The 237,089-nt window shown below is 43.5% G+C and overlaps 5 protein-coding genes and 1 non-coding gene across 26 annotated transcripts; 3 read left to right on the top strand and 3 right to left on the bottom strand.

Annotated features, from left to right (window-relative positions):
• Positions 1 to 14,535: 14,535 nt before the first annotated feature.
• LOC129822741 (arf-GAP with SH3 domain, ANK repeat and PH domain-containing protein 1-like) lies at positions 14,536 to 94,942 on the bottom strand. 5 transcript variants are annotated; one of them, XM_055881108.1, is made up of 31 exons: positions 94,761 to 94,942; positions 94,322 to 94,416; positions 92,753 to 92,879; positions 60,268 to 60,340; positions 57,393 to 57,538; positions 49,117 to 49,191; positions 47,727 to 47,776; positions 45,993 to 46,122; positions 41,560 to 41,645; positions 40,148 to 40,223; positions 39,943 to 40,029; positions 38,302 to 38,402; positions 38,100 to 38,169; positions 34,351 to 34,438; positions 33,953 to 34,001; positions 31,611 to 31,786; positions 29,381 to 29,514; positions 29,107 to 29,198; positions 28,563 to 28,749; positions 27,187 to 27,272; positions 26,374 to 26,489; positions 26,186 to 26,253; positions 23,939 to 24,046; positions 23,491 to 23,725; positions 21,871 to 21,939; positions 20,745 to 20,882; positions 17,734 to 17,812; positions 17,535 to 17,599; positions 16,910 to 17,412; positions 16,525 to 16,647; positions 14,536 to 15,933 (listed from the first exon to the last, which is right to left on the bottom strand). In XM_055881108.1, exons 2-31 carry the CDS (start codon positions 94,396 to 94,398, stop codon positions 15,859 to 15,861), a joined length of 3,489 nt encoding a protein of 1,162 aa, XP_055737083.1. In that variant the 5' UTR covers positions 94,399 to 94,416; positions 94,761 to 94,942; the 3' UTR covers positions 14,536 to 15,858. The 5 variants fall into 5 exon arrangements, with proteins under 5 accessions (XP_055737083.1, XP_055737084.1, XP_055737086.1 ...); XM_055881109.1 differs by having other exon boundaries at positions 94,841 to 94,936; XM_055881111.1 differs by lacking the exon at positions 21,871 to 21,939.
• A 1,183-nt stretch (positions 94,943 to 96,125) lies between these two features.
• On the top strand, positions 96,126 to 126,461 carry LOC129822740 (transcriptional repressor NF-X1-like). Of its 2 annotated transcripts, XM_055881107.1 has the most exons (24): positions 96,127 to 96,374; positions 97,085 to 98,104; positions 98,477 to 98,638; positions 99,070 to 99,147; positions 105,915 to 106,020; positions 106,156 to 106,227; positions 107,171 to 107,310; positions 107,454 to 107,553; positions 107,741 to 107,952; positions 108,033 to 108,130; positions 113,833 to 113,863; positions 113,986 to 114,068; positions 114,267 to 114,375; positions 114,769 to 114,888; positions 115,138 to 115,217; positions 115,625 to 115,855; positions 116,138 to 116,211; positions 116,376 to 116,474; positions 116,596 to 116,637; positions 117,794 to 117,892; positions 120,545 to 120,611; positions 121,298 to 121,443; positions 121,653 to 121,760; positions 126,072 to 126,461. In XM_055881107.1, exons 1-24 carry the CDS (start codon positions 96,353 to 96,355, stop codon positions 126,145 to 126,147), a joined length of 3,375 nt encoding a protein of 1,124 aa, XP_055737082.1. In that variant the 5' UTR covers positions 96,127 to 96,352; the 3' UTR covers positions 126,148 to 126,461. The 2 variants fall into 2 exon arrangements, 1 of the variants encoding a protein (XP_055737082.1); XR_008754523.1 differs by lacking the exons at positions 121,653 to 121,760; positions 126,072 to 126,461 and having other exon boundaries at positions 96,126 to 96,374; positions 117,794 to 117,909; positions 121,298 to 121,320.
• A 1,178-nt stretch (positions 126,462 to 127,639) lies between these two features.
• Positions 127,640 to 187,217, top strand: LOC129822738 (SWI/SNF-related matrix-associated actin-dependent regulator of chromatin subfamily D member 3-like). 14 transcript variants are annotated; one of them, XM_055881100.1, is made up of 16 exons: positions 127,640 to 127,857; positions 164,716 to 164,906; positions 166,577 to 166,666; positions 170,664 to 170,706; positions 172,020 to 172,142; positions 172,599 to 172,721; positions 174,219 to 174,314; positions 179,808 to 179,828; positions 180,150 to 180,212; positions 180,343 to 180,444; positions 182,366 to 182,527; positions 182,792 to 182,889; positions 183,237 to 183,429; positions 184,059 to 184,181; positions 184,298 to 184,399; positions 184,694 to 187,217. In XM_055881100.1, exons 1-16 carry the CDS (start codon positions 127,846 to 127,848, stop codon positions 184,745 to 184,747), a joined length of 1,596 nt encoding a protein of 531 aa, XP_055737075.1. In that variant the 5' UTR covers positions 127,640 to 127,845; the 3' UTR covers positions 184,748 to 187,217. The 14 variants fall into 14 exon arrangements, with proteins under 14 accessions (XP_055737075.1, XP_055737069.1, XP_055737080.1 ...); XM_055881094.1 differs by lacking the exon at positions 127,640 to 127,857 and adding an exon at positions 148,541 to 148,974; XM_055881105.1 differs by lacking the exon at positions 127,640 to 127,857 and adding an exon at positions 148,545 to 148,974 and having other exon boundaries at positions 183,237 to 183,372.
• Positions 149,888 to 149,963, top strand: trnaa-ugc (transfer RNA alanine (anticodon UGC)). Its single transcript has one exon. It is a non-coding gene; the product is annotated as a tRNA-Ala (tRNA).
• A 1,874-nt stretch (positions 187,218 to 189,091) lies between the features above and the next one.
• On the bottom strand, positions 189,092 to 202,981 carry LOC129822737 (chondroitin sulfate glucuronyltransferase-like). The gene is made up of 4 exons (XM_055881091.1): positions 201,687 to 202,981; positions 192,009 to 192,573; positions 191,644 to 191,826; positions 189,092 to 190,983 (listed from the first exon to the last, which is right to left on the bottom strand). The coding sequence occupies exons 1-4, from the start codon at positions 202,139 to 202,141 to the stop codon at positions 189,718 to 189,720; spliced, it is 2,469 nt and encodes an 822-aa protein (XP_055737066.1). The 5' UTR covers positions 202,142 to 202,981; the 3' UTR covers positions 189,092 to 189,717.
• A 6,265-nt stretch (positions 202,982 to 209,246) lies between these two features.
• Positions 209,247 to 231,539, bottom strand: LOC129822736 (uncharacterized). 3 transcript variants are annotated; one of them, XM_055881089.1, is made up of 17 exons: positions 231,149 to 231,539; positions 229,393 to 229,499; positions 229,089 to 229,234; positions 227,768 to 227,925; positions 225,735 to 225,902; positions 225,085 to 225,538; positions 224,570 to 224,671; positions 223,301 to 223,379; positions 220,542 to 220,765; positions 220,058 to 220,300; positions 215,701 to 215,799; positions 214,922 to 215,115; positions 214,503 to 214,677; positions 211,540 to 211,696; positions 210,711 to 210,864; positions 210,438 to 210,549; positions 209,247 to 210,244 (listed from the first exon to the last, which is right to left on the bottom strand). In XM_055881089.1, the coding sequence occupies exons 1-17, from the start codon at positions 231,161 to 231,163 to the stop codon at positions 210,072 to 210,074; spliced, it is 2,760 nt and encodes a 919-aa protein (XP_055737064.1). In that variant the 5' UTR covers positions 231,164 to 231,539; the 3' UTR covers positions 209,247 to 210,071. The 3 variants fall into 3 exon arrangements, with proteins under 3 accessions (XP_055737064.1, XP_055737065.1, XP_055737063.1); XM_055881090.1 differs by having other exon boundaries at positions 223,301 to 223,382; positions 227,768 to 227,913; XM_055881088.1 differs by having other exon boundaries at positions 223,301 to 223,382; positions 231,149 to 231,538.
• Between the last annotated feature and the right edge of the window lie 5,550 nt (positions 231,540 to 237,089).

Genomic DNA, 237,089 nt, shown 5'->3' with positions numbered 1-237,089 from the left:
GTCCTATATCGACATAACCTGAAAGGCCGCTCAGCAAGGAAGAAGCCGCTGCTCAAAAACCGCCATAAAAATGCCAGACTACGGTTTGCAACTGCACATGGGGACAAAGATCGTACTTTTTGGAGAAATGTCCTCTGGTCTGATGAAACAAAAATAGAACTGTTTGGCCATAATGACCATCGTTATGTTTGGAGGAAAAAGGGGGATGCTTGCAAGCTGAAGAACACCATCCCAACCGTGAAGCACAAGGGTGGCAGCATCATGTTGTGGGGGTGCTTTGCTGCAGGAGGGACTGGTGCACTTCACAAAATAGATGGCATCATGAGGTAGGAACATTATGTGGATATATTGAAGCAACATCTCAAGACATCAGTCAGGAAGTTAAAGCTTGGTCGCAAATGGGTCTTCCAAATGGACAATGACCCCAAGCATACTTCCAAAGTTGTGGCAAAATGGCTTAAGGACAACAAAGTCATGGTATTGGAGTGGCCATCACAAAGCCCTGACCTCAAGCCTATAGAAAATTTGTGGGCAGAACTGAAAAAGCGTGTGCAAGCAAGGAGACCTACAAACCTGACTCAGTTACACCAGCCCTGTCTGGGGGAATGGGACAGAATTCACCCAACCTATTGTGGGAAGCTTGTGGACGTGTAACGGATGTGAAACGGCTAGCTAGTTAGCGGGTACGCACTAATAGCGTTTCAATCAGTTACATCCCTTGCTCTGCAAAGGCCGCGGCTTTTGTGGAGCGATGGGTAACGACGCTTCGTGGGTGACTGTTGTGTGCAGAGGGTCCCTGGTTCGCGCCCGTGTCGGGGCGAGGGGACGGTCTAAAGTTATGTTACATTGATGCTGTTGACCCGGATCACTGGTTGCTGCGGAAAAAGGAGGAGGTTGAAAGGGGGGGTGAGTGTAACGGATGTGAAATGGCTAGCTAGTTAGCAGGTACGCGCTAATAGCGTTTCAATCAGTTACGTCACTTGCTCTGAAACCTAGAAGTAGGGTTTCCCCTTGCTCTGCAAGGGCTGCGGCTTTTGTGGAGCGATGGGTAACGACGCTTCGTGGGTGACTGTTGTTGATGTGTGCAGAGGGTCCCTGGTTCGCGCCCGAGGTCGGGGCGAGGGGACGTACTAAAGTTACTGTTACAGAAGGCTACCCGAAATGTTTGACCCAAGTTAAACAATTTAAAGGCAATGCCACTGGGAATGTGATGAAAGAAATAAAAGCTGAAATAAATAATTCTCTATTATTCTGACATTTCACATTCTTAAAATAAAGTTGTGATCCTAACTGACCTAAGACAGGGAATTTTTACTAGGATTAAATGTCAAGAATTGTGAAAAACTGAGTTTAAATGTATTTGGCTAAGGTGTATGTAATCTTCCGACTTCAACTGTAGATGAGTAATACAGAAACTTAGTTCTAGAATGTTGTCATTGATGAGAATGAATCTAAAATCTATTGACATTCAGAATTGACTTTGCTTCGACATCCAGTCTGTATTGTAGTTGCATGACCAGAGACAAGTCTTCAAAGGCACAGTGTTTATTTATTATGAGTGGTACATGCATTCAGTCTTGATTTATAGGATCCTTCCCACTGTATGATTAATACAGTATGTCACGGGATGCACTTCCGGGTTGGAGCGAGTAGTCGCATTTCGCTTCGCTCCACAGGTAGTATTACATTTCATTTTATTTCATTTCATTACAGTACAACGGTTTGATTTGTTTGATCTTAGCAATTTTTTTCTTAGCTAGCTACATAGCCATCTTTGTATCAAAGATAATTGTGTAGTTTAGAGTAATTATCGAGGTTAGCTAGCCAGCTATTTTCGTCCTTCTAACGTAGTCAACACTGCTAGCTAGCCAGCTAGCCAACTTCTACCGAATAGCAGCACTGTAGAAACTATTACATTACAACGGAACGACTTGATTAGTGTAGTGTTAGCTAGCTACATAGTTGTCTTTGCTGTCTTTGTATCTAAGATAATTGTGTAGTTTAGAGTAATTATCGAGGTTATCGAGGTTACCTAGCCAGTTATCGAGGTTACCTAGCCAGCTACACTTTCAAACAAAGTCAACAACGCAGCCACTGCTAGCTAGCCTACTTCACCAGCCAGCAGTACTGTATCATTTTAATCATTTTAGTCAATAAGATTTTTGCAACGTAAGCTTAACTTTCTGAACATTCGAGACGTGTAGTCCACTTGTCATTCCAATCTCCTTTGCATTAGCGTAGCCTCTTCTGTAGCCTGTCAACAATGTGTCTGTCTATCCCTGTTCTTTCCTCTCTGCACAGACCATACAAACGCTTCACACCGCGTGGCCGCTGCCACTCTAACCTGGTGGTCCCAGCGCGCACGACCCACGTGGAGTTCCAGGTCTCCGGCAGCCTCTGGAACTGCCGATCTGCGCCCAACAAGGCAGAGTTCATCTCAGCCTATGCTTCCCTCCAGTCCCTCGACTTCTTGGCACTGACGGAAACATGGATTACCACAGATAACACTGCTACTCCTACTGCTCTCTCCTCGTCTGCCCACGTGTTCTCGCACACCCCGAGAGCTTCTGGTCAGCGGGGTGGTGGCACTGGGATCCTCAACTCTCCCAAGTGGACATTCTCTCTTTCTCCCCTGACCCATCTGTCTATCGCCTCCTTTGAATTCCATGCTGTCACAGTTACCAGCCCTTTCAAGCTTAACATCCTTATCATTTATCGCCCTCCAGGTTCCCTTGGAGAGTTCATCAATGAGCTTGACGCCTTGATAAGTTCCTTTCCTGAGGATGGCTCACCTCTCACAGTTCTGGGTGACTTTAACCTCCCCACGTCTACCTTTGACTCATTCCTCTCTGCCTCCTTCTTTCCACTCCTCTCCTCTTTTGACCTCACCCTCTCACCTTCCCCCCCTACTCACAAGGCAGGCAATACACTTGACCTCATCTTTACTAGATGTTGTTCTTCCACTAATCTCATTGCAACTCCCCTCCAAGTCTCCGACCACTACCTTGTATCCTTTTCCCTCTCGCTCTCATCCAACACTTCCCACACTGCCCCTACTCGGATGGTATCGCGCCGTCCCAACCTTCGCTCTCTCTCCCCCGCTACTCTCTCCTCTTCCATCCTATCATCTCTTCCCTCTGCTCAAACCTTCTCCAACCTATCTCCTGATTCTGCCTCCTCAACCCTCCTCTCCTCCCTTTCTGCATCCTTTGACTCTCTATGTCCCCTATCCTGTTCAACCTTCCCAAGTTCTCTCACGTCACCCCGCTCCTCCGCTCTCTCCACTGGCTTCCAGTTGAAGCTCGCATCCGCTACAAGACCATGGTGCTTGCCTACGGAGCTGTGAGGGGAACGGCACCTCCGTACCTTCAGGCTCTGATCAGGCCCTACACCCAAACAAGGGCACTGCGTTCATCCACCTCTGGCCTGCTCGCCTCCCTACCTCTGAGGAAGTACAGTTCCCGCTCAGCCCAGTCAAAACTGTTCGCTGCTCTGGCACCCCAATGGCGGAACAAACTCCCTCACGACGCCAGGTCAGCGGAGTCTATCACCAATTTCCGGAGACACCTGAAACCCCACCTCTTTAAGGAATACCTAGGATAGGATAAAGTAATCCTTCTAACCCCCCCCCAATTTGTAAGTCGCTCTGGATAAGAGCGTCTGCTAAATGACTTAAATGTAAATGTAAATGTCACGTGATAAAATCCCAAGTTATCAATTAAAAGTTTATGGAAAAACTGCACTTGTCCTCATGAAAATTACTGTTTAAATATTCTACAGCTGTAATGTCATCAATTAAATCATATATAACACATTTCTTACAACAAATGCAGTTCATGGTGTTCAAAATCATGCATTGAAAGGCACGTGGCACTTAAAATCCTTCCTTTTGGCAGTTCTCTACAGGTGACCAGGCGATTCTATCTACCACGTGAATACTACCGTGGAGCTCATAAGTGTAGCCATGTGGTTGCATTAGCTATTTTTGCAGTTCACAATATTGGCTGTACGTATGTGGAATGCGAATAGAGGAAGCCAGTCATGCCCAACCAGGTGCAGTCAGTGGAGGACCTGTACCTGGCAGAAGACTACAACCCTCTGTCCCAAAAGCCCACAGAAGAGGATCTTCAGTGGCTAAGGAACAGTCTCTGGTGCAGGTTCAGTGGAATGGCATGGCTCCTTGAACCTGAGCCATAAGAACCTGACTATACCAGACATTGTTAAAAAGGGCACCTAGGGCATGCAGGCATCCTGGTTGGCATGGTGCTGCTGGTGGAGCCACAGGAGGCTATACAGCAGGCAACCGTTTGACTGAGCACCAACCACAACTGGCACACCATGAGGAGAGGAGGTTGACGGCCAGCAATTTTGTAGCAGTGGTTAGGGCCAAACGCGTTACTTCGTTGCTGCTAAAAGAAAAAGGGTCCTCCAATCACAGTCGTTGGATGGGGTGTTGTCTGTAAAGTGGGGCACAGATAATGAAGAGGGTATCAAGGCATTCAAATGGTTACAGGGATGGATGTGCAGGGGGGGGGCACTGGATCAGCGTTTTTGTCACGCCTCCTGTCAGTACCTGTTTTCAGGGAAGCCTATGGTCCAAAAATATTTCACACACACTAGGCTCCCAGAATAGGTTACATTACATACAAGTTTTGCTGAAAACAGCCAACTAAAGTAATGCATTTAATGTAGGTTCAATCACAATGGCTGGTCTGAGAACTTATATCTGTGGTGTTTCAATTATTTCTTACCCCCTTCGTCGTGTGGAGCTTCCTTTTCTGTTAAATGCAGGGCCATTTGGAACATTTGCAATAATTAGTAGTTAGCAGATATTTCCATTTAGCTCATTTTGCTGTTAGACCAGCCCATTTAAAATTGTATCATTACAGCATCATGTCACTCCTCAAACTATAATTTAGCCAGGTGAATTTGTAGATATATCTGCACAGTATGTTTATTTGTCAGCTAATTAGCCAGCCAGTTTAAGTGGAATGATTAACTGACAATATTTAAATGAATGGTCAGTGGTGGGTCTTTTTAAAAGCTGTATCACCATCTTCATCTGGACAGAAAACAAATTGTTTATCATAACACAAACCCACCTTGGACAACGTGACAAGTAGTCCCTCAACACCCAATCATAAGTCATGAGAAACAGACAACCATACTGTGCAGATATATCTTCAAATGTACTGTTATACACAATATTGTATCACATTTGATGAGCTACTGAGCTGTCCGGCCACAAGCTCGATCTGCTGTAGTCTACAACTGGACTCTTGCACTCGGATCACACTGGCACAGGCTATCCATGTACCAGAAGGCCTGAGGGATGCACCCTGTTGTACTGGAAAATAAAGAGACATGGTCAGTGGTGGATCTTTTTCAATGCTAAAACACAATCTTTATCTGGACAGAAAACACATTCTTTATTATAACACAAACCCACCTTGGACAATGTGACATGTGGTCCCTCAACACCCAATCCTCATTGTTTGTTCTTGTTTCCCAAACAGTCCGGATCTTCCTCTTCTGCCATGGTGGATGAGCACCTTTTGTGGTAAATACAGGGCCATTGTAACGGCAGCCTTCCTTCTCTTCAAAAGAAGAGGAGGTGTAGCATGGATCGGACCAACACGCAGCGTAGCCAGTGCTCAACATGTTTAATTAAACGATGAACACATACAAATACAAAATAACAAAAAGATACAGTCCTAGCTGGTGCAGAGAAAACACAGAGACAGGAAACAACCACCCACAATCCCCAACACAAAACAAGCCACCTATATATGATTCCCAATCAGAGACAACACAAAACATCTGCCTCTGATTGAGAACCATATTAGGCCAAACATAGAAACAGACAAACTAGACACACAACATAGAATGCCCACCCAGCTCACGTCCTGACCAACACTAAAACAAGCACAACACACAAGAACTATAGTCAGAACGTGACAGCCATTTCTCTTTCCCACAGGAAAATGGCACCTGCAGACCCAAGTGTTGTCACTGGGTTTCTGGTCCACCCGTCTGAAAAAGCAAAACAATAACCTTTACTAGCTAGCTAAGTTAATAACTAAAATGGTAACATACTGTATATATTAAAATTCCATAATCCACAGACTTTACTATAGTAACGGTAAAATAGACTGGTCTTTGGTCTATCTGCACATCTAAAATCCTACTATGTGGACGAGACATTTCTGCTAGGATGGAGGAATTATCTGGAATGGTCAACTAGATGATCAGGATGAGGGTACTATTTCCCAGAAGAGGTGAAGTATTGCAATGAGCTATATGACTGTACTTCTGATTCTAATTCTCAAGAGGGAAGTTAAAACCCTCAGCTATGAGGTCACTGAGGAGAACAAACAATGATAGGGGGATCGTCTGAAAGGGATAAGGATTTTGGACACTGGCCAGCAGACCATGATTTCCACTAGCCCTGGTAACATTCAGGTCCTAAATCTGTGGGATGCAATGTTTGTAAAGGCAAAATGTCACTGCTGTGTCAGGTTAGTTTTGCACATTGTCTACTAGCCCAGTCTGAAAAGTACTAGCCTCGGGCGAGCTTAATTTCTATTCCTGCTGTCATGTACAGTGCATTCGGAAAGTATTCAGATCCCTTGACTTTTTCCACATTTTGTTATGTTACAGCCTTATTCTAAAATGGACTAAATCATCCCCCCCCCCCCCCCCCCCCCCTCATCAATCTACACACAATAGCCCATAATGACAAAGCACTTTTTTTTTTTATAAACTCCATGGTTCGCTGGACAAAGCCTATGTGGAAATAAATTGTGCTTTTGTCGAGTTTTTGGGATAAACGCCGAAAATCAAGTCTGTGGGAAACACAGGCTTAGGAGATCTTATATGTTTTGTTCGATGAGATAATCTTCATCAGCTTTTTGTGAATTTTAAAGCATGTAGAGAGTGAACGTTATTTATAATAAGGGTTACATGGAGAAAATCAGACCTCTCCAAAATGAAAATGTAAATGAATGGCCCTCCCTTCAGCAAAATATATTTTACCTAAACCCTCCCTGAGCACTTGAAAAAACAAACATGTGACCCTCCCATATCCCCAAAATAATAATTAAAACAATTTAGTGGATAGCAGTTTACCCTCACTCCTTGGACAGACCAGAGCCTTAGATACACGGTTTTAGAAACTGTTCTTCATCCTGTAAGCACTACAAAGTATGTGACAAATAAAAACATTGATTTGATTTGTTTGACCCACGCGAACGTGACCAAAGACATGACTGAAACAGAACCAACTTGCTACGATTCATGTATACACTCGGTGGCCAGTTTATTAGGTACATCCAGAACAGCCTGAATTCTTCAGGTTATGGACACTTTGCTCAATTGTTATCAAGGGACCTAACATGTGCCAGGAAAACATTCCCTACACCATTACACCCCCGCCACCAGTCTGTACCATTGACACCAGGAAGGATGGAGCCATGGACTCATGCACCAACGATCATACCATTCTCAAAATCGCTTAGGTCACTCGAATTGCCCATTCTAACTTTCAATCGAACAGTAACTGAATGTCTCAATGCCTCTCTGTCTGCTTTACATAACCAGCCACGGCCACGTACCTATTAAACTGGCCACTGAGTGTATACAAATTAATGTGATATTTGATGCTCTCTCTCACTAGTTGATTCTACAATGTAGGCCTACACACATGATTTCAGTTTGTGTGATTGTGTAATATGGTGGTTGGAGACATGTTTATTCGACATTATAAACAAACCTTACTGTTACTGCTCGACGTTCTGTCACAGATGCACCGCTCCCGACTTCACTCCTCAACTTTCTTCAACACAGTTGGTTGCTTTCGCCTTACCATTCAAACGTGAGAGGTTGGAATAATAACATGTTCAGCTACTTAAGATGTTGGCTCAAATCTAGGTTGTGCCTTTAGATTTCAAGGAAATGAACTAAAGAAGAATTGTTCACTTCTCTCATTGACTTCTCAAACCCCGGTCTGAGATTCCTAAAAACGGCACTTGATACAGCTACTACCGGAAGTGACTTTTAGTAGCAGATTAGGAGAGCATTTTCGCTAACACTAACCCTTTTCCTAACCTTAACCGTATATCCTAACCTGCTATGTTAATTATCCTCTGCTCAATGAGTGAAGTGAACAATCTGTTGCGTAAGTTCTGCTATCCTGCTACGAAAAAGTCACTTCCGGTTTTAGCTGTATCAAAGAGAAGTGTTTTAGGGAAAATTGTCTGGTCTGCCAAGTCTGCTTCGCAAACATTCCGGGATGTCCCAAGATGTTGGGCTACACCTCCCACTTTGGTCTGGATGTGTCCATGTGTAGTTCATACATTCAGACATACATTCAATGTGCAGTTCATTCCGTGGCCTCCAACTTCTCTTAAATGTAAGTAAAACTAAATGCATGCTCTTCAACTGATCGCTACCAGCACCTGCCCGCCCGTCCAGCATCACTACTCTGGACGGTTCTAACTTAGAATATGTGGACATCTACAAATACCTAGGTGTCTGGTTAGACTGTAAACTCTCCTTCCAGACTCACATTAAGCATCTCCAATCCAAAATTAAATCTAGAATCGGCATCCTATTTCGCAACAAAGCATCCTTCACTCATGCTGCCAAACAGCATGAGTGGCGGCAGGGTAGCCTAGTGGTTAGAGCGTTGGGCTAGTAACCGAAAGGTTGCAAGTTCAAATCCCTGAGCTGACAAGTTACATATCTGTCGTTCTGCCCCTGAACAAGGCAGTTAACCCACTGTTCCTAGGCCGTCATTGAAAATAAGAGTTTGTTCTTAGCTGACTTGCCTAGTTAAAAATAAATAAAAAAAGGTTAAATGTAAGTCGCTCTGGATAAGAGCGTCTGCTAAATGATGTAAACAAACAAACATACCCTTGTAAAACTGACCATCCTACCGAACCTTGACTTCTGCGATGTAATTTACAAAATAGCCTCCAACACTACTCAGCAAATTGGATGCAGTCTATCACAGTGCCATCCGTTTTGGCACCAAAGCCCCATATACTACCCACCACTGTGACCTGTATGTTCTCGTTGGCTGGCCCTCGCTACATATTCGTCGCCAAACCCACTGGCTCCAGGTCATTTATAAGTCTTTGCTAGGTAAAGCCCCGCCTTATCTCAGCTCACTGGTCACCATAGCAGCACCCACCCTTAGCACGCGCTCCATCAATTATATTTCACTGGTCACCCCCAAAGCCAATTCCTACTCTGTCCGCCTTTCCTTCCAGTTCTCTGCTGCCAATGACTGGAACAAATTGCAAAAATCACTGAAGCTGGAGACTTATATCTCCCTCACTAACTTTAAGCGTCAGCTGTCAGAGCAGCTCACAGATCACTGCACCTGTACACAGCCCATCTGTAAATAGCTCATCCAACTACCTCATCCCCATACTGTTTTTTTTTTTTTTTTTGCTCCTTTGCATCCCAGTATCTTTACTTGCACATTCATTTTCTGCACATCTATCACTTCAGTGTTTAATTGCTAAATTGTAATTATTTTGCCACTATGGCCTATTTATTGCCTTACCTCCCTTATCTTAACTCATTTGCACACACTGTATATAGCCTTTTTTCTATTGTGCTATTGACTGTATGTTTGTTTATTCCGTGTATAACTCTGTGTTGTTGTTTGTGTCGCACTGCTTTGCTTTATCTTGGCCAACTCGCAGTTGTAAATGAGAAATTGTTCTCAACTAGCCTACCTGTTTAAATAAAGGTGAAATAAAAAAACGTGCATAATCTATATGAGCAGAATTACTGTTTTATCGCAATTTGCCATGAAATCCTTAATTTGAAAGAGACTATTTTTCTGGAAGCTGTGTTGCGACATTGTCCCTACATTTCCCACCATTTGAGTGACAGCTAGAAAGAGGCACATCATGCACATACAGCAGAGCAATGTTGTGGTGCACATACAGTGGCTTGCGAAAGTATTCACCCCCCTTGGCATTTTTCCTATTGTGTTGCCTTACAACCTGGAATTAAAATGGATGTTTGGGGGGGTTTTATCATTTGATTTACACAACATGCCTACTACTTTGAAGATGCAAAATATGTTTTATTGTGAAACAAACAAGAAATAAGACAAAAAAACTGAAAACTTCAGCGTGCATAACTATTCACCCCCCCAAAGTCAATACTTTGTAGAGCCACCTTTTGCAGCAATTACTGCTGCTAGTATATTGGGGTATGTCTCTATAAGCTTGGCACATCTAGCCACTGGGATTTTTACCCGTTCTTCAAGGCAAAACTGCTCCAACTCCTTCAAGTTGGATGGGTTCCACTGGTGTTCAGAAATCTTTAAGTCATACCACATATTCTCAATTGGATTGAGGTCTAGGCTTTGACTAGGCCATTCCCAGACATTTAAATGTTTCCCCTTAAACCACTCAAGTGTTGCTTTAGCAGTATGCTTAGGGTCATTGTCCTGCTGGAAGATGAACCTCCGTCCCAGTCTCAAATCTCTGGAAGACTGAAACAGGTTTCCCTCAAGAATTTCCCTGTATTTAGCGCCATCCATCATTCCTTCAATTCTGACCAGTTTCCCAGTCCCTGCCAATGAAAAACATCCCCACAGCATGATGCTGCCACCACCATGCTTCACTGTGGGGATGGTGTTCTCGGGGCGTTGAGAGGTGTTGGGTTTGCGCCAGACATAGTGTCTTCCTTGTTGGCCAAAAAGCTGAATTTTAGTCTCATCTGACCTGCTGGACTCTGATCTGGTTTTGACCTTTTGCCTGTCCACGACCATTCTCTTGACTACTCCTTTTGGATTAATACACATTGTAAGACTCCAACCATCTTCCTCCTGTGGCTGCATCTGGGTCTCGCCTTGTATCATGATACTTCCATATGTTTGGGGAGTCTCATACATGCCTTTTGGCGAACACCAAACATGTTTGCTTATTTTTTTCTGGCCACTCTTCCGTAAAGCCCAGCTCTGTGTAGTGTACGGCTTAAAGTGGTCCTATGGACAGATACTCTAATCTTTGTAGCTCCACAGGGAGATCCATGCTATCATGGCTCTGTATAGTAATGTGCGTTGCCTTGAATTTATTCTGGACCTGAGGACTGTGAAAAGACCCCTGGTGGCTTGTCTCATAGGGTAAGTGTATGTGTCAGTGCTGTGTGTAAGTTGACTATGCAAACAATTTGGAATTTCCAACACATTAATGTTTCTTATAAAAACAAGAAGCGATGCAGTCAGTCCTTCCTCAACTGTTAGCCAAGAGGGACTGGCATGCATAGTATTGATATTAGCCCCCTGATTATAATGAAGAGAAAAACATGCCGCTCTGTTCTGGACCAGCTGCAGCTTAACTAGGTCCTTCTTTGCAGCACTTGACCATATGACTGGACAATAATCAAGATGAGATCAAACTAGAGCCTTTCGTATTGTATTTAGTCAAACACAATTTTATCCAACAGTTTTCTGGGAGCTAGCCTGAGGACAAACACTTTCCTTTAAGTTCAGATTAAAGATATGACAGATAGAGTCAGCTAACATCCTCAGTAGCTTTCTATCTACAATAACTCGGCAATGCCAGAAGGTTTGTCATTATTGATAGATAACAATAATTTCCCCACCTCTTCACAAAAACCACCCTAATTTTACAAAATTCAAACTTAATATTTTTCTTTCATTATTAGTTTTTTGATGCATGAAGACGATGGCTCACTGTTCATGGTTGGCATTTCCTTCTTAAGTTTGCCCACTTTGCCAATGAAGTAATTATTAAAATGAAATAATAACAATATCAAATGCTCGGTTTGAACATTAACACGCATCGCTTGTGGTACAGTTTTGGAAGCATAAGGACCTTATCTTTCAAATCAGTGAGAATTTTTTTTAAAAACAAAATGTTTAATTGATACAAATCTTATAGTGTTAGGGTTCCCACACGGGCCTATATTTCCATGATACAGCGCTTGTTAATGGAAAACAGATGGAAGACGGACTACCTGTGCTAATTAACTATCTGCGTTTCCGAACACCCTTGTGTAAACGAAGACAAACGCCACAAACATGTCGCTGAAAAATACTGTGCACGGCAGAGGAGGCTGGTGTGAGGCGCTATAGGAGGACATGCTCATTGTAAAGACTGGAATGGAATTAATGGAACGGTATCAAACATATGGAAATGACATGTTTGACTACGTTCCATTTATTCCATTCCAGCCATTACAATGAGCGAATCAGTGTTTAGTTTGCATTTGTGAAATTATTTTGATGTGATATGAAAGTATAGGATTTTATGTTTCTAGAACCGTACAGCAATTGAGAATTGATTCGTGTTTAGATGGAGCATTTGGCTGTTTTGGGTTCCAGAGCCAATTCGCCTTTAAACAGAACATGTAAGGTCCTTGGACTATAAGGAGTAACGTTAGAGCCTCTAGTCCATTATTGGGCTAGATGAAATGTAATGATTTCTGTTTGACAATGTAGCGATCTCTGTTTGAAGGGGCTGTTTGTTTATGTCTGTTGTCATGGTAATCACATTCCCTAAGGCTGCCCGCTAGCAAGAAATCTCTTGGTCGTGTTCCGCTGCTCAGATGTTGCATGCATCATGCATCAACCAATGGTTGCGTGCCACGTTATCGACTGTCATCGACTGAAAGATTGCTACAACATACACTACCATTCAAAAGTTTGGGGTCACTTAGAAATGTCCTTGTTTTGGAAAGATTTTTTTTTTTTTTGTACATTAAAATAACATCAAATTGATCAGAAATACAGTGTAGACATTGTTAATGTTGTAAATGACTATTATAGTCAGAAATGGGAGATTTTTTTATGGAATATCTACATAGGCGTACAGAGGCCCATTATCAGCAACCATCACTCCTGTGTTCCAATGGCACGTTGTGTTAGCTAATCCAAGTTCATCATTTTAAAAGGCTAATCGATCATTAGAAAACCCTTTTGCAATTGTTAACTGTTGTTCTGATTAAAGAAGCAATAAAACTGTCCTTCTTTAGACTAGTTGAGTATCTGGAGCATCAGCATGTGTGGGTTTGATTACAGGCTCAAAATGGCCAGAAACAAAGACCTTTATTCTGAAACTCATCAGTCTATTCTTGTTCTGCAAAATGAAGGATATTCTATGTGAGAAATTGCCAAGAAACTGAAGATCTCGTACAACGCTTGTGTACTACTCCCTTCACAGAACAGTGCAAACGCTCTCTAACCAGAATAGAAAGAGGAGTGGGAGGCCCCAGTGCACAACTGAGCAAGAGGACAAGTACATTAGTGTCTAGTTTGAGAAACAGATGCCTCACAAGTCCTCAACCTGCAGCTTCATTAAATAGTACCCACAAAACACCAGTCTCAACATCAAGAGTGAAGCGCGCGACTCCGGGATGCTGGCCTCCAAAGTTATTGCACATGCACACTTCAGAGTAGTGCGCATGTGCAATAACTTTGAACTTTGTAGTGTTGTACGAGAAGACTGCAGCCCAGGTAAGGAACAAATAGCAAGCAAACGAATTGGAGCAACATCAGTTACATGTCCTTGAGCAACTGCAATTGTAGCTGATTTAATTTAATTTATCCTCCTACAGATGGTTAACAGCTCTTTCAGATATCCCTGGGAGAGGGAGTGAGGAATAACCATTGACATTTCATTGTTGAAATTCAACACCCACAAATACACTGTTACGATAATTGATGCTCCAGGCCATCGCGATTTCATCAAGAACATGATCACTGGGACATCACAGGTAGGCTACCATGGACAGCTTATCTGCCTATGGGGGTTTGCAGTTTAGGCCAGGGATGGGGAAACTCCAGTCCTCGGGAGCTGGTGTGGTTTCACACTTTTTCCCATGGCTAGCAAACATAGCTGGTTAAAGTAATTGCATTCTAAACTGAAGATGTTGATTATTGGAGTCGGGTGTGTTGGCTGGGGCAAAAGTGACACCAATCAGTCCCCATAGGACTAGTTGTCTATCCCTAGTTTAGGGCAATGCGACTGATTGGTCTTGGTGGTAACCTAATCTTGTGCCTTTGTTCATCATCCATTTCAGGCTGATGTTGCCCTTCTGGTGGTGTCTGCTGCCAGAGGGGAGTTCGAGGCCGGTATGGCCAGACCAGGGAGCATGCCTTGCTCACCTACACGCTCGGTGTCAAACAAATAATTGTTGCAGTGAACAAGTTGGATGTGACTGAGCCACCAAACAGCCAGAAACACTTTGACGAAGTGATCCAAAGCGTGAGCATTTCCCTCAAGAATCAGCTCTGATCCCACTGCTGTGTGTAATTCGTTCCAATCTCGGGCTGGACCGGGGTCACGCATATTCTCCCATCTCAGAAAGTGAGAGAATTTTGATTTAATTTATTAAGATGTCTGCTGTGTAGATGTCATTGTTCAAAGGCTGGATAGTCTCTGTTTCTGTACATGCTGTTCTCGTTTTGCATTAGTAGAATTAAGGCAGCTGGGTTGGTGACACTTATTCTTACTATTGGCATATGAAGAAGGCAAGTGATTCAAATCCATTACAACAAAACACTTTAATACAATGGAATGATTGGGGTTGAAATTCCGTTACATGGAGTGTAAACCAGAGGAATTAGTCAATGGGGAGGGAAGGACACATCTATCAGTTCCATCTAGTTGCAATGACCTGTCCAAGAAGCACTCAGCGTTCTAAGGATAACACTGGGCTAGGCAAACTTTATTTCTGCTCGACTGCCTCTTTCTGGATGAATTTGAATGTCCACACCGGCTACATCTTAGTTTGTCTAAACAGTGGCACTCGTGACTCTTGTCCCATGTATAAATCCTGATTGACCTAACCCTGTATGGGTTTGAAGTGTCAATGGGCATTTGTTCAAATCTCTCCCTAGGCCATCTGCGATTTCTCCCCAATTATTGCTTAGACTGACCGCATTGACCTTCCCATGTACTCATGAGTGTTAGTAGCGATCAGAAGTGGTTCTTCAAACCCTGAGTGGCTTTTTTAAATAGCACTGCTCAATTCCAGTCATGTTTCTACCATGCACAGAAAGGTCTACATAGTAGGGTGGAGATGACTGGTCACACAGTGAAACGGTGTTAAGCGGAGAGAACTACTGGTGACCTGTGAGGTTCCACAGGGGCTTCTGATATCCCACCATACAGTAGCAGCAGGTGTGATACTGAAACAATCCCAATACATGTGCACCACAAAGCGAGCAACGACAAGGAATACACTGAATTAATACTTATTTCATCATGAGTTATCATGGTAGGTTTCAGTTGGAGACATGAGAATCTCTTCAGTCTAATGTCTGCTAGGTTGGGACTAGGTAGGATGACGAAATGGTGAGAGACGAGTGACATGGTTTCTTTCATATTTGTCCTTCTCCAGAAATGCAAGCAATGATATCAGTGATGACCACCAGTAAAATGATTACAGGGAATATTCAAACACGGCTGCCCTGATATCTGGCAGGCAGAGAGCACATGTATGATTGTACATGATTGTACAATAAAACATGTATATACACACACACAGAAATATATATATACATACATATATATATATACACACAGTAACAGCATGAACATAGACTTTAGGGTAAGTGCTAGGTTTTGAGAATGGCTATGGCAGTCATAGGCCGTGCTCTAAGGTTAAGATAATACTGGTAAGAATACTCATTTTATTTACAACATGGATGTGCTCAGCATCCAGTGGCTAGTTGAGCCTACTTCGGTTTCTTGTGTTTTTTTCTTTAGTACACTGGTTTCATATGTTGTTACAGTAGCTATTTACAGAACAGGGACACTACTAGGGGTGAGGACGGGGGTTTATAGTGCAAGCCTCATCTGGCTGTCATTCACTTAGGATGTGGACAAAGGACATTGGGAACGCCCCTTTCCTTTCCGTCTGCCCTTCAATGTGGCCGATCTGAAAGGAAACAGAGAGAGAGAGAGAGAGCGATAACGTGTTAGGTGAGGGCAACCGCACTGAACAGTGTTCCTGTTCAATGTTTAGCCTGCTATTAGGTCTGTTTGGCTGTAAGTACGGCAAAGTTGTAAAGGTAACCCCAGGGAGCCTGCTAGGTTGGGACTAGGTTAAGGTAACACCAGGGAGCCTGCTAGGTTGGGACTAGGTTAAGGTAACACCAGGGAGCCTGTTAGGTTGGGACTAGGTTAAGGTAACACCAGGGAGCCTGCTAGGTTGGGACTAGGTTAAGGTAACACCAGGGAGCCTGCTAGGTTGGGACTAGGTTAAGGTAACACCAGGGAGCCTGCTAGGTTGGGACTAGGTTAAGGTAACACCAGGGAGCCTGTTAGGTTGGGACTAGGTTAAGGTAACACCAGGGAGCCTGTTAGGTTGGGACTAGGTTAAGGTAACACCAGGGAGCCTGCTAGGTTGGGACTAGGTTAAGGTAACACCAGGGAGCCTGTTAGGCTGATAATGGGTTAGGGTAACACCAGTAAGGGTGTAACAGTTTAAGTGTAGCACCAGTGAGCCTTCTAGGGGGCTGTTACTCACCCACCACTCCCCGTCCTCCTCTCCTGTCACTATGATCACCTCTCCCTCCACAAACGTCAGCTCGTCATCGTTGTCAGCCTGGCAGTCATAGATTGTCTTCACCCGCCGAGATTTGGTCTTCCCCTAAACACACACATGAACATTACCAAAATGTCACTAGAGACAAGTCAATAGTATGTGGACTGGTCTGGTTGCCAAAACATTCTGTGTTGTGACCCACCAATTAACAATGCCACCACAACCCTGTCTGTGGCCTCAACCTAAGAGGAACTGGCCACAACCCACCAGTGGGAACCCACTACTATTTGCAGAACTACCTAGATATTACTCAATAATACCAGAAAAGCGCTATGGTTTCTGCTGTGTGTCCTTGAGTGAACTTTACCGTGTTGATCTTCCTGGGCAAGGGCACTGGTGTCTCTGGAGCACACGCCGGGCTCCCATTGGTGTCCTCGCTGCCCTGGGGGGATGGGCTCTCCGTCTCTGCCTGTTGATTAGCCACCGGTGAGTCGGGGGGCTGGGGCTTCGGCGCAAGCTCTCCAGGGGGTGGTCTCGGAATGGGCAGATCTGCTGCCCCTGGTTTCGGATGGCCGTCTTGGGAGAGCTGAGGCTTGGGGGGTAGGTCTTTGAGCTGGGGTTTGGGCGGTAGGTCCCCTAACTGGGGTTTGGGAGGGAGGTTGGCGAGCTGGGGCTTGGGGGGCAGTTCTCCAGGTTTAGGGGGCAGTTCAGAGAGCTGGGGTTTGGGGAGAAGGTCCCCTAGTTGGGGCTTGTCGGGAAGGATGGCTTTTGTTAGGCATTCAGGTCCTGGAGGGGATTTCTGGAGCACCTCCGGAGGCAGGCCAGGTTTGTCCATAGATGGGTGTATGGTGTCGATCTTACGCAGTGCCACTAAGAGAAGAACCAGGACACAAGTACTATATTAAACATATGACTCTAATGCTGGGCCATATGCCACAAATAATGTGCTCCCACCTTCAGTTATAGGCATTGCTAATCCCATTTCAACGTACCTTTCTGAGGTAGTTTGGGTAGAACCCTTGGACCAAGTGTAGACTTTGTGTTGCTAGAAGTAGTGCTAAAAAAACAGATGGTTATATGAAGTTAATGAAACATGACCATCAGATCAGAACTCTCAATCTGGCTATCATACGTAGACAATATTCTGGAAAATATTCTAAATGCCTCCATCCAAAATGGATGTCTATGTACCTTTGCTGCTGTGGAATGCCCTCAAACTTGTTGGATAAAGGTGACATCTTGTTCGCAGGAGGAGGGGTGGAGTCACTTCCTGAAATATCGAGATGGTTGTGAAAGATGGAAATATGCTGCTCTGTGTCTATACATAATAATGTATAGACACTAATAATATATTCAGCCCTATAATTCCCCAAGTCCCAAAATGGTCACCTAAGTAAGCACAGCTTATATGTTTGATTTAATACTCCTGATTCAATTATTATTATTATTATTCATAATAATTCCTTATGATTCTTATGTAAAAATATTTGAAGTTCATCTATACATAACATATTGATATACAGCGCATTCGGAAAGTATTCAGACACCTTCGGTTTTTCCACATTCTGTTACGTTACAACCTTATTCTAAAATGTAGAAAATTTAGTTTTTTTCCCCTCATCAATCTACACACAATACCCCATAATGACAAAACAAAAACAGGTTTTTAGAAATGTTAGCAAATTTATAAAAATCTAAAAAAACATTTACATAAGTATTCAGACCCTTTATTCAGTATTTTGTTGAAGCACATTTGGCAGCAATGACAGCCTAGAGTCTTCTTGGGTATGACGCTACAAGCTTGGCACACCAGTATTTGGGGAGTTTCTCCCCTTCTTCTCTGCAGATCCTCTCAAGCTCTGTCAGGTTGGATGGGGAGCATCGCTACACAGCTATTTTCAGGTCTCTCCAGAGATGTTCAATCGGGTTCAAGTCCAGGCTCTGGCTGGGCCACTCAAGTACCTTCAGAGACTTGTCCTGAAGCCCCTTCTGCGTTGTCATGGCTGTGTGCTTAGGGTCGTTGTCCAGTTGGAAGGTGAACCTTCGCCCCAGTCTGAGGTCCTGAGCACTCTGGAGCAGGTTTTCATCAAGGATCTCTCTGTACTGTGCTCCGTTCATATTTCCCTTGATCCTGATTAGTCTCCCAGTCCCTGCCGCTGAAAAACATGATGCTGCCACCCCCATGCTTCACCATAGGGATGGTACCTGGTTTCCTAAAGACGTGACGCTTGGCATTCAGGCCAAATCTTGGTTTCATCAGACCAGAGAATCTTGTTTCTCATGGTTTGAGAGTCCTTTACATACCTTTTGGCAAACTCCAAGCAGACTCTTATGTCCTTTAGGTGCCTTTTACTGAGGAGTGGCTTCCGTCTGGCCACTCTACCATAAAGGCCTGATTGGTGGAGTGCAGAGATGGTTGTCCTTCTGGAAGGTTCTCCCATGTCCAAAGCGGAACTCTGTCAGAGTGAACATCGGGTTCTTGGTCACCTCCCTGATCAAGGCCCTTCTCCACCGATTGCTCAGTTTGGCTGGGCGGCCAGCTCTAGGAAGAGTCTTGGTGGTACCAAACTTCTTACATTTAAGAATGATGGAGGCCACTGTGCTCTTGGGGACCTTCAATGCTGCAGAAATGTTTTGCTACCCTTTCCCATTTCTGTGCCTCGACACAATCCTGTCTCAGAGCTCTACAGCCATCACTAACACAGAGAGGCTGCTGCCTACATACAGACTCAAATCATTAGCCACTGTAATAAACGGATCACTAGTCACTTTAATAATGTTTACATATCTTACATTACTCATCTCATATGTATATGCTGTATTTTATACCATCTATTCCATCTTGCCTATGCTGCTCGGTCATCGCTCATCCGTATGTACATATTCTTATTCCATCCCTTTACATTTGTGTGTATTAGGTAGTTGATGTGAAATTGTTAGACTACTTGTTAGATTTTACTGCATTGTCGGAACTAGAAGCACAAGCATTTCGCTACACTCGCATTAACATCTGCTGACCATGATTATGTGACCAATAAGATTTGATTTGACAATTTCTTCGACCTCATTGCTTGGTTTTTGCTCTGACATGCACTGTTAACTGTGGGACCTTATATAGACAGGTGTGTGCCTTTCCAAATCATGTCCAATCATTTGAATTTACCACAGATGGACTCCAATAAAGTTGTAGAAACATCTCAAGAATGGTCAATGGAAACAGGATGCACCTGAGCTCACCTCGAGTCTTATAGCAAAGGGTCTGAATACTATTGTAAATACATTTGCAAACATTTCTAAAAACCTTTTTTCTCTTTGTCATTAGGAAAAGGGAGAGGGGGATACCTAGTCAGTTATACAACTGAATGCCTTCAACTGAAATGTGTCTTCCGCATTCCTCTCTGAATCAGAGAGGTGCGGGGGGGCTGCCTTAATCGACATCCACATCTTCGGCGCCTGGGCTAATGTGCGCAGGTTGATGCGAGAAAATTATAATTCAATCCATTTTAGGCTGTAACGTAACAAAATGTGGAGAAAGTGAAGGGGTCTGAATACTTTCCGAATGTACTGTACTATAACTGGTATACAAATACAAAATATATTGCTGTACCCCAACATGCAATTTTTATAGTAGAAGAGGTAGGGGGCTGAGCTTTCCATTAGCTACCATTATGGACTATTATGATGTACAGAACCTGTACGCTTGGGATCTGGTATTCCTCAGGTAATAATCAGCATTTTCTTCCATACTAATGATGTTTGAGGGCATTGTCTCACAGTAAGAGGAGAATGTAATATGCTGTTTGTATTTCACATGACAGACAAGACAAAATAATTTAAAAAAAGAATGATCTGACATCTAACACATACCACTGCCATCACACAACAAAATGATCAGGCTGTGGCTGTGTCATTTATAAACAGCACTGAAACACTCTGGTCATGGGGAAAATATGGTTGGAAACCTCAATACTAGGCCAGATATGGGTAACTCTGGTCCTGTAGGGCCTCAGTGTGGGTATGCAATTAGATTGACCTTAGTTCAATCATGTGTGTTAGTGCTGGGCTGGACCAAAGTCCTGCACACACTGCGACTCTCCAGGACCAGAGAGTTGAACGTATTATAGATAATGTCCTTCTAATAAAGACGACCAAGCAGTATTCAGATGTGCCTGCTTGGGTCTGGCCACAGAGGGAGGACTCACCCCCGGATAAGCCCCCTCTACTGTGGGAGAGCGGGCTGGGCGGGTCAGACAGGGTGCGTTTGTGCCCAGGGGGAGGGGGCGGAGGCTTCTTCTTAGACAGGGTGGAGCTGCCTCCAGGGGTGAGGGTGGAGGGAGGAGCTGGAGGGGTGACAACATACAAACTCATGCAGTGAAGGGACAGGCGATGGACAGGTGTCATTCATTCGGTCACCTGGGATACCAACAGGAAGGTGGGGGGCTGGGGGAAGGTAGTTTGAGAGGGAGGTGTCTTGCCATCGGGACAGGGTTCAACCAAATTGCTGGACAACGTGGGGGAGATATGTTAACACAACATCAATGCAGGTGAAAAAACAGCATACTGGTGAACAGAAAAAATCCTGTATGGGAATACAGAGAAGATGAACAGAGAACAATGTATAGTGTGTGTGTCGTTTCGTCCTATCTTTGTAGGTGGGTGTACACCCCAAGAGGTGGGTGGCATCTTAATTCGGGAGGAAGGAAGGGCTCGTGGTAATGGCTGGAGCAGAATAGGAACGGTATCAAATACACCAAAGGCATGGTTTCCATGTCTTTGGTGCAATTCCATTTACTCCCTTCCAGCCATTATTATGAGCTGTCTTCCCCTCAGCAGCATCCTGTGGTGTTCACACTCGTGAGATTTTGGGACCTACAGTAAGTTATCCCAAAGCAGCTAGTCCCATTCCCAGCAGTGTGTAAGCCTGGAAACAGACGCTAGAAGAATGTGGCTAATAGAGAACTCAGCCAGTCAGAGAGGAAAGTCAAGCTGCATCCCAAATGGAACCCTATATCCTACCTATATAGTGCACTACTTTTAGACCCCATAGGGTTCTGTTCAAAAGTAGGGCACTATATAGGGACTTTGATGTCATTACGTCAGCTATGATAACACTTTACAGCTCAGGGGTGGCGACATGTCACAAAATGTAATGAAACTGTGGGTAAGCAAATAAGAATGAACCACACTTCAACAGTGCCATTGTTACAAGTTGAAGACGCCACCACCCATATTTTTACTGGGACGTAAAGTGGCTACTAGTACAACTGGGCAGCAGATGTATACGGGCCGTGAGCACAGCAGGACAAAATGTAAAAAGTGGATATTCACTGATGTATGGTCGAGTGCCAGCCAGAGTGGCGTAGTGCGAGTGAGAGCCGAGGAATGCCAAATGGGGCGCTGAAAGAGAAAGAAAGGAGAGAGAGAGAGAGAGAAAGAGGGATGAAGAGTGTGGGAGAGAATCTGTCAAGCTCAGAGAGCTTCTCCCACACATTGGTTTGCATTTGAAATTACACCCTATTCCCTAAGTAGTGCATTACCTTTGACCAGAGTCCTTTGTAGACATTGGTTAAAAGTAGTGCACTATATAGGGAGTAGGGTGCCTTTTAGGGACGTCGACAATATAAAGCAGCCGATAAAATCTTATCAGTAACAAGCAAAGCAAAGGAGGAGAAATTGCACCAGCAAATGCCTAAGCAAGCCCCTCCAATGACCACTTAAAAAGAGAACTGTGGGTAAAATCTCTTGTGGGTGAAAAGAAGTCGCTGGTTCTCTCCACTCCACTCAACAGCGTACTGGCATCAACAATGTAGCCCACCGTATTGTAACAAGGGGTATAGTAGTTTGTATTGGCTTCAACAATGTACTGTATTGTAACACGGATAGTGAATAGTAAACTGTGGTGTGAGTGTTTGTGGTCTAACTCCTGTCTTCAGGGAGGGATGTTATGGTTCATTATAATTGTGCTGACTGCTGGTTGCCTCCAGGAGTCTGTGTGTATACTGTCAGATAGTGTTGATGATAAGGAAGTGTGCTGGTCTTCGTCTCCAAATGGCACCCTATTCCCTATTTATAGTGCACTGTTTGACCAGGGCCCATAGGGAATTATATCGGGCTCTGGTCAAAAGTAGTGCACTATGTAGGGTATAGGGTGCCATTTTGGACGCAACCCTGGATTCCCATTATGAAGCATTAACATGATCAGCCGGGTGTATTATCCTATTTGGCTGTGTGCATCTCCACTTTCCCTTTCACTCCCGCCTCGCCTGCAGCCATCATTTCCCGGGAGGTGCCTTGCTTGTGTAAACAGTCTATATGACAGCCACTTCCCACCCTGATTGACAAATTACATTCCTCTCAAGGGTGTGTGTGTGTGTGTGTGTGTGTGTGTGTGTGTGTGTGTGATGTGTGTGTGTGTGTGTGTGTGTGTGTGTGTGTGTGTGTGAGGAAAAGACTAATCATATCAGCAACTTGGTTAACTAGTGTTATGATAACAATGTTTTATACAGATCAAAACAGTAAAGCGTATTACTCTGTTATTCCAGAGTACCAGTGTTAGAGATAAGAGACAACTTGCAAGTCTCCATGCATGTAAATGCTAACCAACCAGACAATACTGCTGTGTATCCAATGAACATTACACAACTGGCCACACAACCTTTAGGACATTTGCATTTAAGGTAGACATTTGCATGAACATCAATGCAAAAAGAGGGGATAGGTCAAACATGATCTCATTATATCTCCATGTCATGCTTGTCACACTCGTAAGAGTGCTCCGGGTTGAAGTTTCCCCTAGGTACAGATCTAGAAACAGCTTCCTCTTTCCCCATTCCTATCCATAACCATGAGTGGGGAAAATGCAAAACTGACCAAAGATGAGCGTCTAGGGGCAACTTCACCCTACACTGATAAGAGTCTGGGCCCTGGCCAATCACAATCAGGACTCACCTTTGCCCTGGTTCCTGGGGGGCAGAGGGGGGCCGTCGGCCACAGGGGAGGAAGAGGAAGTGAGGTCGGTGGAGGCGGAGTACATCTGGTTGGTGAAGGCGCTGTAAGACATGCGCTGCTGCTTGTCCCGGTGGCTGATGAAGCCCGGCAGGGACAGCTTGTCATGGGGAGACATGCTGGACGTGTGGCAGAAACTCTGCGGCCTGGGGGAGCGGTCTTTCTTGATGGGACTAGGCTGCAGACGGAGAGGGGGAGAGAGAAGACAACAGGCGTCAACTTGGAAGCGTCGACATGGAAGAGTGTCAACTTGGGAACTTTGACTTTCACGTCGGCCTAAATCATGCATTGATGTCAATGGGAGATTGGCGCAAATAGTTCAAGTCTGCGTGTGGATTTCAAGTTGTGTGCTATTGTCCAGGCGTGTGTAAACGCCAAGTCCCAGTCCGACCTTGTCGTCCAGATCGTCATCGCTCTCGTCGATCTCATCCAGCCTCAGGCTCCACTCATACTCCACGTGGATGTGAGGGTAAATCTTTCCCGCTGCAGCCTGCAACAGCTGGGACACACACGCACACATTTTGATTACTTTATTTGGATCCACAATGAAACGATAAAATTCAAAGGAGAACCTACGTGTTTAAAAGGTCATACAAATAAACACACTGCGATTATACTCCACAGAGCAAGTCAGTCGAAAGGAACTGTATTTTAACCAACAATCTACCACGATGAATAGATGACATCCAACATGAACAAGATTGTTGTTCTCCTTCATTTTGATGTGCAAAACATGACATTATATCCCTAATGGCAAAGCACCAACTCAGGGTTTTCTGCTACTAGTGCCAATGGTAACCATACACCAGTAATGGTTTCATCTCTGGGAGAATCACAATTGCATTTCCTTGACTCATCGCGTGCTCTCCTTCTCAAAACCCATTGGAGGAAACGGTCAGAGGGGAGGAACCTTTGACTTTCTTATCCTATGTGTTTTGTCGAAGGAGGCAAAGAGAGATGACTTTTTGGGATGGCTGCCGGTGTGGCCATGAGATGGGGGTAAGATGGCGGACAGGGAAAAAAGGAGAAAAGTGGAATATGAAATGGCGGAACACACAGAACTTTTGGAAGAGATACAGAAGGAAATTGAACGTGACGAGAGTGAGGATTAAATAATTGCGATGGCAGGTGTGGTGAAGACCGCCAAGCTTGAGCCTCGTCTTGATTTTTCGATAGAATAGGTAGAAAACCTCGTGAGATTTTTGGATACAATGGGTCCTTGCCTTCTGGCAGATCCATATGTGGTGTCAGGTTGGGTGGAGAAAAGGTTGGGGAATGTTGGGTCGGTGAAAGTGAATCGTGTCGATTTGTTGCGTTTCTGCCGTCCAGAGGGAGCATGCTCTCTGCCATATGCGACTGGGAACAAGAACTGTGACTTGCTTTCCTCTCTGGAGCAGGCCGTTGAGGATCAACTGAAGTTGAAGATTCTCCGTGTCTGTGACGACCGCCGTTTGGTGCGACGTAGACCCGATGGAGAGCGTGGTGAAACAGAGAATACCGTTCCACTCATTCCGCTCCTGTCTGCACTACTGAGTTTTGATGCAGAGTTTTTACCAGATAAAGTCAAGTTAGGATGTGTCAGTTATCCCGTGAGAGCTTTTGTCCCGAATCCATTACAGTGTTTTAGGTGTCAAGCATATGGTCATGTGGCAGCAGCTTGTAGGGAGGAGATTCCTAGATGTGAGAAGTGTGCAAGAGGGCATGAGACAAAGGAATGTGTAGTATATCTGAAAGAAGTTGTGTATGTAAACTGTAGGGGTGCCCATGGTGCTGGAGATCAGAGGTGTCCGGTGAAAGAAAGGCAGGTTGAGATTCCCAGGATCAGAGTAGTGCAGAAGATGTCATATGCTGAAGCAGTGAAGAGAGTAGTAGAGGAAGATGGGTCCAGGGTGAGAGATCCTAAGAGGATCCCTGTGAGTAGGCTGAGGCCAATAGAGAGTGATAGGAATAAAATGTGATTAAGGTTGTTTTTTTGGGTGTTCATGGCCATGGTTGTCATTTGTCCCGCAGGAATGGAACGTAAATCGCAGAGGATAGATGTTGTGGTGGCAGCTGTAGAGAAGTACTTGGTTGTACAAGATCGTAGAAGAGTTACAAGATGTTTTGAACGATAGGGTCCCGTCCTCCCAAGCTGCTGGCCTGGAGTAGGATCAGATAAGGCCAAAGTAGTGTAATAGTGGTGAGGTTTTAATGGGTGTAGGGTAAGTTGGTAGCGCAATTTTTTTCACAAAGTGTAATGAATTCATACTACAGAATAGTAGGCTGATACACAGCCAATACAGTAGGTGGCGGCATGCATCTAGAACATTTGTTTGCGGACCACAGAAGAAGAAGAAGGAGGAGGCGAGGAGAGAGGGCGCGAGGAGTCAAGGAAACGCAATTGAGGTTCTTCCTCTCGAGTCACGACAGCCCTGGGTGGGCCTTTGGCTGCTGCCCTCTAGTGTCCAAAAATGTGGTGGTCAACAAGTCCCTTCAATCTATACCGTCTACTGTGCTGCCACAGAATCAGATATAGTGTGGATACTACCTCAACAAAGAACAGGACTGCATCTTTGGGTATTGCTATTAAATAATACAAATAGCCAAACATATAGTGGCTATGGAGCATATTGGCTCATGTTCACAGTGAGATACTTACTGCCTCCTCACACTGACTGTTCTTCAGTCGCCTGGCAACATCCAGTGCCGTCTCACCATTCTGATTGGCTAAAAGAACAGGCATGAAATTGGTTACATATGAGTCTCACACATTCCATCAAAACTCAATTTTGATTGAGAACAGGCATGTTCACATAATCAAAGTGTGTGTGTGTGTGTATTACTCACTGATGTCAGTGGCTGGTTTGCCCCTCAGCAGTAGTTTGAGACATTCGTGTTTCTCGTACATGCAGCAGTAGTGCAGGGCAGTGTTTCCCCACTCTGTCTGCTTATCCAGGTTCCCACTGTGACACAAACACACAACAAGGTCATGTCACGGGAGAGGCCCTTTTACACAGAGGTAAAGGTGGCACATTATCATTCACGCTTCGATCATAATAAACAAACGGACATAAAGACATCTAAATATACTTCTAAGCCACACTAGCGTGTTGACAGGTCAGTGGTTGGTCCCCATTTCATCTATCCTCGAATGGAAAACAATTCAGCCAATTAGCAAGTGTCAGCATGAAATTGTGAAGGTAAACCTATTAATTACTGAGGATCCTCCATTTCCCGGTCTGCCTGAGGGGCAGCGAGGCAGGGAGTAAACCATTGAGAAGACTGAGAGGATTATATTAAGGCGGGGAACAAGTGGCTGCCTGACCCAGTTCTGTTTGCCTTGCGGGAATCTAATCTGTGCTGAGCTCTACCCTGCTCATCTTCCTCTTGCAGTAGTGGAGACGAGGAGAGAACACTGGCTTCCATGAAGGTATTCCATCAAAATCTCACATTTAAGACTTAATTTTACATGACGTAATGGTGGAATTACTATTTATTTATAGTATTCTGTTATGTTTTTGAGTATTTGAGCACAACAGTTTATGATGTTGTGAGTTTTCACTGCTGTTAAAATCCCATTTCTAATCAGCACAATGCTTCACGTATGGCATAATATGCTTATTTTCACTTTATTTCACATTCCCTTATTTGGCAATTTACCTGTTCTGCACGAGGAAGTCGACCAGGTGCAGTGAGGTCTGGTCAGCAGTGCGCACAGAGTAGTGGAGTGCAGTCTCTCCGGCCTCCTGAGGGGGGCGATCACACACAGAAAAAGACATGCAAGACATCATGGAGAGAACATCTTTCTCTCTTTCTCTTTTGCAGCATTTTAAAGAGGCTGCAGACAACAAAATGGCTCCTAAAATGTGCTTCTCTCCCCCCAAGGCAAGACTGCGAGTGTGATGCGAACATTTCCATGACATAGAGAGGTTTGGATGTACAGATGCCGGTAGCGGATACTGAAATGAGGATTTAAGGCTGGCTTCAGTCTACAGCCCGCCCTTCCCAATATGAACAAATGCCACCACCACCATCTCCCTGGTCGTGGTTGAACTATTCAACGCTCACACTTGCCGAGATAATCAGCCATCAAGTCGTTGAGATTTTCCCTGGTGGATGTATCCTTCAAGCAGCATGCATATTGCTGTGTGTCTCCTGGTACTCTTTTCATCGAAAATGACTGGTAGCTATAGAGTCCCCAGAAAGGAAACGTATTGGGAAGAGTATGCATACACTGACACAATAATACCAACCACTAGGAGTACAGCTGAGGTATCTGTTTGGGTCTCTGTCTGGGACCCTCGCTGTCTGAGACTCTGGGTAATGATGTGCTATCTGCTGAGGACACTCAGCCTGCGTCCCAAATAGAACCCTATTCCCTTGATAATGCACTACTTTTTTTACCAGAGCCTTGGCCAGTGCACTATAAGGGGAATAGGGTGCCATTTGGGAGAGAGACTCAAATCTGTTTCACTGACAGACTGGAATGTACTAGATATCAGTGAGTCAGCCTGGACTGGGAGCTCTGCCTGCCTTCAAACAGAGTCAGAGTCCCTGGCCACTATTCCCTATGGACTACTTCTGAGAGCACACCGCATCGCTACGTGGTTCAACGTTCAGTGGGCCACAGTACTGATAGCTTAACTGAGTGACTTTACTCATTTGAGCAATGTTGTCTTCTCCAACGTTGCTTAGTAAAGGGAGTGGAAAATGCAATTGTTCTCTGTGGACTGCTCATTACTGCCCATGTACGGTGTAGCCTCCTTACAGGCTCAGTACAACCTACTGAAACAGTAGACTTCTGCTCATATTGTCAAATCATACCCACCATACCAGATCAGGGCCTGCATTCAAAGCATCTCAGAGTAGGAGTACCGATTTAGGATCAGCTTTATTTTGGGGGGATCATAATGAATAAGATTATATGGATAGGGGGGACCTGATCCTAGATCTGCAATCCTATGAGACGGTTTATGAGTACGTGAGATGAGAAAATAATACAGTCCAGGGTCTATGAGGTCAGAGGTCAGACTCACCTGTCCACCCTCAGGCAGGGGCTCCATTAGCTCTACCCCCTCAGCGTACACCTGGATGAGAGACAGCAGATCCCTGGACTTGACCGCCTCACACAGCTCGATGGTCTTAGCTGCCGAGGAGGTACAGGTCTTCCGTGCAAACTTGTGGTCCACATACTTAGCATTGATGAACTCCTTCCTCACTGTCCTGTAGGAGGGAGAGAAGGGGGGAGGAGAAGAAGAAGAACAGTAGTAGAATAAAGAGATGGAGGGTTTGGAATGTTTGTGCGGATAGCTTTTGCCATAGAGATCCTATAATCCAGTTTCTAGCATGAATGTTTTCCTGACCAAGATGGCCATTTTTTGGGGCATGTTGCTAGAATGCCCATGTTCATTCTAGTGTTATATTTAATTCTGTGGCTTTTCCTTCCAGACACATCTAACTGCATAAGCTCAAACATACACCAGAGTATGTATCCAGTGAAGGTGAGGTCAAATTTCTATGGAGTTTCTAGTCTCTAAGCAGTTCGTGTAGTTGTTGCTATTGGCGATGCTGAGTACTTACATATCACTCGAAGAAGTGGGCTTTGGTGAGGGACAGGGAAGGTTCCCCTCCATTATTTCATTGAAACTACTGTTCCCTACGTTCTTGGCCAGCTGTGAAGGAAGAGAGACATTTGCCTAAGTATCAAGTCAACAGATGAACGTTAAGATGCGCGTAAGCACTTCGCTTTGTCGTAATCATAATCGCATCGTAAAATAAAGATTGATTTATTTCTATCCTGTTTTTGTATGTTGATTTACTGTGAAAAAAATCAAAATCTATTTTATTTACTCACCAAGAGTTCAGAGGTGCCTAGCTTATCTAGCTCCATGGATTGGATGCGTGAGATGTGCACTCCCATCTCCCGGTGGATACCAGAGCACTCGATGCAGGTCAAGATGCCTAGGTTAGTGGACAGCCATTTTGGATCTAAGGGCACAGACAACATGACAACATACGTTTGTTGCAAACAGGCCTGTGGATAGCTGTCTTGGCTACAAAACCCCCCAAAATCGGGCTTGAATTCACAGTTTAAGGTACAGACGTTTTGGTTCCCGAGTGCCCGATTTTTTAAATATATATATTCTTTTGAAATGTTTTTGTACTACCATAAACATACAGTATATATTTGAAATCCAGAATGATAATGCTGAAGGGGGTTAACTATTAGCAGTACTAAGCTGACGTGTTATTTCAGGGTGGTATTCATTAGGCTTCAAAAAAAAGAAAATGGACTGAAACAGGGAATGACAACCTGAACTTGTCCAATGAGAAATAAATGTTTTCGTTTTCTGTTGCAAAACGTTTTGCTACGGTTTGCACTAAAGTCCACCATCACCATCAATGTGAGCAGTGGCAACACACAGCACACACCACTAGAGGGCCTCGGCAACCTCAGGAGCACCAGCCATACTGACTGGACTACCGAAGCCCAGCAACTAGAATACATTGCATCATTCTGTGTCAAGCAGAATGCCTGAACATGCTCTGACAGCAGAGCTATGCGATGGAGGACTAGAGAAGCTTTGAGCTCTTCCCTGTAAAACCGCTACAGCGGCTGACGCCACAGCCAAGCCTGAGTGATGCAACTTAAGGTGGCTTAAACACAGCCTGATATCAAGCCTGAGAGCCATACGCAGCTACGCAGACGTAAACAAACTATCTTTACAGATGGCTGAGTGCTGTTAGCTGCTAAACTTGCTAGCGTGTCTGAATTTGACAGGTCTGTGGCGGACGGACGGGTGGAAAGGTGTCCGAGGCGACGAAACACCAATAAAACACACGTATGATGGCAAACTGACTTGCCTAGTTAAATAAAGGTTACATCAATAAAATAAATAGATGGTCATAGAGATGACAGGATGCACAGGGTGGGGTGAGAGCTCTAGAGCTGCGAAATAGTTGCCACTAATACTCCGCTAGAGAGTTGTAATTTAGACCGGACGGGGTCAAAGGAGCACCATACATGAGCCTACAGTACACTAGCTGGAGGACTCGTTTTAGGGCCCTGTCATAGCCAGGGGTCACTCTACACAGTATGACAGTGTCGCATAGCTACAAAGGAGCAGCTTGGTCGACTGGGAGGATGAGAGCAGCTTAGCAAGGCATCAGAATGAAGTAGAAAGCATCAGAGAGCAGTTCAAACGTGGCTCCCCATCTCCCACTGTGATGCCGTAACTTTGGGACGCAGTCTGTGTCTGTTAGCATGCTTAAAACAACGGGTATGGCTTATGATGACCAGAGCGGCGCATTATCGACCTGTTAAATGTTAAATGAACTCGCTCCAGAGAGGGGGATGTGTGTGAATTATGTAACACGGTGATGTAATGATGTTGATGTTGCAAGAAACACAAGTTTATTTGTCGCTAGCGGCCTGCTAACTCTCTCAGTGGGCTCCGTGTGTTTATGCTGACAGAGGTGAATAGGGTGATTAACTGAGGCTGTGTGTGTGTGTGTGTGTGTGTGTGTGTGTGTGTGTGTGTGTGTGTGTGTGTGTGTGTGTGTGTGTGTGTATTGGGGGAGTCAAAAGGCCAGGGTGTCCCTGCTCTGGGGAGTCTGTTTTTACAGCAGGGGAGGATCAAGTTGGAGGAACAGGGGCCAGAAAGGGCCAACACCACTGTTATATCAAGAATACAGAGGCCCCTGGTGCTGCTGCTTTGCCGCTTGCTTGGTTAAAGACATCAGGCTGGCTGGATTAGCATATCTCAGGTGTCACCTACTGAGCGAGATAGGGAGCAGCCATGACAGTGCAGACCAGTGGATCGATGTTGGGCTGAGCAGGGATTTCGGAGGGACAACCTTGAAGATGATGAAGTACCCATAGGGATGTGTGAGCTCAAGGGCGAGATCAAATGCTGAAGCAAAGGTGTTGTTTGTCTTCTCCTATAACAAGGTGAATGGTGAGTATGCACAAAGTAGTGGTATATAGGGGACGATATAGAATATGAGGCCCTTGGAAATCCATAGAGGTGGTGGTCAAACACACACACACACACTCACGCGTAAACATTGTACTGCATATGTACCTGCAGCGCCACAGTCACAGCAGACTTCGTTGCCAGGGATGCGCAGCACGTCATCTATGATGGCTTTGGTCAGGTCCTCGAGGCCGTCCTCTCCTCCTCCTCCTCCTCCGTCCTCTCCTCCACGGAATGCCATGTTCAGAGCCTCCTCCTTACTGTTGGATAGCACCGAGATCCAGCTACACACACAACACATACACACAGAGACAGATACGCAAACAGAGGAACTAGTTATTACAGAGCAAGGGTGTTTTAAAAATGTATGAGAATTGTATATAGAAGAGTGCATTTTGGGGATTTCTGTGTGCATAAGCCTCTTAGGTAGAGGCTTTTAGACAAGGGGATGGGTCAACTCCAACTCCATCTGACAGTATATTCTATACTGCATGTATTAATATGTATACGGTATTATCTTGAGCCCTTGACGTTTACACTGAGTGTGCAAAACATTAAGAACACCTTTCTAATATTGAGTTGTAACCCCTTTTGCCCTCATAACAGCCCCAATTCATCGGGGCATGGACTCTACAAGGTGTTGAAAGCGTTCCACAGGGATGCTGGCCCAGGTTGACTCCAATGCTTCCCACAGTTGTGTCAGGTTGGCTGGATGTGCTTTGGGTGGTGGACCATTCTTCATACACACGGGAAACTGTTGAGTGTGAAAAACCCAGCAGCGTTGCAGTTCAAGACACACTCAAACCGGTGCGACTGGCACCCACTACCATAAACCCGTTCAAAGACACTTCAATCTTTGTCTTGCCCATTGACCCTCTAAATGGCACACATACACAATCCGTGTCTCAATAGTCTCAAGGCTAAAAAAAAAAATCCTTCTTTAACCCGTCTCCTCCCTTTCATCTACACTGATGGCAGTGGATTTAACAGGTAACATCAATAAGGGATCATAGCTTTCACCTGGATTCACCTGGTCAGTCTGTCATGGAAAGAGTATGTTATGTTCTTATTGTTTTACATCCACCCTAGATATGATCTAAATGTGCCTACAGTGTCAACCAACACATCTGAACACCCTCCACACACACACACACACACACACACACACACACACACACACACACACACACACACACACACACACACACACACACACACACACACACACACACACACACACACACACAGTTAACCTAAGAATTCCTTCAACAGCACAGACTCCTTGCAGCCGTCTGTCTGAGTGCACTCATTAAGAGTCAGCCAGGAAGTAACTGCTGCTGTTGCCAACCCACCCGCTGTTCAGCACAGCACAGTACAGCACAGCTCCTTCCTAGTATAATGTAATGTGATTTGTGGATTCAAATAAAGTGTTTAAAATGTGTGAGTGTGTGTGTCGGCTAGGAGACAATCATTGTGTTAATTCAAGTGTGTGTGTGTGTGTGTGTGTGTGTGTGTGTGTGTGTGTGTGTGTGTGTGTGTGTGTGTCGGCTAGGAGACAATCATTGTGTTAATTCAAGTGTGTGTGTGTGTGTGTGTGCGAGTGTGTGCGCGCGAGCGAGCACGCGAGAAATAGCAAGAAATGAGTATGAAGATACGTGGGTATACGCTTGTCTTCAAGGGTGAGTTGTTTACTTGCGATACACAAGGCGTGGGTGGGCGAACGTGTGATTGCATAATGCAGGGACGTTATATTTTCCAATAATAAATGGTTCATTTCAAACACTTATTCCACGCCCTATGGGCCCTGGTGAAAAGTAGTGCACTACATAGGGAATTGGGTGCCATTTGGGATGTATCCTAAGGTGAGGCTAAGAGGCAAGGCCTATTGTGTCGCAGTAAAGTTCATGTGAGCGAGGTTAAAGGCAGTGGTTCATAAAGGTCAGGGCCCTGACAGTTTAGGAAGACAGAGAATTTGGAAGAGATTACAATTACTGATCGGTGGGTATGAAGTAGCAGAATGTGGTTGAAACTGTGTGTGTGTGTGTGTGTGTGTGTGTGTGTGTGTGTGTGTGTGTGTGTGTGTGTGTGTGTGTGTGTGTGTGTGTGTGTGTGTGTGTGTGTGTGTGTGTGTGTGTGTGTGTGTGTGTGTGAGAAAAAAATGATGTGTCTGCACCTGAACAAGTGACAACCACAGATCCAGATAGATAGAAACCCTTACTGCTGCTAGCACCTAGCAGTCCTTTTTCTCTCTCTAAGTAATACAAATACCCTGTCAATGGAGCATGAAAGACGCTGTCTTTCTTTGTTAAATCTCACTGATCATTCAAGCTCATAGCTACATGATCAGGGCCAAGTTCATTGCTTCAGTGTATTACTTTGTACCTGCCTTTAGAGTTGGATATTACAGTAAAACAATGTTTATAATGTGATGACTGTGTTGATACACTTACATGACAAACTCCTGTTCATCCTCAGCCTGGAAGTGATATGTCCGGTTATCTGTGGGCAGAGAGAAGATTAGAGGGGAATGTGATCTCAGACACTGTGTAATCATGTCATGTAATATAGCCCTGTTGTGAGATGCATATTGGGTACTTCACAAGCACAGCATGTTTCAGGTTGTCCTCTCAATGTCAAGACACCATTCAACAGCCAGTCAGAAAATAGAGCAGGTGTCAAAGAGCGCCTGGCGCCCTATGACACAAAATGGTCTCTTCGACTCTTCCCATTTCTGAATGTCCATAAGAGGTCAATTAAAAGGCCCCTTCTCTCACGGGCCGCCCAGCCCATGCACCAGCCACAGTAACTGCTGCATTGGCATAAGGGTTATGGTAAGAGGGGTACTTACGGGAAATTAGATCGAAGCACTTCCTGTCCTCAGCGCAGGGCTTGACCTGGCAGGTGAGCAGGTTGAGTTTCACAGGCTGCCTGTTGGACTGCACAAACACACAGACAATTTAGCTACTTGATGGAAATTATGAAAATGGGTCTGTACATCGACCAGTATTGGTCCTATGAAACTACAAGCTACAAGCCTACCTGACTGGATAGGGTGGTAAAGTAATAGGTCAATTAATATTTTTATGTTTGGCATTGTGGGTATGTCCTTTTGTCTCGGCTGAATAAAGAAACTATATACAGTGCCTTCGGGAAAGTATTCGGACCCCTTGACTTTTTCCACATTTTGTTACGTTACAGCCTTATTCTAAAATGTATTAAAAAAAAAAAAAAATCACAGAAATCTACACACAATACCCCATAATGACGAAGTGAAAACAGGTTTTTGGAATTGTTTGCAAATTTATACAAAATTAAAAACAGACATATTCAGACCCTTTGCTATGATACTCAAAATTGAGCTCAGGTACATCCTGTTTCTACTGATCATCCTTGAGATGTTTCTACAACTTTATTGGAGTCCACATGTGGTAAATTCAATTGATTGGACATGATTTGGAAAGGCACACAACTGTCTATATAAGGTCCCACAGTTGACAGTGCATGTCAGAACAAAAACCAAGCCATTAGGTCGAAGGAATTGTCCCTAGAGCTCCGAGACAGTATTGTGATGAGGCACAGATCTGGGGAAGGGTACCAAAATATTTTTGTAGCATTGAAGGTCCCCAAGAACACAGTGGCCTCAATCACCACCAAGACTCTTCCTAGAGCTGGTAGCCCGGCCAAACTGAACAATCGGGGTCATCGTCCTTGGTCTGGAAGGTGACCAAGAAACCGATGGTCACGCTGACAGAGCTCCAGAGTTCCTCTGTGGAGATGGGAGAACCTTCCAGAAGGACAACCATCTCTACAGCACTCCACCAATCAGTCCTTTATGGTAGAGTGGCTAGACGGAAGCCACTCCTCATTAAAAAGCACATGACAGCCTGCTTGGAGTTGGCATAAAGGGACATAAAGGCCAACATCCCGGAGTCGCCTCTTCACTGTTGACGTTGAGACTGGTGTTTTGCGGGTACTATTTAATGAAGCTGCCAGTTGAGGACTTGTGAGGCGTCTTTTTCTCAAACTAGACACTCTAATGTACTTGTCCTCTTGCTCAGTTGTGCACCGGGGCCTCCCAGTCCTCTTTCTATTCTAGGTTAGAGCCAGTTTGCGCTGTTCTGTGAAGGGAGTAGTACACAGCGTTGTAAGAGATCTTCAGTTTCTTGGCAATTTCTCACATGGAATAGCCTTCATTTCTCAGAACAAGAACAGACTGACGAGTTTCAGAAGACAGTTCTTTGTTTCTGGACATTTTGAGCCTGTAATCGAACCCACAAACGCTGATGCTCCAGATACTCAACTAGTCTAAAAGCCAGTTTTATTGCTTCCTTAATGAGAACAACAGTTTTCAGCTGTGTTAAGATAATTGCAAAAGGGTTTTCTAATGATCAATTAGCCTTTAAAAATGATAAACTTGGATTAGCTCACACAACCTGCCATTGAAACACAGGAGTGATGGTTGTTGATAATTGGCCTCTGTACACCTTTGTAGATATCCCTAAAAAATCTGCCGTTTCCAGCTACAATAGTCATTTACAACATTAGCAATGTCTACAATGTATTTCTAATCAATTTGATGTTATTTTAAATGGACAAAAAAATTTACTTTTCTTTCAAAAACAAGGACATTTCTAAGTGACCCCAAACTTTTAAATGGTAGTGTACATTTGCAAAAATGTCTAAAAAACGGTTTTTGCTATGTCATTATGGGGTATTGTGTCTAGATTGATGAGGGAAAAAACTACTTAATCCATTTTAGAATAACAACAACAAAAAAAGTCAAGGGGTCTGAATACTTTCTGAATGCACTGTATATATACACTGTATATATATTTTTAAAAATCTCTTCTAATATTTTATCTCAGGATGTTGATTCAAGTGACCTTTTTTTTGGCTTTGAAACACGGCTTTAAATCAATCAGTTCTACTATATCATTAGAATCACTGAGGCCAGAGTAATTGATTGATTACATTTCTCCACATTTACTGTATGTCTCTGAAAATAGAAACAGTCCCACAGAATACTGTAACTGTGCCACTAATAAATGACCAAATATGATACAATGATAACTTGTACCCCTTGACCCAGAGGCACTATATGTGTCCCAAATGGCAACCTATTCCCTATGTAGTGCACTACTTTAGCCCAAAGCCCAATAGTCAAAAAGTAGTGAACTACATACAGAATAGGGTGCCATTTGGGACAAAGAGCCTAAACACTAGACACAACAGTATAGCTAGCCTAGGGAGGATCCCAGGTATTCCCTCAGTACTGGCTGTGGTCCAGGCAGCACAACTTTGGGTTGGCTACAGTACAGTACCCACTGTCATAATATGATAATACCACTGTGCCCAGCTAGCACGTGTGTAGACAGGGCACTGCATTGTAACTGTGCCCAGGCATGCGGGCAGCGGGCGGGCAGAGAGGGGGGGGGGGTGTTAACAAACCGTTAACAGGCTGTGATGAGCCCCACCAGACATGGCACCAGGGGTCTTTTCACAGTCTCCAAATCCAGAGCAGATTCAAGAAAACGTACAGTATTATATACAGCCATGATTGCATGGAACTCCCTTCCATCAAAGATTTGCTCAAGTGAACAGCAAACCTGGTTTTAAAAAACAACTAAAGCAACACCTCACCGCATATCCCCTCCCTCCTATTTGACCTAGATATTGTGTGTATGTATTGATATGTTGGCTATGTGTGACGTTTTACATTTATGTAGTTTTGTCCTTGAGTTGCTCTTGTCTATTAATGTTCTGTATCACAGTATGTCATGTTCCATGTTTTGTGTGAACCACAGGAAGAGTAGCTGCTGCTATCGCAACAGCTAATGGGGATCCTAATAAAATAACAAATACCAAATGAGCCCTGAGGTGAGAATGCCTGGCTGGCACCGTGCCTCGCAGGCAGGGTCACTCAGAGTTCAGCTGCCTGGCCTGCCACAGGGGCTGATGGGAAATAAACACAGAGCGGAGCTGCAACATGCAATCAGACAAAGAACTGAAGACAAGTACATGGATTCTCTGCGCGTTTTCTTTTTTCTGGAGGTGCAGACAGGCAGGCTCGTACATAGGCTACATTGTATCATTTCCTTTAAAGGAGGGTATCTATATATCCAGTAAATGAGATGATAATATTATGATATTTGGGGGATCCACCGCAATCTAGAGTTGAATTATACAACATTTGGGGCATGCTAGTTGTGTCTGTGTGCACTCTCTCTGTCGCACGTGCACGTGTGTCTCTGTCCATCTATCTCAACGTTGCTTCTTGTATTAGCTCCCAGCAGCAGATAGTGAATATCTGATCCAGTGCTGCTGTACTCCACAGTATCCACAGGCCCAGGGAAGAGAAGAGCCAGCAGCAAACTCAGAGATGACTCACCACAGCAATGGGAGAGGGAGGGGAGTGGGGGGGTTTCGCTGAGGGGTTGCCCTGGCAACCCATCCATGTCGATTCCTCTCTGCCAACTGCCAGACTGATAGTGCTCAACACAGCTCCTTTCATACCGGATGTTGCCTCTGATCTAGCCTCCACAGGTGCGTGTGTGTTTGTGTATGTGCGCGCGTGTGTGTGGTATGTTTGCCTCTCACCGTGGCATGAGAGATGGTGAGCATGCCACCCTTCACTGAACACTTCCTCCTCTGCCACACCTTCCTCAGCCTGGAGGAAGACAGCAACACCAAGGCACAACAAAAAATCAAATAAGGGCTTGGCATATCTGAGTGTATTAATATAATAGCTTCTTCTGTACTGTCCAGTGTGCGTGTGCGTGTGTGTGTGTGTGTGACCTACCCATCACTCTTCTTCATCAGGTAGCCTTTCTTCTCACAGCCAAACTCTTTGTTGCCCTGCAGCTGGTGCATGCTATAGCCACCCTGCTTACTCTGGGAGTCCTGCGGCAACAAACACAGTGTTCAGACACGGAAAACTCAGCAAATCACCACACACAACCAACCAAATAAACCTCTTACGGAGAGTGCAGGCCAGGGTCGTTATTATTTATCGGTTCATGGTTGATGTTCAAAGGACCATGACGTCTGTCCCAAATGGCAGCCTATTCTCTTTTTAGTCCACTGCTTTTCACCGGGGCTCTGGTCAAAAGATGTGCACTGCATGGAGAATAGGGTGCCATTTGGGACACAGACATGTTCTAAACACACTATTAAATGAAAAACAGAGTGGAGTGCATGCTCTTCAAATTGTCTCAGAAGTCAAACGCAGGCAAGACCAACAGAAGCATGCCAATCGTGCACACTTACTCTTCTAGACTTGAGTCCAGACAAGCAGCGAGTAGAGAGGGAGATAGAGGGAGAGAGTGTGAAAGAAGCAGCTGAGACGTAGGCGTGAGACAGTGCCTGCATGCATGCATGGAGTGTAGGTGTTAGTTCAGTACAATATATACAAGTAGAGGGGTAGTGAGTGAGTGACAGTATGTGGGTGTTATAAACCACAGGATGTTTAGTATGACTCGTCAGTGCCTTCCAAAATGGCACCCAGTTCCCTACATAGTGCACTACTGAACAAGTCCCATACACTCTTAGGAAAAAAGGGACTAGAACCTAAAAGGGTGCTTCGGCTGTCTCCGTTGCAGAACCCTTTGAAGAATCCAGATTAGAACCCTTTTGGGTTGCATGTAGAACCCTTTCCACAGAGGGTTCTACATGGAACCCAAAAGGGTTCTAACTGGACCCAAAAAGGGTTCTGACTGGAACAAAAAAGGATTATCCTATGGGGGGCAGCCGAAGAACCTTCTGGAACCCTTTTTTCTAAGAGTGTATGGGCCCTGTGCAGTAGGGCACTATGTAGGGAATACGGTACCATTTGGGACTAGGCCACTAGCAGAGACGTGCAGTTGTGTCGACACGGCAGCCCAGTCCATCTCAGCTAGGCTCCGCACACTATTACACAGTGTCGTCCTTCAAAACACAGTGAGCAGCTAGCATACACTAAGCAAATTTTAATGTGGGTATGAGACTGAGGGGAAAACCACATTGTTGTTGGTGTGTATAAGACAGTGACCAGTGAGTGCTCAGAAAGAGATTAGGGTAGGTTAGTTAAGACAGTGACTGGGTCTCCACCAATCAGCCAGTGAGGCACCACACTGGCTACCAGCATGGCACAGCACTGGATGCTCACCCTGTGCTACAGGAAGCTAGCAAGTAGGTACACCCACCATAGGGTCAAAGGTTAAGGGTTAGGGGTGAAGAGTGTACAGTCTGATTCTCTACCAAGCAAAGATTTTGTGAACGCATGGCTGGAGGGAGTTTTCATTATACTCTTAGTATAAGAGGTAGTGTAGGGGTAGTGTACGAGTGCACAGGAGAAGGGTAGAGAATTGGAATGCAATTTATATGTTTGCCAACTATAGCCCGGTTGGGCCCACTTGGCCCTGTTTAGCCCTGTTTGGCCCTGTTTGGCATGGTTCCTGCCTACCTCCTTCTGGTCCAGCTGAAGGGAGGACTTGATCAGATCTCTGAGAGCAGTCAGATGTTTCTTCTCCTCATCCTGGGTCTGCTTTATCTGAGAAGGAGATACACAGGGTGAGATGAACACACACACACACTCAATGAGTCTGGATAACAATAGTCTGTAGAGTAGCAGTAATCAGATGGAGAGAAGCCTGTGGGTGGGTATTTACATTGTAGAGGTCAGCAGCCAGCTTCTCAATGTACTGCTTCAGCTTATCCGCCGTCTTCAAGCCATCTTGGAAGAAACTGCAAGAGAATACATGGCGGATATTAGAATTCCATTGACATTTTCACTTTAGTGAGACAAAGGGCAGTCATTTGGTGGGGCGTAGCATCGTTTACACCATTTAGAAATGTCAAGTGTCATAGAATGTTTATATAGGCATTAGGAAGGTCATAAGGAGTGGAGGGGTGAATGAGAATGATACTGATGCAGTGTATAACACTGCTTGGCTCTCTGGCTTTTGGCAAAGAGATTTATCTAGTACATTAGAGAGCTTTCCTTCTCCCTTTTTCTCTCCTGTCTCTCTCTGGCTGACTATGGCTGTGTCCAGAGCTGAATGCTAAGCACCTCCTGTCATCCATTATGGATCTGCCAGTGTCAGTGGCACCCACCAGAATGCAGTTCTGCATCCTCTCAACTCCACTAACAACCTCTCTCTCCCCATCTCTCCATCTCCCTCGCTCTAGGCATCCATCAATCCTGCCTCAGTCCACTCATCCTACTGAAACATACAGTTTTCTCTACCTTTGTTTTTCCATCGTTCTATAAGGCATGTCTCTACATAGTGATTTTCCCGCTGTCAGCGTCAGAAACAGTAGGACAGCCATAGGTTTGGGTTGAGTAGAAAACTGCATTGTTTTGTTGTGACATAACCACCTAGCAACGCTGAGGCTGTCAGGCCTGTCGGTGACGCAGCCAGGGGACTGCCGTTATTTACCCACAAACCCCCGCGGCTGTCACAACGCATCGGCATGAAGGCCCATGCATATTTATGAGAGCTAAATATGACTCCGCAACCCTCCCTACCCAAGACCTGTGAATCATGCATCACCATCACCCCACCCGAGAGAGAGGGATGGAGGGATGGGGGGGGGGGGGTTGAGAGGATAAAGAGAAGGGAGAGAGAGAGAGAGAGGGAGAGAGAGAGAGAGAAAGAGCAAATAGCAATCGCGACCAGACTTGAATAGCTAGTCGTGAGAGTACATTATTCCCTCTGAAAAATATTTATATTTTCCCGTGAATGTACGATACCTTAAGTGCTTTCCACCAATTAGTCACAGCTAAGTAGACACATCTCACTAGTTGGGAGGGGGTCTCACACTATGGTAAAGGAGGAATATACTGCGGTACTGTGGGGGGCGGCAGGTAACCTAGAGGTTAGAACGTTGGACTAGTAACCGAAAGGTTGCTGGATCGAATCCCCGCACTGACGAGGTAAAAATCTGTCGTTCTGCCCTTGAACAAGGCAGTTGTTCAGTGGATCCTACTGTTCCCCGGTAGGTCGTCATTGTAAATAAGAATTTGTTCTTAACTGACTTGCCTAGTTAAATACAGGTAAAAATAATAATAATGACTTACTTGCACTGTGCGTGGTAATACTTGATGAGGTTCTGGAGAAGGTCCACTCCCTTCTTGGTTTTGATCTCATTGACTTTGATCAGATACTGCAGAGAAAACACAAGAGGTGGTTTGTGAAAACTGACATCAAATAGAATGCTCTGTTACATGATTTTGGAGTATTTCACTGCTTATACATGGTGATGCATTCAACCAGGGGTGGACAATCACTGAAGGTCCTAATTGAAGGCTATCATTTATTTGAACTGAAGGCTATCATTTACGAACCAGTAAATCTTCATGGCTTGGCTGACACAAAAGCCTGCACCCACCCACATAAATGGAAACTGAGCGCAAAATGCTCCCCCCTTGCATTAAACCACCATAGAAAAGATGTGTTTGTCTGAAATATTGAAATATGTCTTCTGAACACTTTGAAGGATAATCCTATCAGAATGCCCATATGCTGGAGGATGATCCTTTGATCTACACTGCCAACACAGCATGGAGTCTGTGGGAGCCGGAAACAAAGTGGTAAACATCTAACCATCACTGGAAGGAATGCCAACATAGAATATCATGAGAGAAAGATGTAATTTGCCGGGTTTTACAGTAAACTGTGTTCGAAATGGATAACTAGAGAATTGTGTTTTTCATTTGGTTTTTAGAAATCACACGGGCCTCCGGAGAAAGTGTGTTTCACTGACTAGCATCCTAAACGAGGCAGTCTAAAGATAGAGAACAAATTCCCCCAACAAATTCATGCCCGGCGAACAAATGAATAAAACATCATCTTAATCTTACGTTTATCCCATGGCGTGCCAACCTAGAACAGTTCGTGAAGGGACACTATGTAGGGCAGAATGCCCTTCTGAGCCCCCCCCTGTCCCTGTGCTCCCAAAGCTTCTCTGCAGCATTGCTTACAATGCAGTCATCTTTGTGTGTGTGTGTGTGTGTGTGTGTGTGTGTGTGTGTGTGTGTGTGTGTGTGTGTGTGTGTGTGTGTGTGTGTGTGTGTGTGTGTGTGTGTGTGTGTGTGTGTGTGTGTGTGTGTGTGTGTGTGTGTGTGTGCACGTTTGCGTGCTACCCTGAAACAAAACACACACACATCACACACACATTGCTTTTGTCTGCCTGCGAGTGTGCGGCTCAGAGATTAACCAAATTTGTCTGGTGCGGGCTTAGTGTGTGTTGTGAATGCCTGATGGTGCATGTGTTTGGGGGCTTTGTGGGAATGAGAGGCGATGGATGGATGCTACTGTATCAGTGGCTGGTCTCAGATCAGTAATACAGCCTGCTGTGATGAGCATCGCCTGGCCCTCTCCACACTAGCAGCAGCAGCAGCAGCAGAGCAGCGTGGGATGGGAGAGTGAGTCTACGTCCCAAATGGCACCCTATTCCCTATGTAGTACCCTACGAGCCATGGTTCAAAGTAGTGCACTATATAGGGAATAGAGTGCCATTTGGGATTCACCCTGAAAGCATCCTCTAATCTGGTGAGTGAGTAATGTGGAGAGGGGAAGGGGGGGGGGGGGGATTGAGGTAACCATACCAATTCACACAATACTAGCACTGCTATCAGTCAAGCTTATAGGGTCAGGAGTTTTCCTTAACATATGACTTGCCCAGGAAAAACTCTGGGCCCCTCTAGCACAACACTGGAAGCAATATCAACAACAACAACACCCCATGTGTAAGAAATCACCCTAAAAACCCAAGAGAGGCAAACCACCGCCTCTCGCTGCACACAGAAATAGAGGTGCATGGGTTGAGCGCCTCCGTAATGGCTCCAATTAGAATCCCATTGTGAAGCACTAAGTTAATATATCAATTTTCAGTACCGTTATGCCATGTGAGCAAATAATCTGTAGGTAAAGAGGGAGAGTGGAGTATGCTTTTTACGCCCACCGGGAAGTAGCTCGATGGCACAGCTGAGCGCATCGCTCTTACAATTTGGTATTTTACTCTATTCAATGTCTAATGACACAACCTTAAAATCGGTACGTTTAAATTTTCACAACAAATAACCTTCAATAAATTACATTTTCATCGCTCTTATCAAAATTAAAGGTTCAACAAATGCATTTACTCCATTTTCTTTTCTTCTACAAATGATCTTTCTCAAAAACATTTGTACATTGTCCCATAAAATAATCTGAACTCTTACCAGCAGCATACCACCCTGCATACCACTGCTGGCTTGCTTCTGAAGCTAAGCAGGGTTGGTCCTGGTCAGTCCCTGGATGGGAGACCAGATGCTGCTGGAAGTGGTGTTGGAGGGCCAGTAGGAGGCACTCTTTCCTCTGGTCTAAAAAATATCCCAATGCCCCAGGGCAGTGATTGGGACACTGCCCTGTGTAGGGTGCCGTCTTTCGGATGGGACGTTAAACGGGTGTCCTGACTCTCTGAGGTCATTAAAGATCCCATGGCACTTATCGTAAGAGTAGGGGTGTTAACCCCGGTGTCCTGGCTAAATTCCCAATCTGGCCCTCAAACCATCATGGTCACCTAATAACCCCCAGTTTACAATTGGCTCATTCATCCCCCTCCTCTCCCCTGTAACTATTCCCCAGGTCGTTGCTGCAAATGAGAATGTGTTCTCAGTCAACTTACCTGGTAAAATAAAAAAAATAAAAAAATAATTTTTGTTTCTCTTTTTTTTTCTTCTTTTATATATATATACAGTTGAAGTCGGAAGTTTACATACACTTAGGTTGGAGTCATTAAAACTCATTTTTCAACCACTCCACAAATTTCTTGTTAACAAACTATAGTTTTGGCAAGTCGGTTAGGACATCTACTTTGTGCATGACACAAGTAATTTTTCCAACGATTGTTTACAGACAGATTATTTCACTGTATCACAATTCCAGTGGGTCAGACGTTTACATACACTAAGTTGACTGTGCCTTAGAAAACAGCTTGGAAAATTTCAGAAAATGATGTAATCGATTTAGAAGCTTCAGATAGGCTAATTTACATAATTTGAGTCAATTGGAGGTGTACCTGTGGATGTATTTCAAGGCCTACCTTCAACTCAGTGCCTCTTTGCTTGACATCATGGGAAAATCTAAAGAAATCAGCCAAGACCTCAGAAAAAAAGATTGTAGACCTCCACAAGTCTGGTTCATCATTGGGAGCAATTTCCAAACGCCTGAAGGTACCATGTTCATCTTTACAAACAATTGTACGCAAGTATAAACACCATGGGACCACGCAGCCGTCATATTGCTCAGGAAGGAGACGCGTTTTGTCTCCTAGAGATGAACGTACTTTGGTGCGAAAAGTGCAAATCAATTCCAGAACAACAGCAAAGGACCTTGTGAAGATGCTGGAGGAAACAGGTACAAAAGTATCTATGAACACAGTAAAACAAGTCCTATATCGACATAACAAAGATTATACCTTTTTGGAGATATGCCCTCTGGTCTGGTGAAACAAAAGTAGAACTGTTTGGCCATAATGGCCATCGTTATGTTTGGAGGAAAAAGGGGGAGCGCTTGCAAGCCGAAAAACACCATCTCAACCGTGAAGCAGGGGAGTGGCAGCATCATGTTGTGGGGGTGCTTTGCTGCAGGAGGGACTGGCGCACTTCACATGAGGTAGGAAAATTATGTGGATATATTGAAGCAACATCTCAAGACATCAGTCAGGAGGTTAAAACTTGGTTGCAAATGGGTCTCCCAAATGGACAATGGCCCCAAGCATACTTCCAAAGTAGTGGAAAAATGGCTTAAAGAAAACAAAGTCAAGGTATTGGAGTGGACATCACAAAGCCCCGACCTCAATCCTATAGAACATTTGTGGGCAGAACTGAAAAAGCGTGTGCGAGCAAGGAGGCCTACAAACCTGACTCAGTTACACCAGCTCTGTCAGGAGGAATGGGCCAAAATTCACCCAACTTATTGTGGGAAGCTTGTGGAAAGCTACCCAAAACGTTTGACCCAAGTTAAACAATTTAAAGGCAATGGTACCAAATACTAATTGAGTGTATGTAAACTTCTGACCCACTGGGAATGTGATGAAAGAAATAAAAGCTGAAATAAATCATTCACTCTACTATTCTGACATTTCACGTTCTTAAAATAAAGTGGTGATCCTAACTGACCTAAAACAGGGAATTTTTACTTGGATTAAATGTCAGAAAGTGTGAAAAACTGAGTTTAAATGTATTTGTCTAAGGTGTATGTAAACTTCCGACTTCAACTATATATAGTGTTTAAAAAATAAATATAAATTAATAATATATATATATATATATATATATATATATATTTGGTGGCCCCACTGCAATTTTAGTGGGGTTGCGACCCCAATTCTGAATACCACTGCTCTAGAGGGATACAGCTCACTCACAAGCATTGGTTTACAGAAAACTACATACTGTACATCTCAGTCAGTGCCCAGTTTGTGCCTAATCAGTGCCCACTAGTCTGTGCCGTGTCCACTACTGACCTCACACATCTGGAGTTGGAAGAGACGGCGTTCCTTCTCCATCTCCTCAGCGATCTCCGCACCTGTTATCTCCGTGCGAATCATCCCATGCTGCTTGGCATGCTCCCTCTTTTCCTTCTCGATCTTTGTACTGAAATCAAACAGACAGACAGACGGACGGACGGACGGACGGACGGACAGACAGACAGACCGGCCGTGTTAGAGAAACCAGAAACAGACCAACAGATAGTGTTTAAATCCATGACAACTCATTAAATTAGATGGAATTCTCCAGAAGAAGTAGAGTTTTCACAGGGTGGAACGTTCCAGTTAAATGATGATGTTGCTCTGTGTGATATACAGTCCATCCGTTCTGACATTGTCATGACACAATAAACAACTGTACGCAGACATAACCAGACATAACCATATATAGTGCAAACCCCAGGTGTCACAACACAGTTATGTACATCTACACTCGGGATCAATATTTTCCACAAAATCCACCAAGTTTCAAAACCAGTAATAATTCATATTTATCTTGTGACTCCTGGGAAATTTTGCAAAAATCAGAAGTCTCCATTTAAATTGTTTAAACCAAGATATGGTCACTATTCCAGAGTTCTCTCCAAATAAGAGGGGTGCTGCACCACCTTGTCGGCTTGGCTGCGCCACAATGTAAAGATTTCAGAGCAAATAAAACGGATATTTAGTAATGATGGAGTAACTATCTTGATCGCCAATGACGATGTGAATTTGCGAAACAGGGCGTCCATAAATTCGGGGCGTTTTCACGTTCCTCAATTCAGTGCAGTTCCGCAGTAGGCTATCTCGACACAGAACGCGCTCAGGACGCACCCCGAGTATAGCGTTGTCGAATCAGACAAACTTTGTAACGGCAGTTAAACGACCAAAGTTGCTAAACTTCCTAGATAACCTCCTTCAACGAATGACAGATTATCTCCTATATTTGGCAAAATCTATATAGCTGATGATTATACAGATAGCAGATCAGCTCATGAATAAATGGCAGAAGAGAGTGGAAATAGTTAACGGTATCGTAACAAGAACAGACTCTGTTTAATAAAATATGCATATCTACTCTCATACTATTTGTTGGTCACACATTCTTTATCGATAATCTCGCCTACAGCGCAGAGAAGCAGGGGAAATCTTATAGTGGCGGTATTTTGACATGCATAGGCGAGAGACATTTGATAACGCATTGCAACCTATGGATTACAGAATAAAGTTAAAATTGTTCACGCAAAACAGGAGTCAGGATTTGGGGTTTCAATGGGATTGATATAAACTAGGCTCTCGGACAGGAGAAGATAGAAAGTTCTCGCATGCCTCTCTGTGACAGAGATGCCTATGTAGTGAATTGTGCATAGGCCTATCAAATGTGTGACTGTCTAAAGACTCACAATGACAGCTCAAAGAGGCACACGTTATTTTATAGGCTATACTGCGGGGGTTTCCAACAGGGTTTATTAACTGCAGTCTGGTCGCATGTGCAGTCCGTCGGTGTCAATTATGCGTGTGCTTTGAATTAATTGCGACTTCGTGTGAAGTAAATATGCTCGGCTAAAGGCTACCATGCGACAACCTTTATGGATAATGTGCTATTTCATTTTTTGCTTATCTGCTTCCGTGCATGTTTTGTATGTTGTGGAATTGCATTAGTGCGACATTGGAGGATCCCGGTTACCAATGTTAATCCCTAATGTAGACATTTATTATTAACACACTTACAATTTAGCTTCATAATCCTTCCAGGCTTTGTCAAAGGGCTTCTTTATGTCCTGAAAGAAATAGGACAGAGTATGAGTAAACAGCAGTAATGAGGTCAATCTGGAATCCCACAGCGCAGTGTTAACTCTCTCTCCAACATAGGCCGACACCGCCACTGCAGCCAAGGAGCCAAGGCCTCATCCTCACAATTTATGTTTTGTAAACCCACTACCACTCCATGTTTCCAACCTCACGGGTTGATGACCCCTTTATTCGTGGCGCTCGCCTTCAGGCACAACACAGGGACACTGTTTACGCAAAGATTTACAGTGTGATCTTTTAAACAGTCAAGTTCACTAGTTCCCCCCCTCCCCTTCTCCACCTCTCTCTCTTTCTCTCTCTCAAATGCAAGCGCACTCACACACACCCACTCTGTCTCTCAAAAACACACACACACACAAGCACAGGCACACGCACCACACTAGGGCTGGGAATTGCCAGGGACCTCATGATGAGTTATTATCATGATACTTAGATGCCGATACGGTATGTATTGCGATTAACACAATTCGATATGTGTTGCGATTCAATAATGTGATTTTACTGCGATTCCATGTTCCAAACATATATCACACCATATACATTGAGTGTACTAAACATTAGAAACTCCTTCTTAATATTGAGTTGACCTCACAACAGCTTCAATTTGTCGGGCATGGACTCAAGATGTTGAAAGTGTTCCACAGGGATGCTGGCCCATGTTGACTACAATGCTTCCAACAGTTGTGTCAAATTGGCTGGATGTCCACGGAAAACTGTTGAGTACGGAAAACTGTTGAGTGTGAAAAACCCAGCAGCGTTGCAGTTCTTGACACAAACCGGTGCGCCTGGCACCTACTAACATATCCAGTTCAAAGACACTTAAATATTTTGTATGAGCCTCTGAACAATCCATGTCTCAATTGCCTCAAGGCTTAGAAATCCATCTTTAACCTGTCTCCTCCCCTTCATCTACACTGATTGAAGTGGATTTAACAAGTGACATCAGTAAGGGATCATAGTTTTCATCTGGATTCACCTGGTCAGTCTATGTCATGGAAAGAGCAGGTGTTCTTAATGTTTTGTAGACTCAGTGTATGTCTGTGACAAGAGAGAGTCATGATCAGTCATGGAAATAAAAAAGTGCTGAAAACAAATTGGCTCACTATTTAAAAAGAAGATGAAGAAGAACAAGCTATGATGCAGGAACAGCCATCGCTAACATACACACACACATGAATCGACAGATCTGCTTCGTGGGCTCTACTGAGTGGGCTCCAGTGCTAGGTCCTCCCCTAGGTGATAAGGCAGAGAAAGAGAGCGGGAGTGAGGGAGAGAGCAAGGAAAGGAGGGTCTTCATTGTAAATCTTACCCCTTTCACGCCTTTCAGGTCCCCCTTCAACAGCGAGTCCAGGGTGAAGATCACATTATGGCTCAGGCTCTGGAGCTGAAGAGATAGAGAGCGAGAGAGAAAGAGAGAGACAAAAGGGTTAGGATGAGAAAGAGAGCGAGAAAGAGAGAGAGCAGGAGAGAGAGAGTTGTTCAGTAACTCGGTCACGAGGGCAAGAGTCAGGCATCTACTCTTTCAGCTTTCATTATGGAGTACATCAACAAATATTTGTGATGGCTCGAAGAAACCTTGACAGTATTATCTTCAGTCTAGGGGTGAACTCAATCTTGGCTATTTAGGAACCAGCAAAAACATTTTAGACTCTTAAAGTGTGCTAAGCAATTTAGGAATCAGCAAACACAATTTGACGACCATTTGCTTACAGCGCTGTAACCACATTGATTAATGCAGGTCAATATTCCTGAGCATTTATTCCATTTGGACCTGTGATGGTCAGTGCCAAGTCCCATCCGGTCCGGGAAACAAACAACACTTAATGGCCACTAATGTGTTGCTTAAGTGCCTCCGTTGCAAAGACCTAATGTCTAAATCAATCACCTATTTACTGGCTGCTACTCTACACTTAGAGCTGGCCATGGTCTGTCGTTCTGCATTCCAAATGACACCCTATATCCTATATAGTGCATTACTTTTGACCAGAGCTCTATGGGGGTTCTACGGGCCCTGGTCAAAAGTAGTGCACTATAATTGCCATTTGGGATGTCTCCCTTTATGGAGTGGATGGATACTACTTAGACTGGCCTGAAACCTGGGCTCAACCCCACTATTCACTACTCTAGCAGACCAACAGGGTGGTCTCCTTCCTCTCACTCTGCTCTCCAGAGAGAGGCCCCTTATTTATGGGTGGTAAATACCACAAACTAGTGTCAGCATATGAAGAGTTTACTCCATACATAGAGAAAGAGAGAGAGAGCGAGAGAGAAAGAGAGAGAGAGAGAGAGAGAGAGCAAAAATGTCCGCCAGAATAATAGCAACGTCAATAACCAATGGTGATGTATTAATCTATGAAAGGTTCATGTGAGGGAGTTATCAACATCAATACTTTTACCAATAGTAGTACACACTGACATCAGCCCTTGGGGAGCACTTATCAAAAGGATATATTCAATAAACACTCAAATGACCACTACAGTGCATTCCTAAAGCATTCAGACCCATTTACTTTTTCTACATTTTGTTACATTACGGTCTTATTCTAAAATTGATTAAAGACTTTTTTTCCCTCATCAATCTACACACAATACCCCATAATGACAAAGCAATTTTTTTTTTTTAACATTTAGATAATTATTCAGACTCTTTACTCAGTACTTTGTTGACGCACCTTTGGCAGCGATTACAGAATCGAGACTTTGCGATTTGATGCCACAAACTTGGCACACCTGTATTTGGGGAGTTTCTCCCATTCTTCTCTGCAGATCCTCTCAAGCTCTGTCAGGTTGGATGGGGAGCATTGCTGCACAGATATTTCCAGGTCTCTCCAGAGATGTTCGACCGGGTTCAAGTCCGGGCTCTGGCTGGGCCACTCAAGGACATTCAGAGACTTGTCCCGAAGCCACTCCTGCATTGTCTTGGCTGTGTTCTTAGGGTCATTGTCCTGTTGGAAGGTGAACCTTCGCCCCAGTCTGAGGTCTTGAACGCTCTGAAGCAGGTATTCATCAAGGATCTCTCCGTACTTTGCTCCGTTCATCTTTCCCTCGATCCTGACTAGTCTCCCAGTCCCTTCCGCATTCAGGCCAAAGAGTTCATTCTTGGATTCATCAGACCAGAGAATCTTGTTTCTCATGGTCTGAGAGTCTTTAGGTGACTTTTGGCAAACTCCAAGCGGGCTGTCATGTGCCTTTTACTGAGGAGTGGCTTCCGTCTGGCCACTTTACCATAAAGGCCTGATTGGTGGAGTGCTGCAGAGATGGTTGTCCTTCTGGAAGGTTCTCCCATCTCCACAGAGGAAATCTTACCTCCCTGACCAAGGCCCTTCTCCCCCAATTGCTCAGTTTGGCTGGGGTCCAGCTCTAGGAAGATTCTTGGTGGTTCCAAACTTCTTCCATTTAAGAATGATGGAGGCCCCGGCCGCGACCGGGAGGTCCGTGGGGCGACGCACAATTGGCATAGCGTCGTCCGGGGTAGGGAGGGTTTGGCCGGTAGGGATATCCTTGTCTCATCGCGCTCCAGCGACTCCTGTGGCGGGCCGGGCGCAGTGCGCGCCAAACAAGGGGGCCAGGTACACAGTGTTTCCTCCGACACATTGGTGCGGCTGGCTTCCGGGTTGGAGGCGCGCTGTGTTAAGAAGCAGTACGGCTGGTTGGGTTGTGCTTCGGAGGACGCATGGCTTTCGACCTTCGTCTCTCCCGAGCCCGTACGGGAGTTGTAGCGATGAGACAAAGTAGTAATTACTAGCGATTGGATACCACGAAAATTGGGGAGAAAATGGGATAAAAAATAAATAAATAATGTAAAAAAAATTAAAAAAAATAAAGAATGATGGAGGCCACTGTGTTCTGGGGGACCTTCAATTCTGCAGACATTTTTTGATACCCTTCTACAGATCTGTGCCTCGACACAATCCTGTCTCGGAGCTCTACGAACAATTCCTTCGACCTCATGGCTTGGTTTTTGCTCTGACATGCACTGTCAACTGTGGGACCTTATGTAGACATGTGTGTGCCTTTCCAAATCATGTCCAATCAATTGAATTTACCACAGGTGGACTCAAATCAAGTTGTAGAAACATCTCAAGGATAATCAATGGAAACAGGATGCACCTGAGCTCAATTTCGAGTCTAATAGCAAAGGGTATGAATACTTATGTAAATAAGGTATTTCAGTTTTGAATTTTTAATACATTTGCAAAAATGTCTAAAAACCTGTTATCACTTACTTTGTCATTATGGGGTATTGTGTGTAGATTGATGATTTTCATTTTTTTATTTAATCAATTTTAGAAAAAGGCTGTAACGTAACAAAATGTGGTTTATGTCAAGGGGTCTGAATACTTTCTGAAGGCACTGTATGTCTGAATATAGATCAGTGGGCGTCTGTGCTTGGTTATGAATGTGGGTAGCCTCGCTTGCCAGCGTTCTAAGTGAGCGATGCAAGAATTCAGTATCTAACTACGTATGTGAGACCGACACAGACTACACACATACACTAAATGCTTGATACACAAGAATGTATAAAGGCAAACGTATGTCTTAGAAATATCTCATGCACAGAAGTGTGTCTGTGTAATAAAGTGAGAGACAGAGAGAGAGGAAGGGATACAGAGCAATATGTCTTCACGTAGCATCGATATAAGGACTGTCAAGAGATGCTTGTCCTTTCACCACTGTTACAGGCATCATGTATACCACCTCCCCAGGCAGTGTCAACAGGTGGCTGATTTAGGAGGGTTCCAGGGGAGCTCTCACACACAAACACACACACACACACACAAAGACGCACACAGAACAATACTCACGCATGCACGCACACACACATAGTCTCTCTCACACACACAGTCTCTCTCTGAAACACACACACACACACACGCACACACGCACACAGCCACATACACAGACACTCCCCCACACTCACATTCACACACACGTACACTAGTCTCACTGCCGGCCACACAGGTAGAGAGCCTCTTCTTCCAACAACAATCACTCACACACACAAGATTCCAACAGGACACGTTTTTCAACAGAAATATCAGGGGAAATGTATGGCAGAGAGATGAGAGCAGACGAGTGAAAAAAGAACGTAAGAGGAAGATGAAGCAGCAGTCACCTATGCTGAGGTGATTGTGATGATGGTTTTGTCAGGCTGGTCTTTTGCAACTAAAAAAAATGGCTTGATAACAGCTTGGAATATTCAGTGGAAATTAAAACTATTGCAGCCCCCTCTAACGAAGACATACAGTTGAAGTCAGAAGTTTACATACACCTTAGCCAAGTCCATTTAAACTCAGTTTTTCACAATTCCTGACATTTAATCCTAGTAAAAATTCCCTGTCTTAGGTCAGTTAGGATCACCACTTTATTTTAAGAATGTGAAATGTCAGAATAATAGTAGAGAGAATGATTTATTTCAGCTTTTATTTCTTTCACCACATTCCCAGTGGGTCAGAAGAGTACATACACTCAATTAGTATTTGGTAGCATTGCCTTTAAATTGTTTAACTTGGGTCAAACGTTTCGGGTAGCCTTCCACAAGCTTCCCACAATAAGTTGGGTGAATTTTGGCCCATTCCTCCTGACAGAGCTGGTGTAACTGAGTCAGGTTTGTAGGCCTCCTTGCTCGCACAGACTTTTTCAGGTCTGCCCACAAATGTTCTATAGGATTGAGGTCAGGGCTTTGTGATGTCCACTCCAATACCTTGACTTTGTTGTCCTTAATCCATTTTTCCACAACTTTGGAAGTATGCTTGGGGTCATTGTCCACTTGGAAGACCCATTTGCGACCAAGCTTTAACTTCCTGACTGATGTCTTGAGATGTTGCTTCAATATATCCACATAATGTTCGTGCCTCATGATGCCATCTATTTTGTGAAGTGCACCAGTCCCTCCTGCAGCAACGCAACCCCACAACATGATGCTGCCACCCCCTGTCACGATCGTCTTGAGGACAATGAGTGGACCAAGGCACAGCGTGTGAAAAATACATCTTCTTTTATTTGGAAGACGAAAACGAACGAAAACTAAACAACAAACAGACGAACGTGAAGCTATAAAAGACTAAGTGCTAACATGCAACATAGACATAGATAATTACCCACAAAAGCCTACTGCCTATGGCTGCCTTAAATATGGCTCCCAATCAGAGACAATGAATGACAGCTGTCTCTGATTGAGAACCATTCAGGCAACCATAGACATACCTAGACACCTACACTCAAACACAAACCCATCTACTCTACCTAAACCCCCTATACCATACAACCACCCAAGACGAGACAAAAACACACAAACATCCCCCCTGTCACACCCTGACCTAACCAAACTATTACAGAAAACAAAGATAACAAAGGCCAGGGCGTGACACCCCCGTGCTTCACGGTTGGGATGGTGTTCTTCGGCTTGCAAGCATCGGCCTTTTTACTCCAAACATAACGATGGTCATTATGGCCAAACAGTTCTATTTAAGTTTCATCAGACCAGAGGGCATTTCTCCAAAAGGTACGATCTTTGTCCCCATGTGCAGTTGCAAACCGTAGTCTGGCTTTTTTATGGCGGTTTTGGAGCAGCAGCTTCTTCCTTGCTGAGCGGCCTTTCAGGTATGTTGATATAGGACTCATTTTACTGTGGATATAGATACTTTTATACCTGTTTCCTCCAGCATCTTCACAAGGTCCTTTGCTCTTGTTCTGGGATTGATTTGCACTTTCGCATCAGAGTAAGTTCATCTCTAGGAGACAGAACGCGTCTCCTTCCTGAGCGGTATGACGGCTGCGTGGTCCCATGGTGTTTATACTTGCGTACTATTGTTTGTACAGATGAACATAGTACCTTCAGGCGTTTGGAAATTGCTCCCAAGGATGAACCAGACTTGTGGAGGGCAAAAAAAATATTCTGATGTCTTGGCTGATTTCTTTTGATGTCTAGCAAATAGACAGTGAGTTTGAAGGTGGGCCTTGAAATACTTCCACAGGTACACCTCCAATTGACTCAAATTATGTCAATTAGCCTATCAGAAGCTTCTAAAGCCATGACATAATTTTCTGGAATTTTCCAAGCTGTTTTCTAAGTCAACTTAGCGTATGTAAACTTCTGACCCACTGGAATTGTGATACAATGAATTATAAGTGAAATTGTCACGCCCTGGCCATAGAGAGGCTTTTATTCTATATTTTGGTTAGGCCAGAGGGTGTGACTAGGGTGGGCATTCTAGTTTCTTTATTTCTATGTTTTCTATTTCTTTGTGTTTGGCCGGGTGTGGTTCTCAATCAGAGGCAGCTGTCTATCGTTGTCTCTGATTGGGAATCATACTTAGGCAGCCTTTTCCCACCTGTGTTTTGTGGGTAGTTGACTTTGTTAGTGGCCCTATAGCCCTGTTAAGCTTCACGGTCGTTTCTTTGTTTCTTGTTTTGTTGGCGACATTTTAAATAAAAGGAAAATGTACGCTCACCACGCTGCACCTTGGTCTCCTTCCGACGACGGCCGTGACAGAAATATTCTGTCTGTAAACATTTGTTGGAAAAATTACTTGTGTCTTGCACAAAGTAGATGTCCTAACAAACTTGCCAAAACTATAGTTTGTGAACAAGAAATTTGTGGAGTGGTTGAAAAAAAAGTTTTAATGACTCCAACCTAAGTGTATGTAAACTTCCGACTTCAACTGTACATGCTCAGTCGTTCGCGCGTTATTGTTGTCACGATACCAGAATGTTGACTTCGATACAGATACCAAACATTGAACAATATGTTGAAAAATGGTAGAACAACTGAAATAACAAATAGAATAACTTCTGTTCTATATTCAAATGTTTTTATTTTATGAAACACCATATCTTGAATATCTACAATTTTCCTTATGCGAAACCATATCTGAGACTTTTAGTTTAGATGTAATTTTATAATTACATCTAAACTGTTTATATTTTTTATTTGATACATATCAGGGTTAATTTGCTCATCTATGGCCATAATATTGGGTCAAATTACATTCATTAGACCTACGATTCACTATTCATTACAGCTAAATAATTTAAGGTGTTAAATGAATAATTTTGTTCCAAATGACATAAAAAAAAAACATTTAAAGCTCATTTCATTGAAATACAATATATTTTACACAGCCTACTACGATTCCCAGAGTGCATTTCAACTCCCAGGGTGCAACGCTCCACCCAGGGCTGGGTCAAAGATTTTAATAACTAACCCTAGGTCGTCACCAGTTACCACAGCCACAAATTCAAAATGAAAACAAAAATGTGCTTTTTGGTTTTAATTTAAGGTTAGGGTTAGGCATAAGGTTAGCAGTGTGGTTATTAAGGTTAGGTTTCAAATCAGATTATAAGAAGATAAATTGTAGAAATTATGACTTTGTGGCTGCGGTAATTAGTGATGACCCAAGGGCTGGCTGGGCTACTGCTAGCAAGCCCAGACATTTACATTACATTTAAGTCATTTAGCAGACGCTCTTATCCAGAGCGACTTACAAGTACATACATTCATACTTTTTTGTACTGGCCCCCCGTGGGAATCGAACCCACAACCCTGGCGTTGCAAGCGCCATGCTCTACCAACTGAGCTACACGGGACCACCAGACAAATGCAAAGTAGTCTAAAACATTATTCGAATTTAGTTGCTAGAAGAATAACGTTAGGCTACAATGCAAATGTCATGTGTAAAATAATTTTTTATGTTATTTTGGAAGTAAATCTCCTTTGCACTGCACACTAATTTGTAACACCTTTTGCAGAGTTGTTTCAGTGGGCTGGCCCTCATCATCTGCTCTGTAAGCAAAGTATTCCAAAGTTTGCTTCTGGAGACAGTTTTGTCAACAAGCTGCGGGTGTGGAGGTATAATGTTTTGGTTTGAAAAAGCCATGCTGTCTGCATTTTCTCTCTCTCGCGTGCTTCTAAAAAAGTGGCTTACGCTGTGTCAGTGTAGCCTGGCTAGCTTACTACTTATTGCCCTCTTGAAAAGATTCAGACAAAATACTAGACAGACTCGATCCTCTCAATCCATATCAGATGTGAGACACATTTGACAGAAGTACTGAAAGTAACACAGATTCTTGTACCAAACCATTTTTCACGATCTAGAAAAGGTTTCTGTATAACGTATAACACTATCATGTGTACGCACACACACACACACGCACAGACACACACAAACCTACACACACACAGGTGTGCATTTGTAATTTGACCAGTTTCTCACAGCAGGAAAATAATCCTGCAGAAACAGGAAATGTGAATTATTATGTTGATTATACTTAATGTACATTTTCGTAGTGGTTGACACATTTTTTGTTAAGATAAATCTGACATTTTAAAGTGGAAATTACAAACTTCAGAAGCCTTTTTAAACCTCGAATACACTACAATCCTGCTGGGCAGGAAAATTAACTGAGACAACAGAGTGATCAAATTAAGATAGGACATCTGTACCCAAGTCAAGTCCATCCCAAGATGGGAAACCCTCATGTGAAGGTGTTCGCTCTGTCACCTCTTTGTCAATTAAATGGTGGACATTCTGGGTATTACCAGCCATGAGTAACTGAACTGGAAAAAAGTCCTGTGTGTCTCACCAGGTTCTTGAGCAGGGTCGACAGCTCCTTGGTCAGGGTGGAGAACTTGACGAAGGCTGTTCCCAGGTCAGGGTTGTCTCTGCTGATGAAATTGCTGCCAAACTTATCCAGAGCCTGGGCATAGTTCTCCTCATTCTGGACATGGTCTGGGAGAGGGAGACAGAGGGAGACAACCAGGGTTAACATTAGTTTGAATTTGAAATAATGATAACAAGGGTAGTGTTGCTAGGCTTTGCGTCCCAAATTGCACCATATTCCCTATATAAAGCACTACTTCAGTAGTGCAGTATATAGAAGGGTCCATAGGGCTCTGGTCAAAGTAGTGCATAGGGAATAGGGTGCCATTTAGGACACAGTCAGGGACAGGTGATTGTGATCAAGCATGGAAAGGTTGACATTTGCCATTGCATCATCTGGTTACAAATGCAACAGCTTAGTGTGGTTTCTAATCACTTTTACAACTTAAATCAGATTGTCATCCTGTAAAGGGGTTCTAACTGGGTGTGGGAGAATGGGTAGAAGAGGAGCATTGGTAGACCGCCATTTCATTAGGAAAAATGATTGGTGCATGACCACCTTTACTCCACACAGAGACCATACAAAGCTCTCCCTCACCCTCCATTTGGCAAAACAGACCATAATTCTACCCTCCTGATTCCTGCTTACAAGAAAAAATTAAAGCAGGAAGCACCAGTGACTAGATCAATAAAAAAGTGGTCAGAGGAAGCAGATGCTAAGCTACAGGACTGTTTTGCTAGCACAGACTGGAATATGTTCCGGGATTCCTCCGATGGCATTGAGGAGTACACCACATCCGTCATTGGCTTCATCAATAAGTGCATCGATGACGTCGTCCCCACAGTGACTGTACGTACATACCCCAACCAGAAGCCATGGATTACAGGCAGCATCCGCACTGAGCTAAAGGCTAGAGCTGCCGCTTTCAAGGAGCAGGACTCTAACCCTGAAGCTTATAAGAAATCCCGCTATGCCCTTCGACGAACCATCAAACAGGCAAAGCATCAATACAAGACTAAGATCGAATTGTACTACACCGGCTTTGACGTACTACACAGCCGAGAGCTGCCCAGTGACACAAGTCTATCAGACGAGCTAAACTACTTCTATGCTCGCTACGAGGCAAATAACACTGAAACATGCATGAGAGCACCAGCTGTTCAGGAAGACTGTGATCACACTCTCCACAGCCGATGTAAGTAAGACCTTTAAACAGGTCAACATTCACAAGGCCGCAGGGCCAGACAGATTACCAGGACGTGTACTCCGAGCATGCACTGACCAACTGGCAAGTGTCTTCATTGACATTTTGAACCTCTCCCTGTCCGACTCTGTAATACCAACATGTTTTAAGCAGACCACCATAGTCCCTGTGCCCAAGAACACTATGGTAACCTGCCTAAACGACTACCGAGCCGTAGCACTCACGTCTGTAGCAAAGGCTGGGCATGGCTCACATCAACACCATCATCCCAGAAACCCTAGACCCACTCCAATTTGCATACCACCCCAACAGATCCACAGATGATGCAATCTCTATTGCACTCCACACTGCCCTTTCCCACCTTGACAAAAGGAACACCTATGTGAGAGTACTATTCAGACTACAGCTCAGCGTTCAACACCATAGTGCCCTCAAAGCTCATCAATAAGCTAAGGACCCTGGGAGTAAATCCCTTTGCAACTGGATCCTGGACTTTCTGACAGGCCGCCCCCAGGTGGTAAGGGTAGGTAACAACACAGGGTAAGGGTAGGTAACAACACATCCTCAACACAGGGTCCCCTCAGGGGTGCGTGCTCAGTCCCCTCCTGTACTCCCTGTTCACTCATGACTGCACGGCCAGGCACAACTCCAACACCATCATTAAGTTTGCCGATGACACAACAGTGGTAGGCCGGATCACCGACAACGATGAGACGGCCTATTGGGAGGAGGTCAGAGACCTGGCCATGTGCCAGGACAACAACCTCTCCCTCAATGTGATCAAGACAAAGGAGATGATTGTGGACTACAGGAAAAAGAGGACTGAGCACGCCCCCATTCTCATCGACGTGGCTGCAGTGGAGCAGGTTGAGAGTTTCAAGTTCCTTGGTGTCCACATCACCAACAAACTAACATGGTCCAAGCATACCAAGACAGTCGTGAAGAAAGCACGACAAAAACTTTTCCCCCTCAGGAGACTGAAAAGATTTGGCATGGGTCCTCAGATCCTCAAAAGTTTCTACAGCTGCACCATCGAGAGCATCCTGACCGGTTGCATCACTGCCTGTTATGGCAACTGCTCGGCCTCCGACAGCAAGGCACTACAGAGGGTAATGCAAACGGCCCAGTACATCACTGGGGCCAAGCGTCCTGCCATCCAGGACCTCTATACCAGGCGGTGTCAGAGGAAGGCCCTAAAAATTGTCAAAGACTCCAGCCACCCTAGTCATAGACTGCTCTCCCTGCTACCGCACGGAATGCGGTACCGGAGCGCCAAGTCTAGGTCCAAGAGGCTTCTAAACAGCTTCTACCCCCAAACCATAAGACTCCTGAACATCTAGTCAAATGGCTACTCAGACTATTTGCAGGGCTGTATATGGGATTGTATATGGGATTGAACTGTATCCAAAACCAGACAGGATACCTGAGCGGGGCCAGGTCAGAAAGGGTCTAGAAACCCCCTCTTCAAGGCACTAACAACCTAAAACTGACTATGTGGAGAAAAGGTTGAAACTCTGAAATATTTAGTTTCATAAGAGGGCACAATTACTCACCCAGACCAGTCTATATAGAGATCATCCCTTTTCAATGTCTTCCACAAGCGCAACCCTCTGGTTAATGAGCCTAGAAAACTGACAGAGAGCTTTCTCTCACCTTGGCCTGAGCTGTAGATGGCCTTGACTGATTTCTTCACCTTCTGCAGCGCAGTCCTGTCCTGATCCAAAGCCTGTAAACACAGAACGAGAGAGAGAGAAAGAGAGAGAGAGAGAGGATTGTTAAGGATTTACAATAGCATCACAGACTGAACTTTGTAACCAAAACACAACACAATTGTTATACTGTAAATTATAGTCATTTCAGAGAATGAAGGCTCTGAACACTATGAGATTTTTACAGTGCTGGCATAAAAACTGGCATAACAATTTATCAAATGCTCAAAAAGCACCACATGACCTGAAATATGGCTTATCAACATTCCAAATGAAATTCCAAACTGTTTGTTATATAAAGGTTCCATACAGTAGCATCATTATGACAGTAGTGCCCGAGGTAGAGCAGCTGTGTCTTATAATGCCTCTCTTCTCCATGCTTCTTTGTTTCGCAAAGAGCAAGACCATGGCGCTTCTTGCTATTCTACTAGTCCTGCTATTCTGTTGGTGTTTTAAAAATCTCACAAAGCTGAGATAGCATTGAAAACACACTAGGGCTGTCCCCGACTAAGATAAATATTGGTCGACAAAGAGTCGTCTGCTCTTTCGACCAATCGATTGGTCGTATTTTTTATGTGTATATTTCCATATATAGACACATGCGTTTTAATCAAATCAACTATATGCACTGCACTTGTCTGATGCTTTAAGCAAACTTTTTGATGAAATAATTAAGACACACAAAGAACTAGAGTCCGACCGCAATTGAGTTGATTGGCTCAGACTTGCTGCGCTGTGTTAAAAAAAAGACAGCGATTGACTGTGTGCCTAGATTCTGTTGTCTCTCTCTCCTTCCTTCCTCCCTGCTGCAGCGACCACCACAGAACATCAGCAGTGTGTATCTTCCTCCCTGCTGAAACTGCAACATAATTACAGCCATTTCTGATTGAAAAGTTGTTACCGAAACCCTTCATTTGTTTAGGAAAAACATTTTCTATTCCCTTGCTCTCTTCACGTGACAATAAGGCCTGACCTATAGCATATCATAATCACATGAATAAATTGGTTATAACAAACTCTGAACACCGTAACACATGTGACAGCAAAATGGATGCAGAGGACGAACAAATAAACTCGAAACGGGGGAATGTTTACTGGTTGCCCAGGAGGTAAAGGGGATGTCAGATGTAGGAAAAAGTGAGTGTGGAATAGTGGAATAAATGTAACTGTAAAGGCAGTCAATGTTGGTCTCCCCCTTAGACGAGAAGGAGCATGGATAAGACCAAGATGCGGATTGAGGGAAATAAGCCATCTTTTAATGAAAAAACAGCAAACAAGACACTACAAACTACAAAACAACAAACGTGACTAACCTTCAACTGTCCTGTGAGGACACAGGAACAAACACCCAACAAAACACCAGTGAAACCCTGGCTGCCTTTGTATGACTCTCAATTAGAGACAAACAATACACACCTGTCTCTAATTGAGAATCATACCAGGCCGAACACAAAACCCCACATAGAAATACAAACATAGACAAACCCACCCAACTCACGCCCTGACCAACTAAAATGAATACAAAACAAAGGAAAACAGGTCAGGAACGTGACAGAACCCCCCCCTTAAGGTGCGAACTCCGGGCGCACCAGCACAAAGTCTAGGGGAGGGTCTGGGTGGGCGTCTGTCCACGGTGGCGGCTCTGGCGGTGGACGAGGTCCCCACCCCACCATAATCAATCCCCGCTTCTTTATCCCCCTCCCAATGACCACCCTCCCACTAACCCCACCTAAATGAAGGGGCAGCACCGGGATAAGGGGCAGCACCGGGATAAGGGGCAGCACCGGGACAAGGGGCAGCACCGGGACAAGGGGCAGCACCGGGACAAGGGGCAGCACCGGGATAAGGGGCAGCACCGGGACAAGGAGCAGCACCGGGACAAGGGGCAGCACCGGGACAAGGGGCAGCACCGGGACAAGGGGCAGCACCGGGACAAGGGGCAGCACCGGGACAAGGGGCAGCACCGGGACAAGGGGCAGCACCGGGACAAGGGGCAGCACCGGGACAAGGGGCAGCACCGGGACAAGGGGCAGCACCGGGATAAGGGGCAGCACCGGGATAAGGGGCAGCACCGGGATAAGGGGCAGCACCGGGATAAGGACCAGCACCGGGATAAGGGGCGGCAGGTCCTGGCTGAGGGACTCCGGCAGGTCCTGGCTGAGGGACTCCGGCAGGTCCGGGCTGAGTGGCAGCTCCGGACTGTAGGGCAGCTCCGGACTGTAGGGCAGCTCCGGACTGTACGGCAGCTCCGGACTGTAGGGCAGCTCCGGACTGTAGGGCAGCTCCGGACTGTCGGACGTCTCTGGCAGCTCCTGACTGGCGGGCGTCTCTGGCAGCTCCTGACTGGCGGGCGTCTCTGGCAGCTCCTGACTGGCGGGCGTCTCTGGCAGCTCCTGACTGGCGGGCGTCTCTGGCAGCTCCTGACTGGCGGGCGTCTCTGGCAGCTCCTGACTGGCGGGCGTCTCTGGCAGCTCCTGACTGGCGGGCGTCTCTGGCGGCTCCTGACTGACGGACGGCTCTAGCGGCTCCTGACTGACGGACGGCTCTACTGGCTCGGGACAGATGGGCGGCTCTAATGGCTCGTGGCAGACGGATGACTCAGATGGCGCTGGGCAGACAGATGGCTCAGACGGCGCTGGGCAGACAGATGGCTCAGACGGCGCTGGGCAGACAGATGGCTCAGACGGCGCTGGGCAGACAGATGGCTCAGACGGCGCTGGGCAGACAGATGGCTCAGACGGCGCTGGGCAGACAGATGGCTCAGACGGCGCTGGGCAGACAGATGGCTCAGACGGAGCTGGGCAGACAGATGGCTCAGACGGAGCTGGGCAGACGGGCCGTTCAGGCACCGCTGGGCAGACGGCAGACTCTGGCCGGCTGAGACGCACTATAGGCCTGGTGCGTGGTACCGGAACTGGAGGTACCGGGCTGAGGGCACGCACCTCAGGGCGAGTGCGGGGAACAGGAACAGGGCACACTGGACTCTCGTGGCGCACTCTAGGCCTGGTGCGTGGTACCGGAACTGGAGGTACCGGGCTGAGGGCACGCACCTCAGGGCGAGTGCGGGGAGAAGGAACAGTGCGTCCAGGGCTCTGGAGACGCACAGGAGGCTTGGTGCGTGGTGCCGGAACTGGAGGCACCGGGCTGGAGACACGCACCATAGGGAGAGTACGTGGAAGAGGAACAGGGCTCTGGAGATGCACTGGAAGCCTGGTGCGTGGTGTAGGCACTGGTGGTACTGAGCTGGGATGGGAAGGTGGCGCCGGATATACCGGACCGTGAAGGAGGACACGTGCTCTTGAGCACCGAGCCTCCCCAACCTTACCAGGTTGAATGGACCCCGTAGCCCTGCCAGTGCGGCGAGGTGGAATAGCCCGCACTGGGCTATGCAGGCGAACCGGGGACACCACCTGTAAGGCTGGTGCCATGTACGCCGGCCCGAGGAGACGTACTGGAGGCCAGATACGTTGGGCCGGCTTCATGGCATCCGGCTCGATGCCCAACCTAGCCCTCCCAGTGCGGCAAGGTGGAATAGCCCGCACTGGGCTAAGCACGCGTACTGGGGACACCGTGCGCTTCACCGCATAACACGGTGTCTGACCAGTACGACGCCCTCTCACTCCACGGCAAGCCCGGGGAGTTGGCTCAGGTATCCAACCCGGCTTCGCCACACTCCCCTTTAGCCCCCCCCCCCCAAGAAATTCTTGGGTGAGCCTCTCGGGCTTCCAGCCTCTCATACGTGCTGCCTCCTCAATCCACCGCTCCTGGGCTGTGGCTGCCTTCTTCACCTCCCGAGAGCGGCGATTCTCTCCAACCCTTCCCCAGGGTCCTTTTCCGTCCATGATCTCCCAAGACCATTCCTCCTGTGTCCAGTGCCTTAGTTCTTTTTCTCTCTCCTCAATCCGCTTGGTCCTGTTGTGGTGGGTGTTTCTGTAAAGGCAGTCAATGTTGGTCTCCCCCTTAGACGAGAAGGAGCATGGATAGGACCAAGATGCGGATTGAGGGAAATAAGCCATCTTTTAATGAAAAAACAGCAAACAAGACACTACAAACTACAAAACAACAAACGTGACTAACCTTCAACTGTCCTGTGAGGACACAGGAACAAACACCCAACAAAACACCAGTGAAACCCTGGCTGCCTTTGTATGACTCTCAATTAGAGACAAACAATACACACCTGTCTCTAATTGAGAATCATACCAGGCCGAACACAAAACCCCACATAGAAATACAAACATAGACAAACCCACCCAACTCACGCCCTGACCAACTAAAATGAATACAAAACAAAGGAAAACAGGTCAGGAACGTGACAGTAACTAGTTGTGGGGAAATATTGAGATCAAGAAAAATAAGGTATGAAGCCAGCGCTGCATGCATATTATGTGTACCAAACAGGTGCTGTTAGATTACAATATAATTTTTTCTGACCGTTTGGAACAACGTAAACAACACAAAATAAATGATAAGTGTACCAGAGTCTGTTGAAACGTTTTGGCCTATTCATTGTTTAAGCTAATCATTCAATGGTTGCTTTGTTATTTTATTTTAAAACGCTTGATTGCATTTCACATCATGAATGACTTGTATACTGTGTGATGATATGAACAAATAAATTATTATTAAAAAGAATATAGAATATAAAAAATTCTATATAAGAATTGAAATACAGGCCTAAGTAAATTACGGTATTAAGACTAAACAGGATGCGCTCTTACAGGGGCTTGCAAAAATATTCACTCCCCTTGGCATTTTTCCTATTTTGTTGCCTTACAACCTGGAATTAAAATGGATTTTTGGGGGGTTTGTATCATTTGATTTACACAACATGCCTACCACTTTAAAGATGCTAAATATTTTTTGTGTGACGACCCTCCCACTCTGCCATATTCTTTCTCTTTGCTCTTGTTTTCCTTATTAGGATGTCGGCGGGAGGAGCTGGGAGGGTCGTCAGCGACATGGGACACACCTGGGCCCGGGATAAATACACCTCTTCCCCATTCCTTGAGGAGACTCTCTCCATGCAGACACACTGATAGAGTTTGGATGTGGCATTTTTGTGGCTGTTTTGTTTGTTTGCTTTGTCACCTTTCAACACCCCTCATTATCATATTTATGCACGAAAACACTCACTTACACTACTGATTACTGCCTACACACCATTGTTAATTGTATTTAGTTTACTTCAGTTAATAAATATATTTTGTTATTCCTTATCTCCATGTTGTCTCCCTTTTTGTTACGAACTTCAAGCTGGTTCGTGACACAAGAAATAAGACAAAAAACAGAACTTGAGCATGCATAACTATTCACCCCCCAAAGTCAATACTTTGTAGAGCCACCTTTTGCAGCAATTACAGCTGCAAGTCTCTTGGGTATGTCTCTAAAAGCTTGGCACATCTAGCAACTGGGATTTTTGTCCATTCTTCAAGGCAAAACTGCTCCAGCTCCTTCAAGTTGGATGGGTTCTGCTAATGTGCAGCAATCTTTAAGTCATACCACAGATTCTCAATTGGATTGAGGTCTGGGAATTGACTAGGCCATTCCAAGACATGTAAGTGTTTCCGCTTAAACCACTCGAGTGTTGCTTTAGCAGTATGCATAGGGTCATTGTCCTGCTGGAAGGTGAACCTCCATCCCAGTCTCAAATCTCTGGAAGACAAACAGGTTTCCCTCAAGAATTTCCATTTATTTAGCGCCATCCATCATTCCTTCAATTCTGCCCAGTTTCCCAGTCCCTGCTAATGAAAAACATCCCCACAGCATCCCCACTGGTTGGTGTTCTCGGGGTGATGAGAGGCGTTGGGTTTGCGCCAAACATAGCGTTTTCCTTGATGTCCAAAAAGCTCCATTTTAAAAAAGTATATGTTTGGGGAGTCTCCCACATGCCTTTTGGCGAACACCAAACGTGTTTGCTTATTTTTTCTGGACACTCTTCCGTAAATCCCAGCTCTGTGGAGTGTACGGCTTAAACTGGTCCTATGGACAGATACTCCAATCTCCGCTGTGGAGCTTTGCAGCTCTTTCAGGGTTATCTTTGGCCTCTTTGTTGCCTCTCTGATTAATGCCCTCCTTGCCTGGTCTGTGAGTTTTGGTGGGTGGCCCTCTCTTGGCAGGTTTGTTGTGGTGCCATATTCTTTAAAAAATAGTAAAAATGGATTTAATGGTGCTCCGTGGGATGTTCAAAGTTTCGGATATTTTGTATAACCAACCCTGATCTGTACTTCTCCACAACTTTGTCCCTGACCTGTTTGGAGAGCTCCTTGGTCTTAGTGCCGCTTCCTTGGTGGTGCCCCTTGCTTAGTGGTGCAGCACACTCTGGGGCGTTTCAGAACAGGTGTATATATACTGAGATTATGTGACACTTAGATTGCACACAGGTGGACTTTATTTAGCTAATTATGTAACTTCTGAAGGTAATTGGTTGCACCAGATCTTATTTAGGGGCTTCATAGCAAAGGGTGTGAATACATATGCACGCACCACTTTTCCGTTTTATTATTATTCTTTTTTTTTTAAACAAGTTATACTTTTCATTTCACTTCACCAATTTGGACTATTTTGTGTATGTCCCTTACATGAAATCCAAATATAAATCCATTTAAATGACAGGTTGTAATGCAACAAAATAGGAAAAACGCCAAGGGGTGAATAGTTTTACAAGACATTGTAGGCCCACAACTCGATGGTGGTTATGCAAGGCTGCTATACTAAGCCTACAAATGATATTGACATTACTTATTATTATAATGCTTATCATAATAATAATAGTAATAAGGAGATAAAGGAAAAAGGAGGGTCATTAAAATACAAATATCGGACAATTTGGAACAGTTTAAACAACACTAAATAAATTAAACTAAAGCCAAATTCGTGACGCTTGGTGTTGACGGAATCAGTAGGCTATTAAACAATCACTCAAACAGGCAACAGAAGCAGGAGCTGTCTAATTTCTGTAGATATACAGTATATGGATGATTTATAAATTCAGGCACATTTAACAGTTAGGCTATTGATTATAGACCTAATTAAGATGGGGTTTCCTCTCTCCTCACTTTTCTTAGACAATTAAGGCAAGGGGTGTTTTCTCGTCTCCTAACTCTGCTGCTGCCTCCGCCACATTGTTCTCAACACCAATATGCTGGTTAACTCATCCATTATGCACATAGCAACATGGTCTAGGAAAAGACGGCAATTCAACAACGCACTGATGTGTTTCAGAACCGCGGACAGCGACTGTTATCCAACGCAGGAGAAAGCGTGTTTGTTTAAAATTAATATAATTTTGATTTGTGTTGCACAATTGTTCTTACATAATATAACCATATACAATTTCAGTAGCACGTCTTAGAGTGATGGACTGTGCCATCCTCACAGCCTCCACAATGGATCAGTCCACTCAGACAGGAGCCAATCAGACAGGTGTCTTGTACACCATGATTTGTTCTTGTTATCCATTTTTTGCTACTGCTCGACCAAAGAAATCTAAGTCAACCAACATACTATCGACCAAACCAGTCGACTAAATGGGGCCAGCCCTAAAAACACACACACACTGACTATTACACTAACACGCACACAGTATCTGTCCAAGTTCACTGTCTAAATGGTGATAAAATACTGGATAACTCTAACAAGATCTGTCATACCTACAGTAATGAAGTCTCTAGCACTCATTTACAAGGCCATATTTCCTTGATTATGATCTGTACTGTGACTGAATCAAAGGCAGATGTTTGTTTACTAAAGTAGTGCACTACTTTTGACCAGAGCCCTATGGGCCCTGGTCAAAAGTAGGGCACTATAAAGGAAATAGGGTGCCATTTGGGACGCAACCCGGCGATGCCGACCTCCAGATCCTCTCACCGCACAGAGCGTGCAATTTGGAGAACACTTATGTCATGCTTTTATCGCCGCTGGGGGCAGAGCAACTCTGCATACTCTGTTCTTCGCTCACAGCACTACCAACGCCTACTTGGAAATGCGCTTGCTTTCAAAATCTCTGTGCTCCGTGGAAGGGGAGAATGTCTGCGCAGATCGAAGGTTTCGCTTTTGTGTTTTTCAATGCAGGGTTTTCTGTACCATTCGCCACAGAGCCAGATTACATGACTGTGAGGTTTGATGTGCCAAAACAAATGTTCAGGTTAAGAGGATTTGATAGTATCACAAACAGTACTCACACACTCAGATGTGTAGAAGTACACACATAAACACACACACGCACACTTATGGAGATGATAAACACCAACATAAATACATGAAATTGGGCTCCGCTGGTCACAGGGGAGGCACCCTACAACGTCGGTCGAGCTAATTAAATTTCACGATGCAATTAAGGCCCAGTCTAGGTTGTACCCTGGACTGTTTTACGTTTTACGTCGCTCTTACACAATTTATGGCTGCAGTAGTGTATGGCCCCGGGGCCCTCAGTGCCCTTACTCCCATTGCACTGTGCTTTGATCTCCCTCTCTCTAACGCAGGAGCACGACCTGGCGCCAGTGTATGTACCATTACCTAGTAGCCTACATACAAATACTGACATACTGTATATGATCCTTCAGTGTGGTCCTATCTAGACTAGAATGTTCTGTGTATTCACAGAGAAGGCAACTTTGTTGAGAGTGTGGTTGGTATAATCAACACCCTTTTCATAAATATTAGGCTATATTCTAGAACAAGTTGCTTTGGCTTTAGCAGGAAGCTGTATTGTCTACATCTTAGCAAACATGTTTATCTCTAGTCTGTACTTGCTTAGTGAAATACTAAATCATCATAATATGATGAGAATATAGCCTACTGTAGACCAAGGACACAGACAGGGTCATAGGCATCATGGTGGACCCCCTGACACCCTAACCCATGAATGATTATTCAGAGAGGCAGTAGACTGAGATGAATTCTCCAGAGGGAACAAAGGCAATGCATGCAGCAGCAGCAGGAAGACTGCCTCTCTAATGGTGCCCATGTTACAGGACAAGAGAGCGAGAGAGAGAGAGAGGAGCAGCTGGCACCCCCGTCAAAGGTCACCCATAATCCTCTCTGTGTCTGAGTTGCGGTAATTAAATATTCTGCTTTGATATGAACATGCTTTTACATTAGTAGGGAACATGTTACGTCGACTTGACATTACAGGGGCAGGGATATATGTGTTGTGTACCCAGGGTCCTTGCGAGCGCAGGAGTAGGGTTTTTAGAGGCCGTTGTCCTACTGTAGCACAAGCTTCAGTTTTTTTTCTCACAGAGCAAACCACCATTGAGGCCATTTTAAATTGACGATGAAGTGACAGACAGTGTGGGACAACCGTATAGATTTCAGTTACGACTGAACAAGGTCAATTGCCAATGGCATTACTGCCATTCAAAATCGCTGGGCATGCATAATTATCACAGAAAGCACAGGAAAGACTTTGGGGTGGGTTCAGGAAAATTCCCACTCATTCCAATCTTCCAATCAAACACTTTTTTAGGTTTACTGTAATATACGCAAGCAAGTGCTACCTTCAAATCAATGAGGAGAAACACTAGATGTGTAGGAGGGAGGGGAATTTGGCTTTGAGCATTCAGCTCAGCTCAGCTCACTTGGCTAACAGTCCTCCACACCCTCTGGCAACCAGTAAGAACGCATCTCAGCTCTAGCAAGAATGCCCTCGCAAAGCCTGCAAACTATTCAATAGAGTCGATTCTTTGTTCTGATCGACCAACAGCCAATGTTCAGCTCTGACACAATCCAGTGTGATTGGTGGGTGGGCCAATGACTCAAAACAAGAGTTGAGGAGGGGATAGAGATGTTTTTATACCTAATATTCTTAAAGGGAACCTAGCCCACAGTATATGGCAGTGTGTTGATTCCCCTGTGAAACGTCTACCACCCTGAAAGTATTGTGATGGCAGCTGGTCATTGTGGCTGTGCGTGACGGGAGACGGGAAGGTGGAGAAGCTACAGCTTCAACACTTCCCGGGGCGTGTCCCAAATGGCCCCCTACTCCCTATATAGTGCACTACTTTTGATCAGTGCTGTGCTGATCAAAAGTAGTGCACGACAAGTAATGCCATTTGGAATGCAGATCTGAAGTTCCTGCCCCAGGTCTTATCCTCCCAGTGCAGAGCAGACCTGGCATTTCCCCTCCAGCCCTCCTTCCATAGGAAACAGGAAGCAACAGGCCTGACTGTCACTGAGCAGCAGCGACCTCCTGGTCTTTCTCTTAGTTATAATACCATGGTATTTCACTGGCAACTTATGGTAAACCGCGTTTTGTGGATAAGTCATAGATCACAGTTACAGAAGTGTTCTCTCGATTAATTTCTCTACTGTGAAATTTGTGGATGGCAAATTTCTCTGTCAATTGGTACTCACTCAGTTCATAACTGTGTCACTCAGTTCATAACAAGATGAGTCACACGTACAGACAGACAGTAATGCGGTTGCCACAGAGATGTGAATGCACTGTCTCGCACATCAGCAAGTTTCTCTAGTCTAACCATTCTGTCTATCTGTCTTGTCTATCTGACATTAGTGGGCTGACACTCATGATGACGCAGTGCCTTGTAGTCATGGTGACGCAGTGCCTTGTAGTGAGTTCAAGGCCCAACACCATATGAGTCCTGGTATCACAATGTCCCCCTTAGTTTAAGAAGACTCGTTTGTAACTAAGAGCTTCACTGTCGGCCATGCATTAAAGACCAAAATTGGTTCAAGAAAATTGTGATAAACAAAAATACACTGCTCAAAAAAATAAAGGGAACACTTAAACAACACAATGTAACTCCAAGTCAATCACACTTCTGTGAAATCAAACTGTCCACTTAGGAAGCAACACTGATTGACAATAAATTTCACATGCTGTTGTGCAAATGGAATAGACAAAAGGTGGAAATTATAGGCAATTAGCAAGACACCCCCGAAAAAGGAGTGATTCTGCAGGTGGTGACCACAGACCACTTCTCAGTTCCAATGCTTACTGGCTGATGTTTTGGTCACTTTTGAATGCTGGCGGTGCTCTCACTCTAGTGGTAGCATGAGACGGAGTCTACAACCCACACAAGTGGCTCAGGTAGTGCAGTTCATCCAGGATGGCACATCAATGCGAGCTGTGGCAAAAAGGTTTGCTGTGTCTGTCAGCGTAGTGTCCAGAGCATGGAGGCGCTACCAGGAGACAGGCCAGTACATCAGGAGACGTGGAGGAGGCCGTAGGAGGGAAACAACCCAGCAGCAGGACCGCTACCTCCGCCTTTGTGCAAGGAGGTGCACTGCCAGAGCCCTGCAAAATGACCTCCAGCAGGCCACAAATGTGCATGTGTCTGCTCAAATGGTCAGAAACAGACTCCATGAGGGTGGTATGAGGGCCCGACGTCCACAGGTGGGGGTTGTGCTTACAGCCCAACACCGTGCAGGACGTTTGGCATTTGCCAGAGAACACCAAGATTGGCAAATTCGCCACTGGCACCGTGTGCTCTTCACAGATGAAAGCAGGTTCACACTGAGCACATGAGCACATGTGACAGACGTGATAGAGTCTGGAGACGCCGTGGAGAACGTTCTGCTGCCTGCAACATCCTCCAGCATGACTGGTTTGGCGATGGGTCAGTCATGGTGTGGGGTGGCATTTCTTTGTGGGGCCGCACAGCCCTCCATGTGCTCGCCAGAGGTAGCCTGACTGCCAATAGGTACCGAGATGAGATCCTCAGACCCCTTGTGAGACCATATGCTGACACATGCACATTTGTGGCCTGCTGGAGGTCATTTTGCAGTGCTCTGGCAGAGCACCTCCTTGCACAAAGGCGGAGGTAGCGGTCCTAATGCTGGGTTGTTGCCCTCCTACGGCCTCCTCCACGTCTCCTGATGTACTGGCCTGTCTCCTGGTAGCGCCTCCATGCTCTGGACACTACGCTGACAGACACAGCAAACCTTTTTGCCACAGCTCGCATTGATGTGCCATCCTGGATGAACTGCACTACCTGAGCCACTTGTGTGGGTTGTAGACTCTGTCTCATGCTACCACTAGAGTGAGAGCACCGCCAGCATTCAAAAGTGACCAAAACATCAGCCAGGAAGCATAGGAACTGAGAAGTGGTCTGTGGTCACCACCTGCAGAATCACTCCTTTTTGGGGGGTGTCTTGCTAATTGCCTATAATTTCCACCTTTTGTCTATTCCATTTGCACAACAGCATGTGAAATTTATTGTCAATCAGTGTTGCTTCCTAAGTGGACAGTTTGATTTCACAGAAGTGTGATTGACTTGGAGTTACATTGTGTTGTTTAAGTGTTCCCTTTATTTTTTTGAGCAGTGTATATACCAGTTTTATTTAAGGAACAAAAAATTGACAGCTGTGCTATAGATTGCAAAATAGTTGGGAAGAGATTTTCGCTGTACCGATTCCATGGCACATGGTTTATGAATTGACATGCAAAACGGCGGATTCATAACTTTGAATTTTTCATTTTAAATTATTATACAAAATTCTTTCAACTAATATAATTGTATATATATGGGGGATACAGCCTTCCCAGCACTGCAGATATTGCTGCGAGGTGGCAGTCATTAGATCATTTATATTGGTACTGTCCATACAGTGGGGCAAAAAAGTATTTAGTCAGCCACTAATTGTGCAAGTTCTCCCACTTAAAAAGATGAGAGAGGCCTGTCATTTTCATCATAGGTACACTTCAACTATGACAGACAAAATGAGAAAAAAAATTACAGAAAATCACATTGTAGGAGTTTTAATTAATTAATTTGCATATTATGGTGGAAAATAAGTATTTGGTCACCTACAAACAAGCAAGATTTCTGGCTCTCACAGACCTGTAACTTCTTCTTTAAGAGGCTCCTCTGTCCTCCACTCGTTACCTGTATTAATGGCACCTGTTTGAACTTGTTATCAGTATAAAAGACACCTGTCCACAACCTCAAACAGTCACACTCCAAACTCCACTATGGCCAAGACCAAAGAGATGTCAAAGGACACCAGAAACAAAATTGTAGACCTGCACCAGGCTGGGAAGACTGAATCTGCAATAGTTAAGCAGCTTGGTTTGAAGAAATCAACTGTGGGAGCAATTATTAGAAAATGACATACAAGACATACAAGACCACTGATAATCTCCCTCGATCTGGGGCTCCACGCAAGATCTCACCCCGTGGGGTCAAAATGATCACAAGAACGGTGAGCAAAAATCCCAGTACCACACGGGGGGACCTAGTGAATGACCTGCAGAGAGCTGGGAACAAAGTAACAAAGCCTACCATCAGTAACACACTACGCCGCCAGGGACTCAAATCCTGCAGTGCCAGACGTGTCCCCCTGCTTAAGCCAGTACATGTCCAGGCCCGTCTGAAGTTTGCTAGAGAGCATTTGGATGATCCAGAAGAAGATTGGGAGAATGTCATATGGTCAGATGAAACCAAAATATAACTTTTTGGTAAAAACTCAACTCGTCGTGTTTGGAGGACAAAGAATGCTGAGTTGCATCCAAAGAACACCATACCTACTGTGAAGCATGGGGGTGGAAACATCATGCTTTGGGGCTGTTCTTCTGCAAAGGGACCAGGACGACTGATCCGTGTAAAGGAAAGAATGAATGGGGCCATGTATCGTGAGATTTTGAGTGAAAACCTCCTTCCATCAGCAAGGGCATTGAAGATGAAACGTGGCTGGGTCTTTCAGCATGACAATGATCCCAAACACACCGCCCGGGCAACGAAGGAGTGGCTTCGTAAGAAGCATTTCAAGGTCCTGGAGTGGCGAGGTTTTTAGACGTTTCTGCTAATTTAATACAAATAAAAACCTAAAATACCTTATTTACACAAGGATTCAGACCCTTTGCTTTGAGACTCAAAATGAGACTCAAAATTGAGCTCAGGTGAATCCTGTTTCCATTGATCATCCTTTAGATGATTCTACAACTTGATTGGAGTCCACCTGTGGTAAATTACATTGATTGGACATTATTTGGAAAGGCATACACCTGTCTATATAAGGTCCCACAGTTGACAGTGCATGTCAGAGCAAAACCCAAGCCAGGGGGTCGAAGGAATTGTCCATATAGCTCCGAGACAAGGCACAGATCTGTGGAAGGGTACCAAAAAATGTCTGCAGCATTAAAGGTCCCCAAGAACACAGTAGCCTCCATCATTCTTAAACGGAAGAAGCTTGGAAACACCAAGACTCTTCCTAGACCTGGCCGCCCAGGCAAACTGAGCAATCGGGGAGAAGGACCTTGGTCAGGTATTTTGGTATTTGGTATTTTATTAGTATCCCCATCAGCTGTTGCAAAAGCAGCAGCTACTCTTCCTGGAGTCCACACAAAACATGAAACATAATACAGAATGACATAATGCAGAACATCATTAGACAAGAACAGCTCAAGGACAGAACTACATAATTAAAAAAAAAAGGCACACATAGCCTACATATCCATGCATAAACACAAACTATCTAGGTCAAATAGGGGACAGGCGTTGTGCCGCGAGGTGTTGCTTTATCTGTTTTTTGAAACCAGATTTGCTGTTTATTTGAGCAAAATGAGATGGAAGGAAGTTCCATGCAATAAGGGCTCTATATAATACTGTATGCTTTATTGAATTTGCTCTGGATTTGGGGACTATGAAAAGACCCCTGGTGGCATGTCTGGTGGGTAGGTGTGTGTGTCAGAGCTGTGTGTAAGTTGACTATGCAAACAATTAGGGATTTTCAACACATTAATGATTCTTATGACGTTCCATACCCAGGGACGTCACCAAGAACCCGATGGTCACTCTGACAGAGCTCCAGAGTTCCTCTGCGGAGATGTGAGAACATTCCAGAAGGACAACCATGTCCACCAATCAGGCCTTTACGGTAGAGTGGCCAGACGGAAGCCACTCCTCAGTAAAAGGCACATGACAGCCCGCTTGGAGTTTGCAAAAAGGCACCTAAAGTACTCTCAGACCATGAGAAACAAGATTCTCTGGCCTGATGAAACAAGATTGAACTCTTTGGCCTGAATGCCAAGCGTCAGGTCTGGAGGAAACCTGGCACCATCCCTATGGTGAAGCATGGTGGTGGAAGCATCATGCTTTGGGGATGTTTTTCAGCGGCAGGGACTGGGAGACTAGTCAGTATCGAGGGAAAGATAAACGGAGCAAAGTACAGCGAGATCCTTGATGAAAACCTGCTCCAGAGTGCTCAGGACCTCAGACTGGGGCGAAGGTTCACCTTTTTAAAGGGCAAGGATCCTAAGCACACAGCCATGACAATTCAGGAGTGGCTTTGGGACAAATCTCTGAATGTCCTTGAGTGGCCCAGCCAGAGCCCGGACTTGAACCCAATCAAACATCTCTGGAGAGACCTGAAAATAGCTGTGCATTGACAATCCCCATCCAACCTGACAGAGCTTGAGAGGATGTGCAGAGAAGAATTGGAGAAACTCCCCAAATAAAGGTGTGCCAAGCTTGTAGCGTCATACCCAAAAAGACCCTAGGCTGAAATCACTGCCAAAAGTGCTTCAACAAAGTACTGAATAAAAGGTTTGAATACTTATGTAAATGTGATATTTCAGTAAAAATATATCTATAAATTTGCAACAAATAAAGCGTTGTCATTATGGGGTATTGTGTGAAGATTGATGAGGGGGAAAAAACTATTTAATACATTTTAAAACGTGTAAAAGGTCAAGGGGTCGGAATACTTTCCGAATGCACTGTATATATAAAAAATATATATGGGGGATTGGAAATGATGCAGACAATTCCATTGATGAAAGCTATAATCTATCTGCAACGTTAAAATAAAACAAATAAAAAATATAGGGCCTACATTCTGTTATTTTGTTTTTGTAAGCCATTTAATAAACTATAAAGGACTAATCAAATCAAACTTTATTTGTCATATGCGCCCGAATACATTGTAGACCTTACCGTGAAACACTTACTTACAAGCCCTTAACCAACAGTGCAGCAGTTCAAGAAGATTTAAGAAAATAATTACCAAATAAACTAAAGTAAAAAATTATAAAAAGTAACACAATAAAATAACAATCACGAGGCTATATACAGGTGGTACCGGTACGGAGTCAGTGTGCGGGGGCACAGGTTGGTTGAGGTAATTTGTACATGTAGGTAGGGGTGAAATGACTATGCATAGATAATAAACAGCAAGTAGCAGCAGTGTACAAAACCAATGGAGGTTTGTGAGTCATTCTGTTCACCAGATTTAGAATTCCTCACAATCAAATGTCGACCGCATTATCTACCAAGGGAATTCTCTTCGATTATAATCACAGCCGTATATATTCCCCCACAAGCAGACACATCGATGGCCCTGAACGAACTTTATCTGACTCTTTGTAAACTGGAAACCACACACCCTGAGGCTGCATTCATCGTAGCTGGGGATTTTAACAAGGCTAATCTGAAAACAAAACTCCCTAAATTCTATCAGCATATCAATTGTGCTACCAGGGCTGGTAAAACTTTGGATCATTGTTATACTAACTTCCGCGACGCATATAAGGCCCTCCCCCGCCCTCCTTTCGGAAAAGCTGACCACGACTCCATTTTGTTGCTTCCAGCCTACAAACAGAAACTAAAACAACAAGCTCCCTCGCTCAGGTCTGTTCAACGTTGGTCCGACCAATCTGATTCCACGCTTCAAGACTGCTTCGATCACGCGGATTGGAATATGTTCCGCATTGCGTCCAACAACAATATTGACGAATACGCTGATTTGGTGAGCGAGTTCATTAGAAAGTGCATTGACGATGTCGTACCCACAGCAACGATTAAAACATTCCCAAACCAGAAACCGTGGATTGACGGCAGCATTCGCATGAAACTGAAAGAGCGAACCACTGCTTTTAACCAGGGCAAGGTGACCGGAAACATGACCGACTACAAACAGTGTAGCTACTCTCTCCGCAAGGCAATCAAACAAGCTAAGTCCCAGTACAGAGACAAAATAGAGTCGCAATTCAACAGCTCAGACACAAGAGGTATGTGGCAGGGTCTACAGTCAATGACGGATTACAAAAAGAAAACCAGGCCCGTCGCGGACCATGATGTCTTGCTCCCAGACAGGCTAAATAACTTTTTTGCTCGCTTTGAGGACAATACAGTGCCACTGACACGGCCCGCTACCAAAACCTGCGGGCTCTCCTTCACTGCAGCCGAGGTGAGTAAAACATTTAAATGTGTTAACCCTCGCAAGGCTGCAGGCCCAGGCGGCATTCCCAGCCGCGTCCTCAGAGCATGCGCAGACCAGCTGGCTGGTGTGTTTACGGACATATTCAATCAATCCTTATCCCAGTCTGCTGTTCCCACATGCTTCAAGAGGGCCACTATTGTTCCTGTTCCCAAGAAAGCTAAGGTAACTGTATCGCTATTGTTGGCTTGAATCAATGCTGTTGTGTGGTTGGCTATTGTAGTAAGCTAATATAATGCTATATTGTGTTTTCGCTGTAAAACACTTAAAAAATCGGAAATATTGGCTGGATTCACAAGATGTTTGTCTTTAATTTGCTATACACCATCGATTTTTAAGAAATGTTTTATGATGAGTATTTAGGTATTTGACGTTGGTGTCTGTAATTACTCTGGCTGCTTCGGTCCTATTTGTGACGGTAGCTGTGATGGTAGCTGCAATGTAAAACTGATTTATACCTCAAATATGCACATTTTTCGAACAAAACATAGATTTATTGTATAACATGTTATAAGACTGTCATCTGATGAAGTTATTTCTTGGTTAGTTTGGTTGGTTCTTGGTTAGTTAGGTTGGCTTCGTGCATGCTACCTGTGCTGTGAAAAATGTCTGTCCTTTTTTGTATTTGGTGGTGAGCTAACATAAATATATGTGGTGTTTTCGCTGTAAAACATTTTAAAAATCAGTCATGTTGGCTGGATTCACAAGATGTTTATCTTTCATATGCTGTATTGGACTTGTTAATGTGTGAAAGTTAAATATTTCTAAAAAATATATTTTGAATTTCGCGCCCTGCACTTGAAGTGGCTGTTGTCATATTGTGCCCGGCTTCGGGCTTGCAGCCCAAAGAAGTTAAAGGTCTTGCTCACATCGGCTACCGAGAGCGTTATCACACAGTCATCCAGAACAGCTGGTGCTCTCGTGCATGCTTCAGTGTTGCTTGCCTCGAAGCGAGCTTAAAAGGCATTTTTCTCATCTGGTAGGCTTCCCTTTGTAGTCCATTATTGTTTTCAAACCCTGCCACATCCGAGGAGCTTCAGAGCCGGTGCAGTAGGATTCAATCTTAGTCCTGTATTTACGCTTTGCTTGTTTGATGGTTCATCTGAGGGGGCATAGCGGGATTTCTTATAAGCATCCGGATTAGTGTCTCGCTCCTTGAAAGCGGCAACTCTAGCCTTTAGCTCGATGCAGGTGTTGTAATCCATGGCTTCTGGTTGGGATATATACGTACAGTCTGTCAGGTTCACCTTAGGGTCATGATAGGGGCTGCACCAAATGTTTGATGTATTATAATAATTGATTATGCTTATGTTGTATTAATAGAAGGGGAGGGGTTATAATACCCTCCTTATAAGTCCCACCTTACATGTATAGGGTCCTAGACTACAGATTAACAATATATATATTCATTATAATGTTTAATATTGTTCCACAGTCTTTTCTAGTCTCTGCCTCTTATAAAGAAAGGGTCTGAGAGATGTGTGACTGTAAGACAGAACTCTGAAGGGGAGTGAAAGAGATAAGAGGCTAGTAAGACATTCCACTATAAATCAACTTGGAGAGTGGACATTTACTGCTGAGCCTTTAGATAACACTGAAACTTTTGTTTGTATAGCTGTGTATGCATGGGCTTGGTCTCATGAGTAGAAGGTAATGACATAGGCAGTGACATCACTAAGGCTGGACTTCGGGATTAATAAAATAACTTGGACCCTTTACTATTTTGCAGAACTTACTCGGAAACATGCATGCTATGTTCCTGTTGTCAACTTCTGTCTGCAATTGCATTAATAAAGGTTTTTGATTGATTTAATCAAAGATATTGTCTGAATGCTAATTTCGTCAATGAGCCAATGACTGACAAGGAACAAGGAACGACGTCGTCAATGCACTTATTGATGAAGCCGATGACTGAGGTGGTATACTCCTCAATGCCATTGGATGAATCCCTGAACATATTCCAGTCTGTGCTAGAAAAACAGTCCTGTAGCATAGCATCCGCGTCATCTGAGCACTTTCTGGTACTTCCTGCTTTAGTTTTTGCTTTTGCTTGTAAGCAGGAATCAGGAGGATAGAATTATGGTCAGATTTGCCAAATGGAGGGCGGGGGAGAGCTTTGTATGCATCTCTGTGTGTGGAGCAAAGGTGGTCAAAGTTTTTTCCCTCTGGTTGCACATGTGGTATGCCGGTAAAAAATTGGTAAAACTGATTTAAGTTTGCCTGCATTAAAGTCCCCGGCCACTAGAAGTACCACTTCTGGATGAGCATTTTCTTGTTTGCTTATGGCCTTATAGAGTTGAATGAGTGCGGTCTTAGTGCCAGCATCGGTCTGCGGTGGTAAATAGACGGCTACGAATAATATAGATGAAAACTCTCTTGATAGATAGTGTGGTCTACAGCTTATCATAAGGTACTCTACCTCAGGCGAGCAATACCTTGAGACTTCTTTAATATTAAACATCGCACACCAGCTATTATTGACAAATAGACACTCACCCTCACCACTCATCTTACCAGACGTAGCTTCTTCTCTGTTCTGCCGGTGCATGGAAAATCCTGCCAGCTCTATATTATCAGTGTCGTCGTTCAGCCACGACTCGGTGAAACATAAGACATTACAGTATTTAATGTCCCGTGGGTAGGATAATTGTAATCGTAGGTCATCAATTTTCTTTTCCAATGATTGCACGTTAGCCAGTAGAACGGACGGCAGAGGGAGTTTACTCGCCTACGGATTCCCAGAAGGCAGCCCGACCTGCGCCCCCTTTTCCTCTGTATTTTCTTCACGCAAATGACGGGGATTTGGGCCTGTTCCCGGGAAAGCAGTATATCCCTCTCGTCGGACTCGTTAAAAGGAAAAAGCTTCTTCCAGTTCAAGGTGAGTACTCGCTGTTCTGATGTCCAGAAGATATTTTCGGTCATAAGAGACTGTAGCAGCAACATTATGTACAAAATAAGTTAAAAATGAAGTTACAAACAGAGCTGAGTACCGTATATATCCATAAAAAATATGCTGATTCATGATTTCGACTGGCTGAAAAAAGATGTCAGTCTCGTCCTGACACGTTATTCTCAATAGACAGAGGAGATCAAATTTCAATATTCAAACTATTTTGCAAATGTTGAAAGACAACATTTGTACAACCCCTCGTTGTTGCAAACCAAATGTTAGGCTAGAGGCAAGGGGAAATAATGACTAGATTGGAGATCATGTTAATGAATTGACTGGCTGGGCTGATGGGACACTGGATGAGCAGGGAGAAAACTGCAAATTTATCTAGGAGCTAGAACCAGGGCGTTATAACTTATTACAGCTTCAGTGTCTACTTTACTGAAAATATCTGCTGCATACCCCTCACTCCCCAATCAAACTGGGTGAGGTTAAATAAGACATACATTTTGGTCAACAATAAAACGGAGAAATCACATGATGCATCTGCCTTTAAAGGTCTTCTGTTAGCAAGAGAGGTGTAAAAGTGCATTCATCTATTTCATAGTATGGTTTTTCTACTTTTTATAGCACTGCTCAACCTGCGATTAGAAAGATCTATTCTAGCATAGATTTCTCGGTTTGGTAAGATGCGATTTTCTCAACAAGAAAATGTCAAACGAAAACTGAATAATTCAAGAGAACGAGACGTTTCATCATAGCCAGGTTTTACATAACGCAATAATTGCAGACTATATGCAGGTTTCGTACCCCAACAACATTCACAACTCAGGACAGATGTGGTAAGCTGAATTAATGATGTAGTTTGGGCTTTTTATAATTGGCCCCTGTGTCTCATACAGGCAAATGAAACAGAACAGTGTACAGCGGCATATTGCATTACTTGCCTCTCTCACACTGACGTCCCATCACATTTTCCACGCTAGTTCAACCGCATAACTGTCATTTAAAAGTGCATGCAAAGGGCTGTCATATAAAAATGTTTCAGCATTATAAATCGTGACTCATAATCCCCCGAGCGAGGCAGTATCTCCCATAGTAACAAGGGGGGTTCAATCGGAGGTCACTGTTTAAAAGTACCATGTAAGCCCATCAGATCTGATGGCTCTGTTGTTGCTGAGCTCCATTAGAGAGCGAGAGGAGAAGGCTGGCGATTGCATGGTGGGGGTGTCCGAGTCCATGTCCGAGTCAGTTTAACACCGGTGGTCTTCAATGGAGGGCCCCAGACAGATGTGGAACCCCCTCGCCTTGGACACTCCATATCCCACACCCTCCCTTCGCCTAAATCAGGGAAAGAAAAGGGATCACAGCCCTAAATGCCCCACTGCCGGAGCTAAGCATGGTCAGGGGCTAATCCACTGCTAATAGCCCTTGATGATGCTGTGGCAGGAAGGGAAGGTAGGCCAACAGCTGGAAACCCCGACCAGAGACCGATTATACAATTTCCCTGATCTCTCAGACAGCAAACAAACCAACAAACAAGCAACTGAAACAGCATCCAAACACAAAGCCCCCGAACCGTCCCGCTGTGAAAGAGACACGCCACAGATAGATTCGAAATATCGCTGGAGAATTTCTTTAAGGAGGTTTGGAAAGGGCGTGTTGGGGTCCTAACCGGGTCACAACACGTCTTCGTCCTGAGGCGTGGCAAATTGGCAATGGGACGCTTGGATTCGGCCAGTGTCTGAACCCGGTATTGAAACAAAAGAACCCGAAATCTGCATTTTCTTTTCCTTCATTTACAACAAGCCCCTCCTTTTCTCTATGAGTTTATGAGCGCTGGGGTCAATGGATTTCCTCTAGGACTGTGAGAGTCAAGGCCTGGGGGTTGGGGATGGCAGCGTTGACACTAATGGATGCTCTTCTTCTGGCCTGAGGGGTAAACACTCCAACGCTGACGCTCTGCTTCAAGAGGAGACGATGGTGTTGAGCCCCGGTGTGTGTGTGTGTGTGCCTGCACACGGTTGTGTGTATGTTGTCAGCTGGGCATTTGATATAGCGTTTCATCTGAAGTGCTGAACATGCCTGCCAGAAGATGGCTTGTTGGCGCAGATGTGGAGTTACACAAGCTGGCTCCCTCAGAACGGCAAAGTTTCCCTAGTGCCTACAGAGGTCACTCTGCCCCCCTGGAACTGCCTTAACACTGGCTTAGGACAGTTGATAACAACAATGAGACGAAATCTTACAACATTAACAGGATGTTGTCTAAGAGGACTGGTCTAGACCGATACTACTTCAGACATGACTATCTCCTGAATGTGACATTATCATGCAGTAGAAGGGAGGCCATCATGTCTGAGGTTGAGAGGAAAGAATGAGGAGATACTCAGTAAAAATATCCCTGTTTGGTATTTTCTACGGCTCAAGTGTGTGGATATCACCGTGGCCAGTGAGAATGTATACACTTGTGGTTTTGGAATAGCGGCTCTTTCACCGACAAAATCCCATAAACTGTGAAACTTTATACATGTCATTAGAAAACGTCAAGGAATGATGTAAAGCGCAGGAATCTAGGCTGTAACTCTGGTATGGTTCAGGTGTGGAATGGAACGAAAACACTTAGGGACTAGAAATAATACGCTACTTCTGATGTGTGTTTTATCGAAGCGCGGCGAGCGGCTCATTCCTTGGCTCTCACAGCCAGATGCCTTTGGATTTACTGCTTGTGGTTTGAGGGCAGGAAGCTGAGGTGGTAGTGGTAGAGATATCAGCCAATCACTGATCAGATAAGAGCAAGATTAATAATACAATTGTTACTTTGAGTTGAATGGTTTGTTTGTGTTGCTGGTGGAATTGGAGTTTGGCTTACTGTACTCATACCAGCAGGCCTCATTGCTGACCTACATCGCATTGGCGAGAGCGATTCTTAGATCTTTTTGTGACAGTTTCAATGTTTTCAGACTATTTTCCTCCCTTATGATGGTGTTATAAATCAATAAGTTGGCTTGAAGGTTGATCACAAAAGAAGGTGGTTCAATGAGAGGTGGCTGTTTGTACTGCGTCTAAAATATTTATTTTGGATTAATGTCTTTGAAGTGAACGAACAGGGAATGAATTTAGCTTAAGAGGTCTTGAACTTGAAAATGTCTTCAGTTACACAAAAGGAATTGCCTCGTACCCTATGCTACTTCAGTTAGTGATTGACATTTTGGTCAAGTTTTCTTAAAGGGAACGTCAAGCAACTCTCAAGTTGACCTGCCCCCCCCCCCCATTTTATTCAGGTGACGGAGTGAGAGTAGGCAAGCATGGCCCATATCTAGTGAACGGAGTTCATGTTTAATTATGAACTCTGTGACTGTCATTCATTGAGGTTACTGGGTTGATGTGGACCGTTGGGTTTAAGAGGAAACCTTTGCTTCTCCTGGCCATGGACAGGCAATTCAGCCTTATGCGGATAGCTCCGTGGTGAATGTTTTCCATGAAAGATGTAAAATATTGTCGTATAATTATAAATACTGTTTATACAGATTGTATAGCCATTTCTGTATAAATAGCCTCTAAAATATATGTAAACAGACCATAAATGTCTCAGATCATTTTGTATTTGTTTTTATAGCTGTGAGTGCTATTATATGATACAATATCAGTACTTGTTGCATTTACAACTTGTCTAAGTCCTATCAACAACTGATTTGAGCCAGTGTTGAAACCTGGAACCTGCCTCAACACTGGAACCAGCCTCATAGTCCTCCTCCATAGCCTGACCACACTCAACACAGCTGAGGAGCCACCCTCTTCAGCCTTTACTCAACACATGTTCCCTTCTCTGCCCTGCCTCCCTCTCTGGCCAACACCTGAGGCAGGCTAGGACACAAAAGCTGCCTTAAATCTTTCTATGTGAGATAGTCTGACCTCAGTTACTTTCGGAAATGTTACATCCGCCTATTTCCCTTGTCCTGACTCGGAAAGTTCAAGCTTCCCCCAGCTCCAGGCCAGAGAAAGGGATGTTCACTCATGTCCTGCCAATGAAATCTGTTCTCCGCCCTTCCTGTTAGAATCGTGCCCCATTTTTTGACAAATGGGGAAGAGAACATTTTCAGTTGTAGAGGCATATGCTCTTGTCAAAGTCTAACCACTTTGGTGGCCTTGTGATTGACTTACTGAAGCTTGTTTGAGCCACACTAGGGATGGGCACAGTTATTAGAATATCCGAACGGACGTTAGTATTCGATTACTTGCCAGAGTATTCTTAAAAAAAATATATATATAAATAGGCCTATTTTAATGAAAAGGCATTGTCTAAAATGTAATGAATATTATCTATGTGACATTGCTACATACATTATGTAGCAATGGATTAATGTCTTTGAAGTGAACGAACGGAGAATCGGATAGATCATGCAATTAAACATTTTAATAAAACAACAGTTTTACGACCGTTTTTATGAGTGAGCCTCATAAAAAAAGATGTACCGGTATCCTACACACTTTCACGTGTGTAGCTTTTTATTGTCGGTCAATCAAAGCAGCACTACCGTCAGAGGCTCCATGTGTAGCGAGTGAAGTGGGAGATTTCTAATCAATGCAAATGGAATAACAATTACGCAATTAAATTGGCAAAATAAGAAGGAGTAGGCCACAATGATCAATCAACAGGTAGGCTGTTGTTATGACTTGAGTTGTTGTAGACAAGGACACTGGGAGCACAGCAAAATAACCTCAATTAGACTCGCTAGCTAGCTGGCTAACTAACTTAGCTGGCTAGTGTTGCTAGCTAGCTAGCTTCTTTACATTAATTTGATGCAGTCAAGATGGACACTACCAGATGAGATGCTAGATAACCTATAGCAGAAACAAGTTTGTCTAACTTACGCGAGTCGGTTTGGCTACTTTTTCTCAATTCAATTCAATTCAAGGGCTTAATTGGCATGGGAAACATATGCTAACATTGCCAAAGCAAGTGAACTAGATAATAAACAAAAGTGAAATAAACAATAAAAATGAACAGTAAACATTACACTCCAAAAGAATAAAGACATTTCAAATGTCATATTATGTATATATAACGTATATATACAGTGTTGTAACGATGTGCAAATAGTGAAAGTATAAAAAGGGAAAATAAATCAACATAAATATGGGTTGTATTTACAATGGGCCTCTGTGTCTCTCTCCCTCCTGTGACACACCGGTCCCTCTCCCACCCGTCTGTGCTGAGACAACAAGCAGAGTGCACCGCCTCTCCTGAGTTGTGCGTGCAAGTTCACATTAATGTTAAAAAAATATAAACTTTTTTTTCCCCTTTACCATCCATTTAGACTATCCGGATAACAGAAAAAAAAATCATGATATTCGAATGGTGAAATCATTTCAAATGCCCATCCCTAAGCCACGCTATCTTCACCCTGGTCTTAGCAAACACCAGCTACGAAGACACTTCCAATAGCTGGTTCAAATACAACTGGACCTTGCAGCAGTCTGCCACTTTGACCTCTACTCAACACATTCATGCTCATCGTGATGATATAACATTTCACCAGTGTCATCAGTCTTGTACTTGGCTCACCTTCAAGATGTATGTCTTTCGATTTTATGTATTCCTGTGCTCGTGTGTTTGTCTGATCACATTTGAGCGCATAGAGGTGAAGCTTTTTTTTGGGGGGGGGGGGGGGGGTGGATCAGCTTTAATATTGCATATAGATTGTAGCTTCCATCAATGTAATTGTCTTCATCATTTCCAAACCCCTATATATTTTTGGGTTTGGGGTCACTTAGGGGTCCTTGTTTGGGGTCCTTGTTTTTGAATATAAAAAAAAATATTGTCCATTAAATAACATCAAATTGATTAGAAATACAGGGTAGACATTGTTAATGTTGCACATTACTATTGTAGCTGGAAACGGCACATTTTTTAATGGAATATCTACATAGGCGTACAGAGGCCCATTATCAGCAACCATCACTCCTGTGTTCCAATGGCACGTTATGTTAGCTAATCTGTCACGTCCTGACCATAGTGCTTATGTGTTTTGCTTGTTTTAGTGTTGGTCAGGACGTGAGCTGGGTGGGAATTCTATGTTGTGTGTCTAGTTTGTCTGTTTCTGTGTTCGGCCTAATATGTTTCTCAATCAGAGGCAGCTGTCAATCGTTGTCCCTGATTGAGAATCATATATAGGTGGCTTGTTTTGTGTTGGGGATTTGTGGGTGGTTGTTTCCTGTGTCAGTGTTTGTGCCACACGGGACTGTTACGGTTAGTTTGTTTTGTTATTTTGTATTCGTGTATTGTTTTCGTGCATATTAAATCATGGAAACTTACCACGCTGCACATTGGTCCTCCGATCCTTCTCGCCTCTCCTCGTCCGAGGAGGAGGAAGAGCTAGACTGCCGTTACATAAAGTTTATAATTTTAAAAAGCGAATTAATCATTAGAAAACCCTTTTGCAATTATGCTAGCACAGCTGAAAACTGTTGTGCTAATTAAAGAAGCAATAAAACTGGCCTTCTTTAGACTAGTTGAGTATCTGGAGAATCAGCATTTGTGGGTTCGATTACAGGCTCAAAATGGCCAGAAACAAATAACTTCTGTTCTTTGTTTCTGGCCAGTGGGAGGCCCCGGTGCACAACTGAAGATGAGTGGGAGGCCCCAGTGCACAACTGAGCAAGAGGACAAGTACATTAGAGTGTCTAGTTTGAGAAACAGACGCCACACAGGTCCTCAACTGGCAGCTTCATTAAATAGTACCCGCAAAACACCAGTCTCAACGTCAACAGTGAAGAGGCGACTCCGGGATGCTGGCCTTCTAGGCAAAGTTCCTCTGTCCAGTGTCTGTGTTCTTTTGCCCATCTTCATCTTTTCTTCTTATTGGCCAGTCTGAGATATGGCTTTTTCTTTGCAACTCTGCCTAGAAGGCCAGCATCCCAGAGTCGCCTCTTCACTGTTGACGTTGAGATTGGTGTTTTGCGGGTACTATTTAAGAAGCTGCCAGTTGAGGACTTGTGAGGCGTCTGTTTCTCAAACTAGACACTCTAATGTACTTGTCCTCTTGCTCAGTTGGGCACTGGGGCCTCCTACTCCTCTTTCTATTCTGGTTAGAGACAGTTTGCTCTGTTCTGTGAAGGAAGTAGTACACAGTGTTGTACCAGATCTTCAGTTTCTTGGCAATTTCTCGCATAGAATATCCTTCATTTCTCAGAACAAGAATAGACTGACGAGTTTCAGAAGACATTGCTTTGTTTCTGGCCATTTTATGCCTGTAATCGAACCCACAAATGCTGATTCTCCAGATACTCAACTAGTCTAAAGAAGGCCAGTTTTATTGCTTCTTTAATCATAACAACAGTTTTCAGCTGTGCTAACATAATTGTAAAAGGGTTTTCTAATGATCAATTAGCCTTTTAAAATGATAAACTTGGATTAGCTCACACAACGATGGTTGCTGATAATGGGCCTTTGTACGCCTATGTAGATATTCCATATAAAATCTGCAGATTCTAGCCACAATAGTCATTTACAACATTAACAATGTCTACACTGTATTTCTGATCAAATTGATGTTATTTTAATGGACAAAAAATGTGCTTTTCTTTCAAAAACAAGGACATTTCTAAGTGACCCCAAACTTTTGAACGGTTGTGTACATGCAGCTCTTGCTGGGATCTCAAAAAAAGCACATAAACTCGCAACCATTCCTGATGTAAACACAGTCCAGTTAAAAGTGAATGTCACAGATCCATATATGGAAATGTACTATTTGCATATAGGGATACGGCAGCTCTGATTGGTTATGGCGCACTGGTCTGTGTAGAGTTATGCCTGTCAATGCAATAGAAGCCTACTCCAATGCGCTCTGCCTACAAGAAAATCTCTTGCATAGTTCCTTTTGTTTCGGCATGTTGCATTGAAAGTGGTTAATATTGCCTTGATTCGATCACAATTCGCACAGTAGAGGGAAAAGTTGATAGTGTTAACTAAAGGGGAAAACTATAAAGTTGAGTAAAGTTCAATCTTGTGCTTCTCTGCGCAGGCTGATATTTCTTCTGCCCAGCAGTCCCAGGGAGCTGCGCGTGTTGCGCGCAGCTTAGAGGGAACATTAGTCTCAACTAAATTCTACCCAAATTTCCACATTGTATCGGATGAGAATAGAGGTCAAAGATGCCAAGATCAGGATAAGTTGGAACTGCAAGTTTCTCATTGGAAAAAGCTGCGGAAATCTTCTTACGATTTCCCTAAGAAAGAGAGGGAAGCTTAACTAACCCTGTCTGCACATGAAGTCCTTCTCCACACATTTCCCTGAACCGTTCAGGGAATTGAATTGCAGACGAGAATGAATATCGTCTAACCATTCTTTAGAACATTCCTCATGTATTATTGGGCATAGGTGTGAATTAACCAAACAAGCTTCCATTACTGCCCTCAACACCATAATGATGTCACTTCCTGTTATCCAAGACGGCACATAAGAACGCGGCTCTGGTTATTATTAGCCATCTATCTTGCCCATCTCGCTGTTCATTGTTTTCCATATTTCATTTTAGCACTGATCCAAACATAAACAGTAAACATGTAAGGGAGATTTTCCCTGTTGTGACTGGGCGAACCGGGTTGTGTTAATAAGGTCAGTGCTGGTATGAGGGGGGAATCGTGAACCTCTTTGTCTCTCCAAGCAGCCACCCATAAATAATTCAGGTGTGGAGTTGGAGTACGAAGTTTGTATGTCGCTGCAGCTCTCCCTCTCTGCACCTTTCGATGACTCTGTGTGTTTAGAAGCCTGAGGAGGGAGGCTGACGACTGTTCTCCTCTACTTGCAGGTCAGCTCTCCCCCCTCAGGTTACACCATGAAATATTCACCCTGAACCTTTGCATAATTTACCTCATCAACATAATGAGGAAATTGCTTGGAGACCTTGGAAGAAGGTGTGTAGTGAAGACAGGAGCGGTAAGTCTTGGGGTATGGCTTTTCTAAGTGCTCTGCACTCAAATAGAGTGAATGAAGATGGGAAAAGGGGCCTTCTTTACCATTTCTGAGAAGAGAGAGATGAGAGAATGGCCTCCCAATTTTCCTCACTGGTTACGTTGAAAATGTAGACAATAACAAACAGGCCTACTTTAATACTTTTATGTCTTTGGTTGTTTCTCTTCAAATGCTACATGACCAACCTTTTTCACCCTAATTATTTTCAGAGGTCATGGCAATGCTGCAGGAGTCCTGGAATACTATATAACTTTTACAGAGTTGGAGATCCATAAAGTGTGCGAGGAGGAATGCCATCTGGAAGGTGGATGTCGTATTCCAGTGCAGGAACCCTGACGTGGTGTTCTGCTCTTTACTCATTTTAGATCAATGTTTTGGGAAAAAAGCTTGATTCAATGGCATCTTGGCTTTGTTCAATGAAGAAAGGAGTATACGTTCCTGCTCTTTTTTTTGCAAGTCTAATGATTCCCGTCATGTGATCCGGGCTAGGATTTAAGAGTGGCTACCGCTACAGCCCGGGCAGGGAGCACATGGCGGCCCATCCAACAGATGTTTTTCGTTTGTGCTGCAGTCTCTCTCTCTGAGCTGGAAGGCACAGAGCCAGAAAGGTGATTCATGACGCGAGCCTTTCCTTGTTACACTAAACGAAAAAAATGTGATCCGTGTGGAGAATAAACATGGGTCCAGTTCTGTTTTTCAGATTTTTCTATTATTGTACTATAAACCTTCGGGGAGAGACATTTGGAACTTCTAAATGCTATGACCCATTGCCCATAACCAGCCATTCTGAGAGAAAAGGCTAATTTGTCAACCATTTCGTACATCTGTGCAGCATGTACTATCAACTTTCCATCTAAGCATACTGTATACTGTATATTCCATTTACTAAGGCTCTTTCCATGTGGAAGACTTTGTTAACTTGAGGTCACTGATAATAACATTGCTATCACTATTGGGTGAGAAACAATAAACAGAGATTGTCTTATACGTTATTTAATTGAAACCTAAGTTCTCTGACTACTTTAGGGTGTTTCTTTAGCCTTGTTTAGCCTTGTTTTCAGAGGATGCAGCAACATCTTCACATTTTGTCTTAGTTCTCAACAAGCCTGGCTGTAGTGTATATCACAGTCTGCTGTTTCCTGGCTTGAAGGAGTGGCAAAATGCAATGGATTCAAATACTGAATCTATAAAACTTCTCTGTTCTCTCTCTTGCCTCCTTACTACACGTTGGAAATTGAGGATGAGACCACTGGACACTGTGATATAGAATCGATAGGGAGAGCAATGATTATCAGCGTCGATTATCTGCCGTGGCTGCTATTTATATACACTTTGTGAGAACATTAAACCAGTGACTTCAAGAGATGCAACAATGACTTCATCGCTATTTTATTCATCGAAAAATGAGATTCTGTTGGTTTTAATGGGGAATGGCAAAGGTGCATGCTGCTGGCCTTCTTTGTTGCCCCATTTCCTAAAGGCAAAGACAACGCAGATGGGGGTGGTATGGGGATGCATGGTTCCCCATGGTCTCCACCTGTCTCACCTGATTACACTCACCTTGCTAATCAGACGTGGTATTGTGTGTGTGTGTGTGTGTGTGTGTGTGTGTGTGTGTGTGTGTGTGTGTGTGTGTGTGTGTGTGCGTGCGTGCGTGCGTGCGTGCGTGCGTGCGTGTGTGTGCGTGCGTAGGTCATACATGCATGCGTGCGAGCTCTTCCAGCACTAATTGCGATTGAAAGGGGAGGCTGCAGCTCGATGCACAGTACTATCGAAACATGCTGAGGTTCAGAATCAGGCTGATGTTAACGCTATATGTGTGGAGCCATTCCAATTCGGAATCACTGTAAATACCAATATCTTTCAGTGAGTGGCTGGAGGCTGGAGGGTTTGCTGCTCCATCCGTCCCCACCCCCACTCTGTGTGGAGACAGCCAACACGCTCCGCTGCTACAGCCTGGCTACTCTACTCTCCTCTATCATATCCAATCCTCCCCTTCTGCCTGGCAACACCAGCCGGCAGCAGTAGGTATAAAACTAGCTTAATCGAACTGCACTGAATTAACATCGGCTTCAGCATGAGCAAACCACAGAAGACTATCATGACATCATCACTACACTACAAAACGCAAAAAAACAAACATTTATGCTGATACTTTGGATACCATTATTGTATGTTGTAACATTGCAACTCAGCACAGTTCTTTGCCAGTGTGTGTTATACAGAGCATGTTCACATCACATGATTAGGCTTTGAAAGAATAGGATACATATGAACGGGATATAGGCTGTTTTACTTCTAGTAGGCCGGGGTAGGGTAGAGACAGAACTAACTGATTCTACAAGCTTGTCAAGGACAGTAAATTAGGCTTCAGTGGTATACCGTATATACCTTTTATCGGAGAATTTTGAAATACAGAAATTCAATACTGTAAAATATATATATATATATATTCAACATATATATATATATTTAAATTGGGTTTGGGGCCCCTAAAGTTCGGGGGGATGCTTAGCCACTGCTTATAACTAACCATAAGTTAACAATCTAAGATTGACCAAATAAATGATATCCAGCTCAGGGCTCCAGCTATCCATTTGGTTTGCTAACTTGCTTAGCTAAGTGGCTCGCTTGCGAGATCAATCTTCTTGGTTACAGCTGAGACAATCAATCCCCTCCTGGATCAAGATCCCTGCTGACAAAATTTGTTTTGTACTTTAAAAAAATAAATATATACTGTATATATATATAAAAATAATAATTGCGACCCTTGTGTTCACTGCCGGTAATATCGTGTACCCCACAAGAACGGTATAAAGGTATGAACATCTGGATATGTCCAACCCTATTAAACAGATTTGTATTTTCACATGACCCTTGCCTTTATGTCAACTGGTGCAAATGGAAGCAAGTGTTACAAAGTTGCCAATATTTCCAATTGATAGCAGGTAGTTTATCATGATAATAATCGGCATGTAAACAGAGTAATTCCAAGCCATAACAATCTAACTTTGCCATGGTGGAATGCTTATCACAGAAATGTTGGTTTTGTTTTGTTTGCACATCAGAACAGTGCTGTCTGTGAAGGACACTTTCTGAGGTTATTATGCAGAATACAGAACAACTTTGGGCATGGGCATTTGGACACGCCAACTTAGATGCAGAGTCTATTTTAATGAGTGGCTCAGGCCCCTGCTACTACTAAATGTAGTTTAGGATAGGCTATTTCCATAAATTGTATAATTTGGGTAGCCTATGCCTATTGTAGCTATGCCATCTCCGTGGTGTCATGATTCATCAATGCGCAATGGTCGCTCTTGCACCAAGTTGCACGTAATTCCATCTGCAGCTATGGCTGACTCAATGTTAACATGATGTGGCCTTACCTCTTCCAGAACGTTGACTGTGTTCCTACAGCTCTGCAGGCGGGTCGTGAAGCTGGACGTGGTAGGAGAATTGTAATCCTCTGTTGTCTCCGAGAGAAACTCGGACACCGATATTTGATCCGGCATCCTTCAGCAGGGAATCGCCCAGAAGAGGATTGCAAGAATTGTTGAGAAAATACTAAATCATGAAAAAACAACTGGCGAGGAAAAGTACGAGATGTCTAACTCTGTGACTGGATCGAAAACTGATAGTTTACAAACTAGAGATAGAATCGAAATGACAAAGACGCGTCTCTTCTCGAATTACTTGGTTGGTTCTCTCCTATGACTTCACTATCCCCAAGGGAAAAGGGAATGGACACAATTTCGCCCCCCTCCTCTCTTCTCCCCTCGCCCGTATCCCTTGCTTAAATTACCAAAACACAAACGCTTAATTACTGTCCTATGCTGCCTTGCTGTAAAATAGAACAGCGGATTCCATCGTAACGTTTTTGCGGATGTTCATTAAGATAGGCTTTTGCCGATAATACTTTCTACAATCATAAATATTTGTATGTAATCTATCATAATCCGTGCTCTCTCGAATTGCAGGATTTCGTTAATTTTCTTATCTTCTTTCAGTTCTATTTTTGAATGCAGAACGCAGTTTTGACATTCACAACCACTCTCCTCTCCCCCGCTCTCTCGCTCACCCACCTCGGATGATGGGGACAAACAAGGAAGAACTCTGCGCATGTCCATGATCTCCGACATAATACCCAGAGACAGTCCGCAGTAAAAACTCTACTGCCATTTCATTTCCGACCTATGTAATCTTTTAATGGGGCTCTACTGAAATCATCGAATAATATGCGATGTGAAAAGGAAAATGTAGGCAAGATATAAAATTCCAAGCATCCGGAGCATTAGCCTAGACATTATTATTCATGATCATAATAGCCTATAGCAACTGATATTTACCAGTTATATATGTAGATTTAGAAATACCAATTGACTGTACTACTGTGTTCTTTATTTAAATAAAATTAGCTTATTTATTAACATGTACAATAGTTTATATTAATTGGAGCCTAAAGAAATGCATTAAAACATAATTTATCTGACTGAAAAACCTCAATGGTGTACATTGTAGCTTACTTATTGAACAATTGTCATTATATTTATCAGATCTCTTAAATGTGTTACTGTACTAGATCTGAAAACATATCCATTCACATTGATGGTAATTTCCATTGCCCGTAATAGGGATTTTATTATCTGGTGCTACAAGTGTGCGTCCTGCAGGTGATAAAATTAAGTGCATGCAACCCTGATGTATGGAATCATTGGAATGTTCTCATTTTGGCGCTCCAACATTGAGAAAAACCATTGTCAGTGAATAGAAGTGTTAATCAGAGAGGCTAGTCTCCTGGTCAATTTACACAGGCTACTAAACTAGAGAAATACCCCAAAATGTTTTTGACTGAATGCTTTCAGATACAAAGTATCAAGAGAATAGTCTCTGAATATTATGACGTGATACACTGTTTCACATGAATGCTAGTACGAACAGAATTGAGAGGGTCTTACCTACTCGGATTCCATAAAGAATCTTTAGAAGAGAAACTTGACAGACGGGAAGAGGAGGATCTCATGACTTGACTCATTGACTGTCACCTTATGACCTAAATCAAATAAATAAGAATCACATGAGCAGAGTTCTGTTACTCTCTAGACATCAGATAGTGTGGTATAACCTGAGGAAAATGAATGAAGACAACTCAACCTTTTATAATAATATGCCTATCATAGGCAGCTAGTCTATTCATAAATAGTTTTACCACCCTGGAATGTACTCTGATGAGAAAGCATTGTTTTGCATACATTAATAAATTGATTTTAATAGGTTCATTGGGTAGCCAACATACAAGTTATAAAACATTTGTTTGAAAAAAATGTCATCTCTAACCCTTTCAAGAGAGCTCATATTCAAAAGAAAAATAATATACACTGCCACGCCTAAACTTACCGAAATCGATGCACATCCAATTTGGAATCTGAATAGAGAGTGAATGTCCACTTGATTGACGCAAAGAAGAATAGGCCTACCTGCTGCGCGCATCATTTCAGCCTCATTTTTAATATTCCTTCAACAGAGTAAAGAGTTGAGAGAAGGAGAGAGTGATGTCCTCCCGCAAAGGATCTCGTGAAGATCAGTCACAGCGCGGGGCAGGAAGGGAGAAACCAAACCCACCATGTGAGCAGGAAAATAGCCACTTACAATGAACAGGATCTAAGAGCTCATGGCACAGGAACTGAGGAAATACAGAAGGCAGTCAAACAGGAAATGTGGGATCTGGTAAACAGAAGAAGCCAAGAAGTTTCCTTGCCCCCTGGAGCTGATTTGAACTACAGCTGGGGGAAAGTTAGGCTATTTGTCATAGATAACCACATACAGTTCTTTGTTGAAATCGATGTTTAATTTTACAATAGCTTCAAGTTTATTGTTGGTAAAAAAATACAAAAGGGTTTGAGGACACTATATTCTTCATATTGTTCAACAAAAACATTTGGAATCATCCCTATTCTGTCTTCCATTTAACCTTAGACTGGGGCTCCCAGTTGGCACCTCTCCATTACAGAACTATATTTTTTCCCTGTCAGAAAAAGCCTATACACGTGGTTGTTATGTGTCCAGTAATTGTCCTGTTTTTCACTGTAGTGACTGTCTGAACAGACATCTTCACACAACCGACTGAGTGACTCAACCCTAAGACACCTCATCTATATAAAGACAATGATGAAATCTCATTATCTGAAAAAGTCTTGACTGAAATAAAAGACTCTGTATTTGACCTAGCTGATGCAGAACTGTTATAGCCTGGTGCATCATCTCAGAGAGAGTTAACCATTTGCAGAGTTGCATTATCTCTGAAATATTTTTAAATCAACAGCCTAGTGACCCAAGTCCACACATCCTTTATCAAAGCCTCTGACGAACTTGATCCCACCACACTACTGCTGAGACTGTCCTTAAGCCATAGGTACCAGTCTATTGCGCCTGTCTGTCTGTCTGGCTGGCTTTTTCACTGAGACACTATGGATGTGATGGGTGTGTAGGCCTAAGGGTGGGATCATTTGTCTGTACAAGACTGTGGGAAGAATTTTCTCCATGCGGGACAATACATTATTCTATTCAGTTCTATTCTATTCTTTTTTTAAATTCAGATCAGTTTTATTTAATTCCATTTCATTCTATTCTCTCCAGGAAAAAGTTTCACCCAATGGTAACTGGTGACACTGTGGATCATGGTGCATCAAGATGACATAGGGTCCCCCTGCTGGTTATTCCAAGCAGAAGGATTGTCAGTCCTGCCTGTGAGTCTCAATAAAGTTGGGTGACATTACTTCAAACCCCTTTGCAGGATCTGGAAGAATCGTCGGCGCTCGTGCCAACTACAAGGCAAGAGATGGCAATTATGTAGAAAGAGGATACGTGTTATTATGTTTCATTGTGGGAATAATAAATGAAAACAGTGGCATTTAATCTCCCAACAACTGTAAAAACCTTCGCGTGGGAGAAGAACGTGAGCCACTGCCAACTACATCAGCTGGGGTTGAATGGCTGAGTGCTCAGTCACAGGTAAGAAGTAACGTTAGGCTAGCTAGTAGCTAACTTGGCTTGATGGCTAGCTAGCTTGCTCCTTTTAGTTTTAAAGAGAATAGCTAACGTTAGCCCTTTAGTTAGCTCGCATGCTATTTAGCTAAATCATATCAAAGTCAAATTACAGGGTTTGTTTTGAGCGCAGTTGTGAAATTGCACTCGGCATTAGCTTAACTAACGTTACGGTAACTAGCGGACAGAGACAAATTCTCTCACTCAGTGACTCATTTCGCTAGTCTTTGGTTGTCAGTGTGGCCACACTGTTAGACGCGTGTTCATTTAACTTTAACTTGAGAAGCTGGCTGGCTAGCTAGTTAGCTACATAGCCTAGGCTAGGTACTGGTGGACTCATGCGGACTTTTAGCAATGGCTATGCTTGTCTAAAGAAAGCCAGTGAGAACCTCTAACAAATAGTGAACGGTGTTGCCTACTTATGTGATGATAGTTGACTAAGCCTAACTAACTAGATGACGTGCTCTAGTATCAAAGTCCAGAAGAGGTGATCTGTTATACTCAGATCTTTGACACGACTCCAAAGACGAGGCGAACGAAGATGTCAACATAAACGCCTTGTCTTTGGAGTCACGTGTCAAGGATATACTTGCTGCCTGTCAAATTTGTTAACACAGTGGTTGCTACTCATGTTAAGCCACTCAGTAACACGTTGGTTATATGTCTTCATATTGTAGACTCTCTGGATTTGAATCCAGATGGGCCTTCATCACGACAGAAACATAACCAACACCAGTCCAGGAGGGGTCGAGCCAGAGTGGACCACAACCGTACCTGGAGTAGTCCTAATAATTATGTCCCACTGCCGCAGCAGCAGCAAGAACATTTTCACCATGGGGTCAAATCATCTCATGCCCATGACAATGTCCTAGTAAATTTCCATCCTCCTCCCCACCACAGAGAGGATGTACAGAGGGGTCGAGGAAGAGGGGGTAATGGAAGTTGTGGGTCGGGTGGCCGGGGCTCAAGGGGCCGGAATCCGAGGTGGAACAGGCCTGGGGTTGAAATTGGCACTGGGCCCCTTAGCATACCTGGGGGCCACCATGGACTGGTTGGTGGTGGTGGAGGCTACAGGCCTGGACCACTCCACATGGAGAGGGGACCCCCCATTGACGGGCCTAGCTGGCGTCGAGACCCTGGGGGCCGGGAGGGAGAGGTGGGGCCTGCCCACGAAGACCACCAGGACACCCGGCCTAAAAAGCCCCGGAGGTTCAGCCAGGAGCCACGGAGAGGAGAGAGGAGCTCTAAAGGACCTACTCACTCTCTGGACAAGCAGGAGAACCAGGAAAACCATGCTACAGGAGGAGGGGGAGGACGCTGGGATCCGGTTGAGCCCAGAGAAGAAACCCGATCATTAGAAATGGGAACCAGAAACCGTAAAGGCGGTAGGACCGAGGACAGGAAACCCCATGTTGACCCTCGAAAGAAATTCCAAGAGCCAAAGCAAAGACAGGGGCCGATCAAAGAATATCCCCAGGAGAGGAAGGAGCCTGAAAGGGGAGCCAGCGGCAGAGACGTCCTCCCTGCCCATCATGACAAACTGGGCCCCAGCACTGAAGAAAAGCCCAACTGGAGGGGTCAGGGGAAATGCACCCCCCTGCAGGACAGAGGCCAGAGGAGAACACTCAACTATGACTACAGGCCTGGGCAGAAGAGGGGGGACAACATGCCCAACAAGAGCAAGGAGACACAGACAGGTGAGAGGGCAGTTTCACAGAAAAAAAATAACCACTCTGGCTTTGAGGGCATTATCACTAAGCAAAAGAAAATCTGATTTATTTTATTAGATCAGTCATTTGTGATTGAGTTTGCTCTGAGAGTAGTTATCATGTTCATCGTATGTTCCAAATGGCACCCTTTACCCTACATAGTGCACTACTGTTAACCAAAGCCCTATGAGCCATGATCAAAAGTAGTGCACTATATATAGGGAATAGGATGCCATTTGGGATTGAACCATCATTATTAAGACCACTCCAGTTATGGTTATGGTCCACTCTGGCTCTGACCCTCCTGGACTGGTGCTGGTTATGTTTTGGAGTCTAGTGACTCTCTCCATCTCTGTCCAGGTTGCCTGATTGAGCAGCTGTCCGAGGAGAAGTATGAGTGCATGGTGTGCTGTGAGGTGATCAGGGTGATGGCACCTGTCTGGAGCTGTCTCAGCTGTTTCCATGTATTCCATCTCAACTGCATCAAGAAGTGGGCCCGCTCCCCAGCCTCACAGGCAGACGGTAGGCCGAACACAGACAGACAAACAGGCAGACACGTGTGCAATTTAAGCACTGCCCAGCAGTGACTCATTCAGCTGTGCATCTATTCATGAGTTTTAACACAATAGTCCTCCATAGATAGCACATTGCTGTTCCACCCAGACAATACATGAGTGCAAATTCTGCACGACAGATGAGGCTACAATATCCACTGTAGCAAAAATATGGCCGAAGTGACCTTATCCTAATTGCAGTGGCCAATGCGAAGTGGCCTTCTATTATCTTAATTGCAGCTAATGTGCGCTGTTACTTCTGTACTAACAATGTCACAATATATTGTAGATTATAACTTTATTTAAGATGTATTGCACATATTGTGGACAACCATCATTCTTAAAGAGATCTGTGAAGGATGCTATATGTGATATACACGTTTTTGCTCTAATTTGCAGAAACAAATGATGGATGGAGGTGTCCAGCTTGTCAGAATGTTGTCTTCCAACCCCCAAACACCTACAAGTGCTTCTGTGGTAAGTGATTAGCTAATAGCCATTATTTCCAGACAGTAGTGCATCCATAGTCTTTCTCGTTCATTGAGATGCTTTGCGCATAATGTAAGGGATAATCAACAAGGGGTTATGCGTTCTATGGAAAATAACGAATGACTCGTTTCGCATTGGCTTGAAAGGCATTCTAGAGCATGCATTATTTAAGTGATAAGGCCCGAGATCGTCAAGGCCCGGCAAACCGTGCTAATTTATCCTCCAAACTCTGGCTTTGAGGGCATTATCACTTTTATACAACGGGTTACCAACATATTCAAATAATGATTGACAGATTTTCATTAAATGTTATTTTGATATATTATTCATACTTTTTCCATCCTTTCACAAGCTATAGTCCCAACACTTGTTGCAACTAGGGCTGTTGCGGTGACCGTATGACCGCCTCCACGTGACCGATTAGTCACAGTAGTTAGGCTTCTCCAAGCTCTTATGCTGCTGATGGTCATTAGTAGCCTACCAAGCATGCTAACTGCCTGGTACTCAGCACTGTATTGTCCACTCTAATCAATCTGACATCAATGCAAAGGAAACCAAAATTCTAATCAAATACTTCAGGAGAGCTCATGTTGCGCAACATTTCTATAGGCTATGCAATTGTGGGAGAAAACAAGAGTGATGGGCGCCAATAAAAAGAGCATCCCATCAGCTTTCTATAGGCTAGGCTTACTAAATATTTCTCAACTTCCCTAATATTAAGCACGTTGCTTATATTTACAACAGGAGTATAGGCTACCTGGCTGGCATGAAATAAACCATGCGGGAAAGGAGGTTACCTAGTCAGTTGTGCAATTGAATGCCTTCAACTGAAATGTCTTCCGCATTTAACCCAACCCATCAATCAGAGAGGTGCGGGGGCCTGTCTTAATCGACATCCATGTCTTCTGCGCCAGGGGAACACTGCCTTGCTCAGAGGCAGAACGACAGATCTTTACCTTGTCAGCTCGGTGATTCGATCAAGCAACCTTTTGGTTACTGGCCCAACTCTCTAACCACTAGGCTACCTGCCGCCAAAGCGTCCTCCATTTGCTATTTATAGTTGAAGTCGGAAGTTTACATATACCTAAGCCAAATACATTTGAACTCAGTTTTTCACAATTCCTGACATTTAATCCTAGTAAAAATTCCCTGTCTTAAGTCAGTTAGAATCACCACTTTATTTTAAGAATGTGAAATGTCAGAATAATAGTGGAGAGAATGATTTATTTCAGGTTTTATTTCTTTCACCTCATTCCCAATGGGTCAGAAGTTTACATGCACTCAATTAGTATTTGGTAGCATTGCCTTTTAAATGGTTTAACTTGGGTCAAATGTTTCGGGTAGCCTTCACAAGCTTTCCACAATAAGTTGGGTGAATTCTGGCACATTCCTCCTGACAGAGCTGGTGTAACTGAGTCAGGTTTGTGGGCCTCCTTGCTTACACACACTTTTTCAGTTCTGCCCACACATTTTCTATGGGATTGATGTCAGGGCTTTGTGATAGCCACTCCAATACCTTGACTTTGTTGTCCTTAAGCCATTTTGCCACAACTTTGGAAGTTTGCTTTGTCCATTTGGAACACCCATTTGCGACCAAGCTTTAACTTCCTGACTGATGTCTTGAGATGTTGCTTCAATATATCCACATAATGTTCCTGCCTCATGATGCCATCTCTTTTGTGAAGTGCACCAGTCCCTCCTGCAGCAAAGCACCCCCACAACATGATGCTGTTTCCCCCGTGCTACACGGTTGGGATGGTGTTCTTCAGCTTGCAAGCCTCCCCCTTTTTCCTCCAAACATAACAATGGTCATTATGGCCAAACAGTTCTATTTTTGTATCATCAGACCAGAGGACATTTCTCCAAAAAGTACGATCTTTGTCCCCATGTGCAGTTGCAAACCGTAATCTGTCTTTTTTATGGTGGTTTTGGAGCAGTGGTTTCTTTCTTGCTGAGCAGCCTTTTAGGTTATGTCGATATAGGACTCGTTATACTGTGAATATAGGAGACAGAACGTTCTGTCTCTAGGAGACAGAACGTGTCTCCTTCCTGAGCGGTATGATGGCTGCATGGTCCCATGGTGTTTATACTTGCGTACAATTGTTTGTACATATGAACATCGTACCTTCAGGCATTTGGAAAATGCTCCCAAGGATGAACCAGACTTGTGGAGGTCTAAAATTTTGGGGCTGATATCTTTTGATTTTCCCATGATGTCAAGCAAAGAGGTCCTGAGTTTGAAGGTAGGCCGTGAAATAAATCCACAGGTACACCTCAAATTGACTCAAATGATGTCAATTAGCCAATCAGAAGCTTCTAAAGCCATGACATAATTTTCTGGAATTTTCCAAGCTATTTAAAGGCACAGTCAACTTAGTGTATGTAAACTTCTGACCGACTGGAATTGTGATACAGTGAATTATAAGTGAAATAATCTGTCTGTAAACAATTGTTGGAAAAATTACTTGTCATGCACAAAGTAGATGCCCTAACCGACTTGCCAAAACTATAGTTTGTTGACAAGAAATTTGTGGAGTGGTTGAAAAATGAGTTTTAATGACTCCAACCTAAGTGTATGTAAACTTCTGACTTCAACTCTAAGTGCATAGATTACCTGTTTTTTTTCCCGCTGCCCCTGTTTCGATACAGGTGCATGATAATGGTCCATTCTAAATCGAAACAAATGTCACATTATTTAGTATATGTAAATACCAGATTAAATCAACTTTTCGGACGCCTCATGTTGCCTAGCCCATAGGCCTATATGTTTTAATAAGGTTTGTATCACAACTATCACATAGTGTTGTGTGTTCCTTCCAAACAACTATACTTTAGTTTCATCTGTCCACAGAATATTTTAGCCAGGTGCTCTTTTGTGAACTTCAGACGTGCAGCAATGTTTTTTGGGGGACAGCAGTGGCTTCTTCCGTGGTGTCCTACCATGAACACCATTCTCGTTCAGTGTTTTACGTATCGTAGACTCGTCAACAGAGATGTTGGCATGTTCCAGAGATTTCTAAGTCTTTATCTGATACTCTAGGATTCTTCTTAACCTCTTTGAGCATTCTGCTCTGTGCTCTTGCAGTCATCTTTGCAGGACGGCCACTCCTAGGGAGAGTAGCAACAGTACTGAACTTTCTCCATTTATAGACAATTTCATGGACTGATGAACATCAAGCCTTTTAGAAATACTTTTGTAACCCTGTCCAGCTTTATGCAAGACAACAATTATTAAACTTAGGTCTTCTGAGATGTCTTTTGTTCGAGGCATGGTTCACATCAGGCAATGCTTCTTGTGAATCGCAAACTCAAATTTTGTGTTTTTTGTTTTTTTTTAGGCATGGAAGCTCTAACCAAAATCTCCAATCGCGTCTCATTAGTTGGACTCCAGGTTAGCTGACTTGACTCCAATTAGCTTTTTGGAGAAGTCATTAGCCTAGGGGTTCACATGCTTTTTCCAACCTACACTGTGAATGTTTAAATTGTGTATTCAATATATACAAGAAAAATACAAGAATTGTTATTAGTTGAAGCACACTGTCTATTGCAGGGGTGTCAAACTCATTCCACGGAGGGCCTAGTGTCTGCAGGTTTTTGGTTTTTCCTTTAAATAAAGCCCTAAACAACCAGGTGTGGGGAGTTCCTAACTAATTAGTGATGTTAATTCATCAATCAAGTACAAGGGAGGAGAGAACCCGCAGACACTCGGCCCCCCGTGGAATGAGTTTGACACCTGTGGTCTATTGTGACTTAATTTGATTTGATCTTCATCTATGACACATTTATGCAGTAATCCAGGTAATTCCAAAGGGTTCACGTACTTTTTTTGCCACTGCAGTACGTGAGTTTCAAGTTTGGGGAAGATCATTTTCACCATAAAAATTCACCTTTATAATAAAAGCATTACATGCATAATTGCATTTGTGGTCACTTTTGGTAATGGTGTTTTCCGCTAATGGAACATTCGCGCTTACTATTATGTGCCCATTACTGCGCTTATAATGTGAAGAAATAAACTATTAGGCTATGAACATTTTAAGCTAAACATTCTGATCTGTTGCGTCAGCCACATTGCCTAAAAAGTTTTTTTCCATGCTATTGGTTGTATTAATTTGGGATCTATCGCATCCATCAACTGTCCCAGACTGTTTGGAATATTTATTTATCGAATAGAATAGGTCGACTTTTGTATTGTGGGGGATAGAAGATTGACATAGGCTAGTGCTTTTGCTGTTTGTTAGGCCTACTTATCTTGTTTTCGTCAGCGCCCAGTTGCGTCCCCGATTACGGCCACAAAGGGAATGCCGCCGGGAAATTCAAGTCATTATCAAGTGCTTGTCAAATTGTGAAATGAGAGACAATTGGCGTGTGTACAGCCTGCGCAAAAAACTAAGCAGAGCTTAGTAGAACAACTTTTGTACATTTGTAGAACAACTAAAGGTAACTCTAAATTAAGCATATAGGAGTACCTATTTCTTTGTTAACCGCTCCACACAGAATAGACGCATGTGCTCACTCCCTCAAATTCTTTGGAGAAAATGTAGATTTTTTTCTGCTTTGTTCAATTGTATTCTTCATACTATAAAATAATGCCACGGAATTGTAAACAAATCTTATCTGCTAAATGAAATAGTGCTTCCCACAGCCATTTGGCACATCAGGACCTAGGCTATATTACATGGATTTATTACTTTTTAAAATGTGTGGAAGCCAGGAGATGCTAAACGTGTTTTATGTTAATGGTAAATTACCATGAGACCGACAGTTATTTGCTTGACAATCACCGGCTGACAAGTTTGTGACCTCCACAGCCCTAGTTGCAACCCAAGCCAACTGGTTGTTCGTTCTATCAGTTCGGTTGCTAGAGACGTAACCCAGTCGTGCAGTCTTTTTGTTCTGTAATGTTTGTTCTAAATGTTCCATTGCCATACTGACTGGCAATGTTCTTATCCCTTGCTTTCTAGCTAGCCAACTGTAGCTAACTTAGTCACGTCAAAAAGTGCAGCCAGAATAACAGCGAAGTAGGTGCATTTGCATTTGTTCAAGCTGTTTTCTAGAGACATTTATTTTGATACATTCATAACAATGAGCTAATGAGGTGCGATTTTTGCCTGGCATAGAAAATGTGCTCTTCCGTCAGGACACTGTTGTTCAAAGAAGCTAGCCAACAACACAGCTAACACAATCACTTCAAACTGAAGCTGGAAAGACAGCAAACTGGATGTATTTCGTTTTACCTTTTTTTCAATTGACATTTCTTTGTATATATCCATAAAAATGATGCCAGCTGATTCATGATTTTGACTGGCTGAGAAATGCTGTCTGTCGGTCTCATCCCAACTCCTGATGCGTTCATTACTATGGAACAGCTGGGGATTGAATTTGAATGTTGAAACAATGATTCAAATGTCGTAGAGACCGACCGCAAGGTTTCTACAAATCTCCGCTGTTGAAAACTAAATGTTAGTCTAAAAGAAATGTAAGAATGTCTAGATACTTTTTTTTATAGTGGGGATCAAGTTTATAAATTGCCTGGTTGGGCTGATGAGACCGTGGATTGCACAGTCAGATGGAACAGATTAAATAGTCATTTTAACGTCATAGGTTTAGCTGGTGGTAATATGTGGAATAGACACTGGCTGGAATGAGGTCTTTAACCAATCAGCATTCAGGATTAGAACCACCCGTTGTGTAATTCCCTATAATGCACGGTATAATACAGTGGCTAATGCGTGAAGTTGCATCTTTCATGGAGTTGCATTATTTTCCAGAGACCGTTTACATTTTATACCAGGCTATGATTTAACATATTAGAAATGTGTTCAACATCCACTGAAGTAGCTTGCAAGTTTACTAGATAGCTACAATAATAGTTGCCTTGGTAACCAGACAGACTTTCTAGTTTAGCAAACCACCATCAGCTTGACATTATAAAAATCAAATTCAACAATGAATGTTTTATATTCAACTTTAGCTTTTCAAAAGCTGCTCTAACATAGAACATTTTGAGTGCACTTCATAGCCATTGAATTATACCGTGGATTACAAGGAAATAATGCATGCTCTCGAACAGCGATTCTTAACTTGTGGGTTGCGACCCAAGTGAGGTTTTGAATGGGTCGCAGGTGTCTAAGTAAAAATAATAATAAATATTAACAACTTCTCCAGTCTGAACTTAAACTATTTAAACCAGGTAGAAAGTGTGTAGAAAAGATCATGAACTTACTTTTTTTTTTATGTGTAATTTAATCTCAGAAAAAAATCTATTTTCAATAGAGCTATTAGTAGTGCTATTTTGGTTGATTTAGTGGTCTCATACCAGTGAGTTTTTATATTTTTTTTATAGACATTCTTCATCAAGAATATGGGCAAAATGTATTTATTGACAATTAGAGGTGGGAATGTTGGTCCCTTGTTTTATAATTTGCTATATTGCTACATCTAATATCAATACAGTATTAAAAATAGTTTTCCAGATTGTATATTGGTGATTATTTTTCGCAATGCGAATATATTGGTTCATGACTTGGACGACGTTGTTCAATTTGGGTCCCAAGGCAAAACCAGTTGAAACACTGCTTTAGAATGCCCTTCAAGACAATCACGAGTATTCAACAATGCCATGGTACAAAATGAATAAAGTTGAATCATCTCAATGACACTGACCTGATAAAATAAACAAGTAGTAGAAATCAATTTCCTTTTCCAGAGGTCTTTCTCTGTACTGTGTTTCCTTATTCTGGTGTGATTGACAGGCAAAGTGACCAACCCGGAGTTCCAGCGTAGCGAGATCCCACACAGCTGTGGAGATATGTGTGGGAAGAAGAGGAGCGGAGCGGACTGCAAGCACCCCTGTAACATGTGAGACACAACCCAACCCATACCTCAACCCAACTCATACATAACAAACCTCATCCCACCACCACATAACAATCTGTAGTTCAACAACATGAAGAGGTTGTCTTGATTGTGTCTCCTCTGTGGTTGTCTCTGCAGCTTGTGTCACCCCGGGCCTTGTCCACAGTGTCCTGCCTTTGTCACCAAAGCCTGCATCTGTGGAAGAACCAGGTACTGTATATCCTCTTGACCTAATGTTTGCGTCCCAAAATGGGCCCATAGGGATCTGGTCAAAGTAGTGCACTATATAGGGAATAGGGTGCCTTTTGGGACTTAGACAAATGTCTACATCGTACTAACCCATTGTTTATTTACATACAGTTGAAGTCGGAAGTTTACATACACTTTAGCCAAATACATTTATACTCAGTTTTTCGTAATTCCTGACATTTTAATCCATGTAAAAATTCCCTCTTATTTATGTCAGTTAAGATCACCACTTTGTTTAAGAATGTGAAATGTCAGAATAATAGAGAATGATTTATTTCAGCTTTTATTTCTTTCATCACATTCCCAGTGGGTCAGAAGTTTACATACACTCAATTAGTATTTGGTAGCATTGCCTTTAAGTTGTTTAACTTAGGTCAAACGTTTCAGGTAGCCTTCCACAGCCTTCCCACAATATGTTGGGTGAATTTTGGCCCATTCCTCCTGACAGAGCTGGTGTAACCGAGTCAGGTTTGTAGGCCTCCTTGCTCGCACAGGCTTTTTCAGTTCTGCCCACAAATTTTCTATAGGATTGAGGTCAGGGCTTTGTGTTGGCCACTCCAATACCTTGACTTTGTTGTCCTTAAGCCATTTTGCCACAACTTTGGAAGTATGCTTGGGGTCATTGTCCATTTGGAAGACCCATTTGCGACCAAGCTTTAACGTCCTGACTGATGTCTTTAAATGTTGCTTCAATATATCCACATAATTTTCCTACCTCATGATGCCATCTATTTTGTGAATTGCACCAGTCCCTCCTGCAGCAATGCACCCCCACAACATGAGGCTGTTTCCCCCGTGCTTCACGGTTGGGATGGTGTTCTTCGGTTTGCAAGCATCCCCTTTATTCCCCCAAAGATAACGATGGTCTTTTCACAGTAAAACACATCCATACTTCTCTCTGCAGTCAGCCAATGCGGTGTGGCCAGGCCACTGCCATCCACTGTGACAAGCAGTGTGACTTGATCCTCAACTGTACCGAACACACCTGTACCCAGGCGTGCCACAGCGGACTGTGCCAGCCGTGCCAACTACAGGTCCAGCAGGGTGAGATGCTACAAGAAGTTCCGCATAATATAAAAAATTGTATTGACTTTGTCCTGGTCTCAATGTCTTAGCTATGGTAATGCGTTACACTGATGCAGTCTCCTGTTTTTCTTAACCTTTGACTTGCTGACGTGCTGTTGCAGTGTGCTACTGTGGTGTTGTCTCTCGGGAGGTGCTGTGTGGGACGGATAACGACTGCTTTGACGGCTCAGGACACTTCTCCTGTCAGCAAGCATGTGGCAAGTAAGTTCTAACCAGCAGATAGAAAACAACTTTGTAGTTTGCTACTGTGAGAATATGATTTATTTCCGCCTGAAGATTAGTCAGTAATGTCTTAGCCAGATTTGCGGAGCATCCTTTTCCTTGCTCCAATCATGCCTTGTATATTATTGATTGATTTTTCTGATTCGCAATATTTTCTCGCTCCCAGGTTGTTGGACTGTGAGGCCCACCGATGCAAGCAGGTGTGCCACCGTGGGCCGTGCCAGCCGTGCCCACGCTCCCCCAGGCTGGTGAGGAGTTGCCCCTGTGGACAGACGGCCTTGGCCAAGCTGCTGGGCTACCCTGAGCGCCGCAGCTGCTCTGACCCCATCCCTTCCTGTGGCAAGACCTGCAACAAGCCCCTGCCCTGTGGATCCAACGGTAAGACCGACAGTGTGTCCACATGTGTGATCTCTCTATGGGATTTAAATGTGTTGACTTGTTCCCCCATGTCATTACAGAGACCATCCACATCTGTGAGAAGCTGTGCCACGAGGGCTGCTGTGGCCCCTGCTCACTCACCTCCACCATCAAATGCAGATGTGGCTCTAAGATCAATGTTAGTCCCCAAAAAGGAGTACTGTACATCTATGGTGTTTGTGTCATGCTTGTATCATGAGGGCAAGTCTTCTAATGTAATCAAATTTGTATTTGTCACATGCACCAAATACAACCGGTGTAGACCTTACAGTGAAACTCTTACTTACAAGCCCTTAACCAACAATGCTTTACGAAGTTTTAAGAAAAAATAAATGTAACAAATAATTAAACAGCAGTAAAATAACAATAGTTAGGCTATATACAGGGGGTACTGGTACAGAGTTGATGTGCGGGGGCACCGGTTAGTCGAGGTAATTGAAGTAATATGTACATGTAGGTAGAGTTAAAGTGACTATGCATAGATAATAAACAGAGTAGCAGCAGTGTAAAAGAGGGGTCTGGGTAACCCTTTGATTAGCTGTTCATGAGTCTTATGGCTTGGGGGTAGAAGCTGTGAAGAAGCTTTTGGACTTGGCGCTCCATTACTGCTTGCTGTGAGGGAGAAGAGTCAATGACTAGGGTGGCTGGAGTCTTTGCCATTTTTTTAGGGCTTTCCTCTGACACAGCCTGGTATAGAGGTCCTGGATGGCAGGAAGCTTGGCCCCGGTGATGTACTGGGCCATACGCACCACCCTCTGTAGTGCTTTGCGGTCGGAGGCCGAGCAGTTGCCATACCAGGCAGTGATGCAACCAGTCAGGATGCTCTTGATGGTGCAGCCGTAGAACCTATTGAGGATCTTAGGACCCCATGCCAAATCTTTTCAGTCCCCTGAGGGGGAATAGGTTTTGTTGTGCCCTCTTCACAACTGTCTTAATGTGCTTAGACCATGTTAGTTTGTTGGTGATGTGAACATCAAGGAACTTGAAGCTCTCAACCTGCTCCACTACAGCCCTGTCGATGAGCACGCCCCCATTCTCAGTCTTTATCCTGTGGTACACAATCAACTCCTTTGTCTTGATCATGTTGAGGGAGAGGTTGTTGTCCTGGCACCACACGGCCAGGTCTCTGACCACCTCCCTATAGGCTGTCTCATCATTGTCAGTGATCAGGCCTACCACTATTGTGTCATCAGCAAACTTAATGATGGTGTTGGAGTCGTGCCTGGCCATGCAGTCATGAGTGAACAGGGAGTACAAGGAGGGGACTGAGCACGTACCCCTGAGGGGCCCCTGTGTTGAGGATCAGCGTGGCGGATGTGTTACCTTCCCTTACCACCTGGGGCAGCCCGTCAGGAAGTCCAGGATCCAGTTGCAGAGGGAGGTGTTTAGTCCCAGGATCCTTAGCTTAGTGATGTGCTTTGAGGGCACTATGGTGTTGAACACTGAGCTGCAGTCAATGAATAGCATTCTCACATAGGTGTTCTTTTAATCCAGGTGGGAAAGGGCAGCTTGGAGTGCAATAGATTGCATCATCTGTGGATCTGTTGGGGCGGTATGCAAATTGGGTGTGGGTCTAGGGTTTCTGGGATAATGGCGTTGATGTGAGTCATGACCAGCCTTCCAAAGCACTTCATGGCTACAGATGTGAGTGCTACGGGTCGGTACTCATTTAGGCAGGTTACCTTAGTGTTCTTGGGCACAGACACTATGGTGGTCCGCATGTTGGTATTACAGACTCCGTCAGGGACAGGTGGAAAGTGTCAGTGAAGACAATTGCCAGTTGGTCAGCGCATGCTCGGAGTGCACGTCCTGGTAATCCGTCTGGCCCTGCGGCCTTGTGAATGTTGACCTGTATAAAGGTCTTGCTCACATCGGCTACAGAGAGCGTGATCACACAGTCGTCCGGAACAGCTGATGCTCTCATGCGTGTTTCAGTGTTACTTTCCTAGAAGCGAGCATAGAAGTAATTTAGCTCATCTGGTAGGCTTGTGTCACTAGGCAGCTCGCGACTGTGCTTCCCTTTGTAGTCTGTAATAGTTAGCAAGCCCAGCCACATCCGACAAGTGTCGGAGCCGCTGTAGTACGATTCGATCTTAGTCCTGTATTGACCCTTTGCCTGTTTTTTGGTTCGTCGGAAGAGCACAGCGGGATTTCTTATAAGCTGCCGGGTTAGTCCCGCTCCTTGAAAGCGGCAGCTCTATCCTTTAGCTCAGTGCGGATGTTGCCTATAATCCATGGCTTCTAGTTTGGTATGGCCGTACGGTCACTGTGGCGACAATGTCATCGATGCACTTATTGATGAAGCCAGTGATTAATGTGTACTCATCAATGCCATCGGAAGAATCCCTGAATATTTTAGTCTGTGCTAGCAAAACAGTCCTGTAGCATAGCATCTGCTTCATCTGACCACTTTCTTATTGACTGAGTCACTGGTGCTTCCTGCTTTAGTTTTTGCTTGTAATCAGGAATCAGGAGGATAGAAGTAAGGTTAGATTTGCCAAATGGAGGGCGAGGGAGAGTGTCTCTGTGTGGAGTAAAGGTGGTCTAGAGCTTTCTTTTTTTCTCTGGTTGCAGGTTTAACATGCTGGTAGAAATTAGGTAAAATTGATTTAAATGTACCTGCATTAAAGTCCCCGGCCACAAGGAGCTCCGTCTCTGGATGAGCATTTTCCTGTTTGCTTATGGAAAAAGGGTTTCACTAACTAAACTGACAATACATGCAACACCGTAAAACATAACGCACTCATGGCTAGCCTAGGCCTACTACAGTAGTGCCTTCAGAGTATTATCATGAATTGTCTAGATACATGTTAAATACTATGGAGCTCCATACAATTACAAATGAGTTATGTCCAAGCTAAATGAAAGTACAACTTTGTAATGAGTATAATTAACACCGTCTCCCGCAAGAAGAATGAACATTTGACCTACTGACGCGTTTGTCACGTGATTATACAGCTCATTGAGTGTGGTCTTAGTGCCAGCATCAGTTTGTGGTGGTAAATAGACAGCTTTCAAGTAGAGGTCGACCGACTATGATTTTTCAATGCCGATACCGATTATTGGAGGACAAAAAAGCCGATACCGATTAATCGGCCGATTAAAAAAATAATAATAATAATATATATATATATATATATATATATATATATATATATATATATATATATATATATATATATATATATATATATATATATATAAATAATAATTTAAAAAAATAAAATAAATATATATATATATACATACAGTGGGGCAAAAAAGTATTTAGTCAGCCACCAATTGTGCAAGTTCTCCCACTTAAAAAGATGAGAGAGGCCTGTAATTTTCATCATAGGTACACTTCAACTTTGACAGACAGAATGAGGGAAAAAAATCCAGAAAATCACATTGTAGGATTTTTAATGAATTAATTTGCATATTATGGTGGAAAATAAGTATTTGGTCACCTACAAACGAGCAAGATTTCTGGCTCTCACAGACCTGTAACTTCTTCTTTAAGAGGCTCCTCTGTCCTCCACTCGTCCACCTTTTGTCTATTCCATTTGCACAACAGCATGTGAAATTTATTGTCAATCAGGGTTGCTTCCTAAGTGGACAGTTTGATTTCACAGAAGTGTGATTGACTTGGAGTTACATTGTTGTTTAAGTGTTCCCTTTATTTTTTTGAGCAGTGTATATATATATCACATACTCACATTTTTGTAATAATGACATTTGCAACAATACTGAATGAACAATGAACATTTTTATTTCAACTTAATATAATACATAAATTAACACACAGCTCTGAAGTGACAATGATACTGAAGAGTCTGCTTAGGAGACAAATACTCAACTGTTTGAATAAAAATAGAGTAAGTTACCCGTGATGAGTGTTTAAAACAAAAACTTTAATTTCTATATGCAGGAAATCCTAATTTAATAATGGGCATGGTAAGAATTGACAACCAAAGTGCGAGTTATAATTCCCATGACACCTAGCAAAATCTGAAAAGCGGTTCCTTCATTTATTCCATAGGATATTTTTAGATTCACTTAAAATAAGGTCTGTTTCGTGTAGGCTTACATCACCGTGCCAATTTTATAACTGTGTAGATATCCATAGGACAAGGTAACTCTGATCAATATTGGCTAAATATAAGCGAAGATAAAACAAATTGTAGAGTGGATTTATGAAAATATGTTGACAAACGTTACCTTATCCTAGTGAGATTTACACGGGTATCAAAACGTCGAGGCGGTTTAAGCCTGCACGAAACACAGACCTTATTTGAAGTAGATCACGACATTCTCTATGGAAGACATGAACGGTAAAATAACGAAGGAACCCCTTTCAAGTTATTACAGGAATTATAACGTGTCGTCTATTTCTCTCTAAACCATATACCTTTGACTAATCTGGAAACTATCACCTCGAAAACAAAATGTTTATTCCGTTCCGTATTTTATCTAACGGGTGGCATCCATGAGTCTAAATATTCCTGTTACATTGCACAACCTTCAATGTTGTCATAATTACGTAAAGTTCTGGCAAATTAGTTCAAAGAGCCAGGCGGCCCAAACTGTTGCATATACCCTGACTCTGCGTGCAATGAACGCAAGAGAAATGACACAATTTCACCTGGTTAATATTGCCTGCTAACCTGGATTTCTTTTACAAATATATACTTGTGTATTAATTTTAAAGGCATTGATGTTTATGGTTAAGTACACATTGGAGCAATGACAGTCATTGATTGTTTTTTATAAGATAAGTTTAATGCTAGCTAGCAACTTACCTTAGCTTACTGCATTTGCTAACAGGCAGGCTCCTCGTGGAGTGCAATGTAATCAATGCAAGATTTGATCCCCCGAGCTGACGAGGTTAAAAATCTGTCGTTCTGCACCTAAACCAGGCAGAACTTTCCTAGGCCGTCATTGAAAATAAGAATGTGTTCTTAACTGACTTGCCTAGTTAAATAAAGATTAAATAAAGGTGTTAATAAAATAAAATAAAAAATCTGCAAATCGGCGCCCAAAAATACAGATTTCCGATTGTTATGAAAACTTGAAATCGGCCATTCCAATTAATCGGTCGACCTCTACTTTCAAGAATTTAGATAAACTCTCTTGGTAAATAGTGTGGTCTACAGCCTATGAGATACTTTACCTCAAGTGAACAAAACCTCGAGACTTCCTTAGATTAGTGCACCAGCTGTTACAATATACATAGACTGCCACCTCTTGTCTTACCAGAGGCCGCTGTTCTATCCTGCCGAAAAAGCTTAAAACCCGGCAGCTGTATTTTATTAATGTCGTCGTTTAGCCACGACTCCGTGAAACATAAGATATTACCGTTTTTAATGTCCCGTTGGTAGGATATACGTGATCGTAGTTTGTCGATTTTAATTTCCATTGATTGACGTTGGCTAATAGGACCGATGGTAAAGGGAGATTACCCGCTCTCTGCCGGATCCTTACAAGGCACCCGGACCTTCGTCCCCGATATCTCTCTCTCCTGCGAATGACGGGGATGAGGTTCTTGTCGGGCGTCTGAAGTAAATCGTTCCCGTCCGACTCGTTAAAGAAAAAGTATTCCTCCAGTACGGGGTGAGTAAACGATGTCCTGATATCTACATGCTCTTTTCGGTCATAAGACACGGTGGCAGGAACATTATGTACAAAATAAGTTACAAATAACGTGAAAAAACATGCACAATTGGTTAAGGGACTGTAAAACGGGAGCCACCTCCAGCGCCAATTTCAATAGTTCTGTATAGATTGCTCACTGTTGCAAATGGAGGTGTAATTCTGTTCTATCAAAGAGCACCCCTGAAGACCAACTCTCTTTGTTTTCAGGATGTTCCCTGTGCAACCATCCAGAATGAAGGTAGGATTTTTTTCATTCTTGGGGGGGGGGGTGTAGCCACTGTACTTACTAAAAGTAGATTTGTCTTGTACTTAAGTGCCTCATCCATTTTATTTCATCTCTTTCCTGCCTCCCAATTGTAGATGGACTGATTTTTACCTGTGAGAAGCGCTGCCTCAAGAAGCGCTCCTGTGGCCGACACAAATGTGGCGAGCTGTGCTGTGTGGTGAGTGACAGAAAGCAGTGTGTGGCACCCAGTTTGTAAAGAACACAGTCAGGAAGTAAAAGTCATACACTAGTTACCTGAATGAATTTGGTAGTAGTTATTAGGAATGAATTGATGGCACTACAGAGGGCATCCAGATGTGCTTGCCTACTATCTAGCTGGTGTAACACTGACATATGTCGTGTCCCCGCCCCATAGGGTGCAGAACACACATGCTCTCTGGTCTGTGGCTACAAGCTCAACTGTGGCCTCCACCGCTGCCAAGAGCTCTGTCACCGTGGGAACTGCCAACCCTGCTGGCAAACCAGTGAGTTCCAGTCAAAGTTCCCAGTGCTGCTCCCAGTGGCACTGCCAACAGATGTTGACATGCCAGCAGATGCACAGACGCCAAAGTCAATTAAGTCATTTTATCCAGGCTTTGCGATTCTTTGTGGTTCAAATGGCAATGTTCCTCACCATATCTTATCTTGCTTAAGTCTAGAGCACATCCTATTTCACAAGGTAGGAAGTCCATTTACTATACCGGTGGACTTTTGGGGGTGAATCTTAACTTCCACTTAATTTTCACTTAGTCTCCTATTGACGTGTGTGTACAGTATGCTGTGTCTTGATCGTTGAGATCACATGGCCCCATTAGCTAAGTAACATGCCAGACCGGTTGTCACGTCCATCTGATTGCCTGCCTGTTTCCTGTGTGTAGGTTTTGATGAGCTGGCGTGCCACTGTGGGGGGACTGTCCTGTTCCCCCCAATCGCCTGTGGCACCAAGCCCTTAGAGTGTAAGAACCTGTGTACCAGGAGGCACAAGTGTGACCATCAAGGTAAAGAATCGAGCTACCTCTAGAACCAAAGAAATCACTACAATTCACCTGGAAGACTGCATGTCATGACATCTCTTACGAGCTGCATTCCTATTTAGTGCACTACTTTTGACCAAGGCACTATATATATAGTTTTATATAAAACTATATATGTTTTTTTATATAGTTTTATATAAAACCTTTCTTTTTATAGTGCCTGAGAATGTTTATTCTTCGGTCTCATCTCATACTGTCTGTTTATGTCCTCAGTGTTCCATAATTGCCACAGTGAGGAGAAGTGCCCACCCTGTACTTACCTCACTCAGAAGTGGTGCATGGGAAAGCATGAGGTAACTTTCCTGATATTAGCCTATTGGCTATCTAATCTTCAACCGGCTTCCATTTGAAAGTATAGTGTGTGTCCTAAATGGCACCCTATTCCCTATATCAGGGGTGTCAAACTCATTCCACGGAGGGCCTAGTGTCTGCAGGTTTTTGGTTTTTCCTTTCAATAAAGCCCTAGACAACCAGGTGTGGGGAGTTCCTAACTAATTAGTGATGTTAATTCATCAATCAAGTACAAGGGAGGAGCGAAAACCCGCAGACACTCGGCCCTCCGTGGAATGAGTTTGACACCTGTGCCCTATATAGTACACTCCGTTTGACCAGAGCCCTATGGGCTGTAGTCAAAAGTAGTGTACTATATATGGAATATGGTGCTGTTTGGGATACTTCACTAAAGCCTTTTCCCCCGCAGCGAAGGAGCAACATTCCGTGCCACCTGCAGGACATCTCCTGTGGTCTGACCTGCAACAAGGTGCTGCTGTGTGACCTCCACCGCTGCCGCCGCATCTGCCACCGGGGAGAATGTCTGGCCGAGGGCGCCTGCCGCCAGCCCTGTGTGCTGCCCCGCGCCGACTGTGGCCACCCCTGCAACGCCCCTTGCCACAAGGGCACTAGTTGCCCGCGTAAAACCTGCACTGCCAAGGTACAAAAAGCGAAATGTTAAACCAACTGACTCGAGGGATTTTATCCTGGTTAAATAAAGGCTAATTAAATAAATGTGGCACCTGTGCTATAGAGAGACTGCACTACATTTAGGGTGACATTCTGACAGTAAACATATGGAGAATTTCCCCCGAAATGACCGTAGCTCTTCAAATACTCGGACACATGGGTCAGACGTGGAGATACAGGCAGCCGTGTTGGACTGCAGCAGTCTTCTTCTTGTGGCCAGGGTTTCATGTCAGTTTCCACGTCTGCCCCACAGGTGGCGCTACAGTGTGACTGCGGCCGGAGAAAGGAAACGGTAGTGTGCACGGAGGCAGCCAGTGCCCATCAGAGGTGCGCGCGCGTGTGTCCTTATGTGCCTGTACAGTAGAATCAAACAACTACCCTAAATGCGTGCTCTAAACCAGAGTTTTCACCAATTCCATGCTCACTTTTCCGAACTTGACTGTGCATGCGGTGCCAAACAGTGGTTCCCAGTATGTGTCCCTGTGCTGTAGGTATGCAGCCATTGCCATGGCCAGTAAGCTGTCTGACATGCAGCTGGGTGACTCTGTAGACATCGGTCTCATCACTAAGAAGGAGATGAAACAGACCAAGTAAGATGGGACCAAACCTGACTCAAAGCTTATAGCATACAAAACATAGTTATTCACCTTGTACAAAATATGAGTGTACCGTTTCCAGCTTATTTTAATGTATCTGTGTGTTCCGTCTCAGGTTGGAGTGTGACGAAGGGTGTGCTGCACTGGAAAGGAACAGGTCAGTTTTTGCACAGCTGTTGTGCGCTCGCACACAGCAGGGCTCCAGACTGCAACCATTTTAGTCGCATTTTGCGACCCTTTGACTTGGCTGTACGAGTTAAAATTCTTAACTGGTCGCATCGGCGCAAGCTTAACATTCATTACATGGTCACCTGACTCAAAAGTTTCAAAACAACATTTTTGCTGCCTGAGAACATGATTTGGTCAAACAGTAAAGTGCTTTATCCTTATGATTCCTGTAATGCAAGTGTCTGCCAAGCCCATGTGCATGATTCACTAGGGCCTGCTGCTGTGATGAGTGAGCCGATCTTTCTCCGTGTGTTGTGCGCTTCGGGAATAAAATGTAAATAATCCAATTGCTGGAAAACACAGCTTTGGAAGCAACTACTGTTGAAACTGTCAAATAGACTATTTTACAACCGATCGCAATACATTTGATATGGCTTTGCGATACGAAGCGTGCGACAGTGGAATGCGCATCGGCCCTTGCGAGTGCATAGGGTAGTAGGCTACAATTGCAAAATAAAGTTTAGGACATTACCTTTACTGATAGATTTAATAAATGGCTACTAGCACTGGGTATTATATTTAGTGTTAGCGATCTAATGCGTTAAGAATTTTCACTTCCTCGTTGTGAATTGGCCCCAAAATACTTAGCATATGGTTTTAGTTCACATAAAGAAGGTGAATTCATCTCTATTGAACAACAACATTCCGGAGTCATATTTTAAGAGTAAAATATAACAATACCTTATTGTCAACCCACAATTCATGACAATCACTGGATTCTTGGACATGTTTAATGAAACAACTTATTTATTGAATAGCCTAACATCTCAGTATTCTATCATACCATCTAAAGCACTGTGAATGACTTTATAAAGTGATTACACATTTTTTTCCTATTGCTTAACGCTGTGGGGGGGGGGAAACTTGGTGTGACCAAACCGTGTGCTGGTGCCACCAACTGAAAATGTTAGTCTGGAGCCCTGCACACACAGACAGCCACTTGATAGCACTTTGCTTTAGGCTGTCGAATTGATTTTGTTTTCTTAAAATGTGCAGTCAACATCAGAGCTTTTTCCTGTTCTAGTCTTTAGATCAGTGGACCTTATTGTCTGCCCATGTTTAGTCGTGTGTATGTGTCCTGACAGGCGATTGGCTGTGGCCCTGCAGATTTACCCTTCAGTGGACCCCTTCAATATCCGCACCTCCTCCTCCACTTATAGTGACAGCCTCCGAGTAGATGCCAGGTGGTGTACCAATACATGTAATGTATTATCAATGCATGCCAAGAATGTTCTCAGATATTTTTGTCTTCGTGTGCATGTTATGGGGATAATGTTTCCCAATTTGAAGGCTAATTGATGGCATCGATGTACTTCGAGCCACTACCGGTGCCCTTTGAGACACCATTTTCACATTTCATTGATGATTCGTCTTTAAATCAAATCACATTCTATTGGTCACATACACATGGTTAGCAGATGTTAATGCGAGTGTACCGAAATGCTTGTGCTTCTAGTTCCGACCGTGCAGTAATATCTAACAATTTCACAACTACCTTATACACACAAGTGTAAAGGAATGAATAAGAATATGTACATATAAATATATGGATGAGCGATGGTGCAGCATAGGCAAGATGCAGTAGATGATATAGAGTACAGTATATATATACACTGCTCAAAAAAATAAAGGGAACACTTTAACAACACAATGTAACTTCAAGTCAATCACACTTCTGTGAAATCAAACTGTCCACTTAGGAAGCAACACTGATTGACAATACATTTCACATGCTGTTGTGCAAATGGAATAGACAAAAGGTGGAAATTATAGGCAATTAGTAAGACACCCCCAAAAAAGGAATGGTTCTGCAGGTGGTGACCACACACCACTTCTCAGTTCCTATGCTTCCTGGCTGATGTTTTGGTCACTTTTGAATGCTGGCGGTGCTTTTACTCTAGTGGTAGCATGAGACGGAGTCTACAACCCACACAAGTGGCTCAGGTAGTGCAGTTCATCCAGGATGGCACATCAATGCGAGCTGTGGCAAAAAGGTTTGTTGTGTCTGTCAGCGTAGTGTCGCTACCAGGAGGCGCTACCAGGAGACAGGCCAGTACATCAGGAGACGTGGAGGAGGCCGTAGGAGGTCAACAACCCAGCAGCAGGACCGCTACCTCCGCCTTTGTGCAAGGAGGTGCACTGCCAGAGCCCTGCAAAATGACCTCCAGCAGGCCACAAATGTGCATGTGTCAGCATATGGTCTCACAAGGGGTCTGAGGATCTCATCTCGGTACCTAATGGCAGTCAGGCTACCTCTGGCGAGCACATGGAGGACTGTGCGGCCCCACAAAGAAATGCCATCCCACACCATGACTGACCCACCGCCAAACCGGTCATGCTGGAGGATGTTACAGGCAGCAGAACGTTCTCCACGGCGTCTCCAGACTCTGTCACGTCTGTCACATGTGCTCATGTGCTCAGTGTGAACCTGCTTTCATCTGTGAAGAGCACAGGGCGCCAGTGGCGAATTTTCCAATCTTGGTGTTCTCTGGCAAATGCCAAACGTCCTGCACGGTGTTGGGCTGTAAGCATGTCGGGCCCTCAGACCACCCTCATGGAGTCTGTTTCTGACCGTTTGAGCAGACGCATGCACATTTGTGGCCTGCTGGAGGTCATTTTGCAGGGCTCTGGCAGTGCACCTCCTTGCACAAAGGCAGAGGTAGCGGTCCTGCTGCTGGGTTGTTGACCTCCTACGGCCTCCTCCACGTTTCCTGATGTACTGGCCTGTCTCCTGGTAGCGCCTCCATGCTCTGGACATTACGCTGACAGACACAGCAAACCTTTTTGCCACAGCTCGCATTGATGTGCCATCCTGGATGAACTGCACTACCTGAGCCACTTGTGTGGGTTGTAGACTCCGTCTCATGCTACCACTAGAGTGAAAGCACCACCAGCATTCAAAAGTGACCAAAACATCAGCCAGGAAGCATAGGAACTGAGAAGTGGTCTGTGGTCACCACCTGCAGAACCATTCCTTTTTTGGGGGTGTCTTACTAATTGCCTATAATTTCCACCTTTTGTCTATTCCATTTGCACAACTGCATGTGAAATTTATTGTCAATCAGTGTTGCTTCATAAGTGGACAGTTTGATTTCACAGAAGTGTGATTGACTTGAAGTTACATTGTGTTGTTTAAGTGTTCCCTTTATTTTTTTGAGCAGTGTATATGAGATGAGCAATGTAGAGTATGTGAACATTATATAAAGCGGCATTGTGACTAGTGATACATTTATTACATCCAATTTGTAATTGTTAAAGTGGCTAGAGATTTGAATCAGTATGTTGGCAGCAGCCACTGTGTTAGTGATGGCTGTTTAACAGTCTGATGGCCTTGAGGTAGAAGCTGTTTTTCAGTATCTCTGTCCCAGCTTTGATGCACCTGTACTGACCTCGCCTCCTGGATGATAGCAGGGGGGAACAGGCAGTGGCTCGGGTGGTTGTTGTCCTTGATGATCTTTTTGGCCTTCCTGTGGCATTGGGTGCTGTAGGTGTCCTGGAGGGCAGGTAGTTTGCCCCCCCGGTGATGTGTTGTGCAGACCTCACTACCCTCTGGAGAGCCTTACGGTTGTGGGCGGAGCAGTTGCCGTACCAGGCGGTGATACAGCCCGACAGGATGCTCTTGATTTGTGCATCTGTAAAAGTTTGTTTTTGGTGACGAGCCAAATTTCTTCAGTCTCCTGAGGTTGAAGAGGCACTGTTGTGAAGAGCTTCGCCATGCTGTCTGTGTGGGTGGACCATTTCAGTTTGTTCGTGATGTGTACGCCGAGGAACTTAACTTTCCACCTTCTCCAATGCTTTACCACAACATAACGTATTTCTTATTTTTCCAAATTTAGAAAAGATCTGAAGTTTGTCAGTGAGGTTGAAGAGGAGATCAAGAATCTGGTTGAGTTGGCCAGCAAGGTAAGGGACCAATAGACTTAGGTTGTGTGCAGAATAACACTCTATTCCCTATAATAGTGCACTACTTTTGAACAGAGCCCTATGGGTCCTGGTCAAAAGTAGTGCACTAAATGGGGAATAGGTTGCCATTTTGAACACAGATGGGGTGAATTTAACACAGAATTAAAGCACAGGGACAAGAATAAACACACGCCTCTTTGGCATGAAATGTCACCCACCACTTAAATTGAGTACAGTGTGTATTATTTAAGAGCAGTTAGATGAGATGGTTTTGGATTTAAATACTTTATACAGCATTTCCCTATACATGACTGGGTTTCCCTAAACCACTACCAGCTTACTAGAGGACCTTCAGTTTGCGTAGTCTGCATTTAGCTAAAATCTTCTGGTCCCCTTAGTTGAAGGAGTGCAGGAAAGTCTTGAAATATTTGAATGTCCTTGGCTATTACGATGGGTATTGATGATGTTCGCTAAAGATTCTATTTGTCGTTGGTTATTCCTTTTGGTTCTGAACATTGGAAAATACTACTTTAGTCAACATAATGTCCAGTGAATCAGCTCTGGTAGCTTTCGATGTTTATTAAGACAACATTTATTTAAACCTCAAGTCAAATGGTAACTCGGAAGAATCTTTCATAGTGGAAACATGAAGTCTTGAGTGACGTGTGTGTGTAACCCGTTTTCAGGGTAAACAGTCCAAGAGGAGCCATTGCTTCCCCCCCATGAACAGAGAGCACAGGAAGATAGTCCACGAGCTGGCTGAGGTCTACAACGTAGAGAGCGTGAGCTACGACAGCGAGCCCAAACGCAACGTGGTTATCACCGCCATCAGGTAACGCCTCCACATGCGCGTTACAATCTATGACAATCTCAAAATAGATGCATGTTGTAGCTTTAAAAATACTTTGTAATTACTGTCTGTGCAACAGTATCAGCTGGGTATATTTTGTATGAAGGGATGTGTATTGTGAACAATTCAGACAGTGCTGTGCCTCTGCTATTCTGAGGATATGCTGTAACTGTACTTTTTCCTGTGTGCAGGGGGAAGTCTGCCTGTCCTAACTCAACCCTGACGTCCCTGATAGAGAGAGATACAGGGGTCTCAAGGGCTCCCCCACCCATTGCCCATATCAAGCAACATAGCAGCAAGTAAGCATGCATCTTTGCACTCACACAATGAAATCAATCAATCAAATTTATTTATAAAGCCCTTCTTACATCAGCTGATGTCAAAGTGCTGTACCCAGCCTAAAAGCCCAAACAGCAAGCAATGCAGGTGTAGAAGCATGGTGGCTAGGAAAAACTCCCTAGGAAGAAACCTAGAGAGGAACCAGGCTATGAGGGGTGGCCAGTCCTCTTCTGGCTGTGCCGGGAGGAGATTATAACAGAACATGGCCAAGATGTTCAAATGTTCATAGATGATCAGCAGTGTCAAATAATAATAATCACAGTGGTTGTCGAGGGTGTCAGTCAGCACCTCGGAAGAAAATGTCAGTTGGTTTTTCATATTCTGAGACAAGGCCGAAATATAGCCCACAAAGATCTCCACCACGGCACAACCCAAGGGGGGGCACCAACCTGGACAGGAAGATCACGTCAGTGACTCAACCCACTCAAGTGACGCACCCCTCCTAGGGACGGCATAGAAGAGCACCAGTAAGCCAGTGACTCAGCCCCTGTAATAGGGTTAGAGGCAGAGAATCCCAGTGGAGAGAGGGGAACCGGCCAGGCAGAGACGGCAAGGGCGGTTCGTCGCGCCAGTGCCCTTCCTTTCACCTTCACACTCCTGGGCCAGACTACACTCAATCATATGACCAACTGAAGAGATAAGTCTTCAGTAAAGACTTAAAGGTTGAGACCGAGTCTGCGTCTCTCACATGGATAGGCAGACCATTCCATAAAAATGGAGCTCTATAGGAGAAAGCCCTGCCTCCAGCTGTTTACTTAGAAATTCTAGGGAAAGTAAGGATGCCTGCGTCTTGTGACCGTAGCGTACGTGTAGGTATGTACGGCAGGACCAAATCGGAAAGATAGGTAGGAGCAAGCCCATGTAATGCTTTGTAGGTTAGCAGTAACACCTTGAAATCAGCCCTTGCCTTAACAAGGAAGCCAGTGTAGAGAGGCTAGCACTGGAGTAATATTATACATTTTTGGGGTTCTTGTCAAGATTCTAGCAGCCGTGTTTAGCACTAACTGAAGTTTATTTAGTGCTTTATCCGGGTAGCCGGAAAGTAGAGCATTGCAGTAGTCTATCCTAGATGGATTCATTTTTGGACAAAGTTTCTGATTTTTGGAATGTTAGAGATGGAAAAAAAGCTGTCCTTAAAACAGTCTTGATATGTTCGTCAAAAGAGAGATCAGGGTACAGAGTAACGCCGAGGTCCTTCACAGTTTTATTTGAGACGACTGTACAACCATCAAAATTCATTCTCAGATTCAACAGAAGATCTTTGTTTCTTGGGACCTAGAACAAGCATCTCTGTTTTGTCCGAGTTTAGAAGTAGAACATTTGCAGCCATCCACTTCCTTATGTCTGAAACACAGGGTTCCAGGGAGGGCAATTTTGGGGCTTCACCATGTTTCATCGAAATGTACAGCTGTGTGTCATCCGCATAGCAGTGAAAGTTAACATTTGTTTCCGAATGACATCACCAAGAGGTAAAATATTTAGTGAAAACAATAGTGGTCCTAAAACGGAACCTTGAGGAACACTGACATTTACAGTTGATTTGACAGTGGACAAACCATCCACAGAGACAAACTGATATCTTTCCGACAGATAAGATCTAAACCAAGCCAGAACTGTCCGTGTAGACCAATTTGGGTTTCCAATTTCTCTAAAAGAATGTGGTGATTGATGGTATCAAAAGCAGCACTAAGGTCTAGGGGCATGAGGACAGATGCAGAGCCTCGGTCTGACGCCATTAAAAGGTTACTTACCACCTTCACAAGTGCAGTCTCAGTGCTATGATGGGGTCTAAAACCAGACTGAAGCGTTTCGTATACATTGTTTGTCTTCAGGAAGGCAGTGAGTTGCTGCGCAACAGCTTTTTTTTTTAATTGATAGGATTCGATATAGGCCGATTTGAGTTATTTTTATTTTCTGGGTCAATGTTTGGCTTTTTCAAGAGAGGCTTCATTACTGCCACTTTTAGTGAGTTTGGTAGACATCCGGTGAATAGAGAGCCATTTATTATGTTCGACATAGGAGGGTCAAGCACAGGAAGCAGCTCTTTCAGTAGTTTAGTTGGAATAGGGTCCAGTATGCAGCTTGAAGGTTTAGAGGCCATGATTATTTTCATCTTTGTGTCAAGAGATATAATACTAAAACACTTGAGTGTCTCTCTTGATCCTAGGTCCTGGCAGAGTTGTGCAGACTCAGGACAGCTGAGATTTGGAGGAATACGCAGATTTAAAGAGGATTCTGTCATTTGCTTTCTAATGAGCATGATCTTTTCCTCAAAGAAGTTCATGAATTTATCACTGCTGAAGTGAAAGCCATCTCCTCTTGGGGAATGCTGCTTTTTAGTTAGCTTTGCGACAGTATCAAAAATTAATTTTGGATTGTTCTTATTTTCCTCAATTAAGTTGGAAAAATAGGATGATCGAGCAGCAGTGAAGGCCCACTGTCTTTCCAAGCTAGTCTGAAGACTTACAGTTTGGTGTAGCGCCATTTCCGTTCCAATTTTCTGGAAGCTTGCTTCAGAGCTCGGGTATTTTCTGTATACCAGGGAGCTAGTTTCTTATGACAAATGCTTTTTGTTTTTAGGGGTGTGACTGCATCTAGGATATTGCGCAAGGTTAAATTGATTTCCTCAGGTGGTTAACTGATTTTTGTACTCTGACATCCTTGGGTAGGCGGAGGGAGTCTGGAAGGGCATCTAGGAATCTTTGGGTTGTCTGAGAATTTATAGCACAACTTTTGATGATCCTTGGTTGGGGTCTGATCAGATTATTTTTTGAGATTGCAAACGTAATAAAATGGTGGTCTGATAGTCCAGGATTATGAGGAAAAACATTAAGATCCACAACATTTATTCCACTGGACAAAACTAGGTCCAGAAGTATGACTGTGGCAGTGAGTAGGTCCGGAGACATGTTGGGCAAAACCCACTGAGTCGTTGATGGCTCCGAAAGCCTTTTGGAGTGGGTCTGTGGACTTTTCCATGTGAATATTGAAGTCACCAAAAATTGGAATATTATCTGCCATGACTACAAGGTCCGATAGGAACTCCGTGAGGAACGCTGTATATGGCCCAGGAGGCCTGTAAACAGTAGCTATGAAAAATGATTGAGTAGGCTGCATGGATTTCATGACTAGAAGCTCGAACGACGAAAACATCTTATTTAATTTTTTTGTAAATTGAAATTTGCTATCATAAATGTTAGCAACACCTCCGCCTTTGCAGGTTGCGCGGGGGATATGGTCACTAGTGTAACCAGGAGGTGAGGCCTCATTTAACACAGTAAATTCGTCAGGCCAATCACATCAAGATTATGATCAGTGATTAGTTAATTGACTATAACTGCCTTAAAAGTGAGGGATCTAACATTAAGTAGCCCTATTTTGAGATGTGAGGTATCATAATCTCTTTCAATAATGGCTGGAATGGAGGAGGTCTTTATTCCAGTGAGATCGCTAAGGCGAACACCCATGTTTAGTTTTGCCCAACCTAGATCGAGGCACAGACACGGTCTCAATGGGGATAGCTGAGCTGACTACACTGACTGTGCTCATGGCAGACTTCACTAAGCTGGCAGGGTTGCTAACAGCTTGCTGCCTGGCCTGCACCCTATCTCATTGTGGAGCTAGGGGAGTTAGAGCCCTGTCTTTGTTCGTAGATAAGATGAGCGCACCCCTCCATCTAGGATGGAGTCCGTCACTCTTCAACAGGGCAGGCTTGGTCCTGTTTGTGGGTGAGTCCCAGAAAGATGGCCAATTATCTAGAATTCTACCAATTCTATCTTTTGGGAGGGTCAGAAAACAGTTTTCAACCAACGATGAGTTGTGAGACTGCTGTAGAGCTAATCAATCCCACTAACTGGGAGGGGGCCAGATACAATTACTCGATGCCAACACATCTTTCTAGCTGATTTACACGCTGAAGCTATGTTGCGCTTGGTGACCTCTGACTGTTTCATCCTAACATCGTTAGTGCCGACGTGGATAAAAATATCCCTGTACTCTACACTCGCCAGTTTTGGCTTTAGCCAGCACTATCTTCAGATTAGCCTTAACGTCGGTAGCCCTGCCCCCTGGTAAACAGTGTATGATCGCTGGATAATTTGTTTTAAGTCTAATACTAAACTGAAAGACTCCTCACACACACACACACAGGCCTAAATTGGAACTGAGGACATAGGCCCGAATTGGACCTTAGTTTGTAGGCTCTCAATGTCCCAATGACTTGTAACTATCCAACTACAGCTAGTTAACTGTGGTTCTGTTTTTGTCATCAGGACTGATGGTGTGAGCAGCTGGTCCAAGGCAGTCAAAGAAGAGCCGGCGATCGACTACTTCGATGTCCAGGATTAATAAAGGCCCAAAACAAGCAAACCTCGACGTAATAATACGAAATAATGTATCTGCTGCTCCAAGATGGTCTGAAGTCTGTAATGCCATCTCACCTCATTTGTTGTTTGCCTTCAAGAGAAAATATCACTGCAATACTATTTTAGTTTTGTAACCAAGTAAGGTGTTTAAATGCCATGAGCAAATCTCCAGATTTTCAAAATAATCATGGATTACATTTGAATAGTTAACAATTTTCCCTAGTTCTCAAAGTGCAATTGTTGTATTCTATGAGGGGACATGCTGTACCTTATTTCAAATAAAGCAAGTTTTCAATGGTGTGGATACTTTACTTACCAATATAATGCAGATAACCTATATTGACATTGTTACAAATGCTATAAAACTACACAAGATAATATAATCTGGTATTTTTTTAATGAAAGGCTTATTTATTATGTAAGGTTCTTTAAAGTTTGTTTGGGTTCTTTTGGCCATTAATTGGGTTGCATTTAACTATCAACATTATGAAAGGGGCTGTATCATACAAACCCATATATATATATATATATATATATATTCTGAACCAAAAAAATGCAGCATGTAAAGTGGTTTCATGTGCTGAAATAAAAATATTCCAGAAATGTTGCATATGCACAAAGTGTATTACTCTCAAATGTTGTGCACAAATTTGTTTACATCCCTATTAGTGAGCATTTGTCCTTTCCCAAGATAACCCAGCCACCTAACAAGCGTGGCATATCAAGAAGCCTATTAAACAGGGTGATCATTACATGGGTGCACCTTGTGCTGGGGGCAATAAAAGGCCTCAAATGGTCAGTATTGTCAACAACTCAATGCCACACATGTCTTAATTTTTGAGGGAGTGTGCACCAGAGCTGTTGCCAGATAATTAAATGTTAATTTCTCTACCATAAGCCACCTCCAACGTCGTCGTTTAAGAGAATGTGGCAGTATGTCCAACCGGCCTCACAACCACAGACCAAGTAATCATGCCAGCCCAGGACCTCCAAACTCTGGCTTCTTCACCTGCGGGATTGTCTGAGACCAGACATCCGGACAGCTGATGAAACAGGAGTATTTCTGTGTAATAACGCCCTTTTGTGGGGTAAAACTCCTGATTGGCTGGACCTGGCTCCCCAGGCCCACCCATGGCTGCGCCCTGCCCATTTATGGAAAAAACATAGATTAGTGCATTATTTATTTAAATGGACTGATTTCCTTATATGAATTGTAACTCAGTAAAATCGTTGAAGTATAATTTCCACTGCATCGTTCAAAAAACGCGCTACAGACAGCTCGTCGTCCTTTGTGCCTTTTTCATTAAGCCATTTGCATTAAGAGACTAATATTCCCTAACGGTTTACATCTCTTGTGAAATATTTTAGTGGGCAGACAGTGTGTGTGTCAACGGTAAAAGCGGTAATTTGATGACACTCCCTGCTAGTCGCAATTTTTTATTATATTTTATCTCCAGCAGACCCCGCGCCTGCGCTTCTTGAAACGAACTAAGCTTCACCAGACCCCGCTCCATCCCCGAGACTGCGTCCCCTCCCCTACTGTGTCTACAGTTGCCGATGTACCAGTCTACCTAATGGGGGAGTGATAGAGTAGCCGTGTGGAAGTTGAGGAGTGAACACCGCACAGATCTTCAGGAACATTATTTCAGTTTGCTTGGAGTGCACAGACTGAATCTCAGCAATGGAGAGAAAGGTAAGAGTTGTGCCCGCGGCACACTTTTTGTTGTATTGTCTTGACATCTGTTTTCTGTTATACTATGTGCTCACCCTGCATAGTGAGAATAATTTATTTTCCACCATTATAGAACTCCATTCTGCGCTGCCAAGCCCACGGCACCAGAAGGCATATTGCCAGCCGGATTAGTGCGCACAGTAGTTTTCGACTGGGTCTAGTTTATTGTGTATATGAAAATCTTTTCTTATGATGAATTAATCTACCCTTTCATTTCCATCTTTATTCCACGAAAAGCCTATGTTTGTATGTTATTGATTGACAATCCTACCGCATGTAACCAAGTTGAAAATATGGGTGTATGTATGCATCATCATTATACAGCAGGCCAGGCTATACAATAATTGCACCTCACCCCGCCTTAGTCTCGAAAACCCGACTATAGGCAACACAGTGACTACGTTCGGGTTTTTCAAGACTACTCACCCCTCCCTTGAACCTCCACCCCTCGCCGTTTTCAACCACTGCAGACACGGCCGGCTTGTTAACCTTGACTTGTGTGAGAAACAGACACTTGATTAGAAATAAGGTGAATGCACACTGTAACCGAATCGAGAGTAGACCGACAGACGAGACAACACTCCCATTCTCTGTTTGACGCTTGTAGAACAACAAACGTGTGAAAGGACTCTCATTCACTGCTCTCTTCTGCCTATGCCCTATGGCTATGAATTAGTCTAGATGAAATTGACATTGACTTTAGCCTATTTGTTGTGTTGTATGACTACAATTCCCACTTTACATCAAGTATCCTAAAACCTATTTACATGGTAGCTACATTAATAGTTAGTTTGTAGGCTGCGTAATTATACAACACGCAAATAATTATATAATAAAAGCCGAATGCAGCCGTTTTTATACCAATATTAAATCATTTCTGGATAACAATTAAGTGCCTTGCTGTAATAGTTGTACATTAAAATTGACAAATTTATTTTTAACTTAATTAACTATTTCTCAAAGCAAGAATTTAGCTAGGACTGTCTGAGTGGGGAAGGGAAAACTATCTCTGTTATTGGTTTATTAACCAATTTACTGCATGGTGATGTCACCAGGCATGCCGAAACTCCTGCCCATGCAAACCACAACAGAAGGTCCTGTATTTGCATTTTCAACCAGCACCTATCAGACTTGCCTAGTTAAATAACACTTTTCCAATGTTAGTTTCATCAGCTGTTGTACAATATGATACAAAACACAGGAAAAACGGACACCTCTGGTCCTTTAACATAAGATTTGTAAACAAACCCAAATTGTGGCTTCACACCCACTCACTATGTAATTATTGTTTTAGATTAGAATATTTAATTATTTTCATTTGCAAATGCTTGAAAGTGTGTATACCACAAACGGGCGACAGTTGTAAGTATTGAGTACTGTTTAATAATTGTAATTTCACTGTACCTAAACTGCCTTTGTGATTTTGGGGAATTGAATGTAAAGTGGGACCACTGTGGGTTAGTAAGCAGCCTTATTGAACCCACTGCTCTGAGAATTATCCCAAGCTTATTATCCAGTTCCTTATGGTTGGTGGATATATTACTCAGCTGTAATGGTAGACCAATTTTTGGGGGGGGGGACAATATACTAGAACATATTTTCAACCTATATTTGCAAGTGGGTCTCTTTATCCTGTTAGGATTGTGTTGGTTTAGTGATGTAAGGGGGTGGTGGTTCGGTAGGCCTCAATGTAGGCCACAGTAGACTGGTAGGGGAGGAAGACTCATAGTAATGGCTAGAATGGAGTGATTTGGAACGGTATCAAACACATGGAAACCACATGTTTGATGTATTTGATACCATTCATTCCGTTCCCGCCATTACTATGAGCCCGCCCTCCCCAATTAAGGTGCTACCAGCTGCCTGTGATGTGGGCCTTTCCTTTGCCTGTGGCTCAGTGGTGTTTGCAGAGACAGGGACGTGTGGAATGCACTATAGCATTCTGGCCTCAGAAGCCTTCTGCATCGATGCATAGCAGGATCTCATGAAAAGGAAAAGGAAAAGGAGCACAGAATCAAGCTCCTCTCTATCTACTGTATTTTGGGGTCTCGGTTAGTTGTGATGTTAATACTCACTGTGAGACTAGTGCTAGGAGTAGCTGTGTGAGATGCAGTACAATTTTGTAGTGTGCAAAGCTGTCATTAATGCAAAGGGTGAAGAAGAATCTCAAATATAAAATATATTTTGATTTGTTGAACACTTCTTTTGGTTACATAATTCCATATGTGTTATTTCATAGTTGTGAGGTCTTTACTATTATTCTACAATGTACTATTTTCTACAAATAAAGACACATCTTTGAATGGGTAGGTCTATCCAAACTTTTGACTGGTACTATATATGGCACTTTCACTTGGTCTTTTAGCAAAACACTGTCAACTAGATCTGTGGCTCTGAATGTAGTGGTGGCATTTGTATGGGTCCTATTTTGCTGCAAAGCATGTAAGTTAGAGGGCAATTTTTTTTTAAAGCTTTATAATTCACTATCCTAACATATTATGTGTTTATTAGAAACAACTGCTGTGGTCGTGATAAAGTTTTCAATCCAATGCATTTTGGTGATATGCATGCTCGGCATTTCATTCTTCCCTTGTGCTTAGAGTCCATCAAGACAAAAAACAACATTGGATTTCCATGCTTTAACCCGGTTGGAATGTGTGGCTTCTGTACTGTCCGTAGTGCAGAGTCAGCATTTCACCTCGCAATGTGTGAACTTACTGTGGAGCTGCTGAAAGGTTTTCAATTGAAAATTAGTTGCAACGGCTAATGTGGCCTAAGAGGGGGAGGGCAAAAACCTGACACCAACACAGCAGCGTAAAGCACAAACTTTTGAAAGATGATTTAAGTTTGGTTTACGTGTTGTTGTCTATGTACAGAAGAGGCGTGGAAGTTGTGGCGTGTGATGTCCCTGTATAGGCTAGACATGACCCATGAGAGTCAGCAGCAGTCATTGGTACAGACCAGTTTGTGGGCAGATCTTTTTTCATCCACCTAATGTTTAAGCTAGGGGCTGTGAGTAGGGTAAACTGATCCTAGATCGGTAGTTAGGGGCAGCCTCTACCTCGAGCCCTGAGAGAGGGAGTCAGATGATCCACCCTGCTACACCCTGTTAAAAGTCTGCAGAGAGAGATAAAGTCCCATTTGTATGCATGGGACTGTCACACCTCAAGAGGCCTGATGGAGTAGCTGCTCTTTTTTCACTGCACTGGATGCTTGAACATTAATAGAATCCCTCTACATCTCCCTCTCGCTCCTTCCGTCTTTCTTTCCATCTCTCCCTCCCTCCCTCTCTCCCTCTGTTCTGCTGAATCTAGAATACCGGTAGACAGATGACCCATCATTCCAACAAGAGAGATGGAGGATGAAAGTTTTGGTCGAGGGCCCATAGTTTTATTTTAGCTCATGACTAATAGTTTGGCTTCACAGCAGAACTTCTTCAGAACATGGCTTATGCTGTACTTGAATGGAAGTACAGTATTGGTAATATCTTGACCCACTTTCTGTCATCCGGTTCAAGGCATTTCAGATTCTGCAATGACCTTGGATAACATGGGTCTAGGTGCCTTTGCAAGTCTTTGAAGCTTTGCCATAGGTCCTCAGTTAAAACTTGGACACATTTGGACCCGTCTCCCCAAATATTAGGTCACCCTATTGAATGGTCCATGGCTTTTGTGTTTAGGATTACTTGCAGGGAGAACTGGACAATGAGCACTTCCTTATTTGGCTGGCAAGGAAAGCCCTGGACATATGAAAGTAGGGCCAAGCTTTTGTTACCTAGGAAACGAGCTACAGTATTGGCTTGGTAGACTTGGACTTGATAAGAAATGCTAAACTCACTGAAAGTTTGAATGTACAGAAAAAAAGAACATGCTAGAATAGTGTGCAAGTCAATGTTATACAATACAGCAGGGAGACTAGCTTGTTGGGTCTTTCCACCAATTAGGTGCCTTTCGAGAAGTGTAACCTAATTTTAACATTCTGTCATAAAGAGCAGAATCTCAAGAGGTTAAATACAAAAATTAGTGCCTATTAAGTGAAAAAAGGTTAACTAACATGGTTGATAATAATACATTTTTCAATCAACCATAAATCCCCTTGTGACAGGGTGAATGGAAGTTTGTTGTGTGCAACAGGGAGTGGCAATTGATTGCAAAAAATGCGATTTGTTAAAGCATTTCTTTCCTGTCTAACACAGGATTGACGCGTTATCGACCTGCTCAGTTTTCCACCACAAAACACCAGCAAATGGCCAAAAAGAGTAAAACCAGCTCAACTGCATTTACTCTATGATTTTACTATTAGATGTTCCCATGTTTCATTTAACAAAAATATTTTTTAAAGGAAGTCTTACCGCACGGGATTAAGTGGGTTAAAATCTTCCTAGAAGTGACAAAAGGTTGATGGAGGGACGTGTCAAACTACTGAATTTTGGCACTTTAGCAAGCCTTTATGAATATAACAAATCGGATTTATTGAATTATCCATGTGGTCAATATTTAAGGGCACTAAATTTAATATAACTTGCTTTTCAAATCCAATATTGGTACACCAATTTTATGCAAAAGGCACTTTTTTTCATGGAACGACCCGGCTCCCATATACTGTATGTGGTATTTCTTTTAATTTTTGTCATTTTAGCAGACGCTCTTATCCAGAGCAATTTACAGGAGCAATTAAGGTGAAGTGCCTTGCTCAAGGGCACATTGACAGATCTTTTCACCTAGTTGGCTCGGGGATTCAAACATTTTGGCTACTGGCCCAACGCTCTCAAGAGCAGGGCTACCGCACACAGAGTTATCTTAGACAACCCTGATGCTACGGCCCGAAGACATGAATAAGTACAAGAAGGCCCGCTATGACCTCCGCAGAGTCATCAAACGAGCAAGAGGACAATATAGGAATAAGGTGGAATCATATTACACCGGCTCCAACACCCGTCACATGTGGCAGGGGCTACAGTCCATTACGGATTACAAAGGAAGACCCAACCGTGAGCTGCCCAACAATGCCTCTCTACCAGACGAACTCGATGTCTTTTATGCACGCTTTGACAACAACAACAACATTGAGCCGGGTGTGAGGGCCTTCACCGACCCAGAGGACTGGGTGATCTCACGTCAGCCTCGGAAAGCGAGAAGGGTCTTTAATCAGGTCAACACCCGCAAGGTCGCGGGTCCCGATGGTATTCCAGGGTGCGTTCTCAGAGCATGCACAGAACAGCTGGCAGGCATATGCGCGCTAATTTTCAACATCTCCTTGTCCCAGTCTGTAATCCCCACTTGTTTTAAGATGACCACCATCATCCCTGTTCCTAAGAACTCTAAGGCTTCCTGACACTATGATTACCGCCCTGTAGCACTCACTTCTGTAATCATGAAGTGCTTTGATAGGCTGGTTATGGAAGTCTCTCAAACAGAATGGTGTTCATTGACTACAGCTCAGCGTTCAACACCATTCTCCACTCCAAGCTTGTCACCAAGCTTAGGACTCTGGGTCTGAACACCTCCCTCTGTAACTGGATTCTGGACTTCCTGACAGGCCAAAACCAGGTGCTGGGGATAGGCAACATCACCTCCACCACGCTGACCCTTTAACACAGGGGCCCCACAGGGTGTGTGCTTAGTCCCCTCCTGTACTCCCTGTTCACCCACGACTGCGTGGCCACGCATGACTCCAACACCATTATCAAGTTTGCTGATAACACGACTGTGGTAGGCCTGATCGCCGGCGACGATGAGTCAGCCTGTAGGGAGGAGGTCAATGACCTGGCAGTGTGGTGTCGGAACAACAACCTCTCCCTCAATGTCAGCAAGACCAAGGAGCTGATCGTGGACTACAGGAAACGTGCCATAGACTATTTTCTCTGCTGCCGCACGGCAATAGGTACCGGTTCATCAAGTCTGACACCAGCAGCCTCTTGAACAGCTTCTATCCCCACGCAATACAACTGATAAATAGCTAACAAAATAGCTACACGGACCAAGTTTACCTTGTCTCTTTGCACAATCACAGGCAGTGGTGGAAAAAGTACTAAATTCTCATACTTGAGTAAAAGTAAAGATACCTTAATAGAAAATGTCACAAGTGAAATACTACTTGAGTAAAAGTAAAGATACCTTAATAGAAAATGACTAAAGTAAAAGTATTTCTCTCAAAGTAAGTCTGAAAGTATTTCGTTTTAAATATACTTAAGTATCAAAAGTAAATGTAATTGCTAAAATATACTTAAGTATCAAAAGTAGAAGTAAAAGTATGAATATTTAAAAATTCCTTATATTAAGCAAACCAGACGGCACCATTTCTTGTTTTTGAAATGTACGAATAGCCAGGGTCACACTCCAACACTCAGACATCATTTAAAAACAAAGCATTTGTGTTTAGTGAGACTGCCAGATCAGAGGCAGTAGAGATGACCAGGGGTGTTCTCTTGATAAGGGTGCATTAAAAATGTAACGAGTACTTTTGGGTGTCAGTAATGTATGGAGTAAAAAAGTACAGAATTTTCTTTAGGAATGTAGTGAAGTAAAAGTTGTCAAATATGAATAATAAAGTAAAGTACAGATACCCCCAAAAATAACTTAAAACCTCTTAAGGGTCAGCCCCTTTTTTTTAAAAGTTTTCGGCTAAAATGACATACCCAAATTTAACTGCCCGTGGCTCAGGCATTGAAGCAAGGATATGCATATTCTTGATACCATTTGAAAGGAAAACCTTTGAAGTTTGTGGAAATGTGAAATGAATGTAGGAGAAAATGACACATTAGATCTGGTAAAAGAAAATACAAAGAAAAAACCAACCGTTTAAATATATATATATTTTTTTAAATGCAAGAGAAAAATCACCACACATTCAGCTAGGAAGCTGGAGGTAATTTAGATGGTGTCCACAAGAGGGCAACAGTGTATGTGCAAAGTTTCAGACTTATAATGTCAAGAATGAGCAAGCTACATGTATGAAATCACCCAGGTGTCCTTCATGATTTGCCCAAATGTACCCAAGTGGCCAAATTGATACATTTTCAAGAACATAACTATAGAAAACATACAAAAATGCTATGCTAATAAAAAACAAAAGTTTACACACCCCCAGGAATGTCATACATTATGGATCGTTAGCCTCCCTACATAAAATGTACTAACAGGAAACGCGACAAGAATGCTGATCCAATGTCTCCACAGAAGTGAAATATTTAAGATAAGGGCCAAGTTAGCAGCCAACACTGATCTAATGTCATAAGTGAACACACCACAAACCACACACAAAGTTAAAAAATATATATATTAAAAAATGTACACACTATTTACAATTACAGTATTTAGAACACAAGGTTGTGCTGCTGGCCCCAAGTCTCTTTCTGCTGTAAAGCACTTACCATCCTCTACTTGTAGGCTGGCTGGGTATTCACACCTCTAGATTGCCTGGCGGGGGTTTGTTGTGGAGCCAGAGAGCACAGCAATCAGACTAAGTGGGGGATGGAGGACTTGAATGTGGTCTCTTTGAAGTCGGTCTTTACCACTATTGAATTTTTTTTTTATCAGTAAGAACTGAAGTTTATTACTTGTTTTATAGAACCTTTATTTTAGTAATACATCAAATAAACAACACATATATAAATTGGAGAACACTGTGGGGAAGTGTGTGTGTACCAATTTTTTTATTTATTTTTATTAACCGTTATTTAACTAGGCAAGCCAGTTAAGAACAAATTCTTATGTTCAAAGACGGCCTAGGAACAGTGGGTTAACTGCCTTGTTGATGATACGATAGAAAATAGTAGCAATCTGTATTTTCAAAAGCAGTCTCGTTCATATTTTACAACCTCCGCTGGCTTTTGGAGTTGGCCGTACACGATAGAGCAAAAATGATAGGCCTAGACTTGATTTATTGCATGTTTCTGATCAGTGATAGATGAGCAAACAAATAAATGAGCTACCACCTCCACGTACTTATTTGCCCAGCCAGAGACCAATTAACCTTTACAGAAGTGATTCAGTGAAACAAAATCACATTAACTGATTATCACAGGCTTTTGGTAGGGAGTAGGCTACTAAGCGAGAGAAGAGTAAAACAATCCACTTGTTAAGCTACATAACATGCAACATATTCTAATTAGTGCTAATAGAACCAACTTGACTAAAGAGGATGAGCAGCACTCACCTCAACTTAGTTAACATATAACTTAGGGAGTTTCAGTAAGGACAATACCTGTCGAGTGTAATGCGTGCCAATGCCTCTTCAGCATTACGGCTATGCAGACTGCCGTTTTTGTGTTTAGGCTATACTTTTTCAAAATGACAAGGACAAGTTTGTCGGACAACAACAATAGAATGTTCATGATTTAATGGGTGCCAAAGCCGGTAAGATGAAAGGGTAAGTTTATACTGAGGGGTTGGCTGGACTTTTAAACGCGTTACTGCAATGATGACTGGGTTGCTTGGCGGAAATAAAAGTACAGGCTTTGTTGCCGGAAATACCTTTTCAGATAACTTTTTTTTTTTTTTAAGTAAGCAAAAAAGTTGCCGGGATGCTAAAGTTGCCGGGTTTTCTGTCTGAGACAGCCTGTCTGGGTTCACCAAGGCTGACCTAATTTAAATCAAACGCTCAGTACTGCGCCACCGCCATGTCCCCCAGAGCCATGCATCCAGAACGAGTGTGCAGCCAGACAGTGTGCAGTGCAGCCGAGTTGCAAATTAAAACCATCCAGATATGGCCAGCAGCAGCTGCATGGATTGATGCCGGCGGTAAGGGTGATTTGTAATTTGGTTTGAGTTATGTTGATGGTGGGTGTGGTATTTGTCACATCTTTTCTGAGGCCAACCAGCACCGACGGAATGCAGTTTCTGTACAGTACACTCTCATAAAAATAGCTAATTAGTACCAGAAAAGGGTTCTTCATTTTGTCCCTGTAGGCCCTAGGGCAGTGGTCACACATACATTTACTTTGTTTACAATGTTAAGTTTTATATTTTGGGTTCCGATGGGGGTACGACAGTTGAACTTAGCTCACGCTGCATTTATTTTTAAGTTATATTCTTCAAGAATCAATGGGTATATATCAATTTATGTATCCAAAAATGGAGGCAGCAACTGCTGATTTTCCCCTTTTAATGAGAATGCTGTGGCCATCTTGGCCCAACTTCGAGCCGGAATGGCAGAAACAGAACAAAGCCATTGGGAAAAAGAATGGAAAAGAGATAACGGGGAAACATAACTTACTCCCCTCCGTCCCGTGCCCCTTCATCCAAAGTACCTGAACACAGACCCTCTTTGCAAACAGCTCTTACAAAGTCACCAGAAGCAACAAAAAATCAATGGGCTGGATACCTTTTCTGAGTCAAAATGCACGCCGAGATCTACCGCTCAGAATTGTTTTCAACATGACTTAAAAAACAAACCTATGCAACATTAACCTATTAAAACAGTACTATAGCAATGATGTTTGTGCAGTTGGCTATAGGCCCAATACATGATCACTGCATATTGGCTTCGCTTGAATTCCCTGCCAATGCATTGTTTTCCGGATCATTAAATCAAAAATATAATAATAATCAGAAAAGATCAGTGAAAGTACAGTAAGTTACTAGCAGTTACTGGCTATTAAGTTACTGGGAATTTTACAATAACTACCAGGCAACTAACTGCCATTAAGTTACTGTGAAATGCACAGTAACCTCTTAAAACTGAATATCTTTATTGTCACATGTTCTTACAAAGATTGCAGAACTGACTGTGTTAAGAGAGGTGCTCAACCTTTGACAAGATCAACCACTCAAACTGGTACAACACTTCCACTGACGGTTGGAACAAATACACAAAATCCAGTAGCTTGTTATTGTTTACCATACTTTCACTGCAACCAGTAGCCTACCTTACAGAAAAAAATCACATGATTTCACATGAAATTTCAAATGTGAAATCATGTGTTTTTGGAACACTTCACATGTGACCACGTTTTCACGTGTAGTTTCATGTTGTCACATGTTATTACATTAACTTCACATAAGTACCATAAGGGCTGTAGAGTACCATCAAATTACAGGAACGTTTTAACAGTGTAGCATTTCATGGCATAAAGGAAAACATGGTGTAGAGGGAAAGAACAAGATGGTTCTTCACAACCATCACAGCAGTAAATAACCCTTCTGATATGCTAAATAAAATGGTTACACATCATGCTCACCCCTGACCATAGAACCCATCAATAACCTTTTTTTGAGAGTGCACCTTTTGATGTAATAGTCCATACTGTCAGACTCAGACGGTGCATGTTGAGCAACAATAGGTTTTACATAATTTTAATGAGCATCTTTGGGTCTCAAGCACATGCAGCATCAGATCTGGATTGGGGAACCAACGTCAGTCCTGTCTGACCCGTTTGTTTCCAGTTCATTTCACCCCATTTCCTCCCCAATGTCCCATTTTTAGCATGGTGAATTAACCCAGATACTTTAATCATAGAATCAATCCGTTTATTTCGTATACCTTACACTGATGTTGTCTCTCTTCAGTTTTTCTAGATGTGGGTTATTTGGTAACCCAGTGCTGTGTAAATATTGGACAGAACACACGCTGGGTTATTTTGACCCAGCCATTTGGGTTCTGTGAATAACCCAACATGTTGGGATTATCCAAACAGGTTAATTTAACCATCAATTGGGTGTTTATTCACTTTCAGGCTGGGTCTTTTTTAATGTAATCCATGGGTTATTTTCAGGAGGTGTGGCTTATTAGGGGTGTGGCTTCTTATTTTTGGCCACCCGTGAAAGTAAATGTAATTCCTGTTGATCATGTTATGTTTGTATACTACACATTTCTACTTTCCTTTTAATATTTTGTCACATTACATATTCTACTACAATATGTAAATAATAATGTTATTTAAAAAATTACAAAGTGATTACTATCCCAACATTGGGATAAGCATAGGCTCTTAACTCATACACTTGTGTAAGCCTCATTAAACTACAAAAGTGTTCAACCTTAACAGTTGATAACAATACAACAGAACAGATGTGCTGGAATGACATTTACTCTCACGGGAGCCCCAAAAACATCCTGAAAGCCATGCCCCAACTAAGCCACTCCTCCAGTCTTCTGATCTGACCCACTGTGTCATGCATCAACAACCCAACCTTGCTCTTTTTAAAGAAAACAACCCAACTAAGTGACTCAATGCCTACAACCCAGCAGTTGGGTCATCCAAACAACACAGCGTTTTTTTTGGAGTGTATCCTGGACTGGGAACAGTCTGATAAAAGGCCTCCTTCTGAACCTGGGTTGCGTCCCAAAAAGTAGTGCACCCTACATAGTGCACTACTTTTGACCAGAGCCCAATGGGAATAGGGTTCCATTGGGACTCAACCCGGTCCTTGTTCTGTCTGCTCCCTCCTCCATCCAGCCTGGGCAGAATGGTGCTGAAGGATCAGGGCTAATGGGCTGCATAGCTTTATGCAGACTAGGCTACAGTACAGAGGGGGAGGGGAGACTTTCTGTAGCGAGAGGAGAGGGTTGCCAGTGTATATTCAGAATATTACCAATAATATTTTTCTTAGATGAGACACCTGGCTGGGTCTGGTACGTTCATGATGGCTGACTGTCTATGATTCTGCATTTTCACTGTGGATCAGTGTACTGTACTGGCCTAACCCAGCAACACAGTGCTGCTCTGAGGTCCTGTAGGGGAGGGGTGGGACTGGACTGTACGGTTGCGTCCCATGGGACCTGGTCAAAAGTAGGGCACAATATAGGAATGGGCTGCACCCGACTTCTGAACTTTAGCCACGTCTCCTTCTATAGCTACTGTAGCTCTCCACTATGGGCTTTACCGTGGCCTATGCAGAGCCAAATATGCGGTTTCGCTCAACACCCATTAAGTTTTGGCTTGTAGTAGTTTATATTGGCACTAAACCAGCTGCTACTGTAACAGTTAAAATAAAGCGACTGCAATATTTTCACATTGTCCCAGTTTCTCATTGGCTCCAGTTTAAGTCCCTACCTGCAACGGAAAGGTAGGACAAGTGGTTGCTATGGTGACAGCAAACAGGAAATGCCCTCAGGTATTGTCCAGAAGCCTTCCTGCAGTGTGTTGAGTGTTGGTGCCCGCCTAAGGCTGCAAGGAAACTCAGCTCATTGTGAGGCTGCGGACAGAGTCTCCATCCACTCTCACAATGTTCCCTTTCAGTGCAAGGGGGCAACTGCCAAGGAGCTCAACCGTAAATGCTCTCTGGATAAAGATGCTTTGTTCCAAATAACTCCCGTGGCAACCAAGGTCTTATTCTAAACTAGTCCCAAATCTGTCATATGTCAGGTCCTGAAACCACCCCAGGAATGATGATTTGCTGGACTTTTATACTGGGTATCAATGCATGCAATCATTCACCTGTTAATAGTATTAGGCCTATGCTAACTCTGCATAGAATGATACTTTTCCTGCATGTCATCAAGCTTTTCTTTCTAATGGAGTTTGATAATATATATTCTATTACTATCCTACTACCTATGACTACTTTATGCTAATATATAATATTGTATTACTATGCAAGTATTTTCTGTGCGACATATTCTAGTTTGTACCAGTCTGACTATTACAAATCTGCTGCTACAGACTTTATTCCATACACTTCTTCCTGTCCCCTCGGTCAGTTCCCCCTCTCGCACCCTAACTGTGACAATAACATGAAGGAGTTTGTGTGTACTCTAACAATCTGTGTATGTGAAGGGAGCACCATACTTTAAAACAAGTGTCAGCACTTTCTGGAAGACATCTTTTATGTTCCCCTTATTTCTCCTTTTCTGACACCTTTTCTCTCTTTCTCCTTTCCTTCTTTCTTCTCATTGTTGCCTTTCTCTAGTGAATGTTTGGAGAATGTAGACAAAGCGGGTGTATTGAGAGACTGGCTCTGGCCAGACTGTGTATGGATTTTTCCCGTTTCTTTGATCAGTTTATTGTTACAGTGCTACAACGGCACTTTGAGCAGCGCTGTCAAGTAAAATCAGTCGTTATTCAGCGAGTTGGCATTGGCGTCTCGGAATCACATTTAGTTTATGGCTGCATACTGGAAGCCATGACTTTTATAGTTGTGAATAGATTACGATAGATTTGGAACAATTTAATTCTAGCCTGTTCAATTTGGAATATTTATCCACCAGATATAGCCTGTTGGATATGTTCTATGTTTAGACTGGGATTTTGACAATGTCGTCATTGATGACCCCTCGCAGTATAACTAATGACGATTAATTGATTAAACTGTGCTGCAGTATGCTCAACATGGTCTTCTGTGTGCTCAGTGTCACTCGCTAGTGTTTACACAAGAATAGAGTGGTGAGGAAACCGTGTCCGGAAGCGACTTAACTTGGTTCCAGAAAATGAATGGTTATCAAACGTCGTTTTAAGCTTTGTTTTAATATTGACAGTTGCAGCTGATTTCAGGATTGTAATATTGATTCGCTCTCCTTATATATATGTGTCATTCTTATGTATTCGTTCCAGTCTCTGAATTGTTTTAAGCAAACTTTTTTTCCCCGCCAGCTCCTGATATAGGGCATAAAAACGACCTGAGTTAGACTAGTGCGCATGTGTACTCAGCTATATCCTGTTTCCGAGCTGTTTTCATATTCGCTTTTTTTTGGTCTATTTCTAAGTTGCACCCGCGGCCGCCATGGCATTTCTCATAAAGAAATATTTCACTGCGACCTGCTGCTGATTGTCAGGCAGTGAAAGCAGGCTGTTTCTGAGTGATTGGTGGGGAGTTCCGGGGGGGGGCGGTTTGTGTGTTGAGAGAGCACGAGCACTATAGCTATTGGCTGAGGCACTTAAACTAGAGGGAGCACTATCGTGGTGACTACTTTATACCAGTTGTTGGTTGGTTATTTAGAGAGCCAGTCGTTATGGAGACGTCTATTTCCAACTGGAAACTACGTTGGGGCATTACATAAATTCGCTCGGAGGTAGTTTAAACGGCATTCTAATGTTGACTTTGCTTAAATTAAACGGTATCAAGTGAAGTTTTTTAAAATGTATGCTCAGTTATTGGGTCTCGGGGGCTGCCCGAGTGGAAATTTGAAATGGAAGTTATGGAACTCCCTTGCGCGGTTCTTTCAATGGGGAAACGTCCTCAATGGCCAGGTCGCAGTTGTAAATGAGAAGTTGTTCTCAACTTGCCTACCTGGTTAAATAAAGGTTAAATAAATAAATGAAACTGACATTAAATGTGGATAAATTATACATTTGCCTCTGGCCACCAAGTAGCCTATTAATCTATATGCCATTGTAGGCTAAACAGTTCTATTTTTCTTTCGTCAGACCAGAGGACAATTATCCAAAAAGTACGATCTTTGTCCCCATGTGCAGTTGCAAACCGTAATCTGGCTTTTTTTTATGGTGGTTTTGGAGCAGCGGTTTCTTCCTTGCTGAGCGGCCTTTCAGGTTATGTTGATATAGGACTCGTTTCACTGTGGATATAGATACGTTTGTACCTGTTTCCCCCAGCATCTTTACAAGGTCCTTTGCTGTTGTTTTGGGATTGATTTGCATTTTCCCATGATGTTAAGCAAAGAGGCACTGAGTTTGAAGTTAGGCCTTGAAATACATCCACAGGTACTCCTCCAATTGACTCAAATGATGTCAATTAGCCTATCAGAAGCTTCTAAAGCCATGACATAATTTTCAGGAATTTTCCAAGCTATTTAAAGGCACAGTCAACTTAGTGCATGTAAACTTCTGACCCACTGGAATTGTGATACAGTGAAATAATCTGTCTGTAAACAATTGTTGGAAAAATGACTTGTGTCATGCACAAAGTAGATGTCCTAACCGACTTGCCAAAACTATAGTTTGTTAACAAAATCACCCAGAGGCCAGTCGTGTGAGAAACTCGTCATCATGCAAGCGGTCAGACAAGTGAAAATGATGGTCAGTAAAGAAAACTTTAAGCTCGTCTCTCAATTCAAAAAAAGTGTCAATAATTTGCCCCTTGATAACAAGTGCACTTCTGTATGTTGTAAAAGCGTTACAGTGTTGCTGCCCATATCATTGCACAATGCAGAAAATTCACAAGAGTTCAGGGGCCTTGTTTTAACAAAGTTAACCATTTTCACTGTAGTGTCCAAAAGGGGATGAATAACTTTGCAATACACTGTAAATTGAATAATACTCTTATTGCAATGTGGATGGCTTATGAAGAGCCTTTGTTTGTGCATAATGTAGTCTATGGTGTTGCCAGGGAACAACATCCTCTTCGAAGAAGTAGGAGGTGAAGATCTCCCGCACACAGATTGCCTCTCTTGCTGCGTTGTTGGACCCCATCCTTGAAACATCCTTCAGAGCAGCAGACTTCTCCTCTGGCACATGGCGGCGAGCTGCAGATCCCCACCTGGTCCTCGTGTCCATCCTCATGAAGTTATGAAGGACACAGGTAGCCTTCACGCACCTTAATTCTGGGACTGCCTCCAGGAGGCCACTCCTAAGTAAAAAGCACACGACAGCCCGCTTGGAGTTTGCCAAAAGGCACCTAAAGGACTCTCAGACCATGAGAAACCAGATTTTCTGGTTTGATGAAACCAAGATTGAACTCTTTGGCCTGACTGCTAAGCGACACTTCTGGAGTAAACCTGGCACCATCCCTATGGAGCAAAGTACAGAGAGATCCTTGATAAAAACCTGCTCCAGAGCGCTCAGGACCTCAGACTGGGGCGAAGGTTCACCTTCCAACAGGACAATGACCCTAAGCACACAGCCAATACAGCGCAGGAGTGGCTTCAGGACAAGTCTCTGAATGTCCTTGAGTGGCCCAGCCAGAGCCCGGACTTGAACCTGATCGAACATCTCTGGAGAGACCAGAAAATAGCTGTGTAGCGTCGTGCCTCATCCAACCTGACAGAGCTTGAGAGGATCTGCAGAGAAGAATGGGAGAAACTCCCCAAATACAGGTGTGCCAAGCTTGTAGCGTCATACCCAAGACGACTCGAGGCTGTAATCGCTGCCAAAGGTGCTTCAACAAAGTACTGAGTAAAGGTTCTGAATACTTATTTAAATGTCATATTTCATTATCATTATGGCTTATTGTGTTTCTTTGTCATTATGGCTTATTGTGTGTAGACTGATGAAAAAAAACACAATTTAATCAATTTTAGAATAAGGCTGTAACGTAACAAAATGTGGGAAAAGTCAAGGGGTCCGAATACTTTCCGAATGCATTGTATTTGTTGATTTAAATCTGACTTTTTTTAATATGAGTAATCCAGGAATGTCATAAATTTATTGACACAAGAAAACTCAAGAAAATATCAACTCTGCAGATCGCAGTTATTACAATGAATGGCTAAATTACTTCCGGACACTAAGGGTTCGCGGAGCTCCTCCTCACCACTCTATTGTGTCTGTGTGCCCATTCAATCAGACGGATACTGTAGGAATGGTGGTTCGGTTTAGGAATGATAATTCCCTGTACTTCATCGTTGCACTAAAGGGTCAATCTGGGATTCAATTTCAACTAATTTCAAAGTCCAAAAATGGATGTTCCCTTTATTTAAATGTCAAAAAGGAGAACATATAGATTATTCATGACTGTGTCTAGTATATTTCCACATATTCCTACATCGCACTGCATCACAGTCAGTGAGGGTGGGGTCCTTTTTTCATTTAAGCAGACTGCGTCTATTCCCCTCCTAGACAGGGGTGTCTGCTCACCAGTATGTGCCTCCTCTGCTGGCAATTGATAGTACTTTTGCTCCCTGCAAGCACTTACCCCAGGTTAGCCCCCCTCTCCCCCCTATTTGCAACAGAATGGGATATGACCATTTTGGTGAAATTGGTAGGCCTATTGGTGAGGAAGACAGCGGGGGTCCAGCAAGGGGTACTCCTGCGCACAAGCCGACGATGCCTTTTCCTGAACTGTTGGATCTCTTTGTTATCTTTTGACGCCCACGTGTGAGAAACAAGGACACCGTTTCTCTCTGGCTCTGCTTGTTTCAAGGTCTATTTATTTGGTGCTTGCTTGACCTTACACCAGAACAGATTCATATTTCTATTATATTATTTTAGATTGTTCTATTCTACTGTATATCTAGTTAGAAATGAAAATAGATGCATAATATAAATAACATAATCACTACAACACAGATTTTTCATGCACAAGAAAAATACATCCATCTTTTAAGGGGACGAAGAATGGAGTCAACCGTAAGACCACAATATCTATGGGGCTTTGCAGCACATACTGTGTTCTGTAGATCACAATTGACAAGAGGCACTTCACCCATCTCAACAGTAGGTGTCGCCACCAACAAGGGAAAAACACGTTTTAAAACGGGGACAGAGTACACTGCCCAATAGATGGATTACATTTATTGAATGGCTCAAAGACCAATAACTGGAAAAGATGATTTTTTTTTTTAGATCATTTGAAACCATTAGCTCCACACGCCCTTTAATTTGACCTATCCTATGATTCTGTTTGCTATTATTTTGAACATGTTTCTCAGTTTCCTCTAGCTAGTTAAATTATGAATTTGCGCTGGGTGCCACTTCTCCCTCATTAGGGGTCAGAGTCGCTCCAGGGGAAGTTGAGGAATCGTGACCTTTGACCTAGACGTTTACAGGCCCACATACCAGCTGGCCCTTGGCTACAATAACTGAACAGTACTGCTGTCACTTGTTCGAGAAAGTCTCCCTCGCTTGCCAGAGCACTCAAGTCCAAGCTCAGAGTGGAGAATGTAGGGAAGTGGGAACTCGATTACTCTCAATACAGACAGTATTCCCTTCCCCCGGTGCTGTCCCATGTACCCCCCTCTGCCATTTCAATAGAAACACCTTGTATCAAATCCATTTTGGAGGAGATATACCACAGAGAGCATTGGGGTAGACATATGTCTATCTTTCTGCCGTCAGGTTTTTGATATGTTTTTGATCCGTTTTGAATTAGAGATTCGTTGGAATTGTTCCACTCCTTGTCCCGTGTGGCTGAGTTGGTAGAACGTGGCGCTTGCAATGCCAGGGTTGTGTGTTGCATTCCCATGGGAGACCAGTATGGCAACAACAAAACAAATGAAAATGTATGTAAGTTGCTCTGGATATTGTTCCATCCTATCTCTAACCCGCCAGTGCCACTACCATTTCTCACCCTGGCCACATATTACAGAGCTGCTGGTGACAATCCTAACAACTGGCATGTGTCATAAGCCTTTGATCCTGCCCAACTTCACAACCCTTTGTTATTTAAATCAACTCATTAATATTTCACTCCCTTGTTTGGTCAGTCAGAGGGAGGAGAGAGAGAGAGGGGGAGGAGGATTCTGTGAATCAGTATAATGACCGGCGGCCATGTCCGCAACAGACAGGTCTCTCTCCACGATTTAGTAACCCGACCAATGGGCAGACTGCCTCGCTCTCCCTTTCTCTCTGAGGTCCCACAAAACACATGCAGTCACACCCACGTGCATGCAGACACAGCAGGTTGACGTTTATTGGGATGAATCTTGCCCTGGAGGCAGAACTGAGCGATTTCTGCTAGATGGGCCAGTTTAAAAATTCATGAAAACAAACATTATATATTTCTTGCCTTAATTTAATGTCAGCATTCAAATATAATCCAATTGTATTGGTCACATACACATGGTTAGCAGATGTTATTGTGAGTGTAGCGAAAACGCTTGCATTAGCGTTAGCAGTGTGGTTAATGTTTGGGCTCAAATAACATTTTATTTGTCACGTGCCGAAATAGAACAGGTTTAGACCTTACAGTGAAATGCTTACTTACAAGGTTAGGTTTAAAATCTGATTTAAGGACTTTGTGGCTGTGCCAGCTAGTGACCACTAGCTAAATCCTGTATGGACATGCGTCATATTGCAATTGCATGGGTCCTCACATCATCAGGGGGCCTCATGGGGGGGGGGGGGGGGGGGGGGGGGTGAAACAGCATAATGTTGGGAGTTAGTATTGAGAATAGTAGAATACACAAGGTTGCAATTTAGAAACTTGGTAAATATGATAGGCTGTACAGTGTGACAGAAGTGTATGTAGATGGAAAATTTCTTTTCAGCTACATTTGATCCTGTTACTTGGGAGACACAGCGATTTTAGGTTTGATACTGCACTCTGTTTGAGTAGTAATATACAGTGTGGCCCCTTTAAGAGCAGTTTTCCTCTTGTTAGGTCAGTCACTTAGTTACTCAATTAGCCCTACCCACTGGGCACAGACGTCAATTCAACGTCTTTTCCGTGTTGGTTCTGCCTAATTTCCTTGAAATAACGTGAAAACTACGTACTACCCTGCATCCCACTACTGGCTTGCTTCTAAAGCTGAACAGGGTTGGTTCTGGTCAGTCGCTGGATATGAGACCAGATGCTTCTGGAAGTGTTGTTGGAGGGCCAGTAGGAGGCACTCTGGTCCCCCAAAAAGATCCCAATGCCTCAGAGCAGTGATTGGACATTGCCCTGTGTAAGGTGATGTCTTTTGGATGGGACGTTAAACTGGTGTCCTGACTCTCTGAGGTCACTAAAGATCCCGTGGCACTTATCGTAAGAGTAGGGGTGTTAACCCCGGTGTCCTGGCTAAATTCCCAACCTGGCCCTCATACCATCATAGCAACCTCATTGTCTAGGGGAGTGGTATTAAAACTTTTTCAGTGGGGATCCCATTTTTTCCACCAGAATTTTTGGGGACCCCGTTTATTCGCAAGAATTTCTTGCGATCCCACCCCAAATCTAATGACAACCTTAAAATCTGTCCATTTAGATTTTAAACAAATAACCTTCAATTCATTGCATTTTCATCTCTTACCAAAATGAAAAGAAACCAATAAATACATTTCCTCAATAAAATTGCGTTCTTCAAATGACCTTTCTAAAAAAAAAAAAAGTTTCTAAATCGTCCCATACAATAATCGTAATTATTTCCCCTGCAGTTCTCCCCGACTTTGAAACACGGGTCTAAGGGCAACTTCACCCTACAACTAATGAAGCGTGGAGGGGAAGAACCCTTAGACCATTCTGAATGCCTCTCTGACAATGCCAGGCTAAGCCAGATATGGGATACGTCCCAAATGGCACCCTATTCCCTATGTAGTGCATTACTTTTAGCCAGGTCAAAAGAAGAGCACGATATAGGGAATAGGGTGCCATTTGGGACATGGTCAGTGAAAGGCAGGAAGTGAAGGTGCTCTGACGGAGGCCCTCTCCAGTTGTGAAGTGGGCTTTGGAGGAGATTAGTCGGCTCATTAGACACAGTGTTGCACACAGTTGTGTCCAACCAGGAACTGTTCTCTGAATCTTTGCCTCGCTGACCAATGACAGTACTATGCCAGATAAATATGATAGGCTGTACAGCGGGATAGAAGTGTATGTAGATGGCAAATTTATTTTCGGCTACATTTGATCCTGTTACTTGAGAGACACGGCGATTTAGGTTTGATACTGCACTCTGAGTAGTAATATACAGTGTGGCCCCTTTTTAAGAGCCGCTTGTCCTTTTTTGAGAATGAGTTGTGTGCTGTGCTGAAAGGGGCTGACCATGGCCTCTGGGTTCGTCACTAGGAGGTGGGAATGTCTGAGGCTAATCTCCCCAGTCCCCTTGCTCAAACAACCAGGCACAGGCAGCCAGTCACACCGCATGCCCTTATCTACCAATGGAATGGAATGCAACAGCTGTGGCAGGGGGCCGCCAGGGGTGGGCCGGCTCAAACCCCCCTGCCGGGGCCCCCACTCCCCCTCTCCGCAGGGCTTCTACTCTTGAAAGGCAGATCAACTAAAAAGTGTGCTCTGAGACAGAGTGAGCGCCTCGGCCGGGCTGCACGGCAAAAACACAGAGGGAGAGAGAGGGGGAGAGGGTTTTAGAGAGAACGAAGGAGAGCGAGAGAGAGAGAGTCAGGGACGGCGCTAGAAAAGGAGAGCACAAAGAGGTGGAAAGTGAAGCAAGGGAGGGGATTTGAAGGGGAAGAGGGGGAGAGAGAAAGACAAAAGAAAGAGAGGGAGACGTAGTAGAAGCGAGGGGACGGCGCAAATGGCTACGGAGGAGACGGCGGGAGGAGCGCGCAAAGCCACCAAGAGCAAACTGTTTGAGTTCCTGGTCCATGGAGTGGTGAGTATCTGTCATTGAGACAGAGAGAGCCGGACCCTGGCGTGTGTGTGTATATGTGACTACTCAAGCGTGTGTGTGTGTGTGTGAGAGAGAGCATGGGCGCATAGGCAATCTGAGAGAGATAGCTGTCCATGTGAAGGTTAAATCCAGCCCTCTGGATCCCACACTGTTTTCTTTTTAAAGAAGAGAGGGAAGGAGTAGAGAGCGGAGGGGGACAGCCATTTGAAATGCAAAAAAAAAGAGAGAGAAGGAAGGAGAGAGAGAGAGAGAGAGACAGAGAGATGCTAGCAGCAGCCAACCCCCTGGCTATCAGAGCACACTGAGCATGCTTGGAGTCAGCGAGTGAGTGGGGGGAAGCAACCAGCTCACTCAAAACAGTCTCAGAGCGGTGTTAAGATAAGCACGCTGCTATGATCATTTGAACATATACGTAGGATCATGTGGATAATGTTTTAATGAATGTTATTGGAGCATGCTTCAATGTTTGAAATGCAGGAAATTGAGCTTATTTAAAATAAATAGTAATGGGTGAATTTCACATGGTTTGGGGAAAGGGGAAGGTCTGTCACTGCTGTCATAACATATGCAGCATTACCTGACCTGGGAATACAATAGTGTATGATAAGCACAATGCTGTGGTTGTGGAGTTATGGATGTATGTATGTGTGTGTGTGTGTGATGGATGGATGGATGTATGTGTGTGCGTGTGTTATGGATGTGTGTGTGTGTTATGGATGTGTGTGTTATTGATGTGTTGTGTGTGTGTGTGTATATTATGGATGTGTGTATTATGGATGTGTTGTGTGTGTGTCGGTTATGGATGTGTGTTTTGTTCAGACTGGCAGGTAAAACCCAAAGCCCTGAGGCTTTAATAGAGACCACTGTCAATGTGTTTCATCGTCTAGTCCACAAAGGCCCCGTGTAGCTCAGTTGGTAGAGCATGGCGCTTGCAACGCCAGGGTTGTGGGTTCGATTCCCACGGGGGGCCAGTACAAAAACAAAAAAAAAGTATGAATGTATGTACTTGTAAGTTGCTCTGGATAAGAGCGTCTGCTAAATGACTTAAATGTAATGTAAATGTAAGTCTTTGCAAATCCTTACCCGCCTATTAAAAGTCAGAAGGAATATGAATATACACATCCAGATCACATTCATTGTATTGGCCCGTTCATGTACTACAAGATTAAGTGCATTAAGCATAAGTGCACCCTTATCAGGGCTGTGAAGCACAGCATACCCACTATGCACGCTCTGGTTGAATCAACATTGTTCCCGTGTTATTTCAATGAAATTACGTTGATCCGATGTGGAATAGACATTGAATTGACGTCTGCCCAGTGGGCAGAGACTGAAGTGAAACAATGAGCAAAGGTGATGATGAGCCAGATGAGTGTGTCTTCTCAAAAGACCAGTTAACCTCTCTCTCTACCTCTCTACCTCTCAATTCAATTCAAGGGGCTTTATTGGCATGGGAAACATGTGTTAACATTGCCGAAGCAAGTGAGGTAGATAATATACAAAAGTGAAATAAACAATAAAAATAAACAGTAAACATTACACATACAGAAGTTTCAAAACAATAAAGACATTACAAATGTCATATTATATATATATATACAGTGTTGTAACAATGTACAAATGGTTAAAGTACACAAGGGAAAATAAATAAGCATAAATATGGGTTGTATTTACAATGGTGTTTGTTCTTCACTGGTTGCCCTTTTCTTGTGGCAACAGGTCACAAATCTTGCTGCTGTGATGGCACACTGTGGAATTTCACCCAGTAGATATGGGAGTTTATCAAAATTGGATTTGTTCTCGAATTCTTTGTGGATCTGTGTAATCTGAGGGAAATATGTCTCTCTAATATGGTCATACATTGGGCAGGAGGTTAGGAAGTGCAGCTCGGTTTCCACCTCATTTTGTGGGCAGAGCACATAGCCTGTCTTCTCTTGAGAACCAGGTCTGTCTGTCTCTGTCTCTCTAATATGGTCATACATTGGGCAGGAGGTTAGGAAGTGCAGCTCGGTTTCCACCTCATTTTGTGGGCAGTGAGCACATAGCCTGTCTTCTCTTGAGAGCCATGTCTGCCTACGGCGGCCTTTCTCAATAGCAAGGCTATGCTCACTGAGTCTGTACATAGTCAAAGCTTTCCTTAAGTTTAGGTCAGTCACAGTGGTCAGGTATTCTGCCACTGTGTACTCTCTGTTTAGGGCCAAATAGCATTCTAGTTTGCTCTGTTTTTTTGTTAATTCTTTCCAATGTGTCAAGTAATTATCTTTTTGTTTTCTCATGATAGGCTCTGTTGGGTGTGTTTGTGTTTGGAAACAGAGCCCTAGGACCAGCTTGCTTAGGGGACTCTTCTCCAGGTTAATCTCTCTGTAGGTGATGTCTTTGTTATGGAAGGTTTGGGAATTGCTTCCTTTTAGGTGGTTGTAGAATTTAACGGCTCTTTTCTGGATTTTGATAATTAGTGGGTATCGGCCTAATTCTGCTCTGCATGCATTATTTGGTGTTCTACGTTGTACACTGAGGATATTTTTGCAGAGTCTCAATTTGGTGTTTGTCCCATTTTGTGAAGTCTTGGTTGGTGAGCGCACCACAGACCTCACAACCATAAAGGGCAATGGGCTCTATGACTGATTCAAGTATTTTTAGCCAGATCCTAATTGGTATGTTGAAATTTATGTTCCTTTTGATGGCATACAATGCCCTTCTTGCCTTGTCTCTCAGATCGTTCACAGCTTTGTGGAAGTTACCTGTGGCGCTGATGTTTAGGCCGAGGTATGTATAGTTTTTTTGTGTGCTCTAGGGCAACGGTGTCTAGATGGAATTTGTGGTCCTGGCGACTGGACCTATTTTGGAACACCATTATTTTGGTCTTACTGAGATTTACTGTCAGGGCCCAGGTCTGACAATCTGTGCAAAAGATCTAGGTGCTGCTGTAGGCCCTCCTTGGTTGGTGACAGAAGCACCAGATCATCAGCAAACAGTAGACATTTGACTTCGAATTCTAGTAGGGTGAGGCCGGGTGCTGCAGACTGTTCTAGTGCCCGCGCCAATTCGTTGATATATATGTTGAAGAGGGTGGGGCTTAAGCTGCATCCCTGTCTCACCCCACGACCCTGTGTGAAGAAATGTGTGTTTTTTGCCAATTTTAACCGCACACTTGTTTGTGTACATGGATTTTATAATGTCGTATATTTTACCCCCAACACCACTTTCCATCAATTTGTATGGCAGACCCTCATGCCAAATTGAGTCGAAGGCTTTTTTGAAATCAACAAAGCATGAGAAGACTTTGCCTTTGTTTTGGTTTGTTTGGTTGTCAATTAGGGTGTGTAGGGTGAATACATGGTCTGTTGTACGGTAATTTGGTAAAAAGCCAATTTGACATTTGCTCAGTACATTGTTTTCATTGAGGAAATGTACGAGTCTGCTGTTAATGATAATGCAGAGTATTTTCCCAAGGTTACTGTTGACGCATATTCCACGGTATTTATTGGGGTCAAATTTGTCTCCACTTTTGTGGATTGGGGTGATCAGTCCTTGGTTCCAAATATTGGGGAAGATGCCAGAGCTAAGGACGATGTTAAAGAGTTTTAGTATAGCCAATTGGAATTTTTTGTCTGTATATTTGATCATTTCATTAAGGATACCATCAACATCAAAGGCCTTTTTGGGTTGGAGGATTTTATTTTGTCCTGTAACTCCTTCAAGGTAATTGGAGAATCCAGTGGGTTCTGGTAGTCTTTAATAGTTGATTCTAGGATTTGTATTTGATCATGTATATGTTTTTGCTCTTTATTCTTTGTTATAGAGCCAAAAAGATTGGAGAAGTGGTTTACCCATACATCTCCATTTGGATAGATAATTCTTCGTATTGTTGTTTGTTTAGTGTTTTCCAATTTTCCCAGAATTGGTTAGTCTATGGATTCTTCAATTACATTGAGCTGATTTCTGACGTGCTGTTCGTTCTTTTTCTGTAGTGTATTTCTCTATTGTTTTAGTGATTCACCATAGTGAAGGCGTAGACTCAGGTTTTCCGGGTCTCTATGTTTTTGGTTGAACAGGTTTCTCAATTTCTTTCTTAGATTTTTGCATTCTTCATCAAACCATTTGTCATTGTTCATTTTCTTCAGTTTTCTATTTGAGATTTTTAGATTTGATAGGGAAGCTGAGAGGTCAAATATACTGTTAAGATTTTCTACTGCCAAGTTTACACCTTCACTATTGCAGTGAGCGTTTTATCCAGGAAGTTGTCTAAAAGGGATTGCATTTGTTGTTGCCTAGTTGTTTTTTGGTAGGTTTCCAAACTGCATTCCTTCCATCTATAGCATTTCTTAATGTTACTCAGTTCCTTTGGCTTTGATGCCTCATGATTGAGTATTGCTCTGTTCAAGTAGACTGTGATTTTGCTGTGGTCTGATAGGGGTGTCAGTGGGCTGACTGTGAACGCTCTGAGAGACTCTGGGTTGAGGTCAGTGATAAAGGGGGGGCATATGGGGGAGGGAATGCTGTCACCTGCAGGCAGGTGTTTGTCCCCCTGTGTGCTGAGGGTGTCAGGTTCTTCTCCAGTTTTGGCATTTAGGTCGCCACAGACTAATACATGTCCCTGGGCCTGGAAATGATTGATTTCCCCCTCCAGGATGGAGAAGCTGTCTTCATTAAAGTATGGGGATTCTAGTGGGGGGATATAGGTAGCACACAGGAGGACATTTTTATCTGTTAAGATAATTTCCTTTTGAATTTCTAGCCAAATCTACCTCTCTCTACCTCTCTCTCTCTCTACCTCTCTCTACCTCTCTCTCTCTACCTCTCTCTCTCTCTACCTCTCTCTCTCTCTACCTCTCTCTCTCTACCTCTCTCTCTCTCTACCTCTCTCTCTCTCTCTACCTCTCTCTCTCTCTCTACCTCTCTCTCTCTCTCTACCTCTCTCTCTCTCTCTACCTCTCTCTCTCTCTCTACCTCTCTCTCTCTCTCTACCTCTCTCTACCTCTCTACCTCTCTCTACCTCTCTCTCTCTCTCTACCTCTCTCTCTCTCTCTACCTCTTCCTCTCAGTGACGTTTTACTCTCTGTTTCACTCCCAGTTGAGTTAAAAACCAGGGTGCGTCCCAAAATGTTCTCTCTGCAGTCCAATAGGGCGTTGGTAAATAGTAGTGCACTATAAAGGGAATAAGGTGCCATTTGAGACTAATCCCTATGAATATTTACTACAGTAGGCTAAGACAACACAACTCCCCCTCTGGAGATAGGACATCTGAAAGACCAGCCACATTCCTTCACACACACACCTACTGGATTTGATTTGATTTGATTACTGTTGCACTTATGTGGAGCTGTGAAGGTCCAGGTGTTCCAGCCTCCTGCAGGACTCTTTCCACGCGTGGTGTTTCAGTCCGTGGGGGAGAGGTCTCTTGGAGATGGCCCGGTCTTGGAGGCCTGTTGGGTGGGCGCCACTGGGCGACCCTGAGTCTCTCTCTCTCTCTCTCCCTCTCTCTCTTTCTTTGAATTTTCAATTCAAAGGGCTTTATTGGCACGGGAAACAATGTTTACATTGCCAAAGCGAGTGAAATAGATAAAACAAAAAATGAAATAAAACAAAAATAAAAAAAATTGACAGTATACATTACACTCACAAAAGCTTCAAATGAATAGACATTTCAAATGTCATAGTATGACTACGTACAGAGCGTGTGTGTATATGTGTGTGACTGCTATCATGAACTTTGCCATGCCCCTTAAGATTCTGTTACGGAGCTTCTCCAATCACATTTTTAGCCCTATGTGGGTTAAATACACTGTGGCCTCTCCAAACCCCTTCAACCCTCCTACAGACGCCATCAAAGGTCGTCTCAGATATCCAACCACATGGCATATTAAATTGCTGGCTGGCTGGCAGGCAGAGTTGTGAGAGACGGGGAAAAGTGGAGGACAGAAATCAGATATGGGCTGCTGTTGGCATGGATTTGTAAGGATTTGGGAAGACAATACTGCAGAGGAGGACCACCCAATAGGGCACAGCCAATAGGGCACATCCAATCAGCCAATAGGGCTCAGCCAATAGGGCACATCCAATCGGTCAATCATTCCTTTTCTATACTTTACAGGATCCCAGTTAGTTAACCCATTATTTGCCCACTATAGTATTACCACTCCTTCAATCAGGTCTCTCCCCTATCCTCTCCCAGTCCCCTGCATTCAGTTGTGCAACTGACTAGGTGTCCCCTTTCCCTCTACCTTGGGTGGCCACACAGCACGGTGGGGTCTGGCCACACGCCCAGTCTAGGGGAAACGCTCCACCCTCCTGCCGAGATAGGAAGTGGACAGTGTGGAGGAAGAAGAGCCAGGGTCTTCTTGTCAAGGTAACCAAAGAAAGAGACCAGCCAGCAGCACCCAGACCCCAACAGGGCTGTTAAAGTTAGAGCCACTTTCTCTCTGCCCCAGGCCCCAGAGAAACCACACAGCTGCCTCTCCGCCCGCCCGTAGCCAGCAGAGTGACAGCAGCACCTGTGCGACTGTGACTGGGAGAGGACATGGACTCCATTGCTCCTCAGCCTTCTCTTCAACTCAGGGGCCGACTAGCTGGCCTCCATTTTAATGGGATCACTTTGCAACCAACAGGCAGAACTTAATGCACAGCTGTACGTTACCGCTGGATTCCTTAAAACGTTACTAACGGGAGATAACATGCACCTGCGTGTTGAAACCAAAAAACCCACAGGAATAAACCAGCAGATCAGTTGCTCTTCTGTTGTTGCTGTGTCAAACGATTTAGATACCAGACAGCCGCGTCTAGCTTCTCAACTCCTGACCCCAATGAAATATTGACCTATCAGGAACATTGAAAATACCAAGACTGGTATAAATCTACAATATTTATTGTAAGAATATAGACCCAGTATAGTACAGCACTGTACTGAACTGTACTCTGTGGTGGGCAGTAAGATTTGATGTGTATATACAGTTGAAGTTGAAAGTTTACATATACTTAGGTTGGAGTCATTAAAACTGAGTACACCCCTAAGTGAAAATGACCAGATTGGGCCCAAAGTGTCAATATTTTGTGTGGCCACCGTCATTTTCCAGCACTGCCTTAACCCTCTTGGGCATGGAGTTCACCAGAGCTTCACAGGTTGCCACTGGAGTCCTCTTCCACTCCTCCATGACGGCATCACAGAGCTGGTGGATGTTAGAGACCTTGCACTCCTCCACCTTCCGTTTGTCCCACAGATGCTCAATAGGGTTCAGGTCTGGAGACATGCTTGGCCAGTCCATCACCTTTACCCTCAGCTTCTTTAGCAAGGCAGTGGTCGTCTTGGAGGTGTGTTTGGGGTCGTTATCATGTTGGAATACTGCCCTGCGGCCCAGTCTCCGAAGGGAGGGGATCATGCTCTGCTTCAGTATGTCACAGTACATGTTGGCATTCATGGTTCCCTCAATGAACTGTAGCTCCCCAGTGCCGGCAGCACTCATGCAGCCCCAGACCATGACACTCCCACCACCATGCTTGACTGTATGCAAGACACACTTGTCTTTGTACTCCTCACCTGGTTGCCACCACACACGCTTGACACCATCTGAACCAAATAAGTTTATCTTGGTCTCATCAGACCACAGGACATGGTTCCAGTAATCCATGTCCTTAGTCTGCTTGTCTTCAGCAAACTGTTTGCGGGCTTTCTTGTGCAACATCTTTAGAAGAGGCTTCCTTCTGGGACGACAGCCATGCAGACCAGTTTGATGCAGTGTACGGCGTATGGTCTGAGCACTGACAGGCTGACCCTTCCCCCCCACCCCTTCAACCTCTGCAGCAATGCTGGCAGCACTCATACGTCTATTTCCCAAAGACAACCTCTGGATATGACGCTGAGCACGTGCACTCAACTTCTTTGGTCGACCATGGCGAGGCCTGTTCTGAGTGGAACCTGTCCAGTTAAACCGCTGTATGGTCTTGGCCACCGTGCTGCAGCTCAGTTTCAGGGTCTTGGCAATCTTCTTATAGCCCAGGCCATCTTTATGTAGAGCAACAATTATTTTTTTCAGATCCTCAGAGTTCTTTGCCATGAGGTGCCATGTTGAACTTCCAGTGACCAGTCAGTATGAGGGAGTGTGAGAGCGATGACACCAAATTTAACACACCTGCTCCCCATTCACACCTGAGACCTTGTAACACTAACGAGTCACATGACACCGGGGAGGGAAATGGCTAATTGGGCCCAATTTGGACATTTTCACTTCGGGGTGTACTCACTTTTGTTGCCAGCGGTTTAGACATTAATGGCTGTGTGAGTTATTTTGAGAGGACAGCAAATTTACACTGTTATACAAGCTGTACGCTCACTACTTTGTAGCAAAGTGTCATTTCTTCAGTGTTGCCACATAAAAAGATAAACTCAAATATTTACAAAAATGTGAGGGGTGTACTCACTTTTGTGATATACTGTATATTTATATGATATCCAATTGGTAGTTACAGTCTTGTCCCATCGCTGCAACTCCCATGCGGACTCGGGAGAGGAAGGTCGAGAGCCATACGTCCTCTGAAACACGACCCTGCCAAGCTACACTGCTCGCTTAACCTGGAAGCCAGCCGCACCAATGTGTCGGCGGAAACACTGTATAACTGGCGACCAAAGTCAACGTATATACACCCGGCCCGCCACAAGGAGTCACTAGAGCGCGATGGGACATGACATCCCGGCCGGCCAAACCCTCCCCTAACCCGGACGCCGCTGTGCCAATTGCCTCATGGGTCTCCCGGTCGCGGCTAGCTCGAACACAGCACGGGATCAAACCCGGATCTGTAGTGACGCCTCTAGCACTATGATGCAGCGTCTTAGACCGCTGTGCCACTCTGCAGACCACATACTGTATGTTTTTAAGACAAGTTTTTATTAAACGGGAAAATAAATAGAAAATACCAACACAAGCTTCACATGAATAAAATGTGCGGAGTATATTGCCACAGTAGATCCTCTCTAGTAAACGAGGAAATATTACATTTACATTTACATTTAAGTCATTTAGCAGACGCTCTTATCCAGAGCGACTTACAAATTGAATTGAAATATGTAATTTCAGTTATACAGATTGATTGTCAAATAGTTAAAATCTGTGCTTATCCAGCTCAAATATTAGATTTACTGAAGATAATACTCACCAGAGGTCTAAATAGTTTTTAAGAAATTTTGGCAGCAACCAGGACTCCAATTTAAAAACAGTTGAAATTCTGTTTTTCCTGTGTTTAAAATATTGTACAACAGCTGATCTATTACGGCAAGGTACTTAATTGTTAACCAGAAATGATTTGATATTGATAGAAAAACTGCTGCATTGGGCCTTTAACACCGACATCTTAGGGAACGGTAAAATGGTTGCCAATAGTGGTTGTAATTGAGATCAGCTGTGCGGGTGATCTTAGCGCATATTGATGGTTTAACCAGAGATCACCTTGTGGTAAGAGGGTGCTCAATGTTGGTTGCAATTGATTCATGAACTGTAAAGCCAGAGACGGTGGCATTGTTGTGGCTATTGTTGTTATTCGAGTACTTCAAGCATAGAATATATTTTACAGATCCTATAGGGCTATTCCCTATTGCCATTTGTTCCTCATGTTACGCTGGTCGTGAAATGGCTGTTTCTGCGGCTGTTTTCCCATGTGGGCCTTGTTCCATCGCAAATGGCACCATATTCCCTTTATAGTGCACTACTTTTTACCAGAGCACCATATGTTTGACCGTCCTGTGAGCTCTCTGACTGGGAGAGACATCTGCAGCCCCAGAGTGGAAACAGCGGTGACCCCGAGGCTACAGTAGTGACTGACACAAACTGCACCTAACGTCTCCCGTGACTCTATTTCACACAGTCACAACCAAAGCACTAGTGCAGATAAGATGGAGTTAATAAACGGATTGCTGTCGATGATTAATAGTGTTTGGGTTTGTGTGTCTTTGTGTGCTTTTAAGCGATTTGTAGATGTGCATACAGTATGTTAGCTCCCAATACTCCCCAACTCGTTTTATCTTGATTTCACAACAGTTTAGAGTCAATTGGAAAAACCCACACAATGGAAAATGTTAAAGCACTAGCTTAAAACATGGGTGACGCAAGGTCATCCCAGAGATCTTATTTGGCAGAGCAGTATAACCTGTTACTGTGTTCTGTCTGTTTATTGGGAGATTCTCTATAGGTTTTGCTTACTCCTCCGTCCTCTTCTCGCCTCCTTTTGGAAAAACATCAAAGGTAATCGAGGAGAGGGAGCAGAAATGTGGCAACGAATGAAATTAGACTCTCCTTGTCCACTAGCACGTCGTCAGGTAAATTACTTTTGCAGAGGAGGAATCCCAAAATGTATGTGTAAAGTGGTAAAAAGTAATGTCGCCAGCGGTTGCAGACATCTTATAGATAAAACGATAAGTAGCGTAACGTTTTTCAACGTGTGCATGCTTTTCCCCTTGACAAAACAACAGATGATTCAAAGGGGGTATGGCAGATATTAAAACTCTTCCACAAAGGACTCAGGTAGGATACACATGACTATCCTCTACGAAAGGGGGATATCAAGGAGGGGGGGACACTTTTTTTGGGAGGGGGTTGCCTACCAAAGAATAGACACTATCCTCAACCACTTATCGGTTTCCGAGTCATGGAGGAGAGAGGACGGAGGAGTCGAGGAGATGACGGTCTTTTGACTAAATGAGAATCTCCCTGAGTTCACGGGAGAACTGGGGAAGTGGTCAGTAATGTGGGGCTATTGTCACTCCATTTCCCACTCTGCGAGGTGCCACATTTCACAGCCATCAGGGAACCATAGTGCAGAACCACTTCCTGACTGATGAAAAGAGTTGGGTTTGTGCCCCAAATGGCACCATACTCCCTATATAATGCACTACTTTTGACCAGGACCAATAAGGTTCAAAGTAGTTCATTTACAGGGAATGGGATACCATTTAGGATGCAGCCTAGGAGACTTTTAAACTCTCCTACCAAGGCCACTTTGATACTAAGTTGTAAAGGTGATTGTTTGCCAGATCACAGGGGTTCCTATCTCATCTATTTGCTATGAATAAAGGGTTATCGCAGGAGTCAAGACAGGGGGTGTATGTAGGAATAGGCTTTTAGCCTCGCTCAAATAATGCTCATGAAATAACCAATATGACACAGTTCCTCCTTGTGGAATGATTATTATACAGTTTTATCCACACGTTAAAGCAAAATTGGCATACAATTTCCTCTTTACACTAAGTACTTAGTGTAACTAAGTACTTTTCCCTTTGTGGTTTTGTTGGATTTACCACTCTCAAATGGCATGTCAACGCTTTTAGGGAAAGTGCCGTATTAGGAAATGTTTCCCTCCCAAAAAAGTAATGATTGACTTTCTAATCTCATGGAGCATTGATGTCATAACAAAATTGAGATAGAGCTAAGGTTCTTTGTATTTACTCTTGTGCTTGTAGTACATTGAGTCCCAGGACTCTGGAACCCTCCTCTCATAGAGTACCACAGTTTCAGTCATAATACCCATAAAACCTAGCGGTCGAACGAGGAAATTGCTCCAATCGTTTTTCCACCATAAATTTTGTGTTTCGTGTAAACTTACCCTGGTGTGACGTTTTAATAATCGTGTACATTTCTCTAGGACAAGGTGACTTTTAGCAATACATTTGCCTGTATTTACCACCCCAAAATGAAATACTAATTAGCTGCTATCATAAAGAACTACAAATACCATGATGACCTGGACGAGACTTCCGAACCAAGGTAATGTTAGTTAAATTTACTAATGAATAAATTGGCTACATTTCTTTAAATGGACAATTGTGTGAACTGTTTTGTGCAAGTCTTAAATTGACACAATACCTGATAGCAAAGGTGTCAGCTAGAGATGATGTGCAGGAGCTTGCAGGGATTTATAGTCTTGAATGATGTCTACTTTTCAGATCGGAGACTAAATGGAGCCGAATATATTGATAAAAGTCACCTTGTCCGATAGAGATTTACAGGGTTATCAAAACGTCACGCCAGGGTAAGCTTACATGAAACACAGCCCTTATTTTAAGTGTTTATACAATTCTCTATGAGAAAAATGAATGGTGGAAAAACTAATGGAACCATTTCCCTGTTTGACTGCTAGGGTTTATGGGTATTATGACAACTCCACTGTGGGGCTCTATTAGGTAGCTCATTTATTTTTCTCTCATTGGGTAGCTCTGGGTTCTCTCTCATTGGTAAGCTCTTGGGGTTTTCTCCTCTCATTGGGTAGCTCTTAGGGGTTTCTCCTCTCATTGGGTAGCTCTTAGGGGTTTCTCCTCTCATTGGGTAGCTCTTGGGGTTTTCTCCTCTCATTGGGTAGCTCTTAGGGGTTTTCTCCTCTCATTGGGTAGCTCTTAGGGGTTTCTCCTCTCATTGGGTAGCTCTTAGGGGGTTCTCCTCTCATTGGGTAGCTCTTAGGGGTTTCTCCTCTCATTGGGTAGCTCTTAGGGGTTTCTCCTCTCATTGGGTAGCTCTTAGGGGTTTCTCCTCTCATTGGGTAGCTCTTAGGGGTTTCTCCTCTCATTGGGTAGCTCTTAGGGGTTTCTCCTCTCATTGGGTAGCTCTTAGGGGTTTCTCCTCTCATTGGGTAGCTCTTAGGGGTTTCTCCTCTCATTGGGTAGCTCTTAGGGGTTTCTCCTCTCATTGGGTAGCTCTTAGGGGTTTCTCCTCTCATTGGGTAGCTCTTAGGGGTTTCTCCTCTCATTGGGTAGCTCTTAGGGGTTTCTCCTCTCATTGGGTAGCTCTTTGGATTCCATCTCCAGTCAGACAGTTCGCTGCAGCATTAAACACAGCCTGGGACAACAGCTGTTGCCATGGGACAGACACACGGAGTGACTGACAGGCAGCCACAGGTGTTGCCCCCCCCCCCCAACTTTCACAGGGTTGCCAGGCAGGCAGGCCGCTGCTAGATTGTTGTGGCCACTTGGACATTTGGCTTTAGTGTAAAGTCCCTGTGTGTGTGTGTAATCACTGTTAGCCCTTTCTTCAGGGTGTGTTTTGAGTGATCTTGCTATCAGCAAGAATAAGAGATACATGAGTGAGTGAGAAAGGAATCATTACACATGAATACTATACGACTTGATTTCATTCATTCAATGTTTTATTAATGGAATCACTGGAGTAAATTACACCTGGGCTAGGACATAAACCAGGGGTTCCTGATCCCAGTCCTGGAAGGCATCAGTATGTGCAGGATTTTGTTCCAGTCCTGGCTTAACACACCTAATACAGACCAGTCATTTGAGTGTACACTACATACCAAACCATGACGTCTGTGTAGGGTTGGGCGATATGACCAAAATATCATATCACAATATTTTTCACATTCTAAATATGCTTTGAGTAGTTCATGACTCTAGGGTGGCAACACATTAAAAGTGATTTCAATGGGGCTTTCTCCATTCGGATTATTTTATAGGGTTCAATCCAACTTGAAACAAAAACAAATGTCATAATTTACCGCACTTTTTTTTATCATTTCCACACTGTTCCAAGCAGAGCTGCATGATATGGGCAAAACATCTAGGCATAGTTAATTGGTGAACTGTTGAATTCATAGCGTTAGATGAATCATTCTTTTTCCATCGTTGGAATATAGTTGGGAGCACATTGAATACATTGTTGTTTACATGACAATGAATAAGCCAGGGAGGAATTGACAGGGTAGGAACCAAAGTGTTGGTCAGTGTTTTCAGGGGAATGTAATAGATGTTGCATTATATGTTTTCTTACCTCATGTAGCTAACGTAAACTCACGTAAACTCGTACATCGCCTTGGTCCGTACAATTGCCCTTATTTTAGCGCCCCCAAAACGTAATACTTCCAGATCAACTGTAATGTCAATACCATTGTAAAGCACAATTTCTCCCCTTTCCAACATTATCAATTACATGACCTAAACGCTGCCCGTTTCTGCATAATTCAAGCAGGCAATGAGCCCCGTCGGGTCTTTTTTTTAAAATGGCGGGTGGGGAAGCGAAACTAATGTGTGATAGTGAGAAGGAGAGATGTTGTGTGGGGAAATTGCTTCTTTTCACTCGATCTGTCCAACTTATCACCTTATCGCCTCTAAAATGTAAATAAAACACTATAAAGAGTTTATATAATGTGTCATTACATACCTATTTGAAGGTTTGTGTCCAATTTGAATCAAGTTTTTAGGGCGGCGCTAAAGTGATCTTAGAAGTAAACAGTGGCTTTGAGAATGTTGATCGCATGCAATGATGATGCAAAAAATTACTAGGTATCCCCCCTTTACCCCCGTCACTGTCCATTTCTTGTTTTTAAAAGATAAGTGCTACACCTGGTGGAGAGAGATTGTAAGACAGAAATAGTTGCTTTTTGCGTGCTGTACGTTACGACATGACACGTCACGATGTAACGGAGGGTCTGTTTTTTTTCAACTTTTCTCCAATACTATAGAGCCATTACCATGTCGATCAACGCTTGAATAGAAACCTAGTTCACACCCCCGATTTTGAAATCAACACAGTCGCTACAGTCCCATTTAGTTTTCTTTGTGGCCTCGTTTGAATGTCGCGGTTGCGCACATTTGTACGGAATGGGGTGAGTTTACGTTAGCTAACTAACATATTAATGCTTCGCCTATTCTTATCCGATTTAGAAGATACTGTTGCACAAACAACATGCTTATCTAGGCCTACACCAGCACTGGTAACATGCAAAATATTTTTTTGAACTAACCCAAGATGCACCACAGCCTGTTGTTTCCAATGGGAGCAAATGAATCATAGTGGGTAGAACAAGCAAGGTGGTGGGCAGAGCCAAGCACGAGCTATCAAGATCCTATTGGCACGTTCTAGCATGTATTTTCATATTTCTGTGTGCAATAATTCAATTCGTCCTTGCACTCATTGTAAATAATGCATTTTAGAAAAAAAAACTTTGGCAAAGTCTGCTAAACAAGTCCACTCTGTTCGTAACAAATTATCGTTTTGGGACTGTTTTGAGATCAAATGTTTTATTATGAGAAAATTTGCAGAATGTCGGCCAAAATCCAAATCTTCTCCCACTGCCGGCAACTGGGCTTCCTCTCATCTCCAGCCAGATGCTTCAGATGTATACATCCTGTGAAACATCTAGCTTATTGTTCTATCTGTGACCAGGCTGTATTAGCTAGCTACATTTGCTCTGACTCTTAGCTGACTAGCTAGCTTGCTAAATGTACTAACTAGCGATTAGCATTAGTGGCTAACAGAACTTGCTAAAGACAAACTAGCAGACAGTTTTCACCCAGTAAGATACACAAACGAATAATGTATTCATAGGACGCTTATAGAAAGCAGCATCGTTGTCACAAACATCTTTCTGCGTCTATCTGACCGTGCAGACTGCAGAGTGAATGGCAAGAAAGTGCCTGTGACTCCATGGTCGAGCAGCTGCTCTCCTTGATTGACGGGGCAGGCTTGGCGTGGGACGCGGCATGCAGCAAGAGGAGAGGGAGAAAGACGGCTCAAGTAGCAAACAGAGTAAACTATAAAAACGGACATTAAACTCGCTGGAGTTACGTATCACATTTAACAACCCAAACATTGAAATACCGTAATAGAAGGTTAAGTAAAAACCTGAACCGGCCCGAGAATCAATACTGGTGTGTGTATAGTAAAATACGGTATACCACCCCGCCCTACATCTGTATTTGAAATGTGCAGTAACTAATACCGTGTCTCCTGTCATCTCTAGCGTCCTGGAATGCCATCTGGAGCTAGGATGCCCCACCAGGGTGCCCCCATGGGCCCCCCCGGCCCACCGTACAGTGGGAGCCCTACGGTGCGGCCCGGCCTGCCCACCCCGGTCATGGAGCCCAGCCGCAAGAGACCTGCCCCCTCCCAGCAGAACCAGCAGCAGCAGAACGTACAGAACCGGGCCAGAAAGTGAGTCACACGACCAGGATTCATCCAAGATCCAACCCCCGTCCCCTCTCACCTCTGCAACCTAGCCCTCTCTACTCCATGCCTGCCTCTGGTCATGTTTCTGTGTGTAATATCTGCAATTCACCATCACCTGTGCTCCCCCTACTGCTTGCTTTAGTATTGCAACCTATCCACTACTCTGACACTGTTCACCCCCCTTATCGACATCTGGCGATTAGGTTTAGCCACATTATGACCTCTGTTTTGTGGTCTGTTAGCTATCATGGTCAGCATATTGTGGTCAGCACAGCATTATCATGGTCAGCATATTGTGGTCAGCACAGCATTATCATGGTCAGCATATTGTGGACACCATCTACACTCCTCAGAATAAGAGCTAACCTGGGTTATGAGATATAACGTCTCTGCCAAAACCAATCCGTCTATCCCAGGAACTGGCTTTGAAAAATACTTGGCAGTCACAAAAACAGTTCCTCAAAACCACGGCCACATTGTGTTGTGCTTCACATGTACACCACCGGCCCTGAGTAATTCCTCAGGGAGGCGATTGAGCCAAGTGTAGTTATTAGAGAGTAGATCAATATGCTCCCTCTCTCCCTCTCTGTGTCCGCAGTGCAATTGATCCACTCACAATTAAGCAGCCTTGTCAAACAAGGGCCAGGAAAATTGTTGTCCTATGTCGGCCCTCCACCCCTGCCTCCACGGCTCGCTCCCTGTTGAGGGCCTGCCTGATCGATGTCCCAGGGTGACCCAGTAGGTGACACTTTCTCTGGCAAAGCCAATGCTTGTCCTCTGGCAGCTGACAACCCCCTCCCCAGCCAACAGCCCAGCACAGGCACAGCCACCTGTGTTTGCAGTGTCATTGAAACCGTATGGCTATTGGCTAGATGCACCTGAGCTCGTCCTGTCGAGCCAGCACTTTTCTACCCATACAAATCTGCCATGCTTCTAAAAATAGGGCATATTCAAATTTCAATTTAGAAGGATGCTAGAAATAGTTTTATGTTATTACAGTCGAGTCAAAGATCAGTTTTAATTTGGTACTTTTTGCATTGTAGACAATAGGAAGGATGTTTTGGGCTGAGAATTATAGGACAGCCCTATAATTTGTGAAAAAGCTTCAGGTGCAGCTATACTTTGCACATAGAAAACCCACAAAGACTATAGGCCTACATAGAAGCGTTCAGAGATGCCCAGTTTTCCCACGCACTACATTTATCAATAGTACCTGGATCCTAGTAGGACTAGAGGGGGTGTTTTTGCTTCTGTCACTCCCTTTTTCACAGTGTGCTAGTCTGTGCCTTAGTCCCAGTGTGTTCATTACCAATGTGTCTGCTTGTTGTTACTGTGCCATCGAAACACTGAAGTGAGTGAAGCATGATTCCCCACTGTCCAATGAGAACCTTTCCCTGCTAGACAAGCGTCAAATGAGACCCCCAGATCCACTGATCACCAGGATCCACACAGATGCACCCCACACTGATGCCTGTGCATCCTCCACACGTGCACCTCCACACGTGCGCCGATATTAACGCACCCTCACCAACACAGACATACACACAACCACGAGTTTGTCCTTCAGTACAGACATCCTGCTTGCTGCCACTAGTGTGTTGTCACACCAACCAACCTCTTTAATCGGACAACCTTCAAATCACATCAACCCTTAGGAAGCCAGTGGGATTCCCTGGAGCCAATGAGATGCCAGCGAGGCAGATGGACATGAGAGATGCCCAATCAGATCCAACGCTCGGATCAAAGTAGGAGTTTATTCTGCTGCATGTCCGTTTTTTCACACGTTTTTACTCGCCGCCCTGCCCTCTCCCCTGACCCCTGACCCCCGACCCCAGCACTTCCGAGTGTAGGCTCGGTCAACCCACCCTCAAATGTTACCCCAAACAAACCCCTATGTTTGTCTCCCCACGAGGAAAGCTTTACCAGGTGTTCATTAGGGTACCTCCGAATGTGAAGATGCATGCTGTAGACTGAAGCATGGCATGATGGGAACAAATGATGCTGTAAGTGTCTCTTTTAGGAATGTCAGCTATACCAAAGGATGCCCTAACACCTCTTTAATCAACTGTTTTTTTTTTCTGTTTCGGCAAGATGCGATGTTTTCATCATCTCTAGAGGGTTGTGATTCCCAGTTTATGACCCTCAGATCCCTTTGAATTGTAACCAAGCCAACTCCCGATGCTGCTCTGTTTCAGCATTTGGCCTGTTAACTTACCCTAATTATTTTGCCCTGCCCTGTTAAAAGATTTCTGAGTGAGACGGAGGTCCCAGCTGGTGTGCCAATGTCTAATACAGTTTAACATTACTCACATATCCTCACACTCTACAGTTGAAGTCGGAAGTTTACATACACTTAGGTTGGAGTCATGAAAACAACTAGTTTTTCAACCACTCCACAAATTTCTTGTTAACAAACTATAGTTTTGGCAAGTCGGTTAGGACATCTACTTTGTGCATGACACAAGTCATTTTTCCAACAATTGTTTACAGACAGATTATTTCACTTATAATTCACTGTATCACAATTCCAGTGGGTCAGACGTTTACATACACTAAGTTGACTGTGCCTTTAAACAGCTTGGAAAATTCCCAAAAATGATGTCATGGCTTTAGAAGCTTCTGATAGGCTAATTGACATCATTTGAGTCAATTGGAGGAGTACCTGTGGATGTATTTCAAGGCCTACCTCCAAACGCAGTGCCTCTTTGCTTGACATCATGGGAAAATTCGAAAGAAATCAGCCAAGACCTCAGAAAAAGAATTGTAGACCTCCACAAGTCTGGTTCATCCTTGGGAGCAATTTACAAACGCCTGAAGGTACGATGTTCATCTGTACAAACAATAGTATGCAAGAATAAACACCATGGAACCACGCAGCCGTCATACCGCTCAGGAAGGAGACGCATTCTGTCTCATAGAGATGAACGTACTTTGGTGCGATAAGTGCAAATCAATCCCAGAACAACAGCAAAAGACCTTGTGAAGATGGAGGAAACAGGTACAAAGGTATCTATATCCACAGTAAAAGGAGTCCTATATCGACAACCTGAAAGGCCGCTCAGCAAGGAAGAAGCCACTGCTCCAAAACCACCATAAAAAAGCCAGATTACGGTTTGCAACTGCACATGGGGACAAAGATCGTACTTTTTGGAGAAATGTCCTCTGGTCTGATGAAACAAAAATAGAACTGTTTGGCCATAATGACCATCGTTATGTTTGGAGGAAAAAGGGGGATGCTTGCAAGCCGAAGAACACCCTCCCAACCGTGAAGCACGGGGGTGGCAGCATCATGTTGTGGGGGTGCTTTGCTGCAGGAGGGGCTGGTGCACTTCACAAAATAGATGGAATCATGAGGAAGCAAAATTATGTGGATATATTGAAGCAACATCTCAAGACATCAGTCAGGAAGTTAAAGCTTGGTCGCAAATGGGTCTTCCAAATGGACAATGACCCCAAGCATACTTCCAAAGTTGTGGAAAAATGACTTAAGGACAACAAAGTCAAGGTATTGGAGTGGCCATCACAAAGCCCCGACTTCAATCCCATAGACAATATGTGGGCAAAACTGAAAAAGCGTGTGCGAGCAAGGAGGCCTACAATCCTGACTCAGTTACATCAGCTCTGTCAGGAGGAATGGGCCAAAATTCACCCAACTTATTGTGGGAAGCTTGTGGAAGGCTACCCAAAACGTTTGACCCAAGTTAAACAATTTAAAGGCAATGCTACCAAATACTAATTGAGTGTGTGAACTTCTGACCCACTGGGAATGTGATGAAATAAATAAAAGCTGAAATAAATCACTCTCTATTATTATTCTGATATTTCACATTCTTAAAATAAAGTGGTGATCCTCACTGACCCAAGACGGGGGATTTTTACTAGGATTAAATGTCAGGAAATGTGAAAAACGGAGTTTAAATGTATTTGGCTAAGGTATATATATAAACTTCCGACTTCAACTGTATCTGTCCCAAGCATTAGATTATATGTCTGTCTCCATCCAGGGTAGCCTAGTGGTTAGAGCGTTCGGCATCTTAACCATAACAGCACACCTCATTTGCATTAGGTGGGACCCATGGTAAGTAATCTATCAGGTGTGGTAACACAAATGATGTACCAGGCAAAAAATTACAATATTTATCATTATATTTTCAAAAATGTTTCATACCCAAAGAATTTGACAAGTAGGCTACTGACGGGTTCCCTTACGGGAAAAACCACATGATTTTCACATGAGATAATGTGAAAAGGTAATGCCTTGAAAACAAAACTGAGTCGTTATGGTACACATACAGTGCATTTAACATTGTGTTTTCAACTTACATATTTGACACACTTTGACATTGTGTATGTTTATTTATACAGTAATTATAATTCAACATGTCCTCACCTAATGCTAAATTGTAATTATTTCGCCTCTATGGCCTATTTATTGCCTTACCTCCCTACTCTTCTACATTTGCACACACTGTACATATATTTTTCTATTGTGTTATTGACTGTACGTTTGTTTATGTATAACTCTGTGTTGTTTCTGTCGCACTGCTCTGCTTTATCTTGGCCAGGTCGCAGTTGTAAATGAGAACTTGTTCTCAACTGGCCTACCTGGTTAAATAAAGGTGAAATAAATAAAAATAACAAAAACAAACCTGGGATTTGAACTCAGCATTTCAATCTTTCTGCTACCAATTTGTAAGTCGCTCTGGATAAGAGCGTCTGCTAAATGACTTAAATGTAAATGTACTCCACCATGTCCGTGTCAACAACTGAACAAAAAAAAAACTCAAAATGCTGAAATAAAGTAAATGAAATCAATGATAACAGACTAGTCAGATTAACTGATGACTAAAATAGCAGTGCAGTTTGACAGTACTCCCATATCCCCAGACTATAACTGTCCCAACCGTTGGATTATGTCCCCAGATCACCAGATTTCACAAGCAAAACATGTGGAAATGTGAAATCGTGTGATTGTCCACATGTGCAATCATGTGATTGTCCACATCCTGTGGTTTTCCCGAAAGGGCAATGACATTCTTGGGATGGTGTCATGGTCCCCTGGAGATTGTCTAGTTCAAATGTTGTCACGTGTAGTTTTATGGTATCACATGTTGAAATTTTACATCCTCATGTTGTCATTTCCCCCCCCCCCCCCACACGAGGTAATGTTTTCACATGTTGAGTTTCATGTCACATGTTGTTTTAACATGTTGTCACGTTAACTTCACATAAGATCACAAGGGTTATAGGCGACTGTACTTTTCTCCTCATCGGAAAGAAGAAAGTTGGATTCAGAAGCATTGTTATTGGTGGTCACGTAACAAATTTGCCTCTGGAGATGGCCACAGTTGGCGACAGAGCCAACACTCACTAACATACAAACAATATACAGCATTAATAAAGAGAAGGCTATACACGGTACATTGGATGGTACAGCTTGAGTCATGAGGTGCGTGTGTGTGTGCATGAGGAATTACATGTCACTAGTCCCTGCTCTCCAGGTGGTATACCATAGTCCTGCCTCTGCTGGATCCCCCAAAACACACACATCCGCATTGCGTACACACCCACATACACACACACACACACACACCACTCACTCCACACACACACACAGCTGGGACACTGGGGTGCTGGATGTGGCCCAGCATTTTAGCAGATGGCCTGGGTGCTACGCTATCAGTCACCATAGTAACATGCTCTCTTTTTCCATTTTCTCTCTGTCTTTCTCTCCCTCTGTAGCGCCAAGAGAAGGAAAATGGCAGACAAGATTCTTCCACAGAGGGTGAGATTGCGTATATTTTGTATTTTTCTCCCATTACTCGAGTGTTTGCGTGTTAATATCCATTCTCTGTTGAATAGAACATGTGTGCGTTTTTGATCTCGGGGCTTGGAGGGGCAGATGATTATGTGTTATTACAAATGGAGCGTAAAAGAGATGCTTGGGTGATCAGAGGCTTGGCGCAGGCTTGGCGGTGGGCACCGTTGTTTAATGATTCCTCTTATTTTCAAATGGAATAACCAATAGACTGGTAGGAAACAGAGCCGGTATAAAACAACCGTACGGTTTAGAGGAGGCACATCTTCTCCACAGGTGAGGGTGGGTCTAGTGTGTGGTCCGCGTCAGGGCTAAACAAACCCACGTCTAGCCACTCTCCTCTGCCTGCCTGCGCCACAACCTCCGCTCTCCCCTTCATGCCCCCCTGCCCCGTCTCAACCCTGCCCAGCCTGGGCATTGATTTTGTAAAGGCTGCTGCTGGTGGCACTGGACTGGAGCCCCATGCTGCTCCCAGTCTCTCCTATGAGTGTCTCCGTAGTCTGTGGGTCTTATCGTAACACAAGCCAGACAGGGGATACGGATAGCTGCATGGCTCAGGGACAGGGAATGTCCCACACTGCATTCTGTCTGCACTACACCTCAACTTGGTGACAGACAGACGCAGGTAGAGAAGGAATGAGATGATCGAGGGAACAATGAAGGGAGAGACAGATTAGAAAGAGAGGGAGAGGGGTAACGCAGTGGGAGAATCTGGGAGTCTGTGCCCAGTTTGGTAAGTAGCCTTGGCAGAGTGCGGACTCCCTCCATCTGGGGATGAGTATGGTAATGTGTCAAGGAGAGTAGGGGCAGGTTGGGTAGGGGTGGGGTTCGTGCTGATGTGCCCGCTGCATTTCAAATGCAGACTTAGCACCACTAAAGGCTGGACTGGTGCACCAATTAGTGAGTGATGTTGAGCAGTCACAGCTCCTGTGGGCACTACTGCCCGCTCTGTCACCTTCATTAGGTGTGTCACCCCTGTAACAGAAGGACGGAAAGACTTTTGGGGGAAATGGTGGCTTGAGAAAATACAGTCACCGTTTCAGTGCAGACACCAGACATGCTCTGATCGCAGAATGCCTTACCTTAATGAAACCTAAGCTTAAACACAAACCTCAGTCAATCCCACAACTTATTGTCACAATCTTTTTTTTCAGTTCAATTTTACTGGATAATAGGATTTTTGTTCTTCTAAAGCAGTACACGGGCATAGGATTAAATATGATAGAGTATATTGTGTCAGAGACACTAAGAGTTGGTTGTTTGATTTCTCCCCTGATCAGATCCGTGAACTGGTCCCTGAGTCACAGGCTTACATGGACCTGCTGGCCTTCGAACGTAAACTGGACCAGACCATCATGCGTAAACGGGTGGACATCCAGGAAGCCCTGAAGAGACCCATGAAGGTAACACATATCATAGGCCTGAAGGATCTCACTACGATAATATACTTTACTGTACGAGCAGCAGCAGGTAGCCTAGCGGTTAAGTGTGCTGGGCCAGTAACCGAAAGGTTTGAATCCCCAAGCTGACAAGGTGGAAGAATCTGTCGTTCTGCCCTTGAGCAAGGCAGTTAACCCCCGACAACAACTGCTCACTGGACGTGGATGTCTATTAAAGCAGTCTCCTGCACCGCTCTGGTTCAGAGGGGTTGGGTTAAATGCAGAAGACACATTTCGGTTGAAATCACTCAGTTCAACTGACTATGTAGGTATTCCCTTTCCCTATACGAAAATACTATGCCCTTTGAACAATGGAACATGAAACATCTCTGTATTTTTCTTTGGTACCAAAGTGTCCAAGACTGATGTGTACAGAAATGCCCACTGGTTCTAACAGTGTCTTTGTGTTTGTGTCGACAGCAAAAGCGTAAACTGAGGCTGTACATCTCCAACACCTTCAACCCTGCCAAGCCCGACGCTGACGACTCGGATGGCAGTATTGCATCATGGGAGCTGCGGGTTGAGGGGAAGCTGCTGGATGATGTGAGTATTCAACTTCCTGTAGAACGATGGAATATCACTGGATCAATTCGTCGTGATTGGTTTGTTTGATTTTGTTTTAGAAAAGTTTTAAAAAATTCCCTCTGTGAAGTCTCTTCTATGTATGATAGCGATTATGAACGGTTTCTTTTGAACTGTATCCCTACCACTGAGTCAGATTTCTCCTCTGTACATATTTTCTGGCAGGTTGACGTTTATTGTGATGAGTCTTGTCATGGAGGCAGAAGTGAGTGATTTTGTAAAAATTCATGGTCTTAATTTAAGGTTAGGGTTAGGCATTAGGGTTAGCAGTGTGGTTAGGGTTAAGTTTAACACCAGATTTTATCACTTTGTGGCTTTGCCAGCTAGTGACCACTCTGGAGAACTGCCTCTAAAACAAGATTCATGCCAAAAAAAACGCTAACCAGCTATTTTATGGGGGACTGTATTTTAAATGTGGCAGCATGGTGGGTTAAATTTTTACTTTTCACCGTGGTGAAATACATTCAAAAAAATCTGTGGCCATGTCTCAATCATTCAACCAAGTATGAATATTGCTAGCTCTTTGATCCAGGAGCTGCTTTGTGGAGTGTTTGCCCCACACTCATGTATGGCAGTCTTGTATAGTTCTAACACATCTCCACAATTCCAGAATCGGCAACAAGATTTGTTTTGTTAGGCCTTCTGAGGAATGATAAATGATTCGCTAAATGTTTGCACAGATTATTTCTCCAACGTGACCATAGATTTCTTTTGCAGAGTAAGATCGACTTCAAATGGTGGCTCAACTCTAATTCTCTCATCAGCTTTTGAGTCAAGGCTGTCATTTCACAGTGGTTTGGACTATTTGAGGTTTTCTGAGCCCACAAATATTTTGGGCCCACTTTTAAGGAAGTGGACCCTGAGAATATCCTGTTTTCACATTGATTGTGGTCCCTTCTACGTCTTTGGTCAAACCCTTGCCCCTAGGGCCTAGGGTAAATTGAATGATATCACTGCTTTGTTGTCCTAGAAATGTTGCTATAGTCAATGACAACAGTATATCAAGTTATCTAAGGCAGGTGTTCAACAGTAGTGCATAGGGGTTTCGTTGAAATCACTCCCAGAGACCGATGTTCAGTAACCAGGAAACAAACAAGGGCCTTGCACCAAAGGCCAGCGGATGGCGCTATTGAGTCGTTTCATCTTACCGTCCAAAGGGAATGTATGCAGCCGGCTATACACTCGTATCCCCCGTGGACCGGTTTGTACATAAAACATTCTATATTCAGGCGACAAAGGAATCCATTTCTTTCTTAACTCGATTTAATGTCGAGAAGATGGAAAAAATTGGGAAAATATGCATACTTTCTAGCATGAAACATCACGCTAGAGTGGCTAATGCTACTTCCGTCCGTGTGTGTGAGTGAGTTTGTCCCGTGTTACACTCTTCAAATGTTCATATCAGCCCAAATGTTCCGTCCACGTTAAACTAACCAACCACCTCTCTTTTTTCCATAGCCTGGGAAGCTGAAGAGGAAGTTCTCCTCTTTCTTCAAGAGCCTGGTGATCGAGCTGGACAAAGACCTATACGGTCCTGACAACCACCTTGTAGAGGTGAGTTCATGTTCCCTGATGACCGCTGACCTGCACCCTCTGTCCTCTCTGTCTCACTCTCGTCTCCTCTACCGTGTCTGTGTTCCGCCCATAGAAATAGAATGAGAATGGAATATCTTTTTTTGGAATGTCAGTTGAGGACGCTTTGTGCTTTACTGCTTTGGGGACCCTCAAAATGGCCCCCAGTCCACTCATAGTGGCGTAATTAATCTGAATGAGGACATCCGTTTTATTCATTCTAATTCTATGGTCTTCAGCCTCATCCAGATCTATTCAGCAGGTTTTGGGCAAACAAGGGGTTAACTATAGTGTTTAACCACTAAAGACTCTTGGCATCGTATCTTTAGTTTCAATGCAGCTCACAATGTACACCCCTGTAGAAGATTAGGCCATAGGCTAGTTATGATTCTGAGAAAATAAATACACTAAATACAATAAATACACACTTGTTGAATCAATATTATTTCAATGTAATTTGTCAACGTATTGTGACGTGGAATCAACGTGGAAAATACATTAGATTCGAAAAAAAGTCATCAACCAGTGCTGTTTTCGTCTCATTTCAACCTGCCTTGTAAACATTGAAATTAGGGTCAACTTCAACTTAAATACATTGGCTTAACCTGACTTACAGGTTGTTACATCAATCTAATTTCAATATAATCATTAGAACTATGTATATGTTGAAATTGCATAGAAAATTCCATATATGGTTGAATTTCAACCAAACTTTCAACCACACATGGTTGAAATGATGTTGAATTTTATATTTGATTCGACAGATTTTATTTGACCTTGTTTCAATGTTGATAGTAAAATGTTGTTTGAATCAACGTCATCGTTTCAACGTCATGCCATCAACCTAAATAAAGGGGTATATTGAAATAAAATGTGAAGCCACAGTCCAAGTTAAACAGTGACACCTACTGGTAAATGAGGGGTAATGCACTTCAGTGAGAACAAGTTTACCATCCAAATGCCTACCTCTATGTACCATGCTTAGATTTGGAAACAAGCTGTGTACGTTTCAGCTGAACACATTTAGACATTGCTCAGCATCCATACTCATTTGTGTAGACTACCTAAATAACGTTGAATAGTTGAAAGTAACGCCTAACTTTTCTTACCCAGGCTGTATGTGAATGTCAATTCGGAGTGATGTTGGATTTATGAAGTTAACATTGACAGCTGATTTGCCCAACAAAGGACACCATGTTGGTACTATTTCTGAGTATTTAAACCTTTTCTTTCATCTGAATTTGTCGTTTTAGGGGATTTTAACTTAGATTGGCTTACCCCGGCCTCAGACCATTTTAAGAATATTTTTCTTGACTTTAACCTGACTCAACCGATTGCAAAACCCACACGGATTAATACAAAATCCAGCAAACTTCTCAATGATTGACCTAATTCTAACAAATAATCCCCACAAGTATTTGTTGAGTGGCGTCTTTGCTAATGATCTCAGTGATCGCTCTCCTGCCATTGTATTAGAGATACCAAAAGGATTAACACTGATCCTCGTATAATTATGAAGAGACATTTTTCCCCCACAAGCTTTTCTTCATGATGTGTATTACCCTGACCTCTCTTCTATCTCAGCTGCATACCTGACCCTGAATTAGCTCTAGAATTGTTCTCATCTCTTTTTCTCTCTCTGGCAGACAAAACATGCTCTCCCCTTTAAACACCTTAGTGTAAAAAAAAATAGAACAAATCCTTGGTTCTCTATAGAACTTTCAGATCTAGTTATAATTTTTTTTTAAACAGGCCTGGGCAAAGGTTTGAAAAACTGACTGTAGCTGTTTGGAAGCTTTGCAGGCAATTGAGAAATAGATACACTTCCACATTCCAGAAAGCTAAATCAAGCTACTTTCTAAGTTCTGTCTCAGACTCTGCTGGTGATCCGTCTACATTTTGGAAAACAGTTCATGCACGGAAGCGTAGAAATTCCTTTTCTTCCATGCCTTCGCAAGTTGTCAGACTCTGGCATCATTATTGAGAAAAATGAGAAGTGATACTTTTAAATCAGCATTTTATCTCAGCAGGCTTTTTAGGTGAAAGAAATGTTGGTTTAATTGACCTTAGTTGACTGCCTGCCCCTCTCCAGCCTCTAATTGGCTTGATGGAAGTTCCGTCAACTTCTAGTGAATCTTTGTTTCCACTTTCTTCAAGTGCAGTCTCAAAAACCATCAAGCGCTAAGATGAAACTGGCTCTCATGAGGATCGCCACAGGAACGGAAGACGCAGAGTTACTTCCGCTGAAGAGGATAAGTTCATTAGAGTTACCAGCCTCTGAAATTGCAGCCCAAATAAATGCTTCACAGAGTTCAAGTAACAGACACATCTCAACATCAACTGTTCAAAGGAGACTGCGTGAATCAGGCCTTCATGGTCGAATTGTTGGAAAGAAACCACAATTAAAGGACATCAATAAGAAGAAGAGACTTACTTGAGCCAAGAAACACAAGCAATGTACATTAGACCGGTGGAAATCTGTCCATTGGTCTGATGAGTCCAAATTCCAACCGGTGTCTTTGTGAACCGCAGAGTAGGTGAACAGATAAACTCCATGTGTGGTTCCCACAGTGAAGCATGGAGGAGGTGTGATGGTGTGGGGGTGCTTTGCTGGTGACACTGTCTGATTTTATTTAGAATTCAAGGCACACTTAACCAGCATGGCTACCACAGCATTCTTCAGCGATACGCCATCCCATCTGGTTTGTGCTTTGTGGGACTATCATTTGTTTTTTAACAAGACAATGACCCAACACACCTCCAGGCTGTGTAAGGGCTATTTGACCAAGGAGATTGATGGAGTTCTGCATCAGATGACCTGCCCTCCACAATCCCCCGACCTCGACCCAATTGAGATGGTTTGGGATGAGTTGGATCGCAGATTGAAGGAAAAGCAGCCCACAAGTGCTCAGCATATGTGGGAACTCCTTCAAGACTGTTGAAAAAGCATTCTAGGTGAAGCTGATTGCGAGAATGCCAAGAGAGTGCAAAGCTGTCATCAAGGCAAAGGGTGGCTACTTTGAAGAATCTCAAATATATTTTGATTTGTTTAACCCTTTTTTGGTTCCTACATGATTCCATATGTGTTATTTCATAGTGTTGATGTCTTCACTATTATTCTACAATGTAGAAAATAGTAAAAAATAAAGAAAAACCCTTGAATGAGTAGGTGTGTCCAAACTTGACTGTGTGTGTGTGTATACAGTTGAAGTCGGAAGTTTACATACACTTAGGTTGGAGTCATTAAATCTAATTTTTCAACCACTCCACAAATGTCTTGTTAACAAACTATAGTATTGGCAAGTCGGGTAGGACATCTACTTTGTGCATGACACAAGTCATTTTTCCAACAATTGTTTACAGACAGATTATTTCACTTATTATTCACTGTATCACAATTCCAGTGGGTCAGACGTTTACATACACTAAGTTGACTGTGCCTTTAAACAGCTTGGAAAATTCCCCAAAATTATGTCATGGCTTTAGAAGCTTCTGATAGGCTAATTGAAATAATTTTAGTCAATTGGAGGGGTACCTGTGGATGTATTTCAAGGCCTACCTTCAAACTCAGTGCCTCTTTGCTTGACATCATGGGAAAATCAAAAGAAATCAGCAAAGACCTTAGAATTTCTTTTTTGTAGTTTCACAAGTCTGGTTCATCCTTGGGAGCAATTTCCAAACGCCTGAAGGTACAACGTTCATATGTACAAACACTAGTACGCAAGAATAAACACCATGGGACCACGCAGCCGTCATACCGCTCAGGAAGGAGACGCGTTCTGTCTCCTAGAGATTAACGTACTTTGGTGCGAAAAGTGCAAATCAATCCCAGAACAACAGCAAAGGACCTTGTGAAGATGATGGAGGAAACGGGTACAAAAGTATCTATATCCACAGTAAAAGGAGTCCTATATCGACATAACCTGAAAGGCCGCTCAGCAAGGATGAAGCCACTGTTTCAAAACCGCCATAAAAAAGCCAGACTACGGTTTGGGGACAAAGATCGTACTTTTTGGAGAAATGTCCTCTGGTCTGATGAAACAAAAATAGAACTGTTTAGCCATAATGACCATCGTTATGTTTGGAGGAAAAAAAGGGGATGCTTGCAAGCCGAAGAACTCCATCTCAACCGTGAAGCACGGGGGTGGCAGCATCATGTTGTGGGGGTGCTTTGCCGCATGAGGAACTGGTGCACTCCACAAAATAGATGGCATCATAAGAAAAGAAAATTATGGGGACATATTGAAGCAACATCTCAACACATCAGTCAGGAAGTTAAAGCTTGGTCGCAAATGGGTCTTCCAAATGGACAATGACCCCAAGCATACTTCCAAAGTTGTGGCAAAATGGCTTAAGGACAACACAGTCAAGGTATTGGAGTGGCCATCACAAAGCCCTGACCTCAATCCTATAGAACATTTGTGGGTAGAACTGAAAAAGCATGTGAGAGTAAGGAGGCCTACAAACCTGACTCAGTTACACCAGCTCTGTCAGGAGGAAGGGGCCAAAATTTACCCAACTTATTGTGGGAAGCTTGTGGAAGGCTACCCGAAACGTTTGACCCAAGTTAAACAATTTAAAGGCAATGCTACCAAATACTAATTGAGTGTATGTAAATTTCTGACCCACTGGGAATGTGATGAAAGAACTGAAATAAATCATTCTCTCTACTATTATTCTGACATTTCACATTCTTAAAGTAAAGTGGTGATCCTAAGACAAGGAATTTTTACTAGGATTAAATGTCAGAAATTGTGAAACTGAGAAACAGTACTTGTTGATTACTTTTTTGAATCCAATGTATTTTCAACAATACGTTAATGAATAACGTGGAAATGTTGATTCAACCAGTGTGTGCCCAGTGGGTATTCTCATCTACTGTATTTAGCCTATTTTGGTATTGTTGGCTACTAGATCTGACATCACTCTTATTGACTTAGCTGGCGGATGTTATCATCTGAGAACAGATATTTTACTGAAAAGGCAGTAAAACACAGTCAGTCCAAAACAGCTCATTACGGATTTTAGTATTCAATGGGGTTTTAGATCTTGAGGAATCCACTATACCGGAGAATTAAGATTTTACCAGAGAATGGTGTCTGAGGTTCCAACCTTTTGAATTGTAAAAACATGTTTTTGACACTGTAAGCACATTCGTACACACAGCCACAAGGTGTTCTAACTTGACAAAATGCTTCCTTGAGTGTTTTGAGGTTAGAGTACTTCTCAAGGTTACCCACCTTATAATATTTTTAGCAAGGATAGATGGCATAGATAACGCTTTGCTTGGAATGAATCTGTCCATCAAATGGAATGTACCACAACACAGCAATGAAAACATATATTTTTGTAAACCCTACATTGAGTTAGTGGTAAAGCAGTAGAAAAGCATTCCATCAGTTCCCTCCCAGTGTTGCATGCTAAGTGGCTACAATTCACTGAAACGCAGGGAACTTTAAGTGTTTTTCTTTTCAGCTGCTGACCAGTAAAGCGAAGGTAAGATGCAGACTCAAATAACATTTCCACATAGATAAAATACCAGGGAGGGTTTGATATCTGGATATCAGAGGAGAAAATTGATACTGTAATGCCAAATAGAGGTTTCATTTGGGTAGGGTACAGTCTCAACTTGATAAGCCATGCTCTTGTTAGGTTAGAAAATACTTCTGATATCGTGATTCTCAATCTGATTTATTTTATTGTTTTGAATGCCAACATATGCATTAGCGCCTCTGGAAAAACAAATGATCAACCCTTTGCTGTCTTGATAGTTCACTCAGTTCCTTACCACACCATGCATGATCTATTCTTTTCCAGCGATTCAGCCTTCCAAAAGACAACATACTCAAAGGGTCGAGAGCAAGGCTGCTCGTTGAAAGTGTACACATTTGGTTTTGTATTCTTTTATCGTCTTTGTGTGCACGTTTGTATGTACATATTCTGGAATTCCGTGGCCGGTGCCTGTAGGTAGTGTTCAAGGTGGGGTTTCTGTCTCTGTGTTTCCTGCTAGTGGCACCGCACTCCCACCACCCAGGAGACGGACGGCTTCCAGGTGAAGCGGCCAGGGGACGTGAGCGTGCGCTGCACACTGCTGCTAATGCTGGACTACCAGGTGAGGGCGCCATAGACAAGAATTGTACTTTTGAATTCCGTAAAGTCCGTGTGGAAGAGGTGAAAAAGTTATTGTTGTCTATCAACAATGACAAGCCACCAGGGTCTGACAATCTAGATGGAAAATTACTGAGGATAATAGCAGACGACATTGCCACTCCTATTGGCCACATCTTCAATTTAAGCCTACTAGAGAACGTGTGCACTCAGACCTGGAAGGAAGCAAGTCATTCTGCTACCCAAGAATAGTAAAGCCCCCTTTACTGGTTCAAATAGCCAACCAATCATCCTGTTACCAACCCTTAGTAAACTTCTGGAAAAATGTGTTTGACCAGATACAATGCTATTTCACAGTAAACAAATTGACAACAGAATTTCAGCATGCTTATAGGGAAGGACACTCAACAATTACAGCACTTACACAAATGACTGATGATTGGCTGAGAGAAATTGATGATGTAATGATTGTGGGGGCTGTCTTGTTAGACTTCAGTGCAGCTTTTGACATTGATCATAGTATACTGCTGGAAAAACATATGTGTTATGGCTTTACACCCCCTGCTATAATGTGGATAAAGAGTTACTTGTCTCACAGAACACAGAGGATGTTCTTTTAATGGAAGCCTATCAAATATAATCCAGTTAGAATCAGGAATTCCCCAGTGTAGCTGTTATGGCCCCTTGCTTTTTTCAATTTTGACTAACGACATGCCACTGACTGAGTAAAGCCAGAGTGTCTATATATGCGGATGACTCAACGCTATACACGTCAGCTACTACAGCGACTGAAATGACTGCAACACTTAACAAAGAGCTGCAGTTAGTTTCAGAGTGGGTGGCAAGGAATACGTTAGACCTCGATATTTCTAAAACTAAAAGCATTGTATTTGGAACAAAACACACACTAAACCCTAAACCTCAACTAAATCTTGTAATAAATAATGTGGATATTGAGCAAGTTGAGATGACAAAACTGCTTGGAGTAACACTGGATTGTAAACTGTCATGGTCAAAACATATTGATGCAGTAGTAGCTAAGATGGGGAGAAGTCTGTCTATAAAAAAGTGATGCTCTGCCTTCTTAACAAGGCAGGTCCTACAGGCCCTAGTTTTGTCGCACCTGGACTACTGTTCAGTCGTGTGGTCAGGTGCCACATAAAAGGACTTAAGAAAATTGCAACAAAAAAAATTCCGAACAGGGCAGCACGGCTGGCCCTTGGATGTACACAGAGAGCTAATATTAATAATATGCATGTCAATCTCTCCTGGCTGAAAGTGGAGGAGAGATCGACTTCATCACTACTTTTATTTATTGACATGCTGAATGCACCGAGCTGTCTGTCTAAACTACTGGCACACAGCTCGGACACCCATGCATACCCCACAAAACATGCCACAAGAGGTCTCTTCACAGTCCCCAAGTCCAGAACAGACTATGGGAGGCACACAGTACTACATAGAGCCAGGACTACATGGAACTCTATTCCACATCAAGTAACTGACTCAAGCAGTAACATTTTTAAAAAACAGGTAAAAGAAAATCACCTTATTGAACAGCGGGGACTGTGAAGCAACACACACATAGGCGCATACACACACATACGATAACATACGCACTATACATACACATGGATTTAGTAATGTAGATATGTGGTAGTGGTGGAGTAGGGGCCTGAGGGCACACAGTGTGTGAAATGTATTGTAATGTTTTAAAATTGTATAAACTGCCTTAATTTTGCTAGACCCCAGGAAGAGTAGCTGCTGCTTTGGCAGTCCTTTTAATTTTCAGTAGTGCACGAGGCTAAAATCTATTTAGAGGTCTTACAAAACTCTAACAAAAGTGTCCCCAAAGCAGCTGTCATCTGGCAGTTGTAACAGTTCCTGAAGTCAGTCGGCTAGTACTGACTGTGACCTCTCCGCAGCCCCCCCAGTTTAAACTGGACCCTCGCCTGGCCCGGCTGCTGGGTATCCACACCCAGACCCGCTCCTGTATCATCCAGGCCCTGTGGCAGTATGTCAAGACCAACAAGCTGCAGGACTCCCATGACAAGGAGTACATCAACTGTGACAAGTACTTTCAGCAGGTAGACTACACCCTTCTAGTTCTCCTCTGGTACTGTATTACCTGTTGTCATAGTACCTTCAGTAGGGAGAGTATGCCTTTTGTTATTGTCTGCGTCCTGAATTGCACCCTATTCCCTATATAATTCCTTAATTTCGACAAGAACCCTAAGGCCCTAGACAAAAGTAGTGCACTATTAATGGAATATGGTGCCATTTGGGAGACACACATTTGCCCTTCCCTGCTGATAGATCTCTATTCTGCAATGTTATTGTCTTCCTCTCAGATCTTTGACTGCCCGAGGCTCAAGTTCTCGGAGATCCCCCAGCGTCTCACCAACCTCCTCCTGCCCCCTGACCCCATCGTCATCAACCACGTCATCAGGTGAGTAGCTCACACTTACTGTAACACCTACCTGGCAACTTCCTGGTTTGAATTGAAGGGTGAATGCCTGGTCATAAAATAAAAAATGTTATGTTATAAAAATATAAAAACTTAGCAGATGAATACATTTGAAAAGCTATAAGATAACAATGTGGGCACAGCGCTTCACAGTTACTACTGTCCCAAAGGGTAGATAATCCAATTAAAGTGTAAAGGCTGGGAGGCAAGAATCATGGTAAGATACACAGACCACCAGCATTCTTGCCTTCCAGGCTTTTCATTTTTATTACATTTGAAATGCTGCCAACAACCTCAGTCTCACCATCCTTCCCCGCCTCTCCATGCAGTGTGGACCCTAACGACCAGAAGAAGACGGCATGCTATGACATTGACGTGGAGGTGGAGGACCCCCTGAAGAGCCAGATGAGCAGCTTCCTGCTCTCCACCGCCAACCAGCAGGAGATCGCCTCATTGGACAACAAGGTGGGACAACCACACAGGAAGGATAGCCAATCACAATTACCCAAGATGACTTTAAAGGTAGATTTACATTGCGGAGATGTGTGACGACTAATTACCGTCAGTTATATGTGAATTAGAGTTCAGAGCTGTCTGACCGTGTCGGATAGATTTCTATATGATTCTCCCGGAGAATCCTGTCGCCCGAAGTGCAATCACCAGGGTTGGGATCAATTCCATTTAAATTCTGGAAGTACACTGAAATGCTCTGCAATTCCATTTCAATTCTGGAAGTACACTGACATGCTCTGCAATTCCATTTCAATTCTGGAAGTACACTGAAATGCTTTTCAAATGGGGAAAATTTGGAATTGAAATTGAAACACTTTTGCACGCGCCTTGGATAAACAATCGCACTGGTATAAATTGCATGTCGGCCGTGTGGAGAAAATCTCTGTCGTCAGAGCTGTTCCCGCATCTCCACAATGTAAATCTACCTTTACATAGGTGTTGTGGCTTCACGTTCCTATGGGAAAAGCCTTGTTCTTTACACCGTCACCGCCGTTTCTTACACAACTATTTGAATGCAAATTCCAAAGAAACGCAGTGGCTCAAATAAATTGGTGTATTGAAATTGGAAAGTTAATTTTCATATGCTTAGATCTGTGGAAGCTGTCCTCTAACATCAGTGATCATTACGAACCCTGTAGATCCATGAGACCATTGAGTCCATCAACCAGCTGAAGATCCAGAGGGACTTTATGCTCAGCTTCTCCAGGGATCCTAAGGGCTACATCCAGGACTGGCTCAAGTCCCAAAGCAGAGACCTGAAGGTGAGGGACACGCACACGCACACGCACGCGCACACACACACACACACACACACACACACACACACACACACACACACACACCTACCTGACCAACAGTGCTCTCTGATTGGCTGCAGCTGATGACAGACGTGGTGGGGAACCCAGAGGAGGAGAGGAGGGCGGCGTTTTACCACGAGCCCTGGTCCCAGGAGGCCGTCAGTCGCTACTTCTACTGCAAGGCGAGGAGAAATGCCAAACGCTGCACCTTAAAACCTTTTAATAACTCACACAAGAGCATCCAAGTAGAAACACAAACTAGGCATTGTGATCAGATAAGTCATATTTTGCTTTGAAGCTGTACCTGCTCTGTTTTACCAGTCTTACCAATACCTATCACATTCACAAGCAATCAAATGTTTGATTTACCACTTTTTACAAATTGATTGATTGATACTGTGTATCCACTTAGGTATATTGAGGTATATTCAGGTTGTCTTTGTGTGTGTGATGCTGATGCCACTTCCCTCTCACAGATCCAGCAGAGGAGACAGGAGCTGGAGCAGGCCTTGGCCGTGAGGAACACCTAAACGTCGTCTCGGATGTCACGCTGCACTCTTCATCTGACCCCAGACCTGTGTTTTTTTTTGTTGCTTTCTTCACATTCACATTACTGTGACCTGTGGCCTCTGACCCATCCCCAATCGCATGTATCTAAAAAAAAAAGAAAACTTGGAACAATCTGTTCATCTCTGATGGACATGACCGGACATCTCTCTCCACACTCCTGGAATCCCAGGCCCACAGTTGGTTACTTTTTAATGTCACCCACTAGCATGTCACAGTCTTTCCATAGAGACTACAAGTCATTGTACCAGCTGCCTGCAGAATGATCACTGTGTCTTGGATTCATCTCAACCAGATGGACTGAATCCAGCAGTACTGTACATAATAGAAAGGTCATAATGGTCCACTGCATCTCATTCGTGAGTCCAAAGTAGTTGTTTGTAACCTAATGTTTCAAGTGTCTTGACTCACACACAGTTTGGATTGTGCCCATTTTTTGTTTTTAGTGTATCATTAGCTGTATGGTTCGTGTGAGCCGTATGCTCAAGAGTGTGTGTGTTTTGATGTGTGGAACCAAATGAACACCAGCGGAATGAAGATTACAGTATGAAGTAATGGGTCATGGGACTGGGCGAATTTCTCTTCTGAAGCCCAAATGTTGAGGTCTGTCATTTTAAAACATGAATTTGTTCAAGGTAGGCAGCTTTCGTGAATTAGATTTTCCCTCATTATAAACTAATCTAAAATGCAATCTAAGATGAGTTTAATTTCTTTCAACTTTCTTCTGTAATTTACTTAAACAATGTAACAGTATAAGTAGATCTCTGTGTAAGTGAATATGTATTTCAGCAGATTGTTAACAGGGACAATGACAATTAACACCAATGTCTGCTGGCTGTAGAAAGGATTAGATGGTGACATGATGAGTAAGCACAAGGTGAAGTACTGTAGCAACACTTGGCAGTCAGTACACCCTGTAATGCTTTTACACAGACTAACTCTCTGTTACAAAGCACCCAGCCAGACTTGCCGCAGCGAATTGCCATGCATATGGATTAGCTTTCGTGGTTTGTGCTGCTTCATTGTCCTGTCATAATAACTCTACAAAAGTCATGTCTGGGAACAGTATTAGCTACAGATCTCTCCCAATACTCAAGCCAGTATTTAAAAAAAAAAATATTAACGATAGACACATTTTGGAATATGATTTAACCAACACCATTTCCTATGTTGAACAATCATGGAGCGGGAAGTGAAGCTGCAGCCACATCTGTACATTACCTGCTATGAAAAATGTTGGCCGGTAACTAATTCTATTATTTGAAATGAATGACGAAATGGGTCTTTGTTCATTGTATTTTTAGTTAACATCCATTGTGAACTTCATGTCCCAAATGGATCTGTCTGACAGTATTTTGTCCTGGAACATTTTGACGGAGTCACCAAAGGTCTCGATAAAAGAGTATTATACTAGTTAAAATAGACAACGAACAATGGTTACTGTGATTTTGTCTCAGCTCGATAAAGCTATGTTACCAGTTAAAACTGAAGGGTGAATATGAAGACATTTTTAAGGGATATGTAAATGTAAATATCATTTTTTCCCCCTTAAGGGCAACTGTACAGCCTATGTCTGTTTGTCTGTTTTGTTTAGGGAACGGCGGGACATATGGGGTGGGAAGGATTGGGTTTCATAGGTTTAAAGCTGTAGGACAGGGACGCTAGTGTCCCTCTATGTACACTTGGGGGAGGGGGGGGGGGGTATTTTAGGTCCTTGTTGAGTTTTAATGGGGCAGAACCATAGAATTGAATTCTGGGATTGATGATGTCTCCATCTCGCCACATACAAGGCTTGCTCATCTCTAACTACCACAGCAACTCAGTTCTGTGCCCTTCTAGTTTTGTGTGTGTCATGGGAGAAGCCTTCTCAGTTTCTGATTTGAAATCGACACTGCTGTTTTCTGTAACGTTCAAACTTGTGTCCTTGTTACATTTGTTTTGTGTCAAGATGCTCTTCAACATGGCTGAGAGCTCCTATACTCAGCATAAACAGAGGTTGCGTTTCATAAAGACCTATGCATGCTGCATGGACAGGTTTTAAACAGGACATGTAAATACCCTCACAAATGCATGGAAGCGGATTTGAAGAGCACTGGATTTGACACAATATCTTTTGTGAAGGGGCCTTTTTCGAACATTTGCTAAAAACCTGTATGCTACCCAGCCAGCATAGATGTTATCTGCATATGAGAGTTTTTGTCACAACAGGTTCCATGTATGTCAACTTCACCAATCAAGGGAGCATACTAGTTGTATTCAATTGTGTCAATCGATACTTGTTTGACCCAGATGTTCTTGTATGTTTGGCAGTCATGGAGCATCTTTGACTGTTGGGCACCCCTTGCTGGGCATTCTAGAAACTTCAACTCACTGACACCCTCTGTCTGACAATGGAAACCTGTCATTTGACTAATATAAAAGACTGTACTTAAACTGTGTGCTCCTCTCTCTGACAAACAGTATTCATATTGGTCTACCTAAATGGATAGGTGGTAACTGCAGTCTCTGTGCATGACTTTGTGGAGAGTCCATGTTCCTCACAGCTCTCTTTACACCATTTGTCTGCCGCTTTTTTAGGTACACCACCCCATTCACGTAAATAGATCGCTCTTACAGACAGTGAGTCTCGTGGCCATGGTTTGCTATATAAAGCAGTCAGACAGGCATCGAGCCATTCTGTTACTGTTTGTTTGAACGTTAGAATTCGCAAAACAAGCGTCTGAGCGTTGTATGATCTTCAGATCCAGTATCTCAAATGACCAACCCCCTGGGCTTTTCATGCGCGACAGTGTCAAAAGTTTACAGAGAATGGTGCGAAAAAAATATCTAGTTGGCGGCAGTCCTGTGGGCGAAAACAGCTCGTTGATGAGAGAGGTTAAAGGAGAATGGCAAGAATCGTGCAAGCTAACAGGTGGGCCACAAACAGACATAACGGTGCAGTACAACAGTGGTATGCAGAACGGCATCTCGGAATGCAAAACTTGTCAATCCTTATCACGGATGGGCTATTGCAGACGACCAGACAGCTAAAAACAAGAAGAAGCGGCTCCGTTGTGCACACGATCACCAACACAAATAAGGTAGCTAGCTAAATTGACGATCACAGGGGGCAGCTTCGCCCCTCAGTATAATCCCCTCGCTCCTGCCCAGAGAGAAAGGGAGAAGACAGAGAGGATGTGAAGTGGTACATTTATTTCTCTGAACCCGCACCCCACTATGGAAACAGCTTCTTCCCTCCCACTCCCTGTTGGACCGCTGCCAAGTGGACAGGACCCACCCTGCTAACATGCTGACTAGACCGGGTGCGCACTCATGTTGATTTTGTCCATCCACACCAGACGCGAGCAGGACACACAGGTTGAAATATCAAAAACGATATTGAACCGACTATATTAATTTGGGGACAGGTCGAAAAGCATTACACATTCATGGCAATTTAGCTAGCTAGCTTATTTGTCTTGGGATATAAACATTGGGTTGTTATTTTGACCTGAAATGCACAAGGTCCTCGACAATTAATCCACAGATAAAAAGGTAAACCCAGTTAGTTTCTAGTAATCTCTCTTCTTTGGACTTTATATGGCGGTTGGCAACCAACATTAAGGTGCATTACCACCAACTGGACTGGAGTGTGGACCTCAGCTCATCTATCAATCACCCACGTGGGTATATGCTCCTATCAACCAATGAGGAGATGGGAAAGGCGGGACTTGCAGACACTCGTTGACGAGCGCGAGCAGTTTGGATGCAACCATTGAATAACAAGTACGTGTACATTTATTTTGCAACGCTCGAGCACGTAACGCAAGGGGTGTGGTCAGCATGTAAGGCATTCCGAATGTGCACTGAGCTCACTCACTCCTCCCCTAGGACACGTGAAAGAGAGTTCCAGCTAAAATCCTGGGAGGCCCAGGGAGGGGTGTATTACTACCTTAATGTGAGGAGGCAGACTTTGGTACAAACTGTACATTGCCTCAGGGTGAGGCTACAGAGCTCTGAGGCAAGCCAGGAAGAATACAGTGTTCAGAGCTCTGAATATGATTGGAGGAGTATCAACCACTAGAATCTCCAACCCTATAAGCCTGTCCTTGGCTCGCAAACCATGATCTTCACTTGCAAAGTATGCATCACTCCTCACTCAGTGAAAAACAGCTGCCGTTGTCAAGTGGCCGTAGGTCTCAAAAACAAGTACTGTTTTGTCTTCTCTAATTGAGACCCCACGGTAAGACGACTGTTTCAAACAAAGATACTGTAGCTAGCGAAGGAAATAGCTAGGTCTGGGATTCCAAAATAACACCAGAAAAGAGTCCAGAAGCAACATCTGGCTTTAATATCCGTAGAAAAAAACAGACCCTGTCTGTCTAGGGAATGAAACAAACCACATGAAACAAATCACACTCTCTATGGGATAAACAAACTAAGTGTCAGTTGAAAGAAAATACACACATACACTCAATGGCTTCTCTTTTAAATCCAGTATTAGAATCATAATTCAGCACAGCCATGAAGGAAGACATGGCTCATGCCAGTTTTCTCAAGGCTCATTGTTCATTCATCACCTACCGATAGAGCCTCCCCTTGGGCTACCATTGGAGTGAAAGCACAGAGTTCTGCCAGCCTGCACGCACAGTTTGCAGGAATACACGTCGTAACATCACTCCTCAGTCTTTGCAGGCCTAAGGTTGCACATGGGTTCTTGGTCCTTAGGGATCCGTTTGGAGATTCAACATCCCATAATATGCCTCATCCAAAAGTCAGGTTCATAAAGAAGGCCAAAGGTATCAAGTCATTCTAGATGGTAAACCTATGGTGCATTTCCACTGTCAGGCTTTGCACCCGTGTTTGGCCCAAATATGTTGCCTTCTGAGGCCTGGCAATGGAAAAAGCCTGGAGTGACACCAGTGCTGCAGTGGCTAAGCACCAGTAGAGACCCCTAGGTGCTGTTGGCCTGCTCCTGCTCAAACAGGGCCATGGCTAAGTGCGACCGCGAGGCCAGGCCCTCCAGGTTACTGAGCACACAGCGGTGGTAGATGTCCTCGTTGAAGCGCGGGTTGCACGCCCGCCGCACGTACTTTTGCACTAGCGCCGGCTCCACTGCCCGGAACACGTGCAAGCCCGAGTAGCGCACGAAGATCTCGTACACGTCCATGCTCTCCAGCAGCTCGTCGTTGTCTAGGATGTCAGCGGCCATCTTGGTGCGCGACGCCAAGTAGTCGACGTTGTAGAAGCATGCCTCCTCAAAGACGTGGCGGTCGAAGCGTCCGTCGCGCGGTGCCTCGGCGGGGAAGGAGGCCAAGGTCTGCTGGTCGCGGTACAAGATGTTCTGGCTGAACTCCTGGAAGTGGGTGGGGAAGAACACCTGCCAGTTGCTGATGGCGTTCATGCGGCAGCGGTTGAGGAAGTCGGCGTTGAACTCGGTCCACACCGAGGCCAGGAAGAAGAGCGTGTCCACCGGGTGCTTCTTGGAGATTATGTCCATCAGCTTGACCTGCGAGGGCACCTCCGTCTTCACGCTGATCCAGGGGATCCTCACGTCGCCGTAGCGCTTCTCCACCTCGCCGATCATGGCCTTGATGCCGGCGAACACGTCCGACTGGCTGACGCGCTGGGCATCAAAGGGGTCGTAGACAAACAGGAAGGTGAGCAGGACGTTGTCGTGCGTGTCCAGCGTGTTCATCACATACATGTCCAGGAAGTTACCCACAAAGTCCTGCTCGCGGGCCGTAACGGGCAGGATGACCTGCACCCGGGTGGCCTCCGTCACATAGGGCATGGGGATGATTTCAATGGTGCTGAGGGGGCGGAGCAGGCTGACCCGCTTGGCGATCACCTGGCTGTGATCTTTCTGGGTGAAGGCTTCCAGGGCCAGGTCCAGCACGTACTCCATGCCCCGGGTGGGGTCGAAGCGCCGGTAGCCGTTGAGCAGGCGGCGTTTCTTGAAGCGCAGCTGGGGCTGGTAGCGCTCGTTGAGGTGCTCCACGGCCGTCTCCAGCACGGCGCTCACGTCGGCCCAGTTGGCGCCACGCAGTTCACACTTGGGGGCGCTGTCGGAGCATGAGTAGATGTGCTCCTCGGTGAAGTACTCCCAGTTGATGACCTCGAAACGAGTCTTTGGCATGAAAGGAGGATTGACCCCGATTGGCCAGATGGCCCCCGCCTTACCCTCTGGGGTCAACTCACTCAGGTTGTTGATCTGGACCTGGACAAAAGACAAAACAATAATGACACAACTGTGTTTACATGTATCAAAAGCATCTTAAAATATTTATTTCTTCAATATTAGAATATTTAGCAACAATGTTGAGTGTAGTTGATTCAAGGCTTAACTGTAATGGGTTGACATTCTCCTTTGTCAGCGTCTCTCAAAGCTTATTATAAGCAATATTGTAAGTGTATTGTATACGGTATGTATGTATTGTATGGGGGGTGTATTGTATTAGGGAATCATGTGATGCCTGTTGTATACTGTAGGCTATTGTCTATGTGGAGGACTTTGCGTGATTTGATTCTTAATTGCCCGAGTGGATAAATAAAGTTGAATTGAATTACAAAGTTCACACTTTTAAACTGACGGAATGTTTACAAAATGACATTAGCAGGTAAATTTAGAATGAGCTGAGTCGGAATTTCAAACATCACATCCTCACAAAACGGTTCGGTCACTGTTAAATGCATAAAATATTGGGTCAGACACAAATGTCTGCCCAGGCGTAGATTTTCGTAGAAATCGGTGCGGTATGTAGGAAAACTGAACATTTGCACACTGGACCCGTAACCAGTCAAACCAACACCAGTGCCGACTCCTCAAACAGCCAGAATCATACAGAAAGCCCATCTGATTCCATTAAACAAAATCAACCTGCAGCTGCTGTATCTGTAGGTAGGTCCAGTCCAGTTCGATCTGGCTGAAGCGTTTGTGCAGGCGGTACATGAGGCTGGGCTCTGACACAGGGTGCACTGTGAAGGCATTCTTAAACTGGGCACTGTCCTCTCGCTCTGGGTCTGCTTTCTTCCCCAGCTCAAAGGAGCGATATGTCATGTCCTGTAAGTAACATGCAAACAGTGGGGAGGGAAATGTTAGCCATCTCGTAGGTAAGACAACTGATGGGTGTAGTCAAAGTACTGTAAATCATGATGACATAGCATTGATAAAAGACTGGTAATCGTTCTGGAACAACTCTATAAACATGTTTTATAATAATGATGTCTCAGCTGTGTGTTTACCTGGTGTACCTCCACACAGCTCAGACCCAGGTAGTCGATGATGCAGCGCCCAAGCCACTCGTCAGGCCTGACGCTGAGGATGTCATTGCGGCAGGTGTCCAGGTGGGGCTGCAGGCGGGCCAGCAGGCTGCGGGAGAGCAGATAACCATAACCCCCGTGGCAGTACCTGGCCCTCTCTTCCCCACCGATGAACTCCTCTGACCGGCCCATGTAGAGGTCCTGTCCCGTGCTGAGGTGGCCCACCAGCTCGGCCAGCCTCTCGGCCTGCATGTAGGTGTCGTCCTGGGCCAGGAAGAACCAGTCGTAGTCCAAGCCATAGTGCTGGTGCAGGTGGCGTACCGTCTCGTACATCAGCCACACGGGCCGGTCGTCGCCGTGGGCCACCACCGTCATGCCGTGGGGGACCTTGGAGCTGTGCAGGCCCGTGAAGAAGAAGGTGCGGTGGAAGTGGTGGGCCACGGTGCGGTTCACCGCCACGGCCAGCGTGTTGAGGGTGGCCCGCGAGGTCAGCACGCCCACCAGGAGGCGCTCTCGGATGCCCAGCTCCGTGTGGATGTAGCGGGTCCTGATCACAGAGGAGGCGTTCAGAGGGACATTCACTGTTTCAAATCAAACTCACTCATTACTGAGCGGAGCTGGGTGATTTATTTTATTACATAGATGAAATAAGGAACAGGCCCCATCTTACGGAGTGATTTACTATGCAATTACTAATGTCCTATTTAACAATATGTTAATAAAAAGTTGTTACAATGTTGTAAACTACAATGTAATTGTTTTTACTTAAAAATGCACTTGTTATAAGTTAGTTTAAAAACGTCTGGTAAATGACTATGTCAAGGTGAATGTAAGTCTTGAATGCGCCTAGTGTCCATTCTTGTCCAGATGGCTAGGTACTGGGATATGATTGTTGAACTCCACAGTCTAGACTTAACTCTCACCATCTGCAAAATGTAAGGATTTCGGCTATGACCAAAGGAGATCATAGTCATATTCAAGAGGTATCAAAATACTTCTGTAAGGTTAAGCCTTTCATAAAAGAAGACACTTCAATAAAATTGAATCATTCATGACTGACTGTACTTTGAAAACAGACCATCTCTTCAGACCATCTAGGTTAACTGGCTAATTATAACTATCCAGGCCAATAAAATCAGCTTTAAGAGGTGATTCGGAGAGAAGCGAGACAGTAGGATTATCAAACTGTATGGGGTCAATTCCACAGTAACAGAGTGATGCTGAGAATCCGATTTTTTTTGGATACTTTAAAAGTATGGCAAACAAAAACCATTGATTTCAAAGTTAAACAAACCATACAAATCTATGCACAATGACTACTTTTAACAATTTCCACGGAACATTTCGCAAAAATACATTACTCGAAAAACAATGCAGATGTCAAATTTGGTAACAGAATGACGGTAAAAACTCCCTCCGTTTAAGAGACTACATTTAACAAAAAATATCTACCCAAATGAAGATTCAAAGATGTCTGCATAAAGAATTGGGTGTCAGCTATGACATGACACCTTGAGTTTGAAAAACAATATTATGGTTATTGAAGTGGATTAACACCCGGTAACAGAATGACATCATGGATCCCTGATATGTACTATACAAAAAATGCAGAATTATAAATGTCACTCTTCATGGTGATGCATCCTGAATAGGTACACAAAAGTATCTCTGATTCAGAGGGGTTGGGTTAAATGCGGAAGACACATTTGAGTTGAATGCATTCAGTTGTACAACTGACTAGATATCCCCCTTTCAACACACTGGCTATTATTCTAATGAGCTCCACCCCCAAAAAAGACCACATTTGTACCAATCTGTTTCACAAGTTTGGACATCTCAATACAGCACAGTACATTATACTGTACTCATGTAGTGTGCTCAATTGTACTGTACTACACTCTACTCTAATTTTCCTTACTGTACTCTGCTGTCCACACTTGTGAAACAGACATCTTTGGTGAGCTATACCCCTGTATAGCACTACCCCACTTTCTTTACTGATTTCTCTGAGCTATTGTCCTTGAGAACTATGATATACTTATTGTGTTGAGCGATTTTAATATTCATGTTGACAAAGATACTGACTCCAAAGCCATTGAATGTATTAATCTTTTGAGCTCTATGGACTTCATCCAACATGTTACTGGGCCCACCCATAACCGCAGCCATACTCTGGACCTGGTTATTACCAAGGGGCTTTCTTCTGGGCCCACCCATAACCGCGGCCATACTCTGGACCTGGTTATTACCAAGGGGCTTTCTTCTGGGCCCACCCATAACCGCGGCCATACTCTGGACCTGGTTATTACCAAGGGGCTTTCTTCTGGGCCCACCCATAACCGCGGCCATACTCTGGACCTGGTTATTACCAAGGGTCTTTCTATTGACATATCCTCTATTGTTGATGTTGCTTTATCTGATCACCACTGTGTATTTTGTTACTATCTTGTTGCCCATAGCACAGGGTAAAACTAAATGCATTATTAATTTTTACTGCAGTGGGCTAAATCAGGGTTACAGAGTGATTCTTGTTAAGTCTTACACAAATCTAATTTGAAACGAAAGTATACACCTTACACACATGGCTATGGACTTTAAAAAAAAAAACTGTACCATGTCAGACGTAGAGTTGAAATGTATTACATTTTGAGTTTATCCCAATATTACAATTTATATATACGGAACAAAAATATAAAACGCAACATGTCAAGTAAATTTCATGAGCTGAAATAAAAGATCTCTGAAATTTTCCATACGCACAAAAAGCTTATTTCTCTCAAATTGTGCACAAATTTGTTTACATCCCTGTTAGTGAGCACTTCTCATTTGCCAAGATAATCCATCCACCTGACAGGTGTGGCATATCAAGAAGCTGACTAAACAGCATGAGCAATACACAGGTGCACCTTGTGCTGGGGACAAAAGGCCACTAAAATGTGCCGTTCTGTCACACAACACAATGCCACAGATGGCTCAAGTTGAGGGAGCATGCAATTGGCATGCTGACTGCAGGAATGTCCACCAGAGCTGTTGCCAGATAATTTAATGTTAATTTCTCTACCATAAGCCGCCTCCAACATAATTTTAGAGAATTTGGCAGTACGTCCAACCGGCCTTTCAACCGCAGACAACATGTAACCACGCCAGCCCAGGACCTTCACATCCGGCTTCTTCACCTGCAGGCCCAGCTACCCGGACAGCTGATGAAACTGAAAAGTATTTCTGTCTGTAATCTAGCCCTTTTGTGGGGAAAAACTCATTCTGATTGGCTGGGCCTGGCTCCCCAGTGGGTTTGACAGAGAAACACTGAATGTCGTTTTATTTTATAATCTTTATTAATTATGAAATTATGGAAAATATTAATAACATTCCACCCATGAGGCCAAAGATGGCGCTTTTGGTCATTGACTGCAGGAAAGGGCTACGAAACGCTAACTTACCTCTGAAGTTGCTGCAGATTTTATTGAATTATGAACAATACATCATCACCCATTCTGCCTTCCTCTTGTGATGACTTAGTTCATAACTGTAATACCAAATTAAGGGTAGCCATTGATGCCATAGCTCCAGTAAGGTTAAAAAAAGGCCACATCTAAACGGAGTGAGTGAGGAAACAAATCAATTAAAGAGAAATTGCAGAAAGGCAGGGCAGAAGTGGAGAAAGTCAAAGTTGCAGGTCCACTATGATATTTTGAGAGAGCAACTTGGCTATACACAGTGTACAAAACATTAAGGACACCTGCTCTTTCTATGACATAGACTGACCAGGTGAAACCTATGGTCCTTTATTGATGTCACCTGTTAAATCCATTTCAAATCAGTGTAGATGAAGGGGAGGAGACAGGTTAAAGAATTATTTTTAAGCCTTGAGACGTTCGAGACATGAATTGTGTATGTGTGCCATTCAGAGGGTGAATGGGCAGACAAAATATTTAAGTTCCTTTGAACGGGGTATAGGAGCAGATGCCGGGCACACCAGTTTGTGTCAAGAACTGCAACACTTCTGGGTTTTTCACACTCAACAGTTTCCCGTGTGTATCAAGAATGGTCCACCACCCAAAGGACATCCAGCCAACTGGAGTAAACATGGGACAGCATCCCTGTGGAACGCCTTGTACAGTCCATTCCCTGACAAATTGAGGCTGCTCTGAGGGTCAAAGGGGGGTGCAGCTCAATATTAGGAAGGTGTCCTTAATGTTTTGTACACTCAATGTATAACAAGGCAATTAGAAATGCCAGACAGAAAAATGAGCCTAACTTGATCACTAATAATCTGAGTAATTTGAGAGTGCTCTTCTCGACCATTGACGGCCTGATAAATCCTAACCCCGCAAACCTATGTGAACATTCCTCCACATCTAAATGTGATGACTTTGCGGCATGTTCCAGAGACAAGATAATAAACTTTAGGCTGAGTATCAGTCAAGCAAGACCTGATGAGAAGTTTGATGATATGTGCCTACCACGCAAAGGCACTGTGGAGTTATTTTCCATGGTTGACGCAGACATGCTCAGGAAAGTGATATCACAACTTAAGTATTTTACCTGCCTTCTCGATCCTACCCCACCCCTTCTTCAAACCAGTTTTCTATTGCATATCTGAAGAAGTGCAAGCTATTGTTAATCACTCCCTGTTCACGGGCACTTTCCCCACTGCACTACGAACTGCTATGGTGAAACGCCTTCAGAAAAAAAGTAATCAAGTCTTTAGCTTTTAGCAATTTTCAGTCAATCTCCAACCTTCCATTCTTGAAACAAAATTCTGGAGAAATTGATTTTCAAACAGCTAAATAATTTTTTAAGTGCCAACTGGATTTTTGAAAATGTTCTATTCGGTTTTCGTGCCCCCCAAGGCAGCCTTAGTTAAAGTGGTCAATTATCTTAGCGCCAACAAAGACCCCAAATAGCTCTCTGTCCTTGTACTCTTGGATTTAAGTGCTGCATTCAATACTGCTTACCATGATGTCCTTCTGGACAGACTGGAGAGGTGGGTTGTCCTCTCTGGTCCAGTTCTAAAGAGCACTGAATCAGCATAGCACGAGTTTTAAACCTCAGAGGGAGACTGCACAGTATTCCCTTTGAGTCCGATCCAAAACTCTTCCATAGTGACCTGTGAATGCGGCCACATGACAGCTCGATCAGCTGTTCGATTTCCCTTCCCGGCATGCTCACGGAGCCAGGATCACAGTCAAATGGATTTAGCTGATTCAGTCACTCATCTGTAGAATTTGTTTTTCCCCCCTGCATGCTTGCCTTCAGTTCAGTCAGTTTCCCAAATATGTCTGTTACATAGGCAATGAGACATTTTATTTCATTACACAGATAGTCAACAGTCTTCTTCCCCCCCCCCCCCCCCCCCATCCATTACGAATGACAGTTCCCCTCTCAATTCAAAAGATCTTTCCAACACTTCCCCTTGATAACCACCAAACCTCGGTGTGAAATAGAACATTGTCCTGCTCTGATCCCATATCTCCACCTAGTTTTGCGAACAGGTGTGCACGAAGTAGTTTACAATAGAAGTTACCTGCTGCATATCTCAGAGTTCTGCTCTCAGCTCTTTTGCCGCCAGTTGCTCTCGGTGTATCTCCATTATAGCTCAGTGGGTGTATCATACAATGCGTCCATATAGCAGAGGGAGACGCATTCATAACTCGAGTGCAGAGGCCCTCCCGCCGTCCCGTGATAGATGGAGCCCAATCTGTGCAAAACCACATTTTGACACCTACTCATTTTTCAATTTGTATATTTTATTATTATTATTATTATATTTTTTATTTATTTAACTAAGCAAGCCAGTTAAGAACAAATTCTTATTTACAATGACGGCCTACCCCGCTGGGCCATGGAACTCCCAATCACGGCCAGATGTGATAGTCTGGATTCGAACCAGGGACTGTAGTGACGCCTCTTGCACTGAGATGCAGTGCCTTAGACCGCTGCACCATTCAAGGGCTTTTCTTTATTTGTACTATTTTCTACATTGTAGAATAATAGTGAAGACATCTAAACTAAGAAATAACACATATGGAATCATGTAGTAACCAAAAAAAGTCTTAAACAAATCTTTTTTTATATTTGAGATTCTTCAAAGTAGCCACCCTTTGCCTTGATGACAGCTTTACACACTCTTGGCATTCTCTCAACCAGCTTCATGAAGAATGCTTTTCCAACAGTCTTGAAGGAGTTCCCACATATGCTGAGCACTTGTTGGCTGCTTTTCCTTCCCTCTGCGGCCCAACTCATCCCAAACCATCTCAATTGGGTTGAGGTCGGGTGATTGTGGAGGCCAGGACATCTGATGCATCACTCCATCACTCTCCTTGGTCAAATAGCCCTTACACAGCCTGGAGGTGTGTTGGGTCATTGTCCTGTTGAAAAACAAATGATAGTCCCACTAAGCGCAAACCAGATGGGATGGCGTATCGCTGCAGAATGCTGTGGTAGCCATGCTGGTTAAGTGTGCCTTGAATTCGAAATAAAATCACTGACAGTGTCACCAGTAAAACACCCCCACACCTCCTCCTCCATGCTTCACGGTGGGAACCACACATGTGGAGATCATCCGTTCACCTACTCTGCATCTCACAAAGACACAGCGGTTGGAACCAAAAATCTCACATTTGGACTCATCAGACCAAAGAACAGATGTCCACCGCTCTAATGTGCATTGCTCATGTTTCTTGGACAAAGCAAGTCTCTTCTTCTTATTGGTGTTCTTATTATTGGTGACTACCTCATGAAGCTGGTTGAGAGAATGCCAAGAGTGTGCGAAGCTGTCATCAAGGCAAAGGGTGGCTACTTTGAAGAAGCTCAAATATAAAAAATATTTGGATTTGTTTAACACTTTTCTGGTTACTACATTTTACCATAATATTTGTTTTAAACATGATTGTAATTTCATAGTTGTGATGTCTTCAATATTATTCTACAATGTAGAAAATAGTTTTAAAAAATTAAGAAAAACCCTTGAATGAGTAGGTGTGTGCAAACTTTTGACTGGTACTGTACGTATATTTAGTGTTAGAGAAAAGCTGCATATTTTCTAAAGGTCTGTCTTGATCAAAACGTCTGCCCCCATCGCTGTGAAAGTCTCTATAGCTTGGCCTCCTGAACTCGTTAGGAACTTGCCTTTCATCTCATATTAATCTACTATTTTAGATTACGAGCTATAAATCGATGTTTGAATGTGCTACAGCGACAAAACCACTCCCTCCTGCTGCGTTACAATGTAAGGATTCCACACATATGCGTTGTTAGTGGCTGTGACGTAGGGTTCTGATGGACAGTAGGAAGAGCGAATGAAATGGTAGGAGGGACATCCCCGCTTCAAGTGGTATCAGATTTCACATCCTTCTTCTCACAGGCAGAAGAGACATACTCCTGTGTCTGTGAGACTCTGGGCTAACGCTCAATGCAAGCCATTTCAATCTATGGTGTCCACATATCGATCTATATGCGAAAATGTCAGTCGGAACCGGCACCAGAAACACTCAGGTCCCAAAAACAGGGGACTTTACATCTAAACAAATATAGACTCTAAGCTTTCATTTGACACCAAATTTGATGTGCTCCTATGAACTTCACGTTAGTGCTCAAGCCAGAGTTCTTTACATGGAATTGCCCATGGGCTTTTTAAACAAATCTTTATCAAGGGTTGAAATGTCAGTAGCGGTCTAATAGCATTGGCCATCTCTTTCTTTTCCTTCCTTTTTTAACAACTTTCATATAGCCTAAGAAATGATGGTATATGTTCCCTAAAAGTGTAGGCCGACATATATCCTACGTCATATCAACCACAGAGTGGTTTAGACCCGGTATGAACAGATAAAAGCCGTTTAAAAATGGGTGAACAAACAACGAAAATCTGTGAGAATCAAACAGACAGTGGCCTATAAAGGCCTTCATTTTGTAAAAAAGTGTGATGCATCTGCAGGGAAAGTCATGATTTGCGCCATTCACATATCAATGACGAATTTGGCAATGTTAGCGGGTTGCATAAGCGTTAGTTCCCAGAAAACACCACTCATATGCACTGGGGTGCATTATTTTTTTAAGCAGTTATAAAAGAGGATTTCCTAAAAGAGATCCAATAGCTCTGCATATATTTTTAAGCAGTGTCTTCTTTTTGGTCATTTTCATGTAGAAGTATCCATGAGTACAAACATGTCAAGTTCATAGGAGCATGTCAAAGGAAAGAGCATGACAAAAAATGAATATTAAAAAAAAAATGTTTTTAATGTGGAATAAGCAAAATGCTTTGATTTCTTGTCAAACAGATAAAAGGGGTCTTAGAAAACATCTACCCGAAAGTCTTAAAAGGTAATACAAAAACAATAATATTGAAGTAAATACCCCTGGCAACTAATTTAAACACTTTTTTCTGCCTTCTGTAAGTTTAAGAAACAGTTCCTTGTGCCCTGAAATTCCTTTACCAAAAACCCACAGATCTTTTAAGATATTGTCTAATTTCTTTCCCTCATGTGAAGGGAGGACAACGAAAGTTCACAGAACTATCAAGTAAAGGTAGACTTATCAGTTAGTGTTTTTACTGATATCAATTTTGTATATGAATTATTAAGTCATTAAAAATCTAAATTCTGTTATCAAATCGGTCAGTCTGCCCTGGATTTCAACATCCACAGACATTCTTTTTAGTGTTTTTTCCCCAACCTTTATTTAACTAGGCAAGTCAGTAAAGAACAAATTCTTATTTACAATGATGGCCTACCCGGGCCAAACCCTCCTCTAACCCTGACGACGCTGGGACAATAGTATGCCGCCCTACGGGACTCCCAATCACAGCCGGTTGTGATACATCCCGGGATCGAACCCGGGTCTGTAGTGACGCCTCTAGCACTGCGATGCAGTGCCTTAGATTGCTGCGCCACACGGTTCCAAAGTACAGCACAGTTGAGTAGAGTAGATTGTCAGGAGAGTAGAGTACAGTACACAGTAGAGAACACTAGAGTTGAGTACACTGTACAGAACTATACTGTACTTTGATGTTCAAACTTGTGAAACATAAACGTCTGTGATTGGTGGCGGAGGTCATTAAAATAATAGCCAGTGTGTTGTATAATACCCAAATATGCAAAAGGAGGATACTGCATATTTCTACCTGTGTGTACCTATTCAGGATACATCGTCATGACGATCATATTCATAATTATACATTTCTGTGTAGTATAGATCAGGGACACATGATAAAATTATGTTACGGCAATTCTGTTACTGGGTGCAAATCCACTTGACTTATTGTAGTTCAATAACCTAAAGAGATTTTTTCAAACTCAAGGTGTCATAGCTGACACCCAATTCCTTCTGCAGACATCTTCACATCTTAATTTGGAGAAGATATTTAAGAATTTTTGGATAACGTGGTCACATAAAAAACAGAAGATTTTACCTAAATTCTGTTACAAAACTTTGCATCTGTACATTTCTTCCAATAAATGTGTTTTTGTAGAATTTTCTGTGTAAATTGTTAAAAGCAGTCATTGTGCATAGAGTTGTATGGTTTGTTAAACTTTGAAATCAATAGTTTGTCTGGTATCCATTTTAAGTGAAAAACCTGGCCATTTGCAAACTCTTATCTCTGAAACCTAGTGTTAAGCTAGGATGTGGTATTCCTCTGTACATCCATCCCAAAATGCTCACCTGAGGACCTTCTTGTGTGGTTTGTTGGGGTCCTTGTGGTATGGTATGATGCGTGGCTGGAAGTCCTCATTCCCAGGACCACCTCTCTGGTCCCCTGGGGGGTCTCCCCTATTGCTGCCCAGGAAGAGACCCCCATTGCCCAGTTCATCTCCACACAAGTCATATGTGTCTCCCTGGTTCCAGGAGACCATCAGCAGGCTCAGGCTGCATCCCAATGAGAGCCCCAGGATAAGGGGGAGAGCAGGCCTGAACACAGCCAGGAAGGAGGAAAGACGCATAATGAAGCGGTGGACTTCAGTGCTGTCAATCAAGTTGTTCCTCTGAAATTCACTACAAACATTTGTAGATTGCTGTTTAAAACCATGTAATGACCCTTCTGGTGAAGTGCCAACCACTTTCAAGCTAGGTTCAGTCAAGTCTGATAAATTGGCACAATCCTGGCTGTGTTGCACCATGGAGTAGATAGCTCACTACATCCTTATCTGTGCCATTTAAAGATAAGGTACTATAAGGTATTTACTATACAATAACTTGACACACTGAACAGACAGCTGTATTGACTGCCACTCTTCAGCAGTCAATACCTAGCTACTGTAATAGGTTTCTGTCCAATAATAAACCACCCAGCTATGTAGTAGGCTAACAAGTACGCTAGCCAGCTGAAATAACCATTTGCAATTGGCTTGCTATGATTTAGCTAGCTAGTAAGGTGGCTGGCTAGTGTCCCAGCTCGCTAGCTACATACAATGAAACCAGGGCTTTACAATGCTGTAACGTTATTCATATTTTAGATAACTATCCTGACAAAACGACAACGTCCAAGCCTCGGTATCAGGTAGCAAGCTACCTAGTTAACGGTGTTTGTCCTTCGCTCTCTCCCCAAAACAGAGGGTGTTTTCCTCTTCATTTTTGTTGATGCAGGCGCAATTATCCATATTTTGTCTGTAGGTGGTCAGAAAACTATAAAATTCCATGTCAGCGTGATCCACAGAAACACAGCATGCATACTGTCTTTTCTTCAAATTATGTCAGGCTAATGATGTAGCTACCGTAGTTTACCAAGTCGACATTTTTTCCTCTCACTTCCTCAAAGTGAGTAATTCACCGCCTCCAAGTAAAGCATCTCTTTCAAATCTTCATGAATTCATAAAAAAAAATGACTTGTCAAAGAGAAACCTCCTGGAAAGCGTATAAGGTATTATCTGAAAATATTGCTTCTCATTCTGCATCCATTCTGCAGTGCGCTTGTGGGGCAAAATGCTGTCAGACACGTCGTCATCAGACGTCTGTAGAGGGGGTCTCTGATGGGCCCTTCAAATTCAATATCACCCAGTATTTGGAATGCTTATTTCTATTTTTTCCCCTTCATTTTCTTGCATTCAAAAATATACATTGTATGCATCCGGAACAGTAGTGAGGAAAATATTTAGCTAAAATCTTATTTGAAGGGGGGAGGGAAACTAATCATCTCTTTTATGTGACTCAACTCAAACTTGATATCAAAGATTATATCCAAATCGTTGCTTTATTTTGTAAATCATAGTCTGATTACTTATGCAACTCAAACATGGACCAATACATTTGATTTAATATCCACCGTATTACTTTATTATCCATCCTTACAACTTTCAATTTTCCATAATCTGAAACTAACCCTGATTCAGATGACCATCCTACCCATGCTAGATTACGGAGACATCATTTATAGATCGGCAGGTAAGGGTGCTCTCGAACGGCTAAATGTTCTTTACCATTCGGCCATCAGATTTGCCACCAATGCTCCTTATAGAACACATCACTGCACTCTTCTGTAAACTGGTCATCTCTTTACACCCGTCGCAAGACCCACTGGTTGTTACTTATTTATAAAAACCCTCTTAGGCCTTACCCCCCCCTATCTGAGATATCTACTGCAGCACTCATCCTCCACATACAACGCCCGTTCTGCCAGTCACATTCTGTTAAAGGTCCCCAAAGCACACACATCCCCGAGTCGCTCCTCTTTTCAGTTCGCTGCAGCTAGCGAGCTGCAACAAACACTCAAACTGGACAGTTTTATCTCAATCTCTTCATTCAAAGACTCAATCATGGACACTCTTACTGACAGTTGTGGCTGCTTTGCGTGATGTGTTGTTGTCTCTACCTGCTTGCCCTTTGTGTTGTTGTCTGTGCCCAATAATGTTTTAGTTTTTTTTAGGGGTGGATCAGCTTAATATTGCGGAAAGATTGTTGCTTCCATCAATGTCATCATCTCAAGCACAATGATTCCTTTTCCCTTTGCATAGGCATCTTCATCCAATATCAATGCATTATATCATGGTGGTCGTTGTCAGATGGTACTTTTATCATATGTATAGATTATATATAAAATGTGGGAGGTAATAAAATGTGGGTAACAAGTTATTGTGAAAGCATTAACATTTTATACCAATACCTGCAATAAATAAATATACCTCACAGTACATAGCATATCAAGTATTTAGCTGCATCATTTCCAATCCCCCATATCTTTTTTTGGTAAATATATCCATATACATACACATACATACCCATACATATGCATACATAAACATTCATACATATAACCATATAACCACCAGGACTGCACCAAAGCCTTCGTCTCCAAATACAAGCTGCTACGGTAACAGAACAAGCGCCCGTTATCTTCTAGTAGGCCATTCTGTATTCATCTGTATGTGTAACAGTATAACTTTACGTCGTCCCCTCGCCCCGACACGGGCGCGAACCAGGGACCCTCTGCACACATCGACAACAGTCACCCACGAAGCAGCGTTACCCATCGCTCCACAAAAGCCGCGGCCCTTGCAGAGCAAGGGGCAACCCTACTTAATGTCTCAGAGCAGGTGACGTAACTGATTGAAATGCTACTAGCGCGCACCCGCTAACTAGCTAGCCATTTCACATCCTTACACTCACCCCCCTTTCAACCTCCTCCTTTTCCGCAGCAACCAGTGATCCGGGTCAACAGCATCAATGTAACAGTATAACTTTAAACCGTCCCCTCGCCCCGACACAGGCGCGAACCAGGGACCTTCTGCACACATCAACAACGGTCGCCCACGAAGCATCGTTACCCATCGCTCCACAAAGGCCGCGGCCCTTGCAGAGCAAGGGGCAACCCTACTTAATGTCTCAGAGCAGGTGACGTAACTGATTGAAATGCTACTAGCGCGCACCCGCTAACTAGCTAGCCATTTCACATCCATTACATATGTACAACACTTGCTTTAATATGTAGTTGTTATCTTTTTATCTTGTTATACACATACCTATATAGATATACATTTTCTGGAATATACCTTTATTATTCCCAGCAAACCCTACCACCCTTCCCCCATTTGGAGTAAACTAATAAACAATAACACTTAGGCTTCCAACTTCAGTTTATACATATTATACACATATACACATATTATACACCGTACGGGCTCGGGAGAGACGAAGGTCGAAAGCCATGCGTCCTCCGAAACACAACCCAACCAAGCCGCACTGCTAGTTAACACAAAGCGCCTCCAACCCGGAAGCCAGCCGTACCAATGTGTCGGAGGAAACACCGTGCACCTGGCTCCCTTGATTAGCACGCACTGCGCCCGGCCCACCACAGGAGTCGCTGGTGCGCGATGAAACAAGGATATCCCTACCGGCCAAACCCTCCCTAACCCGGACGACGCTAGGCCAATTGTGCGTCGCCCCACGGACCTCCCGGTCGCGGCCGGCTGCGACAGAGCCTATTATACACATTTTACAGACACAATCTATTTTACAATAGTTATATTTTGTTTGTTTTTAGTCCTTCCTCTATTTCTTTGTTCTTAACTGACTTGCCTAGTTAAATAAAGGTTAAATCAAAAAATAATACAATAAAAGCACCTTTGGCAGCCATAACGCCTTGAGTCTGCTTGGGTATGACGCTACAAGCTTGGCACACCTGTATTTGGAGAGTTTCTCCCATTCTTCTCTCCAGATTCTCTCAAGCTCTGTCAGGTTGGATGGGGAGCATTGCTGCACAGCTATTTTTAGGTCTCAAGTGCTCAGCATATGTGTGAACTCCTTCAAGACAGTTGGAATAGCATTCCAGGTGAAGCTGGTTGAGAGAATGCCAAGAGTGTGCAAAGCTGTCATCAAGGCAAAGGGTGGCTACTTTGAAGAATCTCAAATATAAAACATATTTTGATTTGATTAACACTTTTTTGGTTAATACATGATTCCATGTGTTATTTAATAGTTTTGACGTAAAGAAAATAAAGAAAAACCTTTGAATGAGTAGGTGTGTCCAAACTTTGGACTGGTAGTGTATATGTCGCAAGTAAAAGCCGAGTTGATACAATTCCATGTCTGGAAGGTTAAAATCAGCCTCAGACGTTACACTTTTCCTTATTATTCTATGAGTTTTATTTGGCCATGTAAAGTCTTATGACCGAGTATACTTTTTTTTTAAATGTCTTAAGAGGGGTGATTGGTATTGCCATTCTAAATAGGTTTATTTTACCTGTAAGATTTATGAGAATATTTTCCCCTTTAATTAGATCTGCTTTCATATTGTTCAGTAACGGGATAGTTATCTTTATATGTTTGTTGTCACTTATTAAGCATCCTAAACCATGGATTTTTTTGGTCCACTTAAAGGATTGCTGTAGATCATGAGTTATTATGTTTCTTTTTCCTAACGCCATTATTTCGTTTTTTCCCCCACGTTAATTTTATATAATGAGATTTAAGATGAATCTGCAAATGTTTTGAGCAATTTCTGAGTTTTCAATATTGGTCAGGTATATCAGGAGATGATCTGCAAATAACTTGAGTTTATATTCATGTTTATCAATACTGATACCTGTTACGTTTCGGTCCTGTCTAATTCTTTCTGCAAGCGGTTCAGTTGCCAGTGAAAACAGGAGGGGGGAGAGGGGATAGCCCCGTCTTGGGTCCCTTTCTAAAGCAATTTCATCAGATAATCGATTATTTTTGTATTATTTCAGCTGGAAAGTTGAAAGCCTCAAGTTTTGAATAGAAAAGGCCTATCATACATGTGTAGCTCATTGTATTAAACTGCAACATGTTCTTGTATTTATTTGTGTCTATTTTTTATAAACCGTGTTTTATTTATATGTATCAAGTCTGGTAAGACTTTTGCCATTCTATTGCTTATGAGCTTTGTTATTACGTTACTGTAACAATGTATTAAACGCATGGGTCTGTAATCAACAGGGGACTCTCCAGATTGTTCTGGTTTAAATATAACTGAAATAACTGTTTGATACATGAAACTAGGAAGCACTGAACTGAGTGACATGTGTGTTGTCATTTGTGTAAACAGTGGCGCTACTTTCTGACAAAATGTTAAATATAATTCTATGGGAAGGCCGTCCATTCCTGGTGCTTTTTCCCGTGCAAATGTTTTAAGTGTAATATTTATTTTTGAGTGTTTGAGGGTCTAAGGAGGCTGTAGGATCAGTCTAGCTGTTTAATCGGGATTGATATCGATTTTCATAGAAGCCGTTAAAATGGTCATTAATCGCGTTTTCTAATTAACGCATTTATGTTTTTATCTTTAAAAATGATAACTGGTTTGGCATGTAGCCATTTTGTGAGGGCTTGGTTCTGATGGGGAACGACAGTTGAACTAAGCTCATGACGCATTTATAAGTTATAATATTCAATAATCAAAAGCTATATATAGTTAATTTAAAAGTAAAACTATATTGTGCCGTTGCATACAATGAACTGCTCCTATGCATCGAGCCTTTCTAAAGCCATTCACAATTTCCTCTTGAACAAATACTGTATACTCTTATGAAGAAATCAGAGGTTATTCACACTATGGCTCATTTTAGTGTTGCAAGTCATTTCATTATCCTTCCTATGGAAAGATCTCCCTCTTGTTATCATTGTTCAGAATGTTAGCTCAAAGAGTGACAACCAGGTCAGTAGGAAACAATGAGTCTGTTTTTATTGGAGTTTGAGCTCTCATTTCTTGTGTTCCTTTCTTATTCACTCAACTGTCTCTTCCTCCTCCAGGCACACATATACAAGAACCTGGAGTTCAGCGTTGACCTGGACCCGTGTGTGGCTCTGGTGGGGCCTAACGGAGCAGGAAGTCTACTCTACTCAAACTCCTGATAGGAGAGGGAGATGGCGCCATTTCAGTCAACTCTTGTTTTACCATATTGTAATGACAGTACTGCATATACAGTAATACCCCTTGTTCTTTGTCTGGCTCTCCAGCTTCTCCCCACTGATGGCATGATTAGAAAACATTCTTAAGTGAAGATTGGCCGATATCACCAGGTAGAAACATTAAAAGTTGCCTGGTATTCCCAAAGACAGCCGCCCCCTGCCGGTCACTGGGTTTCGATTGACAGGCATAAAAAAAACTGCTTTTATGCATGGATGCTGCAACTCTCTGCAGCCAAAGTCCTAAAGGCCTTTGTATGTCACACCTATTCTTGGTCAGCACATTTGCTTGTTAATGTGTATCTGAATGTATCTGATATATGTATGATTTATTTATCTGCAGCATCTGACAGAGCAGCTGGACCTATCTCCTCTGGAGTACATGCAGTACTACATGGAGATCCAGGAGATACGGAAGATAACAGGTGAGATCGAAGAGCTCAGTCCGGGCCCATGAACCACCGGAGAAGCATAGACCGAATCAGATTGTTTCTGTACCAGGTGAACATTGTTTTGAAGTGAACCCTGTATCGAAAGTGTCTATGGCATGATTGTTGTACAGGAATTTGTAGAATTTGGCTGACACCATCAACAACTTCAAAGGCGGCATGAGGCTGGTTAGCCACGACCGGGCACTTATTTGTACTTCACATCACTTAGCCTAATGTGCAACACAATTTAAAACCCTGCCAGGTCAATAGAATTGGGGAGAAAAGGAACATGTTTTCAAATGAGGTTTGTTCATTTCCTATCAGTCTGATATAGAGCTGTGACACCAACTGTTCTTTTTATTTTTCCAGGTGCCTCAGGAGATCTGGGTGTGTGAGAAGCAAACCATCACCAAATTGAACAGAGACTTCCTGGCATACAAAGAATATTTGAAATCAAAGTGACAACCAAGCACACCTAGAGCCCCTGCAATCTGAGCTAGTAAACCCAATCTCCATCATAGACTTGGCCTCCAAGTGCATGTGTGGTGGAACAATATTCCTCACCCGCTCCGGGGTGACGTTTCCCCTAAGTACAGCTCTAGGATAAGATTCCTCTTCCCCCAATCCTAACCATTAGTGGGGAAAATGCAAAACTGACCCAAGATCAGCGTCTAAGGGCAACTTCACCCACCTGCTTCCAGCTTAGTCTGCACTCCAAATTGCAATACATTCCATTGTGCTGACATCATAAAAAGTGTATGCAGCAGCTTTTATGTAATTTATGATATTTCAAAGTGACTTGTTTTCCCTGTGTAAAAGAGCCTTAATAATGCCTTATTTTTAATCGAACATTGTATGGCAAACAGTGTCTGAATAAATTGATGAATTGACAATTTAATATTTACCATAGTGGGGTTCTTTAAATAAATAAAACACATTCAAAACGCAGTTTTTATTCATTTAGTATTTTCCTTTGAGAATGTAGAGAATACAGTGCTATTATCCAAAACCATTTACATTAAGAAAATAAACAGTATTTTACATTGTGTAAACAAAATGAGAAGCAGAACTATTTATGAACTGATCGCCGCTTTGGATTCTTGCTGTTGAACCCAAACACTCAATATGCAACACACATCATAGCCCACTGCTCGATGTGAGAAGCCAACCTCTTTCTACAACCACTAGCATAATGCTAAGCTTTCCAGTTGCTGGGTAGCCAAATGCTGCCTTGGCTTAAACCTCCAAAAATGTAATTTATCGACATTACAGAACGGGAGGTAACTGTTGGAACTGGATCATCATCATAGACCTCTTTAGTAGCAGATCACGCGGATTGTACCTTCGTAGTGTTAACTGATTCATTAGAGAATTCAGGCAGAAAAATCTTGGATTTGAGGTGTTATCCCTGATCTAGTCCCAAATCTTAGTTGCCGGTGTAGTGCTAGAGAAAACAACAGGATCGAATTTGGGAAACGCTGCATTAGAGGCTCTCGTTTTAGAAGCACAAGGCGGCACCCTTCTAAGGTTTCAAAAGCAATAACAAGTGGGCTTGTGATTGAGCGATTAGTGCCACTAGCTGCAGTTGAAGCAGTGCATTGAGACAGAGCTGGGATAATCGTCACCCAGACTATGCTGAGCCAGTCAGCTAGGTGCAGCGTGACACTTGGGGCTAAGACCACCGGGCACAGTCGTAGCTACTAGCTAGCAAACCCGAGCCTCAGCAGAAAGGGCTGGAGGGTCACCTCAATACTTAGTCTCTCTACTGATTGTCGTCGTCTGAGACCTGGTCAGGTGGGATGGCCCGCGTGTGGCTGGCCCGAATGCTGGTGATGTGGGGACAGGAGGCGATGAGGTTGGAGATGCCCGAGGGGGTCACACCTGAGCCTTCCAGATTTAACTGGCTCAGACGCATGCACTTCAGGAACTTCAGTCCTGAGGAAAACATAATACACAACAACAATGCATGTCAAATTCCTTCCAGCTCTAAATGCTGGTATTCCATCTCTAAGCCCTGGTCTCAATTGGGATTCACAGGGCATCATTGAAAAAGAGACCACGGTAATGACCATGAGTATTAATGCTGGAATTCAATGGTAGTAATTGTGGATAATGAGCGGGACCTTACCGTGGTCAGTGATGCGTGTGCGGCTGAGGTTGAGCTTGAACAGCTGAGCACAGTGGACCAGACCTCTCCTCACCACCGTGTCACCCACCTGAGTACTGGCCAAGCTTAATACCTGGAACATAAAGACAACATCAATGCTAGTACTACTAATCATAGTATGCGGTTTCAACAGTTTTATAACAGAGCTCTGTTAGCTCTATTACTTATTTGTAGAGTTTTATGATTTATGACTGATACAATAGTTGTCTATAGGGTTACATGTGTGTTCCGTACCTGCAGGTGCGGCAGACAGGTGACGAGGGAAGCCACTCCTCGGCTGGTGACGGCCGTGCGGTCCAGACACAGCTCCAGCAGCTCCTGCAGACTGCACAGGGAAGGTAACCCCATGTCTGTCACCTGGGTGTTACTGAGAGACAGCCTCTTCAGTCTGGAGACAGGAGAGAGGGGCATTTCTAGCAGGGTCTTATTCATTAATGCTCACCGTAACAAAACCTTTTTGCAAGAGAACAAAAAAAAACAAGCATTTCTTATTGGACAAGTAGTCACACCCTGTTTGTCTGTTTTCTTCTGTTTGGTTCCTAATGAATACAACCCAGCACTCCTTCATTTACAGCAATGTTACAGAGGCAACTGTAGGCGATGCTGGTGAATCAGCTAGAGGAGTGATCCTAGTCCTTGTGAGCAATAGTGTGCAAGTTTTTGTTCCATCTCTGCACTAACATAGCTGGTTAGTCCCAAAAACAATTGGGGGATTAATTACTGCCTCTGGCTGTGGTAACGTTAATTCTCATACTGACACCTAAAGAGGATAATGTGTGCATCCCAAATGGCACCATAATCCCTAAATCAGCATTTCCCAAACCTGGTCCTGGGGACCCCAAGGGGTACACGTTTTGGTTTTTGCCCAGGCACTACACAGCCGATTCAAATACTCAAAGCTTGATGAGTTGATTATTTGAATCAGCTGTGTAGTGCTTGGGCAAAAACCAAAAATGTCCACAACCAAAACGTGGGAAACGCTGCCATATGTAGTGCACTACAATAGTACAAAAGGAATAGGGTGCCATTTGGGATGCAGAAAATGTAATGAGAGTGATCTGACCTGGTCATGGTGGCCAGCTGGGTGACCCCGTGGTCAGTGACGTGTGTGTAGTCGGTCAGGTCCAACTCGGACAGCAGGGACAGACGGGAGAGGAAGGTCAGGCCAGCGTCCGTCACCGAGTGGCGTCCAGGCAGGGTCAGCTGGGTCAGCCGGAGACCTGGGGAGGGGTACAGGCAGAGAGATAGTAGTTTAGTAAATACAGTACATAAAAAAGTGCCGGTCATACAAAGCATTAACATCTGCAGCAATATTCCCCTCTAAATCAGGTACTAGACCTGGGGAAACAGGAGAATGGACTTTGGCCAATTAATGACATTAAATCAATAACATTACAAATCAATCAAAAGCAGTACTGCAAACCTTGAGGCCCTGATTTGAATAGTCCTGCTGTACATGCTAGGGTCGGGCGATGTTTGACATCGTCATGTTCAAACATCATTGGGGGCTTTGCGCATGGAGGAGTCCATAGGCGGGAACAATGCAATATGAAGGACACATTGGTTATACCAAAAGTGTGACTTGGTAATAATGTCCTTTTTATTTAAATTGTTACAAAAGCCACAAACAATCTCATTAAATCAATAATTGTTTAAATAAAAACAGTTAGGCCTATGTTCATTTATTTATTTTTTTAAATTTAAAATCTAGTCTACATAATTGGTAGGGCTGTGTTTCTCTTGCCCATAAAAGTACTCAGATATCAGTTATATTAGCCTAACTTTTAAAAATAAATATTATAGCAATGTAGGCTATTGTTATTTTATCCTGATCTGGGGAAGTGCATTTGCAACATTCTTTCTTCCATTAGGCTACTTTGACAGTTTCAGACAACAAAAAGGAAGTGACGGGATTTCACGTAGTAACTATAGACACTGAACAGAAATATAAACGCAGCATGTATAGTGTTGGTCCCATATTTCATGAGCTGAAATAAAATAGACATGTTCCATGTCCACAAAAATCCTTTTTCTCTCAAATTTGGTTTACATCCCTGTTAGTGAGCATTTCTCCTTTGCCAAGATAATCCATTCACCTGATGAAAATCAGAAACTGATTAAACAGCAGGATCATTACACAGGTGCACCTTGTGCTGAGCTCCTCTGTCCAGTGTACTTGTGTTCTTTTGCCCATAATAATCTTTTATTTTTATTGGCCAGTCTGAGATAAGTCTTTTTCTTTGCAACTCTGCCTAGAAGGCCAGCATCCTGGAGTCACCTCTTTGACGTTGAGACTGGCGTTTTGCGGGTACTATTTAATGAAGCTGTCAGTTGAGGATTTGTGAGACATCCGTTTCTCAAACTAGACACTAATGTACTTGTCCACTTGCTCAGTTGTGCTCCGAGGCATCCCACTCCTCTTTCTATTCTGGTTAGAGATAGTTTGCACTGTTCTGTGAAGGGAGTAGTACACAGCGTTGTAAGAGATCTTCAGTTTCTTGGCAATTTCTCACATGGAATAGCCTTCATTTCTCAGAACAAGATTAGACTGACGAGTTTCAGAAGAAAGGTCTTTGGCCATTTTGAGCCTGTCATCGAACCCACAAACGCAGATGCTCCAGTACTCAACTAGTCTAAAGAAGGCCAGTTTCATTGCTTCTTTAAATCAGAATAACAGTTTTCAGCTGTGCTAACATAATTGCAAAAGGGTTTTCTAATGATCAATTAGCCTTTTAAAAATGACAAACCTGGATTAGCTAACACAACGTGCCATTGGAACACAGGAGTGATGGTTGCTGATAATGGGCCTTTGTACGCCTATGTAGATATTCCACAAAAAAATCTGCAGTTTCCAGCTACAATAGTCATTTACAACATTTGCAATGTATACACTGTATTTCTGATCAAATCTTTTTTTCTTTTTTTTTTGGTAAATAAAAAATCTCCCCTTTTTCTCCCCAATTTTCGTGGTATCCAATCGCTAGTAATTACTATCTTGTCTCATCGCTACAACTCCCGTACGGGCTCGGGAGAGACGAAGGTCGAAAGCCACGCGTCCTCCGAAGCACAACCCAACCAAGCCGCACTGCTTCTTAACACAGCGCGTCTCCATCCCGAAGCCAGCCGCACCAATGTGTCGGAGGAAACACCGTGCACCTGGCCCCCTTGGTTAGCGCGCACTGCGCACGGCCCGCCACAGGAGTCGCTGGAGCGCGATGAGACAAGGATATCCCTACCGGCCAAACCCTCCCTAACCCGGACGACGCTAGCCCAATTGTGCGTCGCCCCACGGACCTCCCGGTCGCGGCCGGCTGCGACAGAGCCTGGGCGCGAACCCAGAGACTCTGGTGGCGCAGCTAGCACTGCGATGCAGTGCCCTAGACCACTGCGCCACCCGGGAGGCCATTTCTGATCAATTTGATGTTATTTTAAAAATTGACTTTTTTTTGTTTTGCTTTTCTCTCAAATATGTCTAAGTGACCCCAAACATTTGAACAGTAGTGTATGTATGGGGGAGAGAGGAAGGGTTTATCAATTCAGTATGTGATTTGTTAAGCCGCATTTTCCTCCTGAACTAATTTAGGCTTGCCTAAACAAAAGGGGCTGAATACTTATACAATGACTATATTTTAGTCACAAATGTTTTATTTATCTTATTTTTCTTCCACTTTGACAGAGTATTTTGTGTAGATTGTTGACAAAAGAATAACAATTAATTGATTTTAATCCCACTTTGTAACAATAAAATGTGAAGAAATCCAAGGGGTCTGCATTCTTTAGCAAGGCACTGTATGTGAAGAACATTCAGGCTATGGCAATTAGGGAATAGGTCCTCTGGCATGTTGTTCTGCTGAATGCTCGCTGCGCTGTCGTGCGCTGCAAGACTCCGGTGGAGCAGTCGAATTCAAGTATGCTAAACCATTGTTGTGTCATCACGATGGCTGCCAGACATCATCGACAGACGATGCAATCGTAATTTTTTTTATATATAATAAATTGACCAATTGTAGTACACACACAGCTCACCTGAAATTATCTGGAGGGTGTGGTTGCCGTCTGCGACAGAGATGCCTGCTAGGCTAAGGGCAGAGAGGGTGGAGTGGACGGCCAGGCACTCCAGAGAGCCCTCCCTCACCCCCGTGCCGTCCAGGTAGAGGGTCTGCAGGCTGGGGAGGGCCGCCAGGGCCGACACGTCTCTCACCTGACGGGAGGAGGAGGAGATATCATTATGCTGAGTGAAACAACTTATACCAGTGTTGGTTGTTGATGCCTAATGGTTCTGTCTGTGTGAGTGTATGTTTGTGTGTTGAAATGCAGAGCTATTGTGGTTGTTTGTGTGTGTGTGTGTGTGTGTGTGTGTGTGTGTGTGTGTGTGTGTGTGTGTGTGTGTGTGTGTGTGTGTCTGTGTGTCTGTGTGAACGCGAGAATGAGAGTGAGAGAGCTACCTTGGTGTGTTTGACGCTGAGCAGTCGTAGCTGTGGCACACAGGCGGGCAGCGCTGCCAAGGTGGCCTCTGTGACCGAGGTCTGGTTCAGACTGAGCTGGGTGAGTGATGAAGGAGCAGACTGCAGGTACAGCACCATCCCTACATCGCTTACTTTGGTCTGGTCCAGTGACAGGAAAGACAGGCTCTTCAATCCTTGGAGACAAAGGGTACAGGGTGAGATAAAAAACACTTTACCTTAGTCCTCCTTTCAAGTGTTCATTACTTTATACAGGAGTTGAACTATTGGGAATTTAAAATGGTTGACACTTACCTATAATTATGAATTCAATCATTTAAGTTGAAACCCCAATCATGCCATACTATGCTCCCCAAATTCATTAATTTATTTAATTAACTTTTTTTTTTTTTTCCCGGACGATGTTAAATCAGTTTAAAAGACAGCTTATGCTTTGATCTAGTGTTCTTGCATGGGGTCATAGCAGGCTACTAGGTTATTAGGGGGGCCTTAATAACCTAGTAGCTTGCCCCTTCCTTCTCCCTTGACCTCTATTCCACATTAAAAACCTCATTCATCCACAGGCGTTCCATGCTGTAGCCAGGGCCTTATTCATTAGTTCACAAACGTTTCATATTGGACAAGTGCAGGCATAGCCCCTCCCAGTTTCAGTCTGTTTTCTTCAGTTTGGTGCCTAGTGAATACAACCCAGGGTTGTAAGTCGCTCTGGATAAGAGCGTCTGCTAAATGACTTAAATGTAAATGTTAGAGAAGAGCCTCACCTGTGATGTGTTGCAGACAGGAATCAGTTAGCTTGCTACATGAGGCCAGGTTCAGGTGCTGCAGTTTCAGTAAGCTGCACAACACAGAGAGGCCCGTGTCTGGAAAACAGGAAGACAAAGAGAGAGAACCTTCAGTATCATAGCAACAATGCTGCAAAGATAACAGGCCATATGGTTCTTAAAGTGATAGCGCACCACTATATTTGGGTCATTCCACAAAAATAGTGCCCTTTGCATCCCTTTGATATTTGAAGTAGAAAATGTGCACCAATATTGAAAGCCTGTTATATTAAATGAAGAACCCTTTAACCCTACCTAGATAGGGCCACATTTTTATGTTTCTAACAAAGGAACTATGAAAAGCATTTGCATGACCATGGTTGCAATTGAAAGAGGACACTTTGGAGATGAGGAAATTATCCGACGAAAAGGTGAGGACACAACAGTTCACCTGACACAAGACTGAATCCAAACACTAAACTGTTCCATTTGACGTGCATTATACATTCGCTGTTCTTTTCACAGCATTTGTCAATAACGAAATCTGAAAACACTCTGGATACATTCAGTAACATAATAAGAATATTAATTTACATTTGAGTACGCAAGATAAGAAAAAACTATTACGAGGGTTTGAGTGAGGCCTAACTGGTGTCTTTAAGTGGCCACACACAGACCTATCCAAACTGTGTTTCTAAGCAATTTCAATGCACTCAAGGAAAGAGCCTTCAACTAAAAGTTTTTTTTTTTGCTCTCCTAGCTTTGCCATTGAGGAACTAAAGCCCTGCGTCCCCACCAATACGCAATTACTGTTGTTGTTACCTCAATCCAAACATGTTTCATTATAAATTGCAATCTGGGTCAGGTGGGCATCATTTGAAAGCTTATTTGATTGCCAAAATGGCGAGCTAAGTTATAAAATACAATCGTAGTGTTAGACTTTCAAAAAAGGCACATCAGACAAACAGATTGTAATTTTGATGAGCATAGAATGGAGTCTTTGCTTGTATGACTAAGCGGTATTTTTTATAATCCTCTCATCTTTCAGAACACATCGATTCTTCTTGATTTACAGCATTTCCCTCACTGTGCAAAAGTCCAAACAGCTGGAGGGCTCGGGGCATCTCCTTGTCACGAGCGGTGCTCAACTTTATTAACGGCTGTCAGTCAAAACCCAAACGGAGTATTTTTTATCTCGCCAGTTCATAAGACCTTCTCACGTATAGACAATTTTTTCCTAGACAATTGATTTCTGCCACTTATCACAGTGTCTTTACCAAGCTATAGTCATTTCAGATCATTCTCCTCTTACTATGAATCAATTTATACCAAATACACAGCCTAGTTAAAATCGCCCGTGGTGGCTTAACTCACAAGTGCTATCAGAAGAAACCTTTGTTGCTTTTATATAATCTCAAATTGAGCCATTTCTCGAACTTAATCAAACCCCTGGAAGTTCTCCTCGAACAGTATAGGAATCAATGAAGGCTTATCTAAGGGGCCAAATTATTTTGCACAGCGTAAGATTAAGGAAGTGCAATATTCAACACCTAGGGGAACTTACAAATAAAATATTGGATATGGCATATTCACACTCAGATTTACTAAAACAACGTTTGACACTTCAGAGTTTGGTCTTCTTTCAACTCGATAAGCTGAAAATCGAATAAGTAAATCTCGGGGGAAAAATTCAATGAAGCACACCAGCTGCGTCAGAGAACAGCAACTTAAAACAATACCTGAGAACTGACGAGCTGGGTAACAAATGTATTGATCATTTAGAGGTCAATTCATGCTTTCGTAACTTTTACTCACAATTATACATTTCGGAATGCGCTGGTAATGCTACCTTACTCGACACCTTCTTTGAGAACGTTGATATTCCTACAGTTGAACCTGAGATAGAGAGCTGTTCTTTTAACTCAGCAGCTGTAGAAGAGATTGTGTTGGTGATTAAATCTATGTATTGTGGTAAATCCCCTGGACCCAACGGATTTCTGAGCGAGTCCTTTAAAATATTCTCAGATCAACTCTCTCCTCTCTTGCTTTCCGTATGAGGAATCATTCTCCTCAAATTCTTTACCTTTGACAATGAGACAAGCATGCATTTCACTTATTCTGAATTAAAAAAATTAAAAAAGTGGTTAATATAGGCCAATTTTTTTTACTGAATTGCGATGTAAAAGGTACTTTCTAAGATGATTGCCTGCCGTTTTGAGTCGGTCCTTCCCTCCATTATCTCTACAGATTGAACTGGTTTCATTAAAAATTGTCATTCTTTTTTTCAACATCAGACTTCTTTATAATCCTTCTTCATCTGACACTCCAGAGATATTGTTATCACCGAGAAGGAATTTGATCGGTTGGAGTGGGATTATCTAGTTTATACTCTCAAACTATTTGGATTCGGTCCCAATTTTATGTCCTGGATCAAAGTCCTTTACTCCTCCCCTATGGCTGCAGTGTGCACAAATAATAACCTTTCATCCCATTTCCAACGTCAACGTGGGACAAGATACACTAAAAACCCTATTGTGAAACATTCTCTAAAAACCAGGAATCAGTTCAGGCGATCGTTTGGTCTCAGTGAATTTAACTTCTGCCCCATTATTAAAGAACCATACATTCTCTCCATCATTATTAGACCGGGCGTCTCATATCTGCTCTGGAAAAGGGATCTCCTCACTGAATGACTTGTATATTGATATGGATTTAGCATCTTTTGAACATTTAGTACAAAAGTTTAATATTCCTAGATCCCATTTCTTTAGATACCTGCATTTGCGTAGTTTAGCATCTTCATACTCTAGTCGCTTCCCATCACACCCACCTAACTCCCTTCTGGATTCTATTTTTAAAGTGAACCCTAATATCAAAGGGGGCATAAGCATGATCTATACATCATTAAACTCGCACAATCTGGATTCCTTGAACTCTTAAGAACCAATGGGAAGAGGATTAATGTGAACAACTTTCAGACGAAACTTGTCAGAGTATACATTCTTCATCTATATGCTGTAATTCCATTTAAAATAGTTCAAAAAGGTAAAATTATCCAAGATTACACCACATATAGATCCCACCTGTGACTGATGTAAGCAGGCTTTTTCTACTTTATTGCACATGTTTTGGACATGCCCGAAATTGACAGATTTCTGGATATCCATTTGAGTTTTCTAAGATACTGGAGACGCCTATAGAACCGTCTGCCTTTATTGCATTATTCAGAGAGGCACCATAAGAGGCCCCTCTAAACAGTTATATGGGCAATATGCTGGCATTTACTACTCTTCTAGCTAGACGTTATACTACTTAAGTGGAAGGATCGATTTCCTCCTACTTTTAACCATTGGATAAAGGAAGTAATGCAACATCTCAAGCTTGAGAAAATACGCTACTCTGTTACGGGTTCTGCAATTCCATTTTATAATATCTGGCAACCTTTCCTATCCTTTGTAGAAGACATGGACCCAGCTAATTTCACAACTCCATAACCCAACCCAATTTATTTGTATCATTTGTATTTTTTTCCCCCCACCATGCCTGCTTTTAAGTCTGGTTATGGAGTGATTTGGTAGGGGATCAGTGTGTGTTCTGCCCTCTACCTGTTCTTACTGTGTTATCAGTAAAGTCAACAACAAAAAATAAATGGTCGAGCATAACACGGTAACCTGTTACCCATAGATAAACAAGGTAGACACTTTTTTGGAGGATGGAACTTGAATTCAATTGCCAATCCCTGTTGCACTCACACACACACAGAGGGGATTTATGGCTGACTTAAGATGAAAACGTCAACCCTTGTACAGTCAACCTTGTTACTTTATTTGGCACTTAAAGTTACAATATGTGACTTTTGACTTTTTGGGCAAGTCTAAGAAGCGGTAGATCTGTTCTATGCTTCCCGCTCATAAATTTTGTTTTGCGTCTTGTACTTTCGGTTTTGTACACAGCTTCAAACAGCTGAAAATAAAACGGAAAATATATTTAATAGCGGTTTAGATGGTACAATGATTCTTTACACTATACTTGCTTGTTTTGTCACAAACTGAAATTAGGCCAACTATTAGAATTTTTGCTACCAGGAAAGCCTCGAGACGGGAAAACATGTGTTTTTATTAAGTGGAACACGTGCTCTTTGGCAGAATGTTAAAATTAGGTGAAACCAAAATGTTTTTTTACACTTCTGAAAAGGCACCTAATTGGTTGTACGACCCATCTGTATTCCTTAACTTGACATTCATGTGGCGTTGACAATAGTGTTGCCATATAGCAAAAGTAGTGCACTATACAGAATAGGGTGCCATTTGGGATGCATACTCAGTCAGTACCAATGCTGTCAAGGTAAAATGTGTACCTGTGATGAGAGGAGAGTTGACCAGGCTCAGGTGCTTCAGTGCAGTGAAGGCCCGTAGCTGCCGGAGCAGCTCATTGGTAGAGTACGGGTAGCAGTTGAGGACAAATTTCTGAATTGGGCAGCCAAAGAAGAGCTCCAAGGTGCGTGGGCGAAGGAGCCTCTCACGGGACATGTGACTGAGCAGGAGCTCTGCCAGCTCGGGGGTCAGACATGACAGACTGCTGCTATACTGCATGCTGGGAGCTGAGAGAGGAGGAAATATATTTTCTATGCAGCTTTCCTGCCATGACATCTTTCTGTGATCTTGCTCAGGAATTTTTACACAACTGCAATAAACCACAACCAATATCATTATATGTACAATTCTGACCATTTCTGAGGTGAGATAGTTGGGACAACAGTCGTTTGGTTAGGTCATTGTCTTGGCTAGCAGTGAGGCCCCTTTAACAATGTTTGAGTGCAAATAACAGTGTTGTTCTCTGACCTGTCATGAGGTTGACGGTGGCCCGGGTGGCCATGACACAAAGGGAGGGGACACTGGGCGTTCTGAAGGGTCTCTTGGGCGGTGACGGGTGACCTTGGGAGGCCTGAGGATCGTCCTGGGCGGCTCTCTGGAGGCGCTCTACTGCAGCCTGGCCCGCTGCCCCCGGCACCATGCGACCTGCAGCCTCCTCTGGCTCCACTGCTGGGTCACCTACCACACCCTCCCTGAGAGAGACACACACATTTGTATGTTCACATCAAGTCAACTAATTAAACAAAAGGCTGCATCAAGATTCTCCACCCTTGTGTACACTTGCACACTCCCAGTCATGGATTTAACAATGGTGGAAAATTCCTCAAGCCAATGCTTACAGCAATCGAATGCTTAAAATCCATGACGGGGAATGTGCAAGTGCACACTGGCTAAAATGTGACAAAACTCTCATATTTACAGAGCAAGTCCATAGTAGCAATGTTTTGGTCCTGGGACCTTCCTCAGGCAGCATGCCATCAAGCCTACATGCCAAATTTGAAGTCTGCATGCCAACACATCAAATCAACTCTTACGGTTGACCTTTGGCACACATCTACATGTTAAACAAGCAAGTTTATAACAAGGCGTTGCAGTGGTGATCAAAACTCCATGTTGACCAAAGAAATCCACTTTCTATAGTTACCCATTACATTTTGGTCGGGCAAAAATGATTTAGTTATTTTTTTAAATTTCACCTTTATTTAACCAGGTAGGCCAGTTGAGAACAAGTTCTCATTTACAACTGCGACCTGGCCAAGATAAAGCATAGCAGTGTGACATTAACAACAAAGTTAAACAAATGTACAATCAATAACACAAAAGAAAAGTAGAAAGATCGATGTACAGTTTGTGCAAATGTAGAAGAGTGGGAGGTAGGCAATAAACAGGCCATAGAGGCAAAAATAATTACAATTTAGCATTAATATTGTAGTGATATATGTGCAGATGATGTGCAAGTAGAGATACCCTCTTGCTCTTTTGCACCCCAGTAAGTAATAATATGGGGATGACGTAGTTGGGTGTGCTATTTACAGATTGGCTGTGTACAGGTACAGTGATAGGTAAGCTGTTCTGACAGCTGATGCTTAAAGTTAGAGAGGGAGATATAAGACTTCAGCTTCAGAGATTTTTGCAATTCGTTCCAGTCATTTGCAGCAGAGAACTGGAAGGAAAGGCAGCCAAAGCAAGTTTTGGCTTTGGGGATGACCAGTGAAATATACCTGCTGGAGCGCATGCTACGGGAGGGTGTTGCTATGGTGACCAGTGAGCTGAGATAAGGCGAGGCTTTACCTAGCAAAGACTTATAGATGACCTGGAGCCAGTGGGTTTGGCGACGGATATGTAGTGAGGGCCAGCCAACGAGAGCATAGAGGTCGCAGTGGTGGGTATTATATGGGGCTTTGGTGACAAAACGGATGGCACTGTGATAGACTACATCCCGTTTGCTGAGTAGAGTGTTGGCTATTTTGTAAATGACATCGCCGAAGTCAAGGATCAGCAGGATAGTCAGTTTTACGAGGGTATGTTTGGTGGCATGAGTGAAGGAGGCTTTGTTGCGAAATAGGAAGCTGATTCTAGATTTAATTTTGGATTGGAGATGCTTAATGTGAGTCTGGAAGGAGAGTTTACAGTCTAACCAGACACCTAGGTATTTGTAGTTGTCCACATATTCTAGGTTAGAACCGTCCAGAATAGTGATGCTAGTCGGGCAGAAGGGTGCGGGCAGCAATCGGTTGAAGAGCATGCACTTAGTTTCACTAGCATTTAAAAGCAGATGGAGGCCTCGGAAGGAGTGTTGTATGGAGGAGTTGAAGCTCATTTGGAGGTTTGTTAGCACAGTGTCCAAAGAAGGGCAAGATGTATACAGAATGGCGTCGTCTGCGTAGAGGTGGATCAGAGAATCACCAGCAGCAAGAGCGACATCATTGATATATACAGAGAAAAGAGTCGGCCCGAGAATTGAGCACTGTGGCACCCCCATTGAGACTGCCAGGGCCATCTAGCTTAGATTGTAGGACGGCCGGTCACTGTTTAGGTCACCTAACAGTACGAACTCTGAAGATGGATGGGGGGCAATAAATTCACATATGGTGTCCAGGGCACAGCTGGGGGCTGAAGGGGGTCTATAACAAGCGGCAACAGTGAGAGACTTGTTTCTGGAAAGGTGGATTTTTAAAAGAAGAAGCTCGAATTGTTTGGGCACAGACCTGGATAGTATGACAGAACTCTGCAGGCTATCTCTGCAGTAGATTGCAACTCCGCTCCCTTTGGCAGTTCTATCTTGTCGGAAAATGTTATAGTTAGGGATGGAAATTTCAGGATTTTTGGTGGCCTTCCTAAGCCAGGATTCAGACAAGACTAGGACATAGTTATAGTCCAAATTCTATGTAAAATGGTTGAGTTGTATAGTGCTATTCAACTGGTCATTTTCCATGACTGTCTAGTTTTCCTCTTCTCACAGAGCACAAAGGAGTGATTTGCTGCTGGCTCCTTATCTCTTCGAGCACCAGAGGCCTGTGCAAGGTTGAAATCTTCTTGCAGCTGAATCAGCTTTAAAGCACTCATCGCTTCCCTCTCTTAGACATGTAGGCAGTGAGAACCCCTTAGGAGAGGCAAGCAGTTCTTTGTGTAAGAAGTATGTAATGACTGTGCGTGACCAACTTTGAGTTTCCTGTGGAAGCGATAGCATGGCTATGATATAGGCTAGGCTTAGGCTGGGCACTCACCGGAGTCTGTTCCCCTGGTCTGGCCAATGGTGTCTGGGCTCCATCCGGTTCTCTGGGAAGAAGGGTAACCGGGGCATACCTGCTGGAGTTGAAGGTCCAATATAGACATTTTTATCTCAATATCAAACCAATTTCTGGGTAACAATTAAGTACCTTACTGTGATTGTTTTTGACCATTTTAAATGAAAACCAACAAGCTTCTAAGCAAAGAGCAATTTCTTAAGCAAGAATTTTGCTAGGATTGTCTGGGAGTGGTCTGAGTGGGGAGGGGAAAACTGAAAATTAGCTGTTATTGTCAGAGAGGTTTGGAACTCTTTATTATAGGTCTAATAGCTGATTTACCACCTGGTGATGTCACAACTAAAACAGTGGGATAAAGCTTTTCAAACAACTCTTACACTAAAAGGGCATTATCATATCACAGTACTTTTCCAACCTCATGGTGTGGAAATATAAAAACACAGGAAAAAAAAACAAAACACGTTTTTTGACTGCACTGGGCCTTTAACCACAGTTATTACTTAAGGCCTTTTTAATACAGAAACACACTCAACACTCACACCAAAATCTCTATTAATTCTAACAGCCGTACAGGTTGAATTACTTCAGCCAAATATCAAAGCTATTTAACAATCTGAATGAATGTCTTCAAGACATAGGCTATCACATGCCTCTCACCAACATCTTCTCTACAATCACAATCTTTATCTTCCTCTGTGACTGTAAAAAGGAATCCCCGGCAACGAGCTTCACAAAACGCAGTGTCACACAAGGATTACTGTCTGTCAGAATGCCTCAGAGACAGCTTTTTGTTTTTTTGATGAGTGCAGCGCTAACCGGCGAAAGTGGGAAAGTCGGGGGCATTCACCTGCTATCTCCCAATCAAAGTAGCTTTCTCACGGTCAGAGAGGCGATAGAAAGGAGATCTCACATCATTAACTGCCCAGTTGGCTCCCTATCATGACCGCAGGACATGGAAGGTTAGTTCAGTGGATTTCTACACACTGGTTCACTTGACCTGCTGTAAAAAAAAAAAAAAAATCCCAAGGGACAGTAGATTAAATCCTACTGCAAACGGGGCTGCAGTGGTCATCAAGTTCAAAGCCATGGTCATTTGTGCAACAACTGTTGCAGAGAGTGAGAGGGGTCATCTGTTTCAGACTGCAAAGAACACAGAGTTCAGAGGAAAGAGAAAAGAAAGAGAGGAAGGGCTGAGAGTCAGGGGCAGGGCACAGGGTAAGAGTCAATTCCAAACAGAGGGGGCAGTACCATTGAAGGGGAAGGGTGGCTCTCTCCCCCCCTCTGGCATCTCTTCATCTTCTGAGCTGGCAGCCTCCTCTGCATCACCAGGATTCAGCTTCTGGCCACGTCCTGTCAGTAAAAAAACAGTTGCCGCTAGATGCTGATCTTGGGTCAGTTTCACATTTTCCCCACTCCTGGTTAAGGTTAGGATTGGGGGACAGGAAGCTGATCCTAGATCTGAACCTATGGGAAACATTCAGCTAACCCAGAGAATGCCTGAAATAAACTCAGTGCCTGTAATGGTGTTATGGTGTCATCACAAAGTGATGCCTCAAACTAGTGGGTCAATAATGTAATTGCCTGCATAAGTAAGGCAATTATACAGCGTTACAGGGTACAGAATAACCATTTATACTCTGAGGAAATACATTTCTGAAGGTAGAAAAATACCTGACAAGTCATCAGCTAGGATATTGAAGATAGCTGTGAGTGGATAAATTACATTCTGAATGGGATCTCCAGATGCCACACGCAAATCTTACCCCAGGAGTGAGAAGGTCCGGTCACTGGGGGACCAACACCGGGGATGCCTGCGTAGCCCACTGCTTCTTCCCACAACAGGTGAGGCAGAGGTGGGGGCAGAGCGGGATCCTCCATCCCTCCCTCCTCCAGGACTGGTATCTGTGGCTGGGGAGGCGCAGGAGGTGGAACCACTCCCTCCTCCTGGCCCAATAAGAGGTGTGCAGCTGGGCTGGGTGGGTCCTGGGGTGTCTCTGGGGGCGTGGTCTGGATGCAGAGGGCAGCATTGGGCATGAGGCCCAGGGAGCGCAGGGAGCAGGCCAACTCCGCCTCCCCAAAGCGTTTCCGGGGAAACCCCTGGAGGAGAGAGAAGGAAGCCAGGGAGGGGTGGCGCCCAGAGATGTGCTCCACCACACTGCGCAGAGGTGCGTCGGCTGGGAAGCGCTCCCTCATGGACTCCCCAGAGGGCAGCCGGATCTACAGGGACACAGAGAGAGGGTGAAGCCTCCATTACATCTACCACCTCAATCTCCATCTAAACTAGGCTACACAATTCATGCACGCCTCTCCAATAAACCAATAGGGATGCTCTTCCGTCTTGATTGTTGACTTGAGTCTACCTATGCAGCTAGGCATATGTAAACATTGCCAGAGGAGGAGGGTATAGCTTCACCATGAGGATGCAGTTGTGTTCCACACTGGTCTGGACCGTACCCCCCAGCCTCTGGCCTTCGCTGGTGCCTGGAGGGGACGTGGTCTCAGTGGGGGTGCTCGGCTGGGTCTTCTTCTCCTGCAAGCTTCTCCGGTCCTCTGCAATACGCTTCAGCACCAGCTCACGCTCCTGAGGAACAACACATACAGTAACAGTCAAAAGTTTAGACACAAATACTCATTCAAGGGTTTTTCTTTAGTTTTACTATTTTCTACATTGTAGAATAATAGTGAAGACATCAAAACTATGAAATAACATATGGAATCTAGTAACCAAAAAAAGTGTTAAATCAAATTATATTTTATACTTGAGATTCCTCAAAGTAGCCACCCTTTGCCTTGATGACAGCTTTGCACACTCTTGACATTCTCTCAACCAGCTTCATGAGGAATGCTTTTCCAACAGTCTTGAAGGAGTTCCCACTTACGCTAAGCACTGCTTTTCCTTCACTCTTTGGTCCAACTCATCCCAAACCATCTCAATTGGGTTGAGGTTGGGTGATTGCAGTGGCCAGGTCAGCTGATGCAGCACTCCATCACTCTCCTTCTTGGTCAAACAGCCCTTACACAGCCTGGAGGTGTGTTTTGGGACATAGTCCCACTAAGCGAAACCAGATGGGATGGAGTACCGCTGCAGAATGGTGTGGTAGCCATGCTGGTTAAGTGTGCCTTGAATTCTAAATAAATCACCGACAGTGTCACCAGCGAAGCACCCTCACGCCATCACCGCAGGACATGGAAGGTTAGTTCAATGGATTTCTATACTGGTATACACTTGACCTGCTGTAAAAAAATAAAGATTCCCAAGGGACAGTAGATTAAATCCTACTGCAAATGGGGCTGCAGTGTTCATCAAGTTCAAAGCCATGGTCATTTGTGTAACAACTGTTACAGAGAGTGAGAGGGGTCATCTGTTTTAGACTGCAAATATGTTTAATGTCCATTGCTTGTGTTTCTTGACCCAAGAAAGTCTTCTTATTGGTTTCCTTTAGTAGAGGTTTCTTTTCAGTAACTCGGCCATGAAGGCCTGATTCACGCAGTCTCCTCTGAACAGTTGATGTTTAGATGAGTCTGTTACTTGAACTCTGAAGCATTTACTTGGGATGCAATCCGAGGTGCAGTTAACTCATGAACTCTCTGCAGCAGAGGTAACTCGGTCTTCCTTTCCTGTGGCGGTCCTCATGAGAGCTCGTTTCATCATAGCGCTTGACGGTTTTTGCAACTGTACTTGAAGAAACTTTAAAAGTTCTTGAAATGTTCCTTACTGACTGACCTTCATGTCTTAAAGTAGTGATGGACTGTCATTTCTCTTTGCTTATTTGAGCTGTTCTTGCCATAATATGGACTTGGTCTTTTACCAAATAGGGCTATCTTCTGTATACCACCCCTACCTTGTCACAACACAACTGATTGGCTCAAACGCATTAAGAAGGAAAGAAATTCCACAAATGACCTTAACAAGGTAGACCAGTTAATTGAAATGCATCCCAGGGGACTACCTCATGAAGCTGGTTGAGAGATGCCAACAGTGTGCAAAGCTGTCATCAAGGCAAAGGGAGGCTACTTTGAAGAATCTCAAATATAAAATACATTTTTATACATAAGACTTTTTTGGTTACTACATGATTCCATGTGTTATTTCATAGTGAAGACATCAAAACTATTATTATAAAATGTAGAAAACAGTCAAAATAAAGAAAAACCCTGGAATGAGTAGGTGTGTCCAGACATTTGACTGGTACAGTACGTCAGTATGTCAGGAATCATGTCATGTCTGAGAGTGACTTGTTTGCAAAAAGGCTGAAGATATAGTCTCAATGATTTGAATAAACCAATATTCTGTATCAATTGTGTGCACTGAAGTATGTAACACTAGCAAGTACCACCCTGTGACTATGCTGAGTGTGTTTATATGTGTGTGTGTGTGTGTGTGTGTGTGTGTGTGTGTGCGCGCTCAATGTGTTTCAGCTGATCAATCAGGCAGGTGCTGCTGACCTGTTTCTTCTGCCTCCTCTCATTCCTGGCCTCGTTGGCTACACGCATCCTCTGCTGCTCCTGGAAGTCACTCTTGTCCTGCCTGATACGGGACTCCAACGGCGGGGTGTCTGTGGATGGACTGGAGGGCTGTGGGGGTCCCAGGACTAAAGCGGGGCCTTCAGGCACACATTAGAAACAGAGTGGCCTAGCGGTCTAAGCCGCTGCCTCTGAAGAACATGCAGTGCATGTTGTACCGCTGCCAGGATGGGTTCAAATCCATCTCAATTCTCTTTCAGCACGCTCTCCTTTCACCTCTATCTATCCAATAAACTTACAAAATACTTTTAAAAAACAAAACAATTTAAACAGAAAGAACTGTCCTGAAATAAAGGGTCAAATACCTAGCTGCTATGCCCGGAGTAAGGGGATGTTTAGCCTCAAGCTTCAGTAAAGTAATACATTTAAGGCTACAATTAGAAGACAGAAATGTGTCTAGGGTGTACTAAAATGGCATCACTATATAACAAATAAGCATTCTTGGAAAGATGAGGGAGGGAGATTAGCTTGGAAACAAAAAGCTTGGATAATTCCTGCAAATTATACAGAATGGCCTGTCCTGTACAACGTTTCCTTGTATCTGCAGCTGGAAACAAGGTAGCATCCCCCAAATTCCAGAGTGTGGACTGAAGAGTCCATTTGTGTCTGTAAAATTCTCAACAGTCCCTTCACAAGTCAGAATGTTGAATACATTTCATTTGAACCTACTCTACCGGTTGCCCGCTGATCCCATCGTTGTTGGAAAGTTTAAACATAATATCCACAGGAAAGTATCATTAAACTGACTTCAAAAACACAGGTTTCTGTGTGCTGCTCCCACGATTGTTTGTTAATCACCGGAGGCACACGCACAAGAGTTAGGTACATGCACACCATGCATGCATACTAACCAAAGTCTTGCAGGCTTCTACATGGATTTGCGCATGTACCAGGTGATGAAATCTCAACGGCAGTACAAGCGTTTTGAAAAGTGTGATTAATAATATACATTTCTAGAGTCATAAGGACCAACCGCGCAGACAACAGGTAGAGTATTTAACATTCTGGCTTGTATAACATTGTCTCAGACTAATACCTGCTATCACAGTCTGATAAATTAGGCTACAAACAAGGCAAAGCCAGTCTGCTGCTATAAGTTTTACAAGATAGGTATCTGACTTGTACAAAAGGGGTAAATGACTGAGCAGGGGTCAATTGTGCACAATAAGACACTATTACATTACAGTATGCAATCAACCATGGAAAACAAATATCTAATGACTCTTAAAATGGTGTGTCATACCTCTACTGTCAGTGGGCGATGTCTGTGCCTGTGATGTGCAAGAGCTCTCTGCATCTTTGGGAGGGTTGAATGCAGCAAATGACGTTCCAACTGGCTGGGATGGATTTTTGACCAGCTTGTGCCTCAGATTTTCACCTTGCAAGAGCCTACCATAAACACATTGAGAAAATATAGATAAACAACGTTCAATATTTGACATGTTCAGTTATTGACAACACTTGTCAGTTACCAATCCTGTTTGACACTGGAAAACATAGTTCCTTGCCTGTCCATTATTACAAGGTTATGGTTTGGGAGGACTCACCATTCAGCTGCGTCAGGCACAGAGAAGTGTCCTGCCTGCAAAGCAGACTGGATCTGCTCTTCACTGAAGCCCATCTCACACAGGGTACGGAACAACTCCCCAATAGTCTGCAACACAACAATGCCATAGGGTGTGAGAAATGGGAAACAGTCCTAAGAAAAGGCGAGCATACAAGTACAGTATGCACAAACAGACTCGTGCCCTGCAAACGGTGCCCCTGGTGTCTTTGAGCAGACCAATCAGGAGAAGATGCCCTACAAAGACAAATCAGTAGGTAACAACTTAACAGTGTCACTGATGCCTCAAAGAAGTGAAGTGTGACTGATGAGGAGTGTCTCTGATTTTTTCCGCAAGTTAGACCAAAGACAGCAGCTGATTGAAGCTAGCTAGCCTAACATTAGATATTATGTGGAAATGCTGTGCTGTCAGACAGGCTTGTTTTCTAGGTCTGATGAAGCGCAACAGTTTACCATGTATTTTCAACTGGTTAGCTAGCTAGTTTAATTGGTATCTAGCTGTATTGTTTACTTCCAATGCCCATGAGTTAGCTATGCGCTCCTGAACTTAGCAAAACAGATAGCTAGCTAGATTCTTACTTGATTACATTACACAGCACAGGTAGTTAGCACCAGAGTCATATGGTTCTGGTTAGCACTAACGTTAGCTAGTTATCTCTATAGATTAGAAACGTCAAAGTGTCATGATGACAGTCAATCACTCGGTCTATACTTCCCTTCTTCAGGGAAATTATAAAAGTCTGGGTATTTTATCTCACTCTAACCTCAGGCTCCCGAGTGGCGCAGCTGTCTAAGGCACTGCATCTCTGTGCTAGAGGCGTCACTATAGACCCTCATTCGATTCCAGGCTGTATCACAACCAGCCGTGATTGGGAGTCACATAGGACAGCTCACAATTGGCCCAGCGTCGTCCGGGTTAGGATTTGGTCGGGGTAGGCCTTCATTGTAAAATAATAATATATTCTTAACTGGTTTGCCTAATTAAATAAAGGTTTTAATACACTAAACAGGGCTCTTTGGCTTTGTATCTTGCTGTAGATCAGGGGTTCCCAAACTCCTTCACTCGGAGCCCCCTACTGCGGAACTTCACGCGCCACGCCTATTTTTATGGGCACAAGCACTGCTCATGACAAATTGTTCACACCCCTCCTGTTGGTGTACGGAATTTAGCAGTTTTAAAGCTAATTTTCTTGCAATTCTAAACATTTTGCCATGTCTAATGTGGATTCATGTGATATTTGAGTGACAAAAAAAAAGACAAAAATATCTATGGGCTAAAAAACTAAATTAAAAAAACGTTAGCTGACTTGGGCTAGCTGATCTGGACAATAACTAAGGTAACGTTAGGCAATGACTAAAATGACAGGAGGAACTGATGATGAAATTCTACTATACACAACTTTCAAGAGTAACTTTAAAGCCGGACTGAGTTCCTTTCAAATAAAAAAGTAACATGTTTTTTTGGTGTGCGCCAACCCCTGGGGGCACGACCCACAGTTTTGGAACCACTGCTGTAGATAACCAACTAGCTAGCTTACAGTCATGCTAGCAAGCTAACTTCTGCTACGGGAATTTACAATGGAGGATGTGCTAACGGTAGCTAGTCGTCCTTTTTAGAATCGGAGTGGAAGACAATGGTAACAGTCTGATGTATCAGCCAGCCAGCCAGCTAGCTACTACTTACTGTACCAACTGTTGTCATAACTGTTATTCTTTAGAATTGTCTAGCTGAGTCTTACCGGAGTGGAATCCATACTTTCAGTTTCAGTGATTCTTCGGGTCTCTAATGAACCCCACTGTTATTATTTTTGCCCTAGCTTCTTCTTCTTCTTTAAAGTTTTACCTAAGACTACACGTATTATTGTATTGCCGCCACCTACTGTACGGGGTCTTCTTCGATATGACACAAGCAAATGCTATATGGGCATGCTGCCACCTAATGTTTTGGCTGTATATCAGTCCAAATAATTAACAAAACAAACTAAATAAAAGAACTCAATGTACTCCTCTATTCAGATTCAACTGCCAACGCCCATCCCTACAAACTCTGGGGCCTGAGAAGGAAGAGCATCTTTGGACAGCATTCTTTGCAATGTTTTGGCAGTGAAGTCCTGGAATCGCAAAATCCTTTCAGCCGCAGATACTGTTGACTATGCTCTGCCCTGTTGACAACGTTTTTCTTCTTCTTTGGCAAACAAATGTTATAGGTGCATGCCGCCACCTACTGTTTTGGCTGTGTATCAGCCTACTATTCTGTAGTATGAATATATTACACTTTGTGAAAAAATTGCCATACCGACGAACCCTGCACCCATTAAAACCTCACCACTATCTGATCCTACTCCAGGCCCAGCCAGGTCACCTGCGATACAAGTCGGCATCCATCCATGTCTGAGGACGTTAGGAGATGATGTGGAAAATGGACACTAGGGATAATGGAGATGGCAGATGGGCGTAAGTATCTGCCTCTGATTCTAAAGTTTGAATCCAGCAATAGAAAGTTGTTTTTTAGATTTCTGTTTTAAACCCATCCCAAATCTTAACACTTACCTTAACCATTCTGAGTTAATGCCAAACTTAACCCTAACATAAAACATTTGGAGTTAGTGCCTTAACTTAACCTTAAACACTTCGTAATGTGACGTTTGAAATAACTTCTAAATTTGATGTTTAAGAAACATGGATGAACGTCTAATTCTGGCGTGAGACTGCGAGAGCTAGTTGCCAGGCCAGCAGCCTGGGAGGACAGGACACTATCATTCAAAACATCTTGTAACTCTTTTGCGATCTCGTACAACCAAGTACTTCTCTCCAGCTGCCTCCACAACATCTATCCTCTGCGATTTATGTTCCATTCCTGTGGTACAAATGACAGCCATGGCCATGAACACCCAAAAAAACAACCGTAAGCACATTTTATTCCTATCACTCTCTATTGGCCTCAGCCTACTCACAGGGATCCTCTTAGAATCTCTCACCCTGGACCCATCTTCCTCTACTACTCTCTTCACTGCTTCAGCATATGACATCTTCTGCACTACTCTGATCCTGGCAACCTCAACCTGCCTTTCTTTCACTGGACACCTCTGATCTCCAGCACCATGGGCACCCCTACAGTTTACATACACAACTTTTTTCAGATATACTACACATTCCTTTGTCTCATGCCCTCTTGCACACTTCTCACATCTAGGAATCTCCTCCCAACAAGCTGCTGCCACATGACCATAAGCTTGACACCTAAAACACTGTAATGGATTCGGGACAAAAGCTCTCACGGGATAACTGACACATCCTAACTTGACTTTATCTGGTAAAAACTCTGCATCAAAATGCAGTAGTGCAGACAGTGTGTTCTCTGTTTCGCCACGCTCTCCACTGGGTCTGCATCACACCAAACGGCAGGCATCAGAGACACCAACAATCTTCAACTTCAATTGGCCCCCCATAAAACCATTTCAGTTATCACTCCTTTCAACTGCGCCCTGCTACGGAGAGGAAAGCAAGTCACGGTTCTTGTCCCCAGTCGTGTTGCGGAGTGCATGCTCCCTCTGGTCGGAAGAAACACAAAACCCCACACGATTCCACTTCGAGTCACTTTTACCGACCCAACATTCCCCAACCTCTTCTTTACCCAACCTGACACCACATATGGATCAACCAGAAGGCAAGGATCCATTCTCTCCAAAAATCACACTCCCACAGGACAAAAAACATCTTTATCACCATCGGGACGAAGCTCAAACTCTGTGGTCTTCACCACACCTGCCACCACAATTCATTCATCCTCACTTATCATGTTCAATTTCCTTCTGCAGCACTTCATATTTACTCTTAATATGTCCACTTTCTTCCTTTTTTTCCTGTCTACGTTCTTACTGACCTCAATAGGTTCCCCTGACTCCATCTCCAAGTCTGGCAACCATTCGGGCATACTCGCTATCTTGTGCTAAACCTGTTGTTGACTTGCCGGTCAAGGAAAGGTTAGTAACCAGCCAATGGCTATGTTATAGAACATGATATGAACCTATCAAAACTGCTGATAGCCGTGGGAAACACTCCCAAATATCAACCAACCCTAAACCACCAGTGTTATTATACTTATGGTATTATGCTACAAATTTGTTTATATTTCTACCATTGTGGCTAGATGGAATAGGCCTACAGCTTCATCTAGTGGTCATGTCAGTGACAACAGTTGTTGATAACTGTAGCATTGTAGCTAATCCTAAACCTTTTCCTAACCTTAATCTCATTCTCCTAACCAGCTACGTTAATTCACCTAACCCGCTGCGTCATGTCGCCCAATCTGACAAGCTAATTCACCTAACCTGCCACGTTAATTATCCTAACCTAAACAAACCATCTGTACCATCAATATCACCACACCAGTATTGTAGAATTTGAACATTTATTTACAAGCTACACCCAAACCAGAGTTTCTAACCGTACTGTCTTTGCCCAAACGTTTCAACACTTCGTCATAATATCGAAGTAACTGTAGCAATGTAAGAAGACAAGACAGTCAGAAAATTATAATTTACAATAAACAGCAGCTAGCTCATGATTCTTAAAAAAAAGAATGTGTCACTTTATTTGAACAGCAGGGGTCCGTTTCCATTTATTCTCCTGTTACCATGGTTTTTGCACAGCGCTGACTGAAAGAAACGATTATTAGTTAGTGCAGTGTCCCCTGTATGAATACTTGTCACAAAAATAACAGTGGACTTGATCTATGATATACACTACTACAGACAATTCAACTCAAATCGCGAAAGATAAGCCTCTGATGTCTTGGCTAATGTATTCATGATATATAATTATAAATATCCAGTTTTGTTTTGGGATGATCAAGTAATTCACATTTAATGGGAGGAAAAAAGACACCAGTGGTAGAGCCATCACAAAAAATATGGAAATGTGGGCTATATTTGGGCGACGAAATCTTTATCTTTCAGCCAATTGAGAAGCAGATGTATCTCGATTAAGAAAGCTAAATCAAAATAGTTACTAAGCTCCATCTTTGACTCTGCTGGTGATCCTTCAAAATTTGGGAAAACAGTAAATGCACTGAAGCATACACATTCCTAAGCAAGTTCTTTCTCTCTGGCATCTGGCAAGGTTTGGAAGGCGGCCCCCTTCACAAAGGTGACGACCCTTGTGGCCTAAATAATTATTGCTCTATTTCTAAACTTTCTTGAGTAGCTAAAATATTACACTGAACAAAAATATAAACGGAACATGCAACAATTTCAAAGATTTTACTGAGTTACAGTTCATATAAGGAAATCAGTCAATTAAAATAAATAAATTAGGCCATAATATGTTGATTTCACATGATAGGGAATACAGATATGCATCTGTTGGTCACAGGTTCCTTAAAAAAAATTATGGGCGTGGATTAGAAAACCAGTCAGCATCTGGTGTGACCATCATTTCCCTCATCTCCTTCGCATATAGTTGATCAGACTGTTGATTGTGGCCTGTGGAATGTTGTCCCACTCTTCAATGGCTGTGAGAAGTTGCTGGATATTGGCGGGAACTGGAACGCTGTCGTACACTTCGATTCAGAGCATCCCAAACATGCTCAATGGGTGACGCCTGGTGAGTATGCAGGCATTGGAAAAACTGGGCCATTTTCAGCTTCCAGGAATTGTGTACAGATCTTTGCAACATGGGGCCATGCATTATCATGCTGAAACATGAGGTGATGGCGGCGGATGAATGACACAATAATGTGCCTCAGGATCTCGTCACGGTATCCCTGTGTATTCAAATTGCCATCGATAAAATGCAAATGTGTTCATTGTCCGTAGCTTATGCCTGCCCATACCATAACCCCACCACCACCATGAGGCACTCTGTTCACAATGTTGACATCAGCAAACTGCTCGCCCACACGACACCATACACACTGTCTGCCATCTACCCAGTACAGTTGAAACTGGGATTCATCTGTGAAGAGCACACTTCTCCAGCGTGCCAGTGGCCATCAAAGGTTACGACACCGAACTGCAGTCAGGTCAAGATCCTGTTGAGGACGACAAGCACGCAGATGAGCTTCCCGGAGAAGGTTTGACAGTTTTTGCAGAAATTATTTTGTTGCGCAAACCCACAGTTTCATCTGCTGTCCGGCTGGCTGGTCTCAGACGATCCCACAGGTGAAGAAGCCAGATGTTGATGTCCTGGGCTGGCGTGGGTACACATGGTCTGTGGTTGTGAGGCCGGTTGGACGTACTGACAAATTCTCTAAATCGACATTGGAGCCGGCTTATGGAAGAGATGAACATTACATTCTCTGGCAACAGCTCTAGTGGACATTCCTGCAGTCAGCATGCCAAATGTACGCTCCCTCAAATCTTGACATCTGTGTCATTGTGTTGTGTGACAAAACTGCACATTTAAGAGTGTCCTTTTATTGTCCCCAGCACAAGGTGCACCTGTGTAATGATCATGCTGTTCAATCACAGTTTCTTGATATGCAACACCTGTCAGGATTATCTAGGCAAATGAGAAATGCTCACTAACAGGAATGCACAGAATTTGAAAGAAAAGCTTTTTGTGCGCATGGAAAATTTCTATGATGTTTTATTTCAGCTCATGAAATAGGGGACCAACACCCTGTTGTCCACATCCCACTTCTGACACCAATGTAATGAAACAGGCAGGGAGCAGGTCTTGAACCCTCGACCTTCTAGCCCGAAGTCCAGCGCGCTATCGACTGTGCCACAAAAGCATGCTCAAGCGGCAGAGTCGATATCCACGCTTATAAACCCAGGGTCGTTACAATATGTTGCATTTACATTTTTGTTCAGTATATAATCCTTGATTCATTCTCAGCTAATATCTTTTTTTTCTTTGAAAGGTATTCTACATGTACATCAGTCGGGTTTTAGACAATGCCATAGTACTATCTCTGCTCCATCCCTATTTTTAAATGATGTGGTTGAATTAGGAGTGAGTAATCAATAGCATCGAAGGCCTTTGTCAGGTCAATGAAGAGGGCAGCACAATGTTGCTTTTTATCCATATCCATCCATCCAGTATTTCCTCAATTGGCCCTAGACCAGACTGCATGTAACTGGTTTAACAATGACTTTACTGATACAAATTTAGTTATATCTACTGATGTTTGTTAAATCAGGTTTCCTGGATATTATGAATGGGGTCCCGCAGGGGTCGATTCTGGGTCCTGTACTCTTTACTGTTTTATATTGACTTGCTTGTAAAAAATTGTACCCTGCACTTGTATGCCAATGATACTGTTGTGTATGCTATTGCCCCCATGATTGAGCAGGCTCTATCTGAACTACAGTCTGCCTTCATTGTATTACAGAAAAACTTTTTTGACCTGAAATTAGTAAGGAATGCAGGCAAAAACGAAGTATGTTGTTCTCTAGAGCGCATAAAAATAACTCTGATGATTTAAGCATATGTACTTGGATGGTGTCCATATTGATTGTGTCCCTGCTTACAAATATCTGGGCAGATGAAAAGCGGTCTTTAAAAAATTATATTTCTGAGTTAAGAAGCTGAGAATAAAAATGGGCTTCTTCTACAGAAATAGGTCATGCCTCTTGCTAACCTGCGGGTGTCTCAGGGGGAGTCGGGATATGCAACAGGAGAAATATAAGCACCCCCCCAAACAAATTATTATTATTAGGGTAACTAGCCCCCCTG

Source organism: Salvelinus fontinalis, chromosome 25 (genome assembly GCF_029448725.1).
Source record: "Salvelinus fontinalis isolate EN_2023a chromosome 25, ASM2944872v1, whole genome shotgun sequence".
In the NCBI taxonomy this organism is placed as follows: domain Eukaryota; kingdom Metazoa; phylum Chordata; class Actinopteri; order Salmoniformes; family Salmonidae; genus Salvelinus; species Salvelinus fontinalis.
The sequence above is the reverse complement of the archived record's forward strand: the minus strand, read 5'-3'. Positions and strand labels throughout refer to the sequence as shown.

Excerpts from the sequence above, each read along its gene's own strand:
- LOC129822741 (XM_055881108.1), bottom strand. The coding sequence starts at position 94,398 with ATGAGTCAAGTCATGAGATCCTCCTCTTCCCGTCTGTCAAGTTTCTCT. Across the intron at positions 57,539-60,267 it reads CATCTACAGCTCAGGCCAAG|ACCATGTCCAGAATGAGGAG; the intron begins GTGAGAGAAAGC and ends TCCCTCTCCCAG. Across the intron at positions 28,750-29,106 it reads CCCACTTCTTCGAGTGATAT|GACAGTGAGGAAGGAGTTCA; the intron begins GTAAGTACTCAG and ends TCCCTCCTACAG.
- LOC129822740 (XM_055881107.1), top strand. The coding sequence starts at position 96,353 with ATGGCTGAGTGCTCAGTCACAG. Across the intron at positions 114,069-114,266 it reads GTGGCGAGCTGTGCTGTGTG|GGTGCAGAACACACATGCTC; the intron begins GTGAGTGACAGA and ends CCCGCCCCATAG. Across the intron at positions 120,612-121,297 it reads TGGTTGAGTTGGCCAGCAAG|GGTAAACAGTCCAAGAGGAG; the intron begins GTAAGGGACCAA and ends ACCCGTTTTCAG.
- LOC129822738 (XM_055881092.1), top strand. The coding sequence starts at position 164,400 with ATGGTCGAGCAGCTGCTCTCCTTGATTGACGGGGCAGGCTTGGCGTGG. Across the intron at positions 170,707-172,019 it reads ACAAGATTCTTCCACAGAGG|ATCCGTGAACTGGTCCCTGA; the intron begins GTGAGATTGCGT and ends TCCCCTGATCAG. Across the intron at positions 180,213-180,342 it reads CAAGGCTGCTCGTTGAAAGT|TGGCACCGCACTCCCACCAC; the intron begins GTACACATTTGG and ends GTTTCCTGCTAG.
- LOC129822737 (XM_055881091.1), bottom strand. The coding sequence starts at position 202,141 with ATGGTGCAACACAGCCAGGATTGTGCCAATTTATCAGACTTGACTGAA. Across the intron at positions 192,574-201,686 it reads CCACACAAGAAGGTCCTCAG|GACCCGCTACATCCACACGG; the intron begins GTGAGCATTTTG and ends CTCTGTGATCAG. Across the intron at positions 191,827-192,008 it reads GCTGTGTGGAGGTACACCAG|GACATGACATATCGCTCCTT; the intron begins GTAAACACACAG and ends TGTTACTTACAG.
- LOC129822736 (XM_055881088.1), bottom strand. Across the intron at positions 225,539-225,734 it reads AACACAACTGCATCCTCATG|ATCCGGCTGCCCTCTGGGGA; the intron begins GTGAAGCTATAC and ends GTGTCCCTGTAG. Across the intron at positions 223,383-224,569 it reads GCCACCCTTCCCCTTCAATG|CAGGTATGCCCCGGTTACCC; the intron begins GTACTGCCCCCT and ends CTTCAACTCCAG.